Here is a 283,533-nt window from a genome sequence, read left to right on the forward strand (position 1 = left end):
AAAAAAGCTGAGGAAAATGCATTGCATTGGAGTGAATCTAATTGTCATAATGGACAAGAAAAACAGTTGGTCAATTGGAAGTCTGAATCCTTCTAACTGGTCATCACTATCCATATGAATAAAATAGTTAATGTGATTACTATGTGCATTAGAGTTTCCTTGCAGAGGAGCTTAGAGTTTATTGAGATACATGGGCCCTTGACTGACAACACTGACTGAAAGTGTCTTACAAAACAAGAAAAAAAAAAGACATTTGATATTCTACTGAAAAGGTCAGGAAATTAATTTTGATAGACTGAAAGGGTAGCAACTCTGTGGCTGTGTGTTTACATAGTACAATCAGACTACAGACAGCTGGCACTGTGCACTCTTAAGAATAATTTTACCTGAACTGTAATAAAGTAATTAGTAGATAGGATTATGAAACTCAGACAATGATTTCTGTGTAATTATGTGAAGCGTTTAGAAAGGTTATAAAGCACAATTGTGTCAATGAGACTAATGGAAATACTGTAGCTCCCTATTAAAGAAATGAACTCTTCTTGTTAATAATGACTGTTTTAATCAAAGATTTTTTATTTCTTTGTTTATTTTTTAAATGTGAAAGGTGAAAAGTTCTTTGTGCAATACTAAAACAATGTAATCATCAGTATTTTAATTGTACCAGTCTAAACAGTACAGTAATTGCAGCTTCATGTTTTCCATAAAACCAAAGAGGAGTGGGGGTGAGTAATATTGTTTTTATAGAAACCAATGACCAGGAATGTGGTAATTGAGAAACTGATGAGTGTGAATGTGACAGAGCCTAGAAGACACAAATAAAGCATCTAACGAAAAGATGTGTCATCTGTCTCGTGTACTGCATGTTCCTGTGGACACGTACATGACCTCTTGCCTCAGAAAATTGTTGCCATTAACAATGTGTTGCCCTGAGCAACACTGGCAAGTGAAAACGGTGCATTTATCTATTCTCCAGAGACAATGCAGCAATGAGATGTGTTAAGTCGTGTGTTACAAGAGCGAGGACGTGACAAGTGACACTGTTACAGAGTCAGGGGCGGATATAGAGAGACTTTAACATTACACTGGAAAACAAATTCAATTTGTTTAATAAAGATGTTGCAACAAAAATGACTATGCATTTCATAAGTAATTTTCATTTCATTTTCATAAGTTATAATATGTAGTGTGAAATTATGTTTTTGTTACATAATTTACAGTGAAAAACAGTTGTTGAAATATTTTATATCAATAAATTACATATACAGTTATAAACCGTAAAATAAACAGCTGTCAAAACATCTTGTAATGTCTGAAACATTGTTATTGTATTTTATAGTAATTTGTACCATAAACTGAACAGAACCATAAACTGAGTTGAACATTTTTATAGTGAATTTCAAACAACTGAATTAGTATTGTACTATATATGAACAGTTATCATCCATGATCCACTCGAGGAAAAAATGGTAAGCACAAAGTGGTAAAATCTAATTTAACTGTTTATATTCAAGACAAAAATATTAAAATGATTTAATATTGCTGAATCCACCTAAATACATGAATTCATAATTTATACCAACAAAATGTTATGGGCTAAATCAAGAAGAAGTAGCATATCAGTGGCAGTGCAACAAGTCACGAGACAACATTTTGGGTTGGAAGTAGGACAAGGAGGTATATGGCCTCCTTGGTATATAATATAATATGGGGCCCATATTAACATGAATATTATAATTTTATACAGAACAGTTGCAAACATGACCATTAACATAAGAACTGCAGCAACAAAAAGTCCCAAAGTTTGACAGAGACAGGTGTATTCTGAGATGTTGTTGTGGCGGGACAGCTTAAATTTTAAAATGCAGCTCACACTCAAGTTGACCACAGAATTGAACCAAGAAATGGAGTATCGCAGGTAACACAACAGAAGTGTGAAGAGAATGGGACTGAATTTATGTAAGGTGATGAAAGACAACTTAGAACAAGAAAGGGAAAGAAAATGAAAGGGTAGAAAGGAATGCTCGACAGACACACAGTGAGACATTGATGTGAAGTTATTGCTCTGTCTCATTGTGAATTGTGTTGGTCATGCCTCATAATTCACTTCGGCCTGTCTAAAGCCCAGCAGAGTTAGAGGCAGCTTAATAGATGCAGGGCAGCAGGGAAAGCACCATTCATCTTTACAGATTACCAATGAGAATGTTGCACTCACAATTCTTCTCCCGTCTCTAGCCCTGCTCAACAAATGTAAGCCTTTTCTTACAGAGGTATAATAATAACAGAGCAAAAAGATGAACCTGTTGTTTACTACACTAGAAACAAATATTCTGTAAAAATAGATAAAAGATAAGTAAAAATTAAACTATTATATTTTATTTTGCTTTATTAATTCATTGTAGTGTTTTGTGTAGTTTTTCTTTCTGCAACCTTACACTGGACAGGCTGTTTTGTTTTGTTTTGTTTTGTTTTGTTTTGTTTTGTTTTGTTTTGTTTTGTTTTGTTTTGTTTTGTTCTGTTCTGTTCTGTTCTGTTCTGTTCTGTTCTGTTCTGTTCTGTTTTGTTTTGTTTTGTTTTGTTTTGTTTTGTTTTGTTTTGTTTTGTTCTGTTCTGTTCTGTTCTGTTCTGTTCTGTTTTGTTTTGTTTTGTTTTGAGCCCGTAAGCTAACATGGCAGGGGGTAAGAAGTTCCTTCTGAAACATGTTTTATTATCTAATTTTATTATAGTATTTTGTTTTCATTTTGTTTTGTTTCCTCACGACTCCACATTCGACAGGCAGTATGTTTTGTTTTGTTTTGTTTTGTTTTGTTTTGCTTTGCTTTGCTTTGCTTTGCTTTGCTTTGCTTTGCTTTGCTTTGCTTTGCTTTGCTTTGCTTTGTTTTGCTTTGTTTCGCTTTGCTTTGTTTTGCTTTGTTTTTTGTGTAAAATAATTTATGTGTTCTGAAACCATAAGGCAAATCACAAGGCAGAAAGAATAAGAAGTTCCTTTTGAAACATGTCATGCTATCTGTGAAATCTGTTCACTATTACTGAGCTGTCACCATTCAGTCCAACTCCGGTGTTTATAAAACACTGTCTAAATATTTTAGCTGTTGTAAGAGGACGTTTATGGTTACCAAGGAAAAATCTTTGTAGGTTTACATTGGACATGTTATCTTAATTGCTTTACAGAAAGCTCAAATCAATCTCACTGTTTGTGTATATTTTTGCTACTCATGTGACACCATGTTCACACTGACAGCTGGAGGTCATTAGGTCATTGGTTGGCTGTATAACTGGCCATATAAATATGGTGTGTTGCCCAAATGAAAAACATCATAAAGTGACACCTTGTTTAAAATGAATGACTTCCTGTTGCCTTGTCAATGCAAATTGTTGTCAGTGGGAATACCCCTTTGTTTATTAAGTAGTGTGCATGACTTAAGCACCAACTTCTTTTCATGTAAATGGGTTTTGTTGTATTTTGGGTTACCAGTCCTCTGAGACCTGATATTTAATACTTATTTTTACAAGTTTCACAAGTTACTAATGGAGGAAGTGCAGTAATTACCACAACTGGATTTAGTGTAACCTTGCAGAAAGAAAACAAAAATCTCACAGCATCAGAATATGTTTAGTTACATTTAATAAGGAATGTACCAGTAGCTCCCTAGAGAATTAAACCCTCGTTTTCATTCTAACAATTAATTGTCTCTCTTTTCTAGAAAGCTTTTCACTCCATAATTGTGCCTCTTCCCTCTCTCCTCATCGCTTTGTTCCTCTCTCCATGCCCTTGAAACCACTCATAATTCTGTAATGTCATTGACCACATATCATCAGGGGAGCAGTGGTCTCTCATATACACAGCACATTAACTCCACTGAAAAGATTACTGGAAGGAGAAGAAGAGACAGGATGATTAGAAAGATTCCACTGGATGGGCAGAAATAAGGGGAGGATGAATGAAAGATGTGGGAGAGTGGCCTGTGGAATCTCATCTAATAAACACACACAAACACAGTGTAATGAGGCAGTGTCCGATGTGTGCCGGCTGGTTATGGGTCAACATCAGTTTGCATACATTTCACCAGTCTACACACTACATGAGTGTCCACAAAGGCCAGAAATAAATTGCTCTATTTATGGTGAGACAAAGACGTGAAGGAAAACACTTACAGCCTTTTATCCTAGGGGCCCAATGTTTAAACAGAGTAATCGTTTATTTTCATGCTACAATTAAAACCTCTCATTTCCTGTCTGAACTTCATGGTGAGTTTCTAGAATAATGGCTAGCAATGTTACATACCAGGAACCAAGTAAAGAGAATTAGGCACTAATTTGTGGATGGAGAAATAAACAAAGGGATGAATTATATAAATAAATGCAGATAAAGGCATCAAAGCTAAGCTGCTGTACACATGCTCCTGTATGTTGAGTGTTGGTTTACAGTAGACAGTATACAATCAGTATATAAAGTGGTAAATTGGATACAGGGTAAAACCTTGATTTAAAACCTTGATATAAAAAAAGAAAAGAAAAAAGAAAAAGCAAAGAAAAATAATTATCTTTCTTGATAAATGTCAAACATGATGCAAAATATGGAAAATCTTTAGAAATTGTGGGTTGGATATTTTATGTGGTTTTGGCTACAGGTTACATTGTTACACCAGTAGATGGAGACAAGTGACTGTCCTTATGAGTCATTGAATCATTCAATCAACCAGTTTGTTCAATTCGACCAATTCGTTTAGGAATGAATCAACAAATTGCCAAAGTAATAAGCAATACTGTATCTAAAATGTAAGTTACTTAATAGTATCATCATTTAATAGTATCACAGGTCTTGTTTATTGGGTGGTTGTATAAATTGCTGTACCTGTGCCATTCAGCTCTCATGTCTTGTGCTTAAAATTGAATCACAAATCAACTCAACAAAGAGTTCTCAACAAAAAGAACAAAAGTGTTCTCGCTTATTTTTATTGGTTAAATAGCTGGGGACAGAAATGTTCTGCATTTTATAAATGACCCTTACAGGATTGAAATCTATTTGATAAATTGGCAGTTTTTCATGTTATACATTATTTTTTTTATTATGCAAGACATGACACACATGAAAAAATTGGCAACATACTAATTATATACATTTATTTTTTTACTTAATTGTGATACTGTCATTTTTAAAAAGCAGTATGATTTCCCTTTCTTTAGAAAACTTTAGAATTTATGAGTTTGATATTATAAGTGGCTTTGGCTGTTACATCATTAAACCAGAAGAGTGAGACAAATGATTGTTTTTATGAGAGTCATTGAATAATTCAGTCAACCAATTCATTCAAAATCACTTAATTTATGAAAAAATCACCACTACTCTATGTTGGTCGGAGATGCACAAATGTTAATTCTGTTTATGAGCTCATTTGGAATCATTTTTATTGACTAAGAAAGAACAGAAAGTTAGAAAAGGCAATATTGTGTCTAAAATGTAAGTTACTCAGTAGTACCTGTTAACCGAACAATGTATAAAAGCAATATCGCACCCACAATCATGTTGCTGGTCTGAACATTACAATACCTTAACCATTCAGCTCACTCTCTTGTGCTTACAACAACCAAATCACAATCAGTCCACAGTCCACAAATGAGTCCAACAATAATAGAAACTTGAATTTTCACTTTTTCTATATGGAAACCAACCATTGGAATAAACCAATTTGTACTATTTTGAGTCTGTCCAAGTATTGGGGTTTTGCACAGCTTGTCACAGGAGTAGAGGACTCCTGCTCAGAGGCCATATGCACGGTTCTGGAGCGTGGCATAGTGCTCACTGTTGGTGACACTGTTTGAAATGTAGCTGGGTGAGGAGAGACCAAAGCATGATGAAATAAGAGTCTCTATACTGTACTGACATCAGCGCATTCAGATACCTCCCTCGTTCACTCATTTGCTCAGTGCATAGATCACCATGGCAACTTCAGCAAGGCCTTGTCATCCGTTCTCTCACCTGTCGCGAATGTGAACAGAACGCTCTAAAATGGAGCAGTCATATAGCTGTAATTTATGTCTGATACCAACCTTACCTTTTTAGGACTAGTCAGTCCTGGTTAGCATGAAAGAAACATGTACTGGAAGCATTTGATTTGTGAATTTACTTACATCAATATTTGTAATGAACTTAATATATTAGAGGATTTTCTTGGTCCTCCAAAACAGGTAAAAATGAATTCTAAATTGATTCCAGTTGAGAGAGAGACATATTCCTGATATTTTTATTGGTGCATTCCAAAGGAAATAAAAAAATAAATAAATAAGACTGAACACATATTTAAAGGTATTGAGCAGTCAAACTTCTAAAAAAAAAAAAAAAAATTTAAATCCAAACCCAAGGCTTTACCTGGTTAAACCTGGTCTTAGCTTGTTTAGTCAGGTCTGAGGTGGCTTAATCTGGTTTAATTAGTCTCCCAGACTTTATTTTAACAGGAAAAACAGACTAAATCTCCGATCAGGCAGTTGTGAATCACTGGCAATCATGGTTGAAATGCAGAAACTATAAAGTGGCCCAGGGGAGGAATTATGTGAAAGTGACTCCACATTTCAGTCTAGTTGAGATGCCCTTTGAGGTTGGTGTGTTTGTGTAATTGCATTTGTACATGCACAAATGACTCCTTGTCCAAAGACATTTGAAAATGCAGTGTTGGGGTATAATCATATTATCACGGTATATGTGTAGAACATAAGGGATTTTGAACCAGAATATTTTAGAATCATTATGATACTACTATGGTTTTTATTATCAAACGATTTTAGTTTCAATTTTGAGCTGAAAAATTATTTTAAATTTTTTTTGTTTTTAAATTTTATGTCTGGCTGGTCTATGAGAGACCGAAGTTTAAATGCTTTGTAAACACTTATTCTGCTTTCAGTGTGTCAGTATTTTGGCCTTCGACCTAAGTCTCCAAGGTGCCCCTCTCAAACTGCCAGTCACTAGCGGGAGAAGCCAGGCAGGGCACTGTAGCGGTCGGTCAGACCCCCTCCCTCACCGGCTGCTGATCGTTTGTCAGCCAGCAGCATGCTAAAACACAAGCACAAGAGAGAGCAAGATAGAGCTTATAAGTCCTAATAAATTACTCCACATCCAAAAAAAAAAAAAAAAAAGGTGCAATTTCAATGCATTTCAATCAATATGTTAGTGACATTAAATATCACATACCTTATAAAGAAAAATTAGGCATGCTTGCAACACTGCAGTTAATACATAAAACAGAAAGAAAACAATATCATGCATGACAATATGGACATTCTAAGTGAGAATTTTGACTGTCCTTTATTTAATTCTGTTAAAACTAAAGCAACCATATTTTCAATATAATCGTAAAATAACAGAAAATTTGAACCCGTACACTATTACACATTTTCCTCTTTAAAAATGAAGAGTTCAGATGCAAAAGCCTCTAAATGCCGTCTGAATTTTTCTTATAAAATGAGCATTTTATCAGGCTCCTATATTTATGTTCAGTTATTTCACTTTAATTGCATAGAAAAGGACCTATACATTGCCATTAGAGTAAAATCACTGAACCAAAACATGGCAGCCTGATAAAAATGCTCATTTTAGATGAAGATTTCAGATGGCACTTAGAGGCTTTTGCATCTGAACTCTTCAAATATTGGTTCAGGTTCAGATTTACTGTTGTCTAGTGATTTATTTTGACTTTAATGGGTGAATTGGTGGTTTAAAAAAATGCTTTAGGATAATGTAAAGAAATACTGCCCTCTAGAGTTATTTTATTCCTGGTAACAAGTTTTTTTTTTTTTTTTTTGGTCTGTTAAATACATTCATTTGTAACACTTCATTTTAAGGAGTCCTTGTTACAATGTAATTATACATTTAAGTACTAAGTAATATTAATTAACTACGTGTACTTACTGTATGGTTGGGGTTAGGATTAGGGTTTGATTTAGTGTTACTTGCATGTAATTATACATAAATTATTGTTATTATAATAGTAAGTAAATGTAACGTGTAAAAAGGACACCTTAAAATAAAATCTTACCCATTTATTTATTTAGTTATTTGTTTGGAGTTTTCTTTTTAATCCTTCTTTCTTTCTTTTGGATCCAAATCCAGGTTCTTTTGGTACTCCAGGTACTCACTTTTGCTTGCTTTCCACTACGCAGTAAAATGGCCAAGTATAATATAGAAGTCAGGTCCATCAATGCCTGGAGCATGTCCACTAGAAAGCCTGTTTGTGACAAGCCAGACAAAACCAGGACATGCAATCTTTAAGGTGACAGCTCCAGGGACTCAGTATTACATGAGACAACATTTTCACTTCATTTGCCCTCGGACAGGAGCTGCTCTGGAGAACAGTGTCTGTGATGGTGACAATGTGTAAAACATGCCTGAGATCCTGCTTTAGTGATGACAGGTCCTTACAAAGATAAACTCTAGTGTCATATTGTAAAAAAATAAATTTAATTTAATTAGCAGTGTATAAAGATTCCATTCTAAGTACCATGGTGGATATTTTGTAAAAATATATAAAATATTGATATACTGTTACCATTTTACAAAAAGGTTAAATTCATTCATTCATTCAAGATTAATTAATTCATTATTTAAAAGAATAGTTCACCCAAAAATGAACTTTTTGCATCTTTTACCCCCTTCGTGTCATTCCAAACTGTTGGTAATCAAACAGTTTAGTGTCCCATTGACTTTCATAGTACTTTTTTGTCCATATTTGATGGGAACCAATATTCTTTTAAATATCTTCTTTTTTGTTCCACACAAGGAATTCCTACAGTTTTGGAATGACATGAGGAGGAGCAAATGATGACAGAAATGTATATTTTTGGTGTAAACTGATACCTTTCATGCATTAGGTATCATAATGAACATGTTTCACAGCATTTATTAATTTAGGTTGATGCTAATTTATAAATATGCTATTGTTAGCTGATCTCGATGGAGCCTCCTCAGCATCTAGCCTGTTGAGTTAGCATCATTTACTGAGCGGCGAAGCGAAAGCTGCTCACCCCTGAAGTGTTGACTGCTGTTAAGCCAGATCTCCAGAAAAGCAGAAGGCATGTCTGAGTGAGAAGACAGAAGGTTAGAGGTGGGGGAAGAGGGAATAAATTATTCTAAATAGCCGCCCATGCTGGGTGAATCTCAATTTGGATACTAATCTTACTACATAATGTACTATGCCATATTGGAATGATTAAATTCAAACATGGCGCCTCACAATTTCATGATGACAGATTTCATGACATTGATAGCAAGCATCACTGGTTCCCCTTGTGATTTATTGAAATGTGATGCATCTTAATCTTTTGACTTAAATGCAAGCTTTAAATAACAAATACAGTGCATGAATCGTATGGACTATTTATGGAGCAGAATGAATTGCTGTCATTTTTTGTTGTTTTAAGTTTAACAAAATATCATTTAAAAGTAAACTGTATAATTTGTGTATGTATACGTTCAAGCAGTTTACAAAACTAATAAAACAGACATGAATCTGACTTTAAATTGAAATCAGAGGGAATAATTTTTTTTAAATGCATTCATTTATATATAATTTTAACACATTTCACAATAAAGTACACTAAAATGTCCTGGAAATCTGAACATTTTAAAATGCATTGACTTCACATGATAGTTTAAAAAAAAAAACATGCTTACACATTCATGAAAGTGTATTGCTTTCAAAGTGTATAATTTTAATGTTAAATATCATAATAAATCATATTATACCTAGAATAATTAGTATGTAAAGAATACAATCAAAACACGTAAGTGCACATTTTTATGATGGTAACACTGACGTGACATTAAACAGTTTATCAAATGTCACAATGTTAACAGTCAGTTTTGAATGATTCATCACTGCTATTTATTTATTTATCTTTTTTTAAGAAATAAATATATTATATGTCAACATTGCACTATACAGTAACCATAATACCACAAAAAAAAAAAAAAAAAAAAAGGTTTGTTGCCAGCTTGCCTTGCATCCTTTGCAGAAGGACACGTTTTTACTGTATATGTGAATGAGTCACACAGAAATAACAAATCAATGTCATTTTGTAATTAAAAACAGGTGATATAATGATTCTTTAAAGACCTATGACGTCTTATTTAAAGCTGGTAACATATTATTCAGAGTGAAAACTCTTCCATATGCTGTAAATAGCAAGATGGGCCTCTTTATTCATCTGTCATATTACCTGTGACTCATTTCATAAAGCACAGTGTCTGTTTTCTGTCTTCAGAATATGTGTATCTGATAACATCCACATTTGAAATGTAGACAGTTCAGCTGCCAGGAGTTTGGTGCTTGTCCAACAAATTGTCCATCTCCATCCAGGGAAGATCCCACTGGATTTCAGTCACGTCCTGCTTGGTTTTAGGCATTTCCTGTTTGACTCTTTCCCTCTTGAATGCCCTATTTGGACACACATGCAATTTCTCCCTGAAAAGAATGAGTAAACAATGCAGATATTTGATACAGAGAGCAATATAAATCGGAAGTAGTCGATTAAATTAATATCACAAAACGATTAATAGAAACTGCTAAATAAAAAAATAAAAAATCTAAATTTGTCATTATTTACTAACCCTCAAGGTTCAAAATGACATGAGTGTAATTTTTTTTTTCTCATTTTTGGGTAAACTATTCCTTTAAGTGTGTATCACAGTTACATATAGCATATACATGTATACTCAACCCAATCTCCATAGGAAAAACAAAATAGTTTTATAAATTGGTGATTTTTTATGAATTTGTACAATTTGAATGGTACAAAAACATATGATTTTTAGAAAAAAAAAAAATAATAATTATTAGCAAGAAGATTCACCCCCAAACCTAAACCTCAGTGGAGCGTAATCAGACTGTACGAAAATGTACAATCATACAAATTTGCCACCAATTTGCCAAAACGTAAAATAGTTATGAATTGTATACTCTACCTGAAACCTGGAAACAACAGCCAGAGCACAGGAAGAAGCACCAGAAGAATCAAGACGATACAAAGCCCTGACACCCAGACCAAAGATCCTGGATAACAAAGTTCATAAGGACGGCTATAGCATAGAATGCCAAATTCAATAACAGATATTATATCTGTATCTCATACCTGTAAATGTGTTTTCATCTTTTGAGTCATCTGTGGAGTTAGTCACATGTTAACAATGAAAACTATTATATTTAAATCAGTGTGATTTGGATCTACATTATTGACAATGATGTTCTTACAGCTCACGGTGATATTGATGGTGTTGCTTGTCTTGTTTTCAGCAGGACTCTCACACCAGTACAATCCACTGTTCTTATAGTCAATGTCAATGAAATGACATTCTTCAGGCCCGTCTCTAGATTCTGTGCCATTTAACTGTAAACATCCAGATCTCGTTTTAGCTCCTTGAAGCCTCCTCAGTATCCAGCTTGTTGAATTAATACCTTTAACTGAGCAGCGAAGGGTGAAATTTCCCCCCCTGAAGTGTTGTCTGCCGTCAGGCTGGACCTCTAGAGCAGCGTCTGAGTGAAAATCTTTGACTGATTCATACTGATCCGTATCTTTAAATGCTCCATGCGTGAACAGGGAGGAAAACAGCACTGAAAATTTACATAATGCAACAACGTTAAAATCCTAAATCTTTTTCTCTCTGAGTGCATTGTGGAGTTTATCAGTTAAACCAAGCTTAGGAATTAGGATAAACATTGATAAAATAGACCAGTGGATTGTGTTTTAGAGCTGATTCTTAAACAGTCAACTGATTAATGTTAATAAGTTTTATGTAAAAAAACTCACCTAAATAACCAGAAGCTGACAGAAGTCCCATGTTTTCCTTTAGCGCTTGGTCTTTTTCTAGAGAATAAGTGTGCTAGACAGACATAATAACAGTGAAATATCCAAAAGAACAATTAAAGGCCTTTCTTTACTCCGCCTTTTCCGCTTGCTAGAGATGATCTGATAAATTTGTTCACACACAGTTTGTAAACTGAGAATTGGGCATTTCCTCTTTGCCCAAATTACCAGTGAAATATGTCTATAGTGATAGAAAAAGAAATGCATTCTTATCTGCTGAATCCTAATCTGTTTAATAGCCTACCTAAAGAGTTGAAAGAAAAGAAAATGTCCTGCTGACCTTAGATATTTGTGACAAACTCTCACAGCCCATTGCCACTTTTGTTACATAAAGTCAAAGGACCACTAAATTATTTGTATTTTTTTTTTTGTTATTTAATTTCAACAGCGCAAATCTATATGAGCAAATCAACCCCCTCTAGCCAGTGTTTTGAAACACTATTAGTTCATTTTTTTCTTTCTTAGCAAATCATTTGACATTTTACAAAGCTAATAAATAATTAAATCATCTTAAAGTTAAATAGTTTTCAAAAGTGCATTGTGTTTCATGTTTACATCTAAAAGTTTGGTAGGCCTGCAGGCTTTCATGTAGTTTTATGGTGGATATGTTCTTTAAATGGCTATTTTCAGCCAAATGACACTGCTTTGAGCTAATGCTCATAATTTCATAATATGAAATTCACAAATATTTTAAATGTTTTATTAATATTAATTTTAATATGTTCAATACTTTACTTTTTTTTTTTTTTTTTTAATATTTAATCATTATTATTTTAAATAATAATAGGAGTCCCAGGAAAACAATTTCATGAACTATTTGCCCATAAAAAAAATAAAAAAAATAAGGGGCTTTTATTTTGAAAAATGAACGTGTGCGTTATCCTGCAATCTGGCTTCACAATGCTCATTACCTGCATATGGCCAAACGCTACTAGACCCGACCTAAACTAAATTACAGTTATATTTTCTGGCGTGGCGGGTCGTCGTCTCCGTGCAACATAAAATGTTGCTGAGGTAAACAGTCACTAGCATTTATTCTGTGCAGCTTTACAGTCAACAGAAATGTTAGTGTCAAAAGAAATTGTCTTTAGAAGGAATTTCAGCTGTTGTGCTCAGATAGCTAACGTTACCTCACCATCTGTTTGTAGTAGTCACTATTAATAATGAGTTATTAGTATCATTAGCTCGTGCACATGCATGAAATGTTACTACAATTAAAGTGCAGTTTAGTGTTGTTTTTGTAATTGTTCATAAAGCATTGTAACCTGTTTGGTTACACTTTATATTAGGTGGCCTTAACTACTATGTACTTCAAAAAAATAAGTAGAATGTACTTATTGTGTTCATATTGTATTACAAAACACTTGCTGCTATTGAGGTTGGATACGAGTAAGGTTAGGGACAGGTTTGGTGGTATGGGTAGGTTTAAGGGTGGGTTAAGGTGTAAAGGATGGGTCAACAGAGTAATTACATAAATTAATTACAGAAATTAATTACAGATGTAAGTACATATAGGTATTTTAAAAAAATATAAGTACAGTGTAAAAGCATGTATGTACACAATAAGTGCATTGTATCAAATGATTAAATGCAAGTACATAATAGTTGACACCACCTAATATAAAGTGGGACCACCTATTTTAAAGTTGTGCCACCTGCATCATATTTTAACTTTGCAAGAAGATTTGAAATGTGTTATATATGTCTTTTATTACTGCTGTGCTGTGTAGATGAAGATGTGATCGCAGGCGTTGTCGGATGCAGGCAGGTGTTGTGATCAGGAGCAGCGGGCAGGACTGCAGGCATGGACACCTGGACACCCAACCCAAGAGCCAAACCCTTCATCCCCCGCCAGCAGCGCAGCCTCTACCTCACCTGGAAATACAGACTCACCAACAAAAGAGCAGTGCGACGAATCTTCCAGGTCAGCACATGTCACTTAATAAGATTATCTTTGAACACTTACAATGGGGGTTTTAGTTTTCTTTCCTTGTGATGGTAAGCTCTATTAAACAACCTAAAGTTTGCTTGTAAGAAATGTTTCTAGCCTAGTTCACTAATCAAAGCTAATTTGTGACACTGACCCTGTGATTTTTGCACGAAAGGTCAGATGTTCTTGCTTCTGGTGAAGCATCAGATATTCAGTGGAATTTATTTTTGTGGTGTTCATGCAGCTTGAAATTTGTGTTAATTTTTCAGTTCAACTTGCACACAAGCTGTAATGCTGCTAGAAATGTTGGGTGAAGTTGCAGTATGTGTAATTAGCTATATTTAAATGCAATAGAATTCTCTAATATGTCCCCATTAAGATTGTGTGTGTGTGTGTGTGTGTGTGTGTGTGTGTGTGTGTGTGTGTGTGTGTGTTTGCAGGCCAGTGCTGTCCTTTTCTACTGATCACAGTGATTGTGAATATCAAACTCATTCTTGACACAAGGAGAGTTGCCAGTGAGGATGATGCAGCTCAAGAGTATGGTAATGCCTTTGTGGAATTTGTTTTATTATGCCTTTGTGTTAGAGATTTAAAGTATTATTATTTGAATGGAATTGTAAAGACAACAAAATCATTGTGCTTTTTTTAATGTTTGCACACTGTCAGTTTTGAATTACTAATTTATTTTTGCTCTCATTGAACATGGTCTCAGATGATGCCCTGCCTAACATGGAAACCCCACGCAGACCAGCGAGTGGGAGGAAGGTTTTGGATATCGAGGTCTACTCTAGTCGATCTAAGGTTTATGTAGCAGTGGATGGCACCACTGTAAGTTATTCTTAGCCTGTTTTATATGACAAGACAAATTTTCCACACCATTACCAGATAACACTGTCAACAATATTTGGTGTATTTTTGCAGGTTCTAGAAGATGAGATGAGGGAGCAGGGCCGAGGCATACATGTTATAGTTCTAAATCAGGCAACTGTAAGAACACGCATGCGCTTCTCATGAAAAACTTTCTTCTTTTATCATTGCTGTCTTTTTAAGCTCTTCAATCCATCACTCAAACATGATTTAGATTATTTATAAGGTTGTATGATAACATTTTGCTGTATCGTCTTCCTTCAGGGTCATGTCATGGCCAAAAGAGTGTTCGATACTTATTCTCCCCATGAGGATGAAGCCATGATTCTCTTCCTTAACATGGTCACACGTGGCAGAATCCTCATCTTCACTATTAAGGTTAAAGAAGTGCCTCTGCCATCCACTTTCATGGTTTTAGATTTGTGTTTTCTTTGTCTGTAAGTGCACTTCATATTGGCCTCTTCAGGATGAGGGGACTTTCCACTTGAAGGATGCAGCAAAGAATCTTCTGAAAGGGTTGGGGAGTCAGGTAGCTGTCACACTTGGCTGGAGGGATATGTGGACTCTGGTTGTAAAGAAGGGAGGTAAGGACAATGCCTTTTAACTTTTTAATCATGTATTACTAGTGTTCAAAAGTATAATTAAGATTATTTTGAAAGAAGTGCTTATGCTCACAAAGACTATATTTATTTGATCAAAAATACAGTAAAAACTATAATATTGTGAAATATTATAACAATTTAAGATAACTGTTTTGTTTGAATATATTTTAAAATGTATTTTTTAATGTATTCCTGTGATGGCAACACTGAATTTTCAGTAGCCATTACTCCAGTCCTCAGTGTCACAAGATCCTTCAGAAATCATTCAAATATACTGTAATAAATGACATTTTATAATATATTAAAATAGGAAACGCCTCTTTTTTCCACTGTGATGTGATGTGATATAAATGTACTATTTATTTTCTCAGGTCAAGTGTATGGGGAGAAGCACTCCAAGTCTCCTGCTCTATCCACATGGGGCGATCCTGTGCTGCTGAAGACTGAGGTCCAGCTGACAGCTTCTGAAGGTATGTCTGACCTTTATTATTATGAGTGTAGAGTTCATTTGTTGTAGTTATGGATTGTATTGAAGCTGTCTGTTGACGTTGTGACTCATTTCAGAGGCAGAGTGCCATTGGGCAGACACAGAGCTGAACCGCCGGAGGAAACTCTTCTGCAGTAAAGTGGAGGGATATGGAAGCATTTGTAGTTGCAAGGATCCAGCACCCATAGAGTTTAATCCTGACCCAGTAAGACACACATCCTGTGACTAAAAAACCTTTTATATACTAACATAAAAAATTGTAGTCAAATTTGAGGGGGTTTTTTTCATTCTTTTTTTATACACTTTTATCAAGCAATGATGGGATAGTTCACCCAAAAATGAACTCGCCTTCATGTCTTTCCAAACCCGTAAAACCTTTGTTCATCTTTGGAACACAAAATGAAGATATTTTTGATGAAATCCGAGAGCTTCCTGACCCTCCATACACAGCAATGGAACTACCACATTCAAGGCCCAGAATAGTTGTAAGGACATTGTTAAAATAGTACATGTGACATCAGTGGTTCATCCGTAATGTTATGAAGCTACAAGAATACTTTGTGCACAAAGAAAACAAATATTTGTTCTCTTCTGTGTCAGTCTTCGACGCTCGTGGTAGTTGAGTTGCGGTCTGTGGAGGGTCAGAAAGGTCTTACGGGTTTGGAACATCATGAGGGAGAGTAATTAATGACAGAATTTTAATTTTTGGGTCAACTATTGTATTATATTCTATTCTTAAAAAAAAAAAAAAACTAACACTAGCTTTTCTAATCTTTTTGTATTCTATGTATTTGTTTTCTTTTTATTTATTATACAATTAACAAAAGCAAAAAAGGCCTCTTACACTAGCTTGCTGTATTATTTTTCTATTCTATCTGTTTTCTTTTTATTTATTATATAATTAAAAAAAAAAAAAAAAAACTTGCTACGTGTGCTGCGTTAAGCGAACTGAGACTTGTTATAGCACTTGCATATCATTGCTCTTTTGTTGATTTTGATTGCTTCCATTGTCCTCATTTGTAAGTCGCTTTGGATAACAGCGTCTGCTAAATGATTAAATGTAAATGTAACTGTCCCTTTAAATTGTTTAAAAGTGACAGTCAAGACTGTTACATTGTTAGAAAAAAATTATATTTCAAATAAATTTTTTTCTTTTGAACTTAAGAATCCAGAAAAATGCATCACACGTGCTTTAAAAAAAATTAATAATCTAATGCGTCAAGACATTAACTTTCTACCGAACTGTGCTAAATATTAGCATTTTTTTTTGTCAACTTTCAAAAACTTATTTTACTGTCATACATTTTTTGGTACCATGATATGTGTTAATTTATGGTATCAGGAACATCACAATCAAAATGCATGATGCCGGGACAGACTATACACGTTTTTCTCTACAAATTTTTGTTTTTATGCAGAAGTGTAAGACTTACAGTTGTTAGTGCTTGTTATACCCCTCATCCTGGGATAACTTGATTCTTAAAAGCATTTAGATAGTAGAATAGAGTGTTTGTGTTAAATCTGTGTTGACTAAACCTTTCCATGTCCTGTTTAGCTGCCTAACAACAATGTCTACAACGTCCCTGTAGCAGTTATAGCTGGAAATAGACCAAACTATCTCTATAGGTTAGTAAACTTGCTTTTTTTTTTTTTGTATTTTACTACATTACCAAACCACATCATATATCTGCAGTTGAATGGATTAGTTAAATCTGTGGCACGTATATTTTTACATTTTTGTTTCATACATTTTGTAGCCAACCAAGAATTGTTATTGGAAATAAATACTTTTATTCATCAAGGATACATTAAATTGACCAGAAGTGACAGTAAAGACGCACATATTTCACATACAATTTTTTTTGTCTGTTGTTTTGATTTGGCTTCAGTGGAGAAAGCTAGAAATCCTGTATAAGAATAAAGCATACCTTGAATACCTGACTGAAGCCATGTTTGTTTCTCTAGAATGCTGCGCTCTCTTCTTTCCTCCCATGGTGTCAATCCACAGATGATTACTGTTTTTATCGATGGCTACTATGAGGTATTGTCTCCTTTTCATATTTGTTCCCCTCCTCTTAAATGCATTTTTTTTCTTCTCAGCTTTTTGAGAGGATTTACACATATTTACAAAATTAACAAAAAGCTTTCTGGTTAGGAACCCATGGATGTGGTGGATCTTTTCGGTCTTAAAGGAGTTCAGCATACACCTATCAGTATTAAGAATGCTAGAGTGTCACAGGTGATATGTTTGGGACTTTTGTTTGAAAATGAACAATTAACATGAAAAGGAATGGCCAGTGATAGATGTTTGCAGTGGTTTGTGAATGACCATAAGATGGCACTAATACATTGATGTTCATTTTGTCTCAGCATTACAAAGCCAGCTTGACTGCAACCTTCAATCTGCATCCAGTGAGTAAATTATGAAATCACCTGCCTTACACCTTATACAGTTACATTGTAAAACAGTTTTGACTTTGTTTGACTTTGGGAAAAAAAATAAAAATGTTTTAGGATGCAGATTTTGCCATTGTCTTGGAGGAAGACCTGGATATTTCCATAGATTTTTTCAGGTATGGATGTTATAATGTAATGTAATATAATATAGTAATATTTACATTTACGTTTAGTCATTTAGCAGGCGCTTTTATCCAAAGGGACTTACAAAAGAGGACAATCGAAGCAATCAAAATCAACAAAAGAGCAATGATATGCAAGTGCTATAACAAGTCTCAGTTAGCCTAACGCAGTACATGTATCAAGGATTTTGTTTTTAAATTATATAATAAATAAAAAGAAAAAGAAAACAGATCGAATAGAAAAAAGAATAGAGCAAGCTTTTTTTTTTGCTTTTTGTTAATTGTATAATAAAAAGGAAACGAATAGATAAAATACAAAAAGAATAGAGAAGCTATTGTTAGTTGTTTTTTTGTTTTTTTTAAAGAAAACAAGCAGTTAGTAAATTAATAAAGTGCAAGTCTAAAAGGGTCACGTTTTTTAAGAATAGAATTAGAATAGAGAGTATTAGTGATTATATTAGTTTTCTATCGAGATATATATATATATATATATATATATATATATATATATATATATATATATATATATATATATATATATATATATAAAATAAATTGTGTGTGTATAATATTAGCTATGTAAATTAATAATTTTATTATAATTAATTTTACTGAATTACAAGCATGTCCACTAGGTGGTAGCAGACTCCCATATCATTTGTAACAGCCAGGCAAGATTAGAAATGTGTGAGTGCAGAATTAATGAGCTCAACTGATCTTAATAGAAAGGATTAAGTTGCAGTGTTTGACTCATTGTCTCTAAAAGTCTTTTAAATGTGTGATTTATTTCTTCTCCAACATTTGTCTCTTAGCTTTCTCAGTCAGACCATCCATTTGTTGCTCGAGGATGACAGTCTGTACTGTATCTCTGCCTGGAATGACCAAGTGAGTGATGGAGAAAAAAAGTTTCTTTTCAGTTTTCATTACTTGAAAATTAGCTGTTTTTGTCTTGGGGCTAAATGCTGCCAAATGCTCTTCTGGTATATTTTTCTTCTGCTAAACAATGGTTGTTGTACCCTCAGATTAAATTACTGTAAAAGTCTTTAAAGGCCTTCAAGCAGTGCACTTGACCTTGCTGCTGTGCTGTTTTGCAGGGCTATGAGCACACAGCAGAGGACCCATCTCTGTTGTACAGAGTGGAAAGTATGCCTGGCCTTGGCTGGGTGCTTAAAAAAAGCCTTTACAAGGATGAACTGGAGCCCAAATGGCCAACTCCTGAGAAGGTGAGGCAGCTAATTCCTGCATTTAGCCTATAATTTATGTCTAAATAGGTGATGTTTATGTATTTACAGCTAACATGCAAAACCTCTCAAAAGCAATGTCTAATTTGGCACAATTTTCCGCTCCATTTGCTTGCACGAAAGCTTCTCAAAGTGATTAATCCTCCTCTCTCCATTGGGAAGTGCTGTTCTCACTATGGATTTTAGTATTTTGTTCTCTCATTTGAATAACATTGCTGACCTTTGAAGAGTCAAGTCTGTTGAATTTCAAGAGTGTGTGTAGTGTATATAGTAAGTACCAGAAATGATATTTAAATAAGTGCATGTAATGCCTTAATTTTGAAACTAGGAGTTAAAAAAGTAAAGGTAAAAAAAAAAAAAACATAAAATAGTAAAATGAAAAAAAGAAAGAGAAAAGTAATATTGTGAAATATCAAAATTTAAAATAACTTTTCTATTTTAATATATTTTAAAATGTAATTTATTCCTGTGATGATAGCTTTAGTATCACATGATCCTTCAGAAATCATTCTAATATGCTGTTTTGGTGCTCAAGAAACATTTCTTATTATTATCAATGTTGAAAACAGTTGGAATCTATACTTTTTGTCCCCAAAAAACTGCATTTGAAATCAAAATCTGTTCTAACATTATAAATGTCACTTTAGTTCAGTTAAATGCTTCCAAACAAACCTTACTGACCCTAAACCTTTGAATGGTAGTGTATCAGTTACCTATATTGAACCTGTCTTCCCCCTTTTTCATCAATCAATCAACATTTATTTATATAGCACATTTAAAAACAACACCAGTTGACCAAAGTGCTTTGCATATCTAAAAATTAATCAAACAGACACAATACACAACAATGTCCATCACTGAATGTCCCAACAGTTAAGGGTATCTGTATGCATCAGAGCAAAGGTGTGTTTTCAACATTGATTTTAACAGTCTGATGAGTCACATGATCTAATGGGCAATGGGCACATCCATTCATACTGTTGCTATCCCTTAGCTATGGGATTGGGACATGTGGATGCGGATGCCGGAACAGAGGAAGGGGAGAGAGTGTGTCATTCCTGATGTCTCCCGCTCTTATCACTTTGGCATTATTGGCTTAAACATGAATGGTTACTTCCATGTAAGTGAGACATTTATATTTATGTCTTATTACGTCTATATTTATGTTAGGTTAACGTCTGTGGTTTATCTGTATGCTTATATGAACTATTACTTGTAATTTAGTATATTTTTCCATGGCAAACTGAATCTTTTTCTAACATTTCCTTATTTTCAATTTATATTTTATACCAAATTTTGTGCATGTTTCTCTATAGGAAGTTTACTTTAAAAAGCACAAGTTCAACACAATTCCGAATGTCCAGATGAAAAATGTAGATGGGTATGTGTAGTTCCATTATAGCCTTCATATTAGCCTAATTTTTTATAATTTTTCAGATGTCTTTGATATTCTCTCTATGTTTACAGCTTGAAGAAAGATGCATATGAGATTGAAATCCAAAACCTACTGCGGTAATTTTATTTGAAGATCATACTCTATTGCATAGTTAATGTAACACCTTAAAATAATTTCATTATTATTATTACAACAACTGCAGTAATCATTTGTGTGTCTGCAGTGAGGCCGAGGTTCTGGACCACAGTAAAAACCCATGTGAGGACTCATTTATCCCAGACACAGAGGGAAAGACCTTTGTAATGTTCATTAAAATGGAGCAAGAGACCGATACAAACACCTGGACAGAACTGGCAAAAGTATGTTGAATTTTTGAAGATCCGCAATTTGAATCTATATGAGATTTCAGTTGGGTATCTCGCATAACAAATAGCTGCATTTCAGAGCAGGTTAGCCAGCAGTTACCCTGCATGTTTTGTTACAATGGGTTACAATGAATCTTAGCAAAGTGGTGAGTTTTATTGCCTGTTTTTATGTGAACTAAAGGTGCAAATGTCTGGCTATTGTTTGAAGAGCCTGCAAGGGTAGATAAATGGCTTATAAAAACTGAGAGAGGAAATATATAGAAAGAAAGAAAGAAAGAAAATCTGACGTGAGGATATTAAAACTGTAGTATAGGTTATGGCCTTATCTTGTTTACTGCTTACAGTGCCTGCACGTATGGGACCTGGATGTACGAGGTTATCACAAAGGACTCTGGAGGCTCTTCAGAAAGAAGAACCATGTACTAGTAGTAGCTGTTCCAATCTCACCATACTCGTGAGTATATATTACATTTTTCACAAACATGATCATAGATTCTCAGTTGGATTTAGTTTGTGGCTTATTATATGACTTTTTGTTTTTGAGCTTATTTGTTGTTTGTAAGGCATTATTTTTTGTTTATAATCTCATATATATAATATTTAGTTTTATTCCATTTCAATTTTACCATTTTTTTTATTTTTTATTTTTTCTATGTGACATTTTTCCCCCCAGTGTTAAGAAGCCCAATAACGTCACTCCTATTCACTTGGAGCCAGCACCTAAAGAGGAGGGACCTCCTGTGGAACAGATTTAGAACAGTCCTAATCCCACCCAAAGGGCCTTTCCTAACCACTAACAGACAAGGCCTATGTCAGGCTGATAATGGGCCTTGTGTTACTCTTCGGGCCTTTGCAAGACAAAGGGGATGAACTATAGGATGAACCTGACTGAACCATCCTGTGCTGGTAGCCTCTAGGAACTGCAGGCTTTTTAAACTAGAATGATATGTGTGGATTTCTAAAAACGGTGTGTGATGTGACCTTCTCGTTTTGTTGGTATGTATTTTACAGTGAGAACTTTTCCTGAGGTCATGAAATTTCATGTGTGTTTATGCTGGAAGGTTTGACATTAGAAAAGAATTGATAGATGTTTGAAAGTATTACTGGTACTATATTAAAAGCCAGTGCTGGTTTGAGTTACTGAATTGTGACAGCAGATAACGTCAAACCAGGACACTGCGAAAAAGGGATTAAGAGGATATGGCAGACATAAGATACTTTTTTAACACTACTGAGTGCTTTGGGCCGTCCTGCACATGCGTTTTAACTTATGTCTATTTATTTTGTCAATATTAAGATAACTTGGTTTTTTTTACTTAATGGATTCACTTTTACACAACAAAAAATGCATTAAGAAACAAAAGGCTTAAATTTGTTTACAAATTCAACTATGTACAGACATATATATTTTTAGAACAAAATACTATCATATTTTTTAGTATTTTTATTGGTTCTTTAGTGGCACAAGCAGTAAACCTTAACTACATATAATGACCTATATTGGACTGCACAGTCGAAAAAGTAGTTTTAAACATATGATGTGATTGTTTTTGGGGGTTTTTTGTTGTTTTTTTAATAAATGTTGTGCTATGATGGCCCTCCAGCAACAGCTTTAAGAATCTTCTTTCCCAGAGAACGACAGGTGATGCTGCTTAGGTGAGATCTATGTGTTCACACAGCCACTAAAGAGCCTTATAAGAGTAGAATGGAGGATTAACACTTAAAATCAATGCAATCTCAGCTGCATCGTAGATCTGCTCTGTTTTAACGTGAGTTACTGTATGTGAATATTGAAAAATCGATTTTTCATGCAATAATGTCCAAATCATTTCATGGAGGAGATTTCAGAGTAGATTGTTGTGGGTTTCAGTGATCGGTACTGATATCGCTACTGAAGTTTTATTTGTGGTGCCACTAAACATTTTCATAGTATCTGGAACGTGCAATATCATAATAGAAATGTTTCTCATCTCAGCATATTTTTTTTTGTACTCAAGTTTGCAGAGACTGTGTCTGAAATGTTAACCGGATTCTTCAAAAGTTTTGTATATCTCAGTAGTTAAAAATGATTGTTTTTCTTATATAAAATAAAATTGTTTTCTTACTTTGTTTTCCCTCTGTCCATTTTTTTTGTTTCCATGGTTGTCTCAATTTTTTACATTTGTTTAATATGTTTACAATCAGACAGTTTTATATAGGTTATTTGTTTATTAATATTTTCAGTATGCACAGTACAGTCTTTTTTTGAACGGATAAATTAATTAATTTATTTTGAATTCAATTGGAATGATATCTAATAATTATAGATGTAATGTTTCCATAAAATGGCTATATAAGGCCCCATGTAAGTTAAATTCAGTATATTTACCATAATTATGACAGAAACTGGGAGTAATCATGTTTAATTTGCCAAGATTTATTTGCAATTCCAGACGCTTTAAGAGCTGTATGTTCACCAATAAAAACAAGTAGTTATTGGAAGGCAGAGGAGGGGTGAGGAATATAATTTTAATTGTTTTTGTGTTTGTTTTTTTAGAAATTAGATACATCAGTAAGTAATGTTTTAATTTAAGTCTCTTTCCTACTTTCCAAACATGTAAGCAATGTGTTCTTGGTGTGTTCACTTTTTAAAAGTTGAATTGGTTATACTTATAATTGTACTATGCATTGTTGGAGATTCTATATTTTTCAATGTAATAATATGAAATGATTTTTATTTTTATTTCCTGTTCGATAAGCAGATAGAACAGCAGGCAAATTATGTGGAAAATTGAAGCAGCCACAAAGGAAATGGTGTGACTATTGAAATCAATGCAAATTTAGTGTGGCTGATCCCTTGCGTAAATGATTGTCCTGTGTGTGCTGATGTTAGTTGCAGGGGGTAGTTGCAGCATCATGCAGACTGTCAGCTAGAGTAGTTTTTGTAGAATGAGATGTAGTGTGTGTGAATCTTTGTGTGAAAGTCAAATTATATCCTATACTGTGTGTAAATGTAATTTAAAACTTTTTTTTTTTATTATTGTTATTATTATCATTCATTATGATGTACACTACTGAAATCATTGGGGTAGAAGGTCATACTTTGCTTGTTTGCCTATCAGGGATTTTTAGAGGAACTGGACTGACTCATGATTTCATGTTACATTTAATTTAGTATCAACTGTACAACAGAACAAATTATCATCCTCAGTCAGTCTCCTACTTAAATATATCTTCAGTAGGTTATGGATAGTTTTGTGTGGTGAAAAAAAAAAAAGAAGAAAAAAAGCATTATTTATAACACATACTCCACAAACACTTTCCTATCTCTCCCTAAACTAATTTTTCATGTATAAGAACAGCTTGTGTGACATGAAGCGTTTCAGTGCAAAACAATTATGCAAATGAACTTCATCTACAGCAACATTTTTATTTCATGAATTGCATTATATTACAAACTCAGAATAAAATGATTATGTTTATGTAACTTTGAATTTAAAAAATCAAATAACCAACAATTTTATCATCCACTTCACCTTGTTAACATGATACAACTGTAATCTTACAATAAATAATGGCTTAATATCTACAGTATTATCTACAGTTAACGTAACTAAACTTGTAGCATAAAGAAAAGATGCATATAATAAACTAGTAAGATGACACTTTCAGGTGGATTTTTTGTCCAGGTAGCAATAGAGGTACATAGACACCCCCATCGCTGCCACCTAGAAAACAAAACACATTGTCATTTATAGGTGGTGGCAAATAATTTGTCTGTATCATATGATTGAAATGTCTAATAGGCATAATGAATGAATGAGACATTTATATAGCGCTTTTTTATAAATGCATTTGGAAGCAATGAAGATGATAACCATTGCTACAGCTTGTGCTGGATATGCAAAGTGGTAAATTGTTCTGTAACTAGCCTTAACCAATCATGATAAAGGCTACAGTCAAATCCTGAGAGTTGCTCTACTGCCTGCATAAACCCAGTACACTTCTTCCAATACATTTGTTATTGGAACAGAATGATGGATGTGTTGTGTTTACCTCAATGGCAGTGACTCCAGCAGCTATTCCTCCCACAATGTTGACATTCCTCTGGATGATCTTAACAATTTGTTTATAACAGCCCTGGGAAGAGAGACCAATATCATATGAAAGGGCTCAAATCATATAACCACTTCTCTGTAATACACAGGGTGTAGGAGTGATCTGAAAAGTGGTGGTGGGGGGTCATATTTATATACCTTATCAGCATGGCTCATGAATATTAATTAGGTGATGTACCATTTGCCTAGTAAGGCTGAAAAAATGCTAAGTGGACACTAATCGTGGTTGGTTATGGTGTCTTCAGCCAATCAGAGCTGTCAAGACATTTTTTCTTTTTTTTTATTGAATTTGGACCGCATACTAGCATACTACTCTTACTATTTCTACCATATATTTCTATAATAGAACTGGTAAGAGTAGTATGCTAGTACACAGTTCCAAATTCAGCACTTATGTGCCCTTAAAGTGGCATCTTAAATATTGTAATTGCGAGTTCCAAGCACAGGAATTAGTTTGGCGGTATTGCAAAATTCTTAATTTTAAATTTAATGTACATGGTACATATTTCAATCCTTTTCATCATTTCGAATTTAAACATAGTTATCTGGATACTTCTGTTTTATTTCTCTGACTTGAATGCATGACTTGGAGGCACGATATTCCCAGGTGCATTTGAATGAAGCATCAATCATATGCCATTTATGGCTTGGGTGATTTCCTTAAAAATGCCCAGAAGTTGTGCTGCTATCAGAATTATCATAAATATATGAGTTGGCGACTTCATAATTCCAACTGGGAACCAGAGGTCATTTTGATCCCAAGAGATGGGAAGACCCATAACCTTTCAACATGACTCATAACCATTCAGTAGTAGCCTAAATGGTAGGTAATTACTGATTTCACAAAATACAGTTAAATTTTTAGCATTTTGTGTTAATCTACATCTACATCTACAGTAGCAACTTTAAACATGCCAAACTCTTGCTAGTTTTTGCAGTGGAATTATTTGATAGAAGTGTGAAAGTTCTGTATGTTTCTCACCACCACATTGCTGAAATCTGCATTGTCGTTGTCACAGGGGAAGAGCTCCAGACCTGCACAACAGGTAGGAGGGTAAAGGGCTCCATTCTGCTCATAGTAATAGGATTCAGAGAAGTCTGTGTAGTTACTGAAGCCACAGCACTGCAACTATTACCCAATGAAAATCAAGAACAGTCAGTTGCATATAGTATTTTCACAAATATTGTTTTGTAGAGCGAACATATCTACATATATTCCCATGATATGCAGTACATATGAGTACTGATCTGTAGAGCTCTTCAAGGGTTTTCATTAGCCTGTCAAACTCTTGGCAGTCCGTTTAGTAAGTTCATTTTCACATTTGCTGTCAACCACCCTTATACTGGTTTTAAAGGCACTTTTGGCCAGAAAATTTGACATGATGGATTAATTTAGTTTGACCTGTACTGAAAAGCCTGAGGTACAGATCAATACTCATGTATGCATGTATTCGGTTGGCCGTGGCTTACTGTTGTCATGGTTGAGTTCCACAAGTCCGTGAGGATTTCATCTTTTCCATACTGTTCCTTCAGTCCAGGTGTGGCCCACGTTTTTAGAATGATCTCAGTCTTTAAAAATAACAGATAAAGATAAACAGGGACACATGAATTTCAGAAAGGAATGGAAACTAGCAGATAAACATCTTTTTAAAGCAAACTGCTTTCACCATTGTGTCTCCACAAGGCTGCTAGCAATTACATTTATCATGATCAAATGAAACAAAGGCTAGGCAGTACAGCCATTTCTCTGCAATGCAATTCTTACTAGTCATAATCGTGAGGTTATTTCCTCATTTATTGACATATATTATCAAAGATTTGTAGTAATTTCAACTTTCAAATCCCATGAGCCAATATTTTATTCACAATAGAACATAGAGAACATAATGTTTAAACTCAAAAATTTTACACTTTTATCCACTAAATGAGCTCATTTCAAATTTGATGCCTGCTATAGGTCTCAAAAAGTTGGAACAGGGGCAACAAAAGGCTGAAAAAGCAAGAAATTTTGAAAAGATTCAGCTCGGAGAACATCTAGCAACTGATTAAGTTGATTGACATCAGGTCTATAACATGATTAGCTATAAAAGGGATGTCTTAGGGAGGCAGAGTCTCTCAGAAGTAAAGATGGGCAGAGGCTCTTCAATCTGTGAAAGAGTGCGTAAAAAGATTGTGGAATACTTTAAAAACAATGTTCCTCAACGTCAAATTGCAAAGGCTTTGCAAATCTTATCATCTACAGTGCATAACATTATCAAAAGATTCACAGAAACTGGAGAAATCTCTGCGCATAAGGGACAAGGCCGAAGACCTTTGTTAGATGCCCGTGGTCTTCGGGCCCTCTGACAACACTGCATCACTCATCAACATGATTCTGTCATTGACATTACTAAATGGGCCCAGGAATACTTCCAGAAACCACTGTCAGTAAACACAATCCGCCATGCCATCTGCAGATACCAACTAAAGCTCTATCATGCAAAAAGGAAGCCATATGTGAACATGGTTCAGAAGCGCCGTCGTGTCCTGTGGGCCAAGGCTCATTTTAAATGGACTGTTTGAAAGTGGGAAAGTGTTTTATGGTCAGACGAGTCCAAATTTGACATTCTTGTTGGAAATCACGGACGCCGTGTCCTCCGGGCTAAACAGGAGGGAGACATTCCAGAGTGTCATCAGCGTTCAGTTCAAAAGCCAGCATCTCTGATGGTATGGGGGTGCATAAGTGCATACAGTACGGGCAGTTTGCATCTTTTGGAAGGCACTATGAATGCTGAAGGGTAGAGCAACATACGACATGTCCAGATGACATCTATTTCAGGGAAGGCCTTGTGTATTTCAGCAGGACAATGCTAAACCACATACTGCAGCTATTACAACAGCATGGCTTCGTAGAAGAGTCCGGGTGCTGAATTGGCCTGCCTGCAGTCCAGATCTTTCACCTATAGAGAACATTTGGCACATAATTAAACGAAAAATATGTCAAAGGCGACCACAAATTCTTCAGCAGCTGGAAACCTATATCAGGCAAAAATGAGGCATCAAATTTGAAATGAGCTCATTTTGTGCATAAAACTGTAAAATTTCTCAGTTTAAACATTTGTTATGTTATCTATGTTCCATTGTGAATAAAATATTGGCTCATGTGATTTGAAATTCTTTTAGTTTTCATTTCATTCAAATTTAAAAAAGTCCCAACATTTCCGGAATTCGGGTTGTATGAATATTAGGGCTGTCAAAGTTGCATTTACATGATTTTATTTAATTTTTTGTTAACACTTTACACTAACTTCTATTTGTTATGAACTAACAATGAACAATACTTCTAAACCATTTGGAAGTAATTATACCATTTTAACTATTGGTAACTATACCATTGGTATAGTGTTACCAAATAAGTGTTACCATTTTTAAAATGTATTTATTTATTTAATAAATTTGATGTCATTACCACATTTTTTAAATATTACATAATTTTCGTTAGATAAATCAGTAAACTATGAAAAAGGCTGCCATTCAACTTTAACAAAACTAAAGTCATTTTTAGGTTTTTGTATTTTAAAATGAATGATTATTGAAGCTCAAATAGTGAAATATCACGGATATATTGTCTGAAATGCAGTTAAGTGCAGGTCAGCAAGTCACACACATGTGCTATATTACCAAAGAGCACATTTGTAACAAAATTCTGTTTGCATGTCCTGTACACTTTGATGCATAGATGCATAAAGAACACTGTTACATAATTATACATAACAGCATGCCTATTATTTAGTATGATTAGAACTGAATGCATGATACATTGAAAAATAGTTTTCTGCACTGTAGCTGCATATGCTTTGTAAATTCAAATCTCCTTTGTGTTGCATGCTTGCATTTTCCATATCTTTCTCTCTCTATTCTTACTTTCTTGCATATTATTTGGAATTTGATTAATAAACCCCGATGAGTTTTAGGCACACAAGGGCTCTGTTGCTAAGTGTTACATGTGTGTGTGTGTGTGTGTGTGTGTGTTTGCTGGGAAAGGTGGGGTCAGCAAAAGTGATCTTCAGCACAGCATGCCTGTGGGGATGTGCAGACAAAACACAATTAAAAGTGCTCCCCCTCCCACCTATGAAGCAGTGGAAGCTACACAGATCAGTAGAGATATTACGTGCAAGCTAATCCATCAATGTCTGGAGGAATTCCTTCACAATCTAGACAGGACAAAGCACTGTAAAGCAAGGAAGCGATTGCTAATTGCTGATCTGAGACCAGTGTGTACGACACAGAATGCCATTTACAAACATCAACTGAAAGTAATACAACATAAGAATGTAAATTCGATGTGCTTTTACTTATCATAATAACTATCTTCAATTTAAAGAGTGAAAATGTTATTGCTAAACGACACCACATCAACACAATGGAATCAAAATGTTCTTGAAATGGGAGTGATTACATTTTGGATCACACAGTAAACAGCTGTTACCAATTGAACATTAAAAACTTAATCTCCACAACGGTTTGGCTTATTCTGTAACAATTTTACATATTAATGTAAACATGTAATGCTATTCAAATTCATACTGTGTGATTGTTATGACTTTGTGAAGCCTATTTCTTATCAAAACTACAACAGGGCAGCTGCTCATAGACTTGCACATTAATTATGAAAACACCAATTTCTTCTGTCAGGATAATAAATAAATGAATGGATAAAAGTGTGATGGTGACAAACAGCACATTATATGGGTATTTGCATGCTTAATGTTCCTCTGAACGATTTAGTCTATCTATAATTCACAGGAATGTCTTGCACTTTTCCTTTCTGGTGACTCCCCAGTAGCATTAACCGCTCTGGCTTGTTGATGAAGTACTGCATTTCACCCAGATACCTATATAAATGATGTTTCACGAACAAACTGATTCTACGCTTGCATAAATACCTAGAAGACCATTTTAAATCTCAATGGAGTAGAACCACGATTACCAAACACCACAAATAGACCGTGTGGTTCAAAGGTATGAGCTTCTATTTTGGCTTTATACTTTTTTCATTATAAATGATAGCATAACAATGAGTGAAACGGAACTACACTCATAATTTCTCAGTATTTTGCATGGTATAGTTAATTGTGTAAAACCTGATAACATGATAGCAAAATGTTCTAAAGAGCTTCTTGTGATTCAATGGAAGCAAGAATATCTGACCTTGAACTGACATGGTTAATGTAAATTTGCTCAATAAATTAGGGATATTAAACATTTAGAAATGAATAAATATTAAGTTTAAATAATAATACATTATTATTTTACTTAATATTACTTACATTTTTTAAGTTATTAAAGTCATTTGTAAAAAGAAATTATTTTTAATATTAATTTATGTCTTGACTATTTTCTGGATATTTTAGATCCCACTTGTTTATGGTGTGTGTGTGTGTGTGTGTGTATATATAGGCCTATTCTTAATTATCTAATATAGGATTATCTATTCATATGCATTAAATGAGATTGCTGTCTGTTAAATGGAATTCAATTTTTTAATTTGCCCTAAAAGGCCTTTGTGTTTTTAATTAAATGGCATTATTCTCTTAACATACCCTCCATAACTCATTGAAAGTTGTTGTAATTATTATACATTTCACTAAATGGGTGAAGCTCTGTATGTAAATCGCCTGTTTTGCATATAAAATGCCTAAACGTCAATATTGTAGTGCGATAAATTGCTCAAAGTGAGAGTGCTGGCATAGAGCCTGAGGCAATCTGGGAGTTATTAAGTGGCTGAATGTGCTGGAGCCATTTCAAACCCCCTAATTTAATGATGGTCAGAGTATGATGGGAATTTACATGCAGCTAAAATGAAAAGAGAGACAAAGAGTGTGTGGGGGGATGGGGAGGATTGGCAGAGAGGTCAGTGGTTTAGAGCGAGACTCACGTATGAGGAATAGACCAGGGCTACTATTGCGGCTGCTGTCTCAGCAATGCAAATGACCAGGATGATGGAGAAGAACTGATAGCACAGAGAAAAACAAAGAGAGTGAACATATTAACAAAACTTGAACGTACAAACATTATTATTCATATTGCACTTGATATTAGGTAAGAAGATGAATGAGACTTACCATTATAAGAAGGCATTTGCTCTCTTTCTGAGCTCCACAGCACCCCAGCAGTCCAAGCAGAGTCATAACTGCTCCAATAGTGATGCTGAAGATTCCTACATTGACATGAGTCTTGAAATCATCAGTAAAGGGTGGCAAAACTTTCATAAAGGAATCTCCGTCCACTGTCACCCATATCCCTGCAGCCGCCAAACACATGCCGGCCAGCTGTCAAAAACATTTTCCACTTTTTACTTTCACAAATACGCCATTGCATTTTAATAGTGATATGCTAATGCGTAGATACAAATAGGATAATATATAGTCACCCTGTCATCAGAGCTGATGTTCCCCAATAATCAGACATGGCCAAATTTCCCCCCAATTATTGATATACTTGACGCTTCTCTGCTGCAAACCATTACACACCACTGTCTATGTTGTAACATGACAAAAAGGTATCCGCCTCAATAGACTATAACTGCACAAAATAAAGCAACAAGCCCCAAAAAGCCATGGTTTACAGCAACAGAACAGCTTAGGTGAGTTGTTAGGCACATGCAGAATGCGTTTGGCAATAGATGGCAAGGATTCAGAAATTCGACACACAGCAACAAAAATTTTATAATTTAATGATAACAAATTATCCTTCCGCCAAGCAATGTAGTTCCTCAGTTTAGCAGGTTGCCAAACGAAAAACACCAACTCAGTAATAGCCTACTTATGTAATGAGGCCAGTCTATTTTATGTAAAAAAAAAAAGGAGCCATTCAAATGATTACAATATGTTGTAGTTTTAGCTATACTTTATACTATTACTATTTTTATTTCAAAGATGGCATCTGATGCGTTTGAATGAAACAACAGCGAGAGAGTCTGCGAAAAGGACACATAGCCTAGTAAATGTTCTGGGTAAGTGAATTCTTGTTGTTGTCAATCACAGTATTCCTGTAGTCTTCAAAATCCTCTCAGTAAACGAATTAAGAACATGTCTTAGGAGAAATGTTTGCATATCAACTGTATCAAGGTCAGTAATGTGACCAGCTACTGTAAGTTATAGTCTTTTGTACCTCCCAAAACAATCTGTAGTCTGATACTGTGTGACATAGTGCTAAACACAGATTAGCACTCATATTTTAGTTCATGAAACATCATCATACCTCATGCTCAGGTTACTTTGCTATAAGCTCCAGTTCATATAAAAGCATTATGACCACAGGCGTGTATCAGTTGTAGTCATGTGTATGTGGCTCCTTTATCTTAGGCATTTTCCCATGACCTTTTATTCTCACCATTACGCTGTACGATAAGAGGCCCTGCATGGATTTCCCATTATTGCCAGAGTGTACCTGAGTTATGTGTGTTCTTCCATCGAGGTAGGTCATTCAACAATGGCAATGGCTCAATAGAAAACTAAAGGGTGCCCTTAATGGCCACAAGCCTGCAGGATTAGGTGCTCGACTGCTCATTTATGTCACTTCCAGGACTGTTCGCTGACAATAGGTCTGACACATAACCATGGCATGGGTTTCCTGGGGTAATGATGGACACACAATGTTGTTGTCATTATGTGTCTTCTGATGTATCAAGAGCCAAGTGCAACACCACGGTTGTCTTATTTAACTGTGGGATGTAGAAGAGGTTTATTCAAAGGCGCTGCCTATTTCATGTAATGTCTCCAAGCAGAATGATATGCATCCAGTCGGATATCAAAAGGTCTAAGCCCCAGAACACATTTGGTGGTGGTTTGGGTTAATGAATGGGTTGGTGTCAGCATGTTAATTCACAGTTGCTGCCATAACCATCTCTGAACCCTGATATGTTCTGTCAGACACAATCATGCCTGTCAGGGCGACTCACATCCAGCTCAGCTGGCTGACAGCTGAACATGAAACGCTCAATACTCCTTCCTGTCAACGCTTATTTTTTTCTATGTGAGAATAATTTTCATTTTATCGTTTGTGCTCATGGAGCTTTGGGAATTGTCTGAATGTTTTAGCAGTTTAACTGTCAGCTTTTGATAATGGACACGTCTCCAAGCAAACAGAATGTGACGGGCATATTACTGTACCTTCAACTTCTTTCCTTCAAAAAATCCTCCCATCCTGTCATAATTATCACTGCTTTTTTTTAAGCAAATAATGCTTTGATGAAATGCCACCATGCATGGCATAATGTTGGAAATGGCGTGCCAAAGAAAGATGCTTCTAGAGAGATTACATGTTAATCAGATTATGTGTAAGGGTAAACTAAGGCACACTGTATGGAAGTGGAATGAAACCGATTAGACTTGGAGAGGGGAGGAAAATAATTTGGATTTCCATGGTATTACACAGGGAATTATGGAGACCGCTGTGCAGGGGGATCTTAAATAGAAAAAAAAAAAGCATGTTGAGGGCTGTCTTGCTAAATGTAAGCAGAAATGTGTAAAATATAATGAACACATGAAGCCTCAATTTACTATTCACAAAGATGGGAGTTTTTCAACTCAATGTGATTGGAGCTTCTTGGCTCACAGTCTTGGCTGACACCCCAAAATTTAACCCTACAATCCAATCCAGTTACATTGAAAACTATTTGTGTAATATTTAGGGAGCTATTTGCACTTGCTTAGTTTATGGGTTGTTATTGATATCATAGTCAAATGTAAATGTATTTACTGCAAAAAAAACAAAAAAAAAACAGACATATACTGTTACTAACATTCACCATTAATACTTGAACACCTGCATTTGCCACTTTTTGACAATAAAGGCCCATTCACACCAAGAACTATAACTATAAAGATAACTATAACAAAAACTATTTTAGCATCCACATTAACGCATACCACATCCAGTTATATCGTCACATCAAATTCTCATGCTCTTTAAAGTATGGTGATTCTCATTTTAAATTACGGCTGGAATACACTGTGTGATTTTAAAATCTGAACACTAGGCACTGTACACTTGCTGACTTTGTAAATTATTACAGAGGAAAAACTGGGGATCATACACTAAATAACAGAGGATCACACACTACTAGACTTTCAGGTTGTTCTGAACACAAGAAAGGAGGAGAAGCATGACAAATGAAGTCAAAATGTGTTCTAAAATAGGCTCAAAATATTAAACATGTTTGATATCCTCAGCAATGATGGAGTCATAGCCAGAAGCTAAAAAATTGGAGCCTGCGCCCATCATACACTACCTGATATTCTGCGAAATTCTGTCAACTCAAATCTCTAGATTGGCTCTGATTTTCAATAGCCAGTGTTGACTCGACACTGTAAATCAGTGCAAAATCTGGGTAAGTGTTGTGCAGTGCATTCCGACCTTTAGTCTATTAACATTATAGTTATCGTCCTTGGTTTAAATATTCTCCATAACCAGACATACACAGTAGTTAAACAAAGCAAGTTTCTAATATTTGAAGAAGACGTAAACATCAAATTAGTTTATCTTTTGTTGACCCACCATTGCTCTCGAATCATTATGTCAGATTAAGACTGAATGACAAACTGATTGGTTTATGTTGAGATTTTGACAAGAAAGAACAAAAAGCACTTGGTTATAAATTTCTCGTTTTTTGCTTTTAATGAAATCTTCGCAGAAAACCTTGACCTTGTATTCGGTATAACCTATGTAATGCCAGTTTTGTCCTCTACCGACCTTGATAGGTATTAAGACTGATAAGTCAGTTGTAGTTCAGATAAATAGAAACTGTTCACCAAATAGAAATTAATAGTATACTGCTCTAGCAATGCTTTGAATGAATGAAATATTGTACACTTGTATGTACGCTCTCCTTTGTTCCTGTATCTACACCCTTAAAAATCTCCTGTCCCACCAAGCAACACAGCATACCCATCATTTCAGGCACTTGCAGGCTTTAGCACTCAAACAAACAAAGTGGCTGTGAACAATAATGAGATGAAAATTGTTGCATTTGAGCAAGTGTGACTGACTTACTCACGTTCACACTTTGACTGCGATTATCAAGACTTCACCGTGAAGCAATGAAGCATTTTCTAATGGATTCGTATTATCGGTTTGCATTAGTTCAATTTATGTGTGTACTGTGTGCATTCGTTGTAAAGAGGAGAGGATAAATTATTTGTTGCTCATTCAGGGGCAGGCTGAATCTATTTCATTCTTTACACCCCACATAAAAGTCTCAGTCAATAAATAAAGAAATGCAATTATTCTTCTAAACACCCCTCTCCCCGCACTCAAATGTATACATTTAATGAGGAAAAAAACTTACTTACACAGATAAGCAAGTTGAAAACAACCATCACAACTTTGACAAATGTGAAGCAGCCCATTTTTAATCTGTAATGAAGCAATAAACATAAATCAGAGCTGCGTTTGATATTTTAATTAGCATTACATACACGGTACACACACTTCCCAATACAGTACACGTTGACTCCTTTCCACTTAAATCCATTCAAATCAAATTTTGTTTTTGCTTCTGTAAAATCAACTCACCTGGTTTGATCCAAAGTGTAGTAATAGATGAAACCACAGCTGAGTGAGGAATAGACAGAGAGGGAAAAGAGAGAGAACGAGAGGGAAAGAAAGTGGGAAGAGGTGTGCACAGGTGAGATGGGTGTGGTTTGGATATAAAATAGCTAGTTAGGGTGGCTTTAATGTGGTTTGTATGTCATATGACTAGTGGTTTCCACTGTGGTTTTCATACTAATTGTATATGGCACAAAATCTCCTTCACACATACTGGACAATTTACTTGCTTATGAATGGCAATGATTTGAAATTTACTTATGATACCAATTCAAAAACACAATACATAATTTAATAGATTGTTATGGATTCAGAAATTTTTTAAAAGAGTATGTACAGAGAAGGTGGGACAAGGAGAAAGGAGGACAGAAAATATGGTCAATGCTGTCTTTAAGGATGACTTTGATCACTACCTATCAGGTGTTGTACATATTCCTTACTTTCCTTTGTGTCCTTTTCTGTGTGGTTTTCTTTGTTCTTTTGTACTGAAGCAAATATTCCTGGCAGTAGAGGGCAGTATTGCAGTACAAAGGCTCTCGGCGCTCATAGCTTCACTGGTTCACCATTAAGGTATCTTAGATACTTGGAGATGATTGATGGTCCCTTAGTGGAAGGAAATGTCTTTCTTTGTCCAGTTTTATCCATAGAAAAACAAAACAAAGAGATATAAAATCCCCACAGCAAAGGTTTTTCAAGATCATTTTGTGTCCTACAGCTTTCTTAAACCAGAGTGCTGGAACAACCTTTTATTTTTGATAAAAAATAATAATAGTAATAATAATAAATCATATATTACTATAATTATTACTATTATTGTTATTATATTGTCAATATGATTATTCTTTTATATTATTCACACATTTGCCCTGCGCACATCTTTCACAACTCTCTCTACCTTTATCCTTCTTTCATGTACCTTCTCTCATCCTTATTTCTACCAATTCCCCTTCCGTTCTTCATGGCCAGGATTATTTGACATTCCTCACACATCTAAAACTGGGCCCTGCAGGCAAGAAAATCACATAAAGAAAAAAAAATTGATAGATTGCCTGGTGCCACCTTGCCAGAGTTAAACACATATCAGCAGCAGTCCTTTTCGTAATATCACTTTAATGGTCCTATTGTGAGTTATGACAATCTTGCCAATCCCATCATTAACCCAGCCTGTCCTTAATCTCACCAAGAAGAGCACCTGTCAGGCATCATTAGGAATTAAAGCAGTTAATAACCCCTCCACACATACACATACTTGTGTTTGGGGAGGGGGGAGAACAAAATATTAGGTGGATACTTTTTTATCATAAGTAAGGCAAGCGATAGAAAATTCAGCTATATCGGTGGAGCCAGTAAAACATGGACAGCTGTAATGAGGTTGGTTAGATTAAGTATTATCTGTTCCCTCCAGGGCAGGAACTCAGGTGATGCATGGTTGGTTTCTCGCCGTTGCTCCGATGATCCAAAGGGGCATTCCGTCATTAAGGATCTCCTCCCAGGACAGGACCCTTGTCATAGGCTGGCCAATGATACGACCTGCGAACCTGCAAAACAAGCAGCTCTGCTCTAATGAGGAAGTATGCGACCACGACAAAAGAGCCGAACCGTAATGACTCAGTAAGAGAATCTCAAGACCATTTTATTTGATTAGACAAAGCTAAGATAAGGCAAGTGAAAACTCTGATTTATTATATCATTAACAACGAAAACACTGCGGTTCTAGTCTTCCAAAACAAATCCTTTGTCAAGTTCACCATCTGGAGAAAACAAATACCCTTAAAGCCGTATGCGAATAGTCATAGGGGAAAAAACACATCAGGCATTCCTATTACTTTATTAAGACCACAAGAGAACCCACCCTGACAGCAGTCAGTATAATCACATTGTAAACACAGCCTGTAAATCCCTGCGTGAGACTTTCCTTTTCATCATAGTGAGGGATTACGAAATGCGCAGAGCAGCAAACAGAGGCAGTAGTGACTGTGCCTAAACACAGAGACTCCCCTGTGACCTCTATTGTCTCCCCTAGTATTAATTTATCACAGGAAGCCATAAGCAAATGCATATTAATTCAAGCTGGTCCATCATGCCATAGGCGACTAGGCCTATAAATCAGATCAAGGAAGAGAGCACAGTTTATGGAAAGGGAGAGAGACGCATTGCTGTGCATCATAGTCTTTTTCCTTTGTTCTATACATTGTTCATGAGACAGTGCGGATAGTGTGTAAAATTATTTTGTATTATATAATAAATTGAATTTGTTCCTTAAATGATTATTGGAGATTAAAAGTGAATAACACAGTTTAAAATAAGTGCAAAAATAAATTGTTATAAATATTTTGAACGGTATTAAAATTGCAATATATCTTCTAGGGCTGTTGAGCAATTAAATCTTAATTACACATAGTGGTGATTAAGTAATCTAATTAATTGCAAATTAATCACACATCAAATTTGGCTGAGAAATTACCCCGAATAATTGAAGAGAAATTGAAGCCATTATTGTGTTAAATGAGAAAAGCAAAAAGTAACTTTAGAAAGAAATCTTTTATTTAAAACATAAATAAGATCAAATAAGATAATTTCATAAATGTCTCAGTATTTATGTATGTGTTTATTTGTTTGTCTGTTTGTTTGTTTATTTATTCATTTATTTTCATACAGTGGATATCAATGGTAACCAAAACTGTTTATTTTATGAATGAAGTAAATGGCTCTCTTTATGCATGGGTCATTGAATCATTGACGCAACACTGTTCTGCTCTGGCTTTACTATTTTCCATGGCGAAACTAAACAAAACCAGAAAATATTGTGTCTAAAATATAATATTAAATTCTTATTTATTGAACTTGTATAAAATCAATATCACATTTGCACTTGTGCTTGGGACAAAAACAGCACTCAAGTGATACTTCACTCCTTGCTCGTGAACTATTGCTTAACAGACAGAAACCACATACAATTAAATATCTGAATTTTATGGGGATATAACTGCATTCTATAGGCTATATCATGCAGTGAGTTGTTGGCCTGCATCATGAAATATTTCACCAAAAAATTAATATTGATTTTGATATTGAAAATGATATTTTCATGGTCTTTTAGTGGGTGTTAATGTCATTTTGGAGCTTGATTTGTTGAATGAAAAATTCTTAAAATCAGAAAAAGAGTTCCAGTTATTAGGGACCTCTCTCTAAGAGATACTGTAAATGGACAAAACCAGCTGCTAAAGGTCTCAAATAGTAACAACAAGCTCCAGTAAATTGTTTTCAAGAGAATAGAGAAGTATTTGGGGACATAAAAGGTCTAACTGCAAGCCTCTGTGGTGGCATGGACCCTCTCGCTTCTTTCCAGGGGATTGATCATGATATGGAGGCTCTCATGCAATAAATGGCTTCAGGGAGAGCTGGAGATGAGCATCCCCGGAGCGTGGCTCCCCTTAACGACGCCTCCCCTTTCACCTACGGAAATGTTAAGTATGGGCTCGGGAGCACTGAAGCGGAGCGACGTCCGCCTGGCCGTATTTCATGCAGATGGGCAGGTTAAATATGCCAGCCGCGCATCCGATGCTGGGCAATCTTTTTCTCTTCTCCTACCTTAATCTCGCTCTTTTCAACCCTTCTCTTTCTCTCTTTGTAGTGTCACCCCTTCAACGCAATTTCTCCTTTCTTAGCTTTATCAGCCGTGCATTAAAGATGTCTTCTTAAAGCATTAAGAATGATGGCTCTCTGTTGCCCGCTAAAGGTTAATGCGTTGGATGATTGTAAATTGTTTGGCTAAAGTTCAAAAGGAAGGAAGGAAGTGCTCAATCTTAAAATATGTTGAGCCACTGAATGTACTGAGTTCTCTCTCCATATGTTTTTTTTTTCTGAAAATGTAACATAACATAAGAGATTTAAGCAGAAATGCATAGGCAGTTGACATACATAGTGTGCAATGCAGTGAAAATACCCTAGCGTTTGACTGGATGCTCATTCTGTGGTGTCAAAAACAAAGGATATGAGAAACATTTCCTCTTCTCTTTTGAGCCTGTTTATTTTTATAGCATTACTATGTATTATTAGCTGGTGAGATGCATTTTATTATTTAACTTAGCATTGTTTTTACCACATTTTTGGTCCTAACCTTGGTTTAGGGAATAGCACATCATTCCACTCTTCAAGGGATTCATTCAGCAGACCTGTAAAGCTGTGGTTACATAATTCAGCAGTTCAAACACACTCATGTGGACTCATCTGGAAGCTGTTACACAGCACAAAGGAAGGAACGGGGTGTGACTGCTCCAGTTTGCCTTGAATGTCAGATGTGTAGTTTTGGAATGTTCTATGTTATTAGTTCATAACACAACACTGCTTCTTGAAATATTCTTTGTGCAGCACAAAAACACAAAAGGTTAATAAAATAATTAAATGGCCAAATGATTGCTTTTGAGTGCATTCCCACATCAGACAGTATTGTTTGACTACAGTAAAATGTTATGGTAAAAACCTGTTCATTAGATGACGATAATTTACCTTATGCTGTACAGCAAAAAACGAATGGGAAATTCCATCTAATGTTACAGTAAGATACTGTTAAATGTACAGTTTCCAAAAGTGACAACAAATCATCTCATAATCTACTGTGAATAACCGTAAATTGACATTCCCAGAATTCCCTGTGTGACAGCTCACATTTGATAGTTTTTAATTGAAATAACTATTTTTACTTTTACTTTTTAGTTGTGTACATTTGGGTTTGATGTTGAAGGTGTTTTGTATGTGTGTGTATGACTTCTTTGCACTTTATGTGCATTAGTGTTATTATATTGGTATATACAGCTTGCGGAAAAGCTACTTGTGATGGACATTGATTCATTTTGTGGCTTTCTCTTTTCCACTTGTGTTTTTAAGGTGGTTTCAAGTATATTATAAAGGTAAACAACAGATTTTAGTTATTTGATGTATTAACATTATTATTATTATTATTTTAACCGTACATTCTGCTAACATATTTTTTATAGTAATGGTTAGCCAACCACAGTTGCTGCACACTGTTAGACATTTCTGTAATTTCTGCAGTTATTTACTGTATATCACGCAGTATAATACTTAAAATTCCGTTTACAGTAAATAACTAATACCATTTGCATCATGGGAATTTTCTGTGAAGTCAGACCCCACATACAGAGACTTACTGTATTTTTTTTAATTACTGTATACTACTGTATTTGTTGTAAAGTCCTCTTTGGCGCCATTCTATTGAGGTTGTTTTATTTTCCTCATTTCTTACATTTGGATTGACACGATTTGCCCTGTCTAAAACGCTGCAACAGCTTGAAAATGACAACACTGGACGTGTTACATCGCTTGTAATGATCGGAAAATCCGTTTGTGCATCTTGTCAGAAACAGCAAGCGCTTGGAGTGCATCTGCCCAAATATACCGGGGCATTAGTTTACTGTCCGCATCCACTGTAGATAGTATATTTCACGAGTTCACACTTACATATATTTAGCACGAGTAACGTAATGCGTATTTGGCGAGTATGGTAATACGTTGTTGGCGTGCTGTCCTGGGGAAGGGCTCCGAGCTCGGGAATTGCCCGAACCCAGAGTATCCCCCCTACTGTGTAGTGAACTTTGGTGATAATGGTGGAGAAGGGGTGGTGGAGGGATGCTGATTAGCCGTCAAATGAAAGGAGGTATGTCAGCTGTATTTGTACCCTTGTGTTGATTAGCCTGATGGCGTACCACTTGTGTCTAATTAGGCTAAGTATCTGACGTGCTCCTCCCGAACTTTGTTAATAAAACATCATATAATGGGTTCTATATTGCTTTTTATCTAGTTGCGCCGCGCTGCGCCACTCTCGTCCGAGGAAGACACTGAAGCAGCGGGGCAGCGCCGCGGGTTCTTCCTGGGGATGCCAGAGTGGAAGAGCTCCGGAGAACATCTAAGCTGTGTGTCGATGCACCTTATGAGAGAATAAGACCAGCAAGCAATGTAAACAAATATATGTACATTTGTCTGTGTGTTTGTGTCAGATTTTTGCACACCAGTTTAACCCATAGTAACATTTACCCGTCAACATGGCGGTAACAAACTTTATATGGTAAACTGCGCTGTCATTTCAAACGACTTTTGTCAGTTTATTGAATTAAGTTACCGAAGTAAAATTATTTTTAACGAGCAACGCTTATCTTATATTAATATTAGGTTAACTAATGTGAAATTTTGTTCAGGTGTTAGTAGTTAATGTTGGCCAGTAGCCTATTGAGAAAATAAAATCGTATGTTAGCTAGGTTAAACAAGTTTTATGGCTAGCTGCCTTTTCTAGCTTTAGAATTAGTTTGTTATAGTTTTGACAAACTATTTGTGTTTTAAAGGCAACTGCAATGAAGCATCAAGAAAGACATGAGCAGGCCAGCCACCCTGAGACTGATAATTCATGGTAAGAGAACAACTATGGTTTTGAGAGGTATATGTATTCTATGTGAGGTTTGCTTTTTAAAAGTGTGTCTCTTCTACTTTTTGTTTTTCAGAGAAGACATTTCTGTCACTAACAAAGTGGAGGGTGAGGAAAGGTGGTGGCCACGTTTTGGAGAAGCACCTGGGTTTTGCAGATGGCTATGTATTCTTTGGCTGTTTGTTTTTTTCCCCATTATATTTCTATTGCCTAAAGATTCTTTGTGAGGATGAATCCAGAGGACACAACATAATGCACTGCAAAACGTGAAGTTGCACTGTTCCAGCATTGGAAGACTGTATTTTTAAGTGTTATACATGCAATGTTTTAAATAAAGCATTTTATATTTTGTAATTATTGTGTCTGTTTTAATTGAATGCCAGTAGTACCTATGTAGAGTAAAAATAAAATGAATTCTATATAAAAATTAATCAAATCTAATGAAATCTATATTAAAATGAATTACAGTAGTGTACTGATGAATTGGATTTTTACTGTAAAATTTACTGTAAAACAGTACAATTTGCAACTGTAAATCAAATACAGTTTGCTACTGTAAATCTTAATTACAGCAACTTACTGGCAACAGATCCAAAGAACAAATTTCCATCGTTTACATTACTTTTAGCCTTTCTGCCTTACTTTTTCTCATTTCCAACTTTCTCTTTTCCATTAGCACATGCATTCATATACTTGCAAGTACAGCCTCACATACAACATAAACTTCCTGAATTGATCTGAAATCTTTCCCTTTGATAAACCACAGGGAGATGAAGCAATGAGAGCGAGTGCTCTAGATTTGCAAGTCCACAATGGCATCTCCAACCACTGCGGCCACCGTCACCTCGATTAAAATTGAATCGTGAGCAAAACACAGTGTGTGCATCAGTAAAATTTAGATTTATTATTTATTAGACATACTGAGCTGTTCAGGCCCTGTGAATCATTCATTGTGTCATACATCCCGTATATAGACTCATATAGCTGATATATGAAACTCGTAAAAATGCATGAGAGACGAATTGAAGGATCATCACGGAGCGATGTGAGGTAATCTAGAAGCTCCGTTATGGATCCCACTCCACAAACAGCTCTTTGTCTTGTTGCGCGGCATCAAAAAACACCGTCCTTGCTGCATTATGCGCACTCTCGTCCTATCAATGACAATACCCTCGCCACTTCCTCACGCAACAGATGGACCGCTGCCTCATTAACTTTAATATGTCCAACATCAATTAGAGAGGAGTTAATTGGGATGCTCGAAAGGTGACTGCCGGCAAGCATGGCGCATACGCAAGCCCTCCACTTAATAAATGAAACTCGTCAAGGCAAAATATGCCAACAGTGGAGCTGATGGGCCTCATTGTGAGTGGGGACGACGCTGTCGTTTCGCTAGCTCATTTTTCTCACATCATGTACCTGAGGAGTTGACCTTGAAGGGGCAACGCCGTTCCGCCACCCCATCCGTTGTTGTTTCCACACTGTCACTCTTTTTTCGGAGTGATTACTTTCACTCGTTCCCTCTCGCCCTCCCTCCTCTTCACACTCTTTATCTCTCAACAGCTTCATTATCTCGTGACTCTGCCACGGCCTGTGAGAGATGAGTGTCCCACTTCGTGTTGTTGTTGTTGTTGTTGTTGTTGTTTAGCCGCTGTGGTCTCAAGGGACATCTTTTTGGACGAGACAGAGCACCATGTTTCTGTCAGGCCTGTTTGCTGACTCAGCGCCTCTCATGCCATGTGTCTTCCTGGAACAGGTGCCGCTTACTGCCAGACGAAAAGATGGGACATGCTGCTTTCAAAAAGCAAGCGCAACACACACTTTGTTATGAAGACAAATGGGTTATTGGTATTGTGTGACACATGTAGACACTCAATGCACAGCGATACAGTACAGAGAGCCAGGAGAAACAGTCTAATGAAAGTTAGCACAACAGTAATTCTCAATTACTCATCCAGATCTGGAATTGTTATTTTCGCTGAAATATGGTAAACAATTCTGAGAATATGAGTCTGATGTAAACAGCTCCTCCCTGCTTGGGCCAAAACTAATTAGGAGAAGAGATCTCATAATCATTGTGTAGAGAAAACTGGACACCTTTGGACACGATGGAGACTTTCTATTGAAATCTAGCTATCTATGAATTGAAAATGTAATTCATTTTGAGTTTGCATTTCAAACAAACTGAAATTCAAAGAAATTTATTTAAATATTATTATTTATTTTTTTTTTATTATTATTATTATAGAAAATCAATGTTTGTCAAGAAACTGTAAATGTTGGCTTGACAAAGCCTTGTTTAAAAGCTTTAAAACTTAAAGGCTTTTAAAACATTTTTCAAAGTTTATAGGTCTTACAGAAAAGATACACAAAGACAGAACTATAGATTGGTTGAATGATATAACTAGATAAATCGAGCAACTAATGAAACTATAGATGAATGATGGATAGAATGATAGATGAAAAATTATGAATTATAGAAATAATGATAGGTAGAACAACAGAACTATAGAACTACACCAAAAACTACAGAACTATAAATAGAATTACAGAAGCATAGAAAAAAAAGAGTGTTAGAACTATAAATAAACTAAATAAAAACTATGGACAGAACAAAAGAACTATAAAGAAAGAAGTACAGCAAAAGCTTTAGATTTACTATAGGACTAGAGCAGGAATGATAGATAGAATGATATCACTATAAAATTAACTATAGAACAAGAGCAAGAACAAGAGAATGACAGAAGTATAGAAAGAACAATAGATAAGATGAAAGAACTATGAAAAGGATGACAAAAAAGCTACAGAACTACATAAAGAACAACAGATAGAATGACAAATGGAACACCAGAAAGAACTACATATAATAGAAAGAATGACAGAAAGAACAATAGAACCGTTGAATGAATGACAGAAAGAATAACAGATGAATAAAACTATAAACAGAACTATAGAAAAACTATAGACAAAATAGAAGAACTATAGAAAGTGCAATAGAACAATGCAAACAATGACAAATAGATGATAGATAGATAGATAGATAGATAGATAGATAGATAGATAGATAGATAGATAGATAGATAGATAGATAGATAGATAGATAGATAGATAGATAGATAGATAGATAGATAGATAGATAGATAGATAGATAGATAGATAGATAGATAGATAGATAGATAGATAGATAGAATAGTGCACAAGCCTATTTTGCTGGCCCTACAATGTATGTGATTTCACATTTCGCTATTCTTGTGGGGACATTTGCACAATGACCCTGACCCACACATATGCACTAACACACGGTGATGAAGTGCTTTGTGTTTGTGCACCACAGAGTGACTACAACTACTATTAATCTTATGGTTTTCCCTACTATTCCTTTTCTGCATCATGCAGAACCCCATATCCAAAATTGGTTTTATCCAAAAAAGGAAATCTGAATTTGCTTTCCTAACATTTTCAGCCCCAGGCAATGCTGCTATAGCAAGCACCGAGCTTTTACTCTCCCTTTATGACAGTTTAAAAATGAGGTGTATTCGACTATAATAACAGAATAATGAAGAGAGCAGTGTCTATGCTGAAGATGTGACTATATAATCATTATTAGGAAGGTAAAAGGTCTCCAAGTGCTAAACTGGAACAAACTCAATTGCAGCAGGCCAGATACTTTTTATCATCCGTCTGAGGCTGTTTAGGTATGCAAAAATGACATTTACTTTTAGAATGCATTTGCCCGTGTCAGTCAGATCCAGAAATGCCCCATTAAATCACCTTATGAGATTGGAATTAAGATTTATAAAGGAAACAGCCATTAACCTGTGGAAATGAAAGAATAAACAGTGTTGGTGGAGTGTATGCCCCGGATCATCCCCAGGGCATCAGATGTGGTTCTGGATGGCTGACTCATTAGAATCCCATTTTCTCACTCTCCCTCTTTGGCTCTCTGTCCCTCTCTCTCCCTTTCTCCCGTTCTTTCTTCCAGTGTTGTCCTCTTATGATGAGCGTGTTGTACCATACCAACAGGGCAGACCTGTTTCCCACTGCTTTGCCATGGGGAAATTTGCATGTGCATTGACTGTAAAATTGAGTGCTCCCACAGAATCAAGTCTTAATCAAGCAACTCTAATGATCTTACATTCGGATGAGATTAATTTTTTGCTCTTTACCTCCTGTGTCACATTGTATTTGATGCAGGCCATGGGTCGTGTATATGTAAAATAAAGAGACAGATAATAGAAAATAAATGAATGATCTATGCATAATACATACTGAGAACATAGAGAGAGAATACAAAATTCATGAAATATCTATCTATATATCAGAGAGAGTAAGGAAAAGTTTCTCATTCTAACTGAACGAAGAGCAATTTTTATTTTACTCATTGATATTAAAGATATTACTAGTGCAATGACTTTGAATTCCATTGGAAACACATCATTTCTGATTGAGACAAAATTGGTAAATCTGACAATATGAGTTAATCAGTCAAGGAACTCCTAATACGTCCAATTAAAAGAGTGCACTGTGAACATTCCTATATATACTGTACTGTATATAGGAACAATAGCAGAGTAAGATTTGTGACTATGCTTGCCTTTATCGTTTTGACCACTGAGGGGCAGTGTTTCTTGTATAAATACGTAGACATATTTCCCCTGTGCAGAAATGCAACACAATAGAAGGTTCTGTACAGAGAACACACAATTGGAAGATTTATAGTTTCATTCATCCAGGTTTGTTATATTTAAAATGAAAGAGTGAACGAGAAATTCCTTGAGGGGAAATTGTGTGATATTACTCGAGGATGTGTTTGTATAAAGATTTTTCCAGCACACAAAGGTACCCTTTAATGTAAAGAGCTGGATTCCTAGTTGTATTGTCCTCTGTAGCATAACATGAACATTATATATTTTGATTAGAGGGCTCTGAAAAGGCACAGGGATGTTTATTTGCTTACCACAATGAAGAGTGCCCTGGGTCAGTACATAAAATACATCGACTCTGGCAGAATGTAGCAAACAAATTATAATTTGCTGCTATTGTTGGCAGTAGGCACATTATGTTGTCAAAAGGCAGGTGGGATTATTTTTGACGTTGTTACAATTTTTTTCTATGCAGAACAATAAGCCCAGCTCACCCACTGGCACAAACAGACATGCACATGTATTCATGCATATTTTCTTCACTCACTTTATACGTTGGTTGTTTGGAATCTGGGCTAAAGTGGAACATTCGAGCGCAGAGAAGAGCCGCAGCGTTACGCAATGTCTGTGTGAGGGACAGGAAGGAAGAGCTAATGTGATGGTGGTGAATGTGGGTCAGTGCCATGCTCACTGAACCAGCACAGCGAGGCTGAGACAGTATCATCCCTCTGCCCGTACCCGCACTCATACACACAGACAGAAGCACATGTCTACACACTGTTTCAAACACACATGTAAGCAAAACTGGCATAATGATGTGCGCTCAGAAGAAGCTTAGAGCGAAGCAGGAGAGTAAAATAAATAGTTCATCCAAATATGAAAATTCAAATCTGTATGATTGTATTTGGTTTTTATAATACAGAAAGGGAATTTCTGAAGAAAACCTTCCATAATAAAAGTGAATGAGAACTGGGACTGTCAATTTCCAACATGACAAAAAGCACCACGAGTGCCATAAATGTGCCATAAACGACTCTTTCTAATTTCGTCCATATAACTCAAAAGAGTCAGTTCTGAAGCAGTCCCTGGTCACTCTTTGTAATGTAATAAAAGGGACTGAGGGACTTTCAAGCTGCAAAATGACCAAACAAGTCTTCTGAAAAGTTTTTCAGACTTAATGTTTTCAGATCTTTTTGAATCAGTTGATCCAGTTCATAAAACCAGTCTGAATGGTTTGTTCACTAATCAAACTGAATAATGAGAATAATGACTAATTTCAGTCTGTTCCTCACTCAAAGCTATTGTATGGACCACTTTTTTTGAAGCACTTTTGAGCCCCTTAATTGAAGCTTGAAAGCTTAAGTCTCTGTTAAACTGCATGGAAAAACGTGACTAGAAGGGTCTAAATTTTTAACATTCTTATGTTGTATTTGTTGTATTTCAAAAACATGTACTTATTTTTTTTTTTCCTTAAGATTGTTCTAAAGAAGAACACTTGAAAAGAATGTTCTTTAAATAACCTCTTAAAGTTAGAATAACCTCCAACTTGTCTTAAATTGGCAAAGATAAGGTGTTTAATTAATTTATTGGGTTGTTTTAAATATTAACCAGGACAGACGGTGCATAAATGAATGCAACAACATCTTGAGACAGGCTCTTTAAAAATAACTATTTAAAAAATACTAAACATTGCTATCAGACTATAAGAGCTATCAAACTTTAATCTTACAAGCCATATAAATATCAGAAAGTGAATCAGAAAGTTAGCTCAATGTTCTCCTATATCATGCTGTTTGAACCATAAAGGCCTTGTGTGTGTGTGTGTGTGTGTGTGTGTGTGTGTGTGTGTGTATAGTCTAAAGATTCAATGAACTGATTCAAAAAATAGATTTTTCTGACTATTATTTCATATGTCAGGCTTTACAGGGTTAAAAGGAACAAATCATACAGACCTCATATGGTAATGAGTTAGCTACAGATGAGAAGAGGTGGATATGGGCTCAAGAGATGAGAGAAGACAGGACAGGGCACCACTGAGATGTAGAGTAAGATGTGAAGGTCAACCCACCGCCAAAGACATTAGCTCCTGCTCCTAACCTGATTAAATAGGTCTTGACAATAAAGCCTTTTCACAGGGCACAGACTTTGTTAGTGCAGTGACCTCTTTATCATTCAAGTAAGCTACAAGTCACATCTAGGGAGCAGAATATCCTGATGAGCTGCCTTACCATTCCATGCTGTGGTTCATATTACACCTATTGCCATATTTTGACTATTTTATTAGTTGACATCTTCCTTTATTTGCCTAGGTGTATGACTGAGATTACTATTGGATTTGAGCAGAGGTGGCTTCATATATTCATTAGAAACAACCTTGAGATCAGTTGGTTAAAAATAAAAGGCATTATACTCTGACATTTTAAGTGTGGCTTAAAGGGCTAGTTCGCCCAAAAGTGAACATTCTGTCATCATTTAGTCATCCTCATGTTGTTCCAACCTGTCTGACTTTCTTCTGTTAATTGCAGAGGAAGATATTTTAACATCACTTTAAATAGTTCTGATTGGCTGTTTCTTGGAACAACACAAGGTTTAGTTAAATGACAAGAAAATTATAAATTTTGGGTGAACTCACCCTTAAAGTGAAATATAATGCATTTCAAACGGTGTACTTTCTTGGTCCTCTGTGTTTTACATCCATTATTCCACATTTGGAATTCCATGCATTTCATTATGCTGAATAATACAACTCTCTAAGTAAATACGCAAAAATCTTTTATTAATGGTTTCTACAGTATATCTCGTACATTGTATGCTCAATATATAACTCAAGCCTCTCCCGAAAAGGGCCAAAATTTGGCCTTTATATAAGCTCTGTTAGGGTCTACTGGGGTTTATTGCCATTTAGTGCCATTTAAAGAGGTATTCACTACCCTGAAACCTTCTAATAAAGCCTACATGTCTTGCTTAAAAGACAGCCAGGCCTGGAACATGACTCCAGGTGCTTAAACGCACAGTAAAAACCACTGCTCACTGTTATACGCATCAATAAAATAAAATAAAAAGGTCTCCTTGGGCCAAATCTTAATTGGCATTGAAACCACACTGAATTTAAATGCAAATTGCTCATGGAAGACAACTCATGTAAATCCCTTTACGTTGACTAAACTCTTAAGTGGACTTGATTCCTGTACTTCTAAATGGTACTACATGTACTTCTGAGTCCTTTTACACACCACGACGTTATTAAACATTTACCCCAATGAGTGTCTTTCATTCATGCCCCAAGCCAAACACTTCATTCAAGCAGGGGGACTAACAAGAGAACCGATCACCCCAACAGAGCGGGGGCTCATAGGAAAACTCCTGGGGTCACCAATGAATATTTAAAATGCCCTCCATAGCAAATTAGATTTGACCTTGAATGTGTGGATCTGCCTGACGAAGCCTAAAAGGGTCATAATTTGCCGCCACACCAGCCACCATTTAGTGACCTGAGGTGTACATAGTCACTATAATTCTTTCCCTTGTCAGCCTTTGTGAGGACAAAGAGTGTTTAAAGATGCTTTCACTGGAGAAAGACTGAATAAATCAAAAAGGCTAATTAAGGAAAAGGATGTTTTGTATTTGCTGTATTGTTTTCACTGACAAACACAGACAGAAGACGTGCGTCCTTTGCATGAACACAATTCTTGTAACCTCAAGGGCCATAACGAACTACAGTACCAATGCCTCCTTGACAAGCCAATAGCTTTTAATGAGCCGAAAGCGATGGGAGACAGAACATTGAGGATGTTAATGGAAAAGGATAGTATTGATTCGCAGATGACCCTGTATAGTCTCTCTACAAATCAGGACTGGTCTGTCCCATTTGCCCTTTATGTTCTCAGACACACAAAGTGGCAGAACCTTGCGTTTATGCAGATTTGATTTCTCCAGAGGCTGCCTTTCTATTCAGCCCCATTGAAAAGCGCTTCCATTGAACAACGGCAGACCTTGCTAGGTTAAATGGGCTTGATCTTCTTGTGCAGAACACATTGGAATAGGCCTCAGGGATTTGCAATGTACATAAACCCTGATGCATGCTGCATACACCTACAAAGGTTAAGAGGAGCAATTGTTTAATTTGGGGAGCTTTTGAATGGGAACTTGACTCTTATGACTTGCAAGACCATATAAACAGATGACACAGTGTACCTCTGGGCAGGCGGCTGCCTCAGTCACGGCTAGATCAATCCACATGTCTCCTTAACGGCTTGCTGGAGGGCGAGTGCGGTGGAATTGATTGCACATCCCTTCAGCCCCTCATAGCTTGCTCTTATGAGATTTAGCTAATGCTCTTGGTGTCCCCATGGTGGGCCTTTTGCCCTGCTTTTTCCTTGATCTCTTCATTTTGCTGTTCTAGTCTCCACTTAAGAGGACATGTTTGCAGCTTCGGTTTGGTCTTGTAATTAAATCTGTAATTGTAATTCACATAATTACAAAGCAAGTACTTTAATGGTGCGAGCTTCAACTGGGGAAGGTACTGTATGCTTCACTGAAGATGTCCATGTTCTGTGGAAATGTTGGAGTCAGCATACAGCTGTGGAATGTTGCAATTGTGAAACATTATATTAGTAGTTCACATAACATTTGGACACAGTTTATTGGTGGCAGCATTGACTTAATTAAACATTTTCACCATGGCAACACTTCACAATAAGATTTCATTAATTATTGTTAGTTACTTCGTTAACTAACATTGAACTAACAATTACAGTTTTCCTCAGTCGCTTTGGTGCATTTCTCGAATCAGAAATGAAATTCTCAAAACTACTTGTTCAACCTCCACATCATCTAGTCACTTGTGCACATCATAAAAGCAGTTTCTCATTCTTTTGAACAAGTTGCGATTGCTTTGGTACATTTATGCAATTTATTATGTACATTTGTCTGCGATTTCCTACATTATCAGTTGCTATTGTCATGTTGCTCAAAATGTATTATATAGTTCTCTGTGCTATAGTCTTACCCCTCAAAACCTCAAGTCATTAGTTCATCGTATAAGTCATTAAATGCAAAATGGTTGATCTAGTTGTCATAAACGGTCAAGCATATGTTCTACACATTTCTATTAGACTTTTTGTAAATTTGCCATGAATTGTGAAAGTGAATCTTGACTTTCACTAATGAAGAGAATGCAGATCAACCAATGATAAACCAGTTCTCTGAAATAGCTCAAAGATACATCTCATGAACCTTCAATTGGAAAGCATATATAGACAGAGGACAACACTAGAGTTACAAATTCTGACAATCGACTTTCAAAAAAAAAATTAAAAATAAAAATCACCTTTGTGCCCATATTTCTTTCTCTTTTCTATATCACAATGATGTTGTAATGTTTTTTTTTGTTTGTTTTTTTTTGTCAGATCACTAGTAAACTGTATCCAATCCAGTCTTTCAATCAATATCCCACATACAGTAGTGTAAATTTGTATGTTTGAAATGGATATATGGCATACATGAAAAGTGCATCATACTGCATTTCAATACAGTAACTGTCATCCAAACTGTTGCAATAGTTTACATCAGAACATCCCTCCAGAGAACACTGTTATACAAGGACTTGTCATTCTGATGGCACTGACATGTTCATTGACACAGATATTTATTTTTGAGAGATGAACTAAGTATTTTGAGCAAGAGACTGGCTTTTGCAGGTAATCCATGGTGTTTTGCTATTTGTACGAGTTGTTTTGAGAAATGCACTTACTGTTTTGCAAATAGTAAGGATGATTCGAGAAATGCACCAAAGCGACTGAGAAAAACTGTAATACATGTATTTATTCATCTTTGTTAATGCTGTCTAAAATACAACTGATAGTTCATTTAAGGTCCATTAATTAATATTAACAGATATAACTTTTAATTTTAATAATGTATTAGTTAATTTTGAAATTAACTAATAAAAATAGAAGTATGTTTCGTTGTTTTCTAAAATTTAAATTAAGTTTATGACTGGATTTGTAAGGACTTTACAGTTACATTAAGAATTTTATAAAGTATGTGCACTACAGTGCACCAAATGATGATATTACACACACACACACACACACACACACGCACACACAACTTACCTTATGTGTTTGATTCACTAAAAAGAACTGGCTCATACTAGTCATTCGTTAGGGAATCGATTGATCTATACTGGTCACTCTGGATTTTTTATTAGCTGGTCCTTTTTAGTTAGTTATACAGTACGTTTGGGACTTAGTCATATACTGACTGTGCTGTATGTTTTATGTTGAAGATTCTATTTTATGATAGCTTTTTAGTATAGTGTTCCATCCAGACTGGCAAAAGAATGCTTAAAAATCAACCAAACAACAATTTGGGGTAACACTTTAGAATACTGTTTCTTACTTACTGCATAACTAATAAGGAATTATTGAAGAAATAACAGGTAATTATTCATTAACACTTCACTATACTGTTAACTACTAAGGAAGATGTGTTAACTAATCAGTATGTAATACAATTTTATGATTGTGTTAAGTAACAATTATCTAATCAATAACTAATGTATTCTGTCATACCTCCTGAAGAACTACTATTAATTATCTATTATGAAAATTATTTTATACTAAAAATAACTATGAAATAACTACTACTGAACAGTTACACGCAAATAGTCACTATAATAATGTGAACATGAGAGCATGTTCTCATCTGAAATAAAGATCGTAAACAAGTTGTGTCATGTACAAAGTTTATGATTACTTTTATAGGTTTTTTAGAGTGTATGTTTGATTTGAGTCAAAATGATGTAGTAATTATTATTTACTAATAGGTTCACTTTAGAATACTGTTTCAGGTTCTAAGTAATTCCTGCGGAATTATCTGATAATTCTTTATTAATTAGTATGGGTTCCCAATATTTTCACTTTAGTATAGGCTTACTGTTTCAGGTTCGAAATAGGTCCTGCAGAATTATTTGATAATTATTTACTAATTACTAATTCGTTCCCTATATTTTCACTTTAGAATACTGTTTCAGGTTGCGGAATTATCTAATAATTCTTTATTAATTACTAATGGGTTCCCAATATTTTCACTTTAGAATAGGCCTACTGTTTCACGTTGGAAATAAGTCTTGCAGAATTATTTGATAATTCTTTATTAATTACTGATTGGTTACCTGTATTTTCACTTTCCCTCAGTCCTTGCCTTACATACAGGAATTGAATTAATGGTAATGTGGTATATGCTGAGGAGGCACACATACAGTACTGTATATAAAATATAAAAACTAAGGTAAGTTATCGCATGGCACTGGAGTGGTGGTGGGGTTAATTGGGGTACAATTACTCAATGTAATTGTGTATGACTGTTGATTAGTTACTTCATAGTTATTTTTCTTGAACCTTAACTAGTAGATAATTAATAGTAGCTCTTCAGGAGGTATGACAGAATACATTAGTTATTTATTAGCTAACTGTTACTTAACACAATCATAAAATTGTATTACATACTGATTAGTAAACACATCTTCCTTAGTAGTTAACAGTAGTGAGTTAAGTGTTAATGAGTAATTACCTAGCTGTTCAATAATTCCTTATTAGTTATGCAGTAAGTACACTCTCAGAAATAAAGGTACAAAAGCTGTCACTGGGGCGGTACCTTTTCAAAAGGTACATGTTTGTACCTAAAGGGTCCATTTTGGTACCTTAAAGGTACATATTAGTACTTAAAGTGTACATATTAGAACCTAATAGGTTCAAAGGTGTACCTTTTGAAAAGGTACTGCCCCAGTGACAGCTTTTGTACCTTTATTTCTGAGAGTGTAAGAAACATTATTCTAAAGTGTTACCCAATTTGGTTCAGGGTTTTTCAAGATAAATTTATATTATGAAATCTAAATTTATATCATAGTATTCTTGTACTTTATAAGTCTACTTACACACACACACATATATATATATATATATTTTTTTTTTTTAATATCTAGCATTTATGAACCCAAATTCTGTATTTCTAGCCATCATATCTTCTTTTATACTATATGGCAAAAAAGTAAACAACTGCTGTTTTTCATATGATAATTCTTGCCCTCATCTGAATGTTCCCATGTGCAAGGTATAAAACCCTGTTCACCTCTCTGTGCTTTTAAGTCAGTCTTTCAATTTCATTACATATCTTGCGCAAAGGTCAGAGGTCCAGATGCACTGTGAGTGAACCGACCCACAAACCCAATCTTGGAAAGAAACTCCATAATCAGTCTAACTGGTTTGACAAACCTGTTCTGGTGCTCTGAGCAGAGGATGAGTTACAGCTCAATTTTCTCCTTTGCTGTGTCGGAATAGCCTAGAGGAGGAACTGTGACAGATATGAAGGTGAACAGGTTTGGATATAAGCGAATACTGTATTCCTCCCCAAGGACAAGATCCACGTTGCACCCTGATGATGATGAAGAAGGCTATTTCTCACTCTGAAAAGGATATTCAGGTTACAGTGATTAAAATGTCACTGGAATGTAGAACTGTTTGCTTCTAGAAATTGGTGTGAGAAGTCTGTGAACCTGCTCCAATTTGAATCCATTTGATATAGTATTGAATCATAGAATTACAGTAAGTCGAAAAATATGAGCATGATGCCCAAGGACCTCAGAATGAAATGGAAGATATTAAATTGCTGAACACTCAAAAAAGTAGATACTTTCACTGTTGTCAAAACAATCCAAACCTTATGTGGCCTCAGGTATGTTTATGCCATGAAATATGAACTAAAAGTTCTCAAATTCAGTTTGTTGACGTTCATAACTTGTATTTACATATTTCCCACATTACATACCACAGCTTTGACATACGCTACTAAACATGGGTCTGATTCAGAAGCCTCTGACAGATTCGGTATGGTTGTTCAATGAAGGATTTATCAGACAGATTCAAACCAGTAACTTGAGTCTTTTGAACAGTTTGTTAAACGAAACCCCTAAGAGTCATTTCTTTGTGAATTAGACTACACTGGTGTTTTGAATCAATCGAATTAATTGATTCAATGACTCATTCATAACACAAACAAATTACCTACTGATGTAACTAAATATACAGCAATCTGAAGAAATGTTGACTGAACAGATCTTTCTAATGAATGAATGAAAGATTTGATAAATCTAAATATTATCCAATGCAAGACAAGGAAAATAATGTTAAAACTAAACCGAAAAAGTGTGTTTTTCCCCTCATATTTCACTAAAACATCAAGATTATACCTTATTAGCTGCATGCTAGCATGTAAAAGTTTGGGAAGTACTACCAGGAGAACAGGGTTTGAGCAATAACAGTGTGACAAGGTGATTGAATAGTATTGACTTGACCCTAACAGCTCTAGTTATCTCCTAATCAGTTCCAATTGGCCAAAACAATTATACCACAAATTTCAAACATAGAGATTCAAGCATAATCTAGGCACAAAGTGTTTGGCCTTTAATTGCTGCAATTATTGCTTCCCCCTAACCAATTAAAGTGAGTGACGGATGCTGATGATGTAGGAGATGGGGAAGAAAAATGTTACGTGAACATTTCTGAGGTTAGACAACAACTGTTATAAATGCCTCAAGCATTACCGAATACTGAATAATGAGGTAGTCGGTGGGCAGCATTGAACAGCAGACAATTGTCTTTGACCTTTCTACTGTATTGCTGTCTTTCATTTGTCTGTTTCTAACCGGCATTCGTTTTTACTTTACACCATCAGCAGATTCAAAGCCCTTCTCACTGCACTTTCACCTTTTATCATTAGTTTGAGACACCTCAGTGCAGAACTACACTACTGAAACCTAGTCTTTGTGTGAGGTAATGGCATTACGAGCCAACATCGCATTCAAGGGCAAAAAATAATAGGACAAGTAGTGCTGTTTCGGTGTGTAATGGTGGTGTGGTGTGTGAAAACACTGTTTCAGGATCATGAAAGAGCTATTTCTGTAGTCGAGCTACAGTATTCGTCTGTTCAAATATGACACAAAATATTTTTTTATTTATTTTTTTTTAGGGAAGACTCACTATGTTACTGTGAATGTAATATTTTGCTTGTAAAAAAAAAAAAAAAAAAGGCAATTCTATTTTTGTAAAAGGGCCAAGGCATTTACTACAGTAAATTGTTTTTTTAATAATTATTTTGTTGTCTTTTGTGCGAATTGTGTGAGAACCCTGTCTGCAAAAATCATTGTTAAATAATCATCAAAAATTGCAAGCAAAGAAAAAATTCTCACATCAAAATAAACTATTTAAAGTTACAATTAATTATATTTAATAACATTTTTTGTGCACTATTGTTCAAAAGTTTCTTTTTTTTCAAGTAATTAATACTTTTATTAAGTAAGTGTACATTAAATATATCAAAATTGTGTTTTCCACAAAAATAAAAAGCAGCTAAACTGTTTTAAATCAATAATTGAAAGACTGAAGTAATTGCTGATGAAAATTCAGCTTTGCCATCACAAGAATAAAATGTATTACAGTTTTTCTCGATTGCTAACACACTATAACTGATTAATTTGGCCCATTTTTCCAAACCATACATACAGTTCTCAAAACAAAGACATGTTTCTCAAAACTTTTAACACATTTCACTTGTTTGCACACACGTTCCAATTTGCTCAGTGTTTTCTGCAAAACTCTACACAAAAACGCCATCATTTTGCACAGGTTTAACCATGTTCTCATTTAGAAAACACAAACACACAATATAATTAACTCAAGCATCAAAAAATGAACACAAACAGCACATGTTTATCCATGTGTGAACATTCAGTAGCAAAACTGATGACACACAGGTCAGAATCTCATGGTGATATGAACAAGAGCACAGGTGATTATGTGTTTTGGAAAATGAATCATGCTAGTGGGAGACAAAGAGGAATAGGAGGAGAAAAGAAAAAAATTAAGGGGATGAGGTCAAAGGTTGTTTGTTCCTGATGAAATACAAAGCACTATAGTTGACCATGTTCTTCAGCATGGACTGACCATGAGGGAAGATGGCCTACAAGCTCATCTACAAGGTTTCAATACTACTGACACATACAATATAATTACAGTACATAGCAGCAGTACTTCAGATGAGAGAAATTTCATTATTCTATATACAGTAAATAATGTAGCACATGTTGTACACCCTCAAACTCATTACAGTACTGTTGAAATGATTTGTAGCCAAGTAGTCCTTACATCTACTCTATTTTTGCAGAACTGAGAGACGACTGTCCAGGGAAAGTAGAGAAGTCTTTTTTCAGAAGACTAAGAAACGGCTATAACAAATAAGGATACTACCAATACTGTAATGCAATTTGGCTGAGGATGCTGAATGAATGAATTTATTTATTTATTTATTTATTCATTCACAGTAACTGACAGTATAGTCCAGTGTGTGTTTACTGTATATTCAGTTGTTTGGTCTTTGAACTTTTCTCTTCTAGTGCTTTTCATCTACTGTAAGATATCTTTACAGTCGTGTAATGAAAGTAAACTTTTCTTAAAGTTAATTGCTGAATTTTACTGTATCTGCACTCCTTTATTTATGCTGTATACTGTAACAGACATTGACTAGCAAATGGATTCCTATTTCCCAAAAGGAGGTTTTGTAACAGTGTTTTGAATTGATCTCACTGGTGTTCTCTAGACAGGAACGTAGTCTGAGTATTTGACAGGTTTGTGTATCATCTGAGGCCAAAGTTTGAGTCTGACAAAAGAGAATATGTTTTTGACTAAACTATTTGATTTTGACCTGGAAGTTTGAAGTTTGCACAAGTTGGTGTGTAATTTTGAGATTGTGTTTATAGTTGTGAGAAAATGGTGAATTGTTTCATGAATTGTGTGTTAGCAATCGAGAAAAACTGTAAAATAGAAAAGTTAAATGTAATAATATTTCACAATATTACGTTTCAAAAATAAATAAATATATATATATATATATATATATATATATATATATATATATATATATTTTTTTTTTTTTTTTTTTTTATATATATATATATATATATATACATTTTTGATAAAAGTTGGGGCTAAGAGATTTTCAAAAATATGAAAAAATTTACTAACCCCAACCTTTTCAACAGTAGTTTCCAAGTGAATAAATTAACATCATCGAATCATTTATAAATAGTTTAATTACACTGAAAGCAAAAATAATAACAGAATATATTTTCAAAGAAAACCATTGAATCCAACATGGATCATTTTGACACTCTACTGTAAATGCATTTGCGTATTAATGCACTTATGGGCTCGTTACAGCTCTTGCAAACTTATATATGACTTACAGTAGCATTCTAAGTCTCTACAATTCTGAATTATTCACAAGGATTCTGGCTTTTGATTTGGTTCACATGAAATCCAGCCAGGATGATGTAACCAGTTGGAGGAGATAAATGCACTATGTAACAGAGTCAAATGAGCAGCCATATGCTGGAAGCACCCCACTAATTTGGTTAGTTAGTTACTAACCTCATACTTTCTTCCTTTGGCTACTCTAAAAGATGTTCATGACAGCCAATCTCTCACTCACACCTTGCTTGTGAATTAACCCAAGTCTGCACATTCATCATCTGCCTTAACCCCTGTAACACCTGCTTTTCCCTGTTCTCTTAAATCTCCCAGCTGATACAATCCATGGCAGTGAATTATAGTTCAATTAACCTTGTTCACCAATACTAACCATTGTTGTCACCTACTACATGAAAAAGGTCTGACAGACACATGGCTTCAATTCTCTCCCCCTTTTTTAATTTGATTACACTACAGATAAATTGTGTTCACACTGCAATACACTACAAGCAAACCACAGTGGAATAAAGACGTGTGCGGTTGCTTTTGTGTTGTTTTTGTGGCCTGCTGCCAGAGTTTTCTGCTCTTGAACTTTGTCCTTTGAGGCTTAAGTGCATCATGAGTGTTATGTTGAGTTACTGTGCTGGGTAGGGTATATATAAAGTCCTTTTTTTAGACAAGCTGTTGTGGTGTGTCGTAAGCTTGCTCACTGCATGCATGGCTGGCCTTTAGCTCTGGAGCTCTAATGAACATCTGCATGTTATATAACTGTGGACAGGGCTTTTTGGAGTTTAGGAGATATTTTTAGAGATCTGTCTCTGTCATCATGCCCTGATGTGTTTCTTTATTTATTCATCCATTTTTAATCCATCTTTGCATTGGAAGCCTGATTTTGTCTCAGAGTGACGAATAAGAAGTAATTGTAATGTTATTTCTTGTAATTTTTCAATCAGATTGAGCCGTCATTATTGATGGTTGTATGTGAACACTGGTAATGTGAGTAGATTGCTTAATTTACATTTACATTTATGTATTTGAAGGATGATTTTATTCGAATTTATATGTATTCAAATATACGTTTTGTTGTTGTTGTTTCTATTCAAGCAATTCATGCATGGGAATCGAACCCATAACCTTGGCCTTGCTAGCACCACGCTATACTGTTTGAGCTAAAGTATGGCTCATTTTAAACTTGATCACCTAATTTTCAGATTTTTATTTTTTAAATAAACCCAAACAAACAATAGGCTAGTTATACTAGTTATGCCCAACTCACTTTCTTTCTCATTTCACTTCTCTTCCACTGCAGTGGTGCATCATTCACAGAGAATGTACTGCAAAGTTTATATAACTGTGCATTCATTTAACCATTGTGCTTCTGCAAAACTGTTTAGTACAGCCAGACTCTTTGACAAGTCACTTATTCTATCACTAGGCAGCCTTTGGGGAATATTATAACCCATCTGGAATTTCCTTAAAAGTGAATAATAACCTAATCCACACATAGAGCTCCATGACTTTTTGACTGAATACTCACTTATAATTGCTCTTGTACTTCTCTAATAAGCAGCAGCGCCAGGGCTTGATTTGTCTGTGTGCCAGACTGTTTGATGTTGGTGCCTGCAGTGCTTTCCCAGCTCCTGCAGCAGGGATGGCAGCCTGAGCTATTGTTTGGGGGCTTTGTTAGAAGGTTTTTGGGCTGGAGTGGATGAAAGCAATTTCAAAGCTGAATTTGATGGAGAACTTAATCATTGATAATGTGCATTCTGGTATGCAGGTGTGTGGTAAAAATTTCTCATTTACTAAATCATGTTCATGTTGCCATTGTCCATTTTTTAAAAATCTTTTTTAAATGTTTTGAATCTGAGCTTATATATGCACAGAATCTATGAAACTTACTTTTACACAGAGATTGGTAGGTCTATTAATAAAATCTATTGACTTTAGCAATAGTTGTTGCATTATGTGCCAATGGTGACCATTAAAAAATGGGGAAACAGCACGTTTTAAGTGAATGCACGTTTCAATCTTAATGTCATGTTAGATATAGGGTCTTAACAAACTTTCCTTTTGGCATCTTAATTTTTAAGGCCCTATATTGTTTAATTCCAGAGATATTTGGATAATTTAAATATGGCTCCAGGCGTAAATTGTGAAATTGTACACATTTTCAACGGTCAAAAAAAAACAAACAAAAAAAGAAATATGTGGGTCACTTTGCATAAATTTTCTACTTCCTTCCTTTAAAGAGGAATGTCTGAAGAACAAATAATGCTGAAACTAGAGATGTATCTCAGTTCCTTCTGTCAAAACAACTGCATTGAATCTGAGTGCCATAAATATTCTTTTTTTTTTTTTTTTTTTTTTTAAGTTTGTGTGTCTATAACTCAAGAAGCATTAAAAATATTGCTATATGATTTTAGATTCTAGTTCTTAATGAACTTTTTTCGGTCACACTTTATATTAGGTGGCCTTAACTACTATGTACTTACATCAAAAATAAGTACAATGTACTTATTGTGTTCATATTGTATTGCAAAACACTTTTGCTGCTATTGAGGTGGGATACGGGTAAGGTTAGGGACAGGTTTGGTGGTCTGGGTAGGTTTAAGGGTGGGTTTAGGTGTAAGGGATTGGTCAACAGTGTAATTATAAATGTAATTACAGAAATTAATTACAGATGTAATTACATATAGGTATTTTTAAAAATACAAGTACAATGTAAAAACATGTATGTACACAATAAGTGCATTGTACCAAATTATTAATTTAAATGTAAGTACATAGTAGTTAAGGCCACCTAATATAAAGTGGGACCCTTTTTTCTTTTGGAATCTCCATTTAAAGGCCCTGCATAGTTCAGTCCCAGAGATATGGCGATCTCAATGAGGCTCCATTGGAACTTAATGTAACATGGACTTGGCAAGTTTAGACTTGGCAAATTTATTCACTGCTGTCTGCATTGACATAAAGGTAACTTTACAAAGTATGCATTATTTCGATAAATCCAATATACTGTATTGTACAGCTCTACTAAGTAGGAAGCATATTTGGACACAGGGGGACTGTTGATGTTATGTTTGTTTAGACAGACTCTGGGAAACAGTGTTTGTGTAACCATATATGGACGTTGGCTGCCTCCGAATGGACACAGATCATTAGGAGAAATGTTCAGTTCCATTTCTTGAGAAAGAGATTTTATCTAAGGCAGTTCATTTCTGTTCATTTAGCTGTTTGTAAATCACAAAATACTTTGAAAATTGCAATGGTTATGGTCATGTTGCCAAGATACATGATGTTCGTTTCACTAAATGCCATATTAAGCTTTGTGATTTGAGCTCTGTACAAGTCATATCACATTTTTTCGATTGAGGTTTATTATGCACATAGTTCATATTTCTTGCAGACCTTTATGGTGGGCATCCATGCCACTCAGCACGCAACATGAAATGTTGATTTTAACTGGATTTAATAATGTGCACTAAGCACTAATAGCCGCTTGTGTTTATGACTGCTCGTTTGACTACACATGGCCATCATCCATGACGGAACATCCAGTTCTAGGTCCTTTCATGATCATTTTGTTGGGTATAAAAGCACATAGTTTTTCCAGAGTACGCACAGATGTTTTGTAAGATCTGACGAATGGTTCTTTGAAATATTTGTGTTCTTTCAACACCTTGTTCCTTCAATCTCAGCCGCTTTGCTTTTCACTCCCTTATCCTCTTGAGTAAGGTTTGCAAATTTACATTAATCAAAAACATCACCAGACAAGGAAAAATGTAAGATCCCTTGTGTCGGACATTTAGTACGGTCCCTCAAAGCATTTCTTTGTTTTTGGGAAACCATCTGCCACTGTTTGCCTTGCTCTCAGGCTTACTTTGGCAAGTGCACCAGGCCTATGGGTTTTCTCAAGCTCCGAAGGCCTTTTCGGATTATACTCATGTATACCTAGACATTCCCATGGGGCCAAGTACATCTTATGGTCCAGGGTTTCACAAGCATTTCACTTCTCTCCAGTCTGATATTTAATAATCCATTAAGGGAGTTTATGTAACATCAGCCATGCTAATGTGTTCCTTTTGACATTGGGTGGGCCCATTAAGTTAGCACTGATTCCCAGGGCCGCTAGATTGATGGATTTGACCCGTTCGCTGACGTCCTCTCCATGAATATTACATTACAGTCAGCTGGCCTTGGAGACAGGTACTCTCCTGTTTGTTTTGCATGTCTGTTGTCCAGACGCCAAGCCCTGTATTGGATTGAGCGTGCGAGCCGCAAGCAATTATTTGTCCACTAATGCCCGTGCATCGATTTTACTGAAATGATAAACAGAATGTTTGGATCCATGGCATTTCTCATAGAGATCTCCATGGTGCTAGTGACATCATTACTCTGAGGCAGCTGTGCATCTGAGGAGCTTGTGAGCGGTTTAGGTTCCTCTGTCTTCTGAGCACGGTCAGTGTTTGGAATAATACATCTGCCAAAGCTTAATTGTGCTGGGGATAGACAGAAATGTTCTCTTTTGTGCTTTCCGCCCGCCTGTAGATAAGGCATCGCTTGATACAGCAGGGGAGAACGGTTATCCTTTGGAAATTAAGCAGGGAATTAAACGACAAAATGAGCCGCCTGTCGTGCTTCAACTCGATGGAGATACAAATCTCCACCTGCTCGCAGCACGTGCCACTGTACCTGCATGGATTCATGCTGTCCGATCTGATCCGTCACCTCCACCCTCCCCCCATACACACCAACGCCACTCTCTTCATCCAAACTCCAGCTTTAATCATGTGAAATTCATGAGAGCAACAGCAGGGAGGTTAACGAGATGTTGTGTAAAAACCCGAGCGCTCGCAATACGCTCCCTCCTTTATCTATCAAGCCAGATGCTGCAGGCTTATTTCTCTTTTGTTATACAGAAATTTGATTAATTTGACTATTTTGAATATTAAATTGTGCTGTTGTGCTGACATTTACTGATGTCAGTCATCGGGATGCTTAATCCCTCAAAAGCTCTGCCTCTGTAATTCCCATTCTACTATTTGGTCTGTCATTACAGAATCTCATTGAGATGGAAATGACACTAAGGAGAAGGGAATCCGAATGGGGATAAATGGTAGCATTGTTCCCAATGTTGGAACAAGAGCAGTGTGATAGTCATGGAATGTGTCTGGCTAGCTATTTGGAATGATTCCACAGCATTTTTTGTTGACTTCATTATTGTTGATGCAACCATCAAACCACACAATACATAATAAAATGAATGGCTCATCCCAAAATTAAAATTCTGCCATTATTTACTAACCCTTATGTTGTCCCAATCCCAAATTACTTTCTTTGTGCCATGAAACAAAAAGGTGATTTAGTTTTTAAATAACATTCTGGCTGCTTTTCTCTCCTCAGTATAATCAAAATGCTGTCAAGCTCCAAATGACAAAAAGGGTCATAAAATTATATTATCTATATTTACTTTTTTTTTTTTTTTTAAGAAATTAATATTTTTATTCATTAAGGATATTAAATTGATCAAAAGTGACAGGACAGACATACAAAAGATTTCTATTTCAGATAAAGGCTGTTCTTTTGAACTTTATATTCATAAGAAATCACAGTTTTGGACTAACTAATTAAACAAACAAACAAATAAAAAAATCTGCATATTAGAATGATTTCTGAAGGATCATGTGACACTGAAGATGGCTGCTTAAAAAATTAAGATATGTTTAAATATTAAACAGTTAGGCCTATTTTAAATTGTAGTAACATTTCACAATATAACGGTTTTAACTATTTTCGGTCAAATAAATGCAGCCTTGGTGAGAATAAGATGAGACTTTTTGATGGGATGTCTTTCAAGAACATTTTTTTTTAAATCTTACTGCCCCAAACTTTTGGACAGTAGTGTATATTATAATACAGCATGTCTTCTGAATCCATATGATTGCATTTAAATTGTTATTCACTGAAATTGCATGATCTTTTCAATGAGAATCACTTGATTTAAAACCAGCCTAAATTGCACATGAATTGATTCTCCAGTTCAGTTCACTCATTCACAACAACAAACAACTCATTAGACTGGCTGGTAATCAGTGAATAATGACTTATCTTTGGTTTGTTTGCCTCTATTATACACTATTATACACTTCAGAAGACTTGGAATATATTGCATGTGTTGTATGGATCATTTTTATGATACTTTTGTGGTGCATCTTTGTCCTTTTCAAGGCTTGACAGCACCAGGCTTCATTCGCTTTCATTAAATTATTAAAGAAAATCATCTTCTGTGCTCCACAGAAAGAAAAATAAGTCATACAGATTTGGAACTACATGATTTCCTTTAAGGCTGACCTCACATCAACGTAGCTGAATTCTTATGTAATGGGGATAGAGAAATGGATAGAATAAATGGAAAGAGCTGACAAATTGATGGCTGAGGTCTTTTCAGTTCATTCAATTGCTCTTGATTTCCTCTTTCTGGCTGCCCTGTCAAACGCAACAACAGATCTAGTGTAATCTTCAGTCCTCTCCTACCAAGACTCCATTTAAGGTCCTAAGATATCTGGAGCCACTCTGAAACAAGACATTTCACCCTTCTCTCCACAGTTCACTGGGGCCTTGCAACCGCAGATAAAATATTGGGTGGGAAAAGGCCAACAGCCTTGAACAGAACATTAAAGTAGACAATAAATGATTCCTAAATCGATCTGACCTTTTCAGCAAATATATTCAGCTCTACAGAAATCGTCTGCTTTGGTTAACTTGGCGCAAGTATCCATCTGGGACGGCCGGCAGAACAGATGCCATCCCCAACTTGGCCTCTCCATCATGGAATTTAATAGGCCATAACAATAAAAGCGGGAACACTGGGTGTGCCCGAGGGAAATCAACAGTGTGCTAGACCTGGCAGTTAGAAACTGAGTGTGTGTGTAAGTGTGTATGAGAGAGAGAGAGAGAGAGAGAGAGAGAGGATAGTGAAGGGAAGAGCAAGAAAGCTGTACAAATAAAAAGGCTTTCTTTGCTGCTCTTCTCAAATGATTCCATACTGCCCAGGAGTCTTTTGTAATTATGCTTTAAGTGGTTCAGTTTCTATGACAAACTGACAGTAAAATCAGCTCATTTATATCATAATGTTTTTCTCATACACCTGCCACTAAGTCATTGTGTTGTTTGGCTCTTTGATCCATTTGGTGTTGTACTGCTCTCAAAAGCATGTACATGGTAATTGAGTTACTTACTGATGGAGGTCTAATTAGTCTCAGTCCAGCACTTACGCTGAGTGATTTTTACTCATGTAATGAATGGCGTTTGTTATGTAGGAACATATTTCTAATAGGGCAGTATAGCCATTTTCTGCAGGCTTTCTATCATAGTTAAACAATAATTTTGTAAAATCTCAGCCAGCTATAAATTATATTCACAAACAATGTCACATATGCATATCCTCATGTGCATGGTAAATCTTGATCCTTTATAATTCAGTAACTTTGCTTTGTTCCACAGTAATTGAGTATGTATTTGTGTCAGTAAGATCTCTCACACACACATAGCTGTCTCCTCAACTTCTAGCTTCACCTGGCGCTCAATTCTATGAACTGGGCCGATGATCTGTGTCCCACTCAAAGGGCCGTTTACACAAGATATGTTCTTTACGTTGTTACTTTTGTTGTTTTTCTATGTAAACATGGGCTAGATGGACAGTTCTATTTTATTTTTTTTATTCCTTTTGGTGTTTCACATGAGAAGTAGCCATTTGATTCTTATTCTTTTAGTACTAGTACTTTTCAAATATCTTGACAAATAAATTGCAAATACATTATGGGATCATTTCAATAATCAATGTAAAGCAATTCTTGCAAAATGTGTGTTTACATTATCTTTCTAATGACATTTTACAGTCTTTTCAAAGGCAGCATAAATGCAATCTAATAACTGTGTGAACAAAACTTACCACAACACTACTGTCTTTTGTAAAGCTGCTTTATAGCTGAATTGACTTCATTTCATAATTGATGAATTTTAATTGAACAGAACTGAGTCAACATTGAACTGACTAGAGCTGAACACCATTGTCTTGAGCTAATTTCATAATTGATTAACTTCACACAATTATTAAAATGAACTGAATCAACCCTGAACTGACTTGAACTGAATAATGACACTATTATCTTTGTAGAGCTGCTTTTGAGCAGAATTTAAATTTGTCTCACATTTAAAGTTTGCACCATTGATTGTTATTTTACTGTGAAGCTTTGATCAGTGTTGTATAAAGCACTATGTATAAAGATGAACTGGTTCACTAGAGTCATTTGTTACTGATTGAACTACCCTGATCACACTGAGTGAAGTTATTAACGTAATTTTGAGAGGAGTACGCCCATCTAATCTTTCAATTAATATCCGAGTATAAAAACAGCCTCTTACCATTTCCATTTTTAGTTCTTTCGGCATCCCTCCACCTCCCCATCTCCTCCTTTATGCATATTTATTTCATTTATCCTTCTGTCTATAGGGGGGCTTTTGGAGCTCGAGTAGAATAGTCTCTCTGAGCCCTCTATTGTGGACATCAAGCCAAATCCGTTTACCACTAATGCTAAGATTATATGGGCACACGAACTCGTGAAAAGGTTATGATTCACTGTAAATAACTAGTTTTGTGAGTCATTTGGTCAGGGATTACACTGGTTTCCCTATGTTTTTGATTCACTAAAAGGAACCACTTCATAAGAGCTGTTCATTCAGGAATCAGACTACACAATTGTGCTTTATATTTCATGCTGTAGCTTCAGTAGCAGTGTTACATGACCACTGAGTAGTAGTACAGCAAAAACCATTTATCGAACCTAAGTTTGGTTCCATTCCATTGTGTCTAGCAAGAACGTTTCCAATGTGAGCAGTCATAATTTTTCATTAAAAGACTTTTCTTTTTTTTTCTTTTTTTTTATATAGAGTGCCCATAGGCATGTCTAAACTACATTTGTATACATGTCCCAAGCCCTAGAGCAGTAAAAATGCATTCATACTATGCATCTTATAAGATATAGAGATATTTCTGTGCTCTTTAACCCTACCCTGTTAAAGCATTCAAATCACAACGAAGGTCACGGCTGCAGGATATTTATGGCTCGGTGTGAAAGGTGATAGTCTCATCTGATACTGTCAATCAAGCATGGATGATTGACACCTGAAATATTCAGCTTCAGTCCTTTACCTCTTAACATGATCATATATGTGGCATGTGTGGCGATGGAAACGAAAGGGCCACCTCTGGACTATGATCCTATTTGTGAGCGCATTATGATGCATCATTCCGCTACAGGTCATCTCATTACAGGTTCACACAAACTGCCATTAATAATCGGAAATCCCTTATTCCAAACCACCCACCAGACATGGAATTGCTGCTTGCTTCTGGCTTATATGGATATAAGTCGTTCAAGAACATCCCTCATGAATTTGCTATTACGGGGGCACATGTCAGTTTGGGGAATCATGGCTTGGGTATAAACGGGGGATGGGTCCTGAATGAGGCCTGACCCGCAGTTCTCATTAGAGAGCTACAGAGTGGGCCAGAGGTTGCAGATTGAGATGGATTACAGCAATTGGCTGTGATGAGATTGCAAAGAACACAGTGAAAGTCGGGCTTCTATGTTTATTAGTAATGTATGGATGTATGTGTGCCCATAGCGTGCTGAATGAATGACCAGGGGAGGCCTTCCTTACCAGCAACACAGATTAGTTGTAATTTCATAGGATGGGCGTCAAAAAGTGGTGTCAGGTTGGGTTAGATTTAACTCAATCACAGCTCTGTTTTACAGTTTACTGCCTGATGCTTGATCTGTATGTTATGTGTGTGTGGCCCAATATCAAGCCTTTGTGGTTTCATTACAGTCGGACACTGCAAATGCATCCACTCCTCTGCCATAAAGAATTCTCATTAAGATAATAGAGGCCATGGTATGAAATAGGTAGGAAAAGGGCAGGAGGGGATTAAATAGGTTTTTAGCCCATCCGGCACTGATAGCGGGATAGAGAAACTGTAAACTGTAGGCTATATAATAAATTCATCACATGGTAGCCTGTACTTAAGTACTGACCCAGTCTGACTTCTGCCTTCATATGTTCTCATTTTGAACTGCAGTGGAGCTTTGGCAGCTACATACTGCAGTTAAAAAAACAAAAACAAATGAATCTTGCTTGTAGTGGGTAACTGCTCTTTGCAGTGTAGTAAATAACAGAAACTGAACTTTTAACCTAATTGTTATGGTACTTGATAAATAACAAGAGTCATTAGAGTGTCCATGATAATAAAAAGAAAAAAATAGTGCCAAGTGCCAAGAAATGTATATTACCATTCAAAACTTTGGGGTTAATGTTTTTGAAAGACATCTCTTATGCTCACCAAGGCTGTCTTTATTTGATTATTTGAAAAATCTGTAATTTAATAAAATATTCTTTCAAATAAATATTCTTACAAAGCATTTTCAGCAGCCATTACTCCAGTTTTCAGTGTCACATGATAACATTTAAATATTCTGATTTGGTGCTCATGTAACATTTCTTATTATTATCAATGTTGAAAACAGTTGTACTGCTTAATATTTTTGTGGAAACCATGATAATTCTTTTTTTTTTTTCTTTTTTTTCTGGATTATTTTAGTAAGTTTAAAAGAAAAGCAATTATTTGAAATGGAAATCTTTTTGTAACATTATAAATGTCTTTACTGTCACTTTTGATCAATTTAATGTGTTCTTGTTGAAAAGATGTATTAATTTCTTAAATAATAATAATAATAATTTGAGCAGTCATGTAGTCTTTGTAATTTTTTTTATGGTTGTAAAAAACTTTTATAACCATTTTTAAAGAAAATTACATTTTTGAGTGAAATATTAATGCTGTAAATGCTGTAACTATCAAATAAAAAAAACATTATACATATATACATATACACATACATACATATAAATATACATATACATATATACATTTTATAAACATTATATTATTCTTTTAATGGAAATTATATATTATTCTCACTCGGAAAAAAAATTAATAAGGTGTTTTTTCCTCAACATTTTTATTCTTTTAATGAGTTTTCCTTTACTATGATATCAGTGCAGTTGTATCACCCTGACATTTTAATTAAAAAATAATAATAACAAAATGAATGTTAATTCAAAAATTTAAACATGCTCATCATCAAATTAACTGTATGAAATGCATTTTTATATATTTTTAAATAATGAATCCATCCAGATGAGAACAATGTCATTGACCCTACCAGTTTTTCATTTTTAATGCAGTGGGCTATCAATGTTAAATTACATTTCATTATGGTTCATTAAAGATATGTGTAATGCATAATTCTATTTGCATTCTCTGTGCTAAATAAATAATATGGATATTATGATTTAAAAGAGAAAAGGTTTTTCTTTGCATATTAAACCGTGGATATAAAAATATAGGTCTGCATATGTGTGCATGCCTGTTTCTGTGTATCACCATATGTGCCAAATGTGTTAAGCGCCAGCTGTTTTTGTGTGTGCGCACACTGCTCTTTTGTTCTATACTCCTAAATCCAGTCTGCGTGAACCAGCCAAGCAGAAAACTTTACCAGTCTGGCTCCACCGCTTGCATTTCACAAGCCACTAAAACATCTCGCTACCTCTGCATGCTCAACCACCACCTTCATTATGCTTAAAGGCAGAGCCAAACCTCCCCCTTCACCTCTCCTTTGGATGGCTATGGTACTTAAATTGTGGATTGAGCTATTCTATACCATTCATTTCAGATGAATGCATACCTGGTACCAGAAAGCTAGTTAGACGCTAACCTCTCATATTGATAGCGCAGCAAGGGTGATGACTAATTCATCAGGCATTAATTGCCCCAGTCATGCCATGTTCCAAAGGCATCATGGGGCGAGAACAGCATATTTCAAACAAGGAGTCTTGCAGGTTGAGCTCCAGAGCCCATTTAAAACTAACAACGTGGCACAAACCCGAACATGTTTGTGAGAATCGTAACCTTGGTTTTTGTTGATTTGTGGCCCGCTTGCGATTACAGCACATAACTCAAGAAATCGCTTTTGGAAAGGTCAACCAACTACCCGTTGGCCTTCCTGTACCCGTGACAGCTGTTAATAAAAACTTTAATTATGAATAGGACTTCAGGGAGCTTTCGATGACTTTATTGCGGTGCTGCCGTTATGTTACAGCTCTGCCCAGTTGTATGTGAGCGTGAGTAAACCGAGCAAGCCACTATCACCTCAAGGGTGTTTTCGAAGCTCTCAATCCCATCAAGTGGAGCTGAAAGGGTATGGTTTTAATTTGGAGCATTGGGGATTGAACTGGGTATATGGTGCAAAGCCATCTGCGCAAGACAGGAACTCAGTTGTCAGGTTTGATTGACCGTTTCTGGGCATCTCAAATTGTCAGCATGCTGCCCAAAGGGACAGACTTGCCCAATGGTGGGCATCATCATCATCAACATCATCATCATAATCGTCAACACTATCGTCATCATCATCATCAGTGTCATCGAGGCCCGGTATGGGGCAGGAGTTTGATTAAAAGTGACCTGGTACGGCCTCGATCATCATCTTCAATCACCATCGACTCTTGAATTTTCTCCCAGCTTCACCTGTTTGGTGGCGTTGGTGCGGCTCTGAGCTTTCTCCACCCTGATCGATGGCTCCACCAAACAATGTCAAAATTTGTGCAAAGATGATACCTGGAAGCTACAGAGGATGCATAATGACCTAGTGAGTCTTTTCTTCCATCTTTCTTCATTCCCCTCCTGTCCCGTTCTTTCCTTACCCCTGTCTGGGCTCCTGCTGCTGGGAGGCTATTAACTCTACGCAGCTCAGCAGGGTGTGGGGTTAAAAAATGAGGGCGAGAGTCCCCTTGCTGTATCAAATTGACAGCAGATTAAGTCCTCAGTCTCTCAGTGGCATTAGAATCTAACTAGGCGAGGTAATACATAGTGTCGACATGGTACAAATAGGTACAGTACGTAGAACTTTCATATTTTCCGTCCCCTCCCACTTCTCTCGCCCTCGCTTGCTGTTTTCCCCACTTCCTCTGCTCTTCAATCTTCCGTCTTGTTCGCTGCCCCCATCTCTTGGGAGAATGGCGATGACCTGCCTTGCATAGCAAATAGAGGTGTCGTTGGACAACCCAAGAGGAAGCCGTGGCAGGTCCTTACCTGCTGAGACAAATGGGCTGCATTACTCCAGGTGCTCAAACCTAGAGCAACGAATGGACAGGCTTTGAAAAATCCCAGCCACATTGGGTTCATCAGACTTCGTTTTCCTCCACTCGACTTTTCCCCTTGCTCAGCCCTGTATCCCATCTCTAAATTAAGTCTTTTCTTCCAAGCACACCTTCCATCAAGGCTCTAGATCTGGGCCCCTTATCTCGACCTCATCTCTTCGCAAGCCAAATTTCACACCCCGCTGGACACCATTTTCTATCCTACTACACTATATGGATGTGGAGGGACATCAGAAAAGGACAATTCCTCAGTGTCTTCTATGTATCCTAAGAGCAGGTGGAATGATAATATTGTGTTGCTGATTGAACACTTTGGTTTTATGGTGTCATGTCACTATAATATTATTTTTTTTTTTTTTTTTCTCTCAGTGTCATTTCCTTATAAACAAACTGACTATACTGTAGATGCAAATACATTTTTTCAATATGTTATCATATTATATAATAAAATTTGAATTTAAAATAAAATTGGACTTTAGTAATAGTTCGTTTTTTGTTGTTGTTGTTGCTGTTAGTTTTGAAGTTTAGAAAAATTACTGTATTGTTCATATGTTCATATATACAGTATGTTCATATATGAAATAAGTCTCTTATGCTGACCAAGACTGCATTTATTTTATCAAAATACAGTAATATTGTGAAAAATTTTCTATTAGAGTATATTTTAAATGCAATTTATTTCTGTGAGGGCAAAGCTATTTTTTTTTAGCAACAAATACTCAAGTCTTCAGTGTCACATGATCCTTCAGAAATCATTCTAATATGCTGATTCTATGCTTAAGAAACATTTCTTATTATTTTCAATGTTGAAAACAGTTTATTTTAAAACCGTAATATTTTGTGGACACCATTTTTTGATATTATTTGAAATATAACTTTTGTAACAACATAAAAGTCTTCACTGCCATCAATTTAATGCATCGTTGCTGAATAAATGTATTGACATCTTACAAAAAAAAAAAATCTATTTGACCTCAAACTTTTGAACAGCAGTGTATACACGCATAGACTTACTCTCCAGATCGTGATTCCTCTCTATCGAACATAAACAAGAAGAAACGTTTGTTTCTTGTCCTTCAGGCCCTGAACGCTATTAATAAGATGCCGAGGGGTTGATATAGTTCCTCGTCCCAGAAATTGGTGGATCTTGTGTAGATACTGTTTGGATTATGTTCTCTGATACCCAGCGGTGTTGTCTAGAAACTGTACTGGATCAATACGAGGCCTTACTTGCCTAAAGGCCACAGTCACTTTCGTGTGCTCCCTCATTCATTTGGCTGGACTAATGATTGTTAGGAGTTAGTGGTGAAGTAGACTGAAGGATGCGCTTGTTGAGATAAGGATTAGCTGGCCTATAAGCTAACAGCACTGATCCTTATTGATTTCTCTCAGTACAACAGCCAACAGGCACAGCCTCAAACCCAACTGCTTAATCTTCTACACTGTAAAGCGGCGCAGAAGAGGAGGAGGGCAGGAGATTGTAGAGAAATCAAGCCGGAGGTATCGTCACAGCTTACTGGAAGTTCTGAGTGCTAAAATTCTTTTAACCCAGTAGTAATTAAAAAAGTGACCTTGATATTTACAGACTGCAAATTCTAAACGCAGAAGAAATAAGGTAGTAGTTCATACTTATAGTCAACTTAACTTGTAATTTGGTGAGCTATTTTTTCTGTGCCCTGTTGTTAAAATAATGAGTGGACATAATTTCTTTTCTATGTAGAAAGAAAAAAAAAGACAATTACCAGAGATAATTGAACATGTGCTTCAATATAAAGTGTCACCTACGAAGACCAATTGGCCAAAGCAATTTCTCTGGGCCATTTGTCTCGGTACCATACCAATATGTTTCCGTGTGATAATGATGATATTAATGTCTTGCTGTATTAACAACCGGTGCAGGTGTCTTCCTGTAAAGCAATTAAAAATCATTTGTGGGAAACCCATGACACGCAGGTGTGTCCCCTCTGTGTGTATATGTGTGCGTGTGTGAATTTTCTCCGTGACATTTACATAAGCTAATCATTGAAGGATCTATGGAGAATGGGTACTTGTCACCCCTATACAGCCAAAACTCATCAATGTGTGAGGCAACATCTCTGCCTCCCATGATGGATTTGGAGAGGTAATAATCAGATCATTGAAAGCTCTCAATCAGAGCCTTGAAAGCTCAGTGGTGGAAGATTTGACTAGAATGACATTTTGTATATTTGTCTTCTGCAACTTTTTGAAGTGATCTATATTCTATCCTAATCCATTCTATTCTATTCTATTCTATTCTATTCTATTCTATTCTATTTATTCAGTGAGGATGCATTAAATTGGTCAAAAGTGTCAATACATTCATAAACCTGCAAAAAAAATTGATTTTATTTATTGAAGAATTCTGAAAATTTGGATAAAAATATATTATGGTTTCCCTTTCTAAGGGAAATTATGTGCATAATGTACAATTGCATTGTGTAAGTTGTCTGGACTAAATTCTAAAACCTTAAATTTAAGGGATAAATTCAGTTAAGTCTTGTCGTCAGGCCATTAAGTGGATTTCCTGGATAATATGAGCTGTAATTGAAGTTGATAGAATGGAGTATAGAGACCTGGCAGAGGGGCTTAGCACTATAGGAGTGAGCCATCAGTGGTGACTGAATTATATTTAAGTGGGTCACATTTATTTAAGCCAGAGACTCTCTGAAGTACTATTGAAATGATTATGTAAGTTTGACGGCACACAGTTCAACTAATCGATATGATATTGAATCGAAGCATTCACATGCTGTCATATAGATGTAAATCTAGGGTCAGCAGGATGTGCCATGTGAGGTCTATGCATCTTTGAGACCACAAAAAAAAAAAAAAAAACATATAGAAACAGTTTTGTGTCTTTAAAGGAATATTACACCTAAAGATGGAAAATCTGTCATTATTTACTCATCTTCCTGTCATTCTAAACCTATGTGACTCCCTCAGAAGGAAAAATGCTGAAGATTGTTTTCCCTGCTGATCCAAGCAATAACAATGAATGGAAACTAAAGCTTTTAAGCTTCAAAAAGGACACATAAAAGAGGTCCATATGACTCAAGTGCTTTATTCCAAGTCCTCTGCAATCATACAGCATCTTTGTTTTTATGGGGCTTTTGTGCCCTGTGTTGAAGCCTGAGAGCTTCAGTCCCCATAAAAATAAAAAAAAGAACCAGCACAGTCCATCTTCAGTTTTTTTGCATTAGACAGAAGAAAGAAAGGCACATGGGTTTGGAACAAAAAGGTATGTCAATGTAAAATGTTAAATATTAGTTTTCAGGCAATCTGTTCTTTAGAGTAGCAGACTTTCAGATATTCTTTGTACTTGCACTGTAAAAACAAAGCTCATCTGTGTTTTCCAGAATATGTCACATTTGTTTCCTGATTGAAAAATGAGGTACATAAACACAGGCACACACTTGAAACATATTTGCCCCAAGGGCCACCACAAAGGCAACATTACCTAACCACATACCCATCCCTTCTCACAATGACCCTTTGTCTGACAGCATAAGTACACTAACCCCAAACCTAAAGATGGATGGGCTTTTTCACCATGTTCATTGCAATACTGAGATTATTAGCTCTGTTGTCTGTGTCTTTCCCCTTTTTTTTTACCATTATAGCACCTCTTATTGCTCCCTGTGTCCTCTTCGGTGGGAATTATGGAAGCTATATGTTTACCTATGGCCCTGACCTGCTCTCTTTATTAGACAGGGTCTAATATTAGACACAAGCCCTCTGTGCTCAAACTGGCCTGGGGAGCTTCTTAGCTTACCTGACATCAACTTCAGTAAATAGTCCTGCATTAAGAAAACATGAAGCCTAGAGCGCTCCTAGCTATTTGGCTTTTACCTTAAAATAAATCTATTTCTACTTTCCAAAGAGAAATAATTAATGTATACTGTCGGATGGAAATGGCAGAGAGCCTCCCTCTCTCTTTCACTTCATGTGTTTTTATTTTTTATTTATTTTTTACTTTCAGTAGCTCCCTTCTGATCATGTATTCCCCTTTGAGATGTATAAGATGTATTAACATCTTGGAAATCAAATTTTCCTTGTATATTTTGAGATATTGTAAGAGTTCACTGTACTATGAAAACATCAAACAAGTATATATATATATATATATATATATATATACCTTTAGACTTTTCTGTTTCTGGATAAATATGACCCAAAACATCATCAGATTTTCATCAGAAGTCCTGAAAGTAGACAAAGAGAACCGAATCAAACAAGTGAAAGAAAAATATTTTCTTTGTCATTTGTTTATTCAGGAAAATGATCCAATATTGTATATCTGTGAGTGACAAAAGTATGTGAATCTATCTTTATATATATATATATATATATATAATGTATAATTCTTTCTATTTAAGGGCAAATAACATTCATAATGTTCAATATTCTTTTAGAATACATGATATTGATTTGAAAAGTTTGCAACTGCATATTTCAGTACAGACTGTAAAACCTGTCATAAAGAAGCTGTTATTGAAAGATGGAGCAATTAACAACAATATTTGACCTGATATGACCCCAGTGTTGTTCATTTCACATGCCAAGGGGTGCTTCTCAAAGGCACAGCAAAAAAAAAAAAAAAAAAAAAAAAAAATATATATATATATATATATATATATATATATATATTAATTCTTAGCATCAGAGAGATCATGGAAAATGATAAATTATTAAAAAAAATAAACAATAATTATATAAAAAATGATTATTTTTTTTAATTATATGCTTCCTATAAATAATTCAGCAAAATTATAAATTAGCTCTTTATATTACTTTAATTTATAATACTTTATTTACTATAAATAACCATCAGTATATCAAACAGTAATTTGCCTAGGTTTAACTGACTTGGCATTGTAAACAGTTCCATATGTTCATTTGATTTTTTTTTTTTTTTCTGGGTGAAAAACCCAGAATGCTGAGTGAGGGATCTAAGAGAGCAGTCACAGAGCTAATGTAATATGAGTGCAGAGAGAAGCAGCTTAGGCATCATCTAGCTGACAGATTTCACCAGTTTTACAACAACACCTGGCATATTAACTGCCTCAGGGAAACAGTCAGCAATGACTCCTGACACTGTAGAGGATCTGCATAGTCGAGGCTGTCACACGTTTGTATTAAAATGTAAAAACCTCAGCTAAAACCATTTTGTTCATCTATTTCAGTGCATTTAATTTCTAACAGCAACCAAATAAATTACTTTGAAATTAATTAACGAGATTCACCAAAGTATCCAACTCCACACGAATTCAATGGCATCCCTTGCCTTTCCTCCACTTTCGTTCTTCCTTTCTGCTTTGGAGTTTGACCCAATTTCTTTGCTTTTGATGTTTCTTTATTTTATTTATTTTTTAATTTTTTTCTGGATTAGGGAGAGTGCATGAGATAAAGCAGGCTTTAATATAGCTATCACTAACATGCATGTAGTTTATGTAGTAGATTTTTTTTTTTTTTAAATTGGAACGCTAAAGCAGTACATCACAGATTCATAATGTATTCCTTGAGGAATGTATCAAATTAATTCTCCTGTTTCTCTATTCAGACTACTGCAGTGCTGGAGAAGCTGCTTTCAAAGTGTAGCTTATTTTTGCACATTCAAAAACAACGGAAGGGTTTTGAGTGAACGAACAATCAACAATCAGGGTAACGGTATCATTTATAGTAAACAGAACATTTATACTAAATATACTTTGATTGGTAACATTATTACTGTCCCTTTTGATCAAGTTAATGTGTCTTTGCTGAATAAAAAATATTTTGCATTCTCCAAACTGTTGAATCGTAGTGAATCAAAATATAAAGCAGCACAATTGTTTTCAACATTAGTCATAATATGAACTGTTTCTTGAGCACCAAATATTTGAATGATTTATGAAGGATCATGTGACCCTGAACACTTTTAAATTGTTTTAACTATATTTTTTAACTATATTTGAACTATATCAAATAAATGCAGGCTTGGTGAGCATAAGAGACTTCATTGTTCTAAACTGTATGAAAGTTTATGATATTCTATATCCACTGAACTCAAGAAGCAATCTGTTGCATTATGCAGCAGTACTATGTTTGCTTCCATAAATGATCAAATATTGGCCCGATTCTCCAATGTGTGCATGATTAACCTGGCCGTTACATTCATTCACTCTCAAATCTCAACTATCAGTTCATCTCAGCACTGTTTGACATTCTGTCAGGGATGTCATCCGCATCTCATTCACACAGGGGCCTGTTTGCATAAGTAAGCTTGATACAGCAAGTTGATTAAAACGAACCCCTTCGGCCCACCCTCCTCCCTGTCCCCTAACCTTCTGCCACCATCTCTCTCTGTCTCGTTCTTTTCATTTCCCTAAGTGGTATGATGAGGTGGCGGCTGCTGTCAGGATCAGCACTCCCATGTAAATGATGAACAACTTAAACCCTCGACCCCCACAAACACCCTCCCTTCATTCAAAGCCAGCCTCTCTCGCTCTCTCTCTCTCTCTCTCTTTCAGACAACACACACACACACACACACGAATGCCTGCAGTCACCTAGTTAAATATTTGATGCGGTTGTCGAGGCAGGTTATGCGGCACAGCGCTGCTTCACGCCACAGATGTAATATTCATAACACAGACTCCGCTAATGACAATCAGGGCCTTTGAAGTGATGGCGAGACCCAGTACAGAGTGTGAGAAAATGCTTCTTATAAAAAAAAAGAGAGAGAGGAGGAGGAGGAAGGTGGCGACAAGGGAAAAGCATCCCTGGAGCATTACAGCGTGAGCTGAGAGTGTAATTTTCGAATATTAAATGCAAAAGCTGAGCTTTAATGTAAGAACTCCTCTGTGTGATCTCATTACAACCGAACACACATAATATACACAGACTTTTCAATGCACAGAGGCGGCATAAATGTACTTGCACAAGACTCGCAATCATGGGAAACCATTTATCACATGATTGATTGTTGCTTTTGGTGCACATATGACATGCATGAAGAAAGACTTGCCCTGATTGCAATGCTAGGTTGAGATATTAATATCTAAGATTTTATGGACAATGACATTTTTTGTCCTGACTGTTAATATATTCAAAAATACATAAAAAGGCAATTTGTACAAGCCACCTTTTCTATGAGGAACAGGTTTTTCATTTCTGAACAGAAATCTTCTTTGATGCTTCCTTTGGTTAGTTCAGGTTGAAACTAAATGAAAGTAATAAATTAATAATTTGTGATATTTGTGGAAAATACTTTTAACATTGAGAAATGTAAATGACTTTTTCATATAATAATTATTAAAGTTCTTTGTATTCACAGGTATTGTTACTTGATGTTTATACCACACTTTTAAAAACAAAGGTTCTTTATTGGCATGTATGGCTCCATGAAGAATTAACATCCATGGAATTTTGGGAAAAGATTTTTAAGTTTATTAAAATGGTTCTTTTAATAATTGTTCACTGAAAGTTTCATAGAGAGAATCCAAAATTCCAATTACTGTGAAAAAATCCCATTCAGAACCTTTATTATTAAGAGTGCATGTAATTCATTAAATTAAACCTTTCTGGAAAAGGCATAAAAGTTTTAGAAACCATTATAAATACAAAAGTGCATTTTGACAATTATTACTTCTTAAAATATTTTAAAATGGGTATGTGACCATTGACCCATCTTAAAACACTTTAACAAGTAATAATTAAATGATTTTACCCATATGGCACAAACGTCTCACAATGGATAGTATTTCAAAGAACTCTTTACTAACCCACTGTTCTTGAGCAAAGAAAACTATAAGATCTCCCCATAATACATCACTGAAGCAGAGATGGTAGAGAGTTTTCACTTTTGTAGTGGTCTCCAATGGCTAACTGTACAGCCTCCTTTTATCTTTTTGTCTTTCTCTGAAGTTGAAAAAGCCAAGAAATCTACTGGGTTCCTGCTGCCTATCTCTCTCTCTCTTTCTGCATTCAGTCCTTATCTGTGTCTCAGATAAGTTTTATTGAGAATAAGTGAATGAAATCTAACCTCTGCATCTTGGTGGAAATAAATAGTGCAGAATATGGTTGAGAGTGCCTGCTTATCATCAAAGATAATTTTCTTGGATCTCTGAATGTATAACCACACTCACGCTGGGAGCGGCAGCAGGCCATTATATGAGAGCCTTGCGCCACATTCCTCATATTAGGGCACAGACCTACTGTTTATTGATGTTTTCTCTCTGCATTACGAACCTTGACATATTTGGATCAGTTTTGCATTTTAATACCTCCGTAGCTTTTATTGTAGTTGATAAAGTCATTTTGCCGATAACTCAGTTTCTGCAATGCAGCTGTAACGAAATCATTTGTAGTTAAAGAGGCGTATTGAATGTGGAATGCTTTTAAAATAGACAGGGCAATTTAGAGTTTCTCAAGGTGATTATTGTAGATCCTTGAGCAAGTAACGCGATAAATCAGAATTAATTGCTTTGTGAAAACATCAATACATGGCCAAGATTTCATTTTGTGTTAAGTATAAAGCTTTCCTGGTGTGCCATATCTGATAAAAACCATGAAACAGCATGGGAAATATGTACATATTTCTGCTCTCTTTGCTCTGTTTGTCTTTTGTGTGCTTTTTGGTTCAGTTTGTGTGTATGAGTGGGAGAGAACCTTTTGTTCCGAGTGTTCTTCTCTCTGGGTCCCTCTAGGAGAGGAGAGAGGTTTGTGCAGTGCAGGAGACAAAGGAGACAAAGAGGCTGACTGCAGCGCTTCCTCTGCAGAATTGCACATTATAGTGAAAGCTGGTGAATGCTAGCAGAAACATATGTAATGGACAACGTATGGTCAACTGGTCATTGTTGCAAAATAAACCCTAAAGGTGCAGTCAGACTTTGTGCACATGAAATTTCTACGGACAGTACAACAGTCGCAATATGACATAACATACTCATATAAAAATATGTAATCTATTTCATTTTACTGCAATGCACCAACCCTGCAGATTTAAAGTTCTTTAATTCAGCTAAAAAGCTACACTGATCTGCTTTGGAACGTCTCCTGCATTCACATGCGTATCAATGGAAGGCAACTGAATGAAAAGTATAGTGTGTCTGGTCCTTAACAGTGTGATCAGGGTGTTGTATTATCTTATAGAAGTTTATTTCATGATAATTACCAGCTGAATGTACAATATCACACTTGGTTACCTGAGTAAATAAATATGCAGACACAAAATTATTAATTAATGAGCTGTAATTAATGATTTTCTTATCTGTAGATCAGCTGAAAACTATGCTAAGAAAAAGACTACATTATAACAAAAACAATCCGAAACAGAAAACAACTGGTATAGAAAAAAGATGAATACTGCAACAATATTAATACACTTAATTCATATATAAATTTAAATGTAAGTTATTTTTGTATTAGTAGTTTTTTTTATTACTTTTTGTTAACACATTTAGCTAACAAAATACAATGTTTTCCTCCTTTTTGAGTTCTCTCACATTTTTTCTTTGTTTGCGTGTTCTAGAGTGGATTTTTTAAAATAAAAAATTGAAGCATTCACTCAACCAATTTGTTCAAAAACACTGATTCATTCAGCAATGGAACACAACAAACGTATTGGTTTGATCTCATTCAGCAAATCTTTATTCAAGTCAATTCGTTTAATTGAAATGTTATACTTTGATACCAAATTCCCAAAGCACATTCACATGCGCAATATTCTGAGTTAGGAAATCTTAATAATTCAGCCAAAGATAAATCACAAAAAACCGCATCTTCTAGTTTGAGTAACACAAAGTGAACGAATCAATCATGAATGAACCTTTACTGTTGCTTGGCATCAGAAATGCTTATTCAAGCCATTGCTTTGTTTGGAACTATTTTCATTGATGGATCCAAAACAGACAAAGTAACCTGAAATATTTAGTCTGAATATTAGTTAAGCTACACACTATTGTCTTCTTGTTGATTGAACTGCTGCATAAAAGCAGTATCACACTCACAATTATGCTGTTTTGGGAGTATCAGCACAACTGTGATTATACCTGCTTGTTATCAGCCTTTGTAAACCACTGGAATTCTGATATCCTCAGTTCTTTAATCTGCAATAACCTCTTGTGGAATCTTTGACCGCAGCTCTGTTGTCTGTTAAACAGAGTTTTCCTTGATTTGAAGCAGAAGCAGGGCTAATTGGCATGTGGGCAACAGCCTGTGACATCTCTACTCATTATCAGCAGCACTGAAGGCAATACCAAACTAGGTCAAAGTTTTCCTCACTGCAGTACACAGGCAGTGAATAGCTCATCAGCTCTGAGACTACACACACCTCTCCTCCAGCATCACTCTCTCCAGTGATTAGAGCCCCAGTAACCCTCAAGTACATTATATGCCTTGTGGGCACACCCTCGATCAACCTCTGCAAAAGTAGCCCCTCTCTGGAGGAATCCAAGGGCTCGTTTGTGGGCCATTCAAGTATTCCTCAACTACATAAATGTACAGTGCAAGGAAATTTAGCTTTAATGATCAACATTTCCATCGGTGCTATTGCAAAATGGCAGGAGACATATTTAAATTGTTATTTTATACAGGGTTTTTTGTGCAATTTTAATGAACTTCAGGGAAGCATCATTTGAGATTTGTCGAAAACCGAAGTAGCTGGGGGGAATCTGTCAACGGTTTGACATTGATTATCTCACCAGGGCAATGGTTTATTTATAAAAATATATGAGATACTTTAAAAGCTTCATGCTGGTGGTAATTTAAAATATGCAAAATAATCACATATTTATTATGTGTACGTTTCTCCTGTTCCGCATGTATGATGGAAGAAGCAGCTGTGGGAATAACAGATGTAGACACACACAAAAAAGAAAAACTTGCCGCTGACATGACCAACTGCTCTGACTACCTTGGGGATGTTATGTCGAAGGTGAGTGACATGAACAACCACTTTTAACAGTGCTTTTACACTGGTGTTTTCACATAACTTGGTAGCTTTTGATTAGCCAGAGGTTAATAAGTATTGATAGGAAAGACTCCCCTAGTATTAGCATCTGTTTTCTTAACAGAGCATTTGGGATCTCATTAATAATTAGCTGTTTTGCTGTTGAGCGATTCGTTTTAAAGTGAACGTTCACTCCGAAATTAAAATTCTGTTATTGTTTCCTCATGTTATTCCAATCAGGTATGATTTTTCTTCAGCATAATACAACAGGAGTAAGACATTTCACCTTTTGTTCTCCACAGAAGAAATAAAGAAAGTCATATGGGTTTGGAACGCCATGACGGTGAGTACATTATGACTCACTATTCCTTTTAAAAGTTCCCAGTGTTTGAGCTTTTGTTAGGTCGGTCGTAAGTGTGTACATCCAACTTTCCTTCATATGTTCTCTGATAAACACATTTATTTTCTGAAAGTGGTAATGAGAGGTGAGCCAATGCAGAGGACGCCTTCAATGTGAGCCAGTTGGGATGTAACCAGGCAGCCATCTGTGTCTGTCACAGCTTCATCAGAGCAGAAGGACACTCAACTCTCTTCCTTTCTCTCTTTCCTCACAGGTCTGATGAAATTAAACCTGGCTCTTGCGTTCTAACAGTTTTAACACTTTGTCCAGTAACTACATAAAAACTTGGATAGCAACAGATAGAGAGAAAGAAAGGTAGAAAGGTGTTGTATGAGTTGTCTGTCTCCTCATCCCAATGCTTTTCTTATATTTTTCTATTAGTTAGGTTACATTCACGCTTTAAAAGTTTGGATTTTGTAAGATTTTTGAAATGCATCCTTTATGTTCACCAAGGCTGCATTTATTTGATCTAAAATACAGTAAAACAGTAATATTGTGAAATTTTATTTCAATTTAAAATAACTATTTTATATTGTAATATTATTCAAACTAATTCATTCCTGTGATGGCGGAAAACAAAATGTTCTTCAGTGACACATGATCCGCTATATTTGGCGCTCAAGTAACATTTGTAAATGTTGTGCTGTTTTTGTGGGAACCATAATACATTTTTTGAGGATTCTTTGATGAATACAAAGTTCAAAAGAACTGCAAATTTTAAAGAATTATTTGTAACAATATGAAAGTCACTTTTGATCAATTTTATGCATTGTTGCTTAATAAAAGTATTAATCTTTTAAAAAAAAAAAAAAAAAAAATCTTGACCCCAAACTTTTGAATTGTAGTTTATATTTAAAAATAATAATGCAAAAATAAATGTATTCTCCCTTTGTGTAGTTTTCTTCTTCTACTTGTCATGGTATTGTTATTTGGAAACGTAATTGAACAAGAAGAGAGCGAGAAAACTGACGAGGAGTGTCACTGCAGAAACGCATGAGAATAAAAGAATAAGGGAAAGGAAAAATAAAAGAGCTGCTCTTGGAGAGTATGTGAGCGAGTGCTGTGTGACAGTGTGCAATCCCACATGATGAGTGCTCTACTTATCACTGCTAATGAGCAGGTTGTGTGAGTGAAGTTCGCTCTCTAGTTGCCAGAATCCGGAGACATGTCTTCCACAAGTGATTATTAATTTACAAGTCAACATGTTAACTCAACAGTAGCAGTTTCTTGATGAATTGGGGCTGAAGTGTTGAATCCCTGGATGAATTCTTGAGAACTCTTTAAACAGCTTTGAACTCCTCATGACCTCACCTAAGAACAGTTGAAGTTTTGTTGTTCAGGAACTCCGAAGGCATACAGGAATAGACACAGACAAAAAAGGTAGAGAATATATCAGCCATCGGAAAACTCAAACACAGCAACAAAGTAAAATTCAATGCTATAGGGCCTTAAAAACACAATACATCTTGGCAGATTAAAAAAAAAAAAAAAAAACCTGAGAACCACCTTGACAGGGTGCATCCAAAATAAAATAAAGACAAAACTACACTTTCTGACAGAATGCAAAAAGTGCACAGACATCCCAGAAAAGTTTTACCAAATGAAATAAACATGACGTTTTGACATAAACTCCTATTAGAGCAATGTAAAGACTGTCTTTATTGCTAAAAGTATGATTTTGGTATCATGGTCACCCTTCTTAATTGGTAATACTGTATAATTAAATAATAGTAATATAATTATATAATGTTTATTTTATATATTTTTTTAAATGTTATGTATTTTTAATTTTTTTTTATTTTAATTTTCTAATTTATTTACAAGGACTTTTAAGAAAAGTGTCTTGCCTGATCAAATACCAAAAACAAAATAATAATAATTAATATATTATTAGTATCTTTGATCATAAAGTTGCATTTATTAGTAGTAGTAGTAGTATAGTTGTACTAGTACTATTGTGATACTACTAGTACCCATTCACATGGTTAAGATTTTGTCATCACTGTCCACGAATAACTTATATGACTTGTAACTGACTTTTATCAAATGTATTTTGTATCACTGGCTGTCAAGTTCAGTTGCAATTTTGATTGGTTTAAAGAAAAAGAAACATCATATGAAAGTAAAGCAGAATTTGATCCTCTTTGGTCCTCTTGCATACTAAAGAAAAACTTTAGGCCTAAAGAAAAACCTCTAGATTAATATGTCATACTCTTGCATTAATAATTGACAAGTTATTTTAAAAAGTTGAAATTGTGAATTTATAATATTTCAAGGTACCAAAGGATGGTACCCCTTCAACAACCAAACAACAAAGTGCATACTGCTCCTTTGCACATTTGTTATTTTATTTGTTGAAATTACTAGTTAACTCAGTTGTCATTATTTCTGTGCTGCTAATGCTTTGGCTCTTTAAGAAAAATAAAATGTCCTAAACGCAGAACACCAAATGAAGAGAATGGGAATGTCTTTTGGTAAACTTGGAACCAACATGGGGCACTTCAAAATTAACATGCATAATTGATGATAGTCTCAAGGAATAATGGGAACGATGAAAATGAGTATCAATGGTCCAATCAGCAGTCATGTTTTCCGGTGAGGAACCGTGTGTTGTGATGAACACATTTACTAGGTCATGGCGCTGACTCAAAGCCCTAAGGTTCTCTCAGCGCCAGACGAATCCTGTCTGGCCTCTCTCCCACACTGAGAGCACATATGCTCAACATGTTATGATAACACTGACCTTCTGTAGAAAGTGGTGAGGTTACACTTCTCATACTCCATAGAAATAAGCATGAAATACAGACAAGTCTGTTATTAGATTAGGCAGGAAATTGAAGCTGGAGTTTTGTCTAGAGTTGTGTTTTTTTTTTTGTTTTTGGACTGCGACAGGTAGCATGTTTACTATTCTCAGATTTTTACACCATACACCATTTTTACACCATACACCATGGTGTATGGAGAAAGCTAAATCTGCCATCTACTATAATATAATAGAGTATTAGCCATATATTTGCAGTTTGCAAAAATTATGCTATGAACATGGTCTTCTACATGGTGAACATGGAGAAACATGGTGTAGTTCCAACATCAGCAGGGGTTAACAGGGCCATGCTAACCAGCCATACCTTGACCTCTACAGGTTAAGAGACCTATTCTGTCATTGCATTCATTTTCTCCATTCATGTCCATCATGATCTGGTTTTTTTCTCTTCTGGCTTGTGATGACATCAATGCCTTGCTCTGGCCGTCCTCTCTTATACGCTCGCCCCTGAGGCGGCCAGGCTTGGCAGCAGTCTTCCTTCTCTTTCTGTGACTTTCCTTTCAATTCATTGCACCTTATAATGTTTATTTTGGTTGGGTAACAGCTCTACAGCTCTTTACAAGTGATGCTGCAGGCGGTAGGTGACCCCTCTTCAGTGCTTTTTTGTCCTTTTTTTTTACAGTCACTCTGTCCTCTAATCTAATGTCTTTGTCCTTCGACCCACGCCTTTAAACATTTCCTGCTGAAGATGTAAGACACTCCTGGAGCCTTGTCTATACATGCAAAAACATACCTACATGCCTATTTAATAGAATGGTCCACAAGAGATGACATTGGATGTTATTGACTGTTCTTCTGTATGGTGCCATGTAATTTTTGAGTGCTTCAGAAGCGACAGAGTAGTCACATGTTTTCTCTGCCATTTTATAGTTATAGGATTTATTTAGTTAGTTGTATGTATGTATGTATGTATGTTTGTACAGTATTAAATAACATAACAAAACAGGCACCAAACTCTGTAACCCGATTAAAAAAAAATAATAACAAAAATTAAAAAACAACATTCACAGGATGCCAAGTACAGTTTTACAATAAATGTGCCTTTTACATGGACGTTCTGCATTTGCGAATAATCTTTTTTTTTTTTTTAACAAACTTTTTTTGCCAAGTTACAAAATTATAACATTTTAAAATCCAAAATTTCCAGTACTTTTGTCTTCATGCTCAAATAGTTTCTTTAAGGCATAAGGAGTCCTCAATTATATAAAAAAGGATTATTATTTCACCTATTCAATAAACTGGGAGAATAAAATGTTATTAAGTGGGTAGTTTTGCATAAAATATTATGTCAAAAAAAAAATGTAGAAAACAGATAATATACTCGTAGAAAATTACCAGTACATTTTATGTTAAATTTAAAGACATTTCCTTCAACCCTGAAACACAATGCAATGCGTAAACAGAGGTGGAAAGAGTACGAAAATATTATACTCAAGTAAAAGTACCATTACATTAATTAAATTTTACTTAAGTACAAGTAAAAGTACCAGTCTAAAAATCTACTCAAGTAAAAGTAAAAAGTAGCTTGTTTAAAATTTACTCAGAGTAAAAATTACTAAGTTACATTTTAACAGTGGGAGGGAGGCAAAACTGGGATATGCCAAGGGTGTCAAACTCAGTTCCTGGAAGGCCACAGCCCTACACAGTTTAGTTACAAATGCAGAAATAATGTTTTGACATATATGACATAAAATGTTGAATACTCATTTGAAATTATAAAAAAAAAAAAAAAAAAAAACTTTGAATGTGAAATTAAAACCGCCAGTAGGTGTCAACAAGTCACTGTTAATAAGTGAGTCATTGCGATTGAACCGAATCATTTAAACGGTTTATTCATTCAGGAACGAAACACCATCATTGCTCATAGACGCAAAACTGTGCTATGGTGGCTGTGTGTGGAATTATTTTTTGATAGAAATAGAGCAAAAACAGGCAATATGCTGGTGTCTAAAACCCAAGTCTCTTACTTAACTTATTGTTTATTGAACTGTTGTAAAACAATCTATATGTAATCATGCTGATTTTTGGAGGAACACTTCGTGTGATATTGATTTACTTTATGAAATGATATAAATATATACATTTGATTTTCTGCCCCTATATCTTAAATATTGTGATTATTCTAAATGCATTTTAACAGACGCAGTGAAAGAAGGCACTCTAATGTGCGCACGCACTTGTCTAATCTAATAGACTTCACTGCACTCTGTAGGAGTGTTTTGTTTGTTTTTTGGCAAAATACTGATAATGTCAAATCTCACATCGTTAAAACAACAATTATGATATTATCCGGGCTCACCCACTTTCATCTGTGGCCCACCCAATGAGAAGTTTGTAATTTTCCAAATGGATATAATTTATTAAAGGATACTAACGTCTTATTTCACTGTAACTTTAGTTATTAACAATATTAAACGCTTGTTTTCGTGGTCAATTACAGGTCGTTTCTTAGTTTTCCCTCTATAATCATAGCTTGTCAAAATGATGATTCGTCCGTTTCTGTTAGTCCCACCCACAATGTTTACGACGTAAGGATATAATAGTAAAATGCGCGAGTTTGTGAAGTTAAATTTGAAAATAGCCTAGTGAAGCAAACATAAATCAGATCAATTCTTTTAAAAAGTAAAAGTCTTAGCAATAAATCCGGACCGTCTACAAACGAAACACGACAGACCACCTGAGGGTGCTGAATTTATCGATCGGTAACGTCTGAACCAAGCGTGTTTGAAGCATCATATTAGCATAGGTACAGTGTTTGATCTGCTAAACACATGCGTCCTTTGTGGAAAGAAACACATAAACATTCTGCTAGATCCTGGTCGCAACAACAAACTGCATAATTTGCAGCTGCGCACATTTCTGCGGTCCTCGATGCGCGTGAACTGACAGAGACGTTTGATTATGAAATCATCAGCGAAGCCCCGTTGTTTCACACTGAGGGGATGATTTTTAATAAACTTTTTTTAGTTAACGTTAGTTAATGCATTGGTTAATGCAATTAACTAACATTAGCAATAGATTTGTTACCGTGTTTATTCATCTTTGTTAACCAGCTCAGGCAAATGTTAACAGATACAACTTTTAATTTTAATAATGTCCTATTAGTAAATTTTGAAACCTTGGTGCTGTATTTTTTGTTGGCAATTTGACACGCAGTTTTCATATGCTAGCTACACACATGGCCCACCCAGTTTTATGTAGGCCCACCAACTTAAACATTTCTGGCTATGCTAGTGGCTTACACTGCATAATAGAGCATAAACATGGCCAGGGGTTCACTTCATTTCTTCGAGTTCAACTTCAGCAGAATACTACGGGGTTTCATTTTCAGCTGGGTCTGCTCCATAACGTTTTGTCCATCTGCATCTTTCTTGTGATTTTAGCGCCAGTTTGTTCTCCTGCCCATTATTTACTGCAGCAGTTACCAGGGAGCGTTTTATTCTTTTTTAAGTGTTTTAAAATGTAGCGAAGTACAATACTTCTAACAAAATACACTTAAGTAAAAGTAAAATTACAGAATTTAAAAATTACTTTAAAAAGTAGAAGTAGTACACAAAAAAGCTACTCAATTACAGTAACGCGAGTAAATGTAATTCGTTACTTTCCACCTCTGTGCGTAAATATTCAAAATATGGGTAAAATTTAATGATAATTACTTCCTATTAACAGTACACTGGGTCATATTTTTTCGATTTTTCTTAAACTGTAGTTTTATAGTGAAGCAATTAATGCAAGGTATTATAGGATATGATTCAGAAACCATGTGTGCACCATAGATATATGATATATCATCTCACTGGTCTGCAACACATTAACCCTCATAGTTCAGTATCAGTAACCTACAAACACTATCGTGCATTCAGATATTTAGCTGTCTGGAAACCTTGCCCTAAATCCCAACAATTTCAGTACAACTGAATGTTTAGCTACATATATTGCATTCTCGATGTGTTCACTCATGCTTATAAATGTCAACGTCTACCTATAGTTTGCTCTTACCTGATCCTCTGTAGATACAGAACATAGGTTAAGCCTCTTTGGTTGATTGCCACCTCCTGAAAACGATACCTAAAATCTGCCTGTGCTTCTATTACACACTTCAGTGACTTTTCTTCCATCACCAACACTTGAAGACACATGTTTTCGTGTGATAAGCGAAACAAACATTCCCTACAGTAATTCTACCAAAATTACATTCCCAACATAATATCTGTATTACCTTCTGCCAAACATGACTGTGTCTATCTCACTATACGTGTCTTATACTAACCATAGGCCACCAATATTCCCCTGACCCCTGATCGGTGCAATACATCTCCCATATGTCGACTGGAGGAGGCAGTAAATGGGACCGTTCAGGCAAGCATCAACCCTCAGGGCTTCAGGGCCTGCACTGGCTGTCATTATAGACTATGAGATGCAAAGTATACTTGCCCTGGAAGTATATGCATTTATATAGACAGTGCAGTACAGACATAAAAAATACATTGAATGTGAGATCTACATCACCAATATAGAGGCCACATCTTTACACCCAACTGAAGGTGGTTTTATTATTGTGGGTGGAGGTTTTCTATGTAATCCAAACCTTTCCTATTGTCTTTATCAGTCATTGGATTCTGTGGCTGAAAGAGTAGATTCAGTGTTGGTGGGTTTGATAAATGAAAACAGATGTTTTCCCCAAAAGAAAAAAAAAAAACATCTGGCTTGGTGTGGATCAGTGTTTGCTTTGGTTAGTGAGGGATAGATAGAGCTTTGAAGTCTACAAAAGGAACAGGCCTAAACCAACACTTAAAAAACAAGGTGTTGATCTCAGCTTCAGTATTGTTGTATTATCCCTAAATGAAATGCAATTCCATATCTTAGGCATGCTTAAGAAATGCACATCCCCCCTCTCTTTTTCTCTGTCAGTTCAATTCAGCTTTATTAGCATGACTGTGTAACACAATGTTGCCAAAACATTAACATATATATAACAACAACAACAACATAAATAATAATAAATAAAATCCATCTAAATAAATGAAAAGATAAAGTAAGTCAGTTTAGAGTTAATCATGTTTAACATCTAACATTGTGAATGGTTAATACATATTTTGCAGTTAGTGCAGCTGCGTTGTCATCTTCTCCAAGTAAGAAGGGCATTTTCTCAGTATCACTAAGTTCAGTAAATGATGGAATCAGGGCTTCGAATCTGGGGAGAAATGTTTCCCTCACATTGTGTTATTTAGGACAAATCAGCAGAAAGTGTTTCTCGTTCTCTGTTTGCTGTAGATCACAGTGTCTACAGATCCTCTGGATTCAAGGATTCAAAACGTTTATTGTCATATGCACAGTGAGGAAAAGCAAGTTTCCCTGTACAATGAAATTCTTTCTTTGCAGTCCACACTGAATGCCAAGACAAGTGCAAATTATGTAAAAATAAAAACAGACATACACCTAAATAGAATAAGAATAAATTAGAAAAATACACATAAATAAGAAAAAGAAAACAGTAGTGCAGTAGTCTGTAACAAATTGAGTGCAACTACATAATAACAATAGCAGCTTTAACATTATTAATGTGCAAATCAAGATGAAGATACTTGATATGAAATAGCAGCAGTAACATTAGCAATGTGCAAAATTTTAGCTGTAGCAGTTCAGTTCACATATTCTATGAGATATGTGAGACTAGTCTGTGTTCACTGGCTACCCGTTTAACAGTCTAATGGCTGAGGGGAAGAAGGAGTTCCTTAATCTGGAAGTCCTACATTTCACACTCCTGTACCTCCGTCCTGAGGGTAGGAGCGTGAACAGTCCATGTTGTGGGTGGGTGGGGTCCTTAAGGATGGAGGCAGCTCTCCTGTGAACTCTGCCATGGTAAATGGTCTGCAGGGAGGGCAGTGGAGTCCTGATGATCTTCTCAGCAGTCTTCACCACTCTCTGCAGACGTTTGCGGTCCCTCACTGTAGTGCTGCCATACCACACAGTGATGCAGCTGGTCAAAACGCTCTCAACAACACAGCTGTAGAAGATGCTGAGGATCTTAGGTGACATGCCAAACTTTCTCAGCCTTCTTAGGAAGTACAGCCACTGTTGTGCTTTCTTAACCAGCTGGGTGGTGTTGAGTGTCCAGGTGAGGTCCTCGCTGATGTGGACCCCCAAGTATTTAAAGCTGCTCACCCTCTCCACTTCAAGATCTCGGATAAACAGTGGCTGGTGAGTTCTCCTCTCCTTCCTCATGTCCACTATCATCTCCTTTGTCTTGTCAGTGTTGAGGGCGAGGTTGTTGTCCTCACACCATGTCATAAGACTGGCCACCTCCTTCCTGTAGGCTACTTCATCTCCACCAGTGATCCGTCCTATCACTGCAGTGTCGTCAGCGAACTTCACAATGATGTTGTCCTTGTGGAAGGCGACGAAGTCATATGTGAACAGTGTGTAGAGGATGGGACTGAGAACACAACCCTGTGGGGTGCCAATGCTCTGCTCTTGCTCTGTCCATGTTTGTCTATGTCTTCCTCTCTCTATTTCTAAATCATGGTTACTTAATCTGTATTTGGAGAGGATTTGTCTTTCTTTAAATGGTTTTTAGAGATCCATCATGAGTGTCTTTCAGATTTTTACCAGTTTCTTTAATAATGGCTTTGGGGTTGTAGCTGTAGTCAGTGAGGAGCTGGGTTTTATGGACTAGCTGAAGAGCGAGCGTGTTTACAGGATGAGATTCTGCTGAGGTTTCATTGGCGAGGAGGGCTTTATATCGGATTGAATCAGGATCAGATTGATGGAGGTGGTGCCAGAACTGAACACATCTCAATCTTCAGTGGGTATAAACCTAATTCAGCTCGCAGGCATCATTGGATGTACCTCTATGGATGCCTAAAATGTTTTTGATAATTTCTAGTTGTAGTTTTTCTATTGAAGTTTTATCCCAATTTTTAAAATGTATTATTGGTCCCCAAATTTCACTCCCGTACAATAGAATTTGTTTAATGATTGCGTGATATAATTTAAGCCATGTTTTAATTGGCAATTTTAATTGGCCAAACCGTGATTTGATGGTATAAAATGCCCTCCGGGCCTTCTCTCTCTGTCTCTCTGCTGGAATGTTGGAAGACAATAACAACTTTATTGACAGTTTTGATTATGCTTAAAGCTTTTCTGCTTTTCCAAACAATGAACAGTTTTAGAGAGAATAATTTTCATCTTTAATACAAAAAAAAAAAAAAAACAGTTTAGGTCCTTTCACACCAAGTACAATAACTATAATGCTAAAATTTTAACAAGCATTCTAATTCTATGAAAATAGTCCACACCACAACTGTAACAATAATGACATAGAGACACAATGCTGTTGGGATCACTTTCAGAATGATTTTCCCCAGCTGATAAACAATAAAAACATCAACAGCCAACCAGAATCCATCCTGCTTTAAAGAAAGTGAGCATTTAAAGCGGCAGATGACATACAGTAACTGCAGCATGTACTTATAATAAACATAAATATACCACCAATATAGTTATTGCTTTTGGTGTGAACGGGCCTTAACAGCTAAATAAACAAAATACATGGCCAGTTTGTGTCTAAAAAGTCAAATATGGAATTTTCTGCTTTTCTAAACAATAAACAGCTTCCCTTTTTTAATACTAAATCAGTAAGAGCTAAAATATACAAAATAAATGACTGCAATGTGCATAAAATGTAAATTATTTCATATGACCCTGAATAAATAAATGATATTGTTCAGATATAATATGAGTGGTTTGATTATATAATTTCCCCCTACAGTATAAAATTCAAGTTCATTTCTGGGTTTGAAATTTTGTGGAGACAAGCAGCTGGACCAAAGGACAGCCAAATTGCTGACTGAAGACTGTTACTGATTGAAAAGGAAATGGAGCTTCATGTCACCGAGCTCTGAGGATCTACTGAAGAGGGCATCTCAGGCTTTATGCTGTGAAGGTTAATGCAGAAACACTAATAGCAGAACAAAACAATTTGTCTGTCTTTATGCAAACTGTCATTATGATATGGGAAGATTTGCCAGCTGCACATCTTTCAAGTACATTTGAGAGACAACTTGACAGTCAGATTAAGAACTGCTATTTTCATCATGTAATTATTTTTCTTGTTCTGAGTTGCCACTGACTCAAGTGCATAATGATAATAATAATAAATTATTATTATTACTACCTGTGAACCATCTCAATATGCATCAAAGCATGTGCCAGAGACTGTGTGCATGCATTCACGCCCAAATGGGTGCTTTATCTTGATTATTTTTCATCTATCTTTCTGCACCACAAAATTATTTCTGTCACTTTACATTTGCATAAGGTCTTAGTGTTTACTATTCTATGTTCATGCACTGAGCTCAGGTGTCGTTTGTATCAGAATTACACTTTCAGCCTTATGGCATATGAAATTACCTGCATTATTCAAAAGAACAAAATTAAAAAATATCGTACCAAGCACCAAGGGTAGACAATGACAAGTGAAACCTCCAGTGACTCTGCAATGAAGAGAGGCAGAACGATTGAGTATTCTAAGAAAACAACTGTTTAAAAGATGGATATGAGATTATGTGAAAATTTTATGGATGACCATTAGGACCTAAGGCTCCTAGACCCACATTAAAAATATATCCCATTTCCATTTCAGATAAGTTCTTTATCACAATAGTCTTGCTCTGGGTAAGCTTTGAATAAAAGAAATGAAAATCTCATCAATTATAGCTGCCGTAGAAGGTTAATTTAAAATATTGTATGGTTGTTTCATGAATTGATTAGGTTTAACTGACTGAGGTATTGCTCAAGCAATGAATACTAATATTAATATATAAGCTCAATATTTTCTACTGTATTAGAGAGATTAATATCAGAAATACTTGAATTATGTATGGAATGTGATGAATGATTTAGTATGAGAACAACATTAAAAACAGATAAGACTAAGCCTATGAACCGTTTAAGGTGAATTATTTTATAGATAATAATAATAATAATAATAATAATTCATTACATTTATATAATATAGCGCTTTACTATAGGCACTCAAAGTGCTTTATTACATTGTCAGGGGGTATCTTCTCATCCACCACCAGTTAGGTTAGTTGATGATTGATGATATACATTCTAAATAGTAATTTATATCTTTCACATTATTTATAATGTGATATAAGTGTCAGTGACAAATAGGAATGGCAGACATGATGAAAAGGAGAAATCGTTTTTCAAATTAATTATTATTCAATTATTTTACAAATCTTTTATAAATCATATTTTTCCAAATGTAGGCCTAGTATTTGTGTTCATGTTGGTTTCATACATTTTTGAAAAATCTGTAACTTAAATCTGTATCTTAAAATGTAAATATTCCATTCACCTTAAACACATTTAAGTCTCTCACCCTCCCCCCAAATAAGTAAAGCAAGGAAAAACATACAAAAACCATGAATATTGTGAATGAATAATTTAATTAATAATTAAAATAAAGTTTTATTCCTTTCTTGTAAAGAATTACCCAATATATATATATAGAAACAAAATAAAATGCAATGAAATGGAATAATAAAATAGAATAAATATTATAAAATAATTTTATACTGGTTCCTTGGGTCTGTAAGGATAAAAACCCTGGTCTAGAGAAAAGATTATGTTCATGGATGCCTTTAACGTGATCTGCAGACGTCAGACGTGCATTATATAACTTGTGGGAATGTGTCTAGGCAGATCAGAAAAGTACGACGCAACATTTTCACGCTGCAGTGCGTTCTTCACGTCCTGACCGCTACATAAGGACACTCGAGTTCCCAACTTTGTCCCACGATGTGATAAGCAGGCAGCGGAGGCGTGGTCTCTGACGTCACTCGGGCTGAGCCGTACTACAGCACTAGTCTGGCTGGATGTCTGACTCAGCCACGCAGGTTATTTGGGAATATATTTTAAACGCATGTTTTAACTAATCAGACCATATAATGCTCGCTCGTTCCTCTTGCGTTGGACTACGTGCATCTTGTATTTTGGGCGGCTTGGAGAAGTGCGACAGGAGGTAAGTTATAGTAAGCAATATCACGCGAGTCGAGTTTCTGCACGCTGTACATAAGTTGGCACTGTCCCAGTCACGCGCTGCAAGTCAGACATGCAGTCTACATGTCATTTTGCATTGTATTGCTCAGCGACTGATTAACACACAGGTGATGTGATGTGATGTGATGCTATGCATGCAGTGCAATGCTTTTGCATATTAGGTACAATCCAATAATGCAGGCGTTATTATTGAAATGCAGAAGTTGCTCTTTTAATGCAAGGATTGTAATTTCAAGTTGATTTGAGTTAGAATTTGTGAAACTAACTGTATAAATGAATGCTTTCAGGTTTTAAGGTCTTCACCAAGAAGATGAACAAGGCTCTTGCTCTGGCATTTGATAAATAGACTGGCAGTGTCTATGTTAATATCTTTCTGACCACACCTGCTAATGGACTGAGATAATGGACATTCAATAAATGTTTCATTTCTAAATGTGGACTAGTGCCAACATTGCAGAAAAGCCCATCGTCCCGATTCCAGGTCACTGTGTCCCCAAATTTGTGCTACCACTGTCCTGCACCCTCGCCCGTCTGTTCATCCCTCGCTTTATGGGGCTGTTTTTGCTTTCTCTGGCCCTGTTTTGTATTTTGCCACAGACTGCTAGAATTCGTTTCAAATAAATTTGTACTTTTTACGTATGGACCAAATCTAGAACTGCGCAATAACGGCCTCTGCCCAACATACGGTACTGTTGGAGTTTTAACCCTTGCAAGAAACCCAGCTGAATGTCAGTAAGCTCTCAGGATATAACCCAAGGACTTTCCAAGTGATTTAGCACTCAGGATTTAAACCAAGAACTTATATCCAGGTCCGTTTTAAACAAGCATCAAAGATCACAGAGCTCATGTAAAGAACAAATCATGAGCTCTGACAGTTTCCAGTACCGTGCACTGTTTGAGTACAAGCAGGAGAGGGGTGACGATATCTCTCTGCAGCCTGGAGATCTCCTCACAGTCAGTAAGATGGCACTGCTGACATCCGATTACCAGGAGGGTGATGAGAAGTGCCCAAAAGGCTGGCTGCATGGCACCAATGAACGCACAAAGGAGAAGGGAAACTTCCCCGGCACCTTTGTGGAGTATGTTGGGGCCGTGAGGACGGGCCTTACTTCAGGGAAGCCGTGGTCGAGACCTGTACCACCAACACCTGTAGGGCCCCAGCCCCCAGGGGCCGCTGCTTCAGAGGGTGAGTGTTACCATTATGTTTATTTAACATGCTTTATGTAACAAAAATAAAATAAATATACAATTATATAAAATTATAAATATAAATTAATAAAACCTATGTATATGTACTTTTATAATAGTAAATTGCATTAAAAAAAAAAAAAATAAAAAAAAAAAAAAATATATATATATATATTTCACATTTATCATCATGATATGTGTATATACTGTATCTATCATCATAGAATGAAAAATATTACCACATCTCTATGGCATCCATAATCTTTTACCCTCAATCTTCAGAGCAGGATGGCTAATTATCTCCTCCCCACATTTGGATTAGGCAGCACAACTCTGTAATAAAATGCTTCACTTGAAATTTGAGGACATTGTGTGCAAATCACAGACTTCAGCTCCCAGTAGTAACATTACTTCCAGTGCTGAAAATAGGGATCTGTCAAGGATTTGTGAATGTATTTGAGAAAGAGATAAGAAATAAGTACTTGCATAAATGGCAATTTTAAAGTTAAAATTATATTCAAAATGTTGCGTTAAGCTCTTTATGGGGCCTGCGTTGCCCCTGTGTTTCTGACTGTGGTACAGTCTGCTTGTGGGGGTGTTCATATGCTAACTAGGTCAGACAGGCAACTCTGGTTGTTCCAAGAGCGCTCTTTTCTCTTAATGTCTAGGGCACATGTCTCTTTTATGGTGAAGGTTTAGGTTGTATTTATCCTATTTATGTGTTTTATACACTGTAGATCCTCTTTTAGTGGCTTACTGAGTTCTTTTGTTTCAGCCAAGGCGCAGAGATGGTGATAAACAGCATAGCAAAGCCATTCCTTAGTGTCAGGAGAGGCAAAAACATGCAGTTCTGTTGAATAATTGATCACTGGTGCATTGGATGGCTGACAGTCAGCCAATCATTAGACTCACCCTGTGCCAAGGGATCCTTGTGGAACACTGACGAAACACTTACGCTGATTGTAGAGAGTTTTATGAACCTAGCAAATTGTCAAGTTTACAGAATTTTATTTTATTTTTTATTTTTTAAATCAGGCATTACAGAATGGAAGCTTTTGGAACAGTGAACAGTCCAGAACTGGGTCCCACTTTATATTAGGTGGCCTTAACTACTATGTACTTACATTTAAATTATTCATTCGGTACAATGCACTTATTGTGTACATGCATGTTTTTACATTGTACTTATATTTTTAAAAACACCTATATGTAATTACATCTGTAATTAATTTCTGTAATTTCATTTATAATTACACTGTTGACCCATCCCTTACACCTTAACCCACCCTTAAACCTACCCATACCACCAAACCTGTCCCTAACCTTACCCGTATCCCACCTCAATAGCAGCAAAAGTGTTTTGCAATACAGTATGAACACAATAAGTACATTGTACAAGTACATAGTAGTTAAGGCCACCTAATATAAAGTGTGACCCAGAACTGTGCCAAAGACTTTGAACTTCTTATTTGTATATAAGACACATTTTCATATCTTTAGAGTTTGGAAGTGTGGTTGACCTACTTACAGAGTCTAGTTGTACAAAATAAAATTTTAAGCATGAAACTGGACCTCCCCATGGGCTCTGTTTTGAATATTAATATTAAATAATATTTAAATAGTGAATGTTATAAATGCATTTAACATTTAAAATTATTTTACATTTAAAACAGACAAAATCTAGCATGCATTTCAGTTTCCAACACTGCAATCCATTCTCTTTAGTTTTCAATTTAAATTTGTATTATTTTAATTGATGTGAAATTTCCAAAAACGACAACATCATTTATTTTTTATTTTTGCCAAGGGTTCAATCTGTTTAAAGTTTAAATCATTTATTGGTCAAACATCTTTTCACTATACAAATTTGAAGATTAGTGTTCACACAGATGAAACCTTTGCATGAAGCGACATATACAAAGTTTATATACTGTGTGTGTGTGTGTGTGTGTGTGTGTGTGTTTGATCTGCTATGTTCCCATTATTGGATTGTGCTTAACCCATCTGAAAGCATTCTAGTTGTTTTAAGATGCATGAAGTGGCTCTGCGTTGGCCTGTTGGACTGTGATTGTGTTAGTCAGATATGTTTTAGACAAATGAGACCTTGAACTCAGCCAAGAAGACCCACGTAAGATTGCATTCTTCCTCTGTGAGTATGGGAGCAGCAATATCCATGGGTTCAGAGCAAGAACACATGCAGTATAAATATCTAGTAAAAAATATTTAGTTCAGTCATGACGCTCTATGATGCAGGCAAATGGGTCTTTAATGCAATTTACTAGCTGTCACATCATCACTTCATGGCTCAAGCTGATTGGTCTCCGTTTCATTTTCAGCCAGTGAGCTTTCTTGCTTAACATTTAAATAGTTTGATTCTGTGTTTGCTGTAATAAAGTCTTGCAAAACCCTCCGCCTCCCCCAGTTCCACCCATATAGTTCCGCTCTGGGTAATTTCATGTATGCTATTTGTGCAGTAACAGTACATGCTCACAGCAGCTTGTCTGTGGAGTCTCTGTAATGCTCTGTGAAGTCTCTGAATAAAAGTACTAATAAAAAAAGAAGATTTGACTTCAGACTAAGAAGTGTTCCTAAACATTAGTTTTTTATTTATTTATTTATACATAATTGAATGGATTGTTAGAAAGTTGGCAAAAAGTATTGTTCCCATCTGTCTCTGGGACTTTAAAGAGTAATTTTGATCCATTTAACCCTCAGTGTAGTATGGTGTTGCTGCTTTTTCTGACCTGGTATTGTCTCTAGACAGTTGCTGAAGTGGATAATTTCCAAGATTCAGCATATGCTGCTTTGTGTATTAGCATAGTCTTATAAGGTCAGCAGCCATCTTCTTCATTTTTGGCTCTTCTCTCAATCTCTTCTTCTCTGTCAGCCTCTACAGAGGCATCATTAGCATTTTATGTTCGAGCAAATTTGCTCCAGTGTTGCAAAAAGTGGCCCATTTTACTTTATGTCATGTCTCCTAGACATACAATTGGCTGTCAGATGTTGGGCAGGCAGATTTTCTGTGCCAAGATGATGCATTCCACAGCTGGTTTCTCTCTTTGTCTTTTTCCCATTATGAATATACTGACATGTTCCAAGGCAACAACGAGGCAAAGATCAACTTGCCCACCAGCACTGTTAAAGTGTCAGTCAAAGCCTGCAGTCTTCACATTCACCATTATCCTTGTTATTGACTTGAGATCCATCTTCTTTGATCACCGATGCCTGATTACTTTGACTCTCATTTCTCAAAGGCCTTGTGCGGTTGATGAGGAAAAGACACTTTTGGTGTCACGCTCTGATCAAGCACACAGTGATGTGTTAATAGATGAGTCGGAGAGCTGCTAAGTGGGATGATGGTTTTCGAAAGGATTCAGGAAGAAGCATGAGCAACTCTTTCTGGGATCAATTTTCCAGACGTGCAGGTCAGACATCATGGCTGTATTTGCAGCTAGGCTTAATGAGGAACTGAGCAATGCCAGAAAGTGAGGTCCTCCATAGAAAAATAAAAATAAATAAATAAAACAAAAACCCTTCTTTCTACATTCGAAATAACCCCAGCACTGCAGTATACAAGGGGAATTATGGCTGTCACAATTATGCTTGGGTCAATCTAGTTTTTTTTTCACAGATTAGTGCTTTCACAGAAACAGGTGTTGTTTCTCATGATTTGAGATGTGTAGTAGTAGCATTTTATTATGCATGGTATTCAAAAAATAATTGCTTATGGGGTTGGTAAGAATTTTTTAATGTTTTTAAAATTAGTCTCTTATGCTCATCTGCAAGGTAACAACAGTAACAACAATACTATTGCTAACTGTTTTCTGTTTGAATATGTTTTAACATGTAATTTATTTCTGTGAATTTACAGCATCCATTACTCCAGTCTTGCATAATCCTTCAGAAAGCATTCTAAAATACTGATTTGGTGCTCAAGTAACAATTCTTCTTATTTTTAGTGTTGAAAACAGTGTTTCCTAACAATTCCTTAATGTATAGAAAGTTTAAAAGAACTGCTTTGTTTGTACCATTTATTGTTTTGTAATGTATTACATTAGTTTGTATTTACTGCCGCATTTAATGCATCCTTTCAGGTAATAAACAATGATTTCTTTCCAAAAAAAAAAAAAAAAAGTACTGACCCCAAGGTTTTGAATGTTTATTTTTGCATTATACACTGGCGGTATAGACTTTAATCTAAAAAGGCAAGTTACCAGAGAAACCCAACAGTTTTCTCTGTGTAAAAATAAACTGAATACATTAATTACAAAAATGTATAAAACTGACTGAACTCAGTGGGATAATAAACTCATAGCCCAAGGCCTTCATATTCAAATATGAATTAAAAGAATTGAATTGAATCATGGTTATTAGTTAAATAAACTTTCCACAAACCAATGCCTTTGAAAGCCTTAGTGAAGGTTAATGCAGGCTTTCTAAGCCACAACACACTGTTTTGTGTAATGTTTTTTTTAACTTAATAGTCATGATAAAGTAAAGGCTTTCCATTCATATTTGACTCTAAGGGCCTTGGACTAAGTTTACTATTTGAACCGAGGGATCGTTTATCCAAAGAGCACCAGGAAGAATTAATTTTACACCCAAGCGACACTCTTTGCATGCCTGTTTTGACAACAGTATAATTAATTGTCAGCCCTATTGTGTAATATATGAAACAGCCGTGCAATTGTTGGGTATGCCGTGGAAGATGGCTAGGTGAAATTGCTGGCACTGACTGTACTGCTAAAAAACCCTATGTTTAAGACGCAGTGTTACAAGCCTCATTTATGGCTTTTGGCTCCCGCAATTTGCTTGATTTGCCCTTGTGTAGTGCTTCATGCTCCCATGTGACAGGGAGGTTCAGGCTCGGCCAAGGCTTTGGCAGAACACTTGCTGGCTCCCATATTTCTTTCCTCCGCTCAGTTCCACATTAGCTGCAAAGCAGTGGAGCGATTTCAAAAACGTAACCTTTTTAAACTCTGATTAGGACTTTGTAGTTTTATAGCATAATTTCTGAATCAATTGGCCCTGCACAACCTAGGTAAACTTGGCCAAAGCACATTAAAACTGAAAGGTAGTTTTGAAAAGCAGGATTTTTTTTAATGCCCTGCAGATAATATCTTAGGCTCCTGTTTTGCGTGTTTTCTCTCACTGCAGATGAGATTTTATATTCCTACATAGCGAAAAGTTGTTAACTCTAAAGCACTGACAGCAACGGTAGTGTTAGGAAATAGGATATTAACAGGGGTTTTATGCTTATTCCCCCATGTATAGTAGAATTTCATTGTCTTAGCCAGAGAGAAGCCAGTGTTTCGTATGTCATTTTCTAGAGATTAGATGAGCTGTGAATTGATGGCTTATAGCCGTGAGGACAGCAGGTAATAAAAGGATTGATATTCATGAACAACGGTATCCACTGAAGTGAACGATAATTTGTTGGGTGAAAAAGGCAAGGTATTTCAGTTTCGACTTTTTTATTGTCAGTTAACGTGGAACACTGTTTTAACTCACAACGTTATTATTATTAGGGTAAGAATGAAGGTGTGGTCACATTTACCTTTGTTTATAGCGAATCTTTGTGGCGAAATCCAGAGATTTCAAAAGGAATCCACGTGATATGGATTTTCATGTGGAGCCGAAAGATTTCTCCAAGCAGATTCCGTAATGTGTGTTTACCAGGACAAAGCTGCATGGTTTAAAAGTGACTTGTGTGTGAGCTTTACTCTTCATACATTGCTACACTGTTAACAATAGACATTACAAATCATGTGCATTCTCACAAGGCTGGAAGATGCTAGTCATATCGGTAGTCTAATAAAAGCTGTTTTATTTTACATGGACCGGTCACCACATAGAGGCCTACATGTTGAGATCACATGACCAGTCAATACTGCTAGCTTCATCTCGCTAACTGTTTTTTTTTTCTCCTTGTGGAGTAAATTAATCAAATTTTAAAGGAACATGCATAAGTCCCACTAGCTTTCATTTTTGCATTGCCAAAACTCAAAACAGGCATGTAATCATTTTACATTTACATGACATGTTTCATTTTACACATCATTTGCAATGCAGGTAGGCATCCCTGTTCTTGCAGCTGTTCAGCATTAGAGTGCTTTCTCCCATGTGCATATCTGAACAGACGTTTGAAGGATTTCACTTTAAGCATGACAACGAGGGTTGGTGCAGACCCTCTCAGTTATATCTCTCTGAAAATCCATCACCACCATCCCACTCAGTGCCATGCCAAGAGGACGATAGCCAAGTCTTTGTTTGCCATTTTATCCTGCTGTTGTGTATTCTCTGTCTCGCTTGTTTTCCATGAAGCCCAGGGATGATGATAAACACTGCCTTCACTTGGGAGAACGATGCACCATAAATCTGTTCCTATCCTTACTTCTATGCTGTGGCTACGAATTGGACTGTGGGTTTCTGAAATCTAGAGAAAAGCACAAACCAGCTACAACTGCTTCTCAGTATTACACTTTCTCCTGCTATTTATGAGCACCCATAAAGACTCATGCCTTTTATGTCCTTATTTTATGTCCCCTTCATCTGTGCATTTTAAATGCGACCGAAAGGCTCTCGATAAATTTGTTGCGGTGTAATTTATCCAATATAATACACAAGGATATAAAATGCACAGGGGTGCATGAATGGTGTGCCACCTTTTATAAACAAGTGTGGGTCTTTGTTCTGACACAAGCTTTATTTTTATTTAATTTCAAATTTATTTATTTATTTTGCTAGCTACATGCTGTACAGCAGGGGTTCTCAAAGTCTACATTCAAAGGTCCAAATCTGGATTTTCATCAGTGTCCAAGGTCCAGACTGTAACAATTGGTTATTACAAAACTTGTTTTTAATAAACATACATAACATGCATAACAAATAAACACAATTTAAAAAAAAAAGTAAAGTGCCATTTGCATTCAAAATACATTAATAACAAGTGCAAAAGTAGCAAAACAATTAATTTAAGCGTAAGCAATAGAGGTCGACCGACAACGGTTTTTCTCTGGCCGATTCCGATATTTAGAAATCAGGGCAGCTGATGGCCGATATATAATGCTGATTGTTTTGGCCAATATGTTTGGCCGATTTTCTCTTTTTTTTCCCCCTTTATTTCATTAAAGAGATTTTGAGTAAATGATTATTGCAGGGCACAAGATGGTAATTGTAGTAGTAGTAGTAACCTAATTCATAGTAATAATACATAACTCAAAACTTAAGCACCTTCTCAAAACACCTTCTCTGAAGCATGCTTTTTGTTTATGTTTGTTGACAGACACCAGTGTTTCCCATAGACTTGCAAATGCAACTTCATTCTCTGCCAGCAGAAGGCGCTGCTGGAGCGGGAGATATAGTGGTAACGGCTGTAATCAAAAAAGCGCTGCGCTGCGCTCACAAACGCTACTTTATCAGGAAAGACGAAATGAAAATAACATTGAAGCTTTTCTGAAGTCGGTCGGTTCTTTTCAAAAATACATTCATATAAAAACACCTGTGCTGCATTTTAATTTTGAAACGTGCAGTGTCCGTTTATTCGTTTTGGGATAATCTATTTGTGGCGGTCAGTTTTGATATTGTAACGGACCGCTACAAATAACTCAATGTATGGGAAACACTGGACACCGCTATATGTCAAATGGCCATAATCTAAGTGATAACAAAAAAATAAATAAAATAAAAATAAACTCATATTAGCGGTGAAATGTCGCCCAATTATGTCAAAAATCATACGCTCACTGGATGTCATGACAACAAATGAAGAAAAAGTTTCAGTACTCGCCTTCGCTTTCATTTCGGACCATCCCCAAAAAGACATTAAAAAAACTAAACAAATGATTTACGAGTTTAACATGCCTTTATCAAAGTAGGAAATATAATTAGTGCTCTTGAAATGCGAAATGGAGGCGGGTCCGGATTTTGAGAAGCACTGCTGTACAGTATTGTCCAAAAGTTTGCGGTTGATACGTCCCCCATTTTTTGAAAGAAGTCTCATATGCTAACCAAGGCTGCATTTATTTGATCAAAAATTCAGTAAAAACAATAAAATTGTGAAAATGGTCACATTTAAAATTATTATAATTTTTTTTATTAATATATATATATATTTTTTTTTCCAATATTGCTTAATGAACAAAAGTTCAAACAAACAACATTTATTTGAAATATAAATCTTTTGTAATATTGTTAATATCTTTGCTGCCAATTTTGTTTAATTTAATGCTTTTTTTTTTTTTTTTTTTGTTAAGAACTGTTCCTTTTATCGGATCCACATTAGAGTGTTGCAATGAGCCAGGGGCTGATAGTTAATCATGGCCATTCTCGAGAATGCCACAGACATTTCTGGAGGGAATGAAAGGTGTTTTGAGCGAGAGATCAGACGCCTGAGCTGCAGTCAGAATTTAAGGTTTATCTTGGTTGAAATTCTGAAGTGTTCTTGGCCTCAACAGCTTTTACTGCTTCAACATTCCTTACGTTGAATGCTCTTATTGTGTTGGCATTTAAGACTCAGAGTCGTGGTATAGTGGGTGAAGTGATATTTCATGTTTGTGTATGTGTGAGATACCCAGTATGCCAACTGTCATTTGGAGTTTGGAGAATAGAGCCCCTGTTTGGCTGCACAGCAAGAAGCTAGTGTTATATAACTGTGGATGATGTGATATGCTTTCGCATGTGTTCAGAGAGTGTCATACATAAATTTGGAGGTATGTTATTGTTTTTTTCATTCATACCATGAATCAAATCAAGACGAGTTTTCAATATACAGCCCAATTCACCAGCACTATAAATTTAGACACTGGTGCATATAACAGTGTTAGCTGTAGTGAAATAGATTTGATTCAGAGAAATGGATTTCACATATTGTGACAAAATATTGTAGAGAAGCGATCCTCATCCAACCAGGAAGAACAAATAACATTGCTGCAGGTCAAGAGGTGAGTTCTGTTGTTTACCATTTTCATGAAACTCCAAGTGTTCCAGATTCATGGTGAAATTCACAACAAAATAGCTTCTCATTCTTGTGGTTGTGTCTGTTGTGTAGAGGTTTATGTGCTCGAAGTATAGAGCATGATAAATAAAAGGACAATAAAATGTTTCAAAATTATGGTGTGTCTGATTTTCACAGTATGAAAAAAAAACTACACGAAGTATATACATGCACTAGGTTGAACTAGTGTGTGGTGGTACAATAATGCTATCAGATTGTGATACCATGGTATTTTGTTATATACTTTGATACTAAATGATTACCATACTCATGTAGACATGTACACTATTGTTAAAAGGTTTGTGGTTGGGTAAATTATTTTTTGTTTTTGGAAAAAAAAAAACTCTTTAGCTCACTGAGGACACATTTATTTGATAGTATTTTATTTAGTAGTATCATAAAATATTATTGCAGTTTAAAATAACTGTTTTCAATTTTAATATAATTTAAAATGTGGTTTATTCCTGTGAAATCCAAACTGAATTTTCATGTCAGTTGTCACATGATCCTTCATCCATTTGGTGCTTAAGAAACATTACTTATCAGTGTTGAAAACACTGTTGCGCTAATATTTTTAATATTGGAAACCTTGATATATGTACCGTATATATTTTTTTTAGGACTGTCTGATGAATAGAATGTTCAAAGGAACAGCGCTTATTTGAAATGGAAATTTTTAGTAACAATGTGACAAAATCTTTACGGTCAACTTTGATCAATCTATTGCATCCTTGCTGAATAAAAATATAATTTTATGTACTTTGGACGGCATTTGGAAAGTTTCCTGTCAATTGACAGTGCATGCATTGTTCAGACATTCTAATAGTAATTCTCAATTCAATTCATTTGAATATATGAATATATCATATGAAGATATCAAATGCAGTGAGAATATGCAGGGAAAATATTAACCATAATAGGATCAAGATAATACGGGGCAGAACGTATTTAATTGACTTGAAAATTGTTTTCTATGCAATTTATTTGTGCATATTTTTGTGTAATCATACATGCATATAGCCACAGAACCAGTAGATCCATGGCCTACCTACCTCTGCCTTCTGTTGGTTGATTGGTTAAGTCATGTCATGCCACAATAGATGGATATATATCTATCTTTTTGATTTTGTTTTGTGGTTTGATGTGAACCATTTCTTTAGTGACAGCAGGAGCTGTCAGTCCTATTCCAATTTTTTATTTATTTTTTCTCTGAGAACTAAAAAAGAACATCACAGGAATTGAGGGTAGCTTGGTAGCCTGTCCTTGCAGACACATCAAAAGTACTTTAAACAAGCTCATAGTTTGCCAGGCTGCCCTCAAGTTAAATAGTTACTCTCCATCCTTAACCTTCTGTCCTCTTTCATCTTTCCTGGAAATTTGCAGCGTCTCTGAAGGAGACAGCACTCCAAGGAAATTAATGATGCATCAGTAAATATGGCCCACAGAGCCATGTTGACACAGGTGGTGTTCTTTTACCTTGGCCCCATCTTCAATTTGCTCTTCTTTTACTAGTAGCAAGTTTGTTTAAAGTCTTCCCATCTGTCCTGAGCTACACAACCTTCAAAATGTTTAGACTGGATCCCGGAAAAGAAAGCCTGACTTGTTTGAAGGCAAGAGCTTTCTTCTCCAACCTTACAAAAACATAGAAAGTATTTGATTTGCTCAAACAACACCCAGGCTAATTCAGGGCAACCCGCATTAGACTTTTACACAAAATTGTTTGCTAAAGCAGCTTAGGTTAAGCAATCCCCATTTCTCAGTGACAACAGAGAATTTAATAGCTGAAGATTCATTCTCTGTTGGTGGTATCTTCTCAACGTCAAATACTGGAGAACACATCCCTGATCTCAGACTGACACTGTCATTGAAAGTTAGTTGGGGTCTGTGCTACAGCAATGATTGCCTGAAGGCAACCTAGTTCTTACTTGTCATGGTTGTCTCATATGCTCTGCAGATTAGATTGAGGAGGCAGAACCCTGTTTGATATATTTTTAGACATATACTGTATATGCAGCCTTGCTTGAGAATCTACACATGCCAGAAGCTTTTTTTTCTTGAAAAAAAAATCAAAGAATTGGTACGATCACAGACTTCAAACTAATTTATACTTGTCCCGTCATGGCAGAGGGGTGTTTAAAGGTCAGGTATTAGTGACAGTGCCCTCGGTCTCCCTTCACATGGTATAAGAACTGTCTCTTGTCTATACAACTCCTTGTCTATAGATGTTTATTTTCCTCCAGGCTAATTTGTTCTATTCTCAGGAGTATTGTCTTGTCAGGTGAATGTCAAAACGTTTTTTGTGTGGGTTATTGCCTTTAATGGATGTCAGAGGATTGACTGCACTTTGTCTGATGCAGTTAGCCATGTAGAAATTACACACTTCACCTTTAATGATAATGTGTCCGAGTCAATTGATTTGTTATTTTAATTATATGACCTTTCATCTTGTTTCTTCTGTTCTTTAATTGATGTGTCTGTTCTTCATATCCTCATGGCAGTAAGCTTGAGAACTTTATAAAAACCCTTATGCTTCTCAGATCATGAAGCTAATTGCATTAGACTCATAGATATTCAAGATCTCGCCTTATTATTAACTATACATCCTTGCACATACAATACTGTTCAAATGTTTGAGGTAATATTTGTATTTGTTCTTTTTTTTTAGAAGAAATGAATACTTTTATTCAGGAAGGTCACATTAAATTGATCAAAAGTGACAGTAAAGACATTGACAATGTTACAAAAGATTTTGAATTCAAATAAATGTTTTTGTCCTGAAAAAATGTATCAGTTTCCACAAAAATATTAAGCAGCACAACTGTTTTCAGCATTGATGATAATAAGAACTGTTACTTTAGAACCAAATCAACATGATTTCTGAAGGATCATGTGACACTGAAGACTGCAGTAATGGCTGCTAAAAATTCAGGCAGGCCATCACAGAAAAAAATAGAAGATATTTTAAATTGTAACATTTCATAATATTATTGTTTTTACTGTAATAAATGCATAAGAGACTTCTTTCAAAAAACATTTAAAATAAATTAGCTACCTCAACGTTTGAAAGAGTGTATTGTTTTTAAAAAGTTGTTTATTATTTTTAGTATATTTGTGTATTTTATGTTATACTATGCTCTCATGGGTTTATATCCAATCCCGTGGCTGCAGTATGACTCTATTTTCTCCTCACTGGTGCTTGAATGTTCCACTCCTCTACTAGTTCTCAGCTCTTAGAGAGAGTAAAATATGGATTTGATGACTATCATCTCTTTGTGGCTTTTTGTGGTCCTCATCCAAATTAAGCTGCTGACAGAGGGACACTACTATTAAATCACCAATTTATTTGCTCACTGGAAACTACTAATAGTCCTCTGAAGTCTGCCCGCTGTTGCACTGCCAAGGCGACATTATTCTGAGCTCAGATTTTCTCTATGGACCCTGTAGTTCCATTTAAACCATCAAGCTCAGGAAGGAACAAAAGTTCACAGCAGTCATCTTCCTTATTATTGTTCCCTGTTGACAAGGACCAGGATTGAAAGACCTTTTATTTGCTCTTTTCTTTCTTAGCTTTATAACAAAAACATTTTCTGGGTGTCTTTGAGCACAGTTGCTTTAGGTTTTTGGCCCAAGATAAAATGATAAAAATGAAAAGTACAAAGTCAAGTACTGATGGAAAGAAAGATAGAATTCATGGTATTTGTGAGTGATTCACATTTAGTGCCCATGCCCATTTATTCCCTCTAGTATCTACCTTGTTGGTAGTTGGTAAGATTTTGAGTTTTATGTTTTTGTAGCCTTGGTAACGCTAGTATAGGGACCAATTCTCACTATTAACTAGTTGCTTATTAGCATGCCTATTATTAATATATTGGCTGTTTATTAGTACTTATAAAGCAGATATTCTGCATGACCATGTTCTGCATCCTTATTCCAATACGTAAATATTACAGCTAACTATTAATAAACAGCAAATTAGGAGTTAATGGTTTGTTAATTGCGAGAATTGGACCTTACAATAAAGCGTGACCAAAGTCTCATATGTTCACCAAGGCTGCATTTATTTGATCAAAAATAGTTATTCCTGCAATGGCAAAGCTGTATTTTCAGCATTTGGTTTAAAAGAACTATAAAGGTGACATATTGTGAAAATCTGACTTTTTCCATGTTTAAGTGCTATAATTGGGACCCTGGTGCACCTATAAACCCAGAAAACGTTAAAAATAACAACCCAGTACTTTATTTTGGTAAGCTTTTCTCTGCTAGCTTGTGAAAAAACGAGCCACTCAGATTTCGCACCCCCTGCGTTGTAGAAAGGGCACTTAATCTGCAAGTTTCCACCTACTGCACCACCATTGTGTTTTCGCAAGCAACAACCGTGTACCAGTTCAAACGCCATGGCGAAAGTTGGAGCAAAGCAAGAAAACAAGAGAGCAGTGGATATATTGATTTATTTACTGTATATTACACTGCTGCCAGACAGATCTAATATAAACATGCAATTCCTTTCCCAGCTGTGTACCTTCATAGACATAACCGACTGTTTTTGTAACTCGTGTGTTTTTAACATAAATTTGTGTGTATTTGACAGTTTAAGTGCAATAAGACATGAAAGAGAACTTTGTTTAGTACTCACATGCACACAACCGCTTTCTGTGCATGTGCTTCGGATGTGTGTGCTCAGAAAACCATATATCAGAAGATTAAACTAACATGCCTTTAAAACGCATGATTTCAGTGCAATAGATACATTATTTCTGCTTCCACTCAAAATAAGGCATTTTCAAAATGATATAATAAGTGATCTGTGTGGTATTTTGAGCTGAAACATCACAGACACATTCTGGGGACACTTGAGACTTATATTACAAATTGTAAAAAAAAAAAAAAAAAAGGGCATAATCGGTCTCCTTTAAGGACTTTTTGAAATTTACAAGTGTAAGTCTTTTCTGTCACTTTTGATCAATGTAATGCATCCTTAAACCAAAGCAAACTATGGACTGTGGTGCATGCACCCTGTGTGTAGATACTGTACAAAAATGTACTTTAATTTTCTCTGTCTCTCTGACAATGAGACCAAAAATGGGATTAATATTGGCTACACCAAGATGAGACGCCTAGACTTGCCTTGCTCAGAGTGTTTTGCGCTGATGGTTGTTGATGATTGTAAATGGTGGCTGCCATGGTAATGCAGGAATGTTCTCAGTGCTCTGAGACACACTTGCGGCTTGTGTGAATGGACAGTTTGGGCCAGTATGGACCACATCATTGTGGGTTATACAGAGTTCTGGCCCCACCTTGGCCTTCCTTTGGCCTCTTATTGGCCTGTAAGGGAACGCTGCATCGGTCATACCCCTCGTTGAGGGGAAACTCCCTGCTCAAAACAGCGTGACCTACGCAAGACACACCAACCCGAAGCATGGCCTGGCAAACTGGCTTGTTTGGATCAAACAATACTTGCTGTTGCCATAGAATTTCAAGCACTGCATTTATTTAAGCTGCAACAGTGTGCAAATGGATATTGAGATATGCTGCAGGAGTATCAAGGATTGTCTAAAAAGAAGAATTTAATAGAAATAACATTTCTTGCTTCTCCATTAGTGCATGTTGGGTAGACTAGTCTTTGTTTGTTTCTTATTGTGATTTATAGATGGGGGTATATAGGCCCACAACCACTATTTATCTTTATTTTCCCACCCCCGTCTGAGAAGACATACTGATCTATCTCTAAGTATGCCATAAAAGAGAAGGACTGCAGTAGCAAAAATGTAGCCACATGGGAGCGACTGCATACTCGCTTTTTGTTTTACCTGCTTTCTCCTTTTCAAGCAGAGCTCTTGGATCAGGAGCCGCTGATTACTGTCACAACACATTACCCAACCCATGTGTCTCCTTCCACAGGCCTCTTTCTATTTCTCTCTCCCCTTCACTTTCTCTTTGATTTAACGGCCCTGGGACATTTTCCTCCTGCAATAATTTATTGTTTCTGCTCTTCTTTTTACCACAGTGACCATTTCACTTTTGCCTTCAATTTTTGGTTCTCCATAACATGATTTTTAACATGATGAGCTTTAAGGCTATGTTCATTTTGTGTACTTGTCGATTTGATGTAGACATTGAGCTATTTTTATTTGAAGGCTTGTCGAGAACACGCATTTGCCGTAAAGAGCCTTTATGATATTGAAAGAATGCTGCTTTTGCTATTTTCAAATTGTAAACAGTGCTCTTTCTCAATAATTGTGTCCGTCTAAGTCTTAGACTCTAAAACCCTAAACACACTGCACGATTTTCATCTGTCCCAGACAAAAGATTGGCATCGTGAAACAATCGTGGCGAATCAGAAATCGCCGCGATTGTTTCACGATGCCAGTCTTTCGTTGGGGACAGCCGAAAATCGTGCAGTCTCGGGCTTAAGTCATGTTTCACAGCACACAGGCAAGCAGTGCTTTTAATAAGTGCCTTTCTTAATTTTCAAATAAATTATATGTTTATTGGGAGGTGGCCTTTAAGAATTATTACAAACTTGATTGTTGTATAAAATGAAATTTACCTAAGGAAGGACCACATTTCCTTTCAGATGGTAAATAATTTTCATATAACAGATGCCGAACCCCAAACTGTATAAACTGCTTAAATTGTGTGGTTTCAGTCAGAATTATGAATTTATGAATGAAATGTACTGTTTTAGTGCCTGATACTGCTGACCGACATCAAACAAGGCGTGAGTAATTTGGTCCATAATGTCAGGGGTTTTCTAACTGGGCACCATGGAAAATTTAAGAGAAAAAAATTATTGCTGCCAATGTTAATGTGTGAACTAATTAATTCATATTAATGAAATATGTTTAAGTCACAGTGGGGTGCAGGAGAAACGCACGAATACGAAGAGAATGATGATAAACAGTCTTTAATAATCCACATAAGGGTAATCCACAACGGGTAGGCAGGATACACACAAATCTAACGTAGACGAGACTGGACAAAGAAACACTGAACAGAATGCAACTTATATGGGGGACATAAATGAGGATAATGACTAGACACACCTGAACATAATGACACAATCAGACATAGACAGAAACTAGGTCACACTGAGCACATGGGGGAAGAAAACACAACAAAATGTCCTGGGGTGTGACAGTTTAGCATAATGATTTTAATCTTTGACATTCACTGAATTTGATATTAATTTTGCATTCTGCTTTCTATTTAAATGGATTTTTCTACACTGATAACAGTATAAGTCTAATTTACAACAATATTGTTTGAAAACCCCTGCATTATGTTGCTTCATTAAAGCTGATTTTGCGAAAGATTGATAGATAATTATAGTGTCAAAAGAAGTGTGAATTTAGCACGTTTGGCGGGAAAAGCCTCAGTACCAAACTCACAGCTACGCAGCACCTTACTGCTTAGACAAGCAGTGTGAATGTTGTAACCTGTTAATATCCATGCTGAAATAAATGCACACTATTTTTGTGTGCAGTGTTGAAAGACCATAATTCAGCATTCATATTGTGACAGTGTGGGTTTTTTTAAGCAGTGGGCTGTTTTGGGGGAAAATTACACTTACTTTTATTGGACAGGCACCTCCAGGTATAAAATTTATGAAGTGATTTTGTTTCTTTGTGGTTTATACTTTCTTCATACTTACCCTCTTTCCCCACTCATTTCTCTCTTCTATCTTTGCTGAAGCATTTGAAGTACAAGAAATCATCACTTTAGCTTAGGCGCATCCCAAAATAGATCTGCAGCACCACGGATAAAGATCAAACGGCATGCAGTACCAGAGCCTTTCCTCGTTCCTCTGTGGGATGGTGTGAAGGTCTCTCTTTCTTTCTCTCTTTGGTAGAAATGGGGCATGATGAGGCGGGGTTGAGTGGTAGAGATGTGGGATGGGGGAAGTGTGGGAGAGACAGCATGTTAAGCCGCTGGCATGAGGAATGATTAGGGTTTTAGTTAAAATTGGAAGACAGCAGACTCACAGGAGGGATGGTTTTCTCCTTTATTATTGAAATAGGAGAAGATTTTGCTGTCGTATGTAAAAAAAAAAAAAAAAAAAAGAGTAGCTAAATCTAAGTTTAAGCTTAATTAAAGTTTATACTGTACTCACATCAAACACTCATAGGCACATAGAAATGTTACAAAGAAGAAGGAAGATTTTCAGAGTTTCACTAAGACACCTAAAACTGAAAAGAGAGATTTTGGGGATTTTTCCCCAAATTCTAATTCTCAGAATTATGAATTATTCTCTTATTCTACTATTAGATTCAAATTGTTTTTAGCAGAAATAGTCTGTTCAAGTTTCCAGATAGTATCTGGTTAGAATTAAATAAAAAATTGAGTAATAATTGTATTATTATTATTATTATTATTATTTTACAGGTGAACCTGCTGGCAGTGAAAGATTTTGGGCAACAGTGGTGTAATTCTAAAATTTAAGCATGAAGAATTCTGAACAAAGAAATAACATTATTGCCATCATTGAAAAATGAAGTTTTCACTCTTGCAATCAAAGGCATTTTGTTCCCATTTCCTAATTTCGGATTTAAACACAGTGCTCCTTCTTTCCTCTTTATTCTGTTCTTCCCTGCAATTTAATTGGTGCTGTAAAGAAATGAATTCCATAGTAGTAAAAGATATATTTAAGTCAGTGCACTATCCAGTCCATGCAATGACCTGTGGGAAATTGTGTTACACTCCTGCATGCAGGAGATAGCTGCCATAAGTGAGTAGTTCCTTAGGTGGTTCCTACTTAGTTGAGTGAGCCCATTTTCACAGCAAGACTCGGTTTGTTATTTTAATTGGCAATTATAGTCTCCTGCTGAAGAAAAGAACAGTGATAAAGAAACTCTGTATCATTCCCCCATTGTCCTCTTTTTCACCCCCACATTCCCAGCCCTCCCAACGCTCCTCAGAGGAAAGAATCCAACACTTAACTAAACTGTTACATTTCCTGTCACCGTCATCCATTCATCCATCTGTACTCACTCTGAATGAAGACTGTGTGCCACGGAAAGAAAAAAGGCTCTCACATCTTCATTGATGACAGGTGATTGTTCTCAAAGTGTCTGGAACCTCACCTATTAAATGAAGACAAGCCTCGGGTCTGTTAGGTAAGTTTTCTGCAGAATACGTTAGGTTCCTGTCATGCCTTTGCTCTCATTCGCTTCCATCACACTCCCAGCAGGATGTCATGCCTTTTTGTGCTTTGAAGCTCCCGGATCTTCCAAGATGTCTACTCGATTTTGTTATCGTTAACAGATAAGAAAGAGTTCTATTAATGGAAATAAAGAAACCTGATTTCAGTATGTGGAACAGGTTGTATTCTTTTGAAGATACCGAGATGGAACTGTTGCACACATATTAGTTGGTAGTGTTCTCTTTAAACCTGATCAAATTTATCGATTTTTATTTCCTTTTATCATGAAGTCTTTAATGTGTATATTCTTGAATTCAGCCATACATTTGCCACAGATTTACTTTCAAATGAAGCTCTTCCCTGTGGCTTACGCCTCGCCTCACCTTCTGAAGTTGCACACACGTGTGTCACGCAAGAATACACAATGCCTTCATTTAATCTCACAGGGGCTATTCAATCAATCTTCTTATTTCTGCAAACATTACTGATACTCCTCTTTCACCTTTCTGGATTCAGTGTAACACATTCATATAATACCACATCCAAGGACACTATTGATTACAAGCGCGATTCATTTCATTGTATTACAAGAACAGCTGTTCTCTTAGTACTGTGATTAAACTACATCTGCCTACCGTCTTTAGTTGCATGGAACATGTGCCCTTGGAATTCTGAAGAAAGCTCTGTGGATTCTGAATGCCCATCCTTCATTGCTATTTGGCTTGGAGCACACAGACTTCTCAGAATTCTGAATTATTATTTTATTATTAGATTACATTCATTTAAAATGGGTATTTGAATCAAAATGATACACATTTGGGTTATTGTTGAGCAGAAATTGTATTTTTCTTTCTGTCTCTGACATTCTTTTTCAGATTGGATCTGGTTAGAATGAAATAAGTGATTGATTGATTGATTAATTGATAATGTTATATTTTCATGAATGAGAGTAACATAGACTTGACCATTGCATACAAGTTCAAAAGTTTGGAGTCAGTAAGATTTTTTTTTTTTCAAATTATTTTAAAGGATGCATTAAGCTGATCACAAATGGCAATAAAGAAATTTACAGTGTTGCTAAATATTTATTTTTCAAATAATTACTGTTTTTCCAAAGCTTTCTAAAAAATTCCAGGAAAAATTAAGTCACAGTTTCCACAATATTATTTAGCAGAACAACTTTTTTCAGCTTAGATATTAATAATACAGAATATTTCTTGAGCACTAAATCAGCGTATTAGAATGATTTCTGAAAGATCATGTGACGTTGAAAAAGTAATGGCTGCTAAAAATTAAGTTTTACCACCACAGATTACCACTGTATTAAAGTTATTTTAAATTGTAAGGATATTTTACAATTGTACTTTTTTGTCATGAATAAATTCAGCCTTAAGATTTGTTTCAAAGACATCTTACTGACTACAAACTTTTGAACAGAAATGTATTTTGACGGTTTCTGATAATAATTTATAATTAAATAAAGCCTTTTAATAAAAGCTATGTATTTTCAGCTCCTTTTAAAACATTTTTTGGACTAAGTCCTAAGCCTTTGTTGAAACAGGTGCTTATGTCATCTTAAGAAATGAGACAGTACAAGAAGGCGTTTTATTGATGTGTTGGTAAGTCTTGAGAGGCTGTGTACTTACGGCCCACCAACAGAGCTGCAAGCCTTGTTTCTGCTGACATCAGTGTTTAGATGTGTAGCGTGAGCCCTTTAAAACCTCTCTGTGTAGCTCACCTGCCATCTCTCCAACCTCACTCCTCATCCCCTCTGGCCTCAAACAACCTCCTCATCCCTCCACCCTTTTCTTCCATGCTTTGATAAGCTCCACGGTTCAACAGCCTACAGCTTGCCCCCAGGTAACTCTACCACATACACGCATTAATGTGTAGTGAATGCATGGAGAGTCTATTAACCTTTGCAAACATCTGGGGCCTCATGTATAAACGTTGCGTATGCAATTTCCCACGTACATATTGGGATTTATAAAAAATAAACTTGGCGTAAATATGTGCGCACCGCACGGGAACTCTAGACCGTGCGTACGCGCTAACTAACTTCTTGTACCTTTGACGGTGTTAAACATGGTGTCACGTGAATGGGAATATGCATGGAAATTATATGCAGATGAGGTTATGCATCGTAACCTACAACTAGGCGTTGTAAGCTCCATATATGGTGATTTTGGGGAGGAGACACATGTACGCTCAATCTTCCGCTGACAGGGATTTATCTAGCTTTTGTGCGTACATACACTTTTAGATGAAATCTACGGTAGGTTTTATACATGAGGCCCCTGGACTGTGCCATAAACTGGCAGTGGCCTATCAACACGAAACGTCCTGTCAGTTTTAATATGTCCAATTCATTTGATTTCAGTGTGGTCTCCATAGTATTATAGTAAACCCATGGCATTTGCGAGGCTCAGTTATGTTGTTTTTGCTCATTAATACCTTAAACACATGCCAATCAGAAATAGGGGTTAAGAGATTTGCAGATGTGCGTTTGCATATATTGTTTTCCTCTTACTTGTCTTTCAAAGCTCTCAAAAACACTTCCCATTCGGGCCCAATATTAATCAAGCTTTATCTCTTTAGTGATATTCATCTTATTAGTGTTAATCCTCTTAAATACATCCAAACTGCTCCTCAACCCATTCGATGCTCCCTCCCTCCAGACAAGCACGAGGAGGTGGTGATGTCCATCTTCCTGCACAGGCTGTTAATTATTTAAGCTGAACTGAACGTAAGACAATGGAAGTTATTACAGCCTCCGACTTGCGCTGTCTCGTGGGATGCCTGTTGCAGAGCTGAATGGCTCTTAGACATTGAGGACAACATTACTTACAGTATACAGAGAATAGAGTAGAACAATGGCTGGTTCAATTGTGATATCCAGTCATAAATTCAGTTGCCTTTGATAAGCTGTCCGCATCAGGTTTTAAACAAGCTGCTTTTTACTTAATTGTAAAGAAGACCGAATAGGAAAGCGTTTGATGTATTACACACATTTACTCTGGAAATGCATGTTGTTTTGTTTTCTTCTTTTTCATTTCTGATGTTATCGGTTGAGCTGTAGTGCTGCCATTGTTTGTTTTGTTGGCAGGAAGAGAGGCGGATGTAGAATTGACTGAGCCGAATGTCAATTAAATCAGTTTGTATTACTGTACTCTCACAGGACACTGTGTTGCACGGATATTTACTTTGTGTCACTGAATCCTGCCCGTCATAGTAATTGGATCAATTATTAGCATTGATCGCTCCAGAAGACTGTGCACATCGATATATTTCATTAAGAGGGTATTTTTGAATATTGCTGATTCTGCATGCTCTCAATCAAACACACACGACTTACCCACAGAGACATGACAAGCTTATTAGCAAGGTAGTTCAACTAACTTACTGATATCAGACAATTAGTTATAATGAATCTAAACTTCAACAAAGTTTTCTCAAGGCTTCCGGTATCCCAGTGCATGAATTTTAAACTTTCAACTTGGGATTGGATTGTAAAAAGAGATTAAAGTTATTTAAAAATAACACACGTTGGGGTCCAAAAGAAAAAATCTTGGATTCAAAGTCAACTTTTAACATTAGTTTTGGGATTCTGCACTATTTCTTGGTCATTCGTCATGTACGCAAATTTGATATTGAACATTTATGACCCCATATTGGACAACAGTCTTTATATCTGTATCTGGAATTTATGATTGATCATCATATCTTAAAGCATGCCTCTTTTTGTTGAAATGTTTATCAGTTATTATATAACAGTATCGTTCCAGTCATTGATTGTGATTGGTTGAGCCCTGTTCGAAACGGTCTACTGCAACACTTATTTATTGCAATTAATTTATTATATGTACTATAGTGTTTGTTTTAATACAAGTGGACAGAAAAATGTATAATATAATACAATAATATTTTTCTGAAGCTTTATAATTGTACACTATATGCATGAGTATCTAATCAGTGAATCCTTCAGCTGGCCTCATTTCAGTTCAAAAGATGTGCAATTTGGTATGTATTATTAAGATTTATACTTTGATTTGAATGTCATGGTTCAAAAAAAAAAAAAAAACCTCACAATAGACCCAAATGCTCTTACTTTATAATAGTAAGGGTCAGAAATACTGTCAGCAGACTGCATGATATTATATTGAGAGATCTGGAGTGGAAAATCGCTTTTCTGGCTGCCCATTTGTCCTGTGCAGAGTGATGAAGGTTCTGATGCCATTTCTGAATTAGTTATGCATCATTTACGGAGCAGCATGATTAAGTAGTGTAACCGATCAGGACCCTTTTACAGTGTGTTTAGCTTGAATGCCGCTCTGCTGGAGAAGTGCAGCTTGCTTTGTTTCAAACCACTGCAGTGTACATACCTCTTTGGATCTGCCGCTTTATTTTTATTTATTTATTTTTTACAAAGCATACAAGCTTTCCTCTCTTTTGTGTCTTTGTGGTGACAACTGGAGTAGGCTCGTGAAGACATAAAAACATTTGTGGGCTATAATATGCAGTTTGCTGTTCTCTGATCACTGAAGTAGCAGTGTCATCAGCTCTAAGCAGGCAGGCTATTAGTGGACTGGCTTTAATTTATTTTGCATGCTCATAGCGTGAGAGCGGGAGCTTATCTGCCTCTTTGTCATGAGATGATAAGTTTCTTAGCCATTAACCCAATCTGTGCCCCAGGTGTATTCTCTGTTGCTTTAGGCATTAGGCTCTTTTAAAGATGAAAAAGCCCCCTGGCTGGGATGTCTGGAACTCCACCATTACTAAAAATTATAATATAATAAAATTCTGCAAAATGATAGATTGCGTAGTTCTGTTCTTGCTAAGCAATAGTTCATAACTTTTAAAAGTAGTTTACCCAAAACTGGAAAATCCTTTGTCAGTCATTCTTTTGGTTGTTCTGTCTGTCATTCTATAAATTGTCCGTTCTGGTTGTTTATTTGTTTTTGTCGTTCTATCGAGTGTTCGTTTTAACTGTTGCTCTATCGATCGATCATTCACTTGTTCGTTCTGTCAATTGTTCTATTGTTTGTTCATTTTGTCTAACTGTCTTTCTGTCATTTTAAATCTATCATACTATAGTTCGCTCTGTTTAACACTCTTTCTGTCAGTCGTTCATGTGAACTTTAATTCTGTTGATCGTAACTCATTCTATCTGTCTTTTGTTTTATTTTTCCTCTTTCGATCATTTGTTCTTACTGATTGATCGTTCATTGTGTCTTTTAATCATTCATTCTGTCCTTCTATCAGTTTTTTTTATCTTTCTGTCTTTGTCCTTGTAACGTTTTTCTATATGTCTTTCTATCAGTAGACTTGGTAGACGACACTAATTGGTCTGTATATAATATAATAATGTATATAATGTACAATTAAAAATGCTATTGTTCATGTTATTCCATCTGTTTTTCTGTCGCTTTATCTATCGTTCATTTGTTTGTTCGATTGTTCTATCTGTCATTCTGTCTATTTGTCACGTCTGCTTTCCATGTTTCCTGAATGAAGCCCATTATTTTTACAGTTCCATTTGAAAGAAAACGGCAGCGTTAATGTCATGTTTTAATGGCTTTGGTTGATTTTAGTTGGATTGCGTTGTAAAGGTCACTGGTCTTTTGTGCTATCAGTTCCGATCTGTTATCGCATAATGTGAGTATGTTTGTGCTCGTGTTTGGCTCTGTGCACTAAATTAGATTCTGGGATGTGCACAAACAGTGCTGTTTGTTATCCACACATGTACTTAGTTGAGCTTGTGATTTCCGAGCCAAATGCCCCTTAAATCGCCCTTGAAGCTGCAGGGAGATAAAACATGCACTCACACAAACCCAATTAAGAGGAAGGTGAAGATAAATGAGTCAAATGACAGATGGAGTAGAGAGTTGAAGAAAATCAAGAAATCAAGAGAGTGATGAGGAACAAGAAAGAGGGGGTTGTGAAGAGAAAATGAGGCATTCTGGGACAGTTGTTTAATTGCTGCTGTCCAGTATTCAGGGGCTGTTTTAATTGGCTTGTATTTCTTCTTCCAGAAGAAGCCGGAGGTGTAATGTAAAGCTATAGTCTGAAGTTCAAAAGGAACTTTGTCTCTTTTTTTTTTTTTTTTTTAATTAGCATTTTAAGATACTCATAAAGATGTATTAGCCATTTGCCGATTTAATTAGCATGTTTTGTGACTCTATTGCAGCTTTGATGAGGTTATACATTAATGCATGTTGCTTGCAAATGCATTTCTGCTTTCTTTCTTCTAGACTTAGTAGTATGTGTGTTTTTCCTGCAGCAGATGTGAATAGGGTATCCGTCATCTACTCTTGAGAAAGTGACAGAAGAATAGAAACATTTTAAGTGTCCTTACATTCTGTGTGAGCACGTATAAGTATGGATATTCTTGTGAGGATTTTGACGTCACTAAGCGCTTGTCTAGCAGCACCTCTGATAAATTAAGAGCCCTGAACCTGGAGTGTTTGATTGACAGCCATGCATGCTGTGGTGGGCAAGCAGAGGGCAAGCCTCGCCACTCTATAACTCTCACATTCCCACACCCCACCCCCACAAGAGCAGAAATCACAATATATTGTGGTCTGACCTTCTGGGAATAATGCTGTGCTGTGTTCACTGCAGTGTCCTGAACTAGAAGACTTAAAGTTTTGGAAGTACCTTGCATCCTCTGGAGAGGGAGAGAGACAAGTATGTTACATGCCATTGTTCTTCAAGCGGATATATGGATGGATGGATAAATAACAATATTTCAATACTTCAGTATTGAATGTTTTATCATTTTTCTAACAGAGAGTGTCATGGCAGACGCCCAAATCCACTATAATTAAAAAAAATTATACTGCTTTTGTGTCACAGAATGTAGTTTTAAGAGGTTTTTTAGGCAAGAATGTAGTTGTTTAGACTTCAAATATGCGGTTTGTCAATAAAGATAACATCTATTTGAAAATTTTTGGAGATGTGAACTCCGGTGCATCATGAAAGGGTAGTACGACAAAGATATCACTTTTCTCCACGGACATTCAAACTAGGGCTGCCACTAGCAACTATTTTTATTTCGATTAATCTATTGACTAATTTATCGATGAATCGATTAATCTAAACAATTAATTTCCCACAAAAATTTTTACTTAAGAATATTTTATTATACTATATTTTATTAAATTAAATTAAATCCAAATTTCTATGAAATCCTTTTTTTAAAGCAACATAGAGTGCAAGAAGCAAGTGTCCATCTCGTAGTCCAAAACACTGAAATCAAAGTTCAGTATTATAGTGTAAGAATGACAACCTATCCATGTGTTATAGTCGACTAATAATAAAATTATAATCAAAAGACGCTTTTTAAAGGAGTATTTACCAGAATTTATTTAGGAGAAAAATGTAAATGTGCAGTATTTCTGAAAAAAGAGAAAAAAAAAAAAAAAAAAAAAATATATATATATATATATATATATATATATATATATATATTAATAAAATCAATTAATTGGAGAGGCTTTTGATTATTAAAATTTAATGGGATAATAATGGAATATGGAATAATGGAAAACAGAATTTGGTAAAGATAAAACTGTAGAACTCAATTAATTAGACTTTAGGCTTTTTGATTAATAAAATTTGTTAACCATTAAAACAGAGTATAAAAAAATGAAAATGGAAAAAATGAATTTGGAAATAAAACGGATTTCATAGTGCCCAATATTTGCGGTAATAAAAATAGATGTAAGTGAACAATAGCCTTTAAAATTACTTAAAATACTTGTATAATAGCAATGAGGCAATAATAATTAGTTCAAATAAAGTATCCAAAGCAAGAAATCATAAGGTTTTATTGAACAAAACCGTTAAAGTACATAATGTATTATAAACAATAGAGCTAATGTACATTACACATTACAACAAAGGCCTGCAGGGGGCGCCAACGGCCTGACAATTGTTTTTTTTCACTCATTAATGTGCGATCTAATCCTTGTTTCATATTGACCAAGCACCATTTAATTCAAATGTCCACTTAATCTTTAATATTTGGCCATTTTATTTGGCCACTGTAATTAAATTAATATGTGGACATCAAAACGTGTAAACTCAGAGTGAGGGTTTGAGCTTTTATTTTGAAACCGCGATGTATTCTCCTGTGTTTGTGTAGATTTATAAATGATTTACCTTACAAATCTGATGAAATGGCGCACATTGCGTTCCCAGATGAACGTTATAATAAACCCAAACATAAACTGACAACAACATGCAGAGATGGAATTTGAGACGCTCCACACAAGTAAATGATAAGTTTCTGTGGAACTACTGTGAATGGAACCGCTGTGTGAAGTCGAGGATTTTTAAAAATCGAATAGTCGAATAAAATCGACGAATCGCGACAGCCCTAATTCAAACTAATGTTTTATTGTGAATATGAGATTGAGCTGAATATGCAGGTAATCGCACACATAATACTTTTCATAATACAGTGAACTTTTAATACAGTAATACAATAAGCTTTTAATGAAGCAACTCAACGTTCCTTCATTTCTAGTTCTAAAGTGATGTTTTCATATTAGTAACGGAGGCTTGGGCTCAGTTGTTAAACTGTCAAACTGAGATTTGAATCCGTGGCGGAAGGAAGTATTACTGCACAAAAGACGGTTTTTAAAGTCACTCCATTGTTGTTTCTTATGTAGCCTATTTACACAAACTCTGCCTACGGCCTCGTGCCTACAGCCGAATCACAGCCGTGCTGATATACAGCCATATCTCACATCTACTTGCATGATATTGCTCATATATATTAATTTATTACATAAAAAAATTATTAAATAAAATTATATTTACCTTTTTTGGATTAAAATTGATTTATGGATTATTATTGAGGCACTGAATTTGAAGAACAGCTGTGGAAATAGTGACTAATTAGGCTATGTAAATGGCATATTTCAGAGTATTTCTGTGCTGCCTGTGTGTTAATTTACACACATGCAGCTTATATTACCGTGTCAGTTCACAATAAATGCTGCTTCTCACAAACTCTCTGCAGGTGCTGTGAGATTAACATGCATTTTGGAACATAATGTCCACTAGGTTTACTTTATTTGCATTCACGTTTGCACAATTTCCAATCTCCAACATTTTTTGTGGACAGAACAGCAGCATTTCACCAATATCCCAGCAACGCAAAAACTAGAGTATTTGACATGTTAAAAGTGAAGTGAAAGTGTCATGTTTAAAGTTTGAATGTGACGAATTTAAGACATAAATATTTGTTTTGTAACTTGTAGTTGGTTTTTGTAAAGAGTGAACACACTTAAACGTTACTATTGTCTGAATGTCTCAGCAGTAGCATATGAGACATTGTCATTATAAAGTGAAGTGTCATTTTGCAGTTTAGATCACAATCACAATATGTGACTGGTGACCCTATATTTCTAACACACAATCAAAGTAAAATACGTATTAATAAAATATTAGATATTTTTATAATTATCTGTTTACTTGCATGTGAAATGTCCATTGACCAACATCGGAGAACTGTGAACATTCAAATGCGTCACTATTATGTTAAACTGAGTATACGAAGGTATATGCTTAACATTTTTCAAATATCCATCAACTTTGCTATTACTGGGTATGTTTTGGCTAATGGTTTTGCTTTGCCTAGTGTTAGTAGGGGACTCTATAGAATCATTAAATAAGGTCTGTCAGATTTGCCACACTAGGTACAAATAGACAGACACTAGCATTTTTTGAAATCGAAAATACAGGGCATGAAATGCAGTATTATAACTTGATTTGCATAGGTCACCAATGCCTGCTAGTAAATGTCGTTAAAATAGGGAAGCTGACCCGAGACAGATGTCTAGTCCTGTTAAATGCACGTCTGAAAGTGCAATGTATGCAAACATAGTACTGTATATATACGTATTTAATATGTATGTAAATAAGACGCTCCCTCAAATGCCAAAGTGCATATTAACCATCAGGGCATTGGCACAGTTAGAGACGATTTCCCCTCAGGCATTTGATAATGTGAAATGTTGCATGTGTATATGTTGTTTGCATGTGTAACTAGTTTCTGCATCACGTTTTCAAAACAGGTCATTTTTTTTGTGAGGCAGCATGTCGAATGATTTTACCTGTTACCATTTGCCCTTCTACATACAAGCTTATTTATTTTATATTTCACTGCTACATTCACCGAGACGTATTTCCTAGGGTAATTGGACACACTTAGATTATTCCACGTTTCTGCATGTATAAATCCCACTCATTCTGTTGCCAATGATCAGAGACTTTGTTTCAGCTTTTGTCAGTTTTCATTTTTGTGACTCATTGCATGATTCACAGGTCTGAACCTGGAACAGATACTGGAACTCAAGCTTGGACTCAATTTAGACACCAAACAGAGACTCGCACTCATCTTCAGGTCAAAGCCCTCAGCTCACACTTATTATGACTTCATGGATTTATCCAATCATATGTTCAATCATTCATTATTTTATTTTTTTTTTATAATAAAACAGAATTTTTACATTTAGAAACCTGCATGAACATTTTAAACATTTGGTTGTGTGTGAAAAGAGTTTGTCTCAGGTACAAATGTGTGTGTGAGTTGTTAGTCAAGGCCAAAAGGAGTGTATTGAGTGAGTGTCAAGCGATGAGAGGTATTTGTTTAAGGAAAGAGAGTAAAGCACACTGGGAAATAATCCAGGCAAGACCTTCAATAAGCCAAAGAGCACAGTTTTCCATTACCTCATCAGCAATCGTGGGTTCCTAATACACTGGAGGAACTTCAAGATGGCACGCGCATAATCACGCACGGACACACGCTCTAATGAAATGGCATTAACAAACATGATTGCAAACAAACAGATGATCACATGCAAAATATTCACATAGACATATGTTCCCATGGGAAGAGGTTGTGGCCTCCATTTCAAACCAATTTGTGGGGTGCACTTTGCATAACATTCACACATACTGGATGGCTGTTTCTTCAATCATTTTTTTCTTGTGATGATATAACTGTTATAAATACGTAAATACTGAAATGGTTTATGTCACTCTTTGCTTAGATTTGTCATATTTCTATCTATCTATTATTGTTATTTTTACTAAATTAAGAATAAAAAGGTTTCATTTCTCTTCTGTGGAACCCAAAAGATGTTATTTGAAGAACTAAACGACATTCAAGCCCAGCATCTTTCATATGGTCATTTCTCCAACATCTTCAATGCTCCACAGGAGAAAGTCAGTCATACAGTTTTGGAGCAGCATTAAGTGGAGTATTAAGTATTTAAATTGAAGAAACATCCATACATGTATCTGAACTCCCACACACTTCTCTACTAAGGTGCCATTCATGCTGAACTTTCGGGTAACATTGTAGAACAGTGCTGGGGATCCTTTATCCTTACTGTCTTTGTCAGTGCTGCACAGCGCCGATAAGGTTAATTACATTCACAAACACAGTCGCCCTGCACCTCTGCCCTGACTTTGGGAGGGAGGGATGGAGGAAGAGGGATTAGAGGTCTATAGGAGCAAAGCATGATCCACGAGTGTGCGTTCGAGATCAGTGGAAAGGAGAAAAGGACAAAGAAAGGGAAGTTTATCCTTGTCCCAAAGTATAAAGAGAGAGATTCTTCTGCGACTGCTTCATGGTATCTCTGTTATCTGTTTGCTTTAGTGTCCTACTACCTTGCCTTTGTTGTCTCGGTGTCTCTCTCAATATTCCCTGTTGGTCATGGCTCACTGGGGCAGTATGTTGTGTCTTTGGTCTGTGCCAGTGTGTGCCAGCGATACGTGGGACCATGCACCTGTTCAGCTCTCCTCTTAACGTGCCCTCACAGTAGGGTGCGCGGTTACACCCACAGGCAAGGACACCTGCACCCTCTGATCTTCAGCTGTCCTGCTCTTCCTCAAACCTTGAGTTATTTGCTTTAGTCTTGAATTGTTTGCTGCTCCTCTGTACACATTTACACTTTCTTTTACCCAGTTTCACAGAAGTCTCAAAGGTTGTTTTTGTAATTCTTTGTTTTGCACTGGTCTTTCAAGGTGTCTGGTTGGCATCTGTCGCTTTCATTCTCTTTGCTTTGAATTTTACCTTTCAACGTGTTCATAGCAGGAGACTTCCAAGTCTTCTCTTTCCACTGGATCTGCGAGAGTTCCTGTTAAAGGGATGCTGCAGTTCAAGCAAAAATGAAATTTTTTATTTCTTCACCCTCATGCCATTCTAAATTCAGATGTCAAAATGAGAGATTTTGTCAAATGTTCATGCTTCCATAAAACTTTACAAAAAATTACAGGTACAAGGGGCTGTCAAGCTCCAAAATGCAGTGTATGTATACTATAACTGTATTTAATAAATGTAAAAGGGGAGCAAATGCAAAGGTTTAGAAATCAGTCACTGAAAAAAAAAAGTCAATTGAACGCTATGAAACCTCTGTTTGTTTAAATCGAGGCCTTTTAGGACACAATTTTCAGCATAACATTTTGTTTAGTTTTTTACATAAAACTCTAACACTTTTATAATGAGTGAGGATTATAATGAGCTTTTGAACAGCCATGTCACTGTCCTTTCATGAAGTTATTACATATTTTAAATGATGAGGGCAATGATTTTTCATCACTTTCCTGGCACATACCATAATTCCTGTTCTCTACACATCAAATAATCCTGAAAATATAAGCTGCACAACTCTTTTCAACAATGATAACAAGTTACTTGATGTTTTTAATTGAGCACCAAATCAGCATATTAGAAAGATTTCTGAAGGAACATTCAGCTGTCATAACAGGAATACATTTTAAAATATATTTTATGAAATTGCATATTTATAGTAAAGTAGAAAACAGTTATTTTACTGTAATGTGTAATAATATTTCATATACTGTATTTTTTTTAAAATAAATGCAGCCTTGGTTAGCATATAAAAGACCTTTTTCAAAAACATTGAAAAATCGTATCAACTTTTAAACAGTATAGTGTACTGTATGAAAGGTGGTTTTATAAGCTCTGGACTATTAAAGTCAGAGAAATTTCCAGTGAGAGACAGCTCCTCTTTTTTTTTCACTTCAGATTCCCATTTCTTGTTGATCCTGATTGGCTTAGGACAAGAAGAACTGGTCCAGCTACTCTTTTTTTTTTTTTCTCTTTTCTTGCACGTTCCTCCTGTGCTATTTCTCTCACCTCTCTTGAACTTTTTGTTTTGCTCTCCTTCTCTTTCTATTCCTCTCTCTATTTCCCTCCCACACTCTTTCTCTCATTCATTTCTCATTCTGACTAAAAACTAATCTCCTCAGTCTTTCCTCTGCCTCTTCTCTACCTTCATTTCTTCTCTTCGACGTGAGATAAAAGTAAAATATATATTGAGAGAAGTTTTATGATATCTGATAAACTGACGTTCCTCTATATTTATTCTCCCTGCCTTAAGTGTTTTATGTAAGCAGTGACGCGGTGGCCTGTAAGTCTGACAGCCAGCGTCTCCCTCCAGGCCTGAATCACAACCCCGGTTGAGTGGAACTGACGAAGACACACACACACACACACATTCAGGCTTACATAAACAGTCTGTCCCCCACACATAGCCAACAACCTGTATTCTCGCTCTTTCTCTCTCTCTCTGTTTTTATCACAGATGATCACTTAGTCATACAGTCTTTCTTTCTCTATCTTTTAGAATGTCAGATAGACACTGCACATAAAGGATACACATTGTACTCTCAGTCTTGGTAAAACATGTCAAAAACAACATCTGCCATGCAAACGTCTTGTTTGCTATTTTGAGGGTCTTTTAAAAATATATGATTTATAACACTCAGGGCTTCAGACTGACTAAAATGGTTACAAATTAAACAATTGAAGCTCTTGAAACACTTGAATTGGTTTCATAAGACATCACCATCCAAGTTTCTTGCAAGAACACAGCTAGAGCCATGATGTGCAGTTTGCGAACAAACGACTTTTATGAACCAATCTTTTTTTAATGAGCCAGTTGAAAAGATTCAGAAAATCCTTCAGAACAATTCACAAATGACTCCTTCAGTGAACCAAGTTATTTTTTGGTTGTATTTTATTCAAATTCAAAATAAATCATGAACTGCAACAGTCTGTACTGTAGCTTTTAACACCAAGCAGTCAGTAAATAATAGATTAATGTAAAGCTGTCAATGCACATTATCAAATAATTTTGTAACTACAGTCATTTGCCTCTTAAATGTTTCATTTTGGCTCCCCAGTCTTTTTTCAGTCTTTATTTAGTCTGTATTAAAATATTCAGGTCCTATCGTGCATGATTTTCTCTACAGACAGTTATTGTTTTCATCAAAGTCCTGCTTTGTGATCTTTGATTTATCATTGAAACATAATGGAATATGAATTAGTATCATGGAGCACCTGGATCTTAGTTTGGACTACAGTCATGTTTGAAGGTTTTTTTTTTTTTTTCACCCTGAGCCTCAGACAGTCCAATCTGGTATAAGAGTTAGTTATTCTCGCCACACTGTTTTGCACTTTGTCATCTCACTTACTTTGGAATCTTTTCATCTGTTTTTTTCCATCCCATCTTTTTATCTCCCACTCATTATTTCTTGCAAAATCAAAGGAAGTTGACGCCTCTTACTCAAGCGGAGAGATCTCCCAGGGGCCATTGCAGTATCCACCTGCTGAGGCTGGAGTTTAAATCTGCCTCTTCTGGCTCTATGCACAACCCATAGTTTGCGTACAGATCCCACCATACCTCTCATTTCAAACCCCATCTGCTGTGATGTGAGAACATCAGGTCCAGCTGTGTTGCATGTACAGGTCTAAACCCCCAACGCAGCGCTGCCACCGCAGAGCGTTCTTATCTCAGACTGAAAAAGCATGCAGCCTCCCCCACGCCACATTAGTTTTTCATGGGCTGAATTCTTAATGACGACTCAACTTCTGTCTTCAGAGTGAGGAAGAACCAACTGAATAGTAGATGAAGACCTACCTAAAATGGTTTCTTCTGTTATGACTGGGACTTAAATGAGAAGCACTCTTGTTTTATAGATAACTTCAGTCTCAAGTACACTAACTTTCAAAAGTTTAGGGTTGTGCATTTTTCTTTTTTTTGTGAAAGAAAAAAGTCTTTAATTCACACGATGGCTGCATTTATTTGAGAAAAAATAAATAAATATATATATATATATATATATATATATATATATATATGGGTAGTTGACTTAGTGTGTCCTATGGTGTGATGTAAAAATGTAAAAAAAAAATACAAATACTCTAACATTGAAGATAAACCTCTCTCGTGCTATTTGTAAGAATGAAGATACATTTTTCTCATGTTATTTGTATAAGTTTTTTTTTTTTGTTTAGCTTTTTCTACATTTTTGCTTTGTCACACCATAGGACACAGTCCAATTTTTATTTGTCAACTACCCATATATAAAAAAAATAATATATATTAAAATATATATATATATATATTTTAACGTTGTCAATTCCTGTGATGTCAAAGCTGTTTGGTGCTCAATAAACGTACTATCATTAGTGCGAAAAACAGCAGTTTTGCTTCTTAGTATTTTTGTGGAGATTGTGTATTTTCATGATACTTTGAAGTCAATAGAACAGTATTTATTTGAAAAAGAAATCTTTTGTAACATTCTTCATCACTTTTGATCAATTTTGTGCATCCTTGCTGAATAAAAGCATTCATTTGTTTCAAAACTCTTACTAACCCCGAACTTTTGAACAGTAGTGTGTCTGTTTTTGCTTTTGTGAACTACATACTTTCAAAAAAATGTGACATTGTTTTGTAGTTTTTTAGGCTGTCTATTAAAAATAGATACATTTCTTAAATAAATAAAAAATAAAGTTTTAGTGGAAATACACATTTTAAAATTTAGTCCTTCTCTTTTTGGTCAATGAACCAGAAGTATACCTACAAAGATGTGCAATGACTCAATCTTCTTCATTCAAAATGTAACAGATTGCAATGACCTATTTAAAATATTCGCATAATGAATTGTGATTGGTCTTTATTCTTACATATATTTGCATACTGGTTCATGATCTGATTGTGTGTATCTAGTTATTTTTTCCATTCCATTTGGAGCTGCTAGGTATCAGGTCGCTTTAAAGTCACAGAGTGTTTGAGAGCTGAAAACTATCTTTGTGTCTCTATAGGTGGGCTCATTGTTCTTCTTTGTTAGAGAGTTCCGACCTAGTGAAAGCACACGGAAAGCTAGAGTGGACACCGTGTGTGTGAGAGTGAGTGTCAGCAGCTGGATGTGACCCCTGTAATGCAGGTTATGTCTTCCATCAGCAGCGGGGGGCATGAGGCCAGAGGTTAATGGATAGTGCAGTCCTTCCCATGACAGCCTAGTTATAACTGCCCTTTGAGAGGCATAGAAAGAGCGAAAGGCAGAAACTATGCCACAGTATGCACATGCACGCACATGCACACACAAGGACAGAGGAGGGCTGTGGATTTTCTGTCTGTTTTACATTTTTCAAACACTCTGGGCTACAATGATCATCCCTCCTCTCTGTCAAAGCATCAAAGCGTGTCCAGATGTCAAGTGTGCACCTGAATATCCCACTGTGCGGATGTAATGAGTTCTGCAATGGATGCTGAAAATTGTTGAGGTGATCAACCAATAGACTACCAGCACTAATAACGGTTTAATGGATGGATGAATGGGATACCCCCTACATATCATGAACATGCACGAGTGGTTTTTTTGTATTTCTGTATTTGATTGTTGATTCTGGCTGATGATGTGGTCTCGCCATCTTTATTATTTCTTCTTTTTTTTCCCCGTACCGGGTCAGCACAAATTGCGTCTTAAGGAAAACGACATTAGTGATGATGAATGTGTTTTATGTTCCATTAATCACTTGGTTGAAAGGAGTGTGGAGAGAGAGAGAGAGAGAGAGAGATAGCCCTCTTTGTTTGCTGTCCAACCAATGATTTATGTCCCTGAGTGGTAAACGCCACCTGAAAAAAAGAAGGGCTCCAATCAAAGTGACAAAATGAAATACATAACAATATTTGAGTTTGAGAATGGAGGGTTGGGGGTTGATTTTTAATGTAGGTTTACTCTGAGAAACTGTCATTAATTATGTAGTCTTTACTGTTCAACCAGACAACTGTGACCAATTAGTAGTCCTTCTGTCTTTTAAAGTGACAGAATGCATAGTGGTATGATTAAGATAGCTTGATTTAAATATAATTCATTTATGCTCAAAATACAGGTCTGTTGTTGACTGCATTAACCATATAGAATCTAGGCCTATGAAGAAAAATGTCAGGAACATTTCCTACTCCCAAATTCCCAGAGATAAGCATATCTTCCAGTGTTCATCCTTTAGCTGTTGGAATGGAGTGTATCCTAGAGTAAAAAAAAAAAGGATTAGCTTGGCTTTATCAAGCCGTAAAATGTTATCCACCCCATCTCCCACATATTTCACCATTATTTGTCTGCGTTCAGAAGCAGCCGCCTATCTGACCGTCCAAACTTTGAATTTTCTAAATCCATTTCCAGACTCATATGTTTGGTTTTTACGTCATTGTTGTGATAAGATGTTTATTTTGACTTCACTTTTACACATTTCCGAGCTAGAAATGGGATTTCTTTGTTTCCGCTTCAGTGGTGGAAGTCCTAGTCGCTGCGCTGTGGTGGGAAGGTAACAATAGAGAGATGCTTTGATGGTTCAGAGATGGAAAACAAGTGCTGCAAACCATTCTGTCATTTTAAATGTGGATGTTAGTAAAAGCATTATGGCTATTTCTCTGGAGGAGGGTTCTTTGAATTCATTTTGCTTTTATTATCAGGTCATCAAATGGAGTTGCTTCAGAGAAAGCGGGGGAGAACATGTAATAAAATGAGGCTGTTAATTGAACTGGCTGCATTTCATAGATTTCTGTCATGTACATCATTCTAATATGATGGTATTTTAGTCAGAGGAAGTGAAAGCAATCACGGATGAATTGAATGCTTATTGCTTTGCCAATATGTGAAACTATTGCCCATCAGAAGCGTCATGCCAAGTGGATTTTATATGAAACCTCAGAGCAAAAAAAAAAAAAAGTATATTTAATTTGCGTCTTTATTTATGGCTAAAAAGCATTTATTTAAAGGGTCAATGTCATGACACTCTTTTTATTTATTTAAAACACATTAAAAATGCAATTCATACATACAAGACACATGTAAAAAAAAAAATAATAATAATATTTCATTCTTTCTACTTCAAAGTTTCATGTTTAATCAATGTTATTTTCTATTTACTTTTAAATTATATTGTGAAATTCTCCAGCAGTTTCTGAATAAAAACCTTTTTTTTTTCAGTGCACCTCTTCTGTTTTAAAAGCTGAATTCAAATTATTTTAGCGGTACAACTATTTTTAGCATTGATAATAATTAGAAATATTTCTTGAGCACCAAATTAGCATATTATAATAATTTCTAAAGAATCACGTGACACTTAAAACTGAATGGTTGCTGAAAATTCAGCTTTGCCATCAAATTAATAAATAACGTTTTGAAATATATTAAAATGGAACGGTTATTTTGAAACCGTAATGATATTCATGATATTTACTGTAGTTTTGATCAAATAAATGCAGCCCTAGTAAGCTAGTAGGATTTAGTGAGCTAAATATTTTATTATAAAATATTACCACATGTAATTTACTTTAAAAATTCTGTCATCTAGTCATCTCGTGTTATTTGAAACTGGTGCCACTGTTGCCTCTCAAAAAAGTAGTCACATGACACCCCAGTAACCCATCGTAAATTGTATGAAGTGTTCTGATGAAAGGGTGTGTGAATGTGTGTGAGAGATGACAAGGGAGAGACAAAGAGAAACAAGGCACCCGTAGGAGAGAGCGAAATGAATAGCATGGATCACAACATCCGTTGGATCTTATCTTAATTATAAGGAAGATGATCTGCGCAGTTAAGAGTGAATGCTGAAGTCAGTACTAATAAACTGTGATGGCATTTCTCTAATCGGTCTCCTCTCCCTGGGGGAAACAAGCATCCCAGGGTAGAAGGAGTGAGCGAGTGGGCTGTCTGATGTGAAACAGGTGGGGCCGTGGAGGAGTTTTCTTTTTAATTGCTTTTTGCTCATGCCTCGTTTCTCTGTTGCTCTCCTGATGAATCTGTCTTTGCGCTCAAAGGGAGTTCTTCTTTCTACGTGTGGCCGCATGTCTTTGTGTGTGTGCTGTATGTGCACCTGCACGCGTCTCTGTGTGGATGGAAATGCCAGTGTATTGTTATAGTACATCTCGGTGTGTGTTCAGTTTACACAGGAGACATTTTATGCACTGCTTGCAAACCCACTGTGTTTCTAAACAAAGAGTGCTGGTGTCAGTGTACACTATCTCTCTCTTCTTGATGCTTTATACCTCCTTCATCCCTTGTTCTGTGGCTGTCCTCTGTATTAATCAGAGGAATGAGAGGGACAGTGTGTAACAAAGAAATCTCCACTCTGCCAATCCTGTCCTCATTCATCAGGCTTTAAAAGAGAGCAGAAAGAAAACACACACACACACACACACACACACACACACACACACACACACACAGAATAGAGCATTTTGACATTTTTGGCATTGGCTAAATTACCACCCCACATTCCAGTTCCAAATTTTTAGGGGGCTAGGAATTGTAGAAAATAAATAAATAGTTTAGCATCGTGTTTACATATACAGTGTAAAGCATAAAATACTTGATATGATATAATATATATATATATATATATATATATATATATATTAGTATAATAATAATAATTTTTGAAAGTTTTGTTATATATATACGTTTTGTCTGTAAGGTTTTTAATGTTTTTGAGAAAAGGCTCATCAAGTTTTTGATTTACTTTATCAAAAATATTGTGAAATAATATTATCTATTAAAATAACTGAAGCTATTTTAATATATTTTAAAATGTAATGCATTCCTGTGATGGCTAAGCTGATTTTTTAGCATTACTCCAGTCTTCAGTGTCTAATATGCTGATTTGGTGTTTAAGAAACCTTTCTCATTTATTTATTTTTTTACAAATATTGGATTTTTTTTCCAGGATTTCTTGATGAATATAAAGTAAAAAAAAAAAAAACAACAACATTTATTTGAATAAACATTTTTGTGACAATGTAAAAGTCTTATTTTTGGTATTTTTTGTCAATTTAATGTGTCCTTGCTAGATAAGTTTCTTGACCTACCAAATGAAACTGCAACGCACAATATGGAGGAATAGTCCCACCTTCTAAATGAAAGAGCCAAATTTCCCATAGAAACCTGACTAGACCAGCGAATGCACATGCACAGTCAAAAGCACATTATGACTCTGCATGCGCATTGCCTGGTCTAGCCTGAAAAATAACCTTTTTAAACGCTATTTTAGTGTAAGAAACAACATTCATGGGGCAATTAATTTCAGATTTTTTTGCTGATTTGACATATGTAATTTAATTGTGAGTTCAGCCAGCAGTTTTTGAGATTTCAGGACCCATTCATTAAGATAGGTCTTGTACAAGCTGCCTGGAGGCGTTGCAAATTAAATATGGCCGCCAAGGGAAGAGACTTTCCTCGAAAGGGAGTTCAAATAAAAAAAAAAAAGAAAAATTAAAAAAAGAAAAGAAAGGGAGTTTGTTTTAAAATTATTTATTTTTATTAAATTGTTTTTATGATTTAATTGTCAGCTTTTTATTAAACTAATAACCCCCCTGCAGTTCCTTTACAAACCCTAGTTTGGGAAACCTTGATGTAATATAATGTTTAATGCACTTCATGTTGTAAATCACAATGAATGGACCAAGTTTTCTTACTCTTTGCATTTTTTACATCATTATGGTACAAGATAATGCTATTTAAATCAATGTGATAAACGAGTTAAATCAAAAGTAATCTAAAAGTAATCTGATTACATTACCTAAAATGTGTAATGTAATGGATTACGTTACTGACTACAATTTTTGTCATGTAATCTGGAATCAGTAACAGATTACAATTTGTAAGTAATCTACCCAGCTCTGATGATTCAGTAGTGGAGGTGGAGGTGGAGGTTGAGGTGGCGCTAAGCTGGTGGAAGTGTCCTTCAGAGATGTGTTTGGAAAGGGAAGTGAGAAGATAGAGGTGCAGCGGCTCACTTGGTGACAAAGGAAGCAGAACTGCAGAGAGAAACTGAAGCATTGCAGAGAGACATGTGGAGCAGGATGGTAATCCATATCCCTCATAGAAAACATATTAGTGTACAAACACACACTCACCTGCAGCATACATAGACTTCTCCAGTATCTGTATACGATCTGAACTCCAGAACATACACTCTTAAAAATAAAGGTGCTTCACGATGCCATAGAAGAACCTTTTCTGAATGGTTCCATAAAGAACCTTTAACATTTGAAGAACTTTTCTGTTTCATAAAAGGTTCTTTGTGGTGAAAGAAGGTTCTTCAGATTATAAAAAGTTAAGGAAGAGATGGTTCTTTAAAGAACCTTTGACTAAATGGTTCTTTGTGGAACCAAAAATGGTTCTTCTATGGCATCGCTTGAAGAACCTTTTGAAGCACATTTATTTTTAAGAGTGTAGTTGGCTGTAAATGGCACCTGCCCCACAGAGATTCTATCTCAGCGCACACAGAACCTCTCAAAAGTGATATCTAATTTAACAATTTTCTGGTCCATTTCCAGGCTTCTTAAACTGATTAATCCTTCTCTTGCACTTGGAAGTACAATTCACACCATGGATTCTTACAGATAACTGCAATTACTCTTTAACTCTTTTATTCTCCTGTGTCTTATTCTGAGCATTCTATAGATAGGATGTCTGAAATATTTTACTGTGTTATTACAATTTTAAATAATTGCTTTGTGTTTTAATATGTTAAAACAGGTCATATAGAACGATTTCTGAAGGTTTATGAAAATTCAGCTTTGTCATCACGTTAATGAATTACATTTTAAAATAAGAAGAATTATTTCAAACCGTAATAATATTTTCACAATATTACTATTTGTACTGTATTTTTACTCATCATAGGAGACTTCTTTCAAAAACATAAAAAAATCATAATTATTTCAAACGTTTGACCATTAGTATGAGGTTAATTTACACATTAATTTACATCATGTGTCTTGTTCAATTATATCAGGACCTAATTTAGTTAAGCCTTCATACTGTAGATAGCTTATTAAGTAATTGCTGCCTCTCTCAAGCTGACACCATATTTAACAGTGTGGACATGTTTTAATTGCAGCAGCAGAACACAATGCCATAATGCAGAGTGCTTTCTGTAGTCTTTGTCACTGGTTAAGATCCTATCTATCAATTATTTATATTTCACCAGCAAAGATATGTTTTATTTTCACTTGTTTAGCATTTTTCCTTAACCCCAAGAGAATGCTAAGCCTTCAATGGAGTGCCAAACTAATAATTAGCGCCTACAGGTATTGTTAGTTATCGCAATGTGATGCAAAATGCGGAAAAATAATGCACCAGCTTTATTTTCATGTGTATGATGTTATTTTTAGATTGTATGTACACTTGCAATACATTGCTAACATGGTCCTTGCTTGATGTTAGAATAACACTGTGCAGATGTATCTGTGACTTTTAAGATTTAAAATGCCTGAATATCTATTCTTTTAAGATGTTTATCTGGTGTTGGGAAAAAAAAAAAAAGACATTTGACCTTCAAAATATTTAAATGTCACAGATTAACCTCTAGATTCAAACAGACTTCCAAGCTGCATGGTTTGCAGTGTTGCGGAATTACAGGGTAGTCTGTGTATTTTAGCATAATATATCCTAAACAACACATTTACTCATACAGTAACCCTATACTGTGACATAATATCCCGTTTCCAGTATATAGTGTGGTGTCTGAAGTAATTTTGCATGCACAAAGCCTAATTTAACTGTACCTTGATGCTATGTTTGATTATTAGGTAGAATATCTTAATGACAGTGACCCATTATTGGTCATTAAAAGATGGTGATTTGAGATGCATTAGCGGAGTGAGATGCAATTATTTAAAGCAGTAATTCACCCCAGAAAGAAACTTTGCTGAAAATGTACTCAATCTGAGGCCATCCACCTACACACTGGTGGTGGAGGAGATATCTCTGATTCCATTGATTGTCCATTAGTATCTATTATTCTTTCTTTTTTCTTTCTTTCTTTCAAAATGTAGATGAGTTTGTTTGTTCATTGGAACAGATTTTGAGAAATGTAGCATTACAGTACATCACTTGCTCACCAATGCATCCTCTGCAGTGAATGGGTGCCGTCAGAATGGAAGTTCAAACCGCTGATGAAAGGATCAAAATAATTCAAGATAATTGACACAACTCCAGTTAACATCATTTGAAGCAAAATGCTGCATGTTTGTGATAAACAATACACTTTTTCACTGGAGGAAGCATTATTTTGGACTATGGACTGGTATTGTGGTCAGACATAAGAGTTAAAAGTTAAAATGCTTTATTAATGTTAGATTTGTTTCTTACAAACACACAACTTTTCACTGCACAAGATCGTGTGGATTACTTGTGCATTATTGTGATGCTTTTATCAGCTGTTTGGACTCTCATTTTGACGGCACCCATTCAGAGGATCCATAGTGATGTAATGTTAAATTTCTAAAAATCTGTTCCATTAAACAAACAAACTCATTTTGGATGTCCTGAAGGTGAGTACATTTTCAGCCAATTTTCATTTTTAGATGAACGATTCCTTTGTCAGCCCTTAACGGACAATAACTATGCAGTATTAGTTTTACTAGAAACTATTGTTGCTTTCACCATCTCATCAGTTGTGAAAAATGCCTGCTGTGCCCTTTAAGTATGATCAATTACAACATTCTGTGTATGTATGGCACTGCGGGGAGGCCAAGGTCCTGCTTTAACCCTGTTTCAAAGAACTGCTATGTCGACCTATTTATTTAATTAAAATTGATTTTCAGTTTTCAGTTTGAGCCAAAATGTTTGCTTTTTTGTTGTTGCTGTTGTTATTTTCTATTACAGCTTGTGCTGCACCCTTAAGGCTGTGGCTTAGAAACAGTTGCATTACAGTAGAAAACAGCTGTGAGATGATGATGATGATGTGGCTTTTTCCTTGCTTGGTTAGTTTATCCATCTTTTATCCCAAATCCAAAAAAAAAAACCCTCTGAATATCTCAGTTTCATCCAGTGTTCGGGACTCATGAGACACAGTTTCCCTGAATGTATCTTTCTGGGAAATTTAGCAAAATAGATTGAATGGACAATTAATTTCTGTGTTATTCCTGTATATGTATACTGTATGTATTTGTTGAATGCTGCATCCTTTCAGAATCTGCAAAATGTTAATTATTTTACCAAAATAAGAGGGGTCATACAAAATGCATGTTATTGTTTGTTTAGTACTGACCTGAATAAGATATTTCACATTAAAGATGTTTAGTGCACAAGAGAAAATAATATAAAAATGACTCCATTCAAAAGTTTACATCCCCTTGATTCTTAAAACTGTGTTGTTACCTGAATGATCCACAACTGTTTTTTTTTTTTTTCAGTGATAGTTGTTCATGAGTCCCTTGTTTGTCCTGAACAGTTAAACTGTCTTCTGTTCTTCAGAAAAATCCTTCAGGTCCCACAAATTCTTTGGTTTTCCAGCATTTTTGTGTATTTGAACCCTTTCCAACAATGACTGTATGATTTTGAGATCCATCTTTTCACACTGAAGACAACTAAGGGACTCGTATGCAACTATTACAGAAGGTTCAAACTGTAGTTTATCGTGTTATCGTGTATATTATATCATATTCATTAGTTATTTATTACAGAGACTATTGTAAATATAAATTATTACAGGGATTTCCTGAGTTTCCACTACAATAGCTGGCATTGATGTTGATTCGAATAGACTCTGGGAGATGTGTTGTTGAGGTTAAAGAGGCCACAGTGTATTGGCCACAACTGTTAGCATAATTATTTCTCTATGGAGAGAGAGAGAGAGATGTACTGGAATATAATGACAAGGCTTGCTGGGACCTTTTTTCTCAGCTTGCTTTGTGCTCCCTACTATTGCACATCTGCTGTGCACTAATCAGGACAAACGCACACGCACTTCTTTCCCAGCGGACCTTGGCCTCTGAAGTGTCATCCGCACACATGGACTTGAACTGCACATCTGCACCAGTTCCAGTTGCCCCATCCCTTGCTCTTTTCTCATTCATTTCTCTTCTCTCTCAATTATTCTAATCTGCAGGCCTTCTCATCACGGCCAGCTGTGCCGTGTTATCCATTTGGTTTGTTGGCCAACACGGGGATAGACAAAGCATCTACACAAAAGATAGGGCACAACTAATGGGTTACCTAGCGCAGGTGTGGATGATAAGGAACGGTAAATCATGTGGGAAGTCACCGTTCTGAGCGTGTGCAGAAAGCCCCCTAAGCAGATGCAATCTGTGATGTACAGCTGGAGATGAGGTAGGGGGTCAAGAAAAGACATGCTAGATCTCCCCTCCCCATATCCAATCTCCCTCTCGCTCTCTCGTTCTCGTTCTTTTTCTCTGCTCAGAGTGATAGGGTCAGTAGCTGTGATGGAGGTCACCAGTGATCTGTCTCTGTCTGTAGCTTTCACAGGGAGAGGCTGGGACTCTTAAAAGAGATGTACTAGTATAACCACACACACATTTATTCTTTGCTCTCTAAATGAGGAAATACCATACTTCTATTGTCTTAGCTGTCAGTCGATTGAAACTTTGAATCTATTTAGTTACAGTAATTATGATTAATTTATTTATTAATCAATATATAATGAATCGCATATATCAATGTTTGCTGCGACAAGTACCCAATTAATAATAATTCGAGGATATTATGTTATTTTGGCAGATGATCTGGCAAAAAATGGTTTTAGGAGTCAGTATATTATTTGTTTAATTTCCACATCATGTTGGCCTAAATGATTTCTAAATAATTTTTTATATTAATAAAAAATGTGTTAAATGCATAGCCTTATTTCTATATAAAGACTTTAAGCTTAATGAAATTATTTATATATATATATATATATGTTATTTTTTCTTTTCTTTTTTTGAGTATTAAGTCTCTTTTGGAGACAATTGTCCTCAAACTGTAACTATGCATATATAAACATACACACACACATTTGTTTTTGGATTGACTTTAATTTACTAAACCAAAGTGATACACTAACCTGCATTTTTTATTTAGTTATTTTTTTACATTTTAATTAAGACATTATTGAAACATAGGCTCGCTGGAAAATTGTACCTCTACTTATATTTTTGCTAAACTCCAAAAATGTACATATTCATACAATTCAGTGCTTGGTGAAAAACACTGGTGACAGTAAAACACCAACAAATGTTATTCCTTTTCATGTAAATTGCTATTACAGTATTATTAGAATATTGATTAATAAAGAATTATTTTGCGTGGCACAATGCTATGTTATGACCTCAAAACACAAAATACGAGTAATGATAAATATGCAGTTACGTTTTATCCCATGTTTGCCTTTGGTAACACTGTTGGTTAGGTTTAGGGTATGGTTTAATATAGCTTCTATATATTTTTTCATTAACATTTTAGAACCACTCACTAGACAATTAATTTCAGAACTAGCATGATATGTATAACAACGAGCAAAGTTTTTCATGTTTAGGGGCATGTTTTTCCAATGCGCCTGGGTTGCAGCATTCATTATGTTACTTAAGTTATTGTTTGTTTTTTTTGTCTGTTCTCCAGTGTAGTTGATGTGTGTTATAAACTTGTGTGTTATATAAACTAAACCCACACACACACACACACACACACACACACACACACCATCTTTCCTGTCTCTCTGAGCTCTTTGTGGAACACTGTAACTCAGAGTTTGATTTGCATCGGGTATATCCTGTCAGTCAATCACGTCACTTATAACAGCAATAATGTTTAAACCCACAGATCTGTTGAGAATTACATACTTCTGTCCGATATTTTCCCTGCACAACCTCTTACTAAGCTGTATCCCTTTGGTCTACTTTTCCCTAATGGTGCCTTTTGAAGTTTGAAGGTTTCTTGTTCTAGGAAAATGATGTTAATTCTCTTGTGAATGAGATCATAAAATATGTTCATCTGATATTCCTTCTGAACAGTAAAGATTAGTATGAGTCTTTACTATTGATTTTAACTTAATTGAATAATTAATAGATTTTATTATTAAAAGGAAGAGGAATTAATGCCACAAATGGATGAAACAGCATTGGAAGCACATGAGGAAACTAGGAAAGGATCCATTGTTGCTCGACCACAAGGCCACAACTTTTTCAAACGGTGAGATTGGTAAAGGAATTAAATAAAAAAACAGAACAATGAAAAGGCAAGGATGAAATTAATTTTAATGTCCCCTCAGTCAGCTCTTTTTTTTTTTCTTCCTTGAGTAAAGAGAGAGATTTGAAAGCGCACATGAAATGCCCCTCAGTTTTCAAGGTTGCCTTTGTGTATTCTCATTTACATTCAGTTGGATAAAAGCCCTTCGTCTTTCAATCTGTTGAATTGTGTGACATGTGTAGATTGGGGACAGTATGTTATGCATTAGATTTGGTCATTGCATAGCTGATCACCCATGGGGATGGGCGGAAGAAGCGGATGAGTTTAGTGTCCCTCTGGTCACGTGCAGACACGCACACATTTCTCATTTCTTCTCATTTTCAATCTTTCAGTTACACATCCACTCATTTTAAATTATATCTCCTGACTCTCTCAAACGCAGTCTAAAGCAGTATTTGTCTATATTTCATGTGCAATATGAAGCTGCAGGGTTTGGATGTGTAATATGTGATAAATATTTAGTGGCCAGGAGGAAAACGTTGGCCTACATTTGCCGTCTATTTGTCCTGTCTTACTTTAGAATGGCTATAACTCCGAGGAATGCTACTGACTTATCTCCTACACTCACATAAACACACATGCACAGAGAGACACAGGCTCAGGAGGCACTCACAGACGTGCTGATGGGCAACGCACACATTTACATCAAGAAGAAAAAAATTACTTCAGTCTGCTTTTATCTCCCTTTTCTTATTAATTATGCATGCCTCAGTAGGCCACGGTCAGACGCTTATGAATGAATACATTCGCGGCGCACACACTTTAGTTTCTCTCACAGTAGTGAAGAGGTCTTTAATAGCTCATTAAGGGGCCTGCAGTAAGTGAGCGTTAATGTTCTCTTTGCAAAGGATGGACGACCACCACACTGTGGACACTGATTCAGACACCCCCATTCAAAGAATAGATCTAGTTACCCGACACAACAGATATTTTGAAAAGTGAGTTGAAAACTGTTGAATTTTATTGTATGGACAAAAAAACGACTGAGATTTAAGAAAAAAAAAACAGCATTAAAGTCATATAGATTTGGAATGACATGAAACAAGGATGAGGAAATGATGACTGATGGATCAAATGATAGGTCAGTCAGATTTTTAATGTCTGTTATTTCTTCTAAACAATTTACTGAACTTGCATGGTATAGTGTATGGTATTGTCAATGTATCACCCAGCCCTAGTTGAAATATATACAGTAAATAACTCATATATTACAGCCTCAAGTGGGGAAAAAAATCAATAAATCATGAAATGTATTAATATCACTAATTTAAATAATTCTTCTGCCAAGTAATAGAATTTATTAGACTATAGCTGTAGGTTGTTTACATGCCAAGCCACATGCCACGTTTAATACTGTATATAAACTGTGACTTCAGGTGTGTATTTACCGGTTCTCATCAAATTTAAACTACATTTATTTATATAAGGCTCTGCTATTTTTTTGTCCTTTTTTAAACATGTTTTTTTTTTTGTTTCTTTACCTAATAAGCAGTTCTTTATTCCCAGCACAACGCTCACTGTAACCATTGAAGCTGTAATACCATTTGCTGCAGACTTTTTTTAATGACATGTTAACCTCAGTCGTATAAACTCAAAGCCCTCGTCTGACTTTTTTCATTTCTGTTTTCTCCCTATTCATCAACTCTTTTCTTATACCGCTCATCTGACAACACACAAATCTTTCCTTAGCTACTATGATCCCTCTCCCTCTCATTCTCCTCCCTCATGGAGTGCTCTAATTGAAGAGGCATGTGCTCTACGCCCCTCTTGTGGGACTCTGTCATTGGCTGCAGGCAAAACATCCGAGGCCAGGCCCCTGCTAGGTGGCATCTTTTTGGGAAGGCCACACTGCGACTTTCCTCTCTTTTTTTGCCTGGATCCATCACCTGCTTTATTCCTTCGCTGTTTACATTCCTCTTTCTTCCTTCCTGCCCTCTTTTCAATCTTATTTCTCCTAACTGGGAGATATACACTTTTTTTTTTTTTCTTTCTGTTTTTCTCTTTGAAGAAACTGCATAGATTTTTTATTTATTTTTTTTAACCCAGGCTCACTTAAGAAAAACATGCCTGTGGCTACATTTCTGCAAAATTATCTTACAAAGCTTCTTGCACGTTTTGTGCCAATTTCAAAGTTAAATGTTGAGTGAGGAGCACTAAAAGAGCATTCTCAAACATTTGTAAACAGTTTACAAATCAAGCACGATGGCAAAATTATTTTGAGGTTAACATACTTTGTGGAAGGAAACATATGAAGATAAGTCTTTATTAATCAATAATTTGTCCCATCATGATTTGCATGAAAATAAATATAAAGTAAAATAACATTTGGTTTTACCGCTTCTAGTGTTCATTTCAGTGGGAATTGCCTGTATAGCTACGTTTTTGAAGTAGAGTAAAAGTGTAGGTATAGGCACGTTTTTCCATTGAGGATAAGTTTGTTGATTAAATACAGACGTCAGTCAAGATAAGCGCTATCACACATTCAGTATGAGAATCTAACCCTTTTATCCCAGAGGGCTCTTCATGGTGTTTAAATTTACTGAAATGGTTCAAAATTTGATAGATTGACAGTCTCCCTCTTGGCATCACTTTCCCTCACTTCATAATCATTTTAATCTCAGCCTGTGTGAACCTGATAAAATTTGCGCGAACTATTGATTTGTGTAATGTATTTTCTTATCCCTTCAGGAATAGACAATGAGCACATAATCAATATCAAGGGAAGAGCTGGGCGGTTCTATCCATCTGGACAACTGGTTTGGATAGTGCATCTAAATTCAATTATTTTCACTGACATATTTTCACCATTATCTTAAAAAATTATTCCAAATGCATTGTGGCCAGTGTGTGTGTGAGTAAGATGCTATTTTGCGAGGCAGTTGGTAATCTTCCCCGTGTTGAAGGGGGTGGCGCCCGCTATCACATGTGATTGATAAGGATGTTGATTGCAGGAATTAAAAAGCTGTGGAGTCTCTGTCACAGTTCTACTGCATTTGAATCATAGTTCATACTTGTTCACAGGGTTATTTGTGAGTGTATACCTTTGTGTGTGATCTGGCCGGTCCACTTCTTTCATCACTCTAGCCTGTGGCAGGTTCAAAGGCTAAACATCCCTTATTGACACAGTGGAGCAGAGCAGGTAAAGAAGCAGGGGAGAGTTTCAATTTCACACTGTAATGGAGGAAATGGCTATAGCTGTGCGTGAGAGAGGGAGAAAAGAAAGAGAAAGGAGGAAAAATCCTTCAAAAACATTCTAAAGATTTACAGGAAGAGGCTGATCCCTTATCACTTTGGCAGGACCGTTGTAGCTGCAAGCCTTCATCTGTCTGACCGCTGCTCCTCCTCCTCATACTCCAATTCCATTCGAGAGAGCCATCAGCTCTCTTTGTCTGAATCTTATGTATTGTGCGCCAGGCTTTATGTACAAAGCTTGATTTACTATGTGACATCACTTTAAAAGAGATGTAGGGTGTATGTAGAACGGGAGCTTTATTTTCACGTTGCGTTATGGATTGTGTTGTGTGGATTGTGCGCACAAATCCCATTTGATTTCGAAATTCAATCTGGCTGTCTGCTGTCATTCTGCAAGTGATGTAATCTCATCCGTTTGTTCAGACAATGTTGTCAATATCTGTTGTATCCACATTGGATGCTATAGTAATGAATTCAGCATAGTGAATGTCACACTGATATAAAAGGAAAAAAAGACACTGAAAATGAGTATATTCAGGCATAGATCTTGACCAGGTGTCTTCACACTGGAGCCGCAGGAAACTTGAGAGAATTTCCTGTATTTTATTTCTGTATTTTTCCCCTGTATTTTCATATTTAATTGTAAAATTGCTCTGGAACAACATTAATTGTGAAAAGCTCTATACAAATAAATTTGAATTGCAAATATTTATACATCTAACAGTTTTTTTTTATAGTGAGTGGAAAACACAAAGTCACTGTTTTCCAGATAATATTTAAATAAATCGCTTTGCCTTCAACACAACAACAAAGAAGCCAGTTTATTTAATTTAGCACATGTATTTAATTGAGCTAGTTTATTTAATTTAGTATTGTTTATATGCCATTAAATGTATTTTAAATATTGAATATTTGTTTAATATTTAGAATCGAATAAAGTTCAAAATATTCGAAATTTGGAATATTTTCCATTTTTATTTAAATTTTGTTTTGGACATTTGTCTTTTTGTCTGTATAGTTTATTCTATTTAGCTTTCATTTATATTTTAAGTTCACTTATTTTTGTATTTCAGTTTTAGTCATTTTTTCTCAACTTAAGCTTATTATAGTTAGTTCCCAGGGTGACAAGTTTATTTTATTTCATCTTTCCAATTTGTGCACTTGGCATGACATACATCTAATGTTCAGATTGAGTTTGTTCTGTTTGTGTATGTATTTCACATTTTATATATTCCCAGAATCTTATGTAAGATCCCACCAGTGGCTCTCGCCATTCCTTTGTCCCTTCTGCAGCACACAAAGGCTCACATATCTGCATCAGTGAGGCAACACTGTGGCTAGTGTGGCACCCCCTAGTGCTCACTGCGATATATTGCTCTGTGTGAGGTGGACTCGAGATAATGAAAGAGCAGATCACTGTATCCTACACTCAAAGGGAATGAGCCAATAAAATGCAGCTATTGTAATAATTAATGTGTGCAGAAAATTAGTAAATCGTGCTGACAATGTCCTGAATGTCCTATGCTTAGGCAAGTCAGAAAATTAAAAGGAAGATTTGTTTTAATTTATGGGAAACCAGGCGTAAGAGAATATGTTTGTTCATAAGGACTTATATGTTGTGTTTCCCACATTTTCAGCTGGCTGACCCCTGACTTTGGACACTTAATGGCTTTGTGCAGAAGTGCTGATCCATTCAGTAATACCTTGTCATTGTGACCAGTGCTTGTTAAAACACACACACACACAGGGCAATGAAAACCCTAGAAATTGCTTTCTGTCCTCTTAATAGAAAACGGATAAGATCTGATAGGCTCGTGTGTTCTCACGGAGCGGCTAGGACGGGCACACACAAGCTTTGTACAGTGACAACGACACCCCCACAGTTTAACATAGTCTCGTGCTTTACACTCATAAATGCCACTAATGGGATCAACAGTAGATATTAAGTGGAGATGTATTTCCCCTAGAAGTCCTTTACCAACAGTGCCATGTTTTGTTCGCTTTGTCCTTTCTTTTTTTTTTGCAGATCTTTTGATTTGTCTTAAAGGGATAGTTCACCCAAAAATGAAAATTCTGTCATCATTTACTCACCCTCAAGTAGTTCCAAACCTGTACGAATGTCTTTGTTCTGCTGAACACAAAGGAAGATATTCTGAAGAATGTGGGAAACATAGCAGTTCTGGGGCACCATTGACTTCCATAGTATTTATTTTCCTACTATGTAAGTCAATGGTGCCCCAAAACAGCCTGGTTACAAACTTTCTTCAAAATATCTTCCTTTGTGTTTGACAGAACAAAGAAATTCATACAGGGTTGGAACTACTATTTTTGGGTGAACTATCCCTTTAAGCTACCTGCAAGCTAATTAGAATGTGTTTGAACTGCAAAGCACCTGGAAAAATGCTTGCAAACATGTAACAGTGGGTGCAATGTGACAAGCCTCCAGTGACGAGCAGTTCATTTGTTTGCTCTGAATGTGAATCTGCTGCAAGACATGACACAAACACAGCCAATCCATGTCTGATAATTAGTATCTGATAATTATTATTAATTACAATAATATAAGAATTATTTTCAAATAATGGCTAATAACTGATCAATGGAAATTATTGAAATTCAATAAAAAGTCTGTCTAAATAATTTAAAAATAAATGAATTTTGTGAATAAGTGATTTTTTAGTGTTTTATAAATACGTCCCTTATGCTCACTTAGGCTGCATTTATTTGATCAAAATTACAGCGAAAACAGTAATATTGTGAAATATTATTACATTTTTAAATATTTGTTATTATTATTTTGATTTATTTATTATAATTTTCAGCAGCCATTACTCCAGTCTTCAATGTCACATGATTCTTCAGAAATCATTCTAATATGCTGATTTGGTGCTCGCAAAAAATATTATTATTATCAATGTCTTTCCTCTTGCTTTTGACACATTGAATGTTTCCTTGATAAATAAAACTATTAATTTATTTCAACCCCAAACTTTTAAACAGTAGTGTAATTAAAAAAAAAAAAAAAAAAAGTGTTGCTAAATTTGCTAAATAATATTTAGTTTTTATTAAATATTATTAGTTGTCATATATCAAATAATATCAATGATAACGATTAATTTATGAATCTCAGACAGTGGCCAGAAAAATGTGATATTGTGCATCCTATATGTGAGCCAATGAGATTTCACAGTAGGAGGGACTACTGAACATGACTGAAGAAATGTAGCAGTACTTGGATCATACATACAGAATAACAATTTCTCGAAAGTAGCATGTAAATTGAAACAACGGAATCGTTGTATTAGTTGTCGTGGTGTTTGTTCTCACGCCGGTTTCACACCGCACGCATAAGCAGATCAGAGGCAGCGCAGAAGCGGCGCATATGCAGAGCGTGAGCAGCGCGCGCCCATTGTGCTTTCACACTGGCAGCGTTTGTCGCGCGCAGCTGAACCGCGGCTTGTGTACTGCAAATACAGACGAGTATCGTTCATTCGGTCACGCTTTTCAGGTGTTCTCCTACAGCTGTCTGTCATGTGCTTTGATATGGGCAGTGCCGTGTTCCCCTCTGTCACGTGTATAACATGCTGTATATATAGTTTACATGATAAAAAGTAATCTTAAAGTTAATAAATGCCTCTAGTTTTAATAATTTAAACAGGCCTTTGAAGTGGGCAATAACTCCTGGCAGTGATGTGTAGTTGATTCTATGCTAAATCTAATATTTGATGTTTTTTTTTGTTTTATTTTTAATGTTGTAGATTTAAGTAGAAAATGAGAATCGCTAAAATTATTGAATATATTTTGAGACAAAGGTCTTCTTAATGATTACCAGTTTGGTTTAAGATAATTAAAGCAACAGTTTTTCAATAACTAGGAGAATATGTAAAAGTATGGTATTTGGGGTAAAAAGCGCCCCTGCTGTTGGGGCGAAAGGCACAATAATTAACATGATATTTAATAGATGGCTGACTTTTCCAATTGCTGACATGACATGGTTCATATGGTATCATATAGCCTATTATGTTGGGTGTCCACCTTAGAGATAATCACCATGTTTATAATGAAAGCATCATATTTAAAAACATGATATTAATCATATCATATAATAAAATAAAATTTGTTGTTACTACTGTAAATCTATATTATCTTATTATGGGATCTCCTTCAATGCTTCCAGAATCTTTACTTTTTATTTTGTTTCTGTATTTTAAAATATATATTTTATATTAACATTTTAATGACATTATATGTATTGAACATTATTTATCAAAATAAGCAGAAAATAGCCTAACTTTGCTAAAGTGATTGATTTGAACAAGTATTAACATTAGTATCAATTTTATTTTATTTTTTTTAGCTAAAGTATTTATACAGTGTGCCTTTTACCCCGTGATTTTGAAACAAGAAACACCTCACATGATTTTACTTGAAATGTGTCATTTTTCATGTTAATCAGGTCAATTTTGATCAAGAAAAATGCACTGTGGCTTTAATTCAGCGTAAGCGGCGCAGCAAAAATAGACTCGGCGCCGAAACTATCGCGGCACTGCCGCTTCTGCTCTGCTCCTGCTACGCGCTGCCGCGCCGCCTCTGCGTGCGGTGTGAATGCTCCAATCTGTTAACATGGGCGCCGAAAAAAATACGCGCTGCTCACGCCCTGCTTACGCATGCAGTGTACATCAGGGGTTAGTATTGCTTTTCCCATGCTCTGTCCTTTCCCTCTCGTTCCTCTGTTCTTTGCTGTCCCTCACCCGTCAGTTTGTGCCTCACGTTTTGAGAAATTGCCTCAGTGATGTTTTCTGACAGTGACGTTAATCGAAGCACCAAACGCATAGTAGCACTCCAATTGAAAGGAAATTTGCCCACTGCCTTCTACACAAAGCAAAACAACCTGTGACCGCTTTTACACACACATAAACGTGAAAGTCCTCGCACACGTGTGTGGTGCCAGAAATGTAAACACAAGTTCACGCTGGTGCAAATCGAAGGGCAGAGTTTTGACATTTGAAACACATGAAAAAAACAAACAAACAAAAAAAACAATTGGAAAATACCAAGTCAGATGTCTGAAATGATTTCCCGATGCCTCATGCATTTGTTTTCCACATTTTTGAGTGTGTTGTAGCAATCGTTTATATAATACAGTGACAGGAAAAAGATGGATTTAACACACATTTCTGCATGAATTGGTCACAAAATTTGATCTCGCTTACATCAATAGACAAACATAATCTGCTTAAACAAATCACATTTATTCACATGCTTTTTCCACCCTCCACTGTTGTGTTCAATTAAGACAAAATGTATTATTGTTCGTCTCTTATTCATTAAGATCAAATTTTATGGCTTATTTCCACAGAAATCCATGATAAAGGGTTCACATACTTCCTGCAGCTATACTTCATCAACTAACCGTCAAAGTTAAAATATCACTCCTACATCTTTAGTTTCTCTATAATGAAAGATATAGTTTGCGCACAGCTCCACATTAATCTCCTGTCTTATAAATCTTGGCTGGCCAACAATTAAGGAATGCGAGGCTTCCAAAACAAAAGGAACAAGGGAGAGAAAGAGAAAGTGTGTGTGTGTGAGAGAGAGAGAGAATTATGATTCCTCCCATCGTGCTCTGACCTGTTTGCTCATTCATAAGGCGTCACTAGTCGAGGTCCATAGAGAAACCAGCAGGATGTGGAGCAATTAAATGCACCGCGTGTTGTTGGAATACCAATGCGCTCCGCCGTTAACGTGTGTAATCTCAAACCTCCACCGTCTTTGTGCCACCTGCATCAAAGCCTCAGAGGAACTTTTCATTAATCTTTCTGGGTTTTTTTTATTTTTAATCACTGTCATCTCCCCCTTTCCTGTTCCTGTAGCTTCATCTATTACTTCTAAAGGATCACAGCAATTTATACATTTGCATATGGTAAGTCAAAGTGATGGGCCTAATCAGTTCCTGTACTGAAGATGCTGATACTTCTGGTTAGATTTAACCTGTCGGATCTAAATGGCACTTCAGCTAAACCTTTATCATGGTGCTTTGCCAAACAATACCTAAATCAGCACAGTCCAGAAAATATTGCCACCTCGTAGCGTGATTCTCCTGTGCGAAAATTACAGCAGGGTGCAACAAGGGCCACTGCTGTGCAGATTAGCACACCAATTACACCCGTGCATCGGAACGCAAACTTTTCCTGCTGTCAACAGATGCTTGTGTGTGAGATTCTGTTAAATAAACAGCCATTTCCTAATTACAGAAAGAAAAAACGAGAGATAGCATTGGTATCTGTATAGACATTAGCGGGTGGTGCACATCAGTGCTAATTAGTGTTGTCACTGAAGATAACTCACAAGAGCCTGTAAACAACACTACAAGAGTTACTACAGTTTCATGGACCCCTCATACTTTACATAATGGTGCAGAAAATCAGAATTTCTCGCTATAAAGCAAATTTGATGTAAATGGAACCGCATACTGATATAAATGAGTTTAACAATGTTTGTAAATGTGAGTTAAGTTTCCTGTTCAGAGAGAAAAGAAAATCCCGCTCGGAGTTAACTTAAATGAAAAGTTATTTTAATGTTTGTTTATTTTTTGTTAGTAATATTAATATCTGGGCACAAGATGAAATCATGTTTATTCCAGTTACGAGGGTGATGCATTACTGTGAAATGACCTTTAGACTTTATTTGCATGTGTGAAAGGAACACTTCATCATGTTTTCTTAGTTAGCAAATTTTTTTGTCACCCTCACCTTAAACTTTTCTTAAGGTTAAACTTTAAGGTTCAGTTACAACATTAATTCTGCATATACTAACACAATTTTAATATAATAAGTAGTATAAATGAATACTAATGTATTATAAACAAACATGAGCAACCATGAACGACAGTATATTTATTAATAAACTTGAACCTAGATTAATAAATGCTTTCATGGTTAGTTCATGATACCTATTTACAGTTGTACCTTATTGTAAAGTGAAACCTTTAAATATCAGTTTTTCAATAATATTTTACAAATTTCATATTTATTTTGTTTTAAGGGCTAATAGTCTTTTAAGGCACAGTCTGCTATGTTTCCACTCTTCACCAGTGTCCCAGGACAACATAGACAGGGTGTCATGTGAAGGATGCTGCCGTGTTTCTCTCTTCACACATATGGGCAGTGTGTCATTGACATTACTAGATGTGAATACTAAAAGTCAGACCCCCTCAAGGATTTTATCCATGGTGGTCTGAACACATATAAGTGCCCACATATAGAGATATATGGGCATACTCCCAACTGGAATCTCAGCAGAAGGTCAGTGCTCAGTGGAAGGACAGTGGATATGGGTAGAGGCAGTAATGCTTATGAAACATGCACTGTATTTCATTCTGCTGGAGGACATATCATATGCTGAATTTTAAAAAAACATTTGGATGAAATGTTTATCATTTGAGGCACTTAAAGGGATAGTCCACCCAAAAATGAAAATTCTGTCATCATTTACTTATGTAACTCCAAACCTGTATGACTTTCTTTCTTCTGTGGGATGCAAAGGAGATATTTTGAAGAATGTTGGTAACTAAACAGTTTAGATTCCCATTGAATTCCATTGTATGGACAAAAAATTCAATGGCAGTCAATGGGAATCTAAGTTGGTTTGGTTAACAACATTCTTCAAAATATCTTCTTAGAGAAAGTATTAAGAAAGTAAAGAAAGTACCAGTAATATATTACTGGTAATTTTTAGTTTATGTTAGCTCATAATGCAGTAACTAATGTTACTTAATGCATTTTTAAATGTAACTTTAAATGGCAAAATGTGTTTGTATTTGTAAAAATTCAAATAAACTAGATTAATTCTGGCTTTTAGAGGTTATGTGAACTACTGAATTAACCTAAATGTGTGTGAGGTTGAGACTTGAGTATTATGTTGCATATCTACCATGCTTGTGTGAATATGACAACCTGACTGTTCCCTAAGGAGAGATGAGATGTGGGTTTATAGGCAGCCTCCTAATCAGGGAATTTGGTCTCGCCAGTGGGATTTCTCATCATCATCTCTCTCTCCCTCCTTCTCTGACAGGCCCCTGTGGAAAGGGAGATGTTGTGGAGCAGTGCGCTCTGCCTGACCAGACCCCAGTCGTGGTGCTCAGGCTGACAGAGGCTCTAGAGAGACTGGGTGAGTTTGCTCCTCAGCCTCACCTATCTAATTTAACTATTCAGAGAGAGTCAGAATCAATTAATAACATATGACAGGTTCTTGTAGCATGGTAATAATGATAACAATAATGCCATTCAAAAGTTTGGGTTTGGTCTCACCAAAATACAAAAATACAGTAAAAGAATAATAATATTGTGAAACATTATTACAATTTAAAATAACCATTTTCTATTTTTAGATATTTTAAAATGCAGTTTATTCATCTAATGATAAAGCTGAATTGAACTGACCTCAAACTTTTGGAAGGTAGTGTATATATCAAAATGCAATGTAATACCATTATGCCACCACAGTAATTTTTGTAAGGGGTTTAAATGTACCTTATTTCTCCAACAGTTCAATTTACTAAACAGTTCTGATAACACATCAGATTATAAACCTGACCTTTGACCTCTGTCTTGTGCTCAAGACTGGGAGAATGAGCCACTGTACCTGTCTGGCCAGACCTCCACTGGATCCCCAGAATTATTGCAGGCTTTGGAAACAGGTAAGTTCATAACATGTTTTTTCATAAGTTGTTTATTTTGTACATTCTAATTTCAGAATATGTATTAAATAGCATATTCAGCCCCATGTGCCATAATAGGCATCTAGTTATTAAACAACCATTAAGTTTCTGTTTACCTGAGTTGATTGTATGGGAGTCTTGAGAGTCTTAATTAAATTATAAAAGTATAATGATAAAGAAATCATGAATGGGATATAATTTATTCAAAGTGTTGCTGTCGTGTGTATGTGGTTCAGAAGAAAAAAATTAAGAATGACAGTCTTAATTGTAAAATATGTAAAAACATGAAAAGATAACGAGGAAAAAACAACAATTAAACATTTCTGAGCAGTTCAGTAACTTCCAGTGTTCCGCAGAGTAAATCCAGGCCACTGCTATTTAGAAAGTTTGCAAAGTTTAGCTGAAGTTCTTATTTAGCACCACAAGGGAGTGCTCTGGCTCCGTACTTTTTTTTTTTTGGGAGATGCTGTTTCCAAAAAAACTCAGCACTACTATTGGATTAGATGTAGCAAGTACACATATATTCACAGACACACCTCATCCTCTTCCTCTCTACTAAAATGATTAGGTAGAGCATAGATTTCCCGCAGGAGAAAACTCCTTTTATCATTGTAGTTCACATAAAATTGTTATTTCAGACTGAGACTTTTATTAAGTTTAAAGAAGGGACTGTGTTAGAGAATGTAATCTGTTATGCCACTGAAGTGCAGATATACGTAGTCCAGCAAAACCCTTGACATCTTGACACTGTGTATGGCACACGTGCACAGGTAATGCTTTAGTTGTCACAGCTTAAGCATCACAACTATATAAATAATTCTACAGGTCGACAATGTCACATGTGCACTAACATGACCTGGGCATGTTCATGTCACTTTCTTTAGAGTACATGTGCACACTTATGCTCACATGCACAAATCCATAAAAGGGCAAAGGGGCTTTCACGAGTTGCTGAAAAATGTCTTACACGTAAGCACTCTCATGAACTGAGGAACTATATGTATAGGGTACATGTTGTCAGGTTTTGACTGGTTGACATGAATGTGCTCTGACAATGTGGTAAGGCCAGTTTACAGTGGTGTAGGAAAGGTTAGCTTTTCATTGAGTTTTTGCCTTTTAAAAGACTCTGTCAGTATGTTTGAGAATGTTCTTCAGGCTTATAAGTCTAGTCGCTTATCATGCCATACAAACTCAATTGCCTTTTCAAAGTGATTTCTTTTGCAAGTGTTTTGGGTCAGTATTGTTAAAATTGACATTATTGTATTATATTATAGAATATTGTTTTTTAGAAATGTATGTGTGTGTGTGTGTGTGTGTGTGTGTGTGTATGACATCTCTTTATTATATGCATCTTTTTTTTTTTACATAACCTTTGTTGTTTAAAAATTTCCATTCACATCTAACCATAAGTCTAACCTTTGAGTGGTATGAATGCCATTAAGCCAACCGTGAAACGTTGCAAAGTGTATCCAGCACCCATTTCCTGTAGTTATATAACAAGTTAGTTACTCAGTGTGGAAATACTCACACCATTGCATACACTCTCATAAGTGTTTTGGCAGACACGCACCATGGTTGCCATTTAAAAGCCCAGCCAAGAAGTGGTGAAGTCCAGTGGCCACAGAAGACCAGAGACAACATTACGTCACCCAGCTAGAGCTTGTCCTAACCAACCAGCGATTTGTGGATCAACAGTGTGTTGTCATGGAGATGGCAAGCCGTTTTAGCCACGGGGTTACATATTTTAGTAAAACGAGAAAGAGGAAAGGTTTCATGTAGGAGGTAGAGAGGAGCAGAGAGAGGAATGACTCACGATCAGGTGTATCGAAGATCGACAAGTGCGCACGCAGTAAATTCAAACTAATGGTCAAAGAGGATTGACAAACATTTGCATGTGTGCATGAATATGCATTCGGTGTACAGTAAAAGCACAGAAGCTTGAACTCGCGCACACACATACACGGTTGACAAGAAAAGGAAAGCGATTCCAGCTCTGTCTCCCTGGATACAGTGACAGGCGCACGGAGAGCGTGGCTGACCCATACCCACTCGACAACATGCCAACAAGCACCTCTTCCCTTCCGTTTATTAATTCCGACATTCATCATTGACGCATTTCTCTTCTTTTTCTTGCGTGAGAGAAGCTGAGCTCAGCAAAACAAATTAAAAACACTCTTCTCATCTTCCGCACTTCCTGCTCTCCCATTGGCTGCCAGTGATGTCATCCTGTCTCATATGCAATAGTCAATAACCTATTAGAGTCCAGCTTTTTACAGTCAGCTTGGGCAGAAGGGGCTTCTGCCGCTTGAGCTCTTCTACGCCCTTTGTTTTATTGGAGTCTTTTAGCGATCGTCTTGATTAACGCCCTAAAGTCCTAAAGATTTCTGAAGGGAGACGGTTCAGTGCCCCCGGGGAACACTTTCTTCTGCGGGTGGTGTTATAATTGTTTTTCATTGCAAATGATGCTGGTTTTTCCTGTCTGCAAATGCGGGCCATTTAAAGACTGCAGAGATGCAATCATTTGTGCATATTAATTTTATGTGGTTTGTTTGGGATATATAATGCATCACATGCACATTCATCTTTAGCGTAACCATAACTGTTCACTCTTGAAGACTTGAGCTGTATCAGCCATTCGTTTCGGTCATTTCAGCAGTCTCATTGGAAATTTCCTCACCTTTTTGCAAGACGGCTTTTCTAGTTTTGTTTACGCTCACTCTACCTGCATAATCCATCTATGTCATCTGTTCTGTCCAGCTCTTTCTCCTCTTTTCTGCAGATACAGCCTTGGAAGTGATCACTAACAATGATGTCATCCCTCGATTGCTCTCTCTTCCTCACACACACACACACACACACACACACACACACACACACACACACTTACTTGTGGCCAGACTCCTCCCTTGTTCAGCCTTTTTGGCTTTTAAAGTTTCCTGACAGAGAAGTTCTGATCGATTCCTTCGCCGAGTTAGGGGCCATTTATGTGTTCTTGCATCCATCTGCACTGTTTTTAAAAAAAAAAAAAAAATTTAATAAACATGCACTATGTGGGTGTTTTGGATTGTTATGATGCATTTCATAGTCTTTATTTTAGTGTCTCCTCCTATGAGTGCTGCACGAGTGCGTGTGAAGTTAAAAGAGGTTCAGTTTTTAAAACAGTCTATCAGGACACATGCATTCTGTTTCATTGAAATGTATATCCTGTTTGTATAGATGGATACTATAAATAGACAGCCGTATAGATGATTAATAGACGGACGAATGGACAGTTGGATGGATGTATAGACAGAGGGATAGATACCGTGGATGTAAGATAGATAGATAGATAGACATATGGAATGATCTATAATATGCCCTATTTTAAGCCTAATATCCTCAATGGCAAGCATGTTATATAACTGGCGAAGCTCTCTTCCTCCACAGTTGTATCGTCTCTGTTTTTCCACTCTCTCTTATGTCTCCCCTCTTTTGAACAACTCCTTCTCATTCGTTCATTTTAACTCATTTCCTCTCCCTTACTCTTTTCATGCCCTCCTCAAAGACTTGATTGGATGGAGATACATAATGCCAAACCAGTGTAAATTAAATTGAGTTCACAGCAGCTTAAACTGAATAACAGCATACTGCGTCTCTTATGCTCTGCTTTCTTCTTCTTCTTTCTTTCTTGTTTTCTTCCTTTTTTATTGCTGTCTTGTTTGCTTTCTTGCTCTTCTGTTTACTTATTTGTCTCTTTCTATTTGTCCAATTTTAATAATTTTAGACTCATGTCACTCGTCTGTTATCTGTGGCCAAAACACATTTTCTCATCAGCAGCCCAGGAAGCGTAATTTTATATAATTAAGATTGATTCTTTTGCAAAGTTGCCATCTTTTCACTTTATTAGATTAGAGTTGTTTAATGACCTGCAGCTCTAATCAGTGGGAAGTTTAGTCTGTTGGGTTTATAATGAGGCCTACTGTATTTGGTGCTGTAATTCTGCAGGTCTGTGTCTGTTGATTGCTTTGAGTCTCTGCATGTCCCTCTTCTCTGTGTGCTGGCTGTTCTTGTTCTTGCTTTCATCGCCCAAGATGTTTGCATGGCAATCTCCCCGGCATTTTTTACACTCATCACCTTCTCTCTACTATTGCACATGCGTTCTCGCACGTACACAAATGCACGCTTACCACACTTCTGTCCCATCCCAGAGGGTAAACAGTGGCGTGCCACAGGCATCATGAACTGTACTGTTGCACAATGCCGGTATCAGCGTTTGTGAGCGTATATTGACAAAATGGGCAAGACTGTTATTGTGGTGTTGAAATGTCTTTTTTGGTCTACAGAAAAACTTTGCGGCACACAGCTGAATGAAAGACGGCGCAGTTTAGTTATAGAAACAGTAGACCCAAAAATAAAAAAGTCTGTTAGTATATACTCGGCATCATGGATTTCGAAAATCTGTTTGATATTCTGTCGTGGGACACTAAAGTGTTTATTAAGGAGATAGTTCACCCAAAAATGAAAATTCTGTTTTCTGTCATTTACTTACCCTCACGTAATTCCGAAACTATAGGACTTTCTACTGTGGAACATACAATCAGATAGTTTGAGAATTTTTTTTTTTTTTTTATTGGTTATAAACATTCTTCTAAATATAATCTTTGGTCCCACTTTATATTAGGTGGCCTTAACTACTATGAACTTACATAAAAAAAAATTGTATAATGTGCTTATTGTGTTCATATTGTATTGCAAAACCATTTTGCTGCTATTGAGGTGGGATATAGGTAAGGTTAGGGGCAGGTTTGGTGGTATGGGTAGGTTTAAGGGTGGGTTAAGGTATGGGATGGGTCAACTGTGTTATTATAAATGTAATTACATAAATTAATTACAAATGTAATTGCATGCAGGTGTTTTTGAAAATAGAAGTACAATGTAAAAATGTACAGTATGTACACAATAAGTGCATTGTATCAGATTATTAATTAATTATTAATTAATTAATTAATTTTTATTTATTAAGCAAATAAAGCAATACAAACAGACAAACAAAGGGAGAAAAAGATATGTACCAGAAGAATGCAATTGCAGCAGTTGCGTTGGCTTACGAAAGAAAGAAAAAATAAAATTAATTTAAATGTAAGTGCATTGCAGTTAAGACCACCTAATATAAAGTGGGGCTGATGGCAGATGATTTATTTTTTGAGTGAACTGTTCCTTTGGTTGTAGAATGTTCAAGTTACATTTTTGCATACAATGTAAATGTACTGTAAATTGCTGTTAAGCAACATTTTAAACACTATATTTTAAATGGATAACTTGTCTGTGCTTCACTGAAAGCTATCATATGGCTTCAGAACAGTGTTGGGTAAGTTACTTTCAAAAAGTAATTAATTACTATTACTAATTACATCATCAATATTGTATTTAAATGACTTTACCAATTACTCTGTCTGAAAAGTAACTTAGTTACTCAATAAGTAACTTAATTATTCAAATTGCTAATTAGGCTACATCTTAAAATCCCTATAAACCTTTCATTTAGAAATTAAACTCTTTATTCTTTCAATTTGAGTCAAACTTTTAAAACAGTTTAAAACAACTGTAATACTTAAACATTTTATAAAAAAATGTAACCTCCTTTGGTTAACAAATAGAAATACTCTGAATAACAAAATATCTGAATAACAAAAAAGCTTAAGAAAAGTTAAACAATACATTTCAGTTTGGCAAGATGTTCAGGAAAAGCCCAACTAGTAAAATCCGTACAGGTTTATGTAAAAATAACACGTTAACTAATGTAGGTAAGAATAAATTACATAAATGATCTTCTCTGCTGAATAAAGCCGTGTCAGATCGTGCTGTTCTTCTGAGGTAAATTCCTCATAGCAGGACTTCTTTCAAAAACGATGTAAACGCGCAGGTGACTGCATATAATGAGCTCAGATACGGGAAAGACTGTACCTCGCTTTAGTTTCATAAGGATTACATAATCAGAGAATATTAGTTTTCGATTTGAATTCGTTCAATTTAAAATTAGACACTTCAAGCGCTCATATACGGGAAAGACTGTACCTCGCTTTAATACGGATTACATAATCAGGAATATTCATTTTCGATTTGAATTCTTTCATTTAAAAGTAGACACTTCAAGCTTTCAGATACAGGAAAGACAGTACCTCGCTTTAGTTTCATACGGATTACATAATCAGAGAATATTCGTTTCCGATTTGAATTCGTTCATTTAAAAGTAGACACACAAGCTTTCTATAGACATATTTCTCATGTCTCTTTGTCAAATATTCGCTGAGTTTGTGACGCGTAGAAAGTTGCTCACGGAGACCTAGACTGCAAAAAGTGCACCCTGTTTGTTTTGTTTATTTTGCAAAAGCACAATATTTTGTTGTTATTGTCAGTGTACACACATAAAAGTAGACCTTTTAGATTCGATTGATTTTATTCTTATCTGTATCTGAGTATTTAAGGTTTCTCTGTGAATCAGGAAAAACTGAAAGTGAACGCGCTGGCGCGCAGAGGGTTAAAGACGCTGCATTCAATTTTACCTTTAGACGGTAAATTTTGATTTCAAATTCAATATTGATTTTAGAACTGTTTAAATTATTTACTGTATGTAACGCAGGTACTTTATAAGTAACTGTAATTAAATTACCTAAAAACGAGCAGTGATGCCTTACTTTACTTTTTCAGTGGATAAGTAATTTAATTACAGCAACGCGTTACACCCAACACTGCTTCAGAATATGGAGCATTTATCATTTTTTTGTAGCTTGAAAAAGCCCTCTTTCATTGTATTGAAGAGAGCAGCTCAGACATTCTGCTAAAGATCTCCTTTTGTGTTCAAGGGAAGAAAAAGTACATTCACAAGGTCTTTGTCATCATGAAACAAATATCCTTCATCTTGACTGTAGATGTCACTCTCTGTTGACCGTATCTACAGTGTTGCCAGATGTTTACAGTTATGAGCATCATTCCACATTTCATGGCATTTTTACACCCTTGACATGACAGCTAGATGTTTTGGTGTCTGCGAGTCAGGTCACAGAACAATGAAGGAGGTGATTGAGTTCAGTTTTAGGAGGGACATGGACCCACTGGCCGGGTCCACAGCGGGTCTTGCGGTCACACTGGAATGAGGGCTGTCATCTCTGAAGCTATTTTCCCCTCCCTGTTCCTAAAGGTTACTGGAACAGCCCTCTTCATCACTCCAGCATAACGACGAACACACAGCATTAAAGCTTACGATAACATCCAGCACACATCTCCCAGAGGCACACAAAAGCCTCTCATATAGCCTCTCACAAAACACTGAAATTTCTGTGTCGAAAGAGATCAACAGAGAAGGCATGTGTACTAGCATTGTAAAGAAGAATCGTTCCACTTTATATTAAGTGGCCTTAACTAATGTGTACTTACATCAGAAAATGAGTACAATGTACTTATTGTGTTCATATTGTATTGCAAAACACTTTTGCTGCTATTGAGGTGGGATATGGGTAAGGTTAGGGACAGGTTTGGTGCATGGGTAGGTTTAAGTGTGGGTTAAGGTAAGGGATGGGTGAACAGTGTTATAATAAATGTAATCACAGAAACTAATTACAGATGTAATTATATGAAGGTATTTTTAAAATGTAAGTACAATGTAAAAAATAAGTGCATTGTATTACATGATTAATTTGTATGTAAGTACATAGTAGTTAAGGCCACTTAACATAAAGTGGGACCAGAATTTCAAAAAGCTGGCCTTGTATTAAATACATAAGAGGTTCTCAATACAATTTTCACTGTGTATTGTGAAAAGTGCTATTGAAATGAACTTGAATTTAATTTAATTGATTAATAAACTTAATTCATAAACTGATTAAGTCAACATTTATGAACAGTCTGGTTAATTGCAGTGAAATAAGAATAAAACAATGATCTGTTAAAATAATGAATTAGTATTAAAGTGGTACAGTGTAGGGTTAAAATTTAAAGGTAATTAATTTGTATCCTTTGTGGTGTTTGCATCCTTGCATCCTTAGCTGTTTTAATTGACTTTTTTTGTTTTAATAACCATTCCTGTGGCCAAACAGTAGATCATGGTGCTCACTCCACCAAGGTCATGAGTTCATTTCCCAAATGCATGCACTGATGAAATGGATTCTCTCAGTGTAATGTAAGACACTTTGGATAAAAACATCTGCCAAATGCAAAAATAAAAATATATATACATATATATATTTAAAAAAGTTGGTCCACCATCTGAAATAAACTGTGAAACTAACTGACCCTTTTGGGGTTTGAGTATTCTCTATTCACTAGGGCCTTAAATGCCCCTATGCATGTCCTCTGTGAGCCTGATGTCTGAATGCCTTTCTCTGTTTGCACCCGTAAATATCGTAAACAAAAGCCTCTGGGACTCTTGTGTTGCTTCAGAGGGTGGCTGGTGACAGGAAGATAGAGGAGGCGACAGAGAAATTGAAGCGAGGGATCAAGGGTAGTGCTGGGTAAACATGGAACATGGACTAAAGAGCAACACTAAGGGTTAAAGTAGGCTTAGTAGAGCATGAATTTGTGGACTGACCCACAGAATGCTTTGACAGGGTGTGAGTGTGTTTGCATGGCTTTATGTGCACATGCGAAGCCAGAAAGTGTCTTGGACAGGGTCAGGTATGCTGTTCCATACTTTTCCACTCCAGACTGGCACCAGGCGTGTGTAATTCTGGAAAAGTGTCATGAATATCATAAGGGAATGGGAGTTATCACTTCTGAGAGTGTATTATTATTAGTCCCATCGGTGGACTATTTTTGCATTTTGTGCATTGATTTTGGGGGGTGAATCTGTGGAATGGAATTCAAAAAGTGTTAAAAAAGTGTTGAAGAAGCTCCTAAGAATCTGTCTTCTGAGATTTTAAAGAATGTTGGGGTCCAAAAACACTGGACCCCATTGATATTCATAGTATGAACATATAACATAAAAAAAAATATTTGGTGTTCCACAGAATGCATTTTAATTTGGTTACTTGAACTAGATCCTGTCTGGATCACTAAAATGGAAATGGATAGTATAGCAGAGTGAACTGCCTTTTGGTATTCATGATCACAGTTTTAAAAATGTTGGTTCATATGAGGAGATCACAGTATGAAGTCTAAGTCATGCAGGAAACACTTTGATGTGTGGGTGAAAATGCAAGTGAGTCAAGTGGGGAGAAAAAGAAAAAGGGAAAAATCCAAGATCCATTTCTGTCACGGTGTGGGAGCTTCAAACATAAAATCACAATGCGGCGCCGAGTCAAACATTCTGCATGCATACGCACACCGACCGTGATTCCCACTGTGAGAAATCTGATTACTTTCTCTGAAAACCTTGTTTCTCTCAGATGTAAGGCAGTGAAGCCACACATTCAGTGTTATTAAGAAAAAAAATAGTTTTATTTATGTTGTTCCTTTTCCAAGGTATCATTATAGAAGTCATTGAGATATTATAAAAAATATTACTGGGTAAGCCAATAAGCAGCCATTACAGTAAGTTATGGTTGTTATGAAATAAGTTTATTAAAAAAAAAAAAAAAAAATTAATTTTTCATTTTTCCATTTTTCATTGTTTAATTTTTCACCCTGCAAACCCAAGCAAATCTTACCAACTTAAAACTTACTTGAGTTAAAGCTTACCTAGTGAGTTTTGTGTTATCTAACTATAGCTTTGAAATAAAACTCACTATGCCTGAGGTATATTTAGAGACATGAGTTATCTTTTTAAAATAAGATATTGTAAGTATTTTCAGAACCCTGAGCTAGTTCTGTGTCCTTGCAAAACACAATCAGATTTGCAAACTGCAGTCCAGCTTGCAGTTCTATGTGACTCTCTCAAATTAATGTCAGCAGACATCTCAGTGTTATTTAGAACAGGCCAAACAACTGGCTAATATAAAGCAAAAAAAAAAAAAATCTTTCCTTCCCCTGACTAGAAGGAATTGTTAAGATCTACAGAGCAAACACACACTAATTCCATCTCTATTCTCCATGAAGTTAATGTACTTAGGGGTGCTCTTTGATTTAGAGGCCCATGACTTTTTGACAACTGTTCCTTTTTTATGCAACACAGTCACAGCTTTTACCATTGTGAGCGAGCTGGGTTGCCTGCATGGCGCAGCTGAGTGAAAGATGAGATAATGTGGCAAATGGAATTATGGTGAATCTAATTCCCTTAGGCAGAAAAGGCACCACTGTCTCACCTATCCACGTTTTTCGGACCATTTTATCAGTACCATTCCATTAGCTTTAATCTTCATTATTAGATTTGATGTGAAAACTTGACTGGAAATAATTAGATCATTTGACATTCCCCCCTCCTTCAATAGACCAGCTTGAATGGACCTCAAATGAACCAAGTGGCAATTTCTGGCTGCTGAATGCAATATCTGTTAAGTGATCAACATGTGATGCAGTCATTTTTGTTAACAATTTTTATTTATTTGTATATTTCTTTAGTTATTAGAAGTTTTTGAGGCTTTTCAAATATTTATTCCTTTTATTGTGTATAAAATATATCAAAAACACCTTTAGTAATGTGTCCACAAATAACTGTAGACTTTAAACGGTCCACCATTTAGTTAAAAAAAACAGTTGTGATTTTATGCCCATGATTTTATTTCTCTTCCTTTCACTGTTTTTTACACAAAATATTTTTTTTATAACTAGTCTTGCTCCCAGCAAGGCCAGAAGGTTACGTTTCCAATACAATGTAATACAAACATATGACGTCGAATTCCTGCTTTTGAACCACTATAATTTACACCTTTATTTTCCTCCACAGCCTTATGTGAGATTTTGTAGGTCAGCGCTTCCACAGGGACTAAGCCATCTGTAAAATTTTAACAGCAGATAATGACCAGCTGAGGCAGCTTTATCCAGAGCCAGTGGTGACCTTTACCCAAAGGATCATGGTGATGACTCGTTTCAATGCTTTTAACTTGCAGCACTAACCTCTAAAACCAGTCTGAAGGTTTTCAGGCTATTATCACAACCTTTTGGTCCTTCGCCATGTGACATCTCTTCACACATTTTAAGCAGGTACTATAGGGTCACTGTGGAGAGTGGGGTAAAGCCCCAAATGATCATAGCTGATTATGTGTCCCAGTGGCCAACAGAAGGTGCCATTCACAATAAACAAAGGCCTGGTGAATCAATAGTTTTAGGCTAGACAGATCGGAGGGCTGAATTTGACAATGAGTTTAATTGATAGGCATGTAAATGGATGTACATTCGGGTTGGTGGAGAGACAGGGATGGGGCAAAAGCTTCTTGATGACCTAAACAAATCTGTTTGTAGTGGATTAGACACTTTACAAGCTGGACATTTAAAAGCACACTCCAACGATATATGGATCAAGCCAAGCAGGGGGAAACAATCGATTTGGGCCACCGGCAGGCAAGAAATTAAAGATTGGCAGATGGGCATCCACTGGGAGGGTGATTAGAAAAATAAGAAATACATGTGGAAGCTCGGGATGGACATCGCGACCAGTAAATGGGATTCATTGAGAAACTGTGATCAATAGGTGGTAGTTTCTCGCATGACTGTTCCTGTGTGATAGAGAGGGGCTTGGGTTATGGAAAATCCCTGCACTAATCTAGCCTGATATTAGCTCAGCGCACTTTGGTAGCCACGTGAGTTTGATGTAGAAGAACACTATGTCTGTAGAGGCTTGATAAATTGCACATTTTCAGAAGTGCAATCAACATGATGGCGAGACAAATGGTTCAGCCAGTCTTTTGAAAGTTCTAAGGAAAATTTGAGGTTTTGCCTACTTTTATAATAGAGTTTCAAAGGTCTTAGAGGTCGTTCAGAAAGAACATGCCATAGACGGACCATTGTGCTTGGGCCTTGGGTTTTGTGCAGTGTCTTATTCATGAATTTTATACATGTTGGAATGCTTAGGTTAAAAGTTTAACCTAAAAAAAACCCTATTGTTCTATAGAGTTCGTTCAAGACCTTGCATTTTTCCTGATTCCACAGCATTTTATTAGTGACCTATAGATAGTTCAAAATCTTAAATGTTTCTTCTTTGTTTTTGTCCTAATTTTTATTTGTTCTTAATCGTTCAACATTTTAAATTCGCCATCCTTTCTCCATACTACACCAAAGTACGTTAATGAAAAAAAGACTAATATTCCATTTATTGATGGGTAATTTATGGTCTATTTATGGTTTCACCTGGTGCCATTTTAAGTCCCTCCCAAGTAGTTTGTATTACTTATCTGGTTCATCTGGAATACCTAGAATATCCTGAAGATTTGTATTGAATGCAGGCATAACAGCAAGTCAACAAACTAATCACATTTGGAGAGAGAGAAGATCATTAGCAAAGCTTAATAGGTTTTTGATTTCACTAGAACCTGATCACAGGGAAACTTTATTTTACAATTAGTCAGAGGGACGATCAATACAATTACAATTTAGCCGTGTGGGTTGGTCACTTTTCTTATACTAAAATGGCATAGGATGTTGGAGAGCAGTGAAGAATTAAAGAAGTGAGGAGAGGTGAATGGCTTCAAGCACCTCCTCAGGTTTTCAAATGACACTTGGCCTCTTTCTGTTTTAGAGCTTTCCTGTTGGTGTACAACTGGCCAACTCCAGTGTTAATCTCATTTAGGGTGGACATATGTGCCATTTATACGGGACATGTCCTGGCCTGGATTATTATATTGCCTAAAACAGCCAAAGTAGTTTGACCAATAACATGCAAGTATTGTACATAATCGACCAATCGTGGTGCATCGCACTTGAGAAGGTGAGAAGGATCAAAGCGATGCAAATATGCGCACGTGTTTGTTCGTTCGTTCGACTTGAAGCTGCGCACTGATCATTGTATGACACCAAAGTACCGCAAGAGCGATTTGAAAGCATAAGGAGCTGAACGCCAGTGAACTAAATTATATATGAATATAACTTGCATTTGCAGGTAGACTTGAACTTGGTCGTCAGAATGTGAAACTAATGTGAATACCATTACAAAATACAACAATATCCTAAACTCTCCTAATAATAATATACTTCTATTTAAATGATCCCAAGCAAACTTTGAATACAACCATTAATTAAAAACAGTAAATAAATAAATAAAATAAATTACACGAATGAAACAAAATCTGTGTACGAATAAATACCATCTGGCTCTATATTTTTTTCAACAGATCTTGTAAAAATCTTTTTTTCTTTTTCTGTTAAAACCCTGTCCTTACTTTTCCCAGACTACCCATTTACTTCCTTTAAGTACAGAAAGGAGAGAGATGAATCATGAATGATTCATGAATGAGTTTTTTAAGCTGAAGTCTCAGCAACTAGACTTCTAGAGCCTATCCAGATGTCCAACACGTGCAAAGAATGTCAAAATTGCTCACACGCTTCTGATCGTCTACATTTTTCCTACAATATTCACCTCATAAAAGCTCGTTTTCACTGTGCAATATTCTGCAGGTATTGTGGATTGTACAGTAAAAAGTATTTATAAACCTGCAATTATACTTAAACCATAAATGAAAAAGCTCTGATCTGAAATATGTGAGAGATCTGTCAGCGCATTTTACACCTTTCCAATACATCAATATGCCATTATAATTTTAGCACAATGAAGGGCCTTTTAAAATTACTACTGTATAATTGCCGTCTACCAAGCTGCCATTATCTGAGGCTTTGAGTTATTGACTGGGAGACTTCCACTCAAATTTACTCTCTTTGTTAAGCTTGTGACTGGATCATTGTCCCCAGAGGGGGCAGAAATGGTCAGGGGATCTGACCACCAATGTAAGTGAATCGTTATGGGGTTTTGCCAAGGGCACATGGTTTGGAAGGGTAAATAATGGAGAAAGCACTCTGTGTGTCTATAATTAACCATTCTCTCTATTTCTCTTTCGCTTTCTCTCTCTCTCCCTCAGACCCAGCAGCGGTGGACTTTGAGCAATATGAATTGTCCACATTGGCTGATACACTTAAGAGTTACATTCAGGACTTGCCCTGCCTGCTCATCCCAGCTGTAGTGTACAGTGAGCTGGTTTACACTGTTCAGGGTAAGCTGTCCTCTGGAGCTCAGCACAAAACATTTAAACACCACCTTTTTTATGTCTAAAATCATGCAATTGCTTTCAAGTGAGGAAGTCGAGATTCGTTGATAATCTCAGTGAGTCAATGATCTGAAATTGGAGTGATAATGGATCAGTGTTCAGTGGATTTGTTTCGAAATTAGTCAACACTGATCTTTCATGAACTCTAACTTTACAAAAGTCTATGTAAATGTACAGTAAATGTATGATGGAAGTCAATTTTGCAGTGAATAATAAAAGGTATTACTTTTATGATACCTTTTGAAGCTTTTTAATCATTTTTGAAGCTTGAAAGCCTCAGTCTCCATTGTTTATAATTGCCATCTAGTACAATTCTTCAAACAAGCCATAAAGGCTTGAAACTACATACGAGTGAGTAAATTACGTCAGAATTTAAAGGTTTAAATTCTCCTTGGTTAAAATGCACAACTAAAATAGGTGGGTGTGCTGTCCTCTTCAACATGTAAATGCTCAAAATGTTCAGTGGGCAGAAAGAGGCTTGAGAGAGGCCGAGAACAGAAGTAGTGTTATAGAGGCAGTGTGTGTGTGTGTGTGTGTTAGTGGGGGCGCTACTATGCCGTAGGGTAGGTTCACACCATCTCTCTCTGACCTCGCTCTGCATTACACCCACTCAAAATGAAACAAGCATACACAGAGTCTGCCCCATCTTTTAGACATGCCTGGTTGCTCATAAGTGTTGCCTGACTTTGTAAGGACAAACAGAATTATGTAAGGACCCTCGCTGAGTATTGCCGCATCATGTTTCTGATGCCTGAAAATTCTTGCAGTCTTAAAGGTGGGGTAAGTGATTTCTGGTAGCCAATGTTGACATTTGAAATCACCAAAACAAACACGCCCCTACCCCAAAAGGGTCTCGCCCCTATTTTGTTAGCTCCGCCCCACACATACGTACAGCAACGATTAGTTCTGTGAAACAAATAAAGCGAAACCAATGTTACTCACCTATCGAGAAGAAACAAAGCAACCTAGGTGCCCGATCGCAGGCCTTTCTGCTCCTTGAGTTCTCTCCAGTACTGGAAAGCTGATTCGATATTTACATATGTCCTCCTTCTTGCCTTATCGTAATACTGTGCCTACACCGGACGCAAGCGGCGCAAAATACTATAGAACTCATTATAATCAGTGATGCTGTCTACACTGGATGCTGCGCCGCGACACTGCCGCGTTCTATTTATGATAAATTGACACAAATTTCAAATAATTTTAAACGGTCGCTTTGTCACGTCCAGTGTAGACACGGAGTAAAGCCTTCTTTTGTTCCGCAGACATTTTCCTCTTTTGTTTTTTATCCGCCATCTCTATCTTTCTGTCGTCGCTTGGCTCAGCTAATGTCATGTGCACTGATGAGCGCTCTCTCCTCGCATCATGAGTAGACATGCCCTTACTGCTGATTGGCTACAAGTTTGTTTTGGTACTGGCCCGACTCTATAGTATTGATTAGTATTTAAGGATAAGATGCAAAAAAAAAAAAAAAAAGCTTCAGATACAAAAAAAAAGATGCTGTTTTATGAGAATATTTCTTGAAATGTATTTTTCATAACTTACAGACAAAGTTTTTTTAGGCATAAACTTTGCATGTAATGCATAAACGTATAATTTTCAAATCTCAGCTAAATGTATCTTGGTTTGAAAGCATTTAGATATTTTTACTGAAAATGGCAAAAATTCATACTAAGGCTGGCTACACACTAGAGGATTTTAAGGCCGATTATAAGCCTGATTTGCACCCCTGAACGATCGGGGGGTGTGGCTCGATTCAAGGCTTGTCGCAAGCGTCCCTGAAGTCAAATTGTATATAGCAAACGTTTAAAACTGCCTCTGAAGTGATAGCCAATGAGAGCGAGCAAGCATCACCTACCAGATTTTGCGTGCTTCTATAGCTGAAACTTGGCTTCCACTAACATACCACAAAAGCAGAGTACTGAGAAAGAACATCAACCATATTATTTTATATACTTAGTTTTTCACCGTGAAACAGAACGCATGCCAGGAGAGCTTAGCTGACAACGTCTTCATTTGTTTTTCTTCTCTAGTCACGTTTGATCTCGTTAGTCTCCGTCAGATCTCGTGTCACTGTGAAATCGTTCCAACAGTCAACAAGTGTGTGGTCTCGCGGTCTGGTCAAATCATCTAGTGTAAGACAAAAAATTGGTTGAAACTGTCTGTGGTCTCCTATAGTTATGGATTTGAAAACCGTCTAGTGTGTGGCCAGCCTAAGATACATTTTGGCAGTTTTATGATTGATTTATTTACTTACTTCCAATTTTAAGATTTCAAGACGTGATCTTCTTTTTGACTAAACATAATGTCTATTGTTCATACCTTCAATCTGCAATATACTCATTCATTGTCTTGATTGATTTGCATGATTGTTCCCATATAGTGGCAAGTCTAATTGCAGTTTAATTAGTTTCATTTAGATCATGCAATAGGAACTTACTTGATTGATTGGCTTATACCTAACAATTTAATTTTCCATCCTCAGTTCTGTTGGCACTGGTGTATAAGTTACATAAACAAATTGCACAATTTAAAAGGAAATATTACCTTCTATCTTCAAAGGAGGGAACTAATATTAGTTTTGTGATGCAGTGAACAAAAATCAAGGCAATGACTCACTATAATATACTTGGGGTTATAATACAATTTATATTGGGTCAGTGAGTCTTCAAGTGCAAAGTCACTGTAGGATTTGCCATATGGCATATTCAGCATTTGTGCATTAACCGTTCTTAAAGAATCAATGGGCTATTACAACAAGTAAGCTTTCCTGGAAAGTCCCTTTGTCATGGGGTGCCCTTAACAATGCCAAACTCTACCTCCCTCTTTCCTGGATTAAATTCATTTAATTGTGAAATCAAGCATGCTTTTGTTTGATATGCTTAATTTAATCAACACACCCATTCAAACTATTAAATCAATTTTTTTTAAATATCATGTTATCCAAAACTCCAGGAGTTTTATGATGCATGACTTAAGGGTAGAACAATCAAATTCATTTCAAGCTTTAATCTAACACAAATCAACTTGACAATGTATTGCTTCCCAAAGCATGACAATTTTATTTAGTGGAAGAAAAGTGCAAAAAGTCCTTTTCCTGGTAGAAGTTTTAAGTCTCATTGAGTGTCTACGTCTCATTTTAAGAGCATTACTCAGTGTTAACTCTCATGCCTTGAGCACCGGTGCCCATCTGGCTGGCCAGGAGCCAGTATGCCCTCTTCCAGGAATGTGATTGGCCGTCTGCAGGGCTCCCCTTCCCCCGGTTGTGTCGTGCTGAGTCCAGATGGACTCGGCCAAGTTCCCAGCCGTGGCCTGCAGCCCATGACGCTGGCCTTTATTGAACAGGGGTCAGTCTCTATCGGTAATCTCCAGGAGGCAGCGGTTGGTGGGCCTGTCCAGCTCCAGACTGGGGGCATGGGTGTCTGTGTGTGTATGTCTGTGCATGTATTACTGAGTGTATGCATAGAACTTATAGATAAAAACCCTCTTGTATCAATGGTCAGCAAGTCTCAGGCCAAGGTCAAAGTAGTGACCTGTTTTCTGATCGGCAGATTGTCAGACATTCATCATTCGACCCCCTGCCACCCACTGCTCATAATCTTTGACCTCTTAGCACTTATCTTCTATAAGCACTATGGGTGAAGCGCCTTAACCAGCCAACACCTTAATGGCTTTGTTCATGCTCATAATTCATGCAGGAAGTGCAGTTGGCAGGGGATTGAGTCTGTGTGTTTGTTGGGGGGGGTTAGAGCAGCTTTTAGGCAGTAATCTTTACTTACATTGAAAATGTTGTGACAGGTAAGATTTACTGAGTGTATTGCAGGACTGGCCTGTTTGCAAGCTGACACCATTGACTCTGAATTATGACTTAGAAACATTCAAATGAACAAAAATGAAAGGGAAATGAGAAAATTATGAAGAAAGCTTTTTATTTATTTTAATATTTTAATAATATTTATTTAAATATAAATTTTTGCTAGCTGTGATTTGTTGCATGACACTTTGCATGTGATTTGTTTCATGACACAAAAACAAAAAGATGAATAAATGAATTTATTTTTATATAATATAATATAATATAATAATGTCTACATTTGGCTTACATATAAAGTCTCATAAATATAATTTTTAAATGTATTTATAAGACCTTAATTTGTGTTATGTATTTATGTATTTATGTATTTAAACACACTGTATTATTTATATATTATATTGTACATTTATTATAGATATTTAATATGAATAATCTATACTTTTGCATAGAATAACTGCCGACATTGCATGTATCATCAGTGCATGTATTAATTAAATTCATTCATTCATGTTTGTTTGTTTGTTTGTTTGTTTATTTAAACATATATTTCTGATATTTAATATAAATAATATATATTTGTTTTTTGGTGTACAATCATAATTTTCGACATGTATGTATTATGTATGTATTATGTCTGTATGAATTAAATTCCTTCATTTTTGAAGTCCTAGAAGTTTCCACTGCATGTGGAAATGCATGTAGAAAATTTAGTTTAAAAGAGGTGTTTGTGTGCTTTTTGTTTTATCAATTATGGTGATCGTTAATTCCTCAAATGATGGTGACAAGAGTCATAACCAGGCATACATAGTGAATAAACAGCAGTATCAGCAGTTTATGCTTGGTGAATTCCCCCTCATTCTGTACTTTCCAGACTGGATGATGTCTCGCATTGATATCCAGACTGTATCCGTGTTCCTTTGGCTGATGAAGACAAATATTCATTGTGTGTAAGGGACTTGGGGATGAAATGTTCATATCTTAGCTGTGCCACCAGGGTACACTTTAGCTCAAATAAGCCTGATTCACAGATGCTGGCCTTTTTGCTGTGGGAAACCCCATCTCAAAGGAGCTCATCAATATGTTGGAAGCTGTCGCAATAACTGCATTGTCCTTGTGAGTGCTCATAGACAATGGACTCGAGGGCAATTTTAGGCTAGCACTTTAACTCCTGCTGAGCTGACTTTCCAGTCCCAGGTCATGGGTTTTGTAATGTGTCCCAATGTTCAATGCTGCTGTCTGAGTTCAGATGAGTTACATCTATATTATTAGAACCACAGGGTGGATGTTTGGCTTTTAGTCCCTGCTGGTATATGCTACTGCTTCATCCGGACTGCTAAATGCATCTTATCCATTGACAGCCATTCAAAAGTATGAGTGAATTCTATTTAGATTAACTGTTTAACATTCAAATCACGTATATTTTCATATCTAATAATAGATGAATTCCATTGTCCAATTTGTTTTTGTATGTATATTATTCTCTGTCTGCTCCCATTTCCCTTCATAGATCAGTAAATAAGGGCTTGAAGCTGTTTGTGTTTTTGTGTTGCCATAAGTCTCACTCTCTCTCTTTTAGAAACCCAAGGCATGGAGGAGTGTGGACAGCAGCTGAAAAGAATCCTTGACTCTCCCAGTGTCCCTCAGGCTAACCACCAGCTCCTGGTTCATCTGACCCGACACCTAAATAAGGTGGCCCAAAGTGGGGGAGCAGCTCAGGCAAGCCCCAGGCTTCTGGCTCTGGCCTACAGCGAGGCCATCTTCAAAAACAATCACTTCAGGTACTGTAAATAACTTGTTGTCAACTGAAATCTACAGTCTTCAAGCTACATTACCATTCAAAATGTTGGGGTTTAAGTAAGGTTTTTGAAGTCTTTCATACTTACCAAGCCATTTATTTGATCAAAAAATGCAGTAAAACAGTAATATTGTGAAATAGTACTACAAATTAAAAGAACTGTTTTCTATTTTAATATATTTTTTAATCTAATTTATACCTGTGATCTCAAAACTGAATTTTCAGCAGCCATAAATCCAGTCTTCAGTGTTACATATATTATAATCAATGATGAAAACAGTGAAATATTTTTTAAGGATTCTATGATGAAAAGAATGCCCAAAAGAACAGTGTTTATATGAAATAGAAATCTTTTGTAACAGTATGCCTTTTTTCAGTTTTTGAATAAATTTAATGTATCCTTGCTGGAAAAAAATGGTAGTGTACACTATTTATTTTTATTTATTTTTTCAAAGTTGTAAATAAAACCATTCCTTAAGTACTTTTTACAAGAAAATTATATATCAGACTTCTTACTTAAAAATGTCATGTTTCATTTAATGTGTTACTTGACATTTCTTTTGTAATTATTTGTGAGTGAAAACTGTGCAGAATAAGAGGCTAAGATAACTTAATCATGGCAAATTATGTAACAAAATAAACTATAATTTGGGCTTGAGTTAAAAGTCATTACCTTTCTAGACTGGCTGCATCACAATGAAAATATGTTTGAGACAGGAAAAATTATAAACATATATTATCATGTTCAATCGTGTGGTTGCTCTTGCGGAAAAACGGTTCAATACAAAGGACTGATGGCGTACACATGCTCACATTAATACTTGCATGTGCATGCATGTTCTTTGTTTCAGCAGAAAACTCAGTCAAACATATGTCGAAGCCTATCTTTATTCCCCTAGTTTAATTAAAGTGGAGCAGAAAGAGATGAGGGAGCTGTTATTCCTGATCTGTCCCTCAGCCCACTGTAAGACAGCCCTTTAATGGCTGCAGCTCCAGTACAATCTCCGGAGAGGAACAGCACATAACATACAACAGATGGGAATGCTTATTAAAATGTGTTGCAATCCCTTGTACTTGCCATTTGAAGAGTGCCAGGAGTGAATGTTGATAACTCACTATTTATGTAACCTGGCTGTTATTATGCACCAGACCTCTGTATCAGACTGTAGTACATGATCATATTACTGTTGCACCTTTATTAACTATGGAACTGATTTATCTTATGCCACAGGTTAAATGAATCATTATTGTGATGCCTGTGGTTCTTGACTGTGGAAAAGAGGTTGTAGAGGCACCTAATAGTTACTCACAAATGAATAATAATCAGAAATATTTCTTGAGCATGAAATCAGCGTATCAAAATGATTTCTGAAGGATCGTGTGACACTGAAGACTGGAGTAATGGCTTCTGAAAATTCAGCTTTGCCGCTACAGGACTAAATTACATTTTAAAACAAAAAAATAATATCCAAATAATATGTACCATAGTACTTTTTGGCTAGTTTTTGAGATTTATATCTCATCACAGTTAAATAGATGGTGACAACACACCTTCTTTAAAGCACCCTCCTGAATGAAGGACTTTAGTGCACATAATAAAGTGTGCAAGTGAGTCACTGCTAACTCAGTCAGCACATTGTAGTCCATTAAGTCGCCTCTCTCTTATTCGATTGTGAGCTGCTTTTCTGTCCCTCTGCCAAGAGTCTCCAGTGGGACTTTCCCTACTCTTAGCGGCCTGTCAATTGTCTTATGGCTCTGGGGCAGTTCAGGCAGAGAAAGAAAGGGAGAGAGGGAAAGGAGGGAGAGAGAGCGCATTATGCCAGAAGCAGTCATTTCTGGTTAGTCATCAGCTTCACACACTACCTGAGGTCATTGAGGCATCACAGGACCTGAATTACAGCTGAATACATAAGCAAATGAACATTCGCCTCTAAAAATCTAATCGAGTTTCGACCGTAAACAAGCAGTCAACATTTCACCAAGTAGATCAGCCGCTGCAACTCATGACATGACCTGTGTGTGTATTATGACCAACTTGATTCTTGATGTGTGTGTGTGTGTGTGTGAGAGAGAGTAAGTTTGACTTTATTTTTTCTGAACTTTCCATGTTTCATGAGAATAAGTTATTAGAGCATTTGTTTAGGTCCAGCTTCACTTTTAAACACGGCATGATTATAGATACTCACTCTTAAAATGTCTTTCTCTCGCTCCAGTGCGGATGTAAACCCAGAACATCATGTGAAGATTCTTGAGGCACTTATCATGGTTGGAGGCCTAGTGGAGATACAAGCGGCTCCAGGTAGGACAACAGAGGTTCTCATCATTTTCTCAATCTTCTATAGGTTTATCTTCTTGGATTATTTTTAATTTGTGCACTTTGTATTTTTAATGCCTCACCTTCGGGACTATGATTGTATGCTTACTGCATCACCCAATGCTTCCTTTTGAGAATGCAGCGGGGTTTTTATATTCCATTCATTTTTGCTTCATTGGCAATTATTAAGGATTATCATAATTATCTATAGATTTTTGATTTTGTCCAAACAAGTTATGCTTCAATGTCTTTGAGGATGGACATTTCTGGAAGTAGATGTGAAAGTAGTGTCTTCTGTGGATGTAGGCCTTAATGTGTGTGTGTAAAGAAGAGAGGTTGATAAAAGTGATTGGTTGATGAGGACTTAATACGTTTTCATGGTAAGCTTGTGAGGGCTAAAATAATGAGTAATAGTTCACGATACTTGCATCTATAGGTACTTGCATTGATGCAGCTTTTGAAAGTTGGCCTGATGAAACTTGGTTGTTATGGATCTTCTGGCTCAGCACTCTCTTTACTTTCATTATTTAGAATCCAAACATTGAGTTTCAGTCATTGAACTTCTGCAATATAATATAAATGAATATAGGTCTATTAGATGTCTGGAGTCCCAGGCAGTCCTAGGATGTTAACATTAGCCTCAGCTTTTTATAATAAAGCAGTGCATTAAATGTGAATTAAATCAGTTCAGCATAAGAAATTACAGTGGAGAATTTATGGTTTCCATTTTGATGCACTTTAGCAACTCACTTTGGGCAAACCTGAGCAATTATGAATGATGTACATTCATTTCTGAATTTGCAGTACAGCATTTTTGGGTTTGTAAATCACCAAGTATGGATAAACATATGGGTTCACAACAAAGCTGACAAATACTTTGATTCACAGTGTAACATAAATTTGTTTGTACCCAATTTCTCTCTCTCAGAGACAGAGCTCAGTATTTAAGTTGGTCAAAATTCATTTTAAAAGGTAACTGGAAACTTTGGAGAACACAGTCTCTGACACAGAGGCTCAGTTTGGGGTGAAGTAACAGACTAGAACTAAGAGCTAATAAATGCACCACCCATGGACACATACATAGATTTATGGGGTCTAGTGTGACCTTCTCTCGCTGCTGTGGGGTCATAACCTTAGCCCCAAAGCAAGACCAGGGGTAATGATATCTGTGGCAAGCTTGAGCCTTACTTAGAACTAACAGTCATGGTCAGAAACATTTACCCCTAAACTATATTCAATGATCTAATTCGATTGGCTGTCATATACATTACTGTTACTGTTATTTTTTAATGTTTTTGAAAGAAATGTCTTATGATCACCAAGGCTGCATTTATTAACATAATTGTTTATTTAAAATATAAAAATAAAACAAGTAATTTAATTATTTTATTTTAAAATGTAATTCATTCATGTGATTGCAAATCTGAATTTTGAGCAAATTCTGATACGTTAGTTTGGTGCCTAAAAACTTTCTATATTATTTATCATTGTTGATATCACTTTTGTTATCAACAAAACAGTGATATATTTTTAAGGGTTCTCTGGTGAATAGAAAGTTCAAAAGAAAATCATTTTCTTTAATTGAAAACATTGTAACCTTAAAAATCTCTCTCCTGTCACTTATGATTAATTTAATGTTTCCTTGATAAATAAAATTACGAATTTCTTTCAAAACTAAATTTTATTGACACCTTTTGAACGGTAGCGTATTAACATTCAGTTTAAAAATATAATAATTTTGAACAATAGAAAAATATTTATTCCACTTGCATATTTTACATGCATAGTACTACTAGCACTCGGGCATCCTCGTGAATTTGTGTGGATAAATTAACTCAGAATCTGCAGAGACTGTGAGCACAGGCTCTCCTTTCTAATGGTTTCATCATCTCTTTCACTAAAGGCTACATTAACTGGGGTCAGAGGGCAAAGGAGCCTGAATGGGTGGCCTACGAGCAGAGTGAACCTCTTCACAGCCCAAAATGTGATTTTATACAAAACACAAAAGAACAACTAGAGCAAAAAATAGGTTAGAATGCATCCATTCACACGATAACCCATCAGCTTATGTATGACTTCCTTTTTGGAGGCAGCTAGTAATGTACCTAGAGTGCTTTAGCAAACAACTGACCCCTCCTGCGCCTTCAGCTCTCTAGTTTGGCCCTAATATGTTCCAGCTTGGTAAAGTTTGTTGGCAAAACATTGCATTTAAAGAGCAATCTTTTGGGGGCCACATCGGGCTCACTCTCTCTTGGATGACTGCACTTGTCAAATGTTGATGGATTCACTGTGGCTGTTAGCATGGGCTCTAGAGAGAAAGTGGGAGAGGAAACAAAAAGGAAAGTGGGCAAATACAAGTAAGCAAGGAGAAGAATATGACGAATACAGTTTAGGAAAGGTCACAGCCACTCTTATGGTATTTCTGTCACTGTCAGGGACTTCTGTTCTTCTACTTTATGGAGAAACAACAGAAAAACTGCAACTTTTAGAGCATTTTTGAACATGTGTATGAGTCATATTTGCTCTTTCCCCAAAACCTGGTGAGCATTTGAAGGCATCATGTACAGTACTGTCCATGCTCACTAAAGCTGTATTTATTTAATCAAAAATACAGTAAATACAGTAATATTGTGAAATATTATTGAAATTTAAAATAAGTTTCATTCTAATATGCTGATTTGTTGATAGAAATTTCAAATGAGCAGCATTTTTGTAAATATAAGCTTTGCTTAATTTAATCCATCCTTGCTGAAAAAAAGTTCAATTTTCTTGTGGTACTGTCGTGAATGTGCATTGAATTCTGACACAGAAGAGAAGCAATCGTTGAATAAAGTCATTATTTTTGTTTTCTTTGCGCACAAAAAGTATTCCCGTAGCTTCATAAAATTAAAGTTGAACCACTGATGTCACATGAACTATTTTAAAGATGTCCTGTCTACCTTTCTGGGCCTTGAACGTGTCAGTTGTTTTGCTGTCTATGCAGGGTCAGAAAGCTCTCGGATTTCATCAAAATATCTTAATTTGTGTTCCAAAGATGAACAAAGGTCTTAGGTGTTTGGAACAACATGAGGGTGAGTACTCATATAGTTAATGACAGAATTGTACTTTTTGGGTGCACTATCCCTTTAAATTTAAAGCATTAGAAAGTTGTTGCTAAGTTGCTTTTTTAAAACAGATGCCTGTGTAGGCAGTTGGAAGTGAGGCAGCTTACTAGGTTTTGGAAACTAAACTAGGTTTTGGACCAAGCTGTCCAAACTCTAGATCATCTCAAGGCCACGGCATGCTGTTTTTCTCTTTTGTTTTTACTCAACTAATCTCATTCCAGTTCTTCTTTCTCTTTTAGCAATGTGCTGAGCCGTCACATTTAAAAAAAATAATAATAATAATTTTACATTTCTTTGCTTTGGCTGAAGGGGTGCTTATTTTTGTTGTGTTAAAAAGTCAGCTCTATATCTGTCACTCTTTCTTTCTTTCTCTCTCTCTATGTATATTTCTCTGTCCCTCCTAGCCTTTGTTTCCCAGCACACACAGTGGTTCTCAGTCATGCCCTCAAGCACTGACTTTAACCTCCATATATACACAAGCACACATGCACACGTTCTCTCCTGAGGTCATGTTGCAGCCTCATGGAATTCCCCACTGGCTGACCTGGTGTCCCAGATGACCCAGTGAAAATGACCAGTGCTTTCTTCCGCAGCCTCTCAGCTGCACACAATCACATGCTTCAATGTACCATGTAATAATCTTTGAGCTGCTCTCTCTATGGCCTTTGTTCCACAGCCCTTTTTTTCCCTTCCTCTATCTTCATCCATCTAAGGTCATTTGCAAGCATAAGCTCAAATTGGGCATTCTGCTTGGTCATACAGGCCTCAAGCCTGGTCATTATGGGTAGCTGTAGCGCTGAAGTCTTGAAAGTGGGCAGTTAACATGAGAGTAGATGAGGTCAGGCATAATGAATGGCGGAACTATTCATAACATTCTATACTTAGAATGCTTAGGATTACTTTTTGACTGTATATTTTACGTGATATTAGCGCCAAGCTGTCCTCACGACTAATTCAGCTGAGCTTTAATGCCTAAGAAGAGCAGATGCTCTCTCTTTTCCCCTTTCTCTCTCTAGTTCCCTGGCTTTCTCCCTCTGATTACACCATTTCTTCATTAAAGAGATAGCAATCTCATTAAGGTTGCCTCAGTTGCACTCTAAAACACATTAATCTTCCTTAAAGGATCCCCTGCCTTCTCTTAGCACAGGGCAAATCAAGCTCTGATTAATATGACGTGGACGATCTTAAGCTGTTTAGCTAGTTTTACCAATGTTGATAAGGTGATCCGGAGTAGAATTAGCCACAGCTGATAAATTGACGTTGTTCTAGATTGCGTGCATGTTTGCATTGTAAAACAGGGAGGGTTAATATAAATTGTGAACATGGACCATATTCGCCTTTTAATCATTCTTTTCGTATCAAGGGTCTCTCTGAATTTGAACTGGATAAAAATGTCATGGTCCGATATTTCTTATTGGCCTTTTTAAAATAAAAACCATTTGTTAGCTATTTTCTACTGCACACAGTTGTTTTTATATGGCTAATCCAAACTATTATAAACGAACCTACATATAAACCCAAAATAAACTTTTAGGATTTTTATCATTAAAAATAAAAACTTGCTTTATTAATTGTTTTTCCAAACGGGCATGTCCCTGAATGTGCCCATAGGGAGGTTGTGTCAGATTTAGCTAATGTCTTGGGACAAACTGGTCCTTAAAGTTTAGCAAAATAAACCCCCACAGACACACACACACATTGTGAATGATTTCCTCTGGCAATTTGCCACCTAATCTTACTCAAATATTTGATATGAAATAGCCAGTGTGGAAAGTACAGGCATGAAGCCAAGACACTCATTACTGTATGGCCAGTATTTTTACACGCATAAAAAATGATGGAACAACTGCTACACATGTACTAGCTAACTATCCAGCACAGACAAGAAAGACTGATTTGTGGATCTTTTATGTGATATACTGTAAAAAAGTGGAATAAGTATCTAGTATGTCTGCATACTGACTATAGAGTGGTGAGTTGTTATTCGTACTGAGCATTCAATGCTTCTTTTACGACGCCATAATAATTTAAGTTCAAAATAGCCAAAATTTTCATTTCGCAATTATTATTTCAATGAGAATGCTTTTGCCTGCAGTTATTCGCCATCACTTTACGAGAACCCTTAAACACGCTTCCTGATAGACAGCACTGCCAAGGGCGCAGCTACGTTACTGTTTATGTTTGTCTTGTTATCGGTAGCTGTGCATTAGCAGTCCTTCGGTTTCCCTCGAGGTCTGTTTCATGTGTGTTTCTCTACCACTAGACTGTTTTTTTTTTTCAAAATGAACAGATGATTTTAATACCAATAACTTGGCCTGACAGTCCTTCTGTTGTGCTGAGGCAGTAATTCTACTTAATATGTATCTGGCATACACACATGAACTTTTTGCTGCTAGCTTAGCTGCTCACATATGATATGTGAGAGATTTCCATTAAAAAGTGATCTAAAAAACATCAATACATTACGCGTGTCAGGTATATACATTGTTAGAGATGGATATGACCAGCAAAGCCGCTGTCTCAGGCTTAGCTAAGATTTGTCCGTTTGTAAAAGCTTCAGTCTGATAGTGTACATGGTGGCTGACCCCAGGGTCAGTTTATGAGTTGGGAAAGCTTAGGGTCTGTGCTTCTTAGACATGCAAAGCTGATTATCATGGAGACTAGTTCACATGTACGTACTTCATTTGTGTATGTTTACGCAGAAATGATGTGTACACACTTAATGAACTAAGAATTTGCATTGCTTCTGCTGCTGTCAGCTTACTGCTTACTTCATTGCCTCTCATCCAATTATGTGTTTGCTCAGCCATGACATCATATGCCGTACGCATGAGGATTTATTTGGTCAGATTTACATTTAGACAAAAGAACGGATTTCCTCACATTCTGATTGCGAACAAACCACACATACAGACTCAAAAAAGGCCCAGTGGACAGTTGTGCATGAAAAGAGTAAGCCTGTGTTTGTGCGTTTGTGAATGTGAGTAAGTGTGTGTCACAAAAGAATTTATACCACCATAAAAAGCAAATAAATCCTAACACACAGTTATTCGACCTTGACTCTTTCCCTCTCTCTTTCCCCCTCCTCTTTTTTTATTTTCTCTGTCTTGCTCTGTCTCTTCAGGGGCAGAGTTGGAGAGACAATCCGGACCAATTAATATAACAAATTACTCGCACGCATGCAGAAATGTCATATGCAGATACACTGGCACTTTGCCAACAAAGGAAATTGGCTGAAAATAAAAGAAAAAAAGGAAAAACAGCCGGGTTTCAACTTGGCAAAGAGAAATCCCTGTGGCTGAGGAAATTGTTTTATGTGCCAGGAAAGAACAGAGTATCAATGAATGTGATCTTGGGATGCAAAGGACTAAAAGATTGCCGTCCTCAATCGGATGTCTTTTATGTTGAGATTTCGGATTATATAGATAATTATTATGCACACATGCCTATTATGGACATACAAAGCAGTCTTTGTATAATATAGTCTGAGAGAGTCACTATATCTGATAATGCTATTTCATGAATTTTTTTAATATTTTACATTTATTTTCATGCCTTACAAATGTAAACACTTAATATATTCTGTGACATTTTGTTGTGAAATTACTTAGTCAGCTGAGTAAATCGATGTAACTGGCTAAAATACATGAGGTTTTGTCAAAAGGTCCTGGTGGCATCAGTATGAATGGGTTGATAATTATTTAAACCAGTCAGTCATGTTTTGCCATTATATGCCATAATTTTCCATTATTACACCTTTCTCAGAGATTTCTGTATAATTCTATTAAATATGTATAATTTTCATATATTACATTCTGTTTGAAAAGGTGCCTGCTGCCTAGATGTACAGAATGCAATGTAATACCACCATGATACTTTATTGTAAGTGTGTCCACACGTGCTTATTAGATTCATTATATAAAAAAAAAAAGTCTCAGCTTTTCGGTCAGTCATAAATGAGGGCGTGTGCTCCAAACCATTTGCGGCTTTGAAAGTGTTTCCAGTCAGTTTCATCAGCATGTGTCAGCTCTAATGCATATATTTGTTGCATTTGTTTGTTTTGCCTCTCTTCCAGTTTTAGCACTGCCTTTTGAAGTGCAAGGCCTTGTATAACTCTTTTCCACTGGGAACGTGTGGATGATCGAGCAAATGGGAGAAAGAGAGAGGGAGGGATAGAGAGAGACTAAGGCAAGTACAAGGGTGTCAAAATCAATTTAAGTACAGCTTGAGTTTCCTGTACTCACTGGAGAAGAACATAAAACATTTTTAATATATATTTCATCATGTTAACTTCATATTACATTGTTTTAGTAACTCTAGGGAAAACTTGGCATTGCTTTAAAAACAAATCATTTAGAATGAAGCATTATTAATACGTTTATTCAAAATATTCAGAAGCAGTTCAAAAATGCAGCTTAGGGAGCCATTGGTATTGATATACTATTATATTTTTTGTTAATATTTTGAATTAGATTTTATTTTTATATTTTCAGTTGTTTTAGTTTTGTTACATGTTTTTGTCACTTTTAGTATTTTTATAAACATCTTTGTTTAAAATGGTATGTCTATGTAGTTTTTAAGTTTTAGTTTTCAGTTTTAGTAAATTCGGTAATTGAGAAATGCTGCCTTGTCACTTAGATGGAATAAGATACGTGAAATTTTTTGTATTTGATTTCTGTTTTTTGTTATGTAATTTTTTATGCTTTTATTTTTAGTTAATGAAAATAACCCTGGCCTATGGTACGTAGTATAACTATAAAGCCTGAAATATTAATAACAGGAAGTTGCCTTTAGACCCATGAGCCTCAGGTTTGACATCATCACGTTAGCGTGTCAGAAACTGGCATGTGAAGAGATGAAGGGTGAGACAGGGACAAGCTGTCAAAAGATGTTTGCTGTGACATTCGTGTGTTACTTGAGAGGCAGAGGGGCAATAGAGAGAAGGGATGGAAGTCAAACTAGCAGTAACACTGAGAACTTCAGCTAAATGTTGCATAAATGAGCAGCGAAGGCTTTCTCCGCTGCAATAGAGGCCCTAATGCGGTGTGATTTACGAGGCTCAGCCCCGGGCTGGGGTTTTACGGCTTTTATGTGGCCAAGCAGTGTGTGGAGTGCAGTTTATCAGGTCATCTGCACTGTCGCCGATACCATCTCATTCTAGCCCGCAGAGAATAATGGTGTGACATTATGGGCCTTTAGCAAGCCCTTAGAGCAAGGGGTCAAGGTTAGTCTGTATGAAGATGTGAAATGGGCCCTGATATTGTCCTGAGCTGAGATGTGTAGAAACCGCTCTAATTTCTGTTCACATTTCAATAAAACAGCTGCCTCACCTTTCCTCTCATGGGCGGAAAGGTTTATAGGCAGCCAGGGGATCGTAATGGTCAGGGTGGCGAGATGGAAGCAGGCACACAATGACATCTCGGCCTCACACACACATGCACAAACAGAGCCCCTGAGACCTCACACACACACAGCCTTAATACAGCCCTGCTCTCACACACACATTCACACTGTTATCCCCTGTCAACATGCATTTGTGCCTCATAAACACTCATACACACACATAGACACACATGCGTGGTCTGTATATATTGCCCTGTCCCCTAGTGAAGAAGCATGGATAATGAAATTTGCTCTCATTGGAGTAGTAATACTTGTCATATGCTTTTTGTGTATTTTATATTGATTACTTTTTTCTTTTTTAAATTGTTGATACCATGTTTTAGTGTGACCTCAGGGCAATAAGTTGTTGTAAGCCTGGAACATTACATGTTGACCATTCTGTTTTTTGGTGCAAACAACCACAAAAAATAACCATTTTTCTTCGATAGGTTTTTGGGCATAATGCCGTGCTACTTCAGTGATTTTATTTTGATTTGTTTTAATGGGAATATTTGGTGGATATATACAATTTGAGGACCTTGGAGTATGTAGTCCAAGTATCATTGTTGTCTTGGTACACTGTGTATCAAAATACCTTTTTTCTATTTGATGTAAATGATGTTATGTAACTCTTCATACGCCCAAATGTTAATCATAATCAATCATAACATTTTATTTTATTTTGTGATTTTATTTTATTTTTCATACCATTTAAATATTTAGATTTTTAAAAAAATATTTACATAACATATTATATTTATTTTTATATGTCCAAATGTTTAAAATTACAATTTTACTTGAGATAAATATTTGTTTTATTTTGTTTTGTTTTGTTTTGTCTATGACTAAGTATGGTAAGAAAAGGAGTTGAAAAAAAAAGAAAAAAGTGCATATTGGCAGGTCATAAATCAAACCTGGTAAGTAGTAAAACTAGTTTAGTTATGTTCATGGAAATTTGTAAAGCATATTTCATCCTAGGTACATGAGGTCATATCTGGCAGCCTGGCATATAGCCTTTAGCTTAGACCAGCTGTCTCGATCATCCCTGCAGTCCTCAGACACACACACACACACACACACCCCATAACATGGCTATGACCATATGACCATGGCTCTTCTGAAGGGTTTTCACCTCAGTGCCAAAGGTCAAGAACCTGTGAGTTTCATGCACAACCACTCAGTATCTATTTCTGATCCCCTATATTTTCTTCCTCCAAGGTTTTGTCTCTCTCTTTCTTTCTAGTGCTTCTCCTACTCACAATGACAACTGTGCTGGGTTGAAATCACACTTAAAATTCCTGAATATCATTGCTTTAGATCAGGGTTCCTCAAATCTTTCCCTGGAGGGCCAATCTGCTGCAGAGTTTAGCTCCAACCCTGATCAAACTCACCTACCTGTGATTTTCTAATGATCTTGAAAACTCTGATTAGCATGCTCAGGTGTGTTTGATTAGGGTTAGAGCTAAACTCTGCAGGAGTGGGCCAGATTTGAGGATGCCTGCTTTAGATGCAAATGTTGTTTTCAATATGAACAGTATATCTGTTTTATAATTTCAAACAAACAACATTTTATGAAACACTTTGCTAAAGTGTTTGAGCTGTATTTCTTGAATACAACAACACTTTGGTTTCCTTTTTTTTTAATGATGCAAAGACAAGCATTATTTACACTTAATGTTCAGCAAAGCAGTGTTTTTATATTCAAACATATTTCACACAATAATTGTGTTTCCCAGCTGCCTCACCTGTGAAAGTATTGAAAGTAAGGCATCCGTTCTGCGATGTGATTATGTAAGTACTGTAAGATAACTCTTGACAGAGCCTCTTCTCATCTGATGTGGGCTGAGCACAATGGCCTGGGAGGCAGCGTGCCGATTTAGCATCACAGAAGCGCTTGAGCTCACAATAAAAACCTCTCCCTGTGGGGTCTGACATCTCCAACAGCTCCTGCCATGAATGTGCAACATGATACTCTTTATTGAATGGCTTATTGCTGATGGAACAGAGTCACATTATCCCCAGCGAGCTTCACTTCATGAGGAGCCTAGAAGAATATCCTGTCCATTAATCTGTTGTACAGTACGTAGACTACCCTGCCATGTATCAATTAGTCCTGGAGTTCAGAATGTCCCGCTCTGTTTATTGTGTAAGCCTGTTGAGGACAGAGTGGATTTAGGCCAGTACATAATTTTTCTTCTTACTCAAACATTCCACTACGTTGTCCTCTGAACCTAACTGACTGCATAGGGCAAAACGTGTGGTAGACACTGAATGCCAATACTTTAGTCCAAAAAGCTGATAAAAACATCAGAAAAATCCACAAGCAGTCCACATGATTCCAGTCCATAAGTTAACATATTTTGTGAAATTTGTGAAGGATTATTATTTCAATTATTAAAAAAAAAAAAAAAAAAAAAGATAGGAAAACTTCTACACCCATAATGCACTGGATTCGAGTCATCTGAGCGGAACACAAAAATACCTAAGTATGATTTTTTTTTTAAATTCATATTAAAGTTTAATTTTTAGGCAAACTATCCCTTAATGTAGAGGTATCACGATATCGAACTTTCATTAGCAGCTAAATTGCGCACTTTTCATCACCGATTTATTTACAACAGCAATAACTAATGTGCCACTGAATATATTTCTCTATATAAAAGTAAACAGAAAGTAATATAAAGTTAAATCTTAATATAAATTAAATTTACATTTAAATAAATGATATTTAAACAAAAGAATATATCCGTTAAATACATATTTAAAAATCCAAATAATTACTCAAATAAACCATGACAAAGAACAAAGAAATAATTAATAGTTTCTCTTTTTCTGTTCAATATTTGTGTTTAATTAATATTAACAACATAATAGACAGGAGCAGGTCTATTAGGCTGAATTTACACTGCAAGGCTCAATGCACAGATCCAATATTTTGGCACATCTGGCTTTTTGTTTTTCACGTTTACAGTCACTGAAGGCAAACGGACTGTGTTTACATTAATACCACACAAAGATGCAGGTGTGCACCCTGAAGAGGCTGTGTACTGCATATATATGAATCTTTTTATGACATAGAACTTGTTATAACAATTAAAAGCAACTTGCATCTATCATCAGCAGTATCTCAACATCCACTATGATGCACAGTCCCCACGTGTACTGCTGCACCATATCAAAATGCTCATGAATATTTCCACACCCATATGCCATTTGGATTTGGAAGTGGCATGAAATGGGTAGTTCTTTGGTTGCAACATTGTAATGCAAATCCAAATGCAGTTAGTGTTGGAAAAGGCCAACCCTGCTACAGAGCCGGGAGCTCAAGGCTCTCTTATTGAATTAGCTAGACAGCACTGGAGCTCCATGGTGCATGGTCTTAGGCCTGTTCTAGGGTCTTAATCTGACTGGCTGTTATAGGGGCATTCTGCATGGCTGGCTAAAGGGATTCTCCCTGTGCTAATGAGTTTGGATTTCATTACTTAGAAATTGAAAGAGGCTCCCTCTGAATCCAATCAGGGCTGCCGTCTGGCTTTCAGAGCAGTTGGTTTGTTCTGGGCATGGGGTTGAATCAGGTTTCTGAAGGTGAGAGACGTGTTCAAATAGTGTTTACTTCTTTGAATGGCAGTTTTGGTCTTGTAGGCCAGTCTGCAAGTTTTCTGTAAATTTCATGAATCTTTGGAGTTGGAGGCGTGTTGATTGATGATAATAGTGAATAGAAGAGGCTCCAGGAACTCATGTCATGATGAGTTATGGGTTCATAATTAGAATGTCGGGACATAGTCTAATGATTATTATGTCTTTAGGCAGGGCTTCAGACTAACTTATGAGATATGTGCTTGTACTGTGGCAACAGCACCTGATAGGTACATTAGCACCGGTTGGTATATACAGTATGCGTGGGGGGTGCTTTTAAAATGACAAATTAGGACAGAAACCAACCGTAATAATAATGATATTAGTGTTGTACTGCACAAATACTGTATGTGAAAATTACCAATAATGTAACACATTTTGTACCATATAAAAGCACATTTTACAATAAAGAGCTGATTTCTATAAAATTGCATTAGAACAGATTTTACACGGAACAGCTTGGATCATAATTCATGTAGGTCTAGGTGTCAGTCTCTTTAAATCATAAAAAAAATATCATTGTTCTTAACACTCAAAAATATTTAAGCCTAAAATTAAGATTTATGTATTGAATTGCATATAAAACTTCCATTCATTTGGCTTATACAGGTTTAACTTAAACAAACTAATAAATAAATCGAATGTTGCATATTTGTCATAAATTATTAGATTTCTGCACTCAGAAAAATTGTGGCGTAGATTACTAACCATTTGCATCAACTTGATTTTATTTAAATAATCACGTTTCAAATATTTCCCAATAAATTATATTTCATTTACTGTATATCTGTATCAAAATGCATTTATTAAAACTGCTTAAAATGTGAAAACAATTAAACTGATTTAGTTCAAAAGTATGAACTTAGCTAAGGAACAAATAATATTCACTTAGTTAATGTGTATGATTTAAAAACAAATTTATTGATGATAAGTATATGCACCTGGTAATTTTGTATTTAAAACCGAATCAGTTAATTAGTTCTATTACAGAAATCTTACTGTACATGTTTCTTACCTGAGATAGCAGGACAACCTTGAATGTCCCGAGATCTATGGAAGATGATACATAATCATTTTGATTGAAGGCATTTAGGTGAGCAAAGGACTTTGTTGCTGCAAAAGGTACCAGTTGCATTCAGTCGACTACAGATACTTAAAAGATTAAAGATGACCTCGTGTCACATTTGCACTGTTGCTGGCTTCTAAAATCTGACAGTAAATAATGTGAATCTTTTTTAGTGTCCGTTTCTATTCTACATTTTGGAAAATAAGATTTTATAAGCTCATTTCACATTTCAACACCAAACACAAATAAAAGAATGCAGTAAAGGAATATTTGGAGCTGCTTTGCTCGGGTGATTGCAGTTTTGTTAACATTTTATTACGCTGATTTTTTCTGTGTCCCACCCAAAAACCTATAAAAGTAATGGATAAAGAGTAAAACACAATCTGACTCCTGTAGCTATCAAGGCTAATGTAAGCCACCTGGTGATCAAACATCAATAAAAAATTGTCAATATTTTCCGCTGGTAAAATTTATGAGCTTTGGACTTTTATAACTAGTGCTGTTGTGCAAAATTATCTGAAGTATACACAGAGATTATGTGAGTGTCACGCAATGAGAACTCACACAGTTCTCACACATCACTCAGCAGACTGTCTCTTTTTCTCTCCCTCGTTTTCCTTTTTTTAAATTAATCTCCATACTTGTTTCCATCTCCATCTTTTTAAATCATCCACGTAAAAGGTTTACAGTAGTTCGCATGAAAATGAAAGTTGTCATTCGCATTATCACCCTCAAATCATTCCAAATCACTATGCATTTTCTTTCTTCCATATGATACAAAAGTTTAATATTTGAATTTGAATGGATTTAAAATAAGAGTGATGCCAAGCTCTAAAATGAAGAAAAATAGAAGTATTGTAAAAGTAGTCTAAACATCTCTTTTGCTGTATTATTGTGAAGCTGTATGATAGCTATGTGTGAGAAACATATTCAAATAAAATCTAACACGCATTTTAATTTTGGGTGGACTAATCTTTTAATATCAACACACAAACTGAATAAATCCATAAATTACATTTAATGCAGTACTACACCCATTTTTAGTCTAAACTGAAATGCAATGTGCTTCATGAGTTATGGGCTTGGCTAACCAGTTATTAGCTTTTGAGAACTCATAAAATAATCCATGTCTATGTCTATAGGGTTACATATCCTTAGGCCTCCTCACTAACCCTTAACACCACAAGAAAAAAAGATTAGAAAGCAGCAGATGAAACCGGGCTCTCATCACACGGCTGCTTATTTACATTAATTGATGGAGAGACGCGTGTTGATATATGATTAATTACTATAAATCCCGATTAGCACCCGAATAATTACTGAGACGATAACATGGTGGAGGAGAAACTGATTACGGTGGTAATTATGATAACCCCCCTCACCGCAAAGGTCCCAGTCCTCCCAGCCACAAATGTATGAATGTGTGCGTGTGTTATTAAAATGAAAGTTCAGAAGGGCTGAGAGTTAAAGAGTTACTGTACTCTAATGAGTGCCAATTACATCAATGACATTACCTGATAATTATCAAATGAAGAACCCCAGGGCCGATTTGCAGAGTGTTATCAAAGATGTGCCCTTTTAGAAACCCACAGGAGTCAAGACCGAGACAAAGATCGTGTCTTCTCCGGGAAAGCAGATATAATTTATTTGCAAGCTTTGGGACATAGCTTTTTATGGTGGCAATTGATATTTGAGTGTTGGCATTTTGGGAGCATCTGCAGTCAAGTTTCTTTGCCAGAATGTTTTATTGAATTTTGTTGCATTTAAATTATGATGTTCCCAAAGAGGATCTTAACCATATGTACATTTGCCATACATCGGTAACAACTAGTGCATTTGTAACTAAGAGTGATGATTTGATTAAACGTCTAATGAAACTGCATTATATGCTAATTAATAATGCAAATTTTTAGATATGATATACACTATATTGTTCAAAAGTTTGGGGTTGGTAAGTTTTTTTTTATGTTTTTGAAAGAAGTCTTTTATTCTCAAGGCTGCACTTTGATCAAAAGTGCAAAAACAGTAATAATGTGAAATATTATTGCAATTTAAAATAACTGTTTTTTAATTTAATTTTAAATGTAATTTATTAATGTTATAGCAAAGCTGATTTTTAGCAGCCATGCTGATTTAGTGCTCAAGAAACATTTCATATTATTGTCAATTTTTGAAGTGGCTGTGCTGCTTGATAATTTTGTTGATGCATTTTCTTCAGGATTCTCTGATGAATATAAAGTTCAAAAGAATGGCATATATTGGGGAAAAAAAGAAATCCTTTGTATATTATAAATGTATTTTCTGTCACAATTCAATGCATCCTTTCTGAATAAATGTAAGAAAAATCTTCCTCATCCCAGACTTTTGATGTGTGTGTGTGTGAGAGAGAGAGAGAGAGAGAGAAAGCGAGAGAGAGAGTTTCAAGATGGTTCTTCAAGGCTGCATATCTCCAATTCCTTTTTCACTGTATCTACATACATGTATCGGTCAGATGGCATTCTGGCATTGTTAAATGTTTTATTGTATTATTTAATTGAACCAAAAGAATGTGTCAAATTGATAGCCCTAGTAAAGTTCGAATTTGTCACAGATGCCAGGCTGCTATAGCAACAGCAACATAACATTTCAATGGCTTCTTCATTATCAGCTACTGTAGTAGATGGTTTGAAGTAGTTGGCGGTTCTGAAAACTGAATCCCTTGAGCTGAAGGACTCTAATGCAGTAAAAGTGAACGAAAAGGCAAGCACTATGCTTAGGGCTTTGTTAGTGTGGTAAAAACACATGAAAAAAGACAGTCCCAGACTTTATAATGAGAGTAGTGGCTCTTCCGTGAAACAGTCAAGGGGATTGTGATGGTCCTGACCCTCAGGAGCAGACGAGAATGGTAGAGGGATAGAGGAAGAGAAGAGGGAAAGACCGCATGAGATGTCCCCCAGGCAGATCTCAGACTGAGGCTGCCTTCCTCAGCAGATTCTCACGCCATCTCTTTGCTCCACTTTTTCTCAGTTTCAGAGTCGGAGCTAACTTTCAGCAAAGTCTCATTTAACTCCCCCTCCTCCTCCATTCTCCAGCAGAGTTATATAAGCATGGAAAAATATGATCTCTCTTCTCCTTCTACTGTGCTGCCAAGTAGCTGTATATAACTGATTATAAACTTTGTTCTTGTAGTTCTGTGCACAGTTTTCAGACTAGAGTGTGTAATGTCTGGCTGTGTGTCGAAATGTCTGCCTTTAGGCGAGTGTGTGTGTGTGTTTATTTGCTGAATAGAGATGAGTTCAACAAACACTGACAATCAATAGAAAAGTGCTTAGGATAGTTTTTTTACTTTTAAAAGGTCTCCTTTGAACATTTTTATAAAGAATAGTGCACTGAAATGCAACATTTCAGACAAAACAACAGAAACATTGATGAGAACTATGAAGAAATCTTTGATGTATTTTTTCAGACTTATGTTGTTCTACTTTCTATCTTCTGTGGAACACAAAATAACATATTTTGGAATTGTCAAAGTTGTTTTGGAACCCATCAACTTTAATTGTATGAAGAAGAAAAAAACTGTTATTTCATGGTGTCCCACGGACGAAAAAAAGTCACGAAGGTGAGTAAATGATGGCAGAATTGTCATTGTTGATTGAACTATCCATATGTACATTTGGCCAATATGTGTATTTTCTGGGAATTGAACCCATGACTTTGAATAGTCAGTTCAAAGACATCTGCCAATTGCTTCAGAGATGTTGGCTTCTCACTCTTTTCTCAAAAACTGCCCACAGTGGATTGATAATGTCAGATTATTTATGTGGCCAGGGCAGATGTTGAAGCTTATCTAGGTGCTCTAACTGTCCAGGTTTTATGATCATGACCTCACCTTTTTTGCATTTTAACATTGGTGTTTGTGATTAAAGTTTAAGAAATTGCGGCTGTTTCATGGATAGTGGCTTTGTGAAGTTCTCTCTGCTCAGTTTTTATGGAAACAGTGTATTCAAGGTGAATACTGAGGTTTGCTGTGATAGTTCTGCGTTATTTGGACACCATCCTTCTTAGTGATTGATGGTCCCTATCATTCACTTTAATATTTCGCCCACTATTGTTTTTTGCTGATGATGTCGTGCTATGCTTTGTTTATGCAGTCATAATCACGAAGACTGCTGTTCTTAAAACTCCAAAAAATCAGACTGTTAATGTTAAACAGGTTTCCTTGATTTGCCCTTTTTGGAAGTCTGACAAGTCAGCAATCCCATTTCATCCACGGCTTATACTAAGCACAACTGAATACAACATATACTACACTGATAAACAGTCTATATAGACAATGAAGAAAAGATAATCACAAATCTTTTTTTTTCAGCTGTAGCATGCAGAAATTATATGAACCTCTATTAAAATGGGAGTTCGCATTAATTTGTCTAACCCCTGTATGTGTGCCAATAAAAGGGACACATGATGATTTTTTTGTACATGTAGCAAATGACAGTGCAATGATTTGTATATTTCCCCTTTTCAGTAAAATTTTGTGGGGAGGAATTTTCAGAAAAAAATGAATATCAACTACAGCTGTATCGTTTTAGCATGTACCATCTGCGCTTTGATTTTTTTAGACACTTTTTGGAACTTTGAGGGACTTCTGTGGTTGGCTTTGCAGTGGCTGTAGCTGAGTTTGCTTTTAGATTAATGGAAATTTACTCTGTGGTCTGTCATCAAAGCTGCTCTCTCACGCTGCTTGAACAGCAATGAGCAGGCTGCCAGGAGAACATCTTTCACGAAGGCCTCATCAGACCTTCACTCTGCCCTACTTGCTGTTATGGGTATGTTGTTTTGTTGTCATGCTATCCACTCACTATGCTGTTTTATGTGTTTTTTCAGTACATGTACAGTGGTAAAAACCAAACTGCGGTTTGCAGAGGGGTAGTATAAACATAGATCTTGGAGGATTCTGCTCGTACATCGACAGTTTGAGTCATAAAGAGAGGAAGGAGCAAGGAAATATGAGGCAGCGAGAGCCGGGTGTGTTTCCAAGCAAACCCCCCCCAGGGACGCAGCTCTCGGCCAGCCTCCAGCCACTGCTTGCACCCACAGCTCAGCCACTCTCTTTGGGCAAGCTTTGGCAGTCTGCCTCTAGTCTCTGGTACTTTATTGATAGAACGCGTCTCCCAGGCCACACTCGTTTGGCCTAATGATGCTGTCAGAGAAGAATGCACTCCCAAGAAGCCACCAGTTCTCAACGTCGCACGCAACCTAACCAAAAACTTTTTCGTGCTCTTCTTTATTTACTCGCTCGCTTTTTCAAACTTTTTAGCATATGTAGCATTTGTACTTGGGAACATTAGCCAAAGTTGATTAATTCAGTTCTTCATTTAAAAAACTTTTAAAGAAATAGCTAAACTAAAATTAAAATTAAGGCTGTTTATTGGAGATTAGTAGCTAGATACGCTACAGGCTACATGGAGATATTTTAATTAATATGTGTTAAAAATGCCATTCGGAATAAACTCATTAGTGTATGCAGCTGCTGAGATAAAAAACGATTCAGACTGAATTGTGAACCGGTTCAGAACGTTTTTCTCCAGTTATTTATTAACAAACTGGATTTCGGTAGTTCTGACAGCCAACCGAAAATACGGTTCATGACTTCAATGTATTGTGTATTATTTCATTTTTAAATATTTTTCAAGTTAAATGTAAGTGACAGTGCTAACACGCTACTTAATCTTTAGCTTTGCTATTCAAAAGCTATGTATTACTGATGCACTGCAAAAAAAAATTTCTTTAAATTAAGAAATAAATAAAAAATCTTGCTCAGCATTGTCTTGAATTCCAGTACGAATATCTAAACATTGTTAAATCAAGATACATACCTGAAAAGCAAATTGACATAAGAAAAAAACTTATGAAAATTGAGCGACTTTGAAATTGAGTGACTTCACATTGAGTGACTTTACACTTTACACACAAGAAAAAATCTGCCAGTGGGGAAAAACACCTTGTTTTCATTTTAAATTAAGTTTATTTTGTCTTACCCCATTGGCATTTCCTATTTTCAGCATGAAGTCACTTAATTTTCATACATTTTTCAGAAAACAAGTACTACTAACATTGCTATTTGTAGTGGTTCTACTCTAAAATAAATGATAAAAATGAATTTTAATGAGGGTTTTAAACAAGCTAATTCTAATTTAGAAAAGCAAATCTGAAGCTACAGTATATATGCGAATAACTGGAAACAATAAATCCAATGCTTTTGCTCCCCACCCCAAAATGTCCTATAACAAGTTTTAGCCATCCTTTCACCACACTGTTAGTATTTGAGATGTCTCGTCAGGGTGAGGCCTGGTCGGGAGTTAGACATTTAGAAAAAATCCCCTCAACCTCAGACTATTCAGTCCTGGGGCCACTGTTCCACCAGCTCTTTCCCAGGCTGCACCCTCAATGACGTATTGCAGCATTCACAGCAAGTGCTACAGGAATAGAATGTGGTGCTGCTTGTACTGTATACTTACAGAAACATGCAGCTCCAGTGCGTGGCCAGTGGTGTGCCAAGCTTCTTTCAGTGTATCTCTCCACATATATCTGCTTTGTTTGTTTACTTCTGGATTACACTGTTTATATTGCATTGGTGTACTAAAGGAAGAGAAATATCGACATTGGTGGTCACTGAGAAAAACTTTAGCTGTCTTTTTAAGGCTTCCCCTGTTGGGAAAATCATGTTTGTAGGTGGTTTCTATCTGGTTTAAGCTGTTTATGAACCAGCTGACCAGCTACCATGTCTAAAATTCCAGCTTGGACATTTTAAGCAAGTACAACCTGCTGATTGCTGGTTTGTTGCAGATCCAAGGTGGTCCACCTTCTACCTAAGCTAGATCAGGGGTGTCTAATCCTGCATCAGGAAGGCCAGCAGCATCCTGCAGAGTTTAATGCCGACCAAGTCCAACACACTTGTCTGGAAGTTTCTAATGAGTCTGAAGACCTTCATTAGCTGGTTCTGGTGTGTTTAATTCGGGTTGGAGCTAAACGCTGGCCCTCCAGGAACAGGTTTGGGCACCCCTGAGCTAGATGGACATCCAAAGATGTTTTTTGTCAATTCACTAAATTGTTGTTCTTTCCCAGTAGACTCTTGTATCTTGTGTTTCAGTGTTCACCTTGAGTCTTTTGAGTTCTAACTTAAAATGCAACTCTCAGCTACCTGTCCTGGTAATTGCCATCTGATATCTGCATTTTTTCTTCTTAGCAGCAATGGGGATGAAGACGGCCTCCTTATACAATTAACAATGTCCCTTCTTAATACCCAGTCCATAGACAACCTTAAGTCAAATGGGCTTACCATACCAAAGCCAGCTGACAGGTTCTATTACAGAAGATTGCTAAGATAGCAAATTACTTAATTCCGTTCAATCACAATGAACGATAATGTTAATCCATCAAGATCCAACTGTTAATGGTGGAAGCCAACTTAACTACTCTAATGATCTTTACTTCTACCTCTGTCGTCTTGGTGCAACTACGCAAAGACATTAAGAGGCTCAGTTTGAGACCTCTTTAATACCTTACCTTTAATACCTTGAGAGTATTAGTAGGGTCTAGCACTGGTCAATTAAATGATTGGTTTGGACTTGGAGATTGGTGGGTAAATGGTTCATGGAGAGAGGTGATAGGTTTGAGAGTGAGCTAGAGAAAGGGAGTGAGAGAGCACACTTGCCACTCATGCAGAAACATGCGCACACCTTTGCGCTTTCAATTCTGAAATACTCTCACAAGATTTCTCTCAATTTAACCTACCTCGATGCATGGATTATGAAGACACAAAAGCCAGAATCCCACAGGTACCACCAGAATGAGCTTGGTCTTGAAATCAATCTTATTATCCTCAAATGACCTGGCTTACTGATTCATGTTTAATGTTCCTTGAAGTGTCTCTGGGACAACAGGCACAAAAAAATACTGCCTACTGATGTTGACTATGGCACTCAAAGCGAAATCTAGCCAATACTGACCTCACTAGTATGCCACACCACTAATTCTTTAACCAAGTCAGATCAAGAACCTTTAGATCTGTGAGACTTTTAAGGCTTCTGGATTTCTGTAGGTTCTGAAGTGCTTACTCTTTTTATCTTTTTTTTATGGGCTTTGGATTACCCAGGGGTTTTATTGTTAAGATGTGTTTACACAAGAGGGGAGCTGATATGCTTTATGGTCCTGATAAAGGTTTATGACTAAAAAGCAAGGATAGTTGCTGGCAAAATGCCTTACCTTTGCAGGGTGCAAATAAAGTGGACGGTGTATAATAGTGACTTTGTCACTGAAAAGATTGGTTCCTTTTGTAGATAATATTCATAAAACCAAACAAACTCCATATTTTATTTCATTTACAAAATAAAATATTTTTTTAATTATTTAATTCTCTGTGCATTTAGTTTTATATATTGTAAAAAAAAAAGATTTTTTTTTTTTCCAATTAAGAGTATGTTTTATAAGAAAATACTATTTCAGTCTTTCTACTTTCTACTTGTAAAATCTTACTGAAAGTAAAAAATGAACATGATGCAAAGTGAGTTTTTTTTCCTCATGCAATTTATGCAAAGAAACTGACAGTCTGTACTCAGCTAACATGGGGCAACCTCTAGATTGTCTGTCTAGACGAGGCTTAACGGTAATGTACACTTGGCTTAGATGTGTCACTGGGGCCTATTTAATAGCTTCACAACAAATTTTCATTCAGTTGTTGAGTCAACGAAAATAGTATAGATTTTAAAAGTGAAGTTGAAGCATTTTCTACATTTATAATAGAATGTTGCTTGTTTCTGTAGTCGTGTCCCTTGACAGGACCACATTCAATAGATACTGTCTCTGACACCATCCTCATTGTAGAGAAAACATATGCATTTCCTGCTTCACTGGAGCGTCTGTCTTTTACCACAGCTTGCGTGCATGTTCAACACCCCTCTACAGCAGGGTTGGGAGGGGTTCAGGACCATAAGGATTCATTGAACAGGAGGTCCCAGAGCAGCAGCCATCATGCCAAAGTGACAAGCTAAGCCACTGCTTCTGACAGGCAGCACTGTAAACCAGCGCAAGTTGTCCTTGCCATGCAGTGTGTAAAAATGTGTTCATATGTGTGTGTGTGTGTGTGTGTGTGTGTGTGTGTATGTATGTGTGAGAGAAAAAGAGAGGTTACGAGTGGTTGCACTTCAGGCAAGGGATTCCATCGCGTGCTTTCTCTCCTAACCTCTCACGCGAGCACAGACGTCTGGCTGAGAGCTGTGGCTCCCCTCCTCCCTCTTTCCATTCATCTGACCTCCGGTACTCTCTCCAGAGAGTTTGGGCAGATACTGACAGGGCTCTTCATTTGATAGAAGGCTTTGTATTGATCTATTCACCTGGTGGCACATGAATACCAAACACAGCAGATGCAACAAAAACAAATGTCTGTGTCTGTTTTTGCAGAGTTATGTCTTGCATAAATTACATCTTCCTTAAAATCTTTGTTATAATAAAGGTGCTTGTTAATCATGTTGTTTGTGTGTAAACGTTGTCGATTACACTTACGCTTACACAAATACCTGCATCCAATCTGGGGATAAAGGATAAATATGCCCACAAGAGAAGTCCGCTTGGAATTGACAGAATCTGGCCAGAGGTCTGGGTTTTATTGGTATTTTATTTTATTTATTTTTAATTTTTTTATTTTATCTTTGATCCTGATTTATTTATTTAACGTAAGTTGATCATTTTTTCTTTTCCTTTTTTATTCTGAAAATTAAACCATAATTAAATTAATTTTTATTTTATTTTACTTTTATTCATTTTTTATTATTATCTATTTAATCATTTTAATTTGAGTCTTCCACACATATGCATCATCTCACAATGTTGTAGAGTACTGCACTACCGACCACGTCTTTATTCACGTCTACGTGAATAAAACATTGCACAGTACTTGAAAATTACCTTTTTTAATATAAAATGCTTTTTTCATGGATTTTTTGTTATGAAAGAGCAAGTTATTTATTTTTTAATTTTTTTAGAAAAGTCATATCCTTTTTTAAACACTGATTCACATTCTATTATAAAGACCGGCCAGTTAAGTGCATCATTGTGCTGTCTAAGAGTCCTTGGATTGTATATTTTGTATTTTTTATGCATTAAAACATTTTTGGACTCCAATTCTGTATGTTTAGAATTAAAGCAAGACGATTAGGTGACATTACCCTGCTAAGGGTCATCGTCAGTACAGTATCTGTTCATTGTACTAATGTGGTAAATGTCTCAGTCACTTTCCTGAATAAAGTACTCCCATGCATGGATTTACATTGCAAAATTATACCCAGGGAGCTTTGTGGGAAATCCAAGCCTCGCTAAAAGATGTCCTCCCTCTGAACCAGGCACTGAGGAAAACCCCGTCTTTTGGACTTAATTCCTGCGTCCTCGGTGAAGGCTTTGGTTTGTGTGGGAAACAAAAGCGACCTACCATGTTAACATTCTTTTGAACTGCACAGAGAGCTTTCTGAAGTATAGACGAACAAGAATCTGAAGCCTTGTTTCGCAATAGCTCATCTGAATTTCCTCTTCTCTCCTTGATCCCTGAGTAAGCCCTGTATAATGCGCCTTTACTACTCTACAAGGTATATCATGTTGTAGACTTTGAATGTGTGTGAAATGCAGGAGTCCTACATTGCCCTTGTCACTGAACGTCAGTAAAGCTGACTATGACATACAGATGTGCAGCATGCTCTTTCATCAGTCCACTTTGTGTAATCTTTTGAAACCAGTGTAATCTCTTCATACTGGTGCAATCTAATCTCCGTGACACACTGTGTAAAGTATAAGCAGCTAATATGCATCCTCATCATTTTTGAGGTGTTCATTCTGTAGCATCAGTCTAATGCTTTTTTGTCAAACACTTTAGTGTTACGAGTCCTCATCTCCTTTCCTTTAATTTAATAAATATTTTTTCTCACAATGATGACAGTTCATGAAGGTCATGTGTGTGATTTTGTTTCATGTTAAACTTAAACTTTAAATTGTAACTGATAAACTTAATGAAAGTCATTTTCATTTGCATTTAAATGTTGTGTTGTTTTACTTTATAAAATTTTATTTATTTTATTTATTTTATTTTGCAAAAAAAAAAAATTCCAAATGGTATGTTCATTATTGTCCCTGTTTAGTTTAATACACTTGTGCTATTATAAAATATCAAGTTTTGCCTCTGAAAGGGAGTATTTTATTTTATTTTTTTTATTTTACATCATGGCCAGCTGTTACAATTCAACATTAGGTCAGCCAATAGAATGGTTTTAGGACTGTTTGTCAAACAATGACAGGAAAATGTCTTTTAAAAGAATTATTACTCTTTCAGTTCCACTCTGTGATGCTAATGGTGCACAAATTAGACTTTAGCTTTATTAATGAAACATGTATATGACTGATTAAATGTATTTTGCAAACAATGTCATTTCCTCCATGACTTTATTTTGAAGTTTTGCCAACATTAACTGGCTCTTGTGTGACATTCAACTTGTTTTGTTGTGGGAAATTGCCTTGGTTAATGCTGAGTATAATGTGGCTTCACAGAACAGAAACAGTCTGTTTCATTCAATCATGTTAATTTGACCATATTTACTCCTTTGTGTTTTACATTTTCTAGTACATTTTTTACATTCTATAGCTATTTGTGATCCCCTCTGCATGTATATACTGAATCTATACCCCTCCTTAATATGCTACAGTGGTCAATTCATTACCAAAAGGCACAGACTTGGCATGACACTTCATTAAGGCCAATAAAAATATCCCATTGCCTATTAAATGTTTAAGTAAGTCCATCTAAACATGATCTCTCCTAGTGTGTTTCTTTGAACACTACTTATGGATTTTGGAGCAAACTTCAAAAGCCTCAAATTCTCTCGCTGTTTTTCCCACCGCTACTCATTCCCCTCATTGGAAGAAATCTATTTCATCACTATAGTTCTTAATGGGGTGTTCAATCCTGCGCAACCCTGAAAGCTTCAGCAAAAAGGCCCAGCGAAGTCTTACCGCTACACTTTAACCAGCAGCCAGCCCATCTTTCTTCGCCCCTCTCATTTGGAGCTGGAGGAAAGCAGAGAGTCCGATTAAGTCGATATAGCCTTGATGTTTCGGTTCCAGACGTCTGGCTTGCTCTCTTTGCTGTCTGCCTCCTACATGCTGTGGTATTATGTTGTGTGGACTCCCTATAGTCCCTCATCCTAATTCATCACTGCTTATCTACTAAATGAAAACTGTCATCATTTACTCACCCACATATCGTTCCAAACTAGTATCTAGGAGATATTTTGAAGAATGTTTTTTTTTTTTACAACTCTGAACTCAATTGACTGTCGTTGTATTGGCAGAGACATTTTTAAAAAATATATCTTCTTTTGTTTTTACACAGAAGAAAGGTTTGGAACGTCATGAGAGTGAGTAAATGAAGACAGCATTTTCATTTGTGGGTGAACTATCCCTCTAAGGAAGATAATTTTGACACTATTGTGTGTTTAAAAACAGTCATTTGTCAAAGCTGTGGGACAGTGGGTTTTGTACAGGGCTCAAAATGAACTTTTTGCCACACCTGCCAATGGTGGGTGAATTGGGAAATTTTACCAGCCAAAAATATTTCTTGCAAGTCATTTTCATTTTTCCAGTTCTACTTAAACCTTGAACACTGTACGTATGTGTGTGTATATTATGTATTTCTTTATAACAGTCCAAAACAGTTATAATTAATTGTAATAGTAATACCATTTTATAATAAATTTACTGTATTTTGATTAAATAAATGCATAATGTACTTCTTTCAAAAACACTGGGGAAAAAACTCAGACTTTGCATTACCATTCAAATATTTGGGGTTTTTATGCTAATAAATATTTATATTTAAAAATAATAATTATCCTAAGAAAGTTACCAACCAAATTTTGGACCCATATTTTTGGTATTGCACATGATGTTCGTGTTTGAGACTAAATCGTGTACTAATCCCATCTTGTATCATTCCCCTACTGTACAGTCTCTCCCACTCCACTTTCTGGTAAAATTAAAGGCACAAAGCTGATGAATCAAACAAAAAAGAAAATGATTCTGCCAAATTACATCTCTTTGAACAGAGGATATAGCAGGTCTTTCATTGCTCTCAGCAAAGGCTTTTAATGCATTCCAGGGGTCTAATTCCTCAGTATGAGGGGGCTTTGAGGAAGAATTGCCATGTTATGTAAGACTCAGACTCGTGTTCAGAGAGGGGAAGAAAGGGGGCATGAGATTGAGGTCTGCGCTGGCTGTGAGCTTTACATCGGGTGAGTGGTAAAGTAAGACTGACGCACTTTAAGCTGATTAAGGGTTAGTTAGGTCAGTGTCCCGGTTTGAACCAGAGACTGTGGGGGGGAGGGGTTGACATCAGCTGTTCCCCCAGGCGGTAAATGAGCACGGCCTCGTCCAACCAGACCACAAGTCTCTTGGGCCAAAGGGATGTGACCCACATGGAGTACTGACGCCAAAGACATAATGAGCTTGGAAGGTTGTGTGTATGTGAAAGAAAGTGAATTATGGTCCGTGCGTATGTATGTAAGCTTTTAATATGAAGTCAAGGAGTGCGTATGTGAAGGAGCAGAAATGTCCCTTGTTATGTTTTGTTATAGTCTCTGTTGCACTACAACCCATGCTGTTACTTACCCAGTGTGTGTGTGTGTGTGTCTGTGGCATCCGTAACTGCTCTCCCTCATTTCCCCTGGGTGCTGGACAAACACTCAATAGTTATAAGCCTGCTCGCTCTATATAAACCTCTTACTGTAAATGCTGTAATACACTTAAACCAGACATGAGTTCTGATCCCTTGAGTTATAACCATCAGGTATATGTTTAATCTCTGAGATGAGTGATTCAGCTAACAATGAATGAATATAGCTAGCTTTTGGTACCATGTGTCCAAGTGTACCTAACACAAATCAAACTAAAGTGTGTAACCAGTCTACTTAAATACTGTAAAATTATAATGCAAATCAGTTTCTCAAATTATTTCATTTTATTGTATGTTATTTTACATTTTTTGTTTGTTTTACGATTTGGAATTCCAATATCATTATTATTATTATTATTATTATTCTGTTATATTATATTCTCTTTTTTTATTAGTTTAGTTTAGTTTACATCATGACCAGCCATTACACTCCTGAATTAGTTCAGCCAATAGAATGCTTTTAGAGATCCCAGTTTATCCGATCTAATGTCTTGTTCCTATGTATAGTGTCATTGTTATTGCTGAGTACTCAGTTACTCAGCTGTCATTAACAAATGTTATCATCTGGTTGCAGGACAGCCTGAGATGATTAGTGAGTCCACTCTGGGGTCAAGGCAACAGTCGGTCTTTATAGCCTATATTAATGAGGTTATTTCCCATTTTGAATGCCTGTGGTCCACCTGATAGCATATCAGAAGCCACGATATACAGTAGTACCAGTCTGTATAGAATATCTTGAGTTTCACGACATCAATAAACAGCATCCTGACATACATGTCATAATTCACAAGTTGTTCATGAGAGAAAAGATGTTTTAGAATGATGTACTTGAAACCAAAGCTTCTGGCGATACAACCAAAGACCACCCACAGCGTGTTCAACGGCAATCTGATGAATATTGAATGCAAATGGAAATTTCTGATGTGATGCTTTTTTTGTAACAGACATGAACCACAAAACAGACACTGAGAGGTTTAAAATGTGTATGAAAGCAGGCGTCAGCTGCCCTGCACATGTCTGCAGAGCATGTGATGATACATCATCAGGGCCAGCTGCCTCACACCTTACAGAACTGGAGCACCAATTACCCTCATGGAACCTGGATGGCAGGATGAGTGTTTTCATCCTCAGAACAGCTTGAGGTCATTTATCTGATCTGATAGCAAAATGCCAGTGATGGCTGGTGTATTGTAATTCTGTGTTCTGCAGCTCGTGATAACCCTTAGCTCTTGTCGCATGGATTGTATACATGGCATTTTGGTGAAGGGAAACTCCATCAACACAATGCTCAATGTATGTGATGTCTTTCAAGTCCTGAGTGTAAATATGATTTAGGTACTTGTTTTTGAACCAGTCTTTTTTTTTTTTTTTGTCCCAGCAGATGAGCACTACCCAGATTTATTATACTCTTAAAAATAGAGGTTCTTTATTGGCATTTTGGTTCCATGAAGATCCTTAGCTGTTCCGTTTAACAAAAGGTTCTTTACATTCTTCACACAAAGAAAAAAAACTGTTCACTGAAAGGTTCCTTCAGGAACCCAAAATTATTTTTCTATGATATTGCTGTGAAAAACCCCTTTTGAAACATTTATGTTTAGACTAGAGGGTTTAAAGGCTGACAATAGTAAAATAATCACACGGTTGAATCTATCGATATGAAGCAAGCATATATGCCTTTTAATGATCAAATAGCAGTAATTCAGTCATTTTCAATAGTACTTCTGCTGCAGTAGAATTTGTATTTAAGTGTTGTTGTTCAGTCTGCACTACCTTTAAAAAGTTTGGGGTTGGTAAGGTTTTTTTTTTTTTTTAGACATTTAAAATGTTACAAAAATTATCATGGTTTCCATAAAAATATTAAGAAGCAAAGACTGTTTAAAACATTGATAATAATTATGATTAATACTTGTGCACTAGTTATTGCTAATAATCGAGCACCGAATCAGCATATTAGAATCATTTCTGAAGCATCATGTCACTGAAACTGGAATAATGGTTGCTGAAAATTCAGCTTTACTATCACAAGAGTAAATTAGTTTTGTGTGTTCAATACCCACTTTGCCGTCCCAAAGACACTCATACTTGCAGACATATACAGACACACAGTGTCTCCTGGAAGGCCTACATCACATCATCAAATAAACCGTCAAACGATGTTGTTCGTGTGTGCCCAAGGATTACTGCTTTCAACTTGCTTTTCTCTCTGTTTGAATCTCAGCCCTCATTCAAGCTTTCATTCTCTGGATCCCTGGATCGAATAGCATGAAATGTCAGCCAGGCTGTGATGTCTGTGTGTGCGTGCTCTTTATAAGGGCCATAGTCTCAAAAATCAATGCAGTATTTACATTCTGATGTCAGTCACTTCGTCCTCCAGGCTCAAATGCAACAATTCTTATTGGAGAATGTAATTTGAAATGGGTCCCCATAGAAATATCTCATTGAATTGGCCTGTCATGTGTGTGAATTTGTTGTAAATTAATGCCAAAGAGAAACAATGAAGTAGGCTCACATGATGCATGATATTTTTTCCAGTCCAGTCTGCTTTTCTAGGTATCTTTGGACTTTAGGCGAGACAAGAAATCCTAATTAACTCTACTAGGTATTGAGAATATACACCTAAATTTGGTTACTCCTCATTTGTGCAAAGGGGGAAGGTTTAAATGAGGTCAGAAAGAGACATGGGGCGTTTTCCACCCGTATATACCCAGCAGTGTTGTTTTGTGCGTGAGACTGTGTGGGAGATAATGAAGACTGAGCTGAGTTTGATATGTACAGCATAAATCAGAGAAAAGTGAGTTTAGTTAGAGAACTTCTAACTGATGGAAATGTTCCCATGAAAGATTCCCAACTTCCCAACTTTACCTTATGTGTTTAAAATGATTGATTTTGTTGATTTTGTGTTTTGACTGCTTTGTGCGTAGAGCTCGACTTGAACTGTGAACTGAAACTCAAATCAGTTTGCCTCGGAGCATAACAACCAAAATATGGAGGTCAGACAGACATATTTTCTCTTTGTGAGGAAAAAAATGCTTTCTTGTTGTGATGTTGGTCAAGGTTCAATTTCAGATTTAAAACAGAGCTGAAAACACCATCAATCAAATATGTGACCCTGGACCACAAAACCAGTCTTAAGTCGCTGGGTTATATTTGTAGCAATAGCCAAAAATACATTGTATGGGTCAAAATTATCAATTTTTCTTTTATGCCAAAAATCATTAGGATATTAAGTAAAGATCATGTTCCATGAAGATATTTAGTAAATTTCTTACCGCAAATGTATCAAAACTTAATTTTTGATTTGTAATATGCATTGCTAAGAACTTCATTTGGACAACTTTAAAGGCGTTTTTCTCAATATTTAGATTTGTTTTGCACCCTCAGATTCCAGATTTTCAAGTAGTTGTATCTCAGCCAAATATTGTCCGATCCTAACAAACCATGCATCAACGGAAAGTTTATTTATTCAGCTTTCAGATGATGTATAAATCTCAATTTTGAAAAATTGACACTTTTTTTGTCATCCAGGGTCACATATATCAATGAAACAAATACATTTTTGTCGTCCAGGGTCACACATATCAATGAAACATATACATTTTAACTAGGGTCTGCCAAGGGGTTGATGGAGCCTGAAAGAAATATTTGATTAAACGCTATATCTTAAGCGGGCATGGTTATTTCTGCCTAGGCCTTCACAAGCACAAGATCAATAGCTGTGTTTCCATCCAAAGATTCGAATTAAACTTATGCGCAAAACTGGAATATCACGTAAAACATTTGCAAATAAAGCACCGTTTCCATCCAACGAGTCAAAGACAACAAAATCATCACTTCCTGATAAACTGGCACTAAATATCACTAAGAAAACTAGGAGAAGCCACTGAATATAATAATTTTCATATAGGCCTATGGTAAATTACTTGCACCTCAGAGTGAGCAGACGTAACACAATAAATGCCGTCATTGCTTTCGGAGGTGGATGCCAGCTGTTTGGGAACGCAGTCGTGTAAGACAAATACACAGAAATACTTTGACGACAGACCATAACAACATATAGATGCTGTGAACGAGATCGGTCTGCTGGTTAGTCAAGTTATCCCGTCTCATAGCGCAAAGTCGCATGACTTTTTCGATGTGTATGGAGGAATTTATTCGGTAAATGTGTTTCCATCGTAGTTTATGCGCATGTTTTCTTATCGGATAAAAAGTTTGAGGAACACTCTGAGGAAGGCTGGGTGGCCGAGATATATACAGATATATATATATATATATATACTTTATTATAACAAACTTAATAAATGAGTCTTAAACTGTAGCTGCCATTATATTTTAATAAAGAGGATGCAAATTAAAACATTTGAAAACCCCTCTAGATAACTGTGGGGTGTGGGAAATATCCATGTACCTTGAGAAGCCAGCTTTGTCTCTGTTTTCTGGAACAGATGGCTGAAATGCAAAGAAATTTCTTTTTGCAGTGTTGCGAAGAAAATTATGGCAGTGATGACGAGGCAGAATTGGTTTCTCCCACACTGCCAAATCTGCTGCTCTAGCATTTGGTTTTAGTCTGCACCAAAGTTTCCAAGGCAACAATGATCTATTCATGGAAGTGTCACTGTCACAATACACCAAAGCAGATGTAATAATTCAGTTCATGTGAATCTAAAAAATATGCCATGCCTTGAGAAATAAAAATTCTTTATTACCTTTGCCCAGTATGTCTTGCTCTCATACACTTGAATAATTTCTCTCCTTAATCCAAATTGCCTTTCACTATTCAAAATGCCTGTTTTCCTTTCAGAAGAACTCCTGCCACAGTCACCCCAGTTATCAGCAGGCTTTCAGTGTTTGAGTGTAATCAAATATCTGAATGTTTTCCGTGTTTGGTTGGCGCAAGCACTGTCGGATTTGCATTATTGACCCTAGGCCTCCATTGTATGCGTTTGATTGGGTGGATTACTACGGCTGTTACAGAGAAAGATGGGATTGTCCATCAAGAGAGCCGAGTGGGCATATCAGCAGCTCCAGTGACCCAGGAGATTTACCAGGTTCAGTCAAAACGGAGACGTCTAGATCTTGAAATATCCCGTATTTCTTATCCAGGAATGGAATTATCAAGGGGCTTCCTTCGATTTAGTGTCCCTCAGATGATCTTGTTGGGAAGCAGTGGAATATGGATGGATGAACGGATGAGAATGGAGATATAGTTAGTGAGGTGAGGCCAGCGGAAGGCTTGAGATGTCAGGCAAAGTGGCGAGAGAGGGATGATGGGGATTCTTCATAAAAAGCCATATATCTTTCATGGACTGTGGGTTTTATTGTAGCAGTTGCCTGTTGGATGAGTTGAGGAAAGTGAGTAGATCCATTTCAGGCCACAAGAGGTTATTTGCTGTCAGTTAGACAACCAGTGACTGACAGCATCATCTAATGGTCTGATCCATAGGGCTTGTTTCTCCGCTCCTTCTTTTGAGCCTGGAGACCCAGTACTCAAACACTTTCCTAACCAATCACTGTTTAACCAATCAAAATTTTGATAAATGTCTCAGTGGTTTTTGTCCGTTCAATAAAAGTCAACATTTTGGACCCCATTGGCATTCATTGTATTTACAAAAACAGTTGAAATCGTATAATTTTCATTTTGGACCTTTAAGATGATGTCCTGGTAAGAAGTACTTGATACCTCATCCTAAAGAATTTACTCTTTGCCGGTTACAATAGCTCCATGATGGATGATCTGAAATAATACAAAGACATCACCACACTAAGGCGTAGGTCATTTCCTTCTCAGCCATCACTGATGAACCTCATTCTCCTTTCACCCTCCCCCAGAGGCTCTCTTCCTGTGTCTAGGCCTGCCATTGTTGGCCTAGTGCGTCCAGACATCAATTCCCCACTCAGGGAGAGATGAGAGAAGGTCAGGGGTGTAGGTCAACCCTCCTCACGCTCACAGCATAAATCCACCTCTGCCTATCAATTGGCCTCTCCATCTGGGTGTAAATAATGATGCTATTGTTGGACCAAATTGTGTCCAGTGTCCGAGCGATAAGCCAAATATAGTTGTTACGGCTTCCCAATGCCGACTTTAAAGAAGTGCTACTTCCACTGACCTCAGAATTTCCCTTAAACTGATCAGTCACCATGTACATAGTAATTGTCCTATTGCAAAATTCCTTCTATGTGCTTCTGGCTCTGTGATACAAAGTTGTGCCTCATAAAATTTTAGTTGGCTGAGAATGAATGCTACGTGCCATTCTGAACACTGGCAAACTTGAAGATCTGCTGACGTAATGTGTGAAACCATGTATGTGATCCTCATCATTTCCATTGAAAGGGATGTTTGACCTTTCCTTTGATGCACAGATGTCTTGATGTGTGCATGACTGCTTGAGTGTATTACTGTAATGAGATTTATCACAGGCTTCAGTCACAGACTTTGATCTTTGTGAATGTGTCTAATATTGAATGTAAAACTTTCAAATACATGTCTACAAAATAAAAATTTTTACTTTAATAATATCAAGCTCAGATTTTTTTTTAAAAAAGGCTTTCTTTTAAACTGATTTTGTTTGGTCAACCCTCTCTGGCACATATTTCACTTCTTATCTTCCTTTAATGTCTCTCTTTTAGCCTTTTTTTCCCTCTCATCCCCCAAACTCTCTTTCCACTGATGTCTATCACTCACTCTTGAGATTCCCTACATTCTAGAAACTGGTACATCTGGCTAATGTCACAGTGAGAGATGTCACTTCTGCATAATTGTCATGTGTGACAGCTGATTTGGAACCTCTGAGCGCACAAGATCTTTTGATGGGGTGACGATAGGGGGAAAGGGTTAAAGAGTGGGTCATGGAGAAGGGGGGTCATTGGGACAGAGACACAGACAGATGAGGAGGAGACCCTGCTGGCTCATCTTTCTGATGGATGCCCTGAAAAAATGAAGTGCGCCTAAGCAATGTTCCCTCTCATTTATTTCAGCATTGCTCAAAATAAAATCTCTCTGAGTGCAAATTCAAGAACCGTGAGTGTCATCAGGATCAACATGCTCAGTTAACTATGCAATTATGTTAGCCATGAACTACTCTGGTTAAAATAAAAATGTGCAAAAAATGTGCAGTGTTTTCACAAGTTTACACAATGACTTAAAATGTTAAAGATTTAAGGACTGCTACAACAGGTGTCCTATCAAATAAATACAACTAATATATTTTATCTAAAATATATAACTAATATTACATAAAACAATTAACATTATTATATAAAAACTAATATAATATAATATCATATATAATATAATATAAACACGTCACTCTAATTTAAGGAGCCAAATTAAACATCTTTCTTTGTCCAGTTTCCTGTGATTATACACCTCTTTTTGTGTTGCCTGTATTGCAATAATCTAGTTCAAGTATGTTTTGTAATTTTGGCTTTTTACACAGTGCACTTAGGATTTATCACTAATACCAGTTACTTTGGTGAGATGGTCCTTGTTCAGCTTTCAGGTCAGCATCTCTCCAGATGTCTGTCACTCCTATTTTTCAGTAATCTTCAATTCCTTGTTCTCCTGGCAGATATGTTGTATGGCAGCCATATCCGCTTTCTTTGTAAGGACTTGGAATGCTCTGTGTCTCTCTTGTTCCAAGATCTGTACCATAATCTAAATCAGGTGTTGAATGCTGTTTCTAAGTTTAAAGTAGATCACTCTTTAAAATGTCCTTCAGGAGATCAGACAAACTGTCAGATTCTCACATCTTTTTTTTCTTGGGTATTGTAAACAACACAAAGTCAGTCTATTGGGTGTTTAAATGCAGTATAGGGATACAAAAGGCAAAGAGAGCATGATATAAAGAATATGTATTGTGTCTAATTTGATTTTACATCTCACACATGCAACACATGGGCAACATTGCTCTCCTTCATGTTAAAAGAGTCTGTTGATATGCAGATTTCAAGCATGTTACTCTGACATACAACGCATATGTATTCACATGCATGTGCACAAAAGGGGCACAACAGCTAATACAAGGCCATATTGATATACATCATAAGCAGCTCTTCACACCCTCAATATGTCTATAGAATGGTGGAGAGGAAACTGCTTTGAAGATACTCATAATTTCAAGTAGTTCAACTACAAAAGAGTTCATAAGAAAGTAAAGTTCGCTCAATTTTAAGCCTTAAAAGATGATATTTAAAATATAAGATTTAATGGACTGTAAGTTAAATTAATCAACTAAATCTATTTGACAGCATTTATGGGAAATCGTATTCCAGAATGTGCTCCTTTTGAATATGGTTCGTCTTTGTGCGATTAGAAAACTGTTAAGAGGATGGATTATAACTAAACATTGGGATTTGAGCAGAAAATTGTTTTCTCAGGAGTTTAGCTGTGTGTGTGTGTGTGTGTGTGTGTGTGTGTGTGTGTGCACGCTTTTTTGTGACAAATGAGGACATAAATTTGTATAATGACAAGGGTATGACATAGGTATTACAAGGAGAAGGTGACTTTTCAGGACATTACCCCATGTCCCCACTTTTCAAAACGGAGTGTATTGAAAATCTGAAATAGCACAAAGTCTCCTGTAAGGGGTAGGTTTAGGTGTAGGATTGGTGTAGGGCAATAGCACATACAGTTTGTACAGTATAAAAACCATCACGCCTATGGGATGTCCCCTTTTCACAAAAACAAATGTGTGTGTGTGTGTGTGTGTGTGTGTGTGTGTGTGTATGTGTACGTGCTTATGTGCATGTGAATGTTTAACATGCAGCAGATGCTGGTTGTTCATACCCACTGGGCAGAGAGCAGATGACACTGTAGGCCATCTCACCAGACAAGAGCTCCCAAGGTAGGGTGTGGTATTTTTGGGTCCATCCATACATGCATAAGCATATGTACAGGACGTGTCCAAAGGAAGAGCCTTGACCCAGATAATTTTCAGTGTTAAAGCAAAATTATAAAATGGGGGGGGGGGAATATAACATTAGTTCAGTTAATGCCGTAGCAACTGCAGTAGCAGTGCATTTTACCAAACTCCGTTGTTATTTTAAACTTTTTTGTTTTCTTTTAAAGTTCATGTTTTTGCATGCTTCTAGGAATCCGGATCATCAACAAATCCATTTTAATTTTATTCATAGGACTTATATGACGCCACGCAAACTGTATAGTATGAAGCTTAAACTTGATCCTAATTGTACACTTTGCCATACAGGGGAAATTGGTACTTTTTATCACATGATTTGGGAATGCCCTGGGGTTGCTAACTTTTGGAATATGGTTGAAGAAAATTTGTCCACTATATTAAATGTTTCGGTCCCTTTGTCCCCATCTGTTTTTATTTTAAACGATCTCTCTGGTATCCAACTTAACAAAACTCAGAAACAAGTGTTTCTAGCTGGCTTGACAGCTGCCAAGAAATTAGTAGCAACAAGATGGAAACCGCCACATTCTCTTAATAAGCAATATTGGGTTCTCAAATTTATAGATGTGGTATATCTCGAGTTGTCCGCTGCACGCATTCACGGTGCAAGAGAGGATACCATTAGACTCTGGGCTCAGACTTTGGAGAAGCTCAAAGGTCTACTGATTTGAATTAAGGAGATTCCCCATCTACCTCACACTCACACACACTCTGGTCTTACGGCTTTTTTTTTCTTTTTGGTTCTTTTCTTTATATTTCATTATTATTATTTTTATACATTTACAGTTGTATTTACAGTTCCTCGTTTTGGTTATAATTGCCTCTTTTTTAACTGCTATTGACTTCTTTCAGCACTGTTGTACTGGTTTGAATGTTAAGGTTTTTGTATGGATATCTTTCTTTGACATAATCTGTAGTACGTGTATACTCTTGCGTAAAATTCTGAAGCATACTATATCTCAAATATTTGTTTTTCTGTATGTTAAAAGATGTCAAAACAACAATAAAAAATGTATTTAAAAAAAAGTTTTTAATTTATTATAAAATGTTTTTAATTTATTTATTCTGAATTCATTTAATTCAAGTCTACAGTTAGGCTACAGAACTGTGATAATTTAAAGTCATTTGAGTCATTGCCACTTAGTTCCTGACTCTCTAGTCATTCTGACCCACTAGAGGAGGATTCAGTGGATTGAGGTGCTCGAGTCAGACAGCTGGACGAGGAGCACAGTGCATCTTTCAGCTTCCCTCTCTGTTAGGCCAGATTAATTCACACAGATTTTCCTCCATTAATCCCATTATGGCTAACCACATCTACAAGCCTAAACACCCAAGCTTACACTGACAAACCCTCTCAGTAGATCTTAAAGTCCTTCTGTCTCACTTCACACATTTTTTTGGACTAATCTCGAGCAAGGAGACTAAAGTGGCAGATATGATCCTCCGTAGTGGCCGTGCACAAGGCATTGACGAGATATGGAAATGCTCAAGTGCGGTGGTCCAGCCCTAATCGTCAACATGACCACCTTGATAAACCAATGTTAGACTAATTGTCAGTCCCTGCAGATTGGAGACGAGGCATTATTGGTAAACTTCCGAAGTAGGTAAATCTTATACAGAGGTATCAGGGTACTCTCCGTCCCCAGCAAGATTTTGTGCTCGGTTTTCCTTAGACACCTTCACTGAGCGACTGATGCACAATTGTGGGAGGAGCAGTCCAGTTTTCGAAGTGGGAGATCGTGTGTCGAACAAATGTTTGTCCTGAGGAATTTTATGGAGCAAAGCACCTACTGTAATTGCAACAGAATCTATCAATCAATTTCATAGATTTTACAAAGGCATTCGATAGCATTCATCAAGAAACACTGTCAAAAATAGCGCGTCAACAATTTACGCAACATCTTCTGTGAAACCAGCTGCTGCGTTCAGATATACTGAGGCAATTCTGACTACTTCCAGATTAATACTGGCGTCTGCCGGGGATTCATGATCTCGCTGTTCCTCTTCATCCTCGGTAGAGGAATAGGGGATCTGGTTTTCAACGATGATATTGCCCTTCTTGCAGCTATCCAACGATCTCTCAACAAGTTTAGCGGCGCATTGGAGTGCAAGGCAGTAAAGATCAGACTCCAGATCAGTGCCTCCAAGAGTAAAATCCTTTGTGTTGGCTCCATCCGTGTCCATACCCCCATCCTTGTGGGTCAGCAACCGCTTGAAGAAGTCAATTACTTTACGTACATTGGCAGCATCATAGACCCAGACGGCAGCTCAGACAAGGACATCTCATGTCGGATTGGAAAAGCATCTGCAACAATGCCATGGCTAATGCCCATCTGGAGGTCAGTGACTATCGCTTTGCAAACAAAGATTAGTTTCCTAAGGTCGATTGTCATCCTGACAGCCACCTACGCTAGTGAAACGTGGAATTCATCTGCAGTGATCACTACACGGCAGAACGTTTTCCAACAAAGATGCTTACGTCAGATCTTAAAAACTTACTATCATGACCGAATCTCCAATTAAGAATTTCACCATGTGGCTTTTGGCCAACGTTATCATCGAATTCTATGCCAACCATTGGACCACTTACCTAAGGCCATCATACTGTGGACGCCTGCCCAGGGGAAATGGAAACAAGGCAAACTGAGGCAAACCTGGCACCACTCATTCATTGGTGATTTATGTGCTGTTGACCTATGATGGGATGAAGCAGAAGCTGCCACTGCCGATTAAGCTCGTTGGATATCTTTTGGTGCGTAGGAGTGCTAAGTATAATATTACTTTACAAAACCCCCAAAACAAATTCATTTTCTTATGTTTCCCTCTTTAGTTTAAAGCAAGGGTCCCCAGACTTGGTCCTGGAGGGCCACTGTCCTGCAGAGTTTAGCTCCAACTTGCCTTAACACACCTGCCTGGAAGTTTCAAGTATACCTACCAAGACCTTGATTAGCTAGTTCAGGTGTATTTGATTAGGGTTGGAGCTAAACTCTGCAGGACACAGGAACAAGTTTGGTGTCCCCTGGTTTAAAGTGTGTGGTTTAACACATTTTGTGTCTTCAAATGTTCAAATCAACACCTAATGCTCCCAAGTTCACTATGTAGTAAGTTTTTGAAAAACATCTTGTTCTTGGGCTTGTGGGAATCCCACAGTGGCAGAAAAATTGGAACAAAACCTTTTCACTGGGGCTGAACCCTCAATTTAACCACAGAGAACCTTTTAAAACATTTGAATGGGTCTTGCCAAAGTTGTGTTGGTGGCTGGTTTGCTATTATGAGATTCTGATAGTGTTCTGCCTCGTCTGACTGAAGTCTTTTAAGCTAATAAAGTGGCTAGAATAATCATAGACCAGCTAACACTTAAGAGGTGAGATCCAGCAGATATTTATGCAGATTATTTCAAAATAATTTACATGATGGATTTCATGATGGTTTGACATGTAAATGCCAGATCCTGTACTTCGGGAGGTTTGTTGGTTTGTTTTTATTTGCACAGGTCCAGACACTGTATATCTCATACTGCATCATGCTTGGGATTTCTTTAGTGTCAAATCACAGAGGACGCTTAAAAATTCTCAGCGCATGAATAAGTCTCTTTAGCAGTTGATGTCAGGCCTCAGCAGACCCCAGTGTCATCTCGTACCATAGCCACAGCCCCATTCGTCTTCATCAGGGAGGTTAAGTGACATGGCAGTACCTTGAATAATTGACGATGTGCTCTAATGATTGGCTGCTCAGTCAACAAAGCCGAGAGTGCACTGGGTCAATGAGAGCTGTGGTGTCAGTTGTCATGCTCTGAGGTGATGTCATTGCACCAATCCCCCATAACTCTTGAAAGAGCAAAAGACTGAGGGGTCAAACCAAATTAACTAGAACTTACTAGTTCTGTATTTCACAGTCAAATTAAAACAATACATTGACATGCCGCCTAGTACTGGAAGCATGTCTTGGCCTACTGCTTTTGTTAAAAACAGCTGCAAATGAAAATGCAAAAATTTTTGGCCTCAAATGGGTCTTTTTTTCTGTTTTGTACAAAGACAGATTAATGCCTAAGCATTATAGATTGTTACACTTAACATTACCCATCTCATAAAGAACATCACAATTTGATTAAATGCAGTCGTGAATCTAATATGATGTACTTCTGCTCTTTATCTACTAATTAATGTGAGGTAGACTTCAAGAATTCCCACAGCTGGTTTGGGAACATTCAACAAAACTTATGTCTCACAGCCGCTCTGTGTTTGTAATTTTGCAAAGCATATTAGCATGCTTTTCTCAATTTTAGACACATAATGTCATTTGTTCTCAGTAAGATCCATGGACTGCTTGTCTTTTGACCACAATAACTGTGTCCATGCACATAAGTGAACCTTTCATTCTGTAATTTGTGTTCCTCAGTTCCCCTTTTTCATTCAAGATAATTCAATCAAGCGATCACAAGTAAATCACTCTGCTTTCCTGCGCCTAGAGAACAAAGAGATCTCATCAGAGGAGAGTCGTGTCCTATGATTGCATACGCGTGGTCAGGTAGTTGCACACAGTCAAACTGACCTGGCACAGTGAATACAATAATTTTGCATGCCTGAGGAAAAAAAAATCACCAAAACATTGCCATTTATAATGGGGTTCATTGTCGTTCAAAAGTTTGGCATCGGTAAGATTTTTTCACGTTTTTAAAAGAAGTTTCTTATGCGCACAAATCATTTATTTGATCAAAAATACGGAATATTGTGAAATATCATTACACTTTCAAAAAACTTTTTTCAATATACTTTAAACTGTAATGTACTCCTGTAATGACAAAGCTGATTTTTCAGCAGCTATTACTCCAAAGTTTAGGAAGTTCAAAATGAAAACATAAAACAGAAATCTTTTGTTACATTGTAACATATTATATAATTATAACACATATATTATTATGATATCTTCGCTGCCACATTTGATAAAATTAATGCATCCTAATTGAACAGAGAGAGCACAGCTGATTTTGAATATGGAGTTGTTGTAATCGTTTCCTTCTGCTTGTCAGAAAGAGTTTCAAATGCACAATTAGTCCCTTGCTTCATATTCTGTTTAAACTGACTGCAGTTACATACTCTTTGCTTTCTCCATTTGGACCCTTGAGTTGCATTTAAACATTAAGAAAACAAAGGATGTTTCTTTTTTACCCAGCCCTCCACTTCAGACTCTTTACTTTATTTAATATATCTCACTCAATCCACTTGTCACCAATTATGTTCTCCTCATGTTTGTTCTTTACCTCTTCTTACCTCTTGTGCTGTTAAGCGGTAAAAACCTACTTCTTAAAAATATATTTAATGCAACATGTATTGTATTGTATTTTTTATAAACAAATAAAACCTTGCCATGCTTTAGCACTTTAGAAACATACTTTAACAAACTCATACTGGCGCTTGTTCATGAATATTCCCCTAAGGTAAAGAAATCAGATTTGTAAATCTGTATTTTGCTGAGCCAGCAGCACCATGCTTTGCTTTTGCCCTACACCATTTTTTCTTGCTTGTTATTTATTGTATCAACTCCTAAACTATTTCACTGTGGGTCATTTTAATAACATTCTACTTTTACCCAGAAGTGCTTCATTTTCTGCGGTATGTGGTGTTGAAGTCTGGATTTGCATACTGTGCAAAAAATAAAAAATAAATTATCTGAACTTGTGCGTGTACTACAGTAGAGAAACAAACACAAGAGTGTGTTTTATGAACTTGATGGAATCCTTGTGTTTCCACCTGGCTCCAGTTCCCTTGAACAATTACACACTCCCATCTCCAAACCTGCCAAAGGCACAACCGTTACGCACAGGCTGTTTGGCCTCTCAGTGATGGTGTTTTGCTTGTACAGAAACAGATCCCCTCTGCAGGCTAGGATGGGGTCAGCTGCTGTTCTGTCAATGGCTACTGACCCTAATGAGGTGTACAAACGGGAGTTTCTTATTAAAATATAGGTGTTTTTTTCAACTGTTTGTATCATGTTAGTTCATGAGTTATACCAAATTACTAAAGGTGGTCAGTCCACTCTAACACCCCAGACAGCTTTTAATATTTTTAGAATAAACATTCTCTCTCTCTCTCTCTCTCTCACTAGGAGAATATATATAGTGCATTAATGGATGCATTAACTAATAGGAACTTTTTGTAAAGTGTTACCTGAACTGTTTGTATTTTGGTGTTAAACATTATGTATGCAAGTTATAATACATCTTTCTGTGGTTTCAAACAAGGATGGGAGTCTCATTTGCATCTTTCCCTTCTTTGTTTGGATGCAATTCAAATGCCTAGCAACCACAACCGTGGGAGTTGAAGGCAATCAGCAGTTGATACAATGACATGCGTGTGTCACTGAGTTCAGTCTTCTATCAAGGGATGAAACAGGCATCAGGTGCTGGTTATAATTGTAACTAAGAGCTGGGAGGAGACTGGGGGAGTTATTGGATAGTTTGTTCACTTCAGCATGAAATCTCATCGGAACTCACACGGTTATCAGACAAAATTAATTATGCACACAACCCTGAGATACTTGTTACAATCAAGGGATGGGATAAAACCTTGAAACACTTACACTGAAGGGTCTTGACGTTATGTTATCCCATGGGATTTACATTTAATAGAATAACACAACTCGTATAAACGTGGAAGTGATAACTTTTATAAACAAATGTTTAAGAGATCAAAGTTTGACTATTATCATAATGGGTTTCATCCCACTCAATGGTCTAGTATTAAAATATAGAGAATGGATGTAAAGTTGATGTGTTATGGTTTACATTACCAATGGTTAAATTTGATGCATATCTAAAAAAAATAAAACATCCACAAAGCAGGAAAAAGGAGAGATGATAAATAACAAGGATACAAAATTTGAATGCAGATAAAACAGATCTGTAGCCAGGAGTCACAAATCCTGTTTAGTGGCTCTAGCTTTAAAACGGAAGTTATACCACATTGAATATTTATTCATGGAAATAGGACAGAAAACAGAAAAAAAGTATATATAGGCCCAAGTATAAATATTAAAATGCATATTTTTTTAATGACCAATACCTCATTTAAGACCCAGAAGTCTAGGGACATCTACTGTGTATGGGGATTGGGTATAAAATTATAAAATTTCAACTTTGCTCGTGAATATTAATTATTTAACATAAATCCAGGCACTGGCAAATATAGTTGGTGCTATCCATAACAGGATTGATGCTTACAACATGCATGTTCGTTTACTGATGCAATTTTCTGGCAGAGGCCTCTGCTTTGTCTTAAAGTTGATGTTTTATGAGGCCAGCTGCAGTTACTTATTTACTTTGCATTGTGGCCAAGCAAAATAAAACTCTTAAAATATAATCAATGTTTCACAAAAGTGGGTGGGACAAACTGCATCTCCTTAGCATGCAATCAGAGCATGGTACAACTTTTGATTTTAAGAAATGTTAGTTCGTTTTAGCTTATGTAGTTAGCTAATGTTAACAAATGGAACCTAATTGTAAAGTGTTACTAAAATCAAAATTCAACACCAGTCTTTGTTGAACTATACTATTTAGATGTCCGTTTCAGAATAGGTTTTTTTTTTTTTTCATTCAGAAGACACTTTTATGCAAAGCAGCTAATGGAAATACATCCTCAGGAGGTCCTTACAAGTGCTACAATACAAAGTTCCAAAACTGTTAGGAAAAGAACAAAAGTATGAGCTAGTAAAGTGATGTAGGTGAGACACCTATGAGACCTCAGTCCTGCCTGAAGAGGCACACCCAGGTTCAGCCTCTAATCTTTTGATAGAGTCTATTCATTACTTGGCTTCTATAAGTGCAGGCTTGCCATTATGGCAAAGGGTTAATCTGTTACTATTTGCTTCTCAAGTTGACACACTCTCATAGTTGTAGACCTCGTTTATCCACTTTAGTCTCGTGATAGAATGCAAAGATATCCGGTGAACCCAGCAGGTTTCCCTGTGTTGTGCTAGAAGACAATAGGCTTGTTTTATTGTGACGGTTTTAGACGCTGCGGCTGGGCTAATTGCAACTTCAAACCACGGATCAAGCCTCTAATGTTCTGTTTGTTGAGCATTTCATCTTATCATCTCTGATATTTAGTTTTAGGACTGTTTAATCATCATCGTAAGCTGTTAATTAGTCTAGGATATGTGGATTATGCCTGCTGATATACTATCTTTGTGTCTCGCAGCCCGATCTGGCTCAGGCGGGCAAGAGTTAAACAGCCCTTCCTTTATCTGCTGAACTGCAGAATGCTGAGCAATGGTGCCTGATGCCATGACAACCAGAGGGCCGTTCAGAGAGAAGGGTGGCTGAGGAGTAGGCGTGTGGAAAGAAAAGGATGACAAGAAAAGTAGACCCAGGAGAGAAAAGAGAGAGAGAGAAAGGTAGAGAGGTGAAAGAGAGGCTGATTAAAACTTGAGAACGCTGTAAGAAAAGTGGCCAAGGGGTGGAGAATGACAGAGAAAGACAATGAGACAGAGGAAGGGGGCATGGGGGTGGGGATTGGCAGACGCTGACTGCTTGTTACCGAGTGTCACCGGAGTATTGCATCAGTCCAAGTGGGATGCTCACATTGCAGGATGACATCACAGGAGCGCAGACTGCCTGCCACCCAGAAATGGAGACGAAGGGAGGCTGCCTCTGCCTTTGCTAGCTAATAAGCCAGTGTGCTTCTATAGTGTGCTGCTCTTTTTTTGCAGAGTCATTAACACATCGTTGTCATTTTTGGGGCTGCTCTGTTGCGCACGCGCTAGCACAGCAATACCGGTGATTTATGCCTTTTCGCACCCCTGAAAATCCCGCCAATTCAGGACGAGAAGTGAAGAACAAATACCAGACAGTATGCCTAATCGTTTAACTCGAATCAGAGCGTACATTATCCAAGACACATGACTCCTTCTGCCGAGTGCGCCCATTAGTGCAGCCCTGTGGATAAAAGAGACTGATATCTAGTCATGCTTGAAGGTGTATCCGATAATAAAGAACTACTGTTTCTATAATGTGTGTCCGGTCCGTAATGAGCTTTGTGAGTTAGTCATATGTGGTCTATATTTATCATGGAGATTGCAGCAATAAAGGGATAGTTCACCAAATGGAATTTTGTAATTTAGTCACCTTCATGTTGTTCCAAACCTGTACGACTTTTTTCTTAAGCTTCAGTTCTCCTGGGGATGGGAAAGTTTAACCAGTATAATTCTCCCTTTATGTTCAATGGAAGTAAAGTCATTTGGGTTTAGAATGACATGGAGTAAATGATGAAAGAATTTTCATTTTTAGGTGCACTATTCCTTTAAAGAAACATCTCTAGTTGTTCTGTTTTTTTCTTTTCTCTCAGTTGGCTTTGAGAGAAACAGCTTATGGCTTATTCCAGGCAGCGAGACAGTGACAGAGAGAGCAGCCTGATTCTCATGAGCTCAGCAGAAAAACAGAAAAGGTGATCGCTCTCACTGTGTGTAATTTACAGTGGATTGAAATTAATTTCCCCCTCCATGATATCAGCTGGGGAACAATGATATTGCTTCTTTCAGCTTTCATCTCCTTTATGAATTATGTATAATGCACACCAGTGGTCACACAACAACTCTGGGTTTTGTGTGCCTCTTCAGTGCCGCCCTTATGTCTGTGTTAAATATGGAACAATGAAGCCGCCTATTTGCATCTGAACTGAAATTGTACTTTCCACTCTAGTTGTTACAGTCACAGATAAAATATGAGATGCTCACGGCTACATTTAGTCAATACAGAAACAGCACAGTCAGGATATTGTCACCCAGAAAGCAGGCGACTTTTATATTAGCATGTTGTCAAAATGTCCTTCCATTCACCATCCTCAAATCTACATGTCATGGACGTACCTTTAAAACTCCCCTAACCCTTCTTATTGCCTCCTTCTTTCAACAGGATTTGGCATCGTTTAGCTGGGTCTTGTAGTCAGGCAGATTAGAATCTCATTCTGCTAGTCATGCCTGCCTTTTGGGCTCACAAAATCTACATGTGGAAATGCATTTCGGCTAAGTAATTGGAGAAAAGAGTGTGTAATAATAAACCTTGTAGGTATAGAGTGAAACATCAGCTAGCAAACATTACAAAAGCTAAAGACATAAACCTGATGGCAAAAAGTAGGTTAATATAGGCTAATATAAGTTATATATGCAAATAGAATTTTTTATTTCAAAGTTTTGTGGCTTTTATTTCTATGTGCTATAGACTATATGCTAGTTTACTCCTAAACATTGACAAAATAAACTTGTAGCACATATGTGCTTTTAAATTTTACATGGAGAAATATTGATGACTCATCCTGCACTACACAGATATTTGTTCAATCATTATGCTCTCGAGAACTGGCATAACCTTTAATTGGAATAACTTTATTATTTAAACCACAGAGAAGACCATGTTTTTAGTTTGCTGGGTATACATTTCTCTGTAATACAATTAATAATTTGGGACCAAACATTTTATTTTAATGTTGGCATTCATCATGTCTTAGTTCATAGATACTCACTTTGGTAATTAATTAAAGATTGCAGTGCATATAGTTGGCAAGATCTTTTCCTTTGTATTTTACACATCTTGGACCAGCCAAATCTGAATACCCTGCAGACATACCATAGAAACACTGTTAGCATTTAGCTCTCTGTCCAATAAGAGGACAGGCATGGACCAATAACAAGCCGCAGTTGGTTGTGCATTAAGGTTTCTAAGGCACACACACTTTTCTGACGCTCAAATCCCATAGTCACGTGTGTCTTTCTCCGGTGTTGCAGAGGCGGCTAGCAATACACTTTAGTCCAAACCAGACATTCTCAGTCTCAAAAACAGAGTGACCTCAGATAAATGCATCAGTCTTGAATTTACAGCTCGTATGGACATAATTTACATGGTCCTGTGGCATTTATTACTTGCTCATTATGCATTGGGTGTAAGTGATTAATATTTTCCCACAGCTTTTTATGGATTACTGTGACTGTTCGGTTGCTCGTCATTGTTTTGGATCCATCTGCTCATGCTGAACTGAAGCATGGACAGTGACAATTAAGCAAGTTTGACACAGTTGACAAGGACAGCCTTTGTCAGGCACGAGCCATCTGGAGGTTCCTCCCTGTCCTGCATTAAAGAGATGCAAACATTGTGATCCTATTTTTTGCTCTGGCCATAGAGAGACATTCTCCCTCTTGATGGATAGATCACACGTATGAGAACAGAGGGGACTGAAAGAGGCGTACAGGGAGACAGATTGCCATCCACAATATAATTGTTCCTAAAGCAGACCACCAACCTGCATTAATGATATGTACATACAGATGAAAACCTGAAGCACAGGCAACAGTTAGCAAAAATTACATTTTTGCAAAATGCCTGGAGGAAGTTCAGTATTTTTCTTAATATTTTATATTTGAAACTTATAAGACTGACTGACAGACACAACACAAACTGAATTGAACTTTTGACCGAAAGGGTTGTTTATTTGTTAATGTTAGGCTACTTCTTTTATTTTATTATTAGCATGTGTGTTCTTTATTTCATTAGCACAAATGAGATTGTCCAGAATTAATTCGAGTTTGTATTTCCAGACGCCCATAATAAGCCTTTTATGAGCAGCTGTTTCTCTTTTTATGAAGCTTCTAATGTATTTACTGATATGCACTGTCAATATCGCCAATCAACATGCTATCTTTTACATATACATAGCATCAAAATCAGTACTTCCTTCCAACCGAACTCTGTTCTCTCCATCAGTTTTGTACCTCATGGTAACGGTTCGACCAATAGTATGTCGACTTCCGCTCTTCGAACAAGTTCATTGGATCATGAGAAACACGCGGCTGCAAATAATGTACAAACTCCGACTTTGGCAACTAGTTGGGAGAGCCGTGCATTCTGATTGGCTCCCAAATCTGGAGTATGCGTGCTCCAAAGCACCTACAGTGCCAGTGATCCGTTTTAAGACGAGTCCATTGCGTGCCGGTGAAGGGGTTCAGAAAAATGATGTCACTTGTGAATGAAACGACACCGTAACACACGGCGAAACGACAATAAATAACTACAAACTCGGTCTTCTTTTCCCGTTTTCAATTATTTATCGTATGTATTAGCCTCTGAAACGCAAGCACGAGTAGAGTAATTTGCTCCACGCGTGTCGGTTAGAACAGGTCCGCCCCCATACTGTGCGCACCGAATGGACTCGTCCTCGTGAAGTGAAAGGGCCGGTAGACCTGGGGAGCTGATTGAAATGAAGACTACTGTTTCGTCATGGTAGGACGGAGTGGATTGTAGAGCTGGTATCTACTTTCTGTTCTGTCGGACTGTTAAGAATTTTTTTATTTTAGTTTATTTTATTAAAAAAATGTTATATCAAGTGATACCGGATGAGTGAAGCCTGGTGCTTTGACAGCTTTCATGACACGCAGTTACTCTGAAGCAGGCATTCAGACTGTTAAAGTTGAGCTCTTCGTTCAGTCAGACGAGCTTTTTATGTTGCTTTCATTCTTCTGTGTTGAAAATTTGATTTTACTCAGTTCGGTAAGAGGCTAGTCGATCACCAGAGGACTCAGACCATGTACAATACAGTGTGGAATACGGAGAAAGAAGATGACGACTGGAGAGACGTGATGATGCCCTATTCCACTGAATTAATATTTTACATTGAGATGGACCAGCCGCCAGGTATAGATAAAACAATTAATCTAACAGCACGCTTAGTTCACCCTGATAATGTATATTTTGTCATTTCCTCACTCTAACATTGATACAAACCTATATGACTCTTTTCTTCTCCTCCAGGAAGCACAAAAGGTTAGAGACTGACAGCCCCAGTCACCATTTACTTTCATTGTATCTTTTTTTCATACAGTGAAAATGAATGGTGACTCAGATGTCATTCTGCAGATCTCCTTTTGTGTTTCATGAATGACTTTTAGCGTATTTAACATTTACACAGTCGCATTATCTGACATTGCAGTCATATGTATGCTTAAACAACTGGAGCTTGCCCCTCTTTATAGTTGAAATGTATTTTATTTTAATGTTGCGTACAGCGAGCCATGTATGGCTGGCATTTAAAAACCCATTTCGCCATCTTAAAATCGTTCATTTGCTGTCAGCTTGTCAGTAAAATGTGCCTTAATCGTACTTATACAATGCACTGTCTGCATTAACATTATCGTGTACATTTTTAAATGCATCACAACCGACTTCTCACTCAGACATGGGAGCCATATTAAAGCCTCTTTCTCCCTGAAGAGAGTGCAACAGTCTACATCCCTCTGTAGTTTTTATTTTAAAGTAATAGTTCATCTGAATACGAAAATCTTGTCATTTAGTCACCCTCTTATTATATCAAATCTGTATGACACTTTTTTTTTTTTTTCAGTAGAACACAAAATGAGATGTTATTGTGTCAGTCTCCATTCACTTTTTGCATCTTTTTTTATACAATGGAAGTTAATGGTGAATGAGATGTCATTTTGCATATTTCCTTTTAAAGGTGAACTATCTCTTAAGGACCAGAGTAAACGTCTCTGTATATATCTAGTAATATTACAAGTTTGCATGTAATTTGGGCCTGTAAATGGTTAAATGAAAATCTTTATAGAGAGATTGTGTTACAGGTCCTGCTATAGTCTGTCAGTTTTTCCTCAGGAGATTTGGACATTTTGCATGGCTCACCACAAATGGTATTGATATGCAAAATGTGGAGAGATCGAAGTGCACTCTATGAATTGGTTTGACACCTTAAGTGGTGTTACACAGGATCTGCTCCTGAGCCATTTTGCAAATAGGGACTATACAACTTGTAGACCCGTGAAGTCACAGAATTATATATGGTGAAAGCTCTTCAGGGGTCTTTTGGAGTAAGTTTCCCAGCTTTCTGAATGTTACTTTTGGTGTTCTGCGCTCCTTATTCAAATTCAGTGCCATTCTCTTGTCATTTATTAAGCGCTGACACCATTTTATTGCCATTAACAATGATGTCATAGACTGGAAACTGGATCCCATTCAGAAGTCACAGGCATAGTTGACAATGGGTCGTTAATTCATGTCGTTAATTCCTGCAGTAAAGAGACGGATGACACTTTTGGAAGCGTGAAATGTGAATGGAATGAGAAAAGAGACTGTGTTTGACAGTTTTGCATGAGGCTGTTACTTTCATGTTACCATTGTGAGGGATTTTAAGACAAACTGTGTTTAGTCCAAAAGCACAAAACCCATTTTGTGCATCATTTCTTGACAGTCCATCTGTAACGTTTTATGAAGGTTGCTAGATTGTGAAGATTGTGGTGTCTTTATGTATCTGCATATAGTTAACGGTTTCTTCATCCAAATGCAGCCTTATTCCAAGAGTGGGCAGAATGAATCATTTTATTACGGTTATGATATTCTCTGCGTTGTTCAAAGGAACAATGCCTAACGCTCAGTTCTAACCTCCTCGTTTCCTAGAAAATGAGCTGTGGTGGACTGAACGGATCTGGAAAGCAGGATTCTGGCTTGAATAGCCCTTCGATTGCTCTGCCACGGGGATGAATGAGCACAGCACCGTGTGACCAACCCACACATTAATCTTATCTTTCATTCTGTGCCACTGCACACAGGTTTATCAGATCTCTCCTTTTTTCTATCCGTCCGTTTGTCCCCATGTACGGTCAATAGCCACACATTGACTTATCATCTGCTTCTTCCTCAACTCACGGCACTTCATCTCCGGGACGCTGTTAGAGAGGCACTGCGGGGACAGTGAAATCCGCCTGGTCTGAGAGAAGATTGGTAGATTAGAAAGAGTGACTCGGAAAGGAAAGAAACAGGACGAGGTTCCCGTGCAGATGTTCATTAGAATATTTATTACAGCTGAATTGAGATGTGAAAGGCTCCGAGGTACGGTCCTGTATGTGCGTGCGTCTGCAAACAAGCAAGCGACCGCTTTGTTCCATTGCAGTGTCCAATGAGCACAGGTGCCACGCCGCCCCCAGGGGAAAGTTGGCCCCTGTCTCTTAGGGCCAGTGATGTGTGAGTGTAATAAAGGCTGCTGGAGCAGTGTGCTCTGGCTGGATAACAAAAGTGCAGCGACACCACCAAAGGGAAAGTCAGCTTCTAACATCCCTCAATGGACATTCGTATGACATAAGGGATGGAAATGTCACTATCTCTCTTGATACATGGTTCTTTCTTTGTTCTGTGCCTTTTCAGCTTGTTCTGTCTTGAATGTATTTGAGCTTGTTCATTCATAAATGTCCACAGAAAATTGACATTATGTTGAGGAAGCAGGATTTTCTTTAGGAGAATGTGAAAACAGCATTTTTCTTTCTCTGTACGTATAGACATATGTGTACATAACAATAAAATAAATATAGCCTATATGTGTATATATAGTAAATATATATAAATTAGTGTTTAGGTAATCAGCACACTTTTAGCATCTGGTAATCTTACATTTCCAGCAATGTGGTTGTGAAGCGGTTCGATGCATGTGTCCCGGTTTGTGTTCGCCTCAGCGCGTGTTAGCGTCTTTGCCTTGTCTCTCTCTGGGAGGAGCGCTTCCCCCCTCCTACATCATTCCCTAGAGCTTTCCGCTCTCTCTTTCTCATATGGTTGTGTCCACCTCCCCTCCTGCTTTCTCATTGGCTGCTTCCGACTTCTCCATTGAGAGGGTTTGTTAAGCCAGCAGCATCTGAATTTAGGAGCAGGGATTTTCCCTCTGGCTTTAGTCTGAAAGGCAGAGCGAGCGAGGGAGGGTGGAGAGAAAGCGAGAGCGAGTGGGAGAGAGAGAGAGGGAGAGGGAGAGAGAGAGAATAAGAGGACTCGTGTCACAGACAGCTGAGTGCAGGCTGTATACATGCAGCTCAAAAAGGATCCCGAGGAGGACGGTAAGGGAGACACCATTCTTCTTTTCTTCTGCTTTTTCACGGTCACTGTCTTTGCTTTCGTCTTTTCTGTCTTATGGCTATTGTAATGCTCTGAACAGATTGTCAGGGGAGCACAATGACAATTAGTGTTTGTCCTATTGTGTGGGAAGTGTCCTGGATCTTGTGTGGATGGAAACATGCGCTCTTGTCAACATGTATTATCGTAAGAACCATGCTTTTTCCAGGACGTGTAATCCTTGATAGTTGTACTTCATTTTTCTTGTTTTGTGATTTTTATTTTATTAAAAAATAATTTGAGGCTGTTGTAAGAGTTCAGCTGCAAGGATTGTCTTTTAGTCATTCATTAGGAGCGGATGGTGACAGTGCATCATGATAATATGTGCACAGAGCGAGTATGGTTTCACATGTGATTGTGAGCGTCCCCGATGGACTATTTAAACCACCCATGTGCTTGGTGACACTTTTAATTCATTCCCCCTGGATCAGGACGTGGCAGCCCTCGCCTGCTGCTCCCCTCAATGGCACTGTCATCACTCTCTGCCACACGCTTTTTCTCATGCTAATGCACCCCCTAATTTGTACATACAAACCCTAAACTAAACTGTTTTGTGTTTGTGGTGTCAGTCTATGTTTGTGTTGTCTTTTAAAGTACTGTTGCTTTATCGGCTCCGTCACCTGTAGAACCAGAAGTTTGAGCATATCTTTTTGTTACTGTGCACAAGAGCATGGCTGCAGAACAATGACCTCTGGAGATGATGTTCTGAGCTGCATGTTGCCATTTATATTTGTTTCCTAAACAATGGACTGCTTGGTTGCCGATCGCCATAGGCTTTACCTATGGATGTATAGTTTTCTTTGTTCAGACTTGCGCAGCGCTGCATTGCCACTCACTCCTTCTCGTTCTTTCTCATCCTTTACATCCTACATCCTAGTCACTTTCTTTTTCTCATGTTTCCATTTTCATCTTTCATTAAAAGTTTGTTATTTAGAAAATATAATAATATTTTGAAATTATAAAATATCATCTTACAATTGATTTAAAAAATAATTCTACCCTAATTTATTTGTTTTGCTTTTATTGTGAAGCATGCTGGGCTAGTTTACTGTTGTAGAAATTTAAAAAATCTTTTCACTTTTGTCATTTAAATTGACCCCCTTTGTTTGTTCAGTTTTGCCATAAATCATTATCGTAATTAGTTTGAATCTGTGAATGGTAGCTTTAAAAATGTGTGCATTCTGCGACTATGTGGACTTTCCATTGTGTGCCCCCCAGATGCAATATCTCTGACACCTAACACAGATGGAGTGACCGCTGTAATGAGATCACCTAGTCACATCTCTGCCTTTTTCTTGCTCTGTTTCCTTCCGTTTTCCATGTTCTTTTCATATTCACACCCCGTCACTAGCTCACAAAGATAACCAAGTGTGTGTGTAGGACAAAGGTGGTCACACACTTACAGAAAGAGCTGACAGTGGAAAACTGGTAGGCAGGAATTTGAGGTTTCAGCTGGGCTTGTGCACCTGCCTTTTGGCTGCTGTAGAGAGCGAGTGAGAGAAAGGGGGGGTCATTTCCCTTTCTGGTGTAAGGCTGCTACTGTAGCTCTGAAAGGGGCTTTGTGACTAAATGAAATATCAGGCTGAAATATATGCTTATATATATATATATATATATATATATAATATAAATGTGTGTGTGTTTTCAGCTCGCATGTTAGTATTGAATAGTGAGAGATTGAATCTCGGTTTATTGTGTCTCTAAATTACATTAGGGAGTGGAGGAGGTGAGCCACGTGGGTATTTGCAAATGTAATATTAATATGGTGATTATTGTGTTGGCGTAGAGGGAACAGAAGGTTATACACTGTCAAATGACTCTTCATAAGCTGCTATGCTGCACAAACAGTTCCCTACCAGGTGGTGAGCGCTCCCCCTAAAGTTTGTGACGACAGGAAAGTGCACAGCTTCCAAAAGTCATTTCTTTGAAGAAATGTTCATTTTCCATTCAAGGCTTTTGGCTGGTCTCCTCTCAGACCAACTGAAATGTTGGAATAGTGTGTGTGCCACCTGCAGGAGTAGAGTTTGGGTGGGGATGTGTCCGTTAGCCTGGCTTTGCTTTGACTGGTTGAAGCCGCTCACCCCACCAGACTAAGGTGTTTCCTGTGGGCCAGTGGAGGGAGGAGTTGTCACTGTGCCCAGGTCTCCAACTACACTCATGCAGTCTCACTCCAAAAACCGCCACTGCTTTTAATTAATGACACCCTCAAAGAAAGCCATTCACACACCCCTCTTCCCGCACACCGAAACTTTAAAGAACCATAAAGATCTTCAATCCACAAATGTTTGCAATGTCGGGAAGTAATAAAACTTCAATGACAACTTTATAAATTTAAAGTACTGAAATGGCAATACAAGAAAGTGTCTTTCTCTCTCTCTTTCTTCAGAGAGTCTTCATCTCTTCTCTGATCTTTAACGATTTTATTATTATTATTTCTTATTAAAGGAACCAATTGTGAGCGGAGCAGTGGGTCATTCCACAGTGTGCCAGCAGCAATGATTCATTCATTGGCTATAGTGTGCATTGCATGTCCCTGTGGGCTTTTATTTCCGTGACTCCCCTCCGGTGTATTGAACCTTAGTCTTGCCTCTTTTCATTCACATAACAGATAGAAGTTTCTTTGGCTAGAAGGGCCCAAGGGTTTCTAGACTCAGCTCGGACATCTGTATTCTCACTTGCTCCATGCCTTCCCCATTTCCTATAATGCAGCAGACCACTCCCCCTCCCTTGTCCTGGCATAGATATACACCCGTTCTCACGCAGCCTTGTCTCTGCCAGGCTAAGGACAGGTGGGTGACTGTTTTTAAAGAAACTTGACTTTTGTAATGATGTGGTCATATTTGAATTCATTATGGCAATAATCTGCATGAGCCACGTCCTCCCTAAACAGTCCGCTGGTATTGCTTGGAGTATGTCTTTGGTTTCACTTAAAAGCCTTCTGAATAAACCTGTGCATTGAGAATGGAGTGGTACGTTGCTGTTTCAAGGCCCCTGTTGCAAGTTTCATCTAGGTCGGGGGAGGTTAGTTTGGCTTGGCGGTAGGTGCAAGGCTTGAACACTATGTCTCTGTACATTTCAGACGGAGTTCCAGCCTTCAGTTTTTTTTTTTTCTTGTCTCAGACTAGTCTTTGCCAACTGCAACTGGTCTTGAAGGTTTCCCTGAAGCACTTGAACACAAAAACACGTGAACACCACCTTGTTTAGAGCAGCTGCTGTTGCATCCCTAGATTCAGCTAGTCTTGCTTAAAGTTGTGTAACATTAGATTTGCATGACATTTAACCGTCATTCTAGTTTAGTTTTGGCTCTAAGTTTGAAAAATTCACATCAGGAGATTAGACATGAGAATGCATGCTGTGAAGATGTAATACACAGCACACTCTCTCAGCGACATTTCTGTGAGTGAGGGTGTCATGATGCACTGCATGGCTGAGCAGCACGTTCTGGTGACCCCTGACCCGCAAGATAGCAAGAGCATCATCAGCATTAGCTTTCCAGCATGCTGTTGCAGCAGCTGTTGTTTGCTTTTGCTGGCAACAAAGGAAGCCTATCACTCAAAGGAAAGGAACCTGTTCATTACATATTCAGCAAGTAGAAGAAAAGCAAGACTAGCAGAGAAGGTCATTTGTTTTTTGTTTACACTTTCGCTTGGGCCAAACGGAATATGTTGTTGTTGCATTTTCCGTGAAAACTGATCTTTTGCATTTTCAGTGGAAATCACTGTTGCATTTTCCGAAACAAGCTCGTCTAACTACACATGATGTGACGGAGGAGAGCGTATTGAAAGGCCATCTATGGGAAAATTAAGGGCTAAAGGTCAATAGTTAATCCTGGGCGGTAACCTTCCTACTATTCGACTGTCAGTACTATAAGTACTCGCAAACTCTTAAAAGAAAAAAAAAACTATCCCAAAGCAGTGTTTTTTTTTGTTGTTGTTTTTAATACAACTATATTGTATTCCTACCATTTTTGTATTTTAAGTTCAAATTTGGATTCTCTTAGCAACTTAACTTTATTCATGAGAATGAACAACAGCCATTTGTTAACATGACATCCGCTTAGTTTATTCTTTAAGAAGATTAGGTTTTCATCTGTAAGGTCGCAACACCAACTTCATATTTCTAGGATTGTTCATGAGGTTAGAAGATTTTCCACTAAAATAAATCTCTCGTTTCTTCTGCAGCTCTTCCTCCCAAGCCAACAAAACCCATGACACCAGTAAATGGCAACGGTGTGAAAGAAGCCGCCAGCGGCTCATTGCAAGAAGCGGAATGGTACTGGGGAGACATATCAAGGTAAGAGTCACTTGACACTAGACTTCATTTCTCACTTGATTGGATTTCTGTCTGTTCTGCTCTGAAAATCTTTCCTCATGCCAGTTAGCTCATAGTGTGACTGCCCTCATCACGTGGTGGACACGTTCGGCAGTGTGCAAGTCAGGTGATAGTTGGCTAGTACAGTCATAAGGCATTTGGATAAGATGAAAAGTTCTCTGGGTTGTTACTTGACTGTTGGGAGATGTCAGATCTTCCTATCCCTCCACCTGATGGTTTCCAAGTCGCTAGCCTGAGGTGGAGTCAGTTCTGGAGTGTCATGTTGCTCTTTCAGCTGCTCTGCAAACTTTTCTGTTCTTTTTTTTTTTTTCTTTATGTAAGCTGGTGAACCTATTTTGATCCTCTCCTCTTCTTTTGGCTCACTTATCCTGGAGGCATGTACGCTTTTTCGCAGCTGTACAAAAGCAGAAAGGCAATGCAGTGGGGGAGAGACACAGGAAGAGCTGAATAGAGAAAGACAGGGGGTGGTTTAGTTGCCATTACTTAAGGGGAGGGATAGAAGAACCCAAATCTCCAAAATGTCAAGCTGTCTGGCCAGTTTCCAACACAACCCATAAAACTCTCAGGTTTTAGCAGATTAGTCTGCTGCTTAGTGACCAGCTTTAGACTCGTTTGATGTTGGGCAAGTAGAAATTCTGCAGAGATGCTCACAGGCTCACCGATCTCTGAAGCCCTGCTATCCTTTAACTCACACAGTCCCTTCCCAGATAAACCAGATCTGCTTTTCGCGTCGCTTCAAACCTATGTTCAGTGCTTACTAGTTTCAAAATCAGGAAGTAACTAAACTTCAGGCATCAAATAAAGAAGAACTCCAAAGCACAGTTGATGCTGACTGTTGAATTTAAAATATAGACTGCTATTATGGTCTCAGTGAAGAATATGTTAAATCCTATTATAATATTACTACTATACAACCATACTTAGTTAAAGCAGTGGTAGTGCATTTAGAGATTTAACTTATGAGAGATCAGATTTAAATTTTAGTTGAGTACATAGTAATGGTTCTCAGCCATGTTAATCATCAGCATGCCTGTTGTGGATTCCTGATTTTCTTGTAGGCTTGAGCTTAGATGAAATCAAAATTGACTCTATTTATTTACAATATGTAGCCTACTCTTTACTTTTTGGGCAAAATTGTGCGTTATTCCACAGATATAACACTGACGTTACTGCCGCTTGCTCATCATGTGCATGACGTCATCTGTGCACCTTGTCTTTTTCTCTGCTCTTTGCATCTTTATACATCATATTGCAATGCTTTTTTTCAATTACATCATATTACAGAAGCAAAAATGCTTGTAATTTCATTTCTCAATTGCTTCTCTAATCCAAGCATGTTACTTAAATAGGACACCTCCCCTAAACTAGGAACTTGCTGATGCACTACAGCCTAAAAATGCACCTGATTCCCACAGCTCCCAGTGCAGGATGTAAGAGAGGCCTCCTCCCCCAGAAAGGTGGGAGCAATGCTTAGTCAAAGGCTCCTTACCTCAGCAGCCCAAAGTAGGCTAAATATACCCCCTCCTGAGGAGCCAGGGTCGGGGTCAACTGAGCTCCAGCATGACTAGGCTGTTGGCTGTCAGGAGAATGGGAGGAGTCCTGTGTGACATTCCTCCCAGACAGACTAAAATAGAGAAGGGGGCAAAAAAGCAGGAAAGTCTTTGAAGCCTGACAGCTCCTCCGCTGGTCGTCTGGAGGCACTTTTAAAGAGACAGTCTGTCTGATTTTAAGACAAGAGCTAGAGGCATCGGCATACATGTGGGTGTGCAGGACGGGGTCAACAGTTAAACCATTCAAAGATGTCTCACTCTCTCCCAGACGGCTGTAGCAGACAGTATGGTCACAGACCAGTGCCTTTGCCCTCTGCCAGACCAAATTTATTTATACAGCCAGGCAAAGAGAAGTCATGTGTTTTTGTGTGTGTGTCAGCCCTTTCCGTAGAGTATAGGACAGAGGCCACGGAAAACTTATTTTAGCTGTAATTATGAATTATTAAGCGCAAGATTTGATGTGTGGAGTATCTGTCTTTTTTCTGTGCAGGGAAGAGGTGAACGACAAGCTGAGAGACATGCCCGATGGTACTTTCCTGGTACGTGACGCCTCGACCAAGATGCAGGGAGATTACACACTAACGCTAAGGTAACTAATATTTTGGAAAGCTTCTACACGTTTAAAACCCTCTCCATTCAGCTTACATTGATCTGTGGTCCAACACAATCTCTTTTTTTTTCCCTACAGGAAAGGTGGAAACAATAAGCTAATAAAGATCTACCACCGGGATGGGAAGTACGGTTTCTCAGACCCGCTCACGTTCAGCTCAGTGGTGGAGCTCATCAGTCACTACAGGCACGAGTCCCTGGCCCAGTACAACACCAAACTGGACGTAAAGCTCATGTATCCCGTCTCCCGCTACCAGCAGGTAAATGGGTTTAGATTAAGGCGGGGGTATCACATTTACAGCCATCCCTTCCTTTCCTTTTACCTCTTTTTCCTCCCACCTCTCCCTCGCTCGCTTCGGCCCTAAAGAGCGTGTTTGCTGAATGAATTGTGCAGCTTGTTTTGAGTGAAACTGCAGAGGCAGCAGGATGCTTTTGGCATGAAATATTACTTTGTTTATTGCCACAGCAGCGCACCTCCTAAATAATTGCACACATCCACAATGTCGAAAGGCCATCCAGGCATTTATTCGTTTCCCCCTCCTCCTCCTCCTCCTTCGCCCTCCCGGTATCTTTCTCAGACACACAGGTGCTCATTATTTAGGGGGTTCCACAAATGTAAGCCCTCGAGAGGCACTTACAGATTCCAAGATTTTTATTAATGATTCCTGGAAGAAAATTCCTGAAAAATGGCTTTCACTTTGTAAGCAAAACCTACAGTATGTTGCTGCGAGCAGTCCTTTTTTTCCCCGTCGCACTTTTCTTCACTCAGCAATTCATATCAATAACAATGCATTTACTCTCGCTCTCTCAGGATCAGCTGGTGAAAGAGGACAACATTGATGCAGTGGGGAGGAAACTCCAGGAATATCACAATCAATATCAGGAGAAGAGTAAAGAATATGACAGACTCTACGAGGAGCACACAAAAACCTCACAGGTAAGCCCCTTAGAACATCACTATCGGATCGATAGACAACCAACCCATTTACTCCAGTGCTAAACGCCACATGCACAAACAATTTATTCCTTTACAGAAGCTCATTGACCAATTAACCAAGTCTATTAAGAGGCACAGCATCACATCCATTGCTTTATCTTTCCTTTGATTGCAGGAGATCCAGATGAAACGTACTGCAATAGAGGCCTTCAATGAGACCATTAAAATTTTTGAAGAACAGTGTCACACGCAGGAACGCTACAGTAAAGAATACATCGAGCGATTCCGCAGAGAGGGCAATGACAAAGAGATTGAAAGGTACGCAAAGTCCTCAGTTAAGATCACTTTGGTCGGCAACCTTGATCTATGGGTTTACAAATCGTTCTTGTTTCTTTCTCAGGATCATGATGAACTACGAGAAGCTCAAATCCCGTCTTGGTGAGATTCACGACAGTAAGACCCGGCTTGAACAGGACCTGAAAACACAGGCTTTGGACAACAGGGAGACGGACAAGAAAATGAACAGCTTAAAGCCAGATCTCATTCAGCTCAGAAAGATTAGAGATCAGTACCTTGTGTAAGAAGAACCTTCCTTTGCACCTCATTTCGTCATCTTCATTGTTGACAGTTTTTCCTCCATGTATAAACACTCCGCTGCTTCTTTCTCATGCAGCTGGCTCAATCATAAAGGTGTTCGACAGAAACGAATAAACGATTGGCTGGGGATCAAAAATGAGAACACGGATGAGTAAGTCAAATTGTCATTTATTACTTGAAATTTGAGATCAAATGACTGGCTCCATCACAGCATCTAACACATTTCCTTTCCAAATCACAGCGCCTACTTCGTCAGTGAGGAGGATGAGAATCTGCCACACTACGATGAGAAGAGCTGGTTTGTGGGGGACCTAAACCGAACGCAGGCAGAGGACTTGCTACACGGCAAACCCGATGGAGCCTTCCTCATCCGCGAGAGCAGCAAGAAGGGCTGTTACGCCTGCTCTGTTGTGTGAGTATCTTAAGAAGATGTAGACATAGTGAGGTTATAGTTATGCCAATGAAATAGGAGAATGTTGATTTCTTAAGTGTCTACAAATTGTTTTCTTAGACTGTATTTTTTTTAATTAAAAGAAGTCGTTTTAAAAGAGAATTAAGTTAACAATAGTATGTGAAATGACAAACTCGCATTAAAATGTTAACATTAAGGTCATTTCAGTCTATAATTTTTTCAACTTAAGTTCAGATCTAGTCTCATATTTACATTCTCTGTCCCCAAGTTCCCATCTCATCTCATGTAGGCATATATAAAATTAGATGTATTTTTCATAGACATTTTAATATTAAGACTCTACCTTTTCCCAGCTACAAGAAACAAATCAATGTATCGATCCTCTTTGATTATTTTCACCTCTAGAGCGATATGAACTTTGGTTGTCATTGAGCAAACTGATTGCCTTTATCTTTGTCTGAGGTCAGATTCTGGTTCGAAATCACATTGATAATGAGATCTGTCGTGTTTCTGTCTGTAGTGTGGACGGCGAGGTGAAGCACTGCGTCATCTACAGCACACCCCGCGGCTACGGTTTCGCCGAGCCCTACAACTTGTACAGCACTCTGAAAGACTTGGTCCTGCACTACCACCAGACCTCACTGGTCCAGCACAACGACTCGCTCAACGTGCGGCTGGCGTACCCAGTGTATGCACAGATGCCCTCAGGCCCTCGGAGATGAAGACTCGCCCCCCAAAATAAAAAAATAAAAAACTCTACACTCATGGGAGGGAGGAACAGTTTCTGAACAAAAAAAACATACCAACAACTACAAAAAAACACTTGCTGCAACACGTCAGCCACCTTGGAGTTATATATTTTTACAAGAACAATTTGGAGGGCATTCTTTCTAAAGACTGCTTGATTTGCACAAGGAAGTTTTAAATGTTTGTGAATGTGAAAAAAGCAGAAGGAAGCAGTGGAGGCGAGTTTCAGGTGACCCGCGCTGCTACCTAAACTCCAGCTGGGACTTTTTACATGCTCCGTTTTAGCTTTTAGCTTAAGCTTTTTTTTCCTGCCTCGATTTTCTCACATCTTTCTGTTTTTTTCTTTTGTTTATTTGTATTGTCTTTGCAAAATCCTTAACTATATGTAAGGCAGGAAAATAATTAGTTTGTTTAAATGTCTCCATCTCTCTCTTTAAGTGTTTCAAAAAGGCAAAAACTGTAGCAAACAGACGACTGACACTTTCCAGAGTGTTCTCACGGTGACTGCTGCTGAACGAGAGGTTGTGGGATGGTTTGGGAGGGCACAAGTGAAAATGTGTTGTAGTCTTAAAAACAAAAGCTTGTTTTAACACTAACACTAACCTTAGAGGTGCTTTTTTTTCTGTTTGGCTGGATCAAAAGTTTTGTCCTTTCCTAAGCAGTTAAGATCGCTACAGCTCAGTGCAGAGACCAAAGTTGGCATGGGGAGGACTTTTTTTCTTTCTTTTTTTTACTTCTTGTGATAAAATTGGCTTGTATTAATTGAGCGAAATGATACTTAATACACCTAGTTTGCAAACTACTTAAAATAGTTTGGATCTGTGTCCTGTGAACAGAAGCTCCACATTTTTTTAAGAACCAAAATCGCATGCACAGACACAGTCGACATAAAGCACTTATATAGAAATGACAACTGACCGCTGCACCAAAATTGAAAAAAAAAAAACAATTACTTGTTTTTAACTAATGTGGCATCTTAATGCTTAATTGGATTTGTGTACCTGTCAAACATGTTCAGAAGACATTCTTCAGTAAGCAGGAGCAGTGTTAGAGCAAATGTGCTTCAGTACGTAACTTGAAACAAAGTGCAATCCAGCTTTTGATGGTAGAGAAGTGGTCTGTCAGAGAGAGAAACAAACTGCTCTCAGTGGCATCAAAAAGCGATAATCACTTGAACCTTTTGAAAAAAGCCCCTTTATTGCCTAGTGCTTCTCTTTAGCAGGTTGACTCATTCTGTATCAGAAAAGAGATAATACACTTTTCATTGTTTGGCTGCCTGTTGGTTTTAATGTCGCACAATAAAACCTTTATGAAAATATTCAAAGCTATATGCACAATATTCACTGTCGGTACGTCAGTTATTATAACTTCCTGTTTTTGTTGGGCTTCTGGCATGCAGGTGTCCAGTTTAGTATTGAAGTTCACATTATTTTTTGTTTTCTTTCCCAGTTTCCCATTTTTTACGATTTGGTTGTATAAGACTGTTATAGTCTTACAGGTCATTAACCAGCACAGACAGCCCTCACTCACCACTGCAGCTACCCATCTCACTCAATCCACAGCATGCTGCAGTAGAAAAAGCAGCATATAGTAAATTTAATGACATTATTTGTCAAAACACTCTTAATGGCAATTTCTAACTATTTTATGTTTTGGCAAATTGGTGGCAAATTCAAACAACTGTACCGTTTTGTACGATCTGCTTACACCCCATTTATGTTTAGGTTTGGGTGGAAGTTTTCGTATGAATCAAAACAATTGCCAAATCGTAAAATAGTTGTTTTTTTTCATGAAGTTGTGTTGTTAATTGTTTCTGAAGTGATCTGCATTATTTGAGATGGAAAACTTGGGAGTCTTTTGGTGGGTTAGTTTGGAAACAAACAGAGCATTCAGTCAGATCAGCTGTCGAGATGAACTTACAACCTAGAGTCCTAATGAAAACCACATGCAGACAGGGAAACTGATGGAGGTTTTCCCCCATCCACTGTTCTTTTCAGTTGCTTTTCATTTGCTATTGCAAGTGGCTGTGGTTTGATTGGGTGTTACTGGCAGAACTCGGCGTTCTCATCTTGTCTGCGCTAACATCGCTGTGGCACGACCAGAACACGCTAACCTCAGCAGATCAGCTGCTTGATTTTAGTTCTGTGTGTGCGACCGTTCACTAATATGTCTTTGCAGCCTTGGTGTTGCCTTTTATTTTTATTTTTTTTCTGTGGAAAGCTTTTGGTTACTGTGTTCTATATCATAGATCCAGCTTTATTTTCATTTTATTTTATCCTCCAAATGTTTTTTTTTTTGTCGTTGTTTTTGAAGCTGGGCCCCAGAGGGGCCCTCTGTGTATTACTTGAACTCTTGCATCACTCACCATTGAATGTCTTTAATAATACATAGATACATTTATTAAAACACAGGAAATCCCTTTTATGGCATGAGTGGATTGACTACAAAACGTAAAGACTGGAACTCAACTTGTGTGTTTTGTTGAAAGTAAAGGGGCTTATTTATGTTCACAGAGCTGATTACTGGAGTCCAGTATAGCACACATCATATTTGAATAACTGTTTGAAGAAAAAAAAAAAATGTTTTAATCACTTTTTTGCTACGTTTATTAGAGTTTTCCCAGGCGTCGAGACCAAAGATTTAAGTTTGGTTTGTTTTATTTTCTTGGGTAGTTTTAGTTTTGAAGAGATGCATAATTTTCTTCCCTTGTATTTCAATTGCCTTGCTTTCATGCAAACTTAATTTTGTGTCTTAGTTTTCGGGTTGCTATTGCTAGCCCCTCACTTGTCTGGCAAAATAACAATGTCTTTATTACTGTCCGTATATTGAAGGGTTCACTGTGGATTGGCTGGGGGTCCATTTTTTTGCCATTTAAAAAAAAAAAAAAAAATCTGATGACAATTTGTTTACCGAAATGAAATGTAGTTTTGTTAAGCCTCAGATTGAACAGGCTGGCCTAAAGCTGATTCATTTTTGCACTCACTTGTTTGTAAAAGATAAATGCTTTTTTTTTTGTGTGTGTGTGCGTGCCATCACAGTTATTCCTTGTCATTAATTTGTCCGTTAGGTCACTAAACCACCTCTAAAGTTACCAAAATCAAGTGTTTCTATGCCTCTTTTCTTTACAGAATAGTCTTGCGTTCACTCCAGCTGGAGTCATTGTTGCTTTTTTGTTTTTTTTGTTTTGTAAAACTCATTAAAGAAAACAGACAACCCTATACCACACAGAAATGTATGGTTTGTTTAGGAAAAAAAGAAAAGCGATTGTCATTCTCTGCAGGGCAGAAAGCAGTGGGGTTTGTTGGTTTTCTTTGTTCCTATACTCAAGAAAGCATGAAATATTCTGTTTTTCTTTTTCCTTCCGAAAGTTTTCAGGGACATGAAAAGCATTGCATTGGGAATTCGTATGAGAGACATTTACTAGAGTGCATTTTTTTGTATTGAAGTGGGAATGGGGGAAGCGCACACATTATAACAAGCTGACAGAATCAACAGTGCATTGCTTCAAAAGCTCAGAGGGTTTGGACATGTACCAAAACAACCTTTCTTGACTCATAACCGCTTGAGTTTTCAGTTAGACTCTGTACAAAGCAGGTGTTATGACTAGAAGACCTGGCTAAGGTTATTTCCGGACTGTTAACTAGCACTGGCTATTGCCCCCTTGTGCAGTTCTGCAAAGTTTTATTTGCAGTCAGGTTTGAATATGTTGTGATTCTCATTGGGAGTCTTTTGTGTTCTTACCACAGCTGTCCCACCATGATATCCAGCACATTTCTTATATATATATATATATATATATATATAAGAAAATAACAGGTTTTCAAAAAAATGAAAAAGGAAAAAAAAAAAAAACTATCACTCTCCTTCCCACTTTGACATACGTAAAACCCAGCATGCTTTGGTACTCTTGACTGTTGTTTTGTGTAATAAAAACAAACATACAAAAAAAAAAAGTAAAACAAAAAAAAAAGATGTGGAACAAAAACTGTTAATTGTCTGTTTATGGTGTAGTCAAATATAAATTTTAATATAGCTTATGAAAAGTCTGCTTTTTCAGCTAAAATAAGTTGGAGCCCTTTGTTGCAGTGACTAAAAGCAAAATGATGTTCACAAAAACTGAGACAGAGGAGCTGAAGCAATAGACAACAGCGTGTTCAATACCGTTTGCACAACCGACTCAGTAACGTATAAATGCATCTCATCTGAGACCTTTAAACTAATGTTTTCTTCATACTCTGATCATCTTATTGACTGAATATTCACTTTTATTCTGCATCAATATAAATATTTCCTTAACACCAGCAGTGTTTCCATCTCTGGACTTTTATAGACTCAGCTTGAGCAATAAGCCACGGGTTCTCCATGTCCAAAAAACATACATACTGCAATGAAAATAAACGTGTTGCACCGGCTCCAGTCCATTTATGCTTCTATAAACAAGTATTTCATGTCTTATAAGACAAGTTATGGCACAAAAGGACATGAGATACTTAGCTCTTCATGTAGAGAACAAGAGATGTCAGAAATCCTCTCTCTCAGTATTTGACTTTCATTGTTGCTTCTGACTTATTCTTCAGTTACAATTTCCACCACAACATTTTCTTGTATCTGTTACAATAGTTTGTATTGGTTGTAGACTCTCCATTTGTTATGAGGTGAACTCATGTATATAATCAATGGAACTCCACAATATTCAGTTCTCTTGCAGAATAAAGAAAATATTTTGTTCAAGTCTCTGTCTTTGCGTATTTTTAAAATGTGCAGGTTCAGGAGATTCGTTATTGGTTATAGCCTATAAAAATGTATACGATTCGTTTTATAATTTTTAATATATGTAAATGATTTATGAAGTAAACACACTTCACATTTTAAAGGCTGCACAAATTGTAGTTTACTGATTTTTGAAACAGGAAAAAACAGGCTACATAAGAAAATACAACTATTTTAGCTGTATGTTAAGACGAAAAATAAATATACTAAAATGTATTTAAAATACATTTATTTCATGGTAAGTATGCAAATACATTTGCATAGTTATGTACTTAATAAAAATAAACTGCAATTGTATTTTTAGTACTGGTAGACAAAGTCTGCTAAACTGGAACAACGTGCGAAAGTAGTGCTGAAGTCCAACTAAAGATATACTGAAGTAGATTTGATTGTGCTAAAGTGGAAATATTGCAAGTATACTTCGAGAACACTTTAAATATCCTGAATTAAGCCCAATATTATTCAAAGATCATACGATCCTTATTAATAGTGACATTAAAACACATTTTAGGCTTAATATTAAGAAATGTGCATTGTGCACAAGAAGTACTCCAAATAAAGTTGAATTATAATTTTAACATCAGTAAGTTTCAAGCAATATGTAAGTAAATATGTTAATAGATTTGAACTACACATAGTATGAAATAAATGTATTTTAAATATATGTGCATTGTGCACAAGAAGTACCCCAAAAAAAAGTTGAATTATAATTTTAATATCAGTAAGTCTCAAGCAATATGTAAGTAAACATTAATAGATTTGAACTACACATAGTATGAAATAAATGTATTTTAAATATATTACTTTTTTTTTTTTACTAGGGGTATTCATTTACATTTGGTGCAATCTTCTAAATGTTTTTCTTAAAAAAAAAAAAATCATAAATAATAAAAAAATAAATAATTGCCATCTTTCGATATGGATCAACACTGTCAGATTCACAAGTACAGATATGTCAAATATTTATTATAAACTCGCATTAATGAATGAATTGTGGATTAGAATGGTTTTCAATTTTTCTATTCTGATTGTCAGCTTCATCTACTGAATTGTCTCCACCACCAGACTAGATTGGCAGTTTATGGTGTTGACTAACCAAAACATTTTAGTTTCTGGTGTCATTACCTAATAATAAAAACTATTTCAAATTAGGAAAATAATCTAAATGTCCAAAAAAAATAAATACAAAAAAATACAGAGACACAGTTGTGAAACCTGTTAGAAGAGGTGTATTTTAATATTGACCTATTCCTTCTGTCAGTACAAACCGTTCTTATATATATATAGCGGGTAAACAAGCTAATAAATCACACAGAATGACGTTTTTTGAAAATCTAAAAATGCAGAAAGTTTCCTGTAAGGGGTAGGTTTAGGTGTAGGGTTGGTGTAGGGCAAGAGAATATACGGTCTGTACAGTAGAAAAAGCATTACGCCTATGGAGAGTCCCCACAAGGATAGCATACCAGACATGTGTCTGTGTGAAGCATTGAATTATGCTCTGAGGACAGGTGGTTTTAAAGAGAAGGATAAGTAACATCAAAATATCAAGTAATAAATCAAATGGTGCTTTGTGTTAAGAATAATCTCAAATTAATTTCAAAGTAAATATACCTATTTTTAAAACAAATGGCAGGTGAACCATTCTGCCCCATGTCTCAATCTGCACTTGTTTTGGTAGAGAAAGTCTGGTATTATTCCTGGACCAGATCATTTGGCCTTCATACATGTCCAGACTGTTCCGACCTGCTCATGACTCTGGATCAAGGGCTAAGCTTTGGCTAAGTCCTCTGAGCCAAGTCTTTATCAGTCAGCACTGTGATACACTTTGTGCTAAGACATGTGTCACATTAAACACAGCTGTAATTAATGATAAACAAAAATATCACATTCAAGGCATTCGTCCAGCTGCATGGATCATCTTCACTCTGTGAGCCGATATGATCTCTGGATTTGTTCAGAAGCTACTTGAAATACTATGAAAACAAAAGGCTTCACTGGATTTTCAGGTTCTCTGCACATTGCACAGCCTCAAAATTTACATGTAGTACATTTAACAGATGCTCTCCTTAAAAAATGTAAATCCCTACAAAATATAAAGTTATATTTTTGTAACTTTTATTATAATAGCAAGGGATAGTAATTTTCACTTTTGGGTGAACTATCTCTTTAAGCAGTTTTTAAGCTGCTAGAATGGACAGTGTGCATAATGTATACAGCAGACCCAGAAGTCATTGTGAGTGTGTTATCTGGCCCTGGCAGGCTCATTAAACTTGACGTAAATCATTGGAAATGGAGATGAGAGGTGCTGACAGCTCATATTCGTTAATCTATAAAGGCCAAGGGGCAGCTGATCTTTACGTCCTTTATCAACTGCACTCGTCCGGTGGGAGCGTGGGGTCATAGGGAGGGATGGAGTTTGAGCCCCCTGAGTCACCTTGCTAGAACTTTAGAAAACACAATAATAGCAAAATCAATAGCCTCCAAGTCGTGCTGTTTGATAATATCATGAGTTGATAGTTTCAGTTATTAAAAGATGAAGTTTCCCTCAGACCTCACCCCAGATATTAATCTGTGATTTGATTGTTTTGCTGAACTCAGGAAGTTTATTTTTTTCCCAGTGCTACTTCGGTTGTGTAAATTTGATCGCTTTAAAGAAACGATCGCCTTTCAAAGACCGTAACCTTTGAAAACTGCCACCAAGGCATTTTTCCAGTTTTGTCAGAAATCACTGCGAGACACATTCGAGTCATCTCACCTCCCAGCAGACCATCGCTTTGGGAACTTACCTTGCTTTCACGCCTACTTTGGACGTTCCCAAGACGAAATGTCCTATGTAGACCATTAGCATCATCTTATTCACATGCGGTTGGCTGGTTAAACGGCTGAGTCAGCTGAGCATCCCAGAAAAATCACAGCAATGCCCAAATAAACTGCAATAAGAGCCCATGGTGAGATTTTGTTGACGTGTCATTCAAAATTGCTGTATTTGGCGTTGTTGGCACACCACAGCTCCAAAAATGCAAAAATGTTTATTTTATGTTCTCACCACAGGTGACGTTTTGAGCCGTATGGCTCTTCAATAAACGGTTATCATGTCTGATGAAGAGCCATACGGCTCGAAACGTCACCTGTGGTGAGAACATGAAATAAACTTTCTTGCATTTTTGGAGCTATGGTGTACCAATGTTTCCTTCTTTTTATTGTTTACAATAGTTGAGCATGAGTTGAGGTTTTTGTTGCCAGTCAGATTTTTTATTTTTATTTATTTATTTTTTTTTAATTTGGCTTTGTCTCATTACTTATAAACTAACGGAAAACAGAGATAGAAACACTTCAGCCAGTAATGGCCTAATATTTCATGTTATCTGTGATTTTGAATCAATGAATTAAATTAAAATCAAAGTTATTGCAAAGTTTAATCAACATATCACAATGTAATTTACATTTGTGCATTTAGCAGACACTTTTATCCAAAGCGACTTACATTGCATTCAAGTTACAGTTTTTACATTTTATCAGCTCTTGCTTTCCCTGGGAATCGAACCCATGATTTTGGCGTTGCTAGCGCCATGCTCTACTATTTGAGCTACAGGAAAGGATGTATCAATGCAACAATAACAATCTTAGGGGAATAATTTTACAAAGTTAAAATTTAAAGGTCATTGCACACTGAGTGCGAAATTTTCGCACGTTACAAATAAATACGACCTCACGTCGTTTATACACTGCCTCCGAAACTTAAGATTATAATCATTTAAAGCACAGCCACCACAAAATCAGACTTTAGCAACTCTTTTTACTTTGAGAACATTCAGAGGTTAAATGCAGGTTTGAAATCATAACAAGAAATAGTTTGACAGCTATGATAATGTTTTTGAAATCAAATCTTTGCATAGCTATGAAAGGAAACACTGGCATCTATAATGCCTTGGGAAAAAACAGTTGATCATAAAAAAAAAAAAAAAGCATATACATAAACCCAAATAGGAAATAAAACATCAAAAAGCCAGTTGTCCAATTCTCTGTAACTGGTAATTTAATGACACATTTTTTTTCTCAGTAATTGTAACAGATTACAGTTACATTTATTTTGTAATTAAATTACGTAACGCCATTTGCTCCCCAACACTGAACAATGTATATACAAGGTTCATATTTTATTACAGTCCACAGTCATAAAACTCACCTTGGCATTCAAAATCAGAAACTGGTGTTGCGCAATAAATCTTGACTTCATGCAATTTCCCAATGGGATACTCATATTTCTGATTTGTCTTATAGCATTTCAAATTAGGTTTGTCCTTAGTTTGTTGATTGGAGGTAAGGATCCAGACACTTAAAAAAGGATGGAGACAGTGATAAAATGGGATCAGGATGGTGCAGATAATCAGTTTAGTTACCTTGAAACATCCATATTCTTTATGGAGTGATACATACCATGATCATCCATCAAGCCATCCAAATAGTTCCCTGCTGATTGCAATCAAATAACTCAATTATCTAAATAGTCATTGCATCATCCTTTTACCTAATGGGTGCACATTAGATCTCTCTTTCTCTCTGCGTACAGCCCACAGGCAACATTCAGTCCTAATGAAAAAATAACTTCATAGTTTTCCATGCCTTGCTCCTTCCATTATTTCATATCCATACAAAGTTTCCTTCATTTCAAATTAAATGTTGACTTTGTTTTGGTGCCCAGCCGAGGCAGATGTGGACTGTATAAAGACAGTGTGTGAAGCTGCTGTGACCGTTCAGCGACTTCCTTTCTCTGACAGGTTATGGGTTTTGGAATTCGCTGCCAATCCTATCACATTTCCCTCTGAGCGCTTCAAATATCTGGCACCGGAGACTGATGTGACTGACTGAACTGTATTTCTCCACATCCCTCCGTTGGTTGTGCTGACTAGTGTGCTAAAAATGCTGCCTATAAAATGCATGGAAAGCAATAGGAATATCAATATTGGACAGGAATATAAGTAGACAGTTAAGTAGAATTTAACTGCATTTTGCAGTATCATGACAGTAGGAATTCTGTTTTCAAAAGAGTGGTTATTGTTAACTACAACTAAAACTCCTAAAAATCTGTAACTAAAATAAAGCTGAAATTAAATAAATGATAAATAATAGATTAAAGAATAATTGATGCTATAAAGAAAAAAATAATTAATAATAAATTACATAAAATATTTAGATACGAATATAAATGTCTGTTTCTAATTATAAAAAACAAATAACTAAAAATGACAAAAGCACATAAATTTGATGTACTTAAATGACACTAAAATTGAAATGAAAACTGAAAAAAATAAAATAAATAAAAGTATATAAATAATACTAAAATAACACCGCTTAAAAATGTGTTTCTTCCAGTAACAAGCCATTAACTCCAAACAGTTAACGGTGTAGAACAACAAATGTGTTATTATTATTATTATTATTATTATTAATGTGCCATCCTAATTGAGATAACTGTGAAAAATATTATCTGATTAAATTATGAAGTGATTACACTCACCAGAGCCAGTCTGAGCCTGTGGTATAAACTCACTTTAATAGTTTTTAATAAAGATTTTACAAATGTTTTCATAGATATCAGACAGTGTTAACACAGAAAGTATATGGTCATAGCATGGTCAGTTATTGTATTTTAACTGAAATCATGATAAGCTGCATGATTAGCATAGCTAGCTCGTTTCAAAGTAGCTTCTCTAGTATAGGCCTACTAAACAACAGGTAATAAATAATGCAAATAAAATGATAAAACAAACAATGCCAAAAAACATTCTGCATCACACTTTTTCCTCAAACTACCGAGGCCAAGATGATAGTTTATATATCGATACTGGACAGTTTTGGTTTGACTGTATTTTTGGCATCCTCACAGATCAGCCATTCAGTCTGTTTCCCCAGAATTGAGCTCCGTTGAGTGAGAGCTGCTGACTCTGCAGTCAGGAAGCACAGGTGACATGTGTCAGACTGTTCTGGCAGCCCAAGGCCTCGACTACTCCCAGCTAAGAGAGGAGGTGCTGTCTGCCAGATAGCAGTAATGATCTGAAGCCTCTTCACCTATAGCTCTCATATCTCTCCAACACCATGACAAGGATCTTTCCAGCTCCAGACAGACAACCTTCAGAGAAAGGTCTGTGCTGAACCTTGCTCGACGGGGTGCAGACCCCCGTGTACTGTCAGCTATCATAAACAAGGCCTGAGTTCTGATTAATGTGTGTTCATAAAACGAAAATGACTCACTGCTGATGTGACTGAGGGCAATCAAAGTTTACATGCATTAGCATCTGTAAAATGCTAATAAAATGGCATGTAACTAAAGCTGTCATGAGTCATCATCACTCTGTGCAAAGTAGCACAAAGTTTCCGTTAGATGACATTACATAGAGTAGTTCACCCAAAAACATACATTTTGTCATTTGCTTGCTCTAATGTCATTCCAAGCCTATAGAACTTTTTTTCTTTTTCTTTTGTGTCAAACAAAAAGAGAATTTCTGAAGAATATCCAGGCTGCTCTTTTCCAAGTCAGTGGGGACGTGGGAACAGCTTGTGAGTAAACTTTTATAACTTTCTAAAATTGTAATTTGGAATGAGCTATAATTCTGCTGGGAAAGTTTCTGCTGGCGAGTTTTGATGTTTTTAGAGGCACACATTTCCTTTCATCTACACTTCATCAGGTTCTGGAGTTGGATGTTGTCTAACCATAAATCCACTGAAAAGAGACTGATTAAGACAAACAGAGAAAGAGAGTGTGTAAAGGGGGTGTAGAAAGCGAGAAAAGGGGAAAGGTGGATGTTGGTGTTGGCAGAGGAGCTGCAGATGTTGGCAGGAGTGGAGGAAGGTGGTGGAGGAGTGGAGAAGCAAGCCAAGCTTTGCATATATCGCCAATAAAAAGGCACATGTCCACATGTTTGGACAAGACAGGAGTCTGTGACCCCTATGGGGTCAGAGGTGGTACTGCAGTAGTAAGCTAGTAAGGTGGTTATTGTCTAAAACTAATTTTTGTGAAGAAATGAAAACAAAAGTTTACTCTTATATATTTTATATATAAGGTATATTAATTTAAGCTAAAGTTAAAAGCTAAAATATAATGTGCATACAGTACTCTTTGGGGTCTGTTAAAATCTTTAATGTTTTTTTGTATTTTTTTAAAGAAGTCTCTTTTTGCACACCAAGGCTTGATTTATTTGATCAGAAATAAAGTAAAAACAGTAATATTGTGAAATATTACAACTTAAAATAACTGTATTTTAAAAATGTAATTTATTATCATTGTTAAAAACAGTTAATATTATTGTGGAAACCATGATACATTTTTATCAGGACTCTTTGATGAATAACGATGGACTCTTTCATTTATTTCAAATGGAAATCTTCGGTAACAGTAAATGTTTTTTTACTGTTTCTTTTGATCAATTTAATGCTTCAATGTTGAATAAAAGTATTAATTTCTTTAAAAAAAAAAAAACCTTACCCCTTGATAGGTCTGTACATCAATAATGGCTATTTTAATGACTTTGCAATGGCTTAAACAAAGCATGCATACAAAATGTAACAGGAGGTCTCTGCTCCATGAATTGGTATGAGAACTAGATGATAAGAGATGTTCAGAATGATTTTTTAAGAGCCCTTTTGTGAAAGCACTATACGTTTGTTCTCAAGACTGTACCTGTCACCTGACACTTCGGTGGAAAGTGGAGCACTATCCTCTGTGACAGTGTTTACATAAGGGTGGTGCTGGGTGTGTGAAAGAGGGTTAAATTACAGGATATGTGGTCAGGCCACTAAAAAAATCTGCAAAGTAATGTTTATAAATATAGCAGTGACCTACAGGTCCCTTTCAATGGCCTTCTTTTAACCCTGTGTCTATTACAGGTCTGTGATGTTGGCTTGCGGTGCAGTGGGCAGTTTCTGAATGAGGGCTAGTGTTCTTCTGGATGGGGGGAAGGACTGTTACACTTTAACGGCTATGTTTGTCCACCCTGTGCTCAGGTTAAAGAAACTCCGGCATATTTGTTTAAGCCGTGGCCTTGTTTTTTTGATGCTACGACCCAGACCGCATGTTTGAAATAAGCTCCAGTTTCTCCGGCGGTGGCTGAAGTGGACAGGAAAGCCACAACATTATGAGAACTCTGCAGCAGATGTGCAGCTCCTATTTCAATGGTTTAATGAATGTTTATTTAATGTTAAGACCTGGCTGTCTGTGCTTTCACTGGCTGGATTGCAGCAGTGTGAAAAGACGTGCGAACAGTGTGACTGGAGATTAGTTCAGGTATTTACACACTGTTGAGTGCAGCAAACTGACACATGAAACAGAATATGTGAACTTTTACAGCACTGAAAACAAAGGCGAAAAATTCTTATATGCTGTTTTGGTGCTCAAAAATATTTCTTATCAGTGTTGAAAACACATGAAAAATTTAGGTAATAACATCAATACTGACACTAGAAAGAGAATACACAAACTGTACGTGGTAGCAAATTTTGAGGTACTTGAAAAAAAAAGGACCTGGCAAAAAGAGAAAATAATAGAGTATGTATACACTATACACACAGAGAGAGAGAGAGCGAGAGAGAGAGAGAGTATACAGTATAAATGCGTGTGTGTGTGTATGCATGTTTATGTGGTTTACGGGGACACAAATTTGTATAATAACATGGGTATGACAGAGGTATTACAATTTGAAGGTGGTTTATGAGGACACTGCCTATGTCCCCGCAAATCAAAAGGCTTAAAAAACATACTAAATGGTGTTTTTTTTTTTTATCTGAAAATGCAGACAGTCTCCTGTAAGGGGTAGGTTTAGGTGTAGGGTTGGTGTAGGACAATAGCACATACAGTTTGTACAGTATAAAAACCATTACGCCTATGGAGAGTCTCCGTAAACCACATAAACCAACATGTGTGTGTGTGTGTGTGTGTGTGTGTGTGTGTGTGTGTGTGCGTGTGTGTGTGTAAAAGAATTTAAATGTCATATTTGCGGCATATGTTTTTAAAAGTCAGATGGAAGAAAGGACTTGAGGGACTCAATGTCTCAGAACGTTTAAAGACTGATGTCAAAAATAACATAAATCAGCATTTAGCTCAGTCATATTATGGTATTATGTATAACATGACATTTCATGGTATTGCTAAATGTCACACAATGAGATCACAAATTCACCCTTCACTATAAAGGAAAAACTGACTCTAGAACTAACACTGCACAACATAACATGTATTTTAAAGAGCTGACGACAGTTACTCAAACTTTCCTCTGTGATACACTAATGGAAGACACAGAGATGTCGCTTTAGCAATTTTCCTTAAACTAAAATACTAACAAAATAAAATAAGGGAAATGGCAGTGAAGGAATGGAACAATAAATAAGGGTAGGGTTAGACAAACACAACGGAAGAGGGACATTTACTTGAAATATCCTCACATGCAAAATGGAAGGGTTTAACTTTTGGAAGGACATGTATGTCGCTTTGCCAAGGAAGAGAGATTATTTCATTTTGCTTCTCACATACACTAGGCTTAACATCAGGCATTATGAGACAGGAATACAGAGAAAGAAAGAAGATGGAAAAATAAAGTTTGGTGGTCTAAATGTGTTACTGAATCAAATCAAATATTTATAAATTCCCCATTTTTAAATTTTATTTAACCCTGTAAAAGCCTGATATGCTAAATAATGGTCTGATTTTTGACATGGAACAGTTTATTGAACCTTAAATAAAATAAAATAAAATAAAATAAAATAAAATAAAATAAAATAAAATAAAATAAAATAAAATAAAATAAAATAAAATAAAATAAAATAAAATAAAATAAAATAAAATAAAATAAAATAAAATAATAAAATAAAATAAAATAAAATAAAATAAAATAAAATAAAATAAAATAAAATAAAATAAAATAAAATGAAATGAAATGAAATGAAATGAAATAAAATAAAATAAAATAAAATAAAATAAAATAAAATAAAATAAAATAAAATATTTTTGAGCATCATATGTGACCCTGAACCACAAAACCAGTCTTAAGTCGCTGGGATATATTTGTAGCAATAGCCAAAAATACATTGTATGGGTCAAAATTATCCATATTTCTTTTATGCCCAAAATCATTAGGATATTAAGTAAAGATCATGTTCCATGAAGATATGTTGTACATTTCTTACCGTAAATGTATCAAAACTTAATTTTTGATTAGTAATATGCATTGCTAAGAACTTCATTTGGACAACTTTAAAGGCGATTTTCTCAATATTTTGATTTTTTTGCACCCTCAGATTCCAGATTTTCAAATAGTTGTATCTCGGCCAAATATTGTAACAAACACAAACCTTAACAAACCTTACATCAATGGAAAGCTTATTTATTCAGCTTTCAGATGCTGTATAAATCTCAATTTCGAAAAATTGACACTTAAGACTGGTTTTGTCGTCCAGGGTCACATATTTGATTCATCAGCTTTTATGGCTCATATGTGATATAGAATAATGGATATTGGACTGCAATAACTGCATTTCCCATCATCCATTGCACTGATCACACAGCTGTCACAAATCACAAATTACACCCGCTATAAAACACACACTCAGATCCTGATCTAGTTGCCGAGTATTGTCTAGCGTTTAGCACTCTCCTAGTGTTAGCTACTGTACCAAGTCATTCCGTGTTTGTTTCCTGTCTAGCCTCTAGTATTGTTCTGCATTTGTCATCTCTCCAAGTGATAGCTGCTTTATGGAGCCTTTTCCTGTCTTAGTTTCTAGTTTCCAGTTCCTAGTTCTAGTCTTAGTCTAGTCTCGTTGCGTTTCCTTATTTCCTAGTCCCTGATTCTTGCCCATGTATTTTGGATTAACCCTTTGCTTGCTGTTTCAGACTGTGTCTGCTCCTCGCCTGGACTTTTGCTCACGTTATCGGATTACCCCACTTGTCAAGCCCTCTGGATATTGTCCGCCGATCAAAAATCCACGTTTGCCCTAGGATTACTCCTCTGTCTTGCCTGTGCCATACCTGTTTGCTGTTGTTCGACCCTACCTGTATTTTGACCATGTTTCATAATAAAAGCTTGCACTTGGATCCGCACGTCTCACGTTACATTAGTAAGATTACATATCAGAAATACTATACATATATAGCTTTTATATATATTTAAATGCTTAGTTTTATGGTCATAGTTCTATAATATTTATTGTGGACGGCAAACATATTGTGTAATGCAATACAACAACGATTTAAATAAGCATTCCTCAAAAGCTGATATATCATAGGCTATTTAATACATTTTAACATGATTTTTCTAACAGTGATGTATGGATAATCAAGTAAACCTAAGTTGCAGTAAGTGTTCATCCTGAAATATTACTGACAATATAAGTTATTCTTACATTTACATTTTTCAAACTATACTAAAATGCCTTTTTCTTGTTAAAGTAGAAACTATCAATCAGATGACAGAAGACGTAGTAGATTCATTCAAAATGTCATAGTAAATATGATCATTTAAATTTATAGGCTATAATTTGTATTACTAGTACACCTGTGTGCAAGTATAGGTGATAAGTGCATATTAAATTAAAAAAAAATTAAAAGAAAATCAATTGTATAAGTGTGTGTACATATCTATACATACAGTAGGCCTACATGAAGTTAATATTTAAATTCAAGTATATAGATATAGGAGTAACATTTACAGTGATCTACAGAGGTTCAGATTGCATTTAAAAGAATTCTGTCTGTTGACTGAATTCATTAAACTTTTAGATGTGTGTTCTGCCTTACACTGCTGTGTAAATGTATTAAAGAGCAACCATCCGCATCTGAGTGTGGAACCGTGTTTGTGGGCATATGATGAGACATATCAGATATCTGTGTTTGTACATGGCTCCATGGAAGCTAGGAAACATACTGGACAGTATATGCAAGTGAGTGTGTGCGTGTCAATCGTCAGCTCTTTCTAGCTCCCCCACTCCATCACTCCCTAATGGTGGACCCCACCCCATCAAGTAACACTACCTTTCCTTCACTCACACTAATTATAGCTTGCGTGTACACACATATACACACACAGCCCGCCACAATCTTCTGTGCCCTGAAGGAGAGAGGGGAAAAGCCAGACCTCCATGAGTATTTTTAGACCCTCCGCTTAACAGGCCTATTCTAACGGAAAGCATAAAAAAAAATTGAAAGAGGGAGATTTTTCTTCAACAAGTTCTGCTGGAAACGAGGAGCAGGATGGAGGAGAAACAGACTAAGTTTCAGTTCCATCAACAAAGACACACATTGTGCAAACACATAATGCAAACATCATCAAACACGAGGCAAGGGACAGAGTGGTTTACGAGGTTTTTTTCTTTGTCACAGTGTTTGCAGTCTCAGCCATATTACTGGATCACTGTTGTGCGTATGTGTGTGAGAGAGAGAGACGCAGAAAGGGAATGCATACAGAGACAAAAAGCTTCACTGTCTGCGCCTGCTGAATCACTGGTTACACATCTCCGGATGAACCCAGGCCAATCCTCTGGGCCAGAAGCCCAGCAGAGGGGTCTGGAAGTGGAGCAGGGTGAGCTGAAAGGCTCCATACAGCAGTGGAGAGTGGCTGTGTTGGTTGGAGCCAGAGCCCATTGAAGAGCTCAGCTGACCCCACACATTCAGTCAGCCGGGCGCTCCTGCCCTTATCACACGCCTAGGTCACGCCAACACCTGATACCAGCACAATACCACTCTCTGTTACTACCAGATTGGGTTGTGTGTGTGTGTGTGTGTGTGTGTGTGTGCGCGCGCGCGCATGTATTAGCATTATTGGGTTACTCAGCCATTTTCAAAGTTTGGCCATATGTGTGAATTGAGTGTGCTGTATTGATATAGTATAGGTCTGTGGTATAATATTCAAGGTATAGTATGTCATTTGGAATGTTAAAAACCATTCATTCATTACATTCTTTGAGCACACCTTAAATGACAAATTATCTGGATGGAATTTTGCATACATTACTAAATTCTAGTGAACAAACAAATAGGGGGTGAGAGGTTAACATTTCCAAAAAAATAAAAAAATAAATAAAAATATTACAGTCAAACCAAAATTTATTCAGACACCTTCAACATTTCCCACATTATCACAGTTTATTCGCTATAATTTAGAAAATGGCAATATTTTAATAATGTCAGATAACTTTGACAGAAAGGTAATGAATTAGGTTGAATAGCTGTCAGCTGTTAAATTTAAGGACACAATTATATAATATCAATTTAGGTCAACCAATTACCAAGCAATGCTTAATTTTGTTCAGTTTGTGGTGTAAAAAGTTCGCATTAGAAATGAAAGAAAAACACATGGTCAGGTCAAATAGTCTGAATAATTGTTGGTCCCAAATTTGTATCAGTTTTACTGGTAGTCCATGAAGTATTTTTGGGTATAATATGTCACAGTTTACTTTATTTTGCTATCCTCACTTACATAAATGAACTATATTGTCCTGCACCCACTAGTAAAAAATATCAAAAATTATATCTGGTGTCTATCTTTTTTCTTTTTTCTTTTTTTTTTTAATGCAGATACAGTTCAGATTGTTTGAGCAAATCTAACTAATCCAAAACAGCCACACTGGCTCAGCCAATGGCAGGAGTTTGGGGTGGGGCTATCCAATTGTCCAACCAATAACAGACCAGTGGCATTGTTGCATAGTAACATGTTAACATGTTATAGTATAGTATCATGTTAAAGCCACAGAACCTTTCTTTTCTCAGCATTCAACACCTGCTCATTCACAAAAATCTGTGTTTTTAGATTAACCTGGAACTATGGGAGACACAAGTTGCTCATGGCAGTAATGAGAGAAGGACAAGTACATTTAAAAAATTAATTTCTCAATTGTTTCTCTAGCCTGAATTATTAATATATAATTATGAATATATGATACATTAATATGAGAGAGAAATACTAATTTAGCAAGTCTGACTGAGAAGCAAGCATGCAATTAAAATAAGCCCAATTTTGTTCATATTCCAATTTAGAAGGCTTATTCAAGCTGAGGTAAACAAGCCAAGAGCAGTGAGTGGTTTTCTCTTTTTCATGTCAATATTTTTTGACTAATATTCCCTGTTTACCAATTTCCTATCTAAATGCAATCCAAAAGCCTCTGGTGATTAAAATTCCATCTGCTCCCTTTTGTTTTATGCCAGTATTGGTTTTTAAAGCAGTGGAAAGTTGATTCTGGACTCTATTAGCCCCAGAGGAACATGTGTTGTGCACACTGATACAATAGAAAAGGATGTCCAATCCAGACATAAAATTGAAAAAGGTTAACATCTTAGTTATTTCTCTAAAAATACCCTATAAGATAAATACAATTAGAAACTACAAAGACAATCATTAACACATAGAGCTACAAAAAAAGAAACAATTAAGATATTAAAAATACATTTGACCCATAGTTTTGATTTAGCCCCCGTTTGCGTGACTAACTATAGACAGATAGATACATACATATATAGCGAGTCAGAGAGCATTAATCACCTGAAAAAAACTCCACTTCTGTTTTCCACTGCCGTGAGAAGACTTTCGCCAGACTCCTGGAGTGACATAAACTATTTTCCCCACTATGTGCTTCCAAATTTCCTGCTCTTTTTCACCCTGGGTCTGGAACTCGATGGGCGGCCATGTTCAATCCCAGCTGGAGCTCAGAAACCCACTTAACAACACATATACCACACACGCAGAAATGCACAATGTAAAAATGAAAGAGGTGACAAGCTAACTTTTGTCTGTTACATGCTTATGAGACTATATGACCTTTCTGTCATCTCTCATGATCAGTCAACAAAAACTGAAGTCTGATCATTTCCAGATTAGGCTCTGTTAAATGTTAAAATGCTTTTAAATATAATGTTAAATTGCTATAATTACATATTTTTCCTAAGCAATTGCAAAACTGTTCCATTAAGAAGAGGTTTCACTATTGAAATATTTCTCCAAAATTTTCACTCTGCAAATGAGATGCACTTAATGCTAGTTTAAACTACTATTATTCCTTTGTCAACGTGTCAGCAGGCTCTTTATGCAAACACAAGGATGAAGTTATGCAAGCACCAGGAATGGATATCTAGAAAAATGCAGACCATCTAGCCAATCACTCAATTCTTTCTCTTTCCTCCTTTTGCTTTTCTGATTCTCAATTATGTAAAATATCCAAACCGCTGCCAAACACAGGCCATCCCTTTTGCCCAACTCATTCCACACAGACAGTAAAAAAGATTGAGAATCAGTCTGCACACTATCATTCTGCCTGTACCCTATTGGCTGTCTGGTGAGCAGCAGGTGTCCTATCAGCGTAAGTGAGCTCTGTGTTTAGTACGGATTAGGCTAGCGGGGCCAGGGATGTTCCCGGGTAAGATCCACTCAAATCCAGGCCAGTGGATTAGCTTTCACTCTATTGGAGTACACCAGGGCTCTAGTCTTGGCCCCTTGTTTTTTCTGTCCTTCAGGGTTAGGAGGTAAAAGCTGGAGCCTTCTTCTCCAGCCTATTAACCTGACTCATGATGGTGCTGAGCATATTAAAGAAAAAAAAGGTACTTCAGGATACAAGTACAGACATGGTATTGTGTGGCAGGTGAGACTTACTGAACGTGAAAGAGAACAGGCATTTAAAAGTCAAGGGTATTAGAATATTTCACCAAAAAATGAAAAATTATATACTTTACAAACCCTCTTGATGTTACAAATGCACAACATTTTCTTTTTTCAGAATATCCTGGCCACTATTTTTAATATAATTGAAGTAAATGAGTAAATAAACTAAAGCTATCAAATCTAAAATGCAACATAAAACTAATCCATACAACGTCTTCTGAATTCTATGTTTTCTGGAGCCATAGAATCAGATCCAAACTGATCGAAATAGTTATTCCTTACTCACCTTGGCACATTCATGAAAGTGCATGAAAGAGATAGCAATGTCCAATGAATAAACAACTTTTACAATAGTTTTATGGTGCTTTTGTATACTTTTTTGATGTTCTGATTCATTGTGACTGCATAAAAAAACATTCTGTTCACATTCTGTGTACCACAGCAGACAGAAAGTTAGTTTGAAAGTAATGAAAATAACAGAGAAAAAGAGAAAGTAGAATAAATGAAAGTCACATTTAGCAAATAAATGAAAGACATGCTTCTTAAGGACTATTCTGTAAGTTAGCACAAAACTAAGACTAGTTACAGTGTTTGATGAACTGGCCCTATGTTTATTGTGACAGTGGAATCTGTGAGGCTTTCGGTCAAAATTAGCAACAACAGGATGCCATTTCATTAAAACTGTTCCGCTGCTGAGTCGACAGTCAGGCGCACAATCATCTGTTCAGTTTTAAATGAGGTCTTGACCCAGGTTTTTGCACACTATTGAGCCACTTGAATCCTACGTACATACACACTCGGCAGTAACACATAAACACACATTTGTTTCTCCAAACTGTGACAATTACACACACAAATATATGCATATAGCTCATATACACAGCTGTCTATCATGCACTTACTATCACTTTCACCCGTATGGTCAAGTTTTACAGCCTTTATGGCCTCACGTTTCTCTCTCTCTCTGTCCTCGTCCACATCCTCCCATCTCACACCAGCAAAGCCAACCAATAGCTTGCTTCGGACAGCCTGCATCTTAACCAATCAGCTTGCCGTTGCTAGGTTAGAGTCACATCTATATCCTGTCCATGAGTTTCTGTACGTCATAGCCCAATCCTAAAGAGACAGAGAGACTGATAGAGTGAGAAACTGAAGTGTGTCACAATTACAAACAAAGAGGGAAATTGAAGATGAGGTGGTTTGTTTTAGAAAGAACTTAATTACACATTTTTTATTCATCTCGATGAACGATTCTAATGATTTCTTAATCAGTCGGAATGAATCAGAGATTTTGTGCCCAGACGGAGCTGTCGTGCCAGAACTATTTTCCCGTACCGCTCAGAAGCAGGGATGGTGGCCAGGATGGGACATTTTTCTAGTGTAGATGGGTATTGGCATATTGTGCCACACTGCTTCAAGCTGAGTCAGACACATGTGATATATAGCCATGTATACTTTATTAACACAATTTGAATTTTTTAAAAACATTCCCTCACAATTTAATGTTAAATATACATAAGATACAATAAATTATATTTCACTCCATCTATACTGCAGAAGAAGCTGAGTTTGATAGCCACTGAAGCTATTTCAACTATTGCACAAATATTCATGGTGGCATATTCTGCAAACCATTCAGTTGTTGCATAAGATTATCATGATGTCCTGTTCACAGAAGTACTATGACTTAATTTTTTGTTATATTACTAAAGGCTAAGATAAACTTAAAGTTTGAAAAATCATCAAACTAGGACAACCCTCACAAAAATATTGTTTAGCTTTTCACATACAAATTAGTTCTGCAGCATAGAGTTTACAAGACCTTTGGCGAATAACATTTTTATTTCTATTGTTTTCTCTCTTTTTTAGCTGTATTTTTATATGTAAACTTTTTAATTAACTTGGGGGGGAAAACAAGAAACAAAAGACAACAATTCACATATATTAATAAAATGTAACAAAAAAATAAAAAAGCATGAATACAGTTCAAGGAAGATGATGGGAAGTTCTGTGCCATTTCAGTCCACAATGTGTATTACAGTTCGAAGACAAAAGACAACATTAGTTTACATATATAAGACCCAATTAATCTTTTTTTTTTTTTTTTTTGGAACTTACAGTATTTGTGCATAAAATAGTTCAAATATTGGATGTTTATCAAGTATGTTGTGCAATGGTTATGAAATATTGTGGAGTTAAAAAAAAAGTCTCAGAATTTGAATGCTTGCTACATCAACTCCTCTTGATTCCAGCTTCTTTCTCTCCTATGCTCTCAAATCAACTTCAAAAAACAAAGCACTAATAAGACCCAAGGAACAGTTGTTATGTTTCATAGCGTCAAAGGGAATAGTAGATTTGGCTTGTGAAATTCAGAAAACTTCATGGTGCTCTTTTCACCTTTCTACTAGAGACTGACCTTGAAAGGGCCTTTTATTTACTAAAGCTCATTGCACACTGAGTCCAAAATTTTTGTGTGCGATTTTCCGTATTCCTCATCCTTTCCTATCCAAATGCAAGCTACGGATGCAAAAACGCGGAAAATCGAACCTGATCCGAATTTTTTTATGACAGACGAAAGTTTCGGAGGCAGTGTGTAAACGTGATTGACACAACGTGAGGTTGTATTTATTTTTTAACGTGCGAAAATTTCGGACTCAGTGTGCAATGACGAAGAAAAACGTGTCAAAGTGTCACAATATGGTGAAGATTCAAAGATGTACTTGTTTGGCTGCATGTGCAGTGACCTATTTTCTATAATTCGAAGCAATATTATTAGAAAAAAGAGGTTGCCAGTTCAATGAATCAGAAATTAAGTAACTTGACTCATTAATATTCTTTCCAAATGAGGCTTTTGATCAGGGTTCATGCAGAGGACATCCAGATCTTCTCTACAGAAGGGCAATTAGTTTGGCAATGCCCCCTGGTGGAATGAGTGCGGAAGGCCTCTCTACACGGCACCCTCTTCATTAGTGCAGTTATGCTAACTGACTCTGGGTCAGCTCAACCACAAGAATTGTAAAAAATTCATGAGGCTTTTATGAGGAAGAATAGCTGACACTGGCAACAAGCCATACCGAGCTTCACTGCTGTCTCTTGTCGATCTGCCTTCATCCCGCTCACCTTTTTGCCCTCTCTGAAAGTGTTTAGAAATAAATGAAGCTCTATAAGTAACCCCCCTGTGCTTTCTACCTGGATCCAGGTGGATGTATGTGGAAAGCAGCTCCTGTGCTATTGCATCATGTCATGTTGCTCTCAGAGGTTTCAGCGCCCTGCCAGGCCTCGGATGGTGGGGTTCATGCTTAAAATGCACACTTGGAGCCCAAGCCCCCCCTCAAGGCCTGACAGCTAGCCGTCTGGGCCACAGTCAACCAGAGTTCAGCCTTTTGAAAAGTACTGGCAAGAGATCGGACAACTTCCTGCCACACAGAGATGAATGAGGCCAGTATGTCTCTCTGGCTCTGCTCTGGGTGTAGAGAGGAATGCAGAGGACCTCACGGGCAACACCTGGCAGTAGTGTGGTGTCAGTCTGACCCAAATGTGGTTAGGCCCAACGGAAAACTGAGCGAGTTAGAGAGTCGAGGGAGTAAGATGAGATGCCCGTGACTCAACTCGAGCCTCACCTAGACAATTAAGTTTTTAGTGGTTTGCTTCTACTTTGTGGAGCACAGGTTTTAATAAAGTGCATTGGTGCCCACCCATTTTTCAGTTACGTTGGTTCTGAAAGTATTTTTTCCATAGGGATTTTAAATGAAGTGAATCACAACATTACAAACTTATGCGAAGCAAGAAAGTATTTGAAAAGGTACAAGACTGTGTACTTAACACCACAGTGATGGAAAGAACTAAGCAATGTGAATTACATAATCAAATTAAAAAGGATGGAGAAATATAAAACTATTCATTTAAAGTTGTTGATTACACCTATAAAAAAGATATAGTTTAAGTTTATTGCAAAATGGGCATAAATATACACAAATATTTAAGTATTTTGACAGCATAGTGAGATTAACTGGATTGCATCATTTGTGGTGCTTCATGGGAGTGGATTTTCCTTGTAAGCCCTTTTGGTTCAATTTGCTTGCCACATTGATTGCTAGAATTTTCTGTACACATGGGTAATGTAGTTTTTCACTACAAATTCAACTGTTAAATAATTATTTAAAAAGGGGGGGGGGGGATAGCATGATCCATTAACATCAGTTAACAACCTCAGAATTCACTGTCTTTAAAGGTTTATAAGTTATCCTTAAAAAAAATATAAAAAATATATAATGTAATAGATAACACAGTAATTGGGAATTTATCTCCATACATGCACAATAATACACCCATGCACGCTATTATAGCTGGATTGCGCGTCCATTGTTTCACATTATAAGACAATGTGTTCTCAATTATGCCTCTTTGGTTGATCATATCCATGCATTTCACATACTGCCTCTCATAAATCATCCCACATAAAAAAAAAAATCTCATTACCAGCTTTCCGATTCATTGCATGACTCACAGTTCATAAAAATTCCATTCAAAGGACAAACTCAAAATCTGCTGTTTCGACAGATTGTCACCTTTAATTGGCGCTTTGTAAATTGTTGAATGAGGGACATTATTTTGTGAGGTCACTGACTGCATGTTAAATGACTAAAACTGTTGTTTGTCAGGCCACCTTAAGTATGTCAATTTAGAAAAACATGTGCAGGACTCTGGACTCTTTCACAGATTGTGATGATGCTTTGTCACGGTAATTAGCTCCATAAATCTAATTTTTAACACAGATTTTTACTTTTAAAAATAACATTTTAACACTACATTTTGTATCATCTAAACATTAAGTAATAAATAAATAAATAGCTCTGTTGGGGTTTTGAATACAGGAATTAAATTTAAATTTGACATTTCTTTCTAATTGTCTCAATCCACCTCTGTAATTTTCGCCTCTTGTATAAAGTCATGAAAACACAATAGTGGATTTTTTATTTTGCTCTTGGAGCAAATGAGAATGCAAAAATTACATTTGCTGTGGTCACTCTCTCCCATTTACCTCTAGAAGTTCACCCAGAAATGTGATAAGGGTCCATATGGTGCTGTCTCAACCTCTAATTTTAGAGAAATACTTTCCTTTAACTTACATTACTAACAATACTACTTCTGTGACCCATTTTAACCAGTTTGGGATTGAAATAGCTGTACACGGAGCTGAATATAATGGATTTAAAAGCCCATTACATCAGCCATGAAATAAGGTGGTTTGACTCAGAGTTGGCGGCACTTCAGAGGAAGCCATATCTCTTGTTGTAGTGATTCATACCCCACCTTCCACTTTTGGGTTAACCACAAATTAGGAATCTTCAGGAGAGCACGCAAGAGGCCAGAGAAATCCATAAAGAAGAATTAAGTAAAAGGTAATTATTCCTCCATCAGATGCACAGGTAGCCAAACTGCTGGAGCCATGGGGCTTAGAGGTGGCACCGTTCCAGCGTTATCTCAACTCACATGGGAAACACTAGAGAAATAAGGGAACAGGCTGGTTCTTTATCTGTAAAGAGAACTGAGGTCAAAGTGAGAAAGCAAAAGAAAAGAGGGATTGGCTATAGATGTTGTTTTCTCTCTCTTGCTGTAGCTCCTTCCCCGCAATATCTTCAGTTACATTTCCCGCAGCTTTTAAGGAGCCCCATGTGTTTCCATTTAAATTCAGAGTTACTGCGTCTGTAATTGCTACTGAATAATTAGTTTGGGGTGTTGACAGAAAAGCAATACATACCGCAGCAATAAGACTAAGTTGTAAAGCAAGGTTGCGGTTAGGAGAGACTAGAGATACCTTTAACCCTATAATCACCAAGACTGCATTTCAGCAAGTGATAATACAGGAGGGGGGGGTCAACTGTGGGGTTAATTAAAATGGATACGGAGAGGTTTAAATGATACTTTTCTTTTATGGGCAGTAAAAGCACATACATGCTGAGCAAAGGAAACCAGTTGCAATTACAACATGAAATGTGGTTTTGCGACATCGAGGGACTTATCTGCACGCGAGTAAACTATAAACTGTCGACGTTAGCACTCTGTGGAAACTAGTTTAGGCAAATGCACTCATTGCAAGCCTTTGTGAGGTCTATGTATAACCCAAAACCCTCCCGGACAGTCAGAGGTCTGTTCTCTTATCATTTCCAGCCAATGCGCTGCATCTGCAGCACACCCAGATTTTGTCTACGGGGCATTAGATAAAATAAGACGGTTATTAAAATGATCTCTTGCAAGGCTAAGAGTTCATCTGTCATATGATAAGAGCTCACAGAAGCTTGCGTAGATGACTGGTCGGACCGCTGAATAACCCTGATCCTTCGTTAGACAGCAAGAGAAGCATTGTACGCTTAAATAATGCTCACTTAACTCTGTGTGTTTTATAGGGATTGTCGGTAACACTTTATTTTAGGGTCTCTTAACTGGTTGCTTATTAGCATGCATATTACTAGAATATTAGCCATTTATTAGGACTAATTAAACACATATTAATGCCTTATTCTACATGACCTTATTCTAAAGCCCTAATCCCTAAACTTAACAACTACCTTACTAACTATTAATAAGCAGCAAATTAGGACTTCATTGAGGGAAAAGTCGTAGTTAATAGTGAATTAGTGTTCCCTATTCTAATTATTGTCTATTCTAATTAAAGCAGCAGACAGATGCCCCTATTATGAAACATGTTAGTGAAGTCGGATGGGAAGTGCACGTCACGTCTATCAAGTCAACCCTTTCTAGGTCATCTCCCCAAAACCTGCTCTCTTATCAAAGTTTCACACAAATCCTTGTCTTTTATCAACGCGTTTGTCTGGCGTGCACGGTCTTCGTCATGGCAACGGCTTCTATCTTATTTCATGATTTTAATTATCCCCTAAGAGACTAAAGCAGTTTGTCGCAAGCTCGTTAACAGTTCTGCGGAGGGATCAGATAACCCTTCGTTCTCTGTCTCTCTCGTTCTCACTCACCCTGTCCAACTCCAACTGCTTTTCTCTGCCCTGTCACATTTTCCCCTCTCTACTTCTCAAATCAATGTCACGCACAGGCAGACAACTCAAGAGTCAAACTGCGGTCACCACACTCACTTGCATCATTTGAAACTGAAGGGGGTTGAAACTTCATGTGTATTTCATATCCCAGCTTCTCAACTTCATAACTTCATGAGAGGGCAGAGAGAGGGAGGTGGAAAAGTTTTTTGTTGAAATGTGAAGACTTCTTGAGGAGAAGGAGAAAAGATTAGAAAAACTGCTTTTTAACTAAGAAGAAACTTTTAACTAGATAACTTTACGCATTGATTTTTACACAAATCACCAATATTAGAGCAGAATGAGGGGAAAAATGCAAAAATGTTTTCCATTTTAAAAATTTACAATTTGGACCAAAGGTTTGAGACCTAGTGATCATGCTTGCTATTTAATCATTTAAAAAAAAAATTAAAAAGTCTTTAATATGTGGTATGTTGGGTGGTGAAATGTATTATTGTATTTGTTGCATTGCAAAACACTTTTTCTGCTACTGAGGTAAAATTGGGGTAAGGTTAGGGACAGGTTTGGTGGTATGGGTAGGTTTAATGGTGGGTTAACCAATAGAGGAAGGGTCAACAGTGTAATAATGGAAATTAATTACAGATGTAATTACACAATAAGTGTGTTTTATCAAATTATTAAATTCAATTTTAGTAAATAGTTTTTGTGTAATTTAATGTAAATGAATTTTATTAATTTCAAAACATCCTAGTAATTGGTGTCACGCATTTGATTAGTACCCCAAAAGTTGTGTAGAATCATACATATATATATATATATATATATATATATATATATATATATATATATATATATATATATTTTTTTTTTTTTTTTTTTTTTAATCATAAAACTTTAATTCCATATTTAAATCAATTTTGATTTGGAATGTCATTTTTTAATGGTATCAGAGTTTTGGATCCCACTGTATAAATACATATTATTTAGACTAAATTCTAACGTATTTCACTGGCTCAATATTAGGGCACAAAGAAAAAATAAATAAATCTAGTCCTCTGTTAATATCTACCTTAGTGTAACTATAAATACACCTTTGTGTTCACATTGTAATAGTTTTGGCATTTTGACATTTGCATGAATCATTTGATTAGTTCTATTCAATACAAAAACACAGGCATTATGTCTAACATGACAAAGAATCAATGGAGATGGATGTTAGCGAGCTGCAGGGGGACATTAAGGATAATCTTAAACACAGACTGTTCATAAATCACAGATGGATTTGATAATCAAATCATAGCGCGCTAATCAATTCAAACTCTGTTTCAGCTAATATAGTCTCTCAAAGGCATCTCAGAATCATCTCAAAGGGCAAAAGGCCACTGAGTAAGCATGTATATGTGTGTGTGTTTGTGAAAAGTGAAAATTAGATAATTAACATCAATGTTACCTTATCTCAGTCTCATATACATCATGTGTCTTATGCCTTTCTAATGTATTCTGTCTTTATTTATCTAGCTAACAATAAATGGGACTTTAATTGAACCAGAATATCAGTAGACTTGAGCTGGGCTCTTTTAACCTAGCAACCACTCAGAACATCCCAGCAACTGCATAACAATGTCCTAGCAACTATAAACAAAACCCTAGCATCATGGGGTCAGATTTTGCATGTACAAGCACCACAAATGTATTCAGCTCAGGCAATTTAAACCTTCACCATCCTCCCCTGACTCTCACCAACAGAGAGAGCGGATGTATTGTTAAATGAGATTTATCCCCCCTTTACCAGTCTGCAGATACCCTGCTGCGGTGCAGGTTTTGACGGTCCGCACAGTGGCACTGATGGCAGTAAAGTAAGTCATTTCTGGACGCATTGTGACAGGTCTCAGGGTTCTGGGTCGCTCTCCTGGGAAGAGCAGGAACCTCAGAGGAGAAAATGTCAAAATCCACCAGGGACATGGAAACAATGACATATCTTAATTACACATACTGTTAGATCTTCTCCTATGGTTAATTAAGACACTCGACGATTTTATATAAAAAAAAAAAAGAATGCAATTACTGAAAGTTAAGTAGACTGGCCATATCATTGTCTCAAACACATGAAATATTTATACATTAAATAAGGTATGTTTGTAAGCTTCAATTTAAATATGATAAATATTAATATTGTTGCATTTTAATGCTTCATTGTAGTTTTTACGCATACATTATTAGCACTAATAAAGAACAGAAAGCAAATATATTTTTACTGAGTTCTGTGTATGAATTTTTAAAAGACGCTGAGCTTTAAAGAGAGCTTGCAAATATTCATGCATTTGTAACGAAAGAAAAAGAGCAAAGAAATGCTGCCTTCCAACTCTCTCCTCTTTCTCATGTCTCGCTCAGCTCTTCCACTGCTGATTGAAGAGGTGTGCCTGTGTATACTCAGCCTCCATAAACATCCTCTCAGAGATCATTTACTGGCAGCATATGTGCACACACAGCAGAGGCCGTCTCAAAGTAACACACAGCAGAGCCCCGAGCTGTAGCATACCACAGATACTTCAGAGAACAGGACAGCATTGAAGCGGGACAACCGTCTGTGCAAATCATCAGAAAATGAATCTAAGACAAGTCTGTGCCACTTTTTATATTCTTAATGCTCTTCAATTCTTCAGTTTTCACTTTATATACTGTTTTAAATATGATATTGCATATGATATTTGACAAAGGTGACAAATTAGAATATCTATGTCTTTTTGTCTTCCAGATCTAGAGGTCACACAACTGCTCAAAGATTTTTTTTTCTTTTAGAAATGAATACTTTTATTCATCAATGATGCATTTAATCGATCAAAAGTAAAAGTAAATGCATTTATGAATGCTCTAAATGTTCTTTTAAACTTTCTGCTCATCGAGGAATGCTGAAAAATTGTATCACAGTTTCCACAAAAAGTTTCAGCAGCTCAACTGTTTTCAAGAGTAACCAAATCAGCATATTAGAATGAAGACTGGATTAATGGCTGCTATCTCAGTTTTGCCATCACAGCAATAAATGACACCTGGAAATTTATTCAAATAGAAAACAGATATTTTTAATTGTAATAACTTCACAATATTGCTGTTTTTACTTTATTTTTGATCAAATAAATTCAGCTTTGGTTAGCATGAGTGACTTTTAACATTTTAAAAATCTTATAGACCCCAAAACTTTAAACGGTAGTGTATATTATGAATGGAATAGTTATATTTTGTTTTAATGTAAAAAGAAACATTAAGATATTTTTAATGACTGAATAATTCATAATAATAATTCACAACAATCTAAATATTTCATACTTAAAGTACCACTACTATTAAAAATGCACAACTGAAGAAAAAAACATCATGTTACCTCAATGGAAACTTGTTAATATCAGTAAACCATGGTGCCACCATAGTAATTTTTAGGAAACAGTATATTAAAAATTATTTATTTAGTATTTAAAGATGTATTTGCTTTCAAAAGAGACATATTATAAGCCTTATAAGACCTCTGAAAAACAAATCACTACAACTTTTACGTAAGCCTTTAGATTCATGGTTAAAGATCCAGTCTTGTAATTGAAACATTGTAGATTTAAATCCAAAATAGGATGCTCCGGGAGGACTGCCTCTACCATGAGTGTACCATAAATTGTTTTGAATAAAAGTATTTTGGGCTAAATACCAAATCAGAGTTATATATTAAGCTTATATGGGGCACCAGACCAAAGTCACACGCTTGCGTACAGTTCACCTCACATGGGATATTCTCAGTCTCCTGTATCACGTCACGGAGAGAAATCATATTTCTAATGCCAACCTTACATTAACCCAATTTTATCCTTCATCCTGGTGCATCCTGGTGAGTCAGAGCTAACATGTCCTCATGTCCAGCCTAAAGGTGTTGATCTCTGTACTTTCTGACAAGTAAACAAACTGCCTTGTGACCTTCTTGTCCTCAGATGATCGGACTGTGGGGGCTTACAAATGCGCTAACGTATAGCTAAAGCCTCTCACACTGCGACCCGTGCTTAAGCTAAGGACTTCCTCTTGATGACTATCTAATGTTCCCTCATAAAAGCAGAAGGAAATTACATTGAAAAGCATGAATAAATATCAGTAATTTTCTTCAAGGGCATTGAAACTCGTCTAGCCATAGAAGTGATTGGTATGAAAGGACCATAATGGTAGTCTTAAACTCTAACCTTCAGGTGTCAGCTTTCTCAGACAGCTCTGGTCTCGGCTCATCCCTAGACCCTAAGCCGCCTTGTTGGCATGATGCAGATTTAAATCCAGCCGATTAGCCTCTTAGCTTGTCTGTTAACGTATACTGTGTCAAAGACCGTTAGAAGGATTTCGATTGTTCCAATGTACCAGTAATACAGTGATTATAGTCTTTAAGAAAGATTTGTGTAGCTTGGTTACAGCTGATCTTTGCTTTGTTATATTCTAAGTCATTCAGCAACTTTAGAGAGAAAACTTTGTACAGGTAGAATGGAAATCTGTTGATATATTTTCCACTGCCTTACACACAGACATAAATAAGGGACATTAACTTCCCTCTTGAACCCAAACCCAAGAAATGGCATACCCAAACTAAAATGAATACCTTCATGAAACCATTGGACTACAAGCATAATTAATATGGAGCTGAAGTGAAGTGAAATATTTTCAGGGTTGAACCATGTGTTGCTAATAACTTTCACTCTTAAAAATAAAGCTTCCAAAAGGGGGTTTCACAGCAATGCCATATAGAAGACCCATTTCGAGATTCAGAAAGAACCATTTGATAAACAGTTCTTAAATCATTTTTATTTTGTGAAGTTAATAAGAACCATTTTCCATTAGAAAGAATCTTTAGTGCAATGGAAATGTTCCATAGATGTTAAAGGTTCTTCATACCACAGATGCAAAAAATAAAATGTAATTATAAGTATATAAAAAAGTACATTGGTTGTTTTAAACAAGTGAACAAAAATGATGTTATTAGCTTATCAATATCAAAAAGAAACAAATTTTTGACAATTATTTAAGATATAATATCAATTGTGGCAAAGAAATATCGCACTTGTTGATCAAATTACATTTTAAACACATCTATATATGTTCATTGATAAAACACTAAAATGACAGGCCACTTGTCCTGCTCAGCTAAACATTTTCCACATTTCTCAAAAGCCCAGTTATCCACGGTGCAACCAAGTGTATTCTGGGGTTCTCCTCCAGACAAATTCACATTCATGCACAAATATCTTCCCTGAATAGCATCCTAATTCAGTCTATCATAATTGTTTGTATCTGCATGGCCCTCCTTTTCTTATTTCGTGACACATGACAAGGAAAAGGAGAGAAATGTCAGTGGCGGTCATTTATTCACCCATCTTCCACTCTTAAATCGCTAAGTGTAACAGACCTCTACAGAATTTGAGCAGAAAGAATGGGTAGTGACAGTGTGACAACCCTGACCAAAATCGAGTTGTTTTTGGTCGGCTAGTGAGATGTCAGCCTTAGGCAATAAAAATAAACAGAAAGAAAAACCATCACTCTTTGGATAACTTCAGCAAGTGTGTTAGAGGATTGTTCACAGCTAGTATCTACAATAAACAGGCCTACAGTGTAGAACCAGCTGACAACCACAGGGTAGCAAACAATGAACAAAAAGGATACAAATTAAGCTACTCATCAAGGAAAGGTCACCAAAACAATAGTATTGCCAAGAAACTATTTAACTGACCGGAAGGCCAATTACACACTGCAGCTACTGTAAATAGAGTTGAGTGCTTAATCCTGTTCAGAGTTCGGAATAGTAATTATATCTATAGTGTATACAAAACTAAACTGAACAATTAATGTAATGGAGATAATAAGATTTTTGAATAATAATACAACCTGTATCCCGGAAATGTTTGGACGTTTTTTAAATTTGAATAAAATGAAAACTAAAAGACTTTCAAATCACATGAGCCAATATTTTATTCACAATAGAACATAGAGAACATAAATGTTTAAACTGAGAAATTGTACACTTTTATCCACTAAATGAGCTCATTTCAAATTTGATGCCTGCTACAGGTCTCAAAAAAGTTGGCACGGGGGCAAAAAAAGGCTGAAAAAGCAAGAAAGTTTGAAAAGATTCAGCAGGGAGAACATCTAGCAACTAATTAAGTTAATTGACATCAGGTCTGAAACATGATTAACTATAAAAGGGATGTCTTAGAGAGGCAGTGTCTCTCAGAAGTAAAGATGGGCAGAGGCTCTCCAATCTGTGAAAGAGTGCGTAAAAAGATTGTGGAATACTTTAAAAACAATGTTCCTCAACATCAAATTGCAAAGGCTTTGCAAATCTCATCATCTACAGTGCATAACATCATCAAAAGATTCAGAGAAACTGGAGAAATCTGTGCGTAAGGGACAAGGCAGAAGACCTTTGTAGGATGACCGAAGACAACACTGCATCACTCATCGGCATGATTCTGTCATTGACATTACTAAATGGGCCCAGGAATACTTCCAGAAACCACTGTAGGTAAACATAATCTGCCGTGCCATCTGCAGATGCCAACTGAAGCTCTATCATGCAAAAAGGAAGCCATGTGAACATGGTCCAGAAGCGCCGTCGTGTCCTGTGGGCCAAGACTCATTTAAAATGGACTGTTTCAAAGTGGAAAAGTGTTCTATGGTCAGACGAGTCTAAATTTGACATTCTTGTTGGAAATCACGGACGCTGTGTCCTCCGGGCTAAAGAGGAGGGAGAACTTCCAGCATGTTATCAGCGTTCAGTTCAAAAGCCAGCATCTCTGATGGTATGGGGGTGCATAAGTGCATACGGTATGGGCAGCTTGCATGTTTTGGAAGGCACTATGAATGCTGAAAGGTATATAAAGGTTTTAGAGCAACATATGCTCCCCTCCAGACGACATCTATTTCAGGGAAGGCCTTGTGTATTTCAGCAGGACAATGCAAAACCACATACTGGAGCTATTACAACAGTATGGCTTCGCAGTAGAAGAGTCCGGGTGTTGAATTGGCCTGCCTACAGTCCAGATCTTTCACCTATAGAGAACATTTGGCGCATCATTAAACGAAAACGAACTCTTCAGCAGCTGGAAACCTATATCAGGCAAGAATGGGACCAAATTCCAACACCAAAACTCCAGAAACTCATAATCTTGATGCCCAGACATCTTCAAAATGTTTTGAAAAGAAAAAGAGATGCTACGCCAGTGGTTTTCAAACTTTTTCAGAGCGACCCTATTTTCTTTCTTTTTAAATTGACGCGACCCATATATATATATATATATATGGGTAAAAACTATTTAAACTGTTCGGGCACTGTTAGACCCCGGGAGAAGGCGATTAGTCACCAGAAGAGACAGACGGCAGTGCGTAAGTGTTTTAATACTCATTCTTAGCTCTGTTGTTTAAATTAATTCCTTGCTGCTAGGAAAGAATAGTTTGTTTCCTACCTATTTCTATTCTGCTTTTACGTTGTGGTTTATATTTTTGATTGCACTTACTGATCATTATAATAACTGCCCTTTAGCTTAAACTCCTTTCCTGCACTTAAGTGCGAAGTGTTAGTTTCGATTTGAGCCATTGCCCTGCGATTGGCTGGTGGTTGTGCTAATTAAAAGCGACCACAGCTTTTTTTCACTCTAGACTGTGTATTTGTTTGAGGTGTGTGCGCTGACGCGAAGCTGCCTGCGGAAGCTGCTCAGCCGCCGTGTTCAGCCTCCACGTGTGAAGACCGAGGAGTGTAAAGACCGAGGAGTGTAAAGACCGAGGAGTGTAAAGACCGAGGAGTGTAAAGACCTGCGACTTTTTCCTGTGCGACTTGAACCGAGCAACGACACCGAGCTACACACTTAAGTATCTTTTTCCTTCCTCACTCTGCTCTCCTATCCTCTTTCCTTCTACCTCTATCATGTGTCTCCAAAACATTCCGGTTCTCTCTCAGCCACGCTCTAACATCACTCGCAGACGGCAACGTAATACTGCTAACCTACGCCCTATCTCTACATCTTCCACTACACCTCTGGCTTTCTCGGTGGGTCTCTGGAATTGTCAGTCAGCCGTCAACAAAGCTGACTTCATTTCTGCCTTTTCTTTAAAATCCACTCTCAGCATCTTGGGCTTGACTGAGACCTGGATTCGTCCAGAAGACTCAGCAACCCCAGCTGCTCTCTCTACTAATTTCTCTTTCTCTCATACTTGGCGTCAAGTTGGTCGGGTGGGGTACTGGCCTGCTCGTTTCACACAATTGGAAATACTCAACCCACTCTACCCTTTGCAATTACAACTCATTTGAATGTCATGCCATTACTGTATCAGCTCCGATAAAACTCCAGATTGTGGTAATCTACCGTCCCCTGGACAAATTCTAGCCACCTTCCTAGAGGAGCTGGACGGGTTGTTGTCCTCTTTGTGGAGGATGGCATTCCACTCTTAGTCTTTGGTGATTTCAACATTCACCTAGACAAGCCTTATGCTACAGACTTCCACTCGCTCTTAGCTTCATTTGATCTCAATCGCCTTACCACTACTAGCACGCACAAATCAGGCAACCAACTTGATTTAATTTACACGCAATTGTACTGCAGATAACATTCTGGTACAACCGCTACATATCTCGGACCATTTCTTCATTACATTTACACTACATTTTGCTACCCGTGTGCCACCAACCCCCCTACCGGTTACTTTTAGACGAAACCTGCGCTCCCTTTCTCCTTCCCATCTTTCCTCTGTAGTATCCTCCTCCTTCCCTCACCTACCCATTTCTCATCTCTGGATGTAAACGCAGCTACTGAAACTTTATGCTCTACCTTAACTTCTTGTCTAGACGACATTTGTCCTCTCTCCTCTAGGTCAGCACGGACTGCCCCTTCTAACCCCTGGTTATCTGATGTTCTTCGTGAACATCGGACTAAACTCAGAGCGGCAGAGAGAAAATGGCACAAATCAAACAACCCGTCGGACCTGAGTAGGTATCAGTCTCTGCTCTCATCTTTCTCTGCTGATGTCCACACTGCCAAATCCTCACATTTCCACAACAAGATCAACAGCGCCCAGACATGCGTAATCTCTTCAGAACATTTAATTCTCTCCTCTGTCCCCTCCACCACCTCCCACCACTTCTATTACAGCTGATGACTTTGCTACTTTTTTTACAGACAAAACTAGATCGATCAGTGATCAGTTCTCACCTCCACGCACACAGGACCCCCAACCAACCACATCCACTGCTAAACCTCCCATTTTCTCCTTCTGTCCCCTGACGGAGGCTGAAGTATCCAAACTTCTCCTCTCCAACCATCCTACAACATGTCCTCTTGACCCAATCCCTCGCACCTTCTGCAAGCAATCTCTCCCACGCTCTTACCGACACTCACACACATCATCAACACATCCCTCCTCACAGGCATCTTCCCCACTGCGTTCAAGCAGGCTCGGGTAACCCCACTGCTCAAAAAACCTACATTAAACACTTCTCTTATAGAAAACTATAGACCTGTCTCTCTCCTTCCATTCATAGCGAAAACACTTGAACGTGTTGTCTTCAACCAGGTCTCATTGTTTCTTTCACAGAACAACAAACTGGACGCTAAACAGTCAGGTTTCAGGAGTGGCCATTCAACTGAGACTGCACTTCTCGGTCACTGAAGCCCTGCAATTGCAAAAGCCCATTCCAAATCATCAGTCCTCATTCTGCTGGATCTATCTGCCGCTTTGACACTGTCAATCATCAGATACTCCTCTCCACTTTCTCATCACTGGGCATCGCTGGAATTCCACTTCGCTGGTTTGAATCCTATCTCACTGGTAGGTCTTTCAGGGTGGCCTGGGAGGGAGGTATCCAAAGCACATACACTGGTCACTGGGGTTCCTCAGGGATCGGTTCTTGGACCCTCCTCTTCTCCACATACACTACATCACTGGGTCCCATCATACAGGCACATGGATTCTCCTACCACTGCTATGCTGATGACACACAGCTCTATCTCTCTTTTCAACCAGATGATCCAACGGTAGCTGCAAGGATCTCAGGTTGCCTGGCAGACATCTCGGCATGGATGAAAGAACATCACCTCCAGCTCAACCTGGCAAAGACTGAGCTTCTTGTCTTTCCTGCCGCTCCAACTCTACAGCATGACATCACGATCCAGTTAGGTTCATCAACAATTACCCCATCAACTTCGGTCAGAAATCTTGGTGTAATCTTTGATGACCAGCTGACCTTCAAAGACCACATTGCAAAGACTGCTCGATCTTGCAGGTTTGCACTACACAACATCAGAAAGATCAGGCCCTTTCTGACGGAGCATGCTGCACAACTTCTTGTCCAGGCCCTTGTCATTTCTAGGCTGGACTACTGCAATGCTCTTCTGGCTGGACTTCCATCAAACACAGTCAAACCTCTACAAATGATTCAGAATGCGGCGGCACGACTGGTCTTCAAGGAACCCAAAAGAGCCCATGTTACACCTCTCTTTATCTCATTGCATTGGCTACCAATCGCAGCTCGCATCAAGTTCAAGACACTGATGCTTGCTCATAGAACAACCACAGGCTCAGCACCCGCCTACATGCACTCACTATTAAGAATCTACATCCCCTCCAGAAGTCTGAGATCTGCTAGTGAGCGACGCCTCGTGGTACCATCACAAAGAGGCTCAAAATCACTCTCCAGAACATTCTCGTTCACCATTCCTGGCTGGTGGAATGATCTTCCCACCCATATTCGGAGTACTGGATCCCTGTCAATCTTCAAGCAACAGCTGAAAACTCATCTCTTTCGACACTACTTGACTTCAACCTACACATAAAAAAAAAAAAAAAAGCTCCTTACTTATTCCTTCCCTTGCTAGCTTGTACTTATTTAAACAATGCCTGAGACTTGGTGTTACAAGCACTTCCTTTGTAGGATTGCCTCTTCAAGATGAATCGCTTCATGTGTTCCCCAAATTGTAAGTCGCTTTGGATAAAAGCGTCTGCAAAATGACTAAATGTAAATGTAAATGTAAATATATATATATATTATTTTATTTATTTATTTTTTTCCTTAAATCATCCTGGTGACCCATTTTTTAAGTCTTGCGACCCAGGGTTTGAAAACCACCGTGCTACACAATGGTAAACATGCCCCCGTCCCAACTATTTTGAGACCTGTAACAGGCAGCAAATTTGAAATTACCTCATTTTGTGCATAAAATTGTAAAATTGCTTAGTTTACACATTTGTTAAGTTATCTATGTTCTATTGTGAATAAAATATTGGCTCATGTGATTTGAAATTCTTTTAGTTTTCATTTTATTCAAATTTAAAAAACGTCCCAACATTTCTGGAATTCGGGTTGTAGATTGCCAACCAATACTTCTGCCAAAAACAACTAACAACAAACAAGCTGCCACTAATCACATTTCTTGTTCACAAGACAGGAAAAGTTTACTATGCTTAGCAATATCAACCATCTCAAGTTTAGTGTTGCAGAAGTGACTCCTTTATTCTGCACACACAAAAAACAATATTTTTTTCACTCAGGCAAATAAATGTAGTTGTCAATCATGTTAAGTGTGTACATTATTCTATATTATTAAATGAATACACAACTTTACTAAATCTTTATCATGAAATATTCTATAAATCTTGTTTTATAATTATTCACCCCGCTATGAAACAAAGTCTACTTTTCACAAAGAAGCTATATGCACCTGGATCACAAGTGATTTGGTTGTCATGGAAATGACTCATCTCTTTAGAAATCAACCAATATATTTACATTTACACATATTCAATAAAAAACAGACACCTCATCTGAAAAACATCTCGCTGGCACTCTGTAAATCACCTACTGGGATTAAGTACAAAATAATATATGTTCAGACAAACATTTTACATTTTATTATATAATGTAATAATTTGTAATATATTTTATTATAGCATAGACAGCCTTCAGATTTTTCTGTAACTGCTAAAATAATTCCATCAATAACGGAAAATTTTCGGTTAACGTGACCTCTGATATATATATATATATATATATATTAGAGGGGAAACTTTCTTTTCTAAGCATTTAAGACCATTTGATGTAGACCATTTAAACTCACTACCAGATAAAAACATAATTTTTCATCATGTTAAGGCAAAAGAATAAAGAATATCTGCATCGATATCTCCTATTTTCTGAACAACTGGTCTCTGTCACAATAATTGTTTCATGTTTTTCACATTGTTTCATTGCTTTCAATACCGAGGGTGTTTAAAATGAACATCACAAAACCATCTCTTAGTAAGACTGTTGATTTGTTACAGGGGGTAAATTGTCAGACTAATGGAATTACTGACTAATTATTTTATGTTATAAATCCACAGCCTTTGTCTATACTGTCACTTCACCTCTAAAAAAGGATGGAAATAAAAGGGAAAAAAATCTATTACTATAATTGCCAAGACAGCGATAAACCTCAGAGCAGGGCGAGAAAGAAACAGATATGAAAAGATGAAGAAAGATGATTGTAAGCTGTGACAGGAAGAGTGTATTGATTGGCTTAGTGCGCTCATGGCTTTTAATTTCCCTGACTGGCTTTCCACCCTCAGTCTGTGATGGATGAGAGGAGGCTTCAATCACAATTCACAACCTGATGAGACACGTACGTGCACACACACTGACAAATCACACATACAAAGAAAAATCCATGCTGTAACACACCGCATTAAGAAGTTTGCCAGAAGTAACTGCAGTGTGCTGACTGTTGATCGAAAGCTACTGCAATTTTAACACAATCTCAGCTTGACATGCATCCACATATGCACACGCAGCACAAAACACACCATAATATACTGTTACAGGGCCTCTTAATAATAATAATAATAATAATAGCGATAAATCCCACAAGTCTTTGCCATTTTGATTTATGGACAGTCCTTTATTAGTCCAGAACAAACATTTACATATATGAATAACATATGAACCTATGAATAATTAACATATGAATAATTAAGAGGCTCATTTCTTGTGGCCTTCCGATGAGGGTTGAGGTTCTTGCATCTCTAACCCTTCCGGTGCTCACCGAAAAAAATTGGGCAGCATGACTTTCAGCATAGCATTCATCAAAACACCTTTTCTGCATTTTAATTTTTTAGAATCAGTGACACATTGCATGAGGTGATCTATCTTGTTCGATGGAGGGAGGCAAAGACACGAAGACATGAATTCTGATGAGTGGCGGGATGTGTGGATATGCACGGAGTGGCCGAGGTAATTAGAGGTCTTTTAGAGTAATTATTCAGACATAACAGAGGGGATCTGAGAGATGTTTAGTCCAGACCTTGCATGTGAAACACTAAGGGACATACACTTATTATTCACCATTACTCTGTACCACTCACGCTGCAAATAATGTTTATGCTGATTTCTGCCTGTCCATGTGTGTATTTATGACCATGGATTGCATAATGGACATCTAGGGTTTCTTAAATTAAGATTTGCATTTATTTAAAAGTTTTTACTGAGACCTTTGATCAATTTAATGCATCCTTGCTTAATAAAAGCATTAATTTCTTTAAAAAATCTTACTGACTCCAAAAGTTCAAAAGGTAGTCTGTAAATATAGCTTGGGCATTTGGTTTCTAAATGAAGTTCTATGGTTTCATGCTCTTGGCAGCCAACAATTCACTGCACAAAGCACTGTGGTCATCCCAAACCATGTTTATCCTCATTGCGAGTCTGGGTCATATTTTATTTTTTGTTCTGGGTTTTGAAGATGTGAGCACGTCACGTCATGTCCATGTTGGCAAATATACATAATTTGGCTGCTGCTACCAAGAGAAAGATGTTGTGCTCAAACTATGTCAACAACAAAAACATAGTATGGGAAGCATTTGCTCCTAACCTTTAAAACTGTATTTATATTTATACAATTTATACAATACAACTTTAGACAGGCAACTATTTACTCTGCTTAATAATTATGTTTTTTTTGCCTTCTGTCCACAACTCAGATCTGCAATGCATTTTTTACCTCACACGCAGCCAGTTAAGTAGAACAGTTTTAGGCAATGACGTCATATGTTGTTCAAGATAGTGATGTGTTTCATTAAGTGCTTTTTGGCCTCTGTTGCAAAACATACTCAGGAATACTGTATCAGGGGAAAATAAAGTCTAAATTAAATAACACAAAGGTCTGGGGAGCATTCACCATTTACAGATCAGCATCAGAAGGGTTAGTACAGTGATAATCCTAAACCTTTTAACTCAGCTAACTTTATTAACTTCGATGATTAGACGAACCTCTCTGACCCACCTACGAATGGAAAGTGGATATAGTGTGGAAGGTTAATTCACAAGGGCAGTGCGGTGAAGCGACATTTCAGGACAGAACATTGGTATAAGGAGTGACAGAGAGGCTGTCAATTTTCAAAGATTACATATATAGGTAACACTTTATAATAAGGTGTCATTTGTTCGTTTTGGTTTATGTGTTAACTAACACGAACGAACAATGAACAATACATTTATTACACTATTTATCTTTGTTAATGTTAGTTAATGAAAATACAGTCAGTCATTCATTGTTTGTTCATGTTAGTTCACATTGCATTAACTAATGTTAACAAACACAACTTGTGGTTTTAATAATGCATTGGTAAATGCTGAAATTAACAATAAATGCTGTAGAAGTATTGCTCATTATTAGTTCATGTTAACCAATGTAGTTAACTAATATTAACTAATGAAGCTTACTGTAAAGTGTTACCAAAAAATAAATAAATCTCCCAGTCCTTTGGCACGTTCATTTTAGTTTAGCATTGGCTTTTGATATAGGGCACAAAAAAAAAAAAAGTTTTGAGGGTGTTTTGTAGATTTTACCCCCAAAAACTTACCTGTATTTTTCGTATATTCCCATTCATTTCCTATACCAGGATTTTTGTTGTTGTTTGTTTTGTTTTTATACCATGAACACAATTGACTATTTTTATTTTTGTTTTATTTATTTATTTAATTTTGTGTGTGTTCACTTAGCAAGTCCCACAAAAGTCTTCGAGTTTCATACCATTGTAATGAATCTACAATTTATTTTATTTTGGTCTAAAACGACTGAACAACATTTCATTGCATTGTCCCCAGTGCTTTAATTGTGACATGGCACAGGATATGCCATACTGTATAAGTGTATACCATACTGTAGCCTGTTACAGCTGATTAGCGCCACAGCTTTTCCATTTACACAGGACATAGTACAGAATCCTTACTGTAGAATCCTTTCCCCTGCCATCTGCTGGTTAGGGGTAAGTGGATAAGGTCATAATCCTTTTACAGTCAATATGTTTAAAAAGAGCAAGACTAGGGGAGATTTCCATAACAGCAAAATGTGTTACTAGTGTCCTAGAAGATTCTTCACAGCTGGAAAGTGATGAGGTAATGAAAAGAGACTGGAGGGATAAAAGAGAGATTATGACAAATAAATGATAAAAGCAGGAGGACTGAGAGAGTAAAGGACAGGAAAAGGTTGAAATGAGAAATTACAAAGTGCAGGAATAAGGGTGCATTGGTAATGCATAAGAATTGGCTTTTTAAAGTCAAGTTTCAATAGAATGGATTGCTCCAAGCTTAGCCCCCTTTTTTTTCTCGTGAAATTATATATTTTTAGAGTTGTACAGCTCTCAAGAGCTTGAGCAGCAAATCAAATATTCTGTGTAATCTGTTTGTATCTTGAGAAATGTCATAACATCCGACTACAGATACTGAAAAAGTAAAACTGTCCTTTCACTTGTTATGAAATATTTTCACCTAATTCAAAATTCTCTTTTTTTGCGATACACACACATGCAGACCTCTGCTCATATGCTGTGTAACTATATATGTTGAAAAATCACATAAAACTTTTTCTCTGTTTGTGGGAAAATATTGATCGCCCCTTTCATTTTTCACCCGGGGCAAAATTGAATTCTCTGCCTTGAAAATATTTGCCTCCCTTGAACAAATCAATTAATCTGTCCCTCCTGACTTACTCTCTGACTCGCTGAATTTTTCGCTCTGTTGTCTGAAGTGGCCAGCACTTAAGAAAGCATCTGCCTAACCCTATTAAGTTCTTCTGCAAAAGCCTGTTCTTTGGACTCCATTCAACTGTAAGAGCGTGTTGGAAATTTATCCAATAAACTCCTTCTCCCTGACATCTTTACAATATATTACGTAATGAGCTGGGCACCACTGCTTCAATTACAAACCAATACAGTGCGTTTAACTTATTTGAACAAGCTCTACCTAAATATTCTTGAAATCTCTCCAATCTTTAGAGGATAACAGAAATGAAGCAATGAAGAAAGGGAGTGTAGAGAGGAATGCTGGACACTCAGAGTGCAGGGGCTTTGTTCTCACGTCTGCACTTACACTTTTCACCACCGGGGGACAGTGAGACAGACAAATACAGTCTTATACACTTTGTAATGTGCAGCCTTTTATTTTAATTCAGTTTGTATTTACATTTTTCTGTACATCAGTTATACAACATGTGTGAACGTTTAACAATTTTTATCGTAACCTGCTTATTAACTTCTTGTCTTTATACATTATAATGAATAATAGGCCTGCATTTATTTCTCAAAAATAATTAAATAATATCATAATTAATCTGCAGTCTCCACTAAGTATTAATCTGGGTTATTTAATTAGTTTATTAACTTATTATTTAATTTGTTTTTTTCTTTCACATGTGCTCCATGCAGCAATGACTTCCATTGATAGAGACAATAGATAGAATAGTAGAATAATAGATAGAACGACAGGTAGTAATAATAATAATAATAAATCATTGTTATTACTGTTATACAAATAATAATAATAATGCTAAATGACTAAATGTAAATGTAATAATAATAATATAAATTATTGTTATTAGTTATAATAACAATAATGAATATTTAAATAACAAAGATAATTACATTTAAAATAATTAAATAAAAAGCAGCCATACTGGAGAATGAATCAAATGAAATTGATACTGAATAAAATATACCAGGTCTGTCTATGTATGGCACATGTCTCAATCAAATACTGCCCTCCCATGGCTTAACCGTGTAACCATCAATACAATGCAAAGGGGATTTTTATTCTTTGTTGATGATATATTTTGTTGCTAAAGGACGCCCAGGTGTGTCTTAGTCCTGAACTGTGCAGTCTAACACAACCAAAGCACTAAAAAAAGACTAAAAATATTTGTTCAAGCAGCAATGCAGCGTGCAACCTGGAGTCTTGGCTTCACTCTTGGTGTTTATATATTTACAGGTTAGGCTACAAGATATATAGATCAAATATAGATTCATTACATATAGATGAATGGATAGAGAAAGAACGAGAACTTAAACTTTCTTTTTCAGTGCTGAAGTCTGAACTTAGACCTTCATTATAGATAGGCAGCCAGATGGGATTTTCAAAAACACAGAACCTTGATGAATTATTAATAATATCAAGACTGCAGAGTCTTGGGGCAAACACACGAACACTGTTGATTCTCAGCTATTAAATTTTAATGTTCTATCAGCACTGTAATGTAGAAGATGGTGTGACCAGAGAGAGGAGAAAATAACAGAGAGAGAAAATAAAGGACGCATCAGTTGAGTGTTA

At 36.6% G+C, this 283,533-nt stretch overlaps 4 protein-coding genes across 10 annotated transcripts; 2 read left to right on the forward strand and 2 right to left on the reverse strand.

Moving 5' to 3' along the window:
- Positions 1 to 8,136: 8,136 nt before the first annotated feature.
- Positions 8,137 to 11,864, reverse strand: LOC131542750 (uncharacterized). 3 transcript variants are annotated; one of them, XR_009271778.1, is made up of 7 exons: positions 11,797 to 11,864; positions 11,241 to 11,600; positions 11,122 to 11,151; positions 10,955 to 11,042; positions 10,210 to 10,454; positions 9,016 to 9,069; positions 8,137 to 8,219 (listed from the first exon to the last, which is right to left on the reverse strand). XR_009271778.1 is itself a non-coding variant. In XM_058779704.1 (5 exons), the coding sequence occupies exons 1-5, from the start codon at positions 11,825 to 11,827 to the stop codon at positions 10,298 to 10,300; spliced, it is 666 nt and encodes a 221-aa protein (XP_058635687.1). In that variant the 5' UTR covers positions 11,828 to 11,864; the 3' UTR covers positions 9,434 to 10,297. The 3 variants fall into 3 exon arrangements, 1 of the variants encoding a protein (XP_058635687.1); XR_009271777.1 differs by lacking the exon at positions 8,137 to 8,219 and having other exon boundaries at positions 8,507 to 9,069; XM_058779704.1 differs by lacking the exons at positions 8,137 to 8,219; positions 9,016 to 9,069 and having other exon boundaries at positions 9,434 to 10,454.
- Positions 11,865 to 12,735: 871 nt separating this feature from the next.
- pomgnt1 (protein O-linked mannose N-acetylglucosaminyltransferase 1 (beta 1,2-)) lies at positions 12,736 to 23,424 on the forward strand. Of its 2 annotated transcripts, XM_058780108.1 has the most exons (22): positions 12,736 to 12,867; positions 13,584 to 13,777; positions 14,224 to 14,325; positions 14,496 to 14,611; positions 14,705 to 14,770; positions 14,915 to 15,028; positions 15,117 to 15,234; positions 15,624 to 15,722; positions 15,817 to 15,944; positions 17,295 to 17,365; positions 17,705 to 17,780; positions 17,895 to 17,978; positions 18,110 to 18,151; positions 18,254 to 18,312; positions 19,131 to 19,203; positions 19,413 to 19,541; positions 20,554 to 20,679; positions 20,876 to 20,940; positions 21,027 to 21,071; positions 21,179 to 21,314; positions 21,665 to 21,774; positions 21,994 to 23,424. In XM_058780108.1, the coding sequence occupies exons 2-22, from the start codon at positions 13,612 to 13,614 to the stop codon at positions 22,073 to 22,075; spliced, it is 2,007 nt and encodes a 668-aa protein (XP_058636091.1). In that variant the 5' UTR covers positions 12,736 to 12,867; positions 13,584 to 13,611; the 3' UTR covers positions 22,076 to 23,424. The 2 variants fall into 2 exon arrangements, with proteins under 2 accessions (XP_058636091.1, XP_058636092.1); XM_058780109.1 differs by lacking the exon at positions 12,736 to 12,867 and having other exon boundaries at positions 13,658 to 13,787.
- A 1,536-nt stretch (positions 23,425 to 24,960) lies between these two features.
- On the reverse strand, positions 24,961 to 35,808 carry LOC131543027 (tetraspanin-1). Its single transcript, XM_058780215.1, has 7 exons — positions 35,752 to 35,808; positions 31,522 to 31,728; positions 31,335 to 31,409; positions 26,888 to 26,986; positions 26,400 to 26,546; positions 25,356 to 25,439; positions 24,961 to 25,027 (listed from the first exon to the last, which is right to left on the reverse strand). Exons 1-7 carry the CDS (start codon positions 35,806 to 35,808, stop codon positions 24,968 to 24,970), a joined length of 729 nt encoding a protein of 242 aa, XP_058636198.1. The 3' UTR covers positions 24,961 to 24,967.
- Positions 35,809 to 96,703: 60,895 nt separating this feature from the next.
- pik3r3b (phosphoinositide-3-kinase, regulatory subunit 3b (gamma)) lies at positions 96,704 to 243,223 on the forward strand. Of its 4 annotated transcripts, XM_058778103.1 has the most exons (16): positions 96,704 to 96,877; positions 97,203 to 98,101; positions 154,866 to 154,961; positions 155,413 to 155,490; positions 169,428 to 169,559; positions 175,004 to 175,205; positions 177,436 to 177,521; positions 233,490 to 233,601; positions 235,681 to 235,779; positions 235,879 to 236,059; positions 236,611 to 236,736; positions 236,912 to 237,054; positions 237,137 to 237,313; positions 237,410 to 237,484; positions 237,575 to 237,745; positions 238,266 to 243,223. In XM_058778103.1, the coding sequence occupies exons 2-16, from the start codon at positions 97,777 to 97,779 to the stop codon at positions 238,465 to 238,467; spliced, it is 2,205 nt and encodes a 734-aa protein (XP_058634086.1). In that variant the 5' UTR covers positions 96,704 to 96,877; positions 97,203 to 97,776; the 3' UTR covers positions 238,468 to 243,223. The 4 variants fall into 4 exon arrangements, with proteins under 4 accessions (XP_058634086.1, XP_058634087.1, XP_058634088.1 ...); XM_058778104.1 differs by lacking the exons at positions 96,704 to 96,877; positions 97,203 to 98,101 and adding an exon at positions 151,357 to 151,477; XM_058778105.1 differs by lacking the exons at positions 96,704 to 96,877; positions 97,203 to 98,101; positions 154,866 to 154,961; ... (2 more) ...; positions 175,004 to 175,205; positions 177,436 to 177,521 and adding an exon at positions 225,602 to 226,059.
- Positions 243,224 to 283,533: the final 40,310 nt, after the last annotated feature.

The sequence above is a fragment of the Onychostoma macrolepis genome, chromosome 06 (assembly GCF_012432095.1).
Source record: "Onychostoma macrolepis isolate SWU-2019 chromosome 06, ASM1243209v1, whole genome shotgun sequence".
NCBI classification, from domain to species: Eukaryota; Metazoa; Chordata; class Actinopteri; order Cypriniformes; family Cyprinidae; genus Onychostoma; species Onychostoma macrolepis.

Coding starts and splice junctions, on each gene's coding strand:
- LOC131542750 (XM_058779704.1), bottom strand. CDS start 11,827: ATGGGACTTCTGTCAGCTTCTGGTTATTTAG. Junction 11,043..11,121: donor AGATGAAAACACATTTACAG/GTATGAGATACA, acceptor TTTGTTATCCAG/GATCTTTGGTCTGGGTGTCA. Junction 10,455..10,954: donor CTGTTGTTTCCAGGTTTCAG/GTAGAGTATACA, acceptor CATTCTTTTCAG/GGAGAAATTGCATGTGTGTC.
- LOC131543027 (XM_058780215.1), bottom strand. CDS start 35,808: ATGGGCTGCTTCACATTTGTCAAAGTTGTGATGGTTGTTTTCAACTTG. Junction 31,410..31,521: donor GCAAATGCCTTCTTATAATG/GTAAGTCTCATT, acceptor CTGTGCTATCAG/TTCTTCTCCATCATCCTGGT. Junction 26,547..26,887: donor GGAACTCAACCATGACAACA/GTAAGCCACGGC, acceptor ATTGGGTAATAG/TTGCAGTGCTGTGGCTTCAG.
- pik3r3b (XM_058778103.1), top strand. CDS start 97,777: ATGAGCTCTGACAGTTTCCAGTACCGTGCACTGTTTGAGTACAAGCAG. Junction 98,102..154,865: donor AGGGGCCGCTGCTTCAGAGG/GTGAGTGTTACC, acceptor CTTCTCTGACAG/GCCCCTGTGGAAAGGGAGAT. Junction 154,962..155,412: donor AGAGGCTCTAGAGAGACTGG/GTGAGTTTGCTC, acceptor CTTGTGCTCAAG/ACTGGGAGAATGAGCCACTG.
- pomgnt1 (XM_058780108.1), top strand. CDS start 13,612: ATGCAGGCAGGTGTTGTGATCAGGAGCAGCGGGCAGGACTGCAGGCAT. Junction 15,235..15,623: donor TCTGGTTGTAAAGAAGGGAG/GTAAGGACAATG, acceptor TTATTTTCTCAG/GTCAAGTGTATGGGGAGAAG. Junction 15,723..15,816: donor CCAGCTGACAGCTTCTGAAG/GTATGTCTGACC, acceptor GACTCATTTCAG/AGGCAGAGTGCCATTGGGCA.